The 286,275-nt window shown below is 43.0% G+C and overlaps 2 protein-coding genes across 16 annotated transcripts; one reads left to right on the forward strand and one right to left on the reverse strand.

The window, feature by feature from the left end:
• Positions 1–21,676: 21,676 nt before the first annotated feature.
• ralgapb (Ral GTPase activating protein non-catalytic subunit beta) lies at positions 21,677–165,826 on the reverse strand. Of its 12 annotated transcripts, none has more exons than XM_087994677.1 (33): positions 165,699–165,826; positions 146,592–146,818; positions 140,041–140,243; positions 138,931–139,094; positions 136,344–136,530; positions 130,516–130,647; positions 128,864–129,042; positions 124,843–124,887; positions 115,126–115,277; positions 111,228–111,444; positions 110,788–110,823; positions 110,107–110,293; positions 85,836–86,003; positions 83,055–83,169; positions 82,193–82,340; positions 82,042–82,106; positions 81,704–81,842; positions 70,481–70,614; positions 68,654–68,836; positions 68,089–68,240; positions 67,111–67,298; positions 63,481–63,584; positions 57,814–57,966; positions 51,363–51,572; positions 47,903–48,061; positions 43,269–43,434; positions 42,474–42,548; positions 41,186–41,308; positions 38,576–38,712; positions 36,916–37,024; positions 36,409–36,487; positions 34,693–34,841; positions 21,677–29,375 (listed from the first exon to the last, which is right to left on the reverse strand). In XM_087994677.1, exons 2-33 carry the CDS (start codon positions 146,775–146,777, stop codon positions 29,182–29,184), a joined length of 4,638 nt encoding a protein of 1,545 aa, XP_087850803.1. In that variant the 5' UTR covers positions 146,778–146,818; positions 165,699–165,826; the 3' UTR covers positions 21,677–29,181. The 12 variants fall into 12 exon arrangements, with proteins under 12 accessions (XP_087850803.1, XP_087850802.1, XP_087850800.1 ...); XM_087994676.1 differs by having other exon boundaries at positions 70,481–70,602; positions 110,107–110,308; XM_087994674.1 differs by having other exon boundaries at positions 110,107–110,308.
• LOC148147600 (uncharacterized) lies at positions 165,519–205,454 on the forward strand. 4 transcript variants are annotated; one of them, XR_015759509.1, is made up of 3 exons: positions 165,519–166,443; positions 167,753–168,698; positions 173,727–174,584. XR_015759509.1 is itself a non-coding variant. In XM_087994685.1 (2 exons), the coding sequence occupies exons 1-2, from the start codon at positions 165,722–165,724 to the stop codon at positions 205,363–205,365; spliced, it is 735 nt and encodes a 244-aa protein (XP_087850811.1). In that variant the 5' UTR covers positions 165,519–165,721; the 3' UTR covers positions 205,366–205,454. The 4 variants fall into 4 exon arrangements, 2 of the variants coding, with proteins under 2 accessions (XP_087850811.1, XP_087850810.1); XR_015759508.1 differs by having other exon boundaries at positions 168,442–168,698; XM_087994685.1 differs by lacking the exons at positions 167,753–168,698; positions 173,727–174,584 and adding an exon at positions 205,353–205,454.
• Positions 205,455–286,275: the final 80,821 nt, after the last annotated feature.

Consider the following 286,275-nt stretch of genomic DNA (forward strand, 5'->3'; position numbering starts at 1 on the left):
AGTGCCCACTCCCTCAGCACTGCCCCTCCGACAGTGCCCACTCCCTCAGCACTGATCCTGCGACAGTGCTCACTCCCTCAGCACAGACCCTCCGACAGTGCTCACTCCCTCAGCATTGACCCTCCGACAGTGCGGCACTCCCTCAGCACTGACTCTCTGACAGTGCTCACTCCCTCAGCACTGACCCTCTGAAAGTGCCCATTCCCTCAGCACTGACCATCTGAAAGTGCCCACTGTCTCAGCACTGACCCTCCGACAGTGCAGCACTCCCTCAGCACTGACCCTCTGAAAGTGCCCACTCCCTCAGCACTGACTCTCTGACAGTGCTCACTCCCTCAGCACTGACCCTCTGACTGTGCTCACTCCCACAGCACTGACCCTCTGACAGTGCCCACTCCCTCAGCACTGACCTTCTGACAGTGCCCCCTTCCTCAGCACTGACTCTCTGACAGTGCTCACTCCCTCAGCACTGACCCTCTGACAGTGCACACTCCCTCAGCACTGACCCTCCGACAGTGCTCACTCCCTCAGCACTGACCCTCCGACAGTGCCCACTCCCTCAGCACTGAGTCTCTGACAGTGCGGCACTCCCTCAGCACTGACCCTCTGACAGTGCGTCACTCCCTCAGCACTGACCCTCCGACAGTGCGTCACTCCCTCAGCACTGACCCTCCGACAGTGCAGCACTCCTTCAGCACTGACTCTCCGACAGTGCGGCACTCCCTCAGCACTGACCCTCCGACAGTGTGGCACTCCCTCAGCACTGACCCTCCGACAGTGCAGCACTCCCTCAGCACTGACCTTCCGACAGTGCGGCACTCCCTCAGCACTGACTCTCCGACAGTGCAGCACTCCCTCAGCACTGACCCTCTGACAGTGCAGCACTCCCTCAGCACTGACCCTCTGACAGTGCAGCACTCCCTCAGCACTGACCCTCCGACAGTGCAGCACTCCCTCAGCACTGACCCTCCGATAGTGTGGCACTCCCTCAGCATTAACCATCTGAAAGTGCCCACTCCCTCAGCACTGACCTCTGAGAGTGCTCACTCCCTCAGCACTGACCCTCTGAGAGCGCCCACTCCCTCAACACTGACCCTCTGACAGTGCCCACTCCCTCAGCACTGACTCTCCAACAGTGCCCACTCCCTCAGCACTGACCCACTGACAGTGCCCACACCCTCTGCACTGACCCTCTGACAGTGCCCACTCCCTCAGCACTGACAATCCGAAAGTGCCCATTCCCTCAGCACTGACCCAACTGTGCCCACTCCCTCAGCACTGTTCCTCTGACAGTGTGGCACTCCCTCAGCACTGACCCTCCGACAGTGTGGCACTCCCTCAGCACTGACCCTCCGACAGTGTGGTTCTCTCTCAGTTTTGCATTGGGGTATGAATCTGCAGTTGAGGGTAATATTTTGAAGCAGCTCCCTGCAGTGTCCCGAACCGGAGCTGTGAGATCGACACACTGGGCACACCTGTCACCTGAATGTGTACTAGCCCAACGTACTAGATTGTACTAGAACATTCTGAAAGTAGAGGAATTAAGTTCTTCCTTTGTAATTCTCAAAAGTATCTTCATGTCATGTTATGTTTTTGATTTTTAATGAAGAGTTATGTGTTTAGATCCCAGCCCTGCAGCCTCAGAATGTAAATGAGTTTTATTCGATAGATTATGTCAGTGATGATGACCACGAGACTCCTCAGTATAGCCAAGGTTGATGGATACTTAGTTACTGAGGTCTTCGGTTTTCAAAACACTCCTTTTCTCATCTTAGCCCACAATGAGAATGAAAGGACCTCACAAATGTACAGAATGAGGGCTCAATGGTCACATGCTGTTCCTGATGTGTTTTTGCTCAGATCAGGGGCTATGAACATAGAGCACAAAACAGTACAGCACAGAAGAGGCCCTTCGGCCCACATTGTTGTGCCGAGGATTATTCCTAATCTAAAATCAATTCACCTATCCATGTGCATGTCCAGCAGTCGCTTAAATGTCTCTAATAAATTCACTTGCACCACCACCGCTGGAAACACATTCCATGTATTCACAACTCTCTGTGTAAAGAACCTACTCTGATGTCCCTTCTATTCCTTTCTCCTAATATCTTCAAACTATGACCCCTCATGCCAGTCAATCCTGCCCTGGGGAAAAGTCTCTGGCTATTGACTCTATCTATTCCACTCATTATTTTGGATACCTCGATCAGGTCTCCTCTCTTCCTCCTTCTCTCCAGAGAGAAAAGTCCGAGCTTAGTCAACCTTTCTTTATAAAACAAGCCCTCCAGTCCAGGCAGCATCCTGGTAAACCTTTGCAGAACATGTGTTGCTGGAAAAGTGCAGCAGGTCAGGCAGCATCCAAGGAGCAGGAAAATCGACGTTTCAGGCATGAGCCCTTCTTCAGCAGCTATTCCACACACACTACTGAAAAAACCAAACCAGAGGAAAGCTGAGCTGGGAGAACTGGCCACACCCTTTTCATTGCACAATTCTTTTTAAAATTTGAAAGCCTTCTGCCTGAGGCAGTATCTGTTAGTATTAATGAAACTTGCCCTGAAACCCTTCACCCCCCGGCTTTTCAGCATCTATGTCGTTTATGATCTCTCTGAAAATACACGTCAAGGACAACATAACCTTGTTAAAGGAGTAGCTTCATCCCATTGTATTCAAAATACCGTCTCAATTTGCCTGCCATCTCTTTACCCTCTGTTACTAATTCTCCAAATTCATTTGTTAATACTTTTTAAATACTTGAAGAAACCTTTCCTATCTGTTTATGTACCTTTGGCTAACTTTCTGACATGCTCTAAGTTTCCCTCTTTATTGATCTTTTAGTAGTTCCTTGTTTTTAATGTTCTGTTCAACCGTCTGACCAGCCACCCATCTTTGAGGAATGCTATCTTTTGCTATCTTTTCTATGAGTTTATTGGAAGAAGGGAGTATCTTTGTCCTCGGCAAAAAAAAATTTTTGTAACCTTCTGTAACTTGGTCCCAATATCTGCACTTAGCGAGGAATCCAGCTGACTAGAAAAATATAGAACTGCAGATGTTGGAAATCTGGAATAAAACAGAAATTGCTGGAGGAACTCAGCAGGTCTGGCAGCACCCAGGAAGAAAGCAGAGTTAATGTTTCGAGTCCAATGACTCTTCATCAGAACTGAAGGAGGTCTGACATGTCTAACATATTTCATTGAGTTCTTTAATAAGGTGACATGCAGTAGATGAGGGTAGTGCTGTGGATGTCGTATATTTGAACTTTCAGAAAGTATTTGATATGGTCCCACACGGCAGCTGGTGTGGGTAAATCAGGAATGTTTGGGATTAATGGGTCTTGGCAACACAGATTAGAAATTGGCTAAAAGATAGTAAATAGAAGGTAAGTGTAGATGGGCATTTCTCAGACTAGAGGTGAGTTGAAAGTGATGATCTCCAGGGATTGGTGTGGGATTATTGTTTTTTTCTGATTTGTATAAATGATTTGAAGCTGTGTGTTGAGGGAAAAATCTCTAAATTTGCATTGAGGATACAAAGCTAAAGAGAATAGTGAACAGTGTGGATGTTGCTGAGTGATTTCAGACGGACATTAACACATTGGCCAAATGGGCAGGCACCTGGCAGATGTATTTCAATGTAGAATAATGTGAGGTATTGCATTTTGGTAAAAGAAACACAGAGAGACAGAACAGGCCTCAATGGTACAACTCTGAGGGGAGTATAGGAGCAGGGGGACCCCAGGGTTCATGTGCATGATTCTCTGAAGAGGGCCAGGCAAGGTGAAACAGTTGTTAAGGTTTACAGGATCCTCCGGTTTATAAATAAAGACATTGAATATAAAAGCAAGGAAGTGATGTCACCCCTCTACAGATCATTGGTCAGAACACATTTGGAGCACTGTGTTCAGTTCTGAGCTCCTTATTTAAGGAAGGATGTTAAAGCCTTGGAGAGAGTTCAAAGGTGATTTAACAGAATGATATCAGGAATGAAGGAATTGAGAACTTTAGAATTTTTCAAGGAACCATTCGAGAGATTGGGCTTACACTCCTTGGAGCAGTGGAGATTAAGAGGTGACCTTATTGAGGTGTTCAAAATTATGAGGAGGATATTCTATTTCTATTAGTTGGTATGTCTGTAACTAGGGTCAGTAACTAGGGTCAGTAACTAGGGTCAGCAACTATGGTCAGCAACTAGGGTCAGCAACTAGGGTCAGCAACTAGGGTAACTAGGGTCAGTAACTAGGGTCAGCAACTAGGGTCAGTAACTAGGGTCACAATTTCAGCGAGAGAGCTTGGAGTGAGGTGAGGAGTAATGTCTTTACTCAGAGAATTGTTCGGATTTGGAATGTGTTTCCTGGGAGAGGAGTGGAAGCAGATTCCATCGGAGGCTTCAAGAGACCTGGAGATATATGGACAGCTACAGAGATAGGGTTGGAGAGTGGGACTAGCTGGTGGCTCTTTTGAGAGCTGATATTGACACAATAGGTCAAATGGCGTTTTTTCTGTTCTGTAAAATGCCACATTCAATGATTTTAAAATTCTATGATTACTTTTGCTAACTTGGCCCACATCTGTCCTTTCTCTGTACCTTTCAACTTTCTCTTTCTCCAGTTTTGGGGTTGATGTTGTACCTAAGACACACTACGATAGGTCTGTAATTAGATTAGATTAGATTACTTACAGTGTGGAAACAGGCCCTTCGGCCCAACAAGTCCACACCGACCCGCCGAAGCGCAACCCACCCATACCCCTACATTTACCCCTTACCTAACACTATGGCCAATTTAGCATGGCCAATTCACCTGACCCGCACATCTTTGGACTGTGGGAGGAAACCGGAGCACCCGGAGGAAACCCACGCAGACACGGGGAGAATGTGCAAACTCCACACAGACAGTTGCCTGAGGCGGGAATTGAACCTGGGTCTCTGGCGCTGTGAGGCAGCAGTGCTAACCACTGGGCCACCGTGCCGCCCCCTATGCTGGACTTTCTAATTTCTTTACTTTTCTAACTTCTTTCCTCAGAATTTGTTCTCTAGAATCTGTAACTAGGTACCTTGCAGCCAAGATGGTGCCGTTAATTGGCAACTTGTAAACTTTTCACTGTACTCATGCAAGGACATGTGACAATTAAGCTAATTCTAATTCTAATTCTAAATTTCCAGTTGGTGACTTACTCACACCGGTGTCTGTTAGAAATAGCACATGCATCTATCAAAACTGCTGCCTCTTTGACTTTAGGTATCTGCCATTCATCCAGTTGGGACAGAATTGTTATTGGAATGTTATTCCTGAAATTCATCCATAATCAGAATTGGTCCCTGGAGTGAGTGGGCTGTCTGATGGGGAAAGGTTGGGTGGACTGGGCTTGTTTCCCCTGGAGTTCTGAAGAGTGAGGGGAGACTGGATTGAAGTGTCTAAGATCCTGAATGTCTGGACAAGGTGGATGTGGGAAGGAGGTTTCCTCTTGGGCAGTCAGTCCAGAACCAGGGGGAGCTGTTTTAAAACTAAGTCTCATTTTCAGGAGAGAGATGAGGGATTTTTTTTTTCTTTCAGAGACAGGTGCACCTTTGGAACTCCTCAGATGTTGGGAAAGATGGAAGCCACTGAATAAATTTCAGATACAATTGGATGGATGTTCATGATGCCAGGGAATCAGGGATTATCAGGGAGAAGATGGGAGTATAGAATTCGAAACACAAACAGATCAGCCATAATTTTACTGGATAGCAGAACAAGCACAAGATGTGAGTGGTCATCCCCCCCTTCTATTTCAGATGTTCATAGCTAATTAAAGGTTAAACAATTCACTTGATGTTTTATGTGTGTCAGCATCTTGCGTTTGAGATTAAAGTGTGAAGTTATAATTTCAATAATCTCTGCCTTTGAAATTCCAGCTATCAATTCTACTTTCAACTTTTTAGCCAGAACTTTAAATAAACTTTAGTTACATATTGTATATCAGTGAGCATCAAACTTCCTCATTTCAGAAATGTCTCAGTGTTAAAAGTAGCCACTTACTTTCAAATGAATACGGTTAAGTAGGGTGGAATCCTGTTGCTTAATTCCACCGTGGTCCCATTTACTTATGATCTGATATAGATTCTGTTGTGATTGTAACAAGGTCAGTCAGCTGGATCCCACAGAGCCTGAGTTCCCTGATTGGGGCTTTTAATCTGGTCCAATCAGGGAGCCCTGGCTGACAGATTGAAACAGGTGGGTCAGGGGTCCTGCTCACTCAGAGCTGGCTCTGAATGGGGCAGTACTAAAGTAAAGCCTGTTCATTTATAAATAAAGGGTGACTTGGTGAGGGGATATCTGCTTCTATGGAGTTATTTTAGATTCCAAGATCCCTTGAATTACTGACTCCAGAATTGGATCAAGGTTTAATGGAATTCTTTTGATCTTGTTATAGCTCTGAATTTGTCCTGCTCAACTCTATGAGGTATTCCAACCACTGTGATCTCCCGGCCCAAAGATATGACACATGCAATGACAGAGCAGACACGTTTGGACTCACCTTCGGCCTAGTCGGGAGCTGAATGTTCCATTTCATTATCGAACTAGCTGGCCCTACCCTTTTCTCTAGAACACACTGCTTCTCTCTCAAACACGTAAAACTGAGTTATTTTGTTAAAACTAACAACTTGATGGCTTCAGTCTACAGCTCTGCTTTTCTCTCACTGACTTGATTTTAAACTCTAATCCAACAGATTTTGTTAAGAGCAGGCTCCCCCCACAGGAATGATCTCCATAGCAACCACGGGACTTTCTTGGTTCCAAAAGCCTCTCAGCTGGATCAAATTATTTATAAGCACACACAATTCTGCCAGCTGTGTCAAAAAGTCCCCTTATATGTTCACACTCACAAGCACAATAAGACAATCTGGAAATACAGAATCTCTCTAGGAGGTTCTCTATTGAAATGAAACCAAAACTGTCCATTTGCAGCCATTACAATAACCCACAATTAAAATGGTTACAACAGAATGGGTATTGGCAGGAAGACTAACTGTGAGAAATACTGGAACCAGCAAATAAAAACACAGGTAGTTGTTAAAGTGAACAGAACAGCTCGATCTACAAGGAAAGCAATTCTAGACACAACGATCATGAGGTACCTGGGTTTTCTGTGAAATGGGAAACCTGCTAAATCGCGAGAGCTGGGGGAGGTGCCCCAGGATTGAGAATAGAGCTAGAGAGGTGCCACAGGGTTGAGGATAGAGCTGGGGAGGTGCCCCAGGGTTGAGAATAGAGCTAGAGAGGTGCCACAGGGTTGAGGATAGAGCTGGGGGAGGTGCCCCAGGGTTGAGAATAGAGCTAGAGAGGTGCCACAGGGTTGAGGATAGAGCTGGGGAGGTGCCCCAGGGTTGAGGATAGAGCTGGGGAGGTGCCCCAGGGTTGAGAATAGAGCTAGAGAGGTGCCACAGGGTTGAGGATAGAGCTGGGGAGGTGCCCCAGGGTTGAGAATAGAGCTAGAGAGGTGCCTCAGGGTTGAGGATAGAGCTGGGGAGGTGCCCAGGGTTGAGGATAGCTGTGGTACTTAAAGCTATTCTGGACTTTAGAAAGATTATTTCTGCAATTAGTTAGGATTTATTCAGAGCTGAGAAAGCTTTGAGTTTGTTAACAGCTAACAGTGTTCAGAGCAACTAAATGTCTCCATCTCTCTATCAACGTCCCTGCTAATTGCCTGGATTGGCCAGCTTTTGGCCACCTGACCTAGAACTTTCTCATGTTCCTTCGATGATGCTCCTGTGAAAACAAAAACAGAAATTGCTGGAAAAGCTCAGCAGGTTTGGCAGCATTTGTGAAGAGAAATCAGAGTTAATGTTTCAGGTCTGGTGACCCTTCCTCAGTCTTGTGATGTTTTGTTGTGCAGAAGTGTTATATGAACGTAAGTTTTTATTGAGGGAGTTCTGCAGTGATTTCCAGCTTTGGGACAACTCAGGTTGGAATACCTCGTAGAGTTGAGCAGGACAAATTCAGAGCTATAACAAGATCAAAAGAATTCCATTAAACCTTGATCCAATTCTGGAGTCAGTAATTCAAGGGACAATTCCCTCCTCACATTAACATATTGCTTGCTAGTGCCCTCTAACTTTGGCCAGTGGTGCTACTGGGACCTGATGCACAATGTGCATCACAGGGAGAAAGAGAGGGACAATTAAAGTATGTGGGACTGGGGCTAGTACTCTGTTGATAGTATCGAGGGCTATTGCAGGCTGCAGCGCAACATAGACAGGATGCAGAGCTGGGCTGAGAAATGGCAGATGGAGTTCAACCTGGATAAATGCAAAGTGATGCATTTTGGAAGGTCAAACTCGAATGCTGAATATAGGATTAAAGACAGGATTCTTGGCAGTGTGGAGGAACAGAGGGATCTGGGTGTTCAAGTGCATAGATCCCTCCAAAGTTGCCCCTCAAGTGGATAGGGTTGTTAAGAAAGCATATGGTTTTGGCTTTCATTAACAGGGGGATCAAGTTTAAGAGCTGTAAGGTTTTGCTACAGCCCTACAAGTCCCTGGTGAGACCACACTTGGAATATTGTGTCCAGTTCTGGTCGCCCTACTATAGGAAAGATACAGAGGCTTTGGAGAGGGTGCAAAGAAGGTTTACCAGGATGCTGCCTGGACTGGAGAGCTTGCCTTATGAAGAGAGGTTGAATAAGCTCGGATTTTCTCTCTGGAGAGAAGGAGGGGGAGAGACCTGATCGAGGTACACAAGCTAATGAGAAGCATGGATAGAGTCAATAGCCAGAGACGTTTCCCCAGGGCAGGATTGACTGGCAGGAGGGGTCATAGTTTTAAGGTATTAGGAGAAAGGTATAGAGGAGACGTCAGAGGTAGGTTCTTTATGCAGAGAGTTGTGAATGTATGGAATGCATTGCCAGCTGTGGTGGTGGAAGCAGAATCATTAGGGACATTTAAGCAACTGCTGGACATGCTCATGGATAGCAGTGAGTTGAGGGGTGCGTAGGTTAGGTTATTTTAGGTTAGGGATAATCCTCGGCACAACATTGTGGGCCGAAGGGCCTGTTCTGTGCTGTACTTTTCTGTGTTCTATGTTCTACTGAGATGAAGAGAGTGATTGGCAGACAGGAATCAAAAAGCAGGAATAAACAGTTTTTTTTCTGAGTGGCAGACAGTGAGTTGTGAGGTATCACAGGAATCAGTGCCTATACTCCAATATATAGCAATGATTTAGAAATAGGAACTAAATGTAATATCTCCAAATTTGCAGATTAGACAAAGCTGGGCGGGAGGGTGAACTGTGAGGAGGAGGCAGAGATGGTGCAGTGTGATTTGGAAGGGCTGAGGGAGTCGGCATTTACATGGCAGATGCAGTCTACTTTGGGAGCAAAAACAGGAAGGCAGTTGATTATCTGAGTGTTTACAGACTCGGTAAGGGAATGATAATGAGACCTGGGTGTTCATTTACACCAGTTACTGAAGGTAAGTGTTTAGATGCAGCAGGAGGTGAAGGAGGAAAATGGTACATTGCCCTTTATAGCGAGAGGATTCGAGTACAGGAGCAGGGATATTTTGCTGCAAATATACAGGATCTTAGTGAGACCATACTCAAGAGTAATGTATGTAGTTTTGGTCTCCTTATCTGAGGGAGGATGTTCTTGCTCTAGAGAGAGTGCAGTAAAGACTTACCAGACTGATTCCTGGACTGATATATGGGGGCATTGAGTTTAGGATTATATCCTCAGGAATTCAGGAGAATGAGGAGAATCTCATAGAAACCTCTGAAACTCTGACAGGACTGGACAAGGTGGATGCAGGAAGAATGTTCCTGATGAGCAGGGAGCCCTGAGGAGATGGGGGTAGGACTGAGATGAGGAGAAATGTCTTCACCCAGAGATTGGGGAGCCTGTAGAATTCTCTACCACAGAAAGTGGTTGAAGCCAAAATATTGAATGTTTTCAAGAAGGAGATAGATGTAGTTCCTCAGGCTGAAAGGATCAATGGGTATGGAGAGAAAGCAGGAACACAACAGTATGGTGGGGTCACGTGCAGCGCAACACAAACCCAGGATTACAGTTGAGGCTGCTTCATAGGTACTTGGCTATCAGTTTCTGCTCGGCGATTCTGTGTTCTTGTGTATTGTGAAGGCTGCTTTAGAGGACATTTACCCAACTGGGAGGGAACACCTCTGTCCAGCAATTGTTGCACGTTGTCCATTCATCCATTGTCACAGAGTTTGCTTGGTCTCACCAACGTACCATGCCTCGGGGCATCCTTGCCTGCAGCGTATGAGGTAGACAAACACTGGCGGAGTCACATCACTACCTGCCGTGTACTTGGTGGGTGGTGTCCCCACGTATCATGGTGATATCCGCGTTGATGATCTGACATGTCTTGCAGAGGTTGCTGTGGCAGGGTTGTGTGGTGTTGTGGTCGATGTTGTCCTGAAGGCTGGGTAAACGATGCAAACAATGGTCTGTTTAAGGTTTGGCGATTGTTTGAAAGTGAGAAGTGGAGGCCGAGGGATGATCTTGGCAGGATGCTCATCATCATTGATGACATGTTGAAGGTTGCAAAGAACATGGCGCAGTTTCTCTGCTCCAGGGAAGTACTGGACAATCAGGGATACTCTATTGGTTGAGCCCTATGTCTGTCTTCAGGTAACCACATGATGCTGCAGTTCTTTAGCTTCCACCTTAAACTTGTTAAAGAAGTCATCCCCTACAGACAGGCAAGAGACTGGGAGAACACAGCAAGCCAGGCAGCATCAGGCGGTGGAGACATCGACGTTTTGGGGGTACCCTTCTTCAGGACTGGGTGGATGTTGAGGGAGCTGCAGATATAGGGAGTAGGGGTGGGGGCAGGGTGGTGAGGTGGGGATAGGTGAACACAGATAGAGGGTACAATCTGGTCGGTCAATGGGAGGAATGAATCCAGTTGGTGGCTGGGAGCAGTGGAAGGGAGGGGGAGGGGCTGGGAAGGGAGGTTATTTGAAATTGGAAAACTCAAATGTTGAGTTCTCCAGGCTGTAGCTTGCCCAGGTGGAAGATGAGGTGTTGTACCCTATAAGACAGGGTATATAAAAGATAAACTATTCCATTGGTTGGAGATTCTGGAACTAGGGGCATTGTCTGAGAATTAGGACAAGCTGTTCAGGAGAGATGTTTGGAAGCAATGCTACACATAAAGGGTGGGCGATGTTTGGAATTCTCTCCCACAAAAGGCAGTGGATGTTGGATCAGTTGTTAATTTTAAATCTGAGATACATAACTTTTCATTAAGAAAGGGTATTAAGGGATATGGGTCAAAGGCAGGTACAAGGAGTTGATTGAGTTTTTTGAAGAAGTAACAAAGAAGATTGATGAGGGCAGAGCAGTAGATATGATCTATATGGACTTCAGTAAGGCGTTCGACAAGGTTCCCCATGGGAGACTGATTAGCAAGGTTAGATCTCAGGGAGTACAGGGAGAACTAGCCATTTGGGTATAGAACTGGCTCAAAGGTAGAAGACAGAGGGTGCTGGTGGAGGGTTGTTTTTCAGACTGGAGGCCTGTGACCAGTGGAGTGCCACAAGGATCGGTGCTGGGTCCTCTACATTTTGTCATTTATATAAATGATTTGGATGCGAGCATAAGAGGTACAGTTAGTAGGTTTGCAGATGACACCAAAATTGGAGGTGTAGTGGACAGCAAAGAGAGTTTCCTCAGATTACAACAGGATCTGGACCAGATGGGCCAATGGGCTGAGAAGTGCAGATGGAGTTTAATTCAGATAAATGAGAGGTGCTGCATTTTGGATTTGCAAATCAGAGCAGGACTTATACACTTAATGGTAAGGTCCTGGGGAGTGTTGCTGAACAAAGAGACCTTGGAGGGCAGGTTCATAGCTCCTTGAAAGTGGAGTCACAGGTAGATAGGATAGTGAAGGTGGTGTTTGGTATGCTTTCCTTTATTGGTCAGAGTATTGAGTACAGGAGTTGGGAGGTCATGTTGCGGCTGTACAGGACATTGGTTAGGCCACTGTTGGAATATTGCGTGCAATTCTGGTCTCCTTCCTATCGGAAAGATGTTGTGAAACTTGAAAGAGTTCAGAAAAGATTGACAAGGATGTTGGCAGGGTTGGAGGATCTGAGCTACAGGGAGAGGCTGAACAGGCTGAGGCTGTTTACTCTGGAGCGTCGGAGGCTGAGGGATGACCTTATAGAGGTTTATAAAATTATGAGGGGCATAGATAGGATAAAGAGGCAAAGTCTTTTCCCTGGGATCGGGAGTCCAGAACTAGAGAGCATAGGTTTAGGGTGAGAGGAGAAAGATATAAAAGAGACATAAGGGGCAACTTTTTCACGCAGAGGGTGGTACGTGTATGGAATGAGCTGCCAGAGGATATGGTGGAGGCTGGTACAATTGCAACATTTAAGAGGCATTTGGATGGGTATATGAATAGGAAGGGTTTGAAGGGATATGGGCCGGGTGCTGGCAGGTGGGACTAGGTTGGTTTGGGATATCTGGTCGGCATTGACGGGTTGGACCGAAGGGTCTGTTTCCATGCTGTACATCTCTATTACTCTAGGAGGTAGGCCAACAATCAGCCATGAGCTCACTGAATGGTGGGACAGGCTCGAGGGGCTGAATGGACTACTCCTGTTCCTATGTTCAGCTCTGGACAAAATGTGAAATGAAGACTGAGAACTATTCGGTTTATTCTTGGACTGCGGCGAAGGATGGGGATGGAGAGTGAGTGTTTACAGTGGAGAAAGTTCTTGTTCATCCAATCCTGGGTGTCAGACTGTGATCTGATAAATTAGCAACAATTAACAAGGCAGGGAGTGGTGAAGTTGAGGTGGATGTCATCAGCTTTAATATGAAAACTAACATGAGCTTTCAGATGAAGTGGTCAGGGAGCAGCGTAGAGATGAGAAACAGAAATGACCAATAGATCATCCAGAGGTCACACTATCGGAGCAGGAAGAGAAACCATTGCAGATAGTTCACAGAATTGGCATAGTGCAGACAAAGGCCATTCAGTACATCATGTCTATGGCAGCTCCTCCAGAAAGCAATTCACTTAATGCCATTCTCTTCCTGCAAGAGACTACATCTTGTTTTTTTGGTGACTCTCAACTGAAATGAAGTTGAACTATTATAACCAGGGCAGTTTTGCAACTTGTAAAACAAATGCTGCAGATTTTTGAACTGAGTGGTGATATGTTACTTTTTCTTTCTTCCTTTCCTTGGAGGGAATCTTGAGGGACAGGATGTACATGTATTTGGAAAGGCAAGGACTGATTAGGGATAGTCAACATGGCTTTGTGTGTGGGAAATCATGCCTCATTAACTTGATTGAGTTTTTTGAAAAAATAACAAAGAGGATTGATGAGGGTAAAGCGGTGCATGTGATCTATATGGACTTCAGTAAGGCGTTCAACATGGTTCCCCATGGGAGACTGGTTAGCAAGGTTAGATCTCATGGAATACAGGGAGAACTAACCACTTGGATACAGAACTGGCTCAAAGACAAATGGTGATGGTGGAGGCTGTTTTTCAGACAGGAGGCCTGTGCCCAGTGGAGTGCCACAAGGATCAGTGCTGGGTTCACTACTTTTCATCATTTATATAAATGATTTGGATGTGAACATAGGAGATATAGTTAGTAAGTTTTCAATTGTCACCAAAATTGGAGGTGTACTGGACAGCAAAGAAGGTTACCTCAGATTACAGTGGGATCTTGATCAGATGGACCAATGGGCTGAGAAGTGGCAGATGGAATTTAATTTAGTTAAATGCAAGATGCTGCATTTTGGATTTGCAAATCAGAGCAGGACTTATACTCTTAATGGTAAGGTCGTAGGGAGTGTTGCTGAACAAAGAGACCTTAGAGTGCAGGTTCATAGCTCCTTGAAAGTGGAGTTGCAGGTAGATAAGATAGTGAAGAAGGCGTTTGGTATGCTTTCCTTTATTGGTCAGAGCATTGAGTACAGGAGTTGGGCAGTCATGTTGCGGCTGTACAGAACATTGGTTAGTCCACTGTTGGAATACTGCTTGCAATTCTGGTCTCCTTCCTCTTGGAAAGATGTTGTGAAACTTGAAAGGGTTCAAAAAAGATTTACAAGGATGTTGCCAGAGTTGGAGGATTTGAGCTATAGGGAGAGGCTGAACAGGCTGGGGCTGTTTTCCCTGGAGCGTCGGAGGCTGAGGGGGTGACCTTATAGAGGTTTATAAAATCATGAGGGGCATGGATAGGATAAATAGACACAGTCTTTTCCCTGGCGTGGGGGAGTCCAGAACTAGAGGGCATAGGTTTAGGACGAGTGGGGCAAGATACAAAAGAGACCTAAGGGGCAACTTTTTCACGCAGAGGATGGTGCATGTATGCAATGAGCTGCCAGAGGAAGTGGTGCAGGCTGGTACAATTGCAACATTTAAAGGGCATCTGGATGGGTATATGAATAGGAAGGGTTTAGAGGGATATGGGCCAAGTGCTGGCAAATGGGAAGAGATTGGGCTAGGATATCTGTTGGCACGGACAGGTTGGACCGAAGTGTCTGTTTCCGTGCTGTACATCTCTATGACTCCAAAGATTGGGGATAAATGTATGCTTTTCAGTGACTAATCGTGTGCCTCAGGAATCAAAATTGGGACAATTGTTTATAATTTATATTGATGATTTGGAGTTGGGGACCAGGTGCAATGTGTCAAAGTTTGCGGATGACACTGAGATGAATGGCAAAGTGTGCAGAGGACGGTGAAACTTTACAAAGGGGCATAGATAGTATAATTGAGTGGGAAAAGGTTTGGCAAATGGAGTACAATGTTAATAAATGCGAAGTCATCCACTTTGGTCAGAACAACAGTAAAAAGGAGTGTTATTTGAATGGTTAAAAAGTTGCAGCATGCTGCTGTGCAGAGGGACCTGGGTGTCCTTATGCAATGAATCACAGAAGGTTAGTTTGCAAGTGTAGCAGGTTAAGGCAAATGTAATTTTGTCCTTCATTGCTAAAGGGATTGAGTTTAAAACCAGGGAGGTTATGCTGCAGCTGTACAGGATGCTGGTGAAGCCATACCTGGAGTACTGTGTGCAGTTTTGGTCTCCTTACTTGAGAAAGGATGTCCTGGCACTGGAGGGGGTGCAGAGGAGGGTCAGTAAGTTGATTCCGGAGTTGAGGGGGTTGGCTTATGAGGAGAGACTGAGGAGACTGGGATTATATTAATTGGAATTTAGAAGAATGAGGGCGGATCTTATAGAAACATAAGCAATTATGAAGGGAACAGGAAAGATAGAAGTAGAGAAGATGTTTCCACTGGCAGGTGGAAAAGGGGACAAAAGGGCCTCAAAATTAGGGGGAGCAGATTTAGGACCGAATTGAGAAGGAACTTCTTCACCAAGAGGGTTGTGAATCTATGGAATTCCCTGCCCAGGGAAGTAGTTGAGGCTTCCTCATTGAAAGTGTTTAGAGCTAAGATAGATAATTCCTTTCCTCATTACAGCTAAGTGGAGCTGTAATGAGTCCTTGAAAAGATCAGCCAAGGTCTTGTTGAATGGTGAAGCAGGCTCCAGGGGTCAGATGCTGAAAAATGGTGTTGCTGGAAAAGCGCAGCATGTCAGGCAGCATCCAAGGAGCAGGAGAATCGACGTTTCGGGCATGAGCCCTTCTTCAGGATTCTCCTGCTCCTTGGATGCTGCCTGACTTGCTGCGCTTTTCCAGCAACACATTTTTCAGTTCTGATCTCCAGCATCTGCAGTCCTCACTTTCTTCCAGGGATCAGATGGTCTACTCCAGCTCCTGGTTCTTATGCTGGTATTTCTGAGTCTTATGCAATTTGGTGTGGAGTAAATGAGGACAGAGAGTTGAATACTTGGCTCAAAAATTGATGTGGGGTAAATGGGCACAGGGAACTGTAACACTGACACACCCTTCATTTGAACTGAACTGGGAGCATTGTTTGTTTTTAAATTAAGACCGTAGAGTTTCTTTTTTTTAAAAAAAGAAGTGTGCCTGTCTGGGCATGTTAGAATGATCAGAATGAGAAGAGATCTGCATATTTAAGAGAACAGATGAAGCAATAGTGCAGGGCAGAGAGATGGTTGATTAGAATGCGACAGGATGGGAGAGTGCACATAAACATAAGGATTCACCAGCACACAAGATCACAACAGAGACAACCAGTAAAAAGACACAATCTAAATGTCTTCACCCAAATGCACATACGATGGGTGAATTGATGAACAAATAGGAATGAATGAGCATGATACAATATCCATTGGAAATACAGCTGTGAAACAAGCATGGCTGAGAGATTAATATCTCATGACATTGGACATTTCCGAACAGAAGGAAAGGAAAAAGAAGATTGTGTGGCTCTGTTAAGAAAAGATGAGATCTAGAATATAGTGAGAAACAATTTTCGTTCAGAAGACTAAAACATAGTCAATTCAGGTAGAAAAAAAAGAAATAGCAGAGTAAAGGTCATAGTCATTAGGCCCAGACAATAACTACATGGTAGGATTGAACATGCACCAAGACAAATTGGGGCTTGAAAGAAAGACACTGAAATAACCATGGGTGACCTTTGTTAGTTACATAAATGAGCTGGATGTGAATGTACAAGGCATGATTGGTAAGTTTGTGGATGATATAAAGTTAGGAGATATCAATGATAGCGAGGAAGGTTATCAAAACTTAGAGGGATCTTGATCAGATGGGGAAGTGGGTTGAGGATCGGCAAATGTAATTCAATACAGATAAGTGTGAGGTGCTTCATTTTGAAAAGTCAAACCAAGGTAGGACTTGTACAGTAAATGGTAAGGTCCTGAGGAGTGCTGTGGAACAGAGGGACCTAGAAGTAAACTACATCGCTCTTTGAAAGGGGTGTCACAGGTAGACAGGGTGGTGAAGAAGGCAATTAGCATGCTAGCCTTCATCGGTCACGGCACCGAGTAAAGGAGTTGGGGTGTTATGTTATGTTTCTATAAATCATTGGTGAGGCCGCATTTGGGAGTGTTGTGTACAGTTTTGGTCACTGTGTTATAGGAAAGACATAATTAAACTGGAAAGAGTGCAAAGAAGATTTACAAGGATGTTGCCAGGACTAGTCAGCCTGAGATAGAGGGGGAGGTTGGCCAAGATATGACTTCATTCCTTGGAATGTAGGAGAATGAGGGGTGACCTTACTGAAGTGTTTAAAATCATGAAGGACATAGATAGGATGAATGGATTAGTGGTGCTGGAAAAGCATAGCAGTTCAGGCAGCATCCGTGGAGCAGTAAAATCGATGTTTCGGGCAAAAGCCCTTCATCACGTATTCGGGCAAAAGCCCTTCATCGGATGCTGCCTGAACTACTGTGCTTTTCCAACACCACTAATCCAGAATCTGGTTTCCAGCATCTGCAGTCATTGTTTTTACCATAGATAGGATGAATGCATATAATCTTTTTCACAGGGATGAGTTATTGAAAACTGGAGGGCATCGGCTTAAGGTGAGACAGGGGAATGATTTAAGAAGGACCTGAGGGGCAACTTCTTCACACAGAGAGTGGTGCGCATATGGAATGGGCTGCCACAGAAAGTGGTTGAGGCAGGTACAATAGAAACATTTGGGTAGGGACATGGATGGAAAGGGTTTAGAAGGATATGGACTATAGCTGAATGGGCACCATGGTGGGCAGTTTGGACCAAAGGACCTGTCTCCATGCTATAATACTCTGACTTCAATCTTTACATTAACTGAACAAATCAGTGGTGCACACAGTCTGAAGAATGAGTCAATGGAGTATATTTCAGGCAGCTTCTTAGAATAAGATGTTCTGGAATATATGACAGAATAGGGTACTTTGAAAATGGCAGTGTGTAACAAGACAGGAAAAACCAAGGGCTTCACATTAAAGGTTCCTCCAGGCAAGAGGACGTTCACAGTGAGAGAGAAATAAATGTCCTTAATTCATGTCTTAAAGTTAAACATAAGTCTTTTACAAGAGCATGCAAAGAGAAATGGCTAAAGTTGACGAGGTAAATAGGTTAAATGGTAACATGATAGAGAAGCAATAGTGGACATTTAAGGAGACATTTCATAAGCTTGAGGCAAGCTGTTCCCAAGGATATTAAAGATCACATCAAACAGAAAGGACAGGTGCAGAATACAATGAAGTTTCATGTTAGACAGAATTTGGAGATATTTTAGAGATTAGCGATGAATGACAAAATCTTATAAAAAGAGGAAATTGAAGTATGAGAGAAAACTAGCAAGAAACGGAAAAGCTTCTGCAAGTATATAAAAGTGAGGAGAGTAATGAAAGTAAGCATTTTTCTCTTAGAGGCTGAGCCTGGGAAGTTAATGAAGGGAAATAAGGAAATGGCAATACTTTAAACAAGCATTTTGTATCTGCCTTCACAATTGAAGACATAGGAAACATCTCAAGACTAGTTAAAATACCAAAAGACAAAGGGGTTGAAGGAACTTAAAACAATTACTGAAGAAAAAAGTATGGGATTTAAAGAGGACAAATCTTGTGGACCTGATGGCTTATATCCTTAAAGGCTACAAGAGAAAATCGACACATTGGTTATAATTTCCCAAATTCCCTAGATTCTGAATATAGTTGAGTGAATTAAGTGGGTGAAGTGAATCAGTAAAGATTTGACAGGTGAAACAATGTGGGGAAAATGAAAAGTTCACTTTGATAGGAAGAATAGCAAAGCAGAACATTACTTAAATGGAGAAACTGCAAAATGCAACATCATAGAGAGATCTGGGTGACCTGCAACATGTATCATAGTCATTAGTATTAGGTACAGCAAACTAATGTGAAGACAAATAGGATGTTGGCCCTTATTGCAATGGAGATAGCGTTTAAAAATAGGGAAGTATTGCTCTAACTACACAGGGAATTGATCAGACTATTCCTGGAGTACAGTATAGACTTGTCACCGTTAGAATGAGTGAACTTTCACAGGAAGCAATTCAGAGAAGGTGCACTTGGCTAATTCCCAGGATCAGGGGACTTTCTGATCAAGAAAATGTTGAGCAGGCTGTGCCAATTCCCCAGTGGATGTTTAGTGGAATGAAAAGTGGTCTCCTTGAAACGCACGAGATGCTGAAGTGGCTTTGCAGGGTGGATGCTGAGAGGACACTTCCTCATGTAGCAGAATGTAGAACTACAGACACAGGGTCTTCAGTTTAAAGTGGAGATAAGGTGGAACCTCTTCTATCAGAGGGATGTTAGTGTTTGGAATTCTCCCAGACAGCAGTGAAGACTGGGTCATTTAATACTTACAAGCTGTGTTAGATATTCGATTGACAAGGGAGTCATGGATTCTGGGAGGCAGGAAGGTGGAGTGGTACTATCGCTAGACTATTTATCTAGATATCCAGCTAATATGCTGAAGCCTCCCCAATGGGGAGATAATAACCAAGTGACATTGTTCCTAAGCTATCAATCCAGAGAACATCTGGATGTAGGTTTGCCCACTGAGCTAGAAGGTTCGTTTCCAGACATTTAATCACTATACTAGGTAACATCTTCAGTGAGCCTCCGAATGAAGCACTGGTAATATAGCCTGCTTTCTATTTATATGTTTGGGTTTCCTTGGGTTGGTGACATCATTTCCTCAGGTGATGTCATTTCCTGCTCTTTTTCTCAGGGGTGGTAAATGGGATCCAAGTCAATGTGTTTGTTGATAGTGTTCCGGTTGGAATGCCATGCTTCTAGGAATTCTCCTGAGTGTCTCTGTTTGGCTTGTGCTAGGATGGGTGTGTTGTCCAGTCGAAGTGGTGTCCTTCCTCATCTGTATGTGAGGATACTAGTGAGTAGTCTAGCAGTCATTTCAGGGATGGCTAGGGTTTCTGGATGTGTTTTGTCTGATTGTTTGGGTTTGTTGCTCAGAAATCGGTGCAGTGTGTTCATTGAGTACCCATTATTTTTGAATACACTATAGGTGATTTTCCTCTGCTTTTCATAGTTCCTCTGTGCTGCAGTGTGTGTTGGCTCATGAAATAATGTTCTAATGCAATTTTATTTGTGGATGTTGGGATGATTGCTTCTATAAATACAAAGCAGGCTACACCACCAGTGCTCCATCCGGAGACTCACTGAAGTTGTTACCTAGTACGGTGACAAAACATCTGAAAATGAACCTTCCAGCTCAGCGAGCAAACCTACACCAGAACCTCAACCTGAGCTACAAATCTTCTCAAAACTCACTATTCAGTTAACATTTTGGGGACCTGGATTCAGATCTTGCCTCAACAGATGAAAGAAATTTAATTCTTTCAAGAGAACTGAATGATGGCCACAAAACCTTATGACACTAAAGTCGGTGGAGTAGTGGACAGTGTGGAAGAATGTTACAGGTTGCAGGGGGACTTGGGTAAACTGCAGAATTGGGCTGAGAGGTGGCAAATGGAGTTCAATGCAGCTAAATGTGAGGTGATTCACTTTGGGAAGAATAACAGGAAGGTAGAATACTGGGTCAATGGAAAGATTCTTGGTTGTGTGGATGTGCAGAGGGATCTTGGAGTCCATGTACATAAATCCCTAGAAGTTGCCACCCAGGTGGATAGTGCTGTTAAGAAGGCTTACAGCGTGTTAGGTTTTATTGGTAGAGGAATTGAGTTCCGAAGCCACAATGTCATGCTGCAACTATACAAAATGCTAGTACGGCAGCACTTGGAATATTGTGTATAGTTCTGGTTGCCCCACGAAGGATGTGGAAGCATTGGAAAAGATGCAGAGGAGATTTACCAGGATGTTGCCTGGTCTGGAGGGAAGGTCTTATGAGGAAAGGCTGAGAGACTTGAGTCTGTTCTCATTGGAAAGAAGGCTAAGAGGGGATTTGATAGAGACATACAAGATGATCAGAGGATTAGATAGGGTAGATAGTGAAAGTCTTTTTCCTAGGATGATGACATCAGCTTGTAAAAGGAGGCATAACTACAAATTGAGGGATGATAGACTTAAGACAGATGTCAGAGGCAGGTTCTTTACTCAGAAAGTGGTAAGGGTGTGGAATGCCCTACCTGCCAATATGGTTAACCCAGCCACATTAGGGAGATTTAAACAATCCTTGGATAAGCACATGGATGATGATGGGATAGTCTAGGGAGTTTGGGCTTAGATTAGTTCACAGGTCGGCAAAACATCAAGGGGCAAAGGACCTGTTCTGTGCTGTATTGTTCTATGATCTAAAACCATTATCAGTAAAAAAAAAAAATCTGATTCACTAGTGTCCTTTGGAGAAGGAAACTGCCATCCTTACCTGGTGTGGCCTACATGTGACTCCAGACCCACAGCAATGTGGTTGGCACTCAACTGCCCGCTGGGCAATCAGGGATGGGCAATAAATACTGGACCAGCCAGTGAGGCTTCCATCCCATGAATTAATTAAAAAGAAGAGTCTGAAAGAGTGAAGGATTGTAAACCAGAGCTGGGAAGTTTATGGTGGTCAACTGAAATCAAGAAGTGGTTTGAATACAGATGAAGGATTTGATATTTGAATAAGTTGGGCAGGTGGAGCCAGTGACTAGTACTGACCAGCAAGGCCAGAACGACTAGTCCAGTTAAAGTTGAATTTTGTATAAGGTTGGCCAAAGAAGGCTGAGAAACTCCAGTTGTGCCAACCTTCTACAGCCAAGGATCACGATTCCCAGTGTCCCACTTCTGGTAACGTCATCTCCTGGAGAAAAATAAAAGACTTTTGAAGAAATGAAGAAGACGACGCAAGTAAAACTTCAGCAGAAGAGAAAAATATAACTGCCTCACTTTAATCAAACAGATCAACCTTCAATCAGTAGCAAAACAAAAATAAATGCAATCTTGCTGAGGTATACAAGCAAAACAGGGAGGGTTTCAATGATTGCATTTACAAATTGAATGTATGTACTATCTTATATTGGAATATTCCCACATTAATTTGCTGTTTTACTGATAAATATCAATTGCTGGGTTGTCATTCCCAGATACTTGCCTTCTCTTGATGCCCAATACCCAACAGTCAGTACCAGGTCACCTGAGGGATCCACTGCCGTCCTGTGGTGCTGATATTCCCACAATGGAGTGCACTGGCTCTGAGATTGTTTGATGCAATGATGGTGACAAAGTATACGATCAGACCACACACACCAGGAAGATTCTCAAAATCAACTCCCAATTGCAAAGACTCTATTCACACAACAGCTGATATCCAGCAACCCCTGGATGAGGAAAGTTTAAAATCATCTGCCAGGGCTTCCCCTTTTAGATTTCCACAGTGACTGTATACATGGTACCTTACACAATCAAACCAGTCATCTGCACTCATTGCTAATTAATATGGAATTGGATCTCAAAAAAAGGCTATCAGCTGAAAGGGCACCAGACCTTTCCATTAAGGGTATGGGGTAAAGAAACTCAACGATTTATTGAATATAATGAGATACATTCAGTATCAGTACATTTCTCTTTGATAACATTGAATTGGCATAAATACAAACACGTGCTTTTTGCCGATCCTAGCAAGCAGAGAGATAAAGTACTGAAGACAGAAACAACCTGACCTGCTGATCACTATTTACACAAACCCTCCTTGATAGTGTACATCTCAGCTGAAGTCAGCTTTATTTACAGAAGATACAATAACTTTTAAATTATCCTTCATACCAGATTACCTTGATGTGCAACTTCACAATGATTGCACAATGTTTTTCTCAGACACCAAGCTCAACTTTTGAATTATAAAATCTAACACCAGAAAGACCAACTTTCTAAAGATGCCCAGGGCAAATGCAATTGGAAGAGGAGCAATAACTGTGAATTTATCCTGAATCACGCACTCAGCTGAAATGCCACTGTCTTGTTATCTTTTTCTTGGCTGTGGTCATAGTGAATATTTTCTGTGAATTTCCCAGAAATTATGAATTGGTAAATTGCGTTGCCAGCATGAACTGGATTACAGGGCCATCTCTCCACAAACGACAATGAGTTAGGACCAATTTTTGTAAAAGGAAATTCAGCCGGTCAAACTTTGTTTTTGAAGGAGGATCTCAAAGCCTTAGATGAAGAGTGGTATGAGGATGCAGGGAGATTCGGAGTCTGGCTACCTGTCCACTGCGCAGTTGCCAACGCCACAATGCAAATATAAATCCCCATCACTCCAGCTACGTACAGAAAACATGGTTGCAGACTAATGACTTGTTTCATTCACCATGTACAATCAGGTTCATACCTTGTCAAGAGGGGAAGAAGTTGGCTTGCTGGTAATGTAATTAGTTAGAGACCCAGTCTACTATTCTAGGGACATGGCTTTGAGCCCTATCATTACAGGTGGTGAATTATGAATTCAAAATCTGGAATTTAAAGCTTGTCTAATAGCAACCAGATAACCTTACCAAGTGTCAAAATTACCGAACGAGAAAACAAAGAACTACAGATGCTGGAAATCAGAAACAAAAACAGAAATTGCTGGGAAAACTCAGCAGGTCTGGCAGCATCTGCAGAGAAACAAGTTAACGTTTGGATCCAGAACTGCTAAACATTAACCTTTTCACTCACAGCTGCTGCTGTCAGAACTGCTGAGATTTTATGGCAATTTCTAATTGTGTGTCAAAAATATGTATCTGGCTCATTAATGTCCTCTAGGGAAAGTCACATTTGCTGTCCTTATCTGGTCATAGCAACGTGGTTGACTTTTAACTGGACTCTGAAATTTTAGAGGTAAGGACTGAAATGGCCAAGGAAGCCACTCAACCCAAGAGCAACAGACAACAGAGGTGCCAGCACCATCCACATACCACAAAGGAATAAAAACAGTGATTCAGAAACCTAGGGACACGTTTCAAATCCCACCACAGCAAAGAGAATTTCAACTTGATTTATAAATCTGGAATTCAAAAAGAGTATAAATTTTAGCAACACTCTGACAATTTTAATTGAGTATCCATTATCACAAACACCAACCTGCTTCACTAATGTTCGTTAGGTGTAGAAGCCTGCCTACCTATGACTGTGGTGAACTGGCTTCCAAAACGGTCAAGGGCAATTAGGAATGTGCAAAAGTTGGCCAAGCTAATAATGGCACACGCCATGAAAGACAAAAGACAGAAAATGAAACCCAGTGCTGGGAGAATGCTTCCTAACATGGTGCATGACATTATAAAGAGAGCTGGTCCTAGATTACTGGTCCTGAACTGGGGGGAGTTGTCAGTACAAGTAGAAAATCCCTCTCATCCCTCATCTCTCCCAATCCCACCAGCTGCAGGAAAACTATAACCCAAATGTTGTGAAGTATAATTAGGCGGAGTAGCTTATTTCTGCAGCTGATGCATACATGATGGATCAAGGGGCTGTCTTCCAGTCTGTAAACCACCTCTGATTCAATATTTTAATGAACACATTTTGTTTACACAAATTGTCTATAATCACGATTGATGCATTGTGGACACTTTAGATAACACAAACTTTCTACTGAATGGGTAGTGATTTTCTATGGTGATCTTGCACAGTGCAATTTTATATAGCATGGGGTTGCACAGGAACACAACTGTTGTGGTATATCAGAATGACCTGTACTGCCTTTACCATTGAACAAATGGACTGCACACAATGGACTGTAAATGTGCTCTTCAATAGTCTGCACAAACTGTATTTGATTATTTGCAGTATGTATTACTAACAGCAGCCCAGCACAGTGGAATACAGCTCTGAAGTTGGAACACAACACATGCCCAGTGATGTCCAAGGTCAGATTCCAAGCTTTTGCTGAATTCACTGATTTCACTTGGGCTGCCTGTAATGGAAATGGATTTTGTTGATCCTGGTTATCAGGAGTAGCAAGGTGGTAGAGAATCCTATCCACCAACTCCAATGGGACAGTGCTCATTGACTTGGATTCTATATCCCAAAAACTAACAGCCCAACACTCCAATCTAGCCTCTCATATGAAGCCATGTCACTTTAACAGAGTCAGTGTCTTTGCGGATTACGATGCCTCAAACCACTTAAAAAAAACAATTACTAGAAGCATGCAGACAAGATTTCAGTCTTTTACTTACCCAAGTAAACTCCTTTACTAAGGATGACGACAGTTACAGCTATCAGAAATAAATTCAGGTGTGAACAAAATGAAACAGGACAAGTGAGAATCTAGATATGGACCAATGGCTTGGTTGTGAACAGACAGATCTCACTGGTTTGCTAGGAATAGTCTGTGGGTGGTGGAAGTCCAAACTGACATGAACACAGTGCTACTGCAGGAACCCCAGGGCGACCAATACAGACAACTGTCAGTGAGGAGATATGCATTTATGTAGCACCTTTCATGAATTTAAAATACCTCAAAGTGCTTCAGACAATGAAACACTTTTAAAGTAAGGTCAATGTTGCAACCTTGAAAACTCACCAGGAAATTAATGCATAGCACTCCCAACATCATTGAAGTAAAACACAGATAATCGGATTCTACCCTCTACGTTTAAGTATGTTAGAAGGGAAGAGAGAGAGTGATTGGGGCGTGGGGGTGGAAGAAGAGTGGATGGCATTGTGGATGAATGGAATATTCAATGTTTGCACTGGAGAAAGTTTAAGAATAGAAAGTCAAAGGAGTGGTCAGACAAAACCTTGAAGAGGAAGGCATCGATCAGAATCTCACTGATCGATCATCAGGGCATTCAACCAGGTATATCCCTTTATTATTTACAAACCTCAGATCGCTCAAATTATCGTGAGTTTAAATGCAGAAATGAAAACTGAACTTTATAGTTGGCCAGATAACAGGCTACTTTGAACAATCAACATTGGAGAGAACTTGCAGCTTATAGTGCATTATCCAATCAAGTTGAATACCTCAACCTCTGGGTTTTGCAGCATGTGCATTCAGAATAGCTCTTTGGGTATGTCACAGTTAGAGGGTATGACAAGAAACTTCTCTACATTTTCATGGTTAAATTTTGTTTCTTTTGACAGCGTTCTGGTACTCAAAATGGCAGAGGTCAATCAGATTCATACTTCCAGAAACTTCTGAAACCCCTGCATTGTCACCTGACAAAGGGCATGGAGGTCAGACACTTGTTTCCAGATAGCTCTGGATAAAAGAACCCGTGCTAAACATACTTTAACAGTTACCTTGTCACTAGCTTAATGATCTTTCAGTCAGCTGACCAAAATGGACCCTCAGCTCCTCAAATATCTGCCCTTGTTGTATGTTGAAATCAAATCTGGCTAAATTGCTTGAATATACAATTCTGGAATTCTAAGTGAGTTGCTGCTGGATGTCTAGAGGCAAAAAAACAGGACTCCAGGCTGAGTTGGCAGCCTTCCTTGAATACTCCATCACTAGTTCCCCAATTTGCTGATGGGAAAGATGCCTACGTTGCAAACAGTAAAGTCTACAGGGCACAGCTCACTGAGCAGACTATTATAGGACATTAACATCTGGGAACTTGTGGGCTCATTTTTTTTTTAATACCTCTGCATTTACCAAACACTTGTAATTGATAAACTTCTCCTTTGTCTTCCTTAATTTCCTGAGTACTTTGTCTGTGTGTGTATAAGTGTGAAGTAGCAAAGCAATTCCCCATGTTTTGAATGTTCTGTTAATAAATTATGATTTCATATCGAAGGATTTTGCTATGGGTTTATCTCAACGGATCAGAATTCAAAAACCAGGAAACAGCCTCAGTAAGGAACAGGAGTAAAAAGGAAAAGGCGCAAGTCAAACTATATCTCGCCACTTTGGCAGGCAAGACACGTAATTAAAAGAGAATTGCTCATCATGCACAAAATTAAAACTTAATATATCTATTCTGTGAGAACAGCCAATAACCTGTCGAATCTCTCTAAGCTCTTCAATCTCTAGCATTTACTTCACCCCCTCTTAGCCCATCAAATGCATTCAACACAAAAATTGGGAATGCTGCAATTTTTAAATGCAACAGAAAGTATTAAAACTACTTAGCAATCAAGTATTGCCAACATTATCTCTCTCCATCAAAAGGGTTGCTTAACTCACTATGTTCTTCACACAGACACTGCAGAAGAGGAGGAAGGAATTACACCAGTCTGTTTCTCAGTATCTGAATTGCACAGAAATCAATCACCATGAGAAGTCCAAATGAATGCAGCTTCTGCTGACTGTTGGAAAGCATTTGTTTTGGTGTTAAACCCTTGGGGCCCAGTTAACATAGATCAAGTCAGGCAGATACTAACCATGCACAAAGAAGCCTACATCAGCTGAGGTGCAACTAGCAGTAACCTCAGTCTTTGCAGTAACCTCAGAGGTCTTGCTCCAAATCAGGTTGTCATTAAGCTGACTGCTTGAAACACTGATACTGTTTGGAGGTTGCCTTAAAGAATTACTGGGATTTGACTGGACAGAGTTCCAGTGTCAGGCACCTCTCCAATGTATCACTAACTCAGCAAAGTTGGTTCATCAGTCAGCTTTGTCCTCAATTGCTGAGGTTCACGAACCTGGCTATCAGCACATCAATGAGCACCAGCTTTTTAATTGCTTAGGGAAAGAAATCTAATCATGACATTTAAATTATTTTTTAAAATAGTCTTTAATTTTCTTTTAAAAACACCCAACTAGAATAAAGCATAAAACTAATGTAGGAAGGTGCTTGCTCACCAATAAGTGTAATAAACATGAAGGACATTGAAGGGTATGGGAGAATCTTGATATTTTGATCCTGTACAGTACAAGATCTTGAGTTTGAAGGCATTGATCTCTGTTCACTAAGGTACATTATTTGCTTTGTTTGATCATTGATTGCAGAGTAAGGATTTCTAATGAGACTCATTTATCAATCAGACAAATGTGTTGGGAACAAAGATACTGTTTTAAAAATAACCATTATTTCCCCAAATGGCAATGACAAAAGCAATGAAGTATAAAAATAAAACCTGTAAAAATATTTTAAATGCTTCGTGATTAATGAACAAAATAAAAACAATTCTGCATGGTGTGTGGACGGCTTTAAAACAAATGCGGGCACTTTCAGGATAACTTTATTTTGAACTACAGCCTAGGTCAGTGGTTTCCAGCGCACAGGCCAGGAACGCTAAGTTATCCTTAGTCAGTTTAATTGGCTAGGGGGAATTCTTGCATCTAGATTCAGGGCAGAATTAGTAAGGACAGCTTCCAGACAACATGAGAAGACTAATGCAATGTAAGTTACCAATGCCCAGGTGGACAATGAAGTAATCATCTAGTTTTTTTTGAGAAGAAAGAAATTGCAAATTTTACCCCATTCTCAGTTGGCAGGAACAGAGGAAGACTTGGGGAAATTGTAGTGAGGTCCTACAAAGGGGAAAAAATCCAAGTTAAAAAAAAAGCAATTCCACTGCCGAATATAAACTCAACTTCTGTGGGTTCGATCATTAGTCTGACCACAAAGACTGGTTCAGACATAGCTGTGCAATTCCTCACTCCCTCATATTTCTCCAGTCCTTACATTGCTAACCTCCTTCTACATTCCTTTCATTTTTCTTGGATCAACATAGAGACTGATAAATGTCATTTCAGTACAAACATTCACAGGCGTAGGACATCAGGAAGACTACAAAGCAAGTGGATGCCCTCTGTTTGTGCTGCGTACTGTGCTAATGCTGGGGATGGTGTGAAACTGATAACTGCACTAATATTGTGCTTGTGTTCCTACAAGGAAGAAACACATGACTTGGGACTAAGATTCCAACTAAACATATCTTGATGTCTCAACAATGAAAATCACTGACCAAGGTTGACAAACGAAAAAGATAACTCCGTCCTTCAAAGCCCTAGCCCCATTCCTTATAGTTTTAGTGCTAACTATGTACTGTAAGGGCAGTTTTGTGCTGTGGAATCATTCCCACCAGTATGTGGATTGAGACTACCCCAAACTCTCTCCTCCTCTATGACTGTCTATCCGTGTAGGATTCAGTGCAAGGTCTGGGAGCTAAGAGTACAGCACTATTGCACACCTTGCCACACAGTTGATCGAAGATACACTACATAATACAGATTTCAAGTATTGTACAGAAATTCGATTATGTTCAGTAAGGCTGTCTTGCAGTTCAGTATAAAATGGATTTTATATATTTCTCAAAAATCAACATTACGTCCTTAATACACATTTACACAGAACCAGCTGGGATATACTGCTTTCCAGAGCTCTGGATACCAGTCGGTGCATCACATCACATTCGCAAGTAGCCAAGTGCCTGACTAAGTAGTAAAATAGCTTATAAATACTCTCGGCAAAGATCTCAGTGTGTCTACGGGTTCAGAGATTTTGGCCCCACTTCCTGGAACAGTGAGGTATAAAACTCTGGTTCCAGGAGCTTGTTGCGGTATTTGTGGACTATATCCACTATCTTCTGCTTCCTCTTCACATGAGGAGGGTTGTAGGAATCACTCTCCAGCCTCTTCCTTCGGCAGATGTTTATAATGGTTTGGCGGACCAAAAACCCTGAAATAAAAAGTGCAGAAACATCACACAGGTCATTAAAAGGTTTTATATTTTATTGGGGGCCATAACTTCCGTTCTTTCCACATAACCATTTACTCTGATGCCCCCATGCTGAGCAGTCTGCATTGCACACCAGGCACAAGTGCAACTGAAGAATACATTGCAAGTAAAAGCCATGTAACCCCATCACACTTGCTCTTTCCAGTGTCTGGGAATGATCACCTCAGTCAAAGACTCTCTTACTTTCTACTCCAAATACTCAGTTTAAAATAAAAGATAAAAACACTAGATGGATGTAAAAATCCAACTGATTCACTATTATTCTTTTGAGTGTGAAACTTCCCAATCTAACTTGAGAGGAGTCTGTATGTACGGTGTCCAGTCCGAACCAAATACTCAAGGATCAGCAATACACGCCAGCCTAATGTTGTGACACCCAAAATCTGAGACTAGGGAGTAAAAGGCCTGTCCCTTTTACTGTATCAAAGGCATTTCACTCATACGTGAGGAATAAGAGAATGATTAGGGAGAAGGTAGCGCTGATCAGGGATAGTGTAGGGAACTTGTGCGTGGAGTCTCAGCAGATGGGGAAGCCCTAAATGAGTTTTTTGCTTCAGTTTTCATGAAGGAAAGGGACCTTGTTGTCAATGAGGACTTTGAGGAGCTGGGATATGGGGTTGAACAGATCAAGATTGATGAAGTTGATGTGCTGGAAATTTTAGGAACATTAAGATCGATAAGTCCCCAGGGCCAGACCAGATTTATCCCAGGTTGCTCTGGGAAGCGAGAAAGGAGGTTGCTAAGTCGCTGGCAAAGATCTTTGCATCCTTATTCTCCACGGGGGTCGTACTGGAGGATTGGAAGGAGGCAAATGTTGTTCCTCTTTTCAAGAAGGCGAATAGGGAAATCCCTGGCAATTACAGACCAGTCAGTTTTTCGTCTGTGGTCAGCAAGGTTTTGGAAAGAATTCTGAGGGGACAGGATTTATGAATATTTGGAAAAGCGTAGTGTGATTAAAGGTAGTCAGCATGGCTTTGTGAGGGGCAGGTTATGCCTCACAAATCTTAATGAGTTATTTGAGGTGGTGACAACAGTCAACGACGGTCAAGCAGTGGATGTGGTGCATGTGGACTTCAGCAAGGCATTTCATAAGGTTCCCCATGGTAGGCTCATTCATAAAGTCAGGAAGTATGGGATACAGGGAGATTTGGCTGTCTGGATTCAGAATTGGTTGGCTGACAGAAGGCAGAGAGTGGTTGTAGATGGAAAGTTTTCTGCCTGGAGGTCAGTGGTGAACAGTGTCCTGCACGACTCTGCTTTTTGTAGTTTTTATTAATGACTTGGATGAGGAGGTTGAGAGGTGGGTTAGTAAATTTGTAGATGACACAAAGGTTGGAGGTACCGTTGATAGTATAGAGGGCTATTCAGGCTGCAGCGCAATATAGACAGGATGCAGAGCTGGGTTGAGAAATGGCAGATGGAGTTCAATCTGGATAAATGCGAAGTGATGCATTTTCGAAAGTCAAACTCGAATGCTGAATATAGGATTAAAGACAGGATTCTTGGCAGTGTGGAGGTACACAGGGATTTTGGTGTTCAAGTACATAGATCCCTCCAAAGTTGCCACCCAAGTGGATAGGGTTGTTAAGAAAGCATATGGTGTTTTGGCTTTCATTAACAGGGGGATTGAGTTTAAGAGCTGCAAGATTTTGCTACAGCTCTACAAGTCCCTGGTGAGACCACACTTGGAATATTGTGTCCAGTTCTGGTTACCCTACTATAGGAAAGATACAGAGGCTTTGGAGAGGGTGCAAAGAAGGTTTAGAACATAGAACAATACAGCGCAGAATAGGCCCTTTGGCCCTCAACGTTGCACCGACCTGTGAACTATTCTCAGCTCGTCCCCCTACACTATCCCAAAATCATCCATGTGCTTATCTAAGGATTGCTTAAATCTCCCTAATGTGGCTGAGTTGACTACATTAGCAGGGAGGGTATTCCACGCCCTTACCACTCTCTGCGTAAAGAACCTGCCTCCGACATCTGTCTTAAATCTATCACCCCTCAATTTGTAGTTATGCCCGCTTGTACAAGCTGACATCATCCTAGGAAAAAGACTTTCACTGTCTACCCTACCTAATCTTCTGATCATCTTGTACCAGGATGCTGCCTGGACTGGAGGGCTCGTCTTATGAAGAGAGGTTGAATAAGCTCAGACTTTTCTCTCTGGAGAGAAGGAGGGAGGGAGGAGACCTGATCAAGGTATACAAGATAATGAGAGGCATGGAGAGAGTCAATAGCCAGAGAATTTTCCCCAGGGCAGGATTGACTGGCATGAGGGATCATAGTTTTAAGATATTAGGAGAAAGGTGTAGAGGGGACGTCAGAGGTTGGTTCTTTCCGCAGAGAGTTGCGAATGCATGGAATGCGTTGTCAGCGGTGGTGGTGGTGGAAGCAGAGTCATTAGGGACATTTAAGCGACTGCTGGACATGCACATGGACAGCAGTGAATTGAAGGGTGTGTAAGTTATTTTATTTTAGGATTAATCCTCGGCACAACATTGTGGGCCAAAGGGCCTGTTCTGTGCTGTACTGTTCTATGTTCTAAAGCAGTTTCAAGTTACTTGTTTGTTTCTTCCAGTCGTCTGCTCTATACCCAAAATACTGTACCAAGGAAAAGAGAAATTCATCGAAAGCTCATCTTAATACCAACCCTACTTGTCACATCCAGATGTCAACAAGACAACATGTTGTCATGACAACATCCAGCTGTCTTAATAAGTTTCAACTGCACTCTTCCCCAGAAACTGATTTCAGCTGTTGCTCACCATCTGTTCATCAGTGTGGCATCTGTCCCAAATCTCTCTTCTCCATAGGGAGCCCATGAACCTGTTCACAGCTCTAGACTGACTCCTCTTTCGACGCTGTGGATATCCAGTCAAATCTATTGGTTATACACCACACTTCACCAACACATCCCTTCCACACCACAAATCAGCTTTGGTGTTCACCTTTACACAACAGGGATCAGCCCAGAGGTCAGGCCCCCTCTCACCTTCACAATATGCACCAGCCGGGATAGTCAGTTTAAGGTCCTACTGACATTTACACTCACAGCAAGAGAGATATGTTTTAGTGGACATGCTTGGGATGAGAAGCTATATTCAGGTAGACCATTTTCACCACAACAGAGTGCATTGCTACTATGGCAAAAATACTGAAAGAAATTGGGAATTTGGAGTCCTGCCCCCAAACCAAGGCATTTCACATATACACGGGGGCAGGGTTGGGATGGGCTGAGCATGTGCAATTCCTGGAGGCAGCTGGCCACTTATACGATAAGCTGTTCCTACTGAAATCAGATTTGAGGGTCCCAGGTGTCTGGAAGCTGGTGTATGGAGACAAAACCAAGTTAGAGCTGTTCTGATCTCAATGTATTTCTCTTGGATAGTCAGGGTTATACTTGGAGATTTAAAGTATCCCTGCAGAGGAGTTCAGGACACCTTTGGTAAAGCTTGGGATTCAGGAAATGCAAGCTTGTGCATAAACTGAAAACATATAAAGCCGTCAAGGAACTGTCCAAAACTAAAGAGAGTAAGGTAAGTGTGCTACGTATTTCAGAGGGTCTGTTCATATAAGCTGTTAAAGCTTGCTAATGAGGTAGTAGATATGTTTGGGTTAATTTTCCAAGTTCCCTGTATTAAGAAAAAGTTCCATCGGATTGGAAGTAGCAAACATAACCCCTCCACTCAAAGGGGGAGGCAGGCAGAAAGCAAGAAACTATAAGTTAGTTTGAAGTCAGTCGTAGGGAAGGTTTTAGAATCGATGATTAGAGATTATCGCAAAAGTCAACATGGTTGGGGGGTGGGCTGTGCCTTCCTCCTGCCAAAAACTGATTTCTCTCAATTAGTGATTATTAGACACCACAAAGCATTGTTTAATTTTACAGGTCAATAAGGACTTGTCATTTTTATTTAAAGTGCATTCTTCTTCCTTTAGTTGCAAGTATCAAAGACTGATGGGTTTCTTGCCTCAGCTACCCTCCCAGGCAGCGCATTCCAGACCCCCACCACCCTTCAGGTGAAAAGAAAGTTCCTCAAGCCTCATTTCGCACAGTTAAATTCCATTTGCCACTGATCTGCCCATTTGACCAACCCATCTATATCTTCCTGTAACCCAAAACCTTCTTCCTCATTGTTAACAGCCAGCTAATCTTTGTGTCATCCACAAACTTCACAAACGCCTCTACATTCTCACCTACACCACTGGACATTGGCCTCCAGTCACACAAACTGCCTCTATCACCACCCTCTGTCTCTCGTCACTAAACCAAGTTTGGATCCAACTTGCCAAGCTATATTGGAATCTGTGAACCTTTACCTTCTTAATCAGTCTCCCATGTGGGACCCTGTCAAAAGTTTTGCTGAAATCCATATTAACCACACCAACTGCATTATCCTCATCTACACACCTTGATGCAAGACCTCATCCCTCATTCTACTTCTATCATGAGTATTATTTTGAAAAATGAACTCTGTCTTAGCACCCTCCCCCTCAGGATGCCCTGTGACATCCCTCACCCTGACATCAGCTTCCAAAATGGAAACCCGATGTGAGAGTGGAACCACAGGGGACTCATCCTTCCAGCTGCAGGTGGCCACCTGTTGAAATGTGGCCTATCCAGTTCATTTTCTGGTTAATGGTAACACTCAGCATGTTGGTACTGGAGAATCTGTCGATGGTACCAACAGCTGAAAGTATATTAATGCAGTCTTTTGCAACCTAAGTTATATTACTTCTTAGATAGGATATTGTACAGTTGCAACACAGCTCATTATCTAAATACAGATACCCACATCTAATGTGATTTACTGTGCTGTCCTGATAGAACAAGACCATCACAGAGGCCACACAAAGCAGTATCACACACAAAATTGGCAAGAAACTTGTTTTGGGATTTTATCTGCTGCCAATGACCATTGCATCTCCCTTTGGCCAATCTCAACGACATAAATGCAACCTGGGACTTTCTGCTTCATTGCACTGATCAAGTGAACCATGGTAAAGATGGGAAACACTGAGTGAGAGGCCATAAATGAACACTGCAGCTGAGACTTGAGGACATTTTACCCTGGTTCTACAACACTGACATTGTCAACATCTTTCTTATTTTTTTCAGGACACAAGTGAATGGGAATAACTCAAAGCAATTTGGGTTAAAGGTAGGAGCTGTTATATTTGTGTAGACATAGAATCAATCACCTGAAGTCAAAACATAAAATAGAACATTTAATTCTCTGCCAATTGGTGCCCTTACCCAATGCCCGACGACTCACTACCATACCATCGACCAATGGAATCACCATGCTGAACTTCCCTGTAGCCCCTTGAACTTTGATTCTGAAGAGACCAGTCTTCAGGGGGTGGATAAAAATGACCGGCACATCCTTGTCTGATGTGGTGGTCCTAAATAATGAGACCAGAGAAATATAAAATGTTTAGTTCGGTTTGCACAGATAGACGCTCTGTCCGGAGACATAACTTACAGAAAAGATGGGTAGCCATAAAATCGTGTGTCAGATTAGATTTTCTTTCTAATCATAAAATCCCTACAGTGTGGAAGCAGGCCAATCAGCTCATCAAGACCACACCAATATCTCCAAAGAGTATCCCATCCAGACCCATCGTCCCCTACCCTATCCCTATAACCCTGCATTTCCCATGGCTAATCCAACTAGCCTGCACATTCCTGTATACTATGGGCAATTTCCTATGGCAAATCCACCTAAGCAACACATCTTTGGAATGTGGGAGGCACCCCTTGGGATTCAGGAAATGCAAGCTTGTGCATAAACTGAAAACATATAAAGCCTTCAAGGAACTATCCAAAACTAAAGGGAGTAAGGAAAGTGTGCTACGTATTTCAGAGGGCCTGTTCATATAAGCCGTTAAAGCTTGCTAATGAGGTAGTAGATACGTTGGGGTTAATTTTCCAAGTTCCCTGTATTAAGAAAAAGTTCCATTGGATTGGAAGTAGCAAACATAACCCCTCCATAACTTCCTCCATCTGGAGGATGCCGACACTGTATCAGGGAGAATATGCAAACACCACAGAGACAGTTGCCCACGGATGGAATCCGGGTCCCTGCCGCTGTGAGGCAACAGTGCTAACCACTGAGCCACAGTGCTATTTCAAAATGTGATCATAACTCCAGCCCCAGACCCCTCAAATTTCAGAGATGGGCATTGGTGAAATCAGTTAGTCTCAATCATGAATACAAACATGCTTTTCATTCTCTGTTTCCAAAAGCAATGGAAATGCCTAAATGAACACTCACATTGCAACTGTTTTAGGCAAGGTACCTTTAGACAGTAGGGAGAGCAAAATGTACATTAACACATGCAAAGAGGTCAAAGATCCAATACAAACAAACAAATGGGCAACCAGAGTGGGAACAAAAAGCAGAAACACACCCAAAAATAGCTGTAAAATTAAGGTCTAGAAATTCTCTTAATGATTGTGCTTATGCAGGACTGAGTTTTGGCACAACATTTAATAGTGCACATACAGCCTTTGAGCTGCAAATGTGATATAGCCAGTTTCCAGAAGTAGCAAAGGTAAGCCCCAAATAATATCCTCATGAAAAGCAAATAACCGTGAATGCTGGAGACCTGAAACAAAGGCAGTAATTGCTGAAGAAACGCAGCAGGTCTGGCAGTATCCATGGAGAGAAAATAGAGTCAATTTTCCGAATCCAAGGACAAATGGACCTGAAATGTTTACTCTGCTTTCTCTTTCTGCTGCCACACCTGCGGAATTTCTCCAGCAATTTCTGTTTTAGTTTCTAATACCCGAATGATGTTTCCAATACAAAGTAACAAACCCTTCATGACCTAGCACAGAGCGAGTGAAACTCCTGCTCAAAATCTGATTGAGCAAGAGGGTCTCAACTAGTCTGCAGAAAGAAAGGTATGTATCAATTCTGTAGCTTCTGATAAAGAAAAAGCAAAGTTGAAGTGTTAAAGAAAGTACCTGAGAGAGGTGCTGCTATTTGTAGTGGTCTCTACTCCAGTGCTGATCTCTGGTAGAAGATCATGGAGAGGAAAATTCTCTAGAAAAAGATAACTAAATATTAGACATGTTAAACCATATCAGAAAAGATTTTGGGCAATGCTGTAAAGTGCTTGAAGAAATCTTAAGTTAACAGGACTTGGCACACACAGGAAGTGAGAACATGAGAATCTACAAGACCATAACAATAGAGATCAAGCCGACTTTGATCTCTGCTGATTTTCTCCCTCAAATTCGCTATCCTGGTTGCTTCATATTTCCTTCAATTCCACCAGAGATAACACAGGACTGGTCAGATACCCACACTAGAATTTTGCAGTGAAGTGGAGATTAAGCACTCTCTTTTCATAGTGAAATTTAGAACATCTTTTCCTGAGTACAACCCAAGTGAATCAAAACAGTATAACCGAAAAGGGACCAGTGATACAAAGCAGTACTTGGTAATGCAGCTTCTCAGATATACCATACCTATGTCATCAAAGCGTTCCACCCACACAACAATGACCTTTGTTTCAGGACCCAGTGGAGGGACAGTACGCCCAAGTGGCAACCGCTTCGATTTCTGTGTGGGACTCAGCTTTAGAAGGAAAAAAATAACATCAGTAACATGGACTGGCAGCTTTAATGATTCACAGTAAAACAAAAATGGTATTTATATATCCTATCCTTCAGATCGTGTGGGACTTGCCAAAGTATTTTACATTCAAATAAACTGCTCTTCAAACAAAGTCACTGCATAACATGAACAAAACAATGTCAGCTTGTACAAGGGGTGATAGATTTAAGACAGATGTAAGAGGCAGGTTCTTTACTCAGAGTAGTAAGAGCATGGAATGCCCTACCTGCTAATGTAGTTAACTCAGCCACATTAGGGAGATTTAAACAATCTTTGGATAAGCACATGGATGATAATGGGATAGTGTAGGAAGATGATTTTAGATTAGTTCACAGGTTGGAGCAACATCAAGGGCTGAAGGGCCTGTTCTGTGCTGTATTGTTCTAACATACCAACATATCTGCATGGGGAAGCGACGGCTAGTGGTATGATCATTGGACTGTTAATCCAGAAACCCAGGTGACACCCTGGGTTCAAATCCAGGCACAGGAGATGGTGGAAGTTGGATTCAGTAAAGATCTGGAATTAAAAGTCTGATGACGACCATGAATCCATTGTCAATTGTCAGGGGTAAAAAAAAACATCTGTTTCACTAATGTCCTTTAGGGAAGGAATCTGTCATCCTTACCTGGTCTGGTCTACATGTGACTCCCGACCCATAGCAATGCGGTTAACTCTGAGGAATGGACAATAAGTGTTGGCCTAGCTAGTGAGACTCTCGTCCCATGAATGAATTAAAAAAATACAGATTATGATCCCAGGAATATTTGAGAAGAGTTTGAGAGGTAGTAGATTTTAGTGACGTCGGCTAGGGATATATATATATATATATATATATATATATTGCCCAATGCACTGGGGAAGACATATTCCACTCTTCTGTGCAGAATTCCTTGGGATATTTTAGATCCACTTTCAAATACAACTGAAATATACTACCAATGACTGTGCAGCACATCTTCAGCCCTGCACCTGGAGTATCAGTATTTAAACCCAGGACATTGATTCAAGAGAGAGTGCTCACACTGACTCATGATGACAATTATTTTGAGGAGCGGGGACTGCTAGTATACAAGAAAAGGTGGCAGGAAGTTTGCACTAATAGATCTTACAAACATCTAGGAGTTAAATGGCCAATTTTCAGTGGCCTTAATTTAGGAATAAATATTAGCCAGGTTACATAGAGAAGTCTCTTATGAACAGCATTGTAAAATCATTAATCTTAAAATTAGAAGGAAGGAATCACACATTTCAGTCTAACATCTCACCTGAATAATGCCATAACATACAGCATTTCTTAATTAGGAAAGTGGAGATAAATAAGATGAATGATCAAGAAGCCCTGCTAACATTTATTTGTTTTTGGTGGTGGTGGTGGGTGAGAGAGAAGAGATTGGGATGGATGTTCATACGAGTACACACCCTTACACATTTAAATACAAATCTGAAACCATCTTCTCAATTACTCTAAGAATAAACATGCAACCTGGTGTTATATTGAGGGAACCTTACCCTTTGTGAGTTGCTAAGGTTTTCAGAATGGTTTGGGAAGAGCTCCAAGGTTAATGGGGTTTGTTTCAGGAGGCTTGGCAATAAGTCCATCTGTGTCTCTGCTTCTTGGAATGTGAGACCACTTTCTGAGGAGTCAGCTACAAATGTAATAAAAAGAAATGAATGTTCTTCTGCAAAACTGAAGGACTGGAAATTATGGATTCAAATGATTGCACTATGATAACCAGTGCCCTGATATTAATTTACAAATTAAAGATTGTGTTAAATAAACATTTAACAATTACATGAATATTTAACTTGAATTCCAAATGAAATGCATTGCTTTCCAGGGAGCATCTTGATCCAAACCATTTCTAAAACAATTCTGTATCTCAACAGAGGTTTACTTCAATTGAGAGGATTTGCCTTTACAAATAATGGAGCTTCACGGAGTCCCCTAATAGTTAAGAATGAGCACCTGATTCTTACAAACCACAGATAGTGCAGACTCAATCGCTGTGGCTGTGCAGTTAGGCATTCTACACCTGGGAAGCAGTAGGAACTTTAGACCTCCAGTGAATTGAAAAGAAGTGGAAAGGAAACAAAAACCAGTTTGGGTTCCTGCTACTGACTATAACAGTGCCCCTACTGGAAATGTGCAGATGAACCATGCCTCATATGAAAAATATCCTGTTTCGCAGGTGGGAAGGGAAAAAATACATAGCAAAGTTATGGATATTTAGCTTTTCTGAAAAAAAACACATTAGAGTGCAATTAAAGATGTTGAGAAGTCATCTTATTCTAATCAATTAAAATTGAAACTGAGATCTTGAACATTTATCTACAAATCAGGAAAAGCAAGGGCTCCGTCACGGCAAACCAACTTCCAGTCCAAAAAATATTCATTAATCATTACTGTTTCCAATCTCTCAGGCAATTCTGTATCGATGTTGCTACTGTCCCTTTTATTCCGTGAGCTATAACTCCCTTCACATGTCTGTTGTGTGGCATTATATTAAAAGCCTTTTGGGTGTCCTTGTGCATGACATCAACAGATTGACCTTCATCATCCCACTGCCTTTTCAAAAAACTCCAGTAAATTAGTTGAATACAGTTTACCCTCAACAAACCCATGGCTGACTCTTCTGCATCAATCAACATTTTTTCATATGACTATTAATTCTGTCCTGGATAACTGTTCATAGGAGCTTCCCCACCACTGAAGTTAAACTGAGTGCTCTGTAATTTCCAGATCAATCTTTACAAACTTTTTTTAAAAAAGGGTGTAATGTTTTAAATCTCCAATCTTTTGCCATCACCCAAGACCAGGGTGAAGACAAAAATAACTGCTTAGTGCCCCTGCAATTTCTACTCCTTGGATACATCTCATCAGGTCCTGTCTCCTTATCAACACTGAAATTTGATAGCTTGTCCAATACCACTTCCTTATTAATTCTCAATGTTTCCAGCGATAGAGCCTCCTCCTCAGTCATCATGGTCTGGATAGCATTTGCGTTATAAGTAAAGGCAGATGTAAGGTTTTTGTTTAACATCTCAGCCATGTTTCTTGCCTCCAATTCTAAATGTCCTTTTGGTCCTGACTCCTCCTTTCACCATCTTTTACTATAGAGGTACCTCTATTATTCGGCATTTGATTATCTAACTATTGTATTATTCAGCAAGGTCCCTTACAATTCACTGTAAGGTCCCAGTGCTTGGCTAAACTATGTTATCCAGCATTCGATTATCCAGAATTTGATTCAACGAATGAAATACTCCCTGCCTGTGTCCTTCGGATAATCGATGTTCCTCTGTACTTGTGTTTATTGTGTACCTTGGGATTTCCTTTTGTGTTAGCGGCCAGTGTTTTTTTCATAATCCCTCTTTGCTTGTCTTATTTGATTTTTCACCTCTTTTCTGAATCTTGTGCATTAGCTTGTTTCTTAATTTTATTTATTTCTTGACACCTTTCATTAATACTTTTCTTTTAACTTAATTTCTATCTCCTTGGTCATGTAGGGAATTCTGGATTTGTTTATCTTTCCTTTGCCTTTTGCTGAAATATAACAACTGTGTCCAAACCATCTCCAGTTTGAAGTAGCCTGTTGTTCAGCTCCTGTCTTTCCTGCCAACCTGTGGTTCCAGTCTCTCTGGCCCAACTCCGCGCTTGCCCTAATGAAGTCAGCGCTCCACCAATTCATTCTTCCTTCTTTGGTTTAATCAAAACCATTTCAAAACCTTACAATACAATGATCTCTGTCCCTGATCCCACCTTTCTCCATCAGCTGAAATTGTGGTAGCATCAACAATATAAGGGCTGCCAATAAAAGCAAAATATTATGATGCTGGAATGAGAGCTAGCTACCTGATGAAGGAGCAGTGCTCTGAAAGCTTGTACTTCCAAATAAACTTGTTGGACTATACCTGGTGTTGTGTGAGTTTTAACTTAATTAATCTGGACGTATAACTGAAAACAGAAATCTCTGTGGAAGCACACTGCATATTGCAAGATTTCTTTGCTATGGCTAACAGAGATACTATACGAGAAAGGATAAAGCAGTTTGATAAGAGAGCAAACTAAACACACAGTTGTGTTAGGATGAGAAAGGGTTTTCCCGATTTGTGACTTACTGGATGACTCCATGAAAGAGGGAACGACAAAGGCAATTTCAGTCAAGGCATCAGCATAATACAGTGCTTTCTTCTCTCCATTAAAAATACCTCCTCCAGTGTCTGCTGGTGCCACTGTTTCCTCTGCAAGTAAAAGAATGAAAAAGGTCAGGAGGATCACAGAAGACCTGCTCAAAATAACCGGTATGGCTAAACTAGTATTTCAGGAACAGGAGTATAGCATGTAGCTCATCAAGCCTATTCGAGATCACAACTGATCTGTAACTTAACTCCACATATCCACTTTGAAAAACAAACTTTGCTTAACCCACACAGACCTACTAACCCAAATGCCCAAACGTTTTGTCCACAGGACAGCTTGGGTCCTTTGAGGAAAAAGAATTGCTTTTAGGTTTCAGTGAAGCTATTTTCCAATGGACCCAAATGAAATATAATGGGCCCAAAAATATCCTTTACCTAAAAAACAGCTAGTCCTGAGGTTTTCAGATGAAGGTTTCTGACCTGTAAAGGCTGAACTTGTATTCTCCCTTTAGGAGATTATGGGATGATTCAATTGAGGTATTTAAGCAGATGAGCATGTTTCTCCATCTACACCTTCAAAGAGTATTTCAGCTGTTGACGAATCCATATCAAGGGAGTATAACATTACAACCGAAAGTAGGCCCTTCACAGGTAATGTTGGGAAGCACTTCTTCATACAAATGGTAGTGAAAAACTGGAACTCACTACACCAAAAACGGTGGGAACCAAATTAAAATTTATCAATAGGTCCGGCAGTTTCTGCAGATAGAAAAGGTTCAACGCTTTGGGTCCAGAACTGCCAGTTCTGAGGAAGGGTCACTGGACGCTAAAAATGTGAAAGGAGAAAGTGAGGTCTGCGGATGCTGGAGATCAGAGCTGAAAATGTGTTGCTGGAAAAGCGCAGCAGGTCAGGCAGCATCCAGGGAACAGGAGAATCGACGTTTCGGGCATTCCTGAAGAAGGGCTTATGCCCGAAACGTCGATTCTCCTGTTCCCTGGATGCTGCCTGACCTGCTGCGCTTTTCCAGCAACACATTTTCAGCTAAAAATGTTAACACTGCTTTCTCTCCACAGATGCTGCCAGCTCTGCTGAGGTTTTCCAGCAATTTCTGCTTTTGTTTCTGATTTCCAGCATCTGCAGTCCTGTAGTTTTAAAAATATTTATCAATCTCAGTTTTGAGATGTTTATTAGGTAAGCATAATAAGGCTTACAGAACTAAGAATGATCAGTGGAATTAAGATACAGATCAGTTACAAGTTTACTGACCAGTTTGAGGGGCTGCAAGGCCTCCTATTTCCATTCTCAGTGGGTGAAAGGAGAATCCGGAATAACTTGGAATGACTGAACATGTAAAAGAAACATTAAAAAGTATTCAGAAATGAGAAGGGAAAAAGGTCTAAATGGAGACCCGTTAGGAGTCAGTAGGAGGACTGCAGAATGAATGGCCTACAGTTGCAAATAGCAAAACAAATCTAGTTATTGATCCCAACATTCTTTGCAGAACTGCCTTTCACAAAATACAATCTACATTTCAAAACGGTTCCTCGTAATTGAAAACCTTTGGAATACTTTTTGAAGTATATTAATTGTTTTCTTTATTCATTCACGGGATGAGGGCGTCGCTGGCTGGGCAGCATTTATCGCCCATCCCTAACTGCCCAGAGGAAAGGTAGGAGTCATACGCAGGTCAGACCAGGTAAGGATGGCTGTCTCCTTCCCTAAAATGACATTAGTGAACTGGATGGGTTTTTCCCCCAATAATCGGCAATGGATTCGTGGTCTCATTAGATTCTTAATTCCAGATGTTTATTGAATTCAAATTTTACCATCTGTCATGATTGGATTCGAACCCAGGTCTCCAGATGTTATCTAGGTTTCTGGATTAACAGTCCAGCGGTAATCCCACCAGGTCATCACCTCCCCATTAATATGGTATGTGGTCATATGGAACAAAATTAGCTTTTACAGGTGTTCACTGACAAATGGTAATTTCCAGATTTCAATATTTATATTGTTAGATTTCCCGAAATTGCGGATATTTTTGTCATCTTGGCAACATACCTTGTTCTTTCCCCTCACTGCCATTGCATGCATTAATTAGCCAGCTGGTTGACACGTGTCCTGTCCAGCCTGGGTGCTTTCCAACATCCACTGGCCATCCCAACGAAAGGAGAAATTCCAAGAAATTAGACTGCACATTATTGGAGGATTCCACGTTCTTCAGAATCTGAAAAGCAATTCGAAAGTGTTAAAGATGGGGGTGAGGAGGAATTTCTTTTCTGGGGGTCATGAATTTTTGGAATTTTCTGCTTGAGAGATGTGCGGTGACGGAGTCATTGAATATATGCAAGGCTGAGATGGGTAGAATTTTAAACAAAAGTGTGTCAAGATTTATTAGAAACTGGTAAGAACATAGAGTTGAGGCCAAGAACAGATCAGCCATAATCCTAGTGAATCCGGGAACAGGCTCAAGGGGCTCAATGGCTTCCTTCTATTCCAAATTCTCATGCTTATATTCTTATTCAAGTTGAAGTGATTTCCATTTCATTGCAATAATTTTTAAGATCAAATTTCAACATTTTACTGTGCTCATTCATGGTAGATGGAATACAAGGTTAAGATCATCAAATGGCACATATGACTTAGCTCCCATGACACACTCATCTAAGTTGCTTCGTTATACATGTTTAATATGTTAAGAAGGTTCAGAGTTTAAGTATATTCATCAGTCTGGTTACTGGCTGAAGAGATTTGCTGAAATGCACAGTTATATTTCAAACATGACTTCTACAAGTTTTACAAAGTTCAATGTGGTTTCATTCTGTGCTATTTCATTTTCAGCAAGGACAGTTTACCAGCCTACATTAGTATTTTCATATGCACCAATCTTTGTGTATAAATATCTTTATAGGACAATTGCCAGTTAGTTGTAGTTTGGGTGCATGGTAAATTGTATGTTAAAGAAAGAAATTGGTAACTGTGAACTTAAAATCACAAACTGGCTACTCATCTCAATACAATGAATCACTATTTGTAATTTACAAAAATGTTTTCATGCTGAACAAGTCAAAGAGCAAAGGTAGCCACATCAACTAGATTAATCAGATATTTCAAGACTCAACTGCTCTGCCTAAAAACTAATTCCAGCCAGGAGCTGAAAATGATCCTTTTAGCCTAATTTGGGAAATTTGTCACAAACAGCCCTGCTGAATAAGAACAAGAATGCTCACCACAATTTTTAGTTTACAAGGCATTACTGTAAATGAATCAGACAGATAAATCGTTGGTGAGTTTTGAGAAGATTTGTAGCTCAGGTTGAGGTTCTGGATGTAGTTTTGCTTGCTGAGCTGGAAGATTCTGTTTCAGACATATCACCACCATACTAGGTAACAGCATCAGTGAGCCTCCGGATGAAGCACTGGTGGTATGGACCAGTACTTATTTATATGTTTAGGTTTCCTTGGGTTGGTGACATCATTTCCTGGGGTGATGTCATTTACTGTTCTTTTTCTCAGTGTGGTAAATGGGATCCAAGTCAGTGTATTGGTTGATAGAGTTCCAGGTGGAATGCCATGCTTCTAAGAAATGTGTGTCTTTCTATTTGGCTTGTCCAAGGTGGCTGTGTTGTCCCAGTCGAAGTGGTGTCCTTCCTCATCCGTATGTAAAGTTACCAGTGAGAGTGGGTCATGTCGTTTTGTGGCTAGGTGCTATTCATGTATCCTGGTGGCAAGTTTTCTGCCTGTTTGTCCAACGTAGTGCTTGTTACAGTCCTTGATTAGAGTGGTGCTGGAAAAGCACAGCAGTTCAGGCAGCATCCGCGGAGCAGTTTCCAGCATCTGCAGTCATTGTTTTTACCTTGTTACAGTTCTTGCAAGGTATTTTGGAAATGACATTAGTTTTGCTTATTGTCTGTAAAGGGTCTTTCAAGTTCATTAGCTGCTGTTTTAGTGTGTTGGTGGGTTTATGTCAAGGGGTCTGAGTAGTCTGGCAGTCATTTCCGAGATGTCTTTGATGTAACAGAGAGTGGCGAGGGTTTCTGGACGTGTTTTGTTTGCTTGTTTGGGTTTGTTGCTCAGAAACCGGCAGACTGTGTTCGTTGGGTACCCATTCTTTTTGAATACACTGTATAGGTGATTTTCCTCTGCTCTTCATAGTTCTCTGTGCTGCAGTGTGTGGTGGCTCGTTGAAATAATGTTCTGATGCAGCTTAGTTTGCGGATGTTGGGATGATCGCTTCTGGAGTTCAATATTTGGTCCGTATGTGTTGTTTTCCTGTAGACGCTGGTTTGAAGTTCCCCATTGGCTGTTCGCTCTACTGTGACATCTAGGAATGGCAGTTTGTTGTTGTTTTCCTTCTCTTTAGTGAATTTTATGCCAGTAAGTGTATTAGTGATAAGTCTTGAAGGTCTTCTCTGATTTGTTTTGTTTAGTGATGACAAAGGTGTCATCCACGTAGTGGACCCAAAGTTTGGGTTGGATGGTTGGCAGAGCTGTTTGTTCAAGTCTCTGCATTACTGCCTCTGCTAAGAACCCTGATATCAGAGACCCCATGGGCGTTCCATTGGTTTGTCTCCAGGTTTTGTTGTTGAAGGTGAAGTGGGTGGTAAGGCATAGGTCCACTAGCTTGACGATACTGTCCTTGCTGAAGAAGTTGGTGGTGTTTGGTATGTGTGTCTTTGGGTCTTCTAATAGTGTAGTTATTGTTTCCTTGGCCAGGTTAATGTTGATGGATGTAATCAGGGCTGTTACATCAAAGGAGACCATTATTTCATCCTCTTCTATCTTGGTATCTTTGATGGTCTTCAGGAATTCTTGGGTGGAGTGGATGTGGTGTGGTCTTCTACTAAGTGTTTTAGTTTTTGGTGTAGCTCCTTGGCTAATCTCTAAGTTGGTGTTCCACATAGTGAGACTACTGGTCTGAGGGGTGTTTCTGGTTTGTGAATTTTGGGTAATCCAAAGAAGTGTGGTATGTTGGATCTGTCTGGTTTCATTTTTTGGAAGTTGGTCTTGTTTATTTCTCCAGATTTCTGAAGTTATTTGAGTAGGGTTGTGATTCGGTTGTCGAGTTCTAGGGTCGGATCTATCACCACTTGTTGGTAAGTGCTGGTATCTGTAAGTAGTGCATTCACTTTTTCAATGTAGTCTCTTTGATTTAAAATGACTATCAAGTGTCCTTTGTATGCAGGTAAGATAACAATGTCTTTATTTTTCTTTTGTCCTTATAGTGCTTTCCTTTCTTGTGTATTGAGTGTGTTTCTTTCCTTTTCCCTGCTTAATGTTGGTGCAACTGTTTGTCTGATAGTTTGCTGGGTTTCTTCTGCAAGTTCATTGTCTTTCAGTGCTGTTTCTAATGCTGCTAAGAAGTCTTTCTTGACCGCATCCCGGAAGTTGTAATTTAATCTTCTTACTAAGACGGTGTATTCAGTGTCTGTTCAGGGTCGGTCAGATAAGTTTTTTATCCATGCTTCTGTGTTGTCTGTTTTGTTATTTTGTCTAAGTTTGTCTAGTTTGTTCTGCAGATCTAGTTTTTTTTTTCATTTTCTGTGTCGCTGTCTAATGTCTATGGCTTGTTGTACTGTTCCTGTCCATTCATGGTCTGTTGCATTAGCGAATAAAGTTTTTTGGTGGGAAATTTCCCGGCCAGAGACACGCGAGAGAATTCCTAGAAGCATGGCATTCCAACCGGAACTCTTATCAACAAACACACGGACTTGGATCCCATTTACCACTCCCTGAGAAAAAAAGAACAGGGAATGACATCACCACAGGAAATGGCATCACCAACCGAAGGAAACCTAAACATAAATAAAAAGTGGGCCATACCACCAGTGCTTCATCCGGAGGGTCACTGATGATGTTACCTAGTATGGTGATGAAATGTCTGAAACCAAACCTTCCAGCTTAGCGAGTAAACCTACATCCAGGTAAACCATTCGCCTCAGCTCTTAAACATTAGCCACATCCTTCAGCCTCAGGATTGTTTTGCCTGCACTCTTTCTTCAACAATTTCTGCCACCCCCAACATGAGCCATGACTTCTCCTGTTTCACTGAAAGATTAGGCAGCCGCACACCTATTACAAACAGAATTGCAAGCAAGAACTGCAGGTTTTTAAAAGGGTGGCTGAACAGGAATTTCACACCAATTCTGGAGTCAGAATGGAGACCAAGTAGCCACTGCTGCATGCTCATATAGAATACAGGCAGTTCGTCTGTACAAGTAGTAGTAACGGATATAGCCATACATTTTAGGCAAGGATTTAATCTCAATGCCAACAAACTATTTCGGTTTCCACTTCTCTAATTGGATATAGTGGCATAGTGGTAGTATCACTGGACTAGTAATCCAGAGGCTATTTGGGTTCAAGGGTAGTTTGTGGAATTTGAATTCAATTAATAAATCTGGAATTGAAAGTTAGTCTCCATAATGGTTACCATGATATTATCAATTGTTGTAAAAACCCAGCTTTAAGGAAGTTCTTTAGGGAAAATAAATCTGCTGTCCTTACCTAGGCTGGCCTTCTTATGACTTTACATCCACAATAATGTGGCTCTCTCTTAATTGCCCACTGAAACAACCACCGAGTTCAAGAACAGTTAGGGACAAGCAATGAAGATTCCATAGAAGAATATATATTAAATAAACAGTGAAATTATTATCTTTATTCAGTATGCAAATTGGTAATAATGGTCCTTACCTCCTGGCTAGTTTTCTGACCAGGTTTCATATAAAATATGAAGACAGTTTCAAAAGGTCTGGTGGGCAGCAAGTCCAAGTAGCCGATGTCATCAAAGAATCCAGCAAGAGTAGAGTCCAGTGCAATAAGATTAGGAGGACGGCAGCTATTACCTGGCTCCTAGGAAAATGTTCAAACACAACTATAAATGACTATTATTACACCAGAATAACAAATGATGCTTAGGATGGTTAGTGGAGAGTGGAGTGTACCAGTCATCTTGGGGTAATGAGTGACCATCCTTTACTTTAATTCATTCATAAGGAAGTGAGTGTCAGTGGGAAGGATAATGTTTATGGGCCATCCCCAATTGTCCTCAAGGTGGTTGTGGTAGTAAACAGCTGCAGTCCAAATGGGGAAGCTATACCCATGGACTTTCAGGAACCAGCAAAATATACAACTGAATTTGAAATTAAAACTTATCATTTTAACAAAATTATATCACAACAAAGTGCCAGCAGATAGGAAAACTATTGAGATTACACCAGACCTAAGGATATCAGTTATATAGATAACACTGTATACTTCACCACCTGCAAGAATCCTTGGGACGTGACCCTAAAAACACATAACAGATGCCCAAGGAACTGGAAATTTAGCCTTGAAACGGTCAACTATTGGTGAGGAAAGAACAAGGGAAGAGTGTCACTTTCAGCCAATGATTTTTGGTGATCCTTTGGAAGGTTACCAGTAAGTTCAAAGAAAAATGCAAATTAAAATTCCTCTGGTACCACAACAGAATTACGGAGCTGAAACTTTGTACACTGCAAATGTGGGAATTTCATCTACTGGGATGGTTACATGGTCCAGAAACTGAACTGGAATAGCGAGTAATACACTGTAGCTACAAGGGCAGGTCAGAGGCAGGGAATTAGGCAGCATGTCACTCACACTGACTCCCCAAAACTTCACCGTCTACAAAGCACAACACTGAAGTGTGATGGAATACTCCCCATTTGCCTGAATGAGTACAGATCCAGAAACATACAAAAAAAAGCTCAACCATCCAGGAAACAGCCACCCACTTGAAAGACCTAATTCACCACCTTAGACATTCACAGCCTTAAGCACTGATGCACAAGCTATTCCACTATATTATAATTATGGTTCTTTCAGTTTCTCTAGGTCAAAAATCAGGAACTCCCTTCCTAACAGCACTATGTGCATACATGGACAATAGCGGTGAAGCTGAAAGGGTTTAGAAAAGATTTACAAGGATGTTGCCAGGGTTGGAGGGATTGAGCTATAGGGAGATGCTGAATAGGCTGGGGCTGTTTTCCCTGGAGCGTAGGAGGCTAAGGGGTGACCTGAACAATGTTTAGAAAATCATGAGGGGCAGGATAGGGTAAATAGCCAAGGTGGAGAAAGTGAGGTCTGCAGATGCTGGAGATCAGAGCTGAAAAATGTGTTGCTGGAAAAGTGCAGCAGGTCAGGCAACATCCAAGGAGCAGGAGAATCGACATTTCGGGCATAAGCCTGAAGAAGGGCTTATGCCCGAAACGTCGATTCTCCAGCTCCTAGGATGCTGCCTGACCTGCTGCGCTTTTCCAGCAAAACATTTTTCAGCTCTGAATAGCCAAGGTCTTTAGTTCAGATCAGAGTGGTACTGGAAAAGCACAGCAGGTCAGGCAGCATCCAAGGAGCAGGAAAATCGACGTTTTGGGCAAAAGCTCTTCATCAGGAACAAAACGTCGATTTTCCTGCTCCTCGGATGCTGCCTAACCTGCTGTGCTTTTCCAGCACCACTCTGATCTATAAATTCTGGTTTCCAGTATCTGCAGTCCTCACTTTTGCCTAACTAAGGTCTTTATCCCAGGGTAGGGGAGTTTAAAACTAGGGGACATAGAGTTATGGTGAGAGCAGAAAGATTTTAAAGGGGCCCAGGGGGTCAACATTTTCATGCTGAGGGTAGTGCTTGTATGGAATGAGCTGCCAGAGGAAGTGGTGGAGGCTGGTTTAATTACAGCATTTAAAAGGCATCTGGATGGGTGTATGAATTGGAAGGGTTTAGAGGAATATTGGCCAAATGTTGGCAAATGGGACTAGATTAATTTAGGATATCTGGTCGGCATGGTTGCATTGGACCAAAAGGGTCTGTTTACATGCTTTATATCTCTATGACTATAACATAATTAAATTAGCTGATAGCAGCTTTCGGGAAGAGTTAATGATCCAATGATCAGGTTACTCTGACGTGAGGTACTAAAACAGGCTTTTAAACCAAGTTTAGCTTTTACTTTAAATAATAAGGAATTTGAAACCTCCCAAGTGGTTTGTGAATTTCCCTGATCCATTTTAAGCGAGGAGCCCTAAACTGTCAGCCTTACTCAGCGTGCATTTGCTTTTCCATTCTGATTTTACCTGCTGTTCTGGGCCTTCTCCCAATAGTCAATTCATAGCCTTGTTAATTTAGCGTGGGGGCTTTGGATTCCAGTCTCTGCCACCAGGCCTTGGCCACTCCCTTTCCCTCACTAGCCTCTCCCTCACTGACCCACCCCATGGTTTCTCATACTTTTGCAGATTTGATGTAAATATACAAAATGTGAGCTGAGCAGGTTTCTGACTGCATCTAACATCATCATCTTTACAAACTACCTGGGTAATGGGTCACCATTCACTGTGGTCTCCCTAAAATTGTCTGATTAATTTCAGGACTTGGAGGGGAATCTCTCTCTTAAATTGATCTAAGATTCACTCCTTACCTCTGCTGTTCATTTCTCTCCCCCAGGATGTCACTCAGCTGGTTGGTGGAGGTAGATGGGGGAACACAGTGCACATACATTGCACCATTATAATGTCAAATACAACTAAGTCCAGACTGTACTCAACTTGTTTGTATCTCCTGGTTGCGGCAGTGTGCAAATTCTACCACTTATTTAATTCAAGCTTTTCGGAGACATACTTCTATCAGAATACCAAACCACAGAAGAGATTCAACTCTTACACAGGGCTTGGTAGCAACTAACAAACATATAGCTGGAAACAGACCCTTCAGTCCAACTCGTCCATGCCGACCAAGTTCCCCCCACTGAACTAGTCCCATTTGCCTGCTTTTGGCCCATATCCACATCCAGTACATATTCATTCAAAAATGAGACTAAACTATATCGCCCATGTTTTAACATTGTAAATAGAAAACAAAAATTAAATTTAAAGTTATACATTGTTACAGAATTCAGGGGCATGGCAAAACGTTTGTTGAACAGTCATGCATAAAAGTCCACAGTGGTATAATTAAATTTTTTTTGTTATTGTGAAATTTAGGATGCAGTGTTGATGGTCAAAATCTTGCAACTGAAAACAAATCTAAATCATTCACTCACTCAAATCAGACTGTCTCAATACACGGCTGGAAATAGGAAGAAAGAATAGTAATCAAAAATAGTAAGGTTCCCACAAGATTCATAAAGAAATAGCTTACCTTCAGTGCTTCCAAAGATAGGAAACCAAAGTGTGAAAGGAGAAGGCGAGCAGTCTGGAATTCCTGTGCGGGAGGAGGGGGGATGCATTCAGTCACTGGATCAGGGAATACGGTCTTGGACAGTCTCTCTTCACTGATCTTTTCCAGTGCATTTTCATAGAGAATTTGTTTGGCCATCAATTTCTTCAGCTTCTCATGTTGAACTTCCAGCTGCAGGAGATTTATTAGCGTTATTATAATCATAGCAAAAATGCAAATCAATATTTAACTTCCATCATCTGATTGACATGCCAGAGGCCTAAAAATAGCATATGTTTGATTTGTCATCACCTGAGTCAAGCTCATGAAGTGATCAGTAAACAAACACCAGTCTGAACCAAAATTAACATCATTATGAAAGGCTCTCAAACTCTGATTTGCCTCACCCATTTGATTCACAACTTTTGGGAAGTTCCATATTGGGATGCAATTCCCTGCAGATCATCCATAAGACATAGGAGTGGAAGGCCATTCGGCCTATCAAGTCCACTCCGCCATTCAATCATGGCTGATGAGCATTTCAACACCTCTTACCCGCACTCTCCCCAAATCCCTTAATTCCTTGCGAGATCAAGAATTTGTCAATCTCGGCCTTGAAGACATTTAATGTCCCGGCATCCACTGCGTTCCGTGGCAATGAATTCCACAGGCTCACCACTCTCTGGCTGAAAATATGTCTCCTAATTTTCGTTTTAAATTGACCCCCTCTAATTCTAAGGCTGTGCCCATGGGTCCTTGTATCCCCGCCGAAAGGAAACAACTTCCCAGCGTCCACCCTTTCTAAGCCATGTATTATCTTGTAAGTTTACATTCGATCTCCCCTCAACCTTTTAAACTCTAATGAATACAATCCCAGGATCCTCAGCCGTTCATTGTATGTTAGGCCTACCATTCCAGGGATCATCCATGTGAATCTCCACTGGACACGCTCCAGTGCCAGTACCTCCTTCCTGAGATGTGGGGACCAGAATTGGACACAGTATTCTAAATGGGGCCGAACCAGAGCTTTATAATGTCTCAGTAACACATCGTTGCTTTTACGTTCCAACCATCCCGAGATAAATGACAACATTAGATTCACTTTCTTAATCACGGGCTCAACCTGCAAGTCAACCTTTAGAGAATCCTGGACTAGCATTCCAAGATCTCTTTGCACTTTGGCTTTATGAATTTTCTCACCGTTTAGAAAATAGTCCATGCCTGTATTCTTTTTTCCAAAGTGCAAGACCTCACATTTGCCCACATTGCATTTCATCAGCCATTTTTTGGACCACTCTCCTAAACTGTCTAAATTTTTCTGTAGCCTCCCCACATCCTCAGAACTACCTGCCTGTCCACCTAACTTCATATCATTGGTGAACTTCGCCAGAATGCCCCCTGAGCCTTCAATCCAGATCATTAACATATAAAATGATCAGCTGCGGCCCCAACACTGAACCCTGCGAAACACCACTTGTCACCGGCTGCCATTCTGAAAAAGAACCTTTTATTCCAACTCTCTGCCTCCTGTCAGGCAGCCAATCCTCAATCCATGCCATTAGCTCACCTTGAATACCATGGGCCCTCACCTTATTCAGCAGCCTCCATGAGGCACCTTATCAAAGGCCTTTTGGAAGTCTAAGTGGATAATATTCACTGGGTTTCTCTGGTCTAACTTACTTGTTACCTCTTCAAAGAATTCTAACAGGTTTGTCAGGCACGACCTCCCCTTGCTAAATCCATGCTGACTTGTTCTAATCTGACTCTACACTTCCAAGAATTTAGAAGTCTCATCCTTAGCGATGGATTCTAGAATTTTACCTACAACCAAATTACAAGGTTTTCTTGAGAGGAAGAAAAACATAAATAGGCTAAACAGCTATAATTTTCCATCTTTTGTCTTGATCTTTTCTTGAACAAGGGTGTTAACAACAGCGACTTTCCAATCATCTGAGACTTTCCCTGACTCCAGTGATTTTTGAAAGATTACAACCAACGCCTCTGCTATTTCTTCAGCGACCTCCCTCAGAACTCTAGGGCTAGGAGATTTATCAATTTTTAGACCTTTTAGCTTTTCTAGCACTTTTGCTTTTGTAATGACTACCATATTCAACTCTGGCCCTTGACTCTCCATTATTGTAGGGACATTACTCATGTCTTTCACTGTGAAGACCGACACAAAGTATTTAAGTTCTTCAGCTATTTCCTTGTCTCCCATCATGAGCCTTCCTGCATCAATTTGGAGGGGCCCAATTTCTACTTTTGCCTTTCATTTGTTTCTTATGTATTGAAATAAACTTGCGCTATCATTTCTAATATTACTGGCTAGTTATAAAACTAAGGCAACGTACTAGACTAACGAGCACACACTGAACTATATGAATAAAGCTACTTTTCAGCAGGAGGAGGACAGGGAAAAATTACATGCAAGCAAGAAATCTTACCCAGCCTTGAAGTCAGTGCCTGTAACTAAGCACTTGGGACAACCAGCTTCAGAATACCAGTCAACAATCAACCAGCTTACATTAGGTTTAAAATCTAACTCCTGCACAACTTTAAGAACTTTAAACTGGAATCACCTTTACCTTCATGTCTGTACTAAACATTGTATCACATCCCTTTTGAGGTTATCTGTAATTGACATCGTTTTTTTGGGATTAGTAGGTAATAAAATTTATGTTTATTTTCCTCTCAAGAAAACCTTGTAATTCGGCTCCCACATTGTGATCTAGTTAATTCATTTCAATTAAGTGTGAAAGCTGCATGCTAAAAGGAAAAATAAATACTTGTGAGACTTCTTGGGGGAGAAGAGGGAGCCCGTTCCCTCTCCTCACCTGGGTCATGCTTAAACAAGAACCATCAAGAGATCTTCCTACATTCCAACAGCAACTTCGCTTCAAATGCATTTTAGTGAATGTTCAGTGCTTTGGGACTTCCTGAATCCGTACAGGATACAATAGAAATACAAGCCTATCTATAAAATTCATCCGATTTTCTCAATGTAACAGTGGGATCTGGATTAGCTGAGCCATTATGGTGAGTGAAGATTGCAATTCAACTTCACATTTTAATAGGAGAATTTTTCTGAAACAATATGACATTCAAATTGAAATGTCAAATATGAAAACTGTACAAGCAGGAGGTTCCACTAAGACTGTTCAGGTAACGAGTACGAGTTCAACCCAAAATATAAATCTAGAGGCAATGGAAACTATCGAGCAAGCCTAAGTGCAGATCAGCTTGGGTTACAAAAAGTCCAAAGATGTGCAGGTCAGGTGAATTGGCCATGCTAAATTGCCCGTAGTGTTAGGTTAGGGGTATGGGTGGGTTGCGCTTCGGCGGGGCGGTGTGGACTTGTTGGGCCGAAGGGCCTGTTTCCACACTGTAAGTAATCTAAAAAAAAAATCTAATGCTGGAATCCTGCTTTAAAAAGGGCACAGGGCACAAATGGAGGCATCATTTTCTCACACTGTTGTATACAGCTTTCTTTTGTATTTTTGATCAAGGACTAAAATGGATAAAGGGTTGTTTTAAATCCGAGCATTTTGGAAAGAATTGTTGCATTTTTAAAACTAAGTTACTGAAACCTGTTATGCATGGTGTCTATACACTGCTTCTTTTGTCAAATAGTGAGGGAAGATGTTTGTAGGCAGAATGGCGCTCGAGCATGCGCATTGAGAGAGAGAGAGGGATTTGGTTGACATGTAGATGATTGGTTTGTGCAATGGTGACCAGACATGGATACTAAAGGTCATCAGCTTGGTGATAACTGATTGGTTTAGGTGTAGTTGAACAGCTTTCAATTTCAAATAAAAATAAAAAATAAATGGATAAGTTGCCTTTGGATTGAAAGGCAGATTGCGTGTGAGCGTCTCTCTTTCTCTCTGCACAGTAGCAAGAAGCAAGCCAGTTACTTTCTCCCACTATTTGCTGAAAGCTGTTGCCTTTAACCAGCAGAGGGACTGTGCACTCAGTGTACTAAACTCCCTGTGCCTTCTGGAAAGTAGTGAAAGAATGTGGAGAAATGAGATTGAAGAACAAAGTCTTGGCAAGCAAAAGGAAAGCTGTGGACTTGTGCTGTTGAAGGGGTTTTTTCCCAGCTTAGTTTTATGACTGGAGGGAAACAAACATTTTTTGTTTGCGTCTGCCTGTGTGTACAGGGTTTTAAGAGGCAGTTAGAATTTAACTCGTTAAAATTTCATAACTGCTTGTGATTAGAATTTACTTATTTGTAATGAATAGCAATTCTTGTTAAGTTCAGGAACCCGGTCAATGTTTTCTAACAGACAGGTACTTTGGGGATTTTGCGGGCTTGGAATGAATCAATAATCTTTAAGGCAACCCCAGGAATAATGGGGCTCGAGAATCAGTGTAATTTCCTAAGTGAAAGGAAGGATGAATGAGAGGGAAACAACTTTATTTGTAATTGTATAAAAGAAAACAGATAAACTCTGCCTTCAGTTACGTGAAGCTCCTGACGAATAGGCTTATAGAGGCTGTGAGAGTGAAAGAATGGAGCCATGCCAGTGGGGTGGATGTTTCAGTCTGCATTACAAGGTACCAGATAGGCTTGTTTAGTGATTATAGGATTAACATTTCACAGGGCAAGCTGTTGAAATTGAATTCAATAAATCTGATAATCTGTGGGTTGGCACAGAGATAAACCACAATAAAAGTTCTGGCTTGTTAAAATCCCCAATACAACTAGCTCACTAATTCTACTGATGGAAGGGAAGCAGTTGCCTACATTTAGTCTGCAACGCTTCAGTCTAACTACAGAACTGCCTTAATATCCCAGAAAATAGCAGAGCAAGCATTCAGCAAAACACACACACAGCAGGGATAAAGGAAGATTGAAACTAAATGTAACATTGACAGCATCAAAGAATTTGTATCTGGGAAGTTTCACCAGCTTCAGCTTAGCCTGTTGTCAGCTACTTAAATCACTTTCTGTGATGTGGAATTAATTCTAATGAAGTAAGATTTGGCATGTTACTCCATGATAAGATTTTCACATTGTGAATTTTGTGGAACCAGTCAGACCTCAGATACACTGTTAACGTTTCCCTGTTATAAGCACCAGAGGGCAGCAGTACTCTTTCAGGCAAAATATTTAAAATCTTGGAGGGTTACAGAGCACCAGGATTCCACCACAATCAGAAGCTGCTGAGACAGGAGTGCCACATTTATCCAGATTTGTTCACACATTACATAAATTTGAGAAAAACACATTTTATAAAGTACTCCATAGCAATCCTCTAATTTCTCGAAGAATGGAGTTTACACATTCCCCATATCTGCGTAGGTTTCCTCCGGGTACTCCGATTTCCACCTACAGTCAAAGATGTGTATGTTAGGTGGACTGGTCATGCTATATTGCCCATAGTGTTCAGAGATGTGTACGTTAGGGGAAACAGAGTAATAAGGGTAGGGGAATGGGTCTGGATGGGTTACTCTTCAGAGGGTCGGTGTGGACTTGTTGGGCCAAATGGCCTGTTTCCACACTGTAGAGATTCTGTGATGGAATGCTAATGCATAGCTAAGGAAATAAATATTCTAAAATGAAGAAAAAAAAAACACTATTGCTTAATAGAATAGATACTAGTGCACAAATACAGGATAGGCTACTGCTTAGAGGAATGTACTTCAGCAAGCTTTATATTTGTGGTTTGATATAACCATGGCACTGTTCTCTGTATAGACCCTACACCTTGAAGTCTACACAATGGAAAGCTGCACTGTGAACTCTAAAGCATGCACATATTGCTAGTGGCTTGAGGATTCCCCTTTATGGCAGTAAAGGATATTGGTCTTAGGTGTTTTGACTCTGGAGCTCCATATTAGATAGACAGTGATGCTTGTCACATGCCAGGCACAAGGACCAGATTCTCGATGTAACATGGAAAGCCACACTTGGAATTGATTAGATTAAATTAGATTGCATTACAGTGTGGAAACAGGCCCTTCGGCCCAACAAGTCCACACCGCCCCGCCGAAGCGCAACCCACCCATACCCCTACATTTACCCCTTATCTAACACTACGGGCAATTTAGCATGGCCAATTCATCTGACCTGCACACCTTTGGACTGTGGGAGGAAACCGGAGCACCCGGAGAAAACCCACGCAGACACAGGGAGAACGTGCAAACTCCACACAGACAGTCGCCTGAGGCTGGAATTGAACCCGGGTCTCTGGCGCTGTGAGGCAGCAGTGCTAACCACTGTGCCACCATGCCGCCCACTTTTTAATATTGTTTCATTTCCAGTCCATTACATAAAGTACCTAATTAATTCCCATTCAAATTATTACAATAAACAGCTGATTAGTTTTCATTTCATGAAAACATCAATGGACACACCACATTTAAAATAATTTAAATGGCTACTTGAGAGTTTGGAATCAATTCACTGGTGGCCTGATAATACTCTTACCTGATCAGTAACAATCTCATGCAGATCAGGAATGCTCAGGTCAGCCTTTACAAATGGAATTTTGTCCACCTCCTCAGGGAATGGCCGATGTTTGACATTGTACTTGATTCCCACGTCATCCTTTGGTGGTGGATGAGGCTCAGGAACAAATGCCTGTGGATGACACTGCAGTTACATTACGATTGGTTTTTGTGCGTGCGTTCCTCCGACCTTGCTGCAGTTCGAGTTATGATTGGCAGAAAGCAGTCTAATCACATTTCATTCCAGGGTGCATCTTCCACATGTAGACTTTCCGATAGGAATGACTTGATAATGTTGTGGTTCTGTTCGCCGAGCTGGGAATTTGTGTTGCAGACGTTTCGTCCCCTGTCTAGGTGACATCCTCAGTGCTTGGGAGCCTCCTGTGAAGCGCTTCTGTGTTGTTTCCTCCGGCATTTGTCGTGGTTTGAATCTGTCGCTTCCGGTTGTCAGTTCCAGCTGTCCGTTGCTGTGGTCGGTATATTGGGTCCAGGTCGATGTGCTTATTGATTGAATCTGTGGATGAATGCCATGCCTCTAGGAATTCCCTGGCTGTTCTCTGTTTGGCTTGTCCTATAATAATAGTGTTGTCCCAGTCGAATTCACGGTACTTGTCATCTGAGTGTGTGGCTACTAAGGATAGCTGGTCGTGTCGTTTCGTGGCTAGTTGGTGTTCATGGATGCGGATCATTAGCTGTCTTCTTGTTTGTCCTATGTAGTGTTTTGTGCAGTCCTTGCATGGGATTTTGTACACTACATTGGTTTTGCTCATGCTGGGTATCGGGTCCTTCATCCTGGTGAGTTGTTGTCTGAGAGTGGCTGTTGGTTTGTGTGCTGTTATAAGTCCTAGTGGTCGCAGTAGTCTGGCTGTCAGTTCGGAAATGCTCTTGATGTATGGTAGTGTGGCTAGTCCTTTGGGTTGCGGCAAGTCCTCGTCCCGTTGTCTTTCCTTTAGGCATCTGTTGATGAAATTGCGCGGGTATCTGTTTTTGGCGAATACACTATATAGGTGTTCCTCTTCCTCTTTTTGCAGTTCTGGTGTACTGCAGTGTGTTGTGGCCCTTTTGAATAGTGTCTTGATGCAACTTCTTTTATTGGGGTGGTTCCTTTCGTAGTTTAGGACTTGGTCTATGTGAGTGCCTTTCCTGTGTACCTTTGTGGTGAATTCTCCATTCGGTGTTCTCTGTACCATCACGTCTAGGAATGGGAGTTGGTTGTCCTTTTCTTCCTCTCGAGTGAATCGGATTCCTGTGAGTGTGGCGTTGATGATCCGGTGTGTGTTCTCTATTTCTGTGTTTTTAATGATTACAAAGGTGTCATCCACATATGTGACCCAGAGTTTGGGTTGAATTTGCGGTAAGACTGTTTGTTCTAACCTTTGCATTACCGCTTCTGCTATGAGTCCAGAGATGGGTGAGCCAGAATGAAGGACCCGATACCCAGCATGAGCAAAACCAATGTAGTGTACAAAATCCCATGCAAGGACTGCACAAAACACTACATAGGACAAACAGGAAGACAGCTAATGATCCGCATCCATGAACACCAACTAGCCACGAAACGACATGACCAGCTATCCTTAGTAGCCACACACGCAGATGACATGAATTCGACTGGGACAACACTACTATTATAGGACAAGCCAAACACAGAACAGCCAGTGAATTCCTAGAGGCATGGCACTCATCCACAGATTCAATCAATAAGCACATCGACCTGGACCCAATATACTGACCACTGCAACGGACAGTTGGAACTGACAACCGGAAGCGGCAGAGACAAACCACTATAAATGCCGGAGGAAAGATCACAGAAGCGCTTCACAGGAGGCTCCCAAGCACTGAGGATGTCACCTAGACAGGGGACGAAACGTCTGCAACACAAATTCCCAGCTCGGCGAACAGAACCACAACAACGAGCACCCGAGCTACAAATCTTCTCGCAAACTTTGATGACTTGATAATGATCAGAAGCAGGACATCAGGATGATTATTCCTTTTTCACTGGCGTAGATCAGATTAGTTCCAGCCCTTATGCACAGTAAAAGGGTTCTCAATGTGCAAGTTAATTAATGCAAACGTATCTTTAATTTGTCGAGAGTGTAGTGCTGGGAAAGCACAGCAGGTCAGGCAGCATCCAAGGAGCAGGAGAATCGACGCTTTGGGCATAAGTGGACCTGATGAGGGAGTCACAGATGGAATGGTCTTTTAGGAATGCTGATAGGGGTAGGGAGGGAAATATATTTCTGGTGGTAGGGTCCGTTTGGAGGTGGCGGAAGTGGCAAAGGATGATGCATTGTATGTGGACGTTGTGGGGTGGAAGGTGAGGACTGGGGGGTTCTGTCCTTGTTGCTTTGGGAACCCCCCAGTCCTCACTTACACCCCACCAACCTCCGCATACAACGCATCATTCTTCACCACTTCTGCCAACTCCAAACGGATCCCACCACCAGAGATATATTTCCCTCTCCCCCCGTATCAGCGTTCCGAAAAAACCATTCCCTCTGTGACTCCCTCATCAGGTCAACACCCTCCCATCAGTCCACCCACCACTCCTGGCACCTTTCCCTGCCACCACACGAAGTGTAAAACCTGTGCCCACACCACTCCCCTCACCTCTGTCCAAGGCCCCAAGTGATCCTTCCACATCCGTCAGAAATTTACCTGTACCTCTACCAATGTCATCTACTGTATCCTTTGCTCCCAATGTGATCTCCTCTACATCAGGGAGACAGGACATCATCTTGCGGATTGTTTCAGAGAACATTTCTGGGATACCCGCACCCATCGACCCCACCGCCCCGTGGCTGAACATTTCAACTTCCCCTCCCACTCCGTTAAGGACATGCAGGTCCTGGGCCTCCTCCACCGCCAAACCATTACCACCCAACGCCTGGAGTAGGCACGCCTCATATACCGCCTTGGGGCCCTGCAACCACCTGGGATAAATGTGGATTTCAACAGCTTCCTCATTTCCTCTCCCTCCCATAACCCCAAGCCTCCAACTCAGCACCGCTCTCCGGACCCATCTATCACTCCCCCCTCTGACCTATCACCCTCTCCCTCACCTTCATCCACCTATCACTTTCCCAGCTATCTTCCCCACCCCCTCCCATTTATCTCACAGCCCCGACCCACAACCCTCATTCCTGATGAAGGGCTTATGCCTGAAATGTCAATTCTCCTGCTCCTTGGATGCTGCCTGACCTGCTGTGCTTTTCCAGCACCACATTCTCGATTGAGAATAAACAATTGATTTTGTTGTTCAGAGGATTGTTGCTGCATGGATGGCTTTGTCACTAGGAGACACTTAAGCAAATATCTGAAACAGAGAAGGACAGAGGGTTTTTGGGATTAATGCTGGATTGCTCTTGCAAATTGAATGCCTGTCAGGCCAAACTGCCTCCAGGCAGCTTTGAAAGATCTACAGTTGATAGATGGTGCTCTAAAGTTACACACACTGAATTGCAAACTGTTCTGACACTGTATTACCTTTACACTAGCATGTGAAATCAGATCTACAAGTTCAGTGTCGCAATCATCCCATGTGCAACTCAATGAAGAAGGAACCACATCCCATTTCTGGCAATACTTACACAAGATTTTTTTTAAAATTTACTTGTGGTACACAGGCATCACCAGCTGGCCAGTGTTTATTACCCATCCCTTGTTGCCCTTGAGAAAGTGATGGTGAGCTGTCTTCTTGAACTTCTATAGTCCATGTGTTGTAGGTTGACCCATAGTGCCATTAGAGAGGGAATTCCAGGATTTTGATCCAGAGGCAGTGAAGGAATGGTGATGTATTTGCAAATTAGGATAGTGAGTGGCCTGGAGGGGTACTTGCAGGGGGCGGTGTTTCTATGATCCGCTACCCTGTCTTTCTAGATGAAGTGGTCATGGGTTCGGAAAGGTTCTTTGGTGAATTTCTGCAGTGCATCTTGTAGATAGTACACACTGCTGCTACTGAGCATCAGCTGTGGGGAGAGTGAATATTTATGCATGTGGTGCCAATCAAATGTGCTGTTTTGTCCTGGATGGTGTCAAGCTTCTTGAGTGTGGTTGGAGCTGCAACCATCCAGGCAAGGGGGGAGTATTCCATCACATTCCTGACCTGTGCATGGAAAATGGTGGACAGGCTTTGGGGAGTCAGGTGGTGAGTTACACACCGCAGTATTCCTAGCCTCTGACCTGCTGTTGTAGCCACTGTGCTTATGTGGTGAGTGCTGTGGGTGTGGTCAATGTGGTCAGTGCAGTGGTCAATGGAAATCCCAAAAATGTTGATATTAGGGGATTCAGTGATGGTAACACTATTGGATGTCAATGAATGATACTTAGATTGTCTCTTATTGGGGTCATTGCAAACTATTTTCAAATATTACTTGCGACCTTTCAGCCCAAACGTGGATACTGTCTAGACCTTGTTGCATTTAAACATGGACTGCTTCAGTATCTGAGGAGATGTGAATGGTGCTGAATATTGCACAATAATCAGTGAACATCCCACTTCTGACTTTATGATGGAGGGAAGATCATTGATGAAGCAGCTGAAGATGGCTAGGCTGAGGACACCACCCTGTTGTCCTGGAGCTGAGATGACTGACCTCTAACAACCATAACCATCTTCCTTAAGTGCCAGGTATGACTTCATCCCGTGGAGAACTTGCCACGATTTCCACTGACCCCAGGGGGTTTTGCTAGGGCTCCTTGATGCCACACTCAGTTGAATACAGCTTTGATTTCAAGGGCTGTCACTCTCCCCTCCCCTCTGGAATTCAGCTCTTTTGTCCATGTTTTAACCAAGGCTGTAATGAGGTCAGGAGCTGAGTAGCCCTTTAGGAATCCAAACTGGGCATCACTGAGCAGGTTATTGCTGAGCAGATGCTGCTTGATAGCACTGTTGATGACCCCTTCCATCACTTTACTGATGATCGAGAGAAGACTGGTGGGGTGGTAATTGGCTGGGTTCGATTTGTCATTGAGTCATAGAGATGTACAGCACAGAAACAGAACCTTCAGTCCAACTCGTCCATGCTGACCAGATTTCCCAACCCAATCTAGTCCCACCTGCCAGCACTTGGCCCATATCCCTCCAAACCCTTCCTATTCATATACCTATCCAGATGCCTTTTAAATGTTGCAGTTGTACCAGCCTCCACCACTTCCTCTGGCAGCTCGATCCATACCTGCATTTTGTGTACAGGACATACTGGGCAATTTTCCACATTGTCAGTAGATGTCAGTGTTGTAACTGTACTGGAAGACTTTGGCTATGGGAGCGGCAATTCTCGAGCATACGTTTACAGTAGGATTGCTGAAATGTTGTCAGGGCCCACAGCCTTTGCAGTATGCAGTGCCTCCAACCAATTCTTGATATCATGTGGAGTGAACTGAATTGGTTGCCACTTTTGGCACAGGACACCACTATGCAACTCAACTGCCCTACTGTGTGCGCAGAAGCTTCAGTATATGCTAATACTGGAGTGTTGCTGTAATTCCAAAATGAACAGAAGTACAGTAGTTGTTGACTTAATTGGTTTTACCTAAAAGGTCAATTTGATTTTTCAGTAACAGCATAAATCTTAGTTGGACTGGTCACGGAATAAAACATTGAGGCATCAGATAATATAGTATTATCACATTGAATTCAAACCTTTTGGCTTGCTCGAGACCCCCTCGGCTGATGATACAGTTGCATGGTCCACGCATGTCTCCCAGACATTCCCCGGATCAGGACAGTAACTGAAGGGCAAGGATCTGTGGAGAAAGCAACCAAAAGACGTTCCCCAAAAAATGTTAGGCAGCGCTTGTGTAAAACATTCTTTTCCACTAGCGAAATTTTCCTTTCTCCAGTTGGCTGCCCGCCCCTTCACATGCTGCACTTAGCTTCCCATCGTTAGTATTCTGAAATATTGGTACTATCGCTCAATATTGTGGGCTATATGATAAATACAATAGGGAGGGGGAAAGCATTTTCTAAAAAGGCAACCCGTTCTCTCCTCATAGGTCCCATAAGATGTAGGGGCTAAAAAGGGCCATCCAGCCCATTGAGTCTGCTCTGCCATTCAGTAACATCTAGGCTGATCGAATAATCCTCAACTCCATTTTCCTGCCTTTGCCCCGTAAACTTTGATTCTGTTACTGATTAAAATCTCTTTCTCTCTGTCTCAGTTGGAGTGACAGTGTATTTCCAACATTTATAGTTATTCTTCCACTTTATTTTAAAGACAGAAATTAGATACACAACCTAATACCCTTTCATTTTTATAGAGCTGTGGACTGAATATTGAGTTTTATAAGGCCACAGTTTCTTGATACCTGACATTTATAAATTACTTGCTGTATGGGACACCCTGAGACTAAAGCAGTGACTGGAGCAGCTGACAGCATCAGAAAACTTCCAAGCACACTGTCAATGCTGTCAAGTGGTTTTAGGGTAAGACAAGCATTGATTCACAAAAGCCCAAGAGTCGATTATACCCGAGACATTGCCCTGACAGAAGAGATGACCAGCGTAAATCACTAAAACAATTCCCGGCAAGCAGCTGAAGGTTAAAAACTCTTCTTTTTTTGATTCTCAACATTTAATGTGTGTTTAGCTTAAAGCTGCCAGATGCTTGTGTAATGCAAACTCTGAAAATGTTCGAGGGGAAAGTGAGGAGTGTAGATGCTGGAGATCAGAGCTGAAAATGTGTTGCTGGAAAGGCGCAGCAGGTCAGGCAGCATCCAAGGAGCAGGAGAATCGACGTTTCGGGCATGAGCCCTTCTTCAGGAATGAGGAAAGTGTGTCCAGCCGGCTAAGATAAAAGGTAGGGAGGAGGGACTTGGGGGAGGGGCGTTGGAAATGCGATAGGTGGAAGGAGGTCAAGGTGAGGGTGATAGGCCGGAGTGGGGGTGGGGGCGGAGAGGTCAGGAAGAAGATTGCAGGTTAGGAAGGCAGTGCTGAGTTCCAGAGATTTGACTGAGACAAGTGGGGAGGAGGGGAAATGAGGAAACTGGAGAAATCCAAGTTCATCCCTTGTGGTTGGAGAGTTCCTAGGCGGAAGATGAGGCGCTCTTCCTCCAACCGTCGTGTTGCTATGGTCTGGCGATGGAGGAGTCCAAGGACCTGCATGTCCTTGGTGGAGTGGGAGGGGGAATTGAAGTGTTGAGCCGCGGGGTGGTTGGGTTGGTTGGTCCTCTGGGACACCCGGACCAACCAACCCAACCACCCCGCGGCTCAACACTTCAACTCCCCTCCCACTCCACCAAGGACATGCAGGTCCTTGGCCTACTCCATCGTCAGACCATAGCAACACGACGGCTGGAGGAAGAGCGCCTCATCTTCCGGCGATGAACTCTCCAACCACAAGGGATGAATGCAGATTTCTCCAGTTTCCTCATTTCCCCTCCCCCCACCTTGTCTCAGTCAAATCCCTTGAACTCAGCACCGCCTTCTTAACCTGCAATCCTCTTCCTGACCTCTCCAATCCCACCCCCACTCCGGCCTATCACCCTCACCTTGACCTCTTTCCACCTATTGCATTTCTAAGGCCCCTCCCCCAAGTCTCTCCTCCCTACCTTTTATCTTAGCCTGCTGGACACACTTTCCTCATTCCTGAAGAAGGGCTCATGCCCGAAACGTCGATTCTCCTGCTCCTTGGATGCTGCCTGACCTGCTGCGCTTTTCCAGCAACACATTTTCAAACTCTGGAAATGAACAAGCTGTTTTGATAAAAGACTTGAGAGACAAGGCAACGACACAATTCAGATCTCAGAAATTAGAATTTCAAGATCAAGTTGCAAATGAAAATTACTGAGCTCAGCTCAGTGAAGGTAGCTGCCACAGGTTTCTATCGCTAAGACTGGCTGACTACAGAATTCCTGATGAAGGGCTTATGCCTGAAACGTCGACTCTCCTGCTCCTCGGATGCTGCCTGACCTGCTGCGCTTTTCCAGCACCACACTTTTTGACTGACTACACAGTAATCTAGCACTTAGAAGGAATTGTGCAACAAGGACAGGGTGGAGAGGAGGGATGGAGTTGACAAGCCCTGTGGCAATGGAAGGAACCACAGAATTGTACACCTCATTGCAACAGCACTGTCTCAGAGAAAGAGCAACCTCTTAGCTCCATTTTCTTACTCTTTCCTTATGTTCTAAAATATATCTCTCTTATGATTAGTACCTTCCCTTATGAACAGGTCTAGAAAATAATCATTTGGAATGTTCGCTGCTTTTAGTTCAACTCTGTTGCCTCCTTAATGGATCTATTTCTGTGTTAATCCTCTTGCTGTTAAGCTCAAAGAACTGCTTACTGCTGCATTTGGCAGCAACAACAGTGCTTATTGCTATCCTAGGAGACCGCTAGATTTTTGCGGTTTTCAGATTCTCCCCCCCACCCCAATGGTTTTAGTAAAGTAGGATTTTCATTCCTTCATTGCTTAGTTTCCTTGTATATCTATTTAGAGCTACATTTATTAAATCTGCACTTAATCTGTATTTTCACACTGTGACCAGTGTATGTCTTTGCTTTCATCACAGATTTTATTTTTGAGCACAGCCACCATTATTTTCTTGGAATTGCTCTCTCTGAAATTATTAAGTTGAATATTGTCTTACTGCATTGGTTCATTACAAATTCTGTTAGAGTTAATCATGGCTGAGCACTGGCACCCAGGGATGTTACTGCATTGACTTCCATTGTGCTGCCCCAGTTTTTTTTAAGATTCCCTACAGTGTGGAAACAGGCCTTTTGGCCCAACCAGTCCACACCGACCCTCCAAAGAGTAACCCACCCAGATCCATTTCCTTCTGACTAATGCAGCTCACACTATGGGCAATTTAGCATGGCCAATTCACCTGACCTGCACATCTTTGGACAGTGGGAAGAAACCGGAGCACCCGGAGGAAACCCACGGAGACACTGAGAGAATGTGCAAACTCCACACAATCAGTTGCACGAGGCTGGAATCGAACCTGGGATCCTGGTGCTGTGAGGCAGCAGTGCTAACCACTGAGCCACCGTGCTACCAGACTCTTATAATTACAAAGTTGAGATAGAAGTTGGATCTTGTGCTCCCTCCAGTGCAGTGGGCCCATAGAAGGCCATGAACCAATTCAGACCTTGAAGAGTTTGTACTAAGTTGGTTAAAATAGAAGCTTAAGGATCTTGCTTTAAGACTACCAATGTCAGGGTTGAGTTACAAAGAGCAGTAGGCATTGTTTTTGAGTAACTGAAATTCCTGCTCCTTAGCAAATCATAAATACAAAGGACTGGATTAGAAAGAGATTGTGAACTCACTCTGATCATTGCCCAGTGGCTGCTCTAACATTGCTAAGATGATGCTGTTATCCAAGACAAAGTACCGGAAATGGTTCTTGCTGGTTGAGGTCAGCCTGGAGTACTTGATTAGTGTTTCTTCATTGAGAAGACTGCATGGTGAGGCAGGGCCGCTTGGAGAAGGGAATGCTCCGAGCAACTGCATTATACTTTAAAACAAAAAAATCAATAATATCCATTATATCTTTATATACACACACCCATTTGAAAAGCAGCATACAAGTTAATATAAATCTACATTAATAAAAAAAACTTAACCTTAAGCAGCCAGCATAGTCAGCAAAATTCAGGTCTCTTTGGTCTGACTGATCTCATCTATTTTTAGCTCTTCTATTAAGACATAGAAAATAACAACAATCAGAAAGAACTTGCTTTTACATTTGCACCGAGTCTTTCCTTAGGATGTCACAAAGAACTTCACAACTAACAAAATGCTTCTGAAGTGCAGTCACTAATGTAGCACAAAATTGTCTCAGTTGTAGGAGGTGGCCATTCAGCCCATCACAACTGTGCCAACTCTCTCATCCAACATCTCACTTACTGCTATTGTCCTGTTTCCTCCACTTAACCCCCGAGCCTCTTCCTATTCAGACAGCAGTCTAATTCCCTTCAATTGGCGTAGGGATTACAGTAATATTGGGAAACCCAGCACTCAATGTTTATCATTCGAAATGAAATTTTTCTCCTTTGAAAATTTTTCATGTAGAATGTGGTTGTCAGTGGCAAAACCAGCACTTACTGGTCCCATTGCATCCATCAAGCCACAGGATAGGAGGCTTGATAGAATATTTCATATTTTCATAGTTTTATTTGCCAGAGTGCTGTTCTAGTTTGGGACTGAGATTAAGGAAGGGTGATGGCATTCCTTCTCGAAAGAATATCAGAGAATCACTGAGGTTAATTCAGGGCAATATTGCCCAAATTAATTCTACGCCTTACCATGTCAGTGTAGCCTCAGCAGCATCCTTTACTCTCATCGAAGCAGGGTTTGGTTCTTTATCTCCCTTGTACCGCACCTCCTGATCGCTGGTTTTAGACTTGCTCCCCGAGATTCCCAGTTCAACAATCTCCAGCACCTCTATCAGACAATCCTAAGAAAGCATGAAGATTGTTAGACTGAAAGAGACAGTCTTCCTATGTTAAGTCAACCTCGTGCACTTCTCACTCAATCTCTTAAATAGGCCAGATTAAATTTTCAGTAAAGGGTGTTGATGTAAGGCACATTATTTTGATGATTCCCTTCATCTAATGTCAAAGTTCTAATCTTTGTTCCGACTGTACAGTAGGATGAAGTTTCACTTGTGATTTTCTAGCAAATCTGGGACATCTTTTGGCTTTTGAACTTACGAGTGTAACACTGAATAACAAATCCCCAACTCGAGATGATGATGGTTGGTTTGAAGAAGCAGAGCTGAGATGAGAAAGGGGAGAATGAAGGGCAGGAAAGACTCAACACATCAAACTACTATTAAAGCCCACAGTAAGATATGCAAACCAAACATACCTTTTCATTTAGCATATCCGGATGCTCTGTGAGCCAGACACAGAGACACTGGAAGGCTGCAACAATCATGGAGTGTAGATCTCGGGAATGAAATGGAGCCGGTCTGCTACATTGGTGCACGATGTAACTGCACACTGAACTAACTGCACGCTTTCGGTCTGTTGAATCCACGCTCACTTTTACCTGTTTTAAAGAACAAATCATTTACATCCATTTTGGAGATCATGAAAAGGATTGCGAGCAAGATCAGGAAAAGGAGGCTGAAGTTGGTGAAGCTGTAAAGGAAAATCTATGTAAATAAAAATGTTTCTCCAGGCTTTTTAAAATCTAGAAAAAGCAATGAGAATGAGCCTAATCCTCTGCAGCAGCTGGTAACTGGCATGGCCATGTGATAGGATGTCCTTCTTGATTGCACAGGCAGCAACTGCTGAATAAGGTACTACAAGGGGGCTGATGACCCAAGAAAGGAGAGGCCCGTCACTAAACCCAGACAGCTACACACCCTGTATAAACCCTCAAACCACAGTCATACTGGCTTTCGGCAAAATGGCATTAAAGCCTGGTGAAATGGCCCCTGATACAGCAGCTGAATCTTCAAATTTGCTGCTCACCTTGTGGTGGGAAGCCTGTCTGAAGCCATTTTTACTGTCAGTAAAGTTCTCAGAGTGGGTCATGGTGAGGATTGATCAGGAAAGGAGCACACTCCACTTTCCATCATGGTCCCACCATGTGGGGCTAGCGAACCTCTCTCCAATAAGGTCTGAAACAATATTGTCTTGAATTAACCCAACTGATTCCAGTTGCTGAGTTGAGTGCATTTTGATTTCACCCCCTTTCTTGCTTCCTCACCTAGGAAAATTTAGGAGAATTCTGTCCATTTGCTCATTTTAATTGCTTTATTTAGATTTCAAAAACAGCTCTAACAATATTGTGAAACTCAATGCCACCATAAGCATGCCAGCCCACTTGATTGGCACCCTAGTTTTTAGATGCCCATAGAAAGTAACTTAAGTTTTGCCTTCTGACCTATAAAGTAATTCATTCATCACATTTCTATTTTGTGTCTTAAATTTTCTCTCAGATTTCCTTCTGGATTTGAGTCAAATTGAAACATGCACCTTTTATCTTTTGTGTATGACAGATTGATGGATTTAAAAACTGCTCAAAGTCCTCATGTTCCCAGAGATCCAAAATGATCATTTGTGCAAACCAGCACAAATTATCTGAAGGAATTTATCACATGCAGAATTCAGATATATAACTATTGTGCATTACTGAGACGTGCTATTCTGGATCACCTCACAATTTTAATATGCTGAAAAACCTTGTTTTAAGAAAATGTTCTTGACACTGTAAGAATGTGGATATCTTACGAACTGGGCAAAACGTATTTGAATGTTTTGAGTGTACAACCTACAGGGCCAGTATTTCACTGGCATGGAAATTCATTTAACACATTACTCATTTGTATGATAGGCAGATCATCATTTTGGCTTGATAGAAGCATCATGTTAGTAGTAGCTTAAAAAGATAGTTTTACCTATTGCTCATATTTTGAGAAGTATCAACAGAAAACTATCTTGAATTTTTTTTTGCACAACTCAAACCCACTCATTCTTTGGATCTCAAAGAGCAACATCATAACCAGTTATTCTCTACAATTTGAAGACACTTCAACTAAAAGACTCTGTTTTTACCTAACAACTCTGAATCTTTCCACTTATAACAATAGCTTGTTTTATATGTTCGAGTGGTCAGCTGTGTCCACACTCAGTTGGTTTGTTAAATTAAGTATAAAATGAAAATAAAATTTAACCACCACTGTACCTTGGCTAACCCAGAGAGCAATTCAAGTGCTGCCAACGAGATGCTCATGTCCTGTCTCCATTGGGAGTTCAGTCGCTGTGTCACCAAATGGATACTGCGAATCAGTAGTCCCGATGCTGTATCTGTATGAAGAGCTATGATATAACCCCAATACCACACACCACGGGGAGGGAAAACAACTAGGCATTAGTAACTACAAGCAAAGCAATCAAAACAAGCACAAACTCACCACCCATGCAGTAAAGAACAATCAAAAAGGAAAACTGCTCCATCCCAGTAGCAATGAGGCTGTGTCGATTTGGTAGTCATTAACAACAGCATTAGAATGAAAGAACTCAAGTCTTCATATCAACAATGTGGGACAAAGTGTAACATTTTACAGACCAATTTTGCACCAAATAGCACAGATGGAAAGATAAATGCAACTTGCAGGGCTGTTTTGGATAAACGTAATACTTTTGGCACAAAAAAAAGGCTTTTCAATCCAGTGTTCAAGAGCTCAAAGGCCCGAAAATGCATCTGATTGAAGATGCCCAAAATCATATTAATTACCCCCACTTTTTCACCTAAACGATTACACAGAATGATTTAATACTTTAGGAATGAGTTGTTAACAGTGAAACAAGGGGTGGGGAATTTTGTGGAAATTGAAGGGTACAGATAAAGTATTTCAAAAGTTGAGCAACAATAATATTAATAAGGGAATAGGCACCCAGTTCCAGGATACGAGCCTGGCTAATAACCTAATAATAAAAAGACTTTGTTTTATAATGAGAATGATCCCTCTCTAAGCCAAATCGTGGGCCAAACACTCCATTATAATCATTGTCTGACAGAATCTTAGCTCCTAGAAATAAAGTCAGAATTCAGTGCAGGAACATAGGAACTGGAGGAAGCCAATCACTCAAATTTGATCCGGATCTTGCATGATTTGCATTATAATTCTTATCTTTGGGAATTTCAAAACACAAACTGTTATTCTCAGCAATGTGACCAGTTACAGTGGAAGTGATGCTATGACCAGAAAAGGTGTCTTGCAGTTGTTCACAACCACTATTCCTCTTCAGATTTCCCATGAAGGAGTTTAGATTAGATTAGATTAGATTACTTACAGTGTGGAAACAGGCCCTTCGGCCCAACAAGTCCACATCGCCCCGCCAAAGCGCAACCCACCCATTCCCCTTTACCTAACACTACGGGCAATTTAGCATGGCCAATTCACCTGGCCTGCACATCTTTTGGACTGTGGGAGGAAACCGGAGCACCCGGAGGAAACCCACGCAAACACGGGGAGAACGTGCAAACTCCACACAGTCAGTCGCCTGAGGCGGGAATTGAACCCGGGTCTCTGGCCCTGTGAGGCAGCAGTGCTAACCACTGTGCCACCGTGCCGCCCACAAATTACTCATCTGCTTGTTCCTTCGGGGCATAGTTTCACAGGTGGCAACTACACAGGTGGCCAATATTTATGTCTTTGAGAAGGAAATTTGACTATGGAGAACATCATAACAGAATTAGGCATTTAAGCTATATTGAACAGATTGTTGGGCTGTTACTGGTAGAATGGGATGAAATGGCCTAAAGGATGATCATTATGGAGTCTAATTACAAGCTGCACTCCTCCACTGCAACAATGCACCAATTCAAAAAAATTAGACTTTGGCTAAATTATTATATGCTTTTCACTGGACAGCTCCAATGAAATGTACCAAATATCCCAATCAGAATGCTAGCAGACATTTTCTACCCAATAATAATGGTGAATTGGAAGTAAAACAATTGTCTTAAATGACAGGTAAACATATACAGCAGTCAGTGACTGTATATTGTTTATATGTAGACTTGTGTGAACAAGTAGGAGAACCATCAAGGTACTGTTCAGTAACAACACAGCAAATGATCATGATTATTTAAATATACGTTTCTGATAGATATCAATAATAAATCTTTGAAGTGTTTCATAACAGATTTAAAGATCAAGACAATACGTTTTAGAAACAATTCTATAATGGAAGGGCTACACTTGCTTTAAAAACTTTATTTACAGGGATATGGTGGGAAGGCTTGCCCACTTGGGTGTGAATTTTAAAATTCCCCCTTTTGCTTGATGGTTGGTAAGTTCCTTTCTAAATAACAATGTATCAAAAATATACCAGTGTCAGGACTCTCAAAGGGAGAAGGGAGATTTGAAAATCTTGATATCCAGGGGATCATGCTAGTTTACATTACTACCAGACTTCTATCAATGGGTCATCATATCATGCACAGTCGGCAACTACAATAAAGCGTGTCGGATTGAAACGGGAGATGTATGCTCTGGCACTATACGTTGTGCATTACACACAAGAATTAGGAATAAGGCATTCAGCCTTGATTAATTGTTGTCACTTTATCATAATTCAATGCTTAACTTTATATCAAAGGGACTGTTTTGATTGTATAAGTGGAAATGGATATGCTGGGTGCAGGTTAATGAATCCAATGTAGTCCCACACTATGGTGGGAAATGCTTCCAAGCAGTTGATGACAAACATTTGTGAAAAACATTCCAGTTTGGTGTAAGTATTTCACACTGCGCATATGTGAAAGATTTGGACAGGAAGGCAATGCCTTCAAACACAGCATGCAAAGGATGTGTGTTCCCAGCAGCAAATTATTCCTGGAATTGTAGTTGGAATTGCCATGGAAAGGTGCAGTCTCAGGGAATTCTGATCTGATCAAATTTTGTTTTTGTTGGAAGGGAAAGCACGAGATGAACACTGCGAAAGTTTTATCATCGCATATCTTGGTTTTTAAAAAAGTGTGTTATGGATGCAAAACATTTGCAGCCCTCTCACTTTAGGTTTTATTTTTCACACCAACTTGGAAAGGCTGTATAGGGGCATTCAGATGGAATGCAATCGCAGTTAGGCCTGATATAAGCACTATCCAGTTAGACCAGGCACAAACCAATAAGCACATAAACATGTATACACACATTTCCAGCTACAGCCAGTACGTGCACGTGCATGCTTATGCATTTTCAACTAGTTCTGGTACAAGTGCATGTACAGATATACATATGCACCCTTGTTGAGGGATACTAATTAGAAACAGGAGTCCAAGCAGATTTTGCCCTACGCATCCCAGAAAAATCACATCAATTTTGTCCTCCTTCATTGCGTTTGAACTGCTTGAGGGAGAAGGGATGGGGGTGGGGGTCTTGTGGTACAGTGGTAATGTCTCTACCTCTGGGCCAGAAGGTTCACAAACCCCACTTACCCCGGAGGTGTGTCATAATAAGTTGATTAAAATCTCATGCCAGGAACTCTCAAACCTGAATTCAGCTAATGACCAAATCATGGGAACACACAGACAAAATAACATTTATATTTCAACTTGAATTCCTGTGGTTCATAAAAGTCAATGGAATCTGTATTGAAACACCTTAAGTCACACATTACATCTGAACAGCCTTTCAGTTCTACAGAAAGCCAGAAATAGTAATTAACAGTAAAATGAGCCCAGAACCAATCAAATTTAATTAAGTCATCATGCATTTAGCACCATACTATTTCATGAAAAAGATTTTATAAAGAGAGTCAGAAATGATAATCACTTGGGTCCTATGCTTCCTAGGCATTTTGATTTGGACTTCTACCCCCATTTCTTCACTGTCATTGGGTCAAAATCCTGGAACTTGAACCCTGACAGCATTGTTGATGTCTCCAAGCCCCAAGGTCTGCAACCGTGCAAGGAGATAGCTCACCATCATCTGCTCCAGGGCAATGAGGGAAAGGCAACAAATACTGGCTTAACCAACACTATTTAGATCCCATGAACAAATAGAGAAAGGTTGCTGAATAATTTAGGGACCCTCTTGTGGCACAGTGATAGTGTCAATACCCCTGGGACTCAAGTACCACCTGCTTTGGAGGTGCTTAATACTATCTCTGAACAAGGTAATTAGAAAAATAGGTTAAATTAAAACCATTAAAGTATGCAATGTTGGTACAATTCCATTTGTGGTCCAAGATGTTAAAGGAATGAATAAATGTTCTTCTTCTTTCCATCAAACAAAAAGAATCTTGATTCTATTTGTTGAGGTAATATTTAAATTAGTGCAACAAAAGTTCTTCAACCTCTGTTTCACACAGATGCAGAGGATTGACAAATCTGGGACAAGGGGCTGTAAGTGATGCCCAGACCCCCAAAAAAAGTTAGCCACGAAAGGCAAAAAGGAATCCACATGTAGCTAGTGTAGAAAGAACGTAAAATTTGGAATGAAAAAGCAAAGTAAAACAGTTAAAGGGATATAGATTTATCAAGTGCCAATCAAATACAAAGTATTATTTGAAATAGGTGTATACTTTGCACTCTTTAAAACAGGAAATTTAATTTGTATGGTGATAAACACAATTGACATATGAATTTAATTTGACAAATAGTTTTCATGACACAAATACCTGGACAACCTATTGGGAAGGGAGACATACAAAACAAAGAACAAAATTAACTCAACATGCAATACTACAATGCTGTTTATATACACGTTACATGAAATGACTATTTCAGTTGATCAGTCATTTCAGGCATTTTAAAATTTGTTATGGAAAACATTCAACAAGGGATCGGCATTCACAGAATTTTACAAGTCAGTCTCACATAATTGGACACTTTCTTTAGTACAGTTGATGCAAACTACTTTCTCAACTAAGAAAGCCAAGATGGTGGTTGGGGGTGGGGGGAAATTAGGTGAATAAACCTGATACAGGTCCTTCACAAGAACAATCACTAGATAGTTTCAAATATTTCTGAACCTGGTATGAAGTTGTTGGCACTGAGGCGGATATCTAGTTGACCGTCTAGCACAGTACTGGGGAGAGGGGTTAGCACCAATTCAAAGGGGTGAGTGATATCTTGTGCACACTGGTCAGAATTTGTCCCTCAACTAACATTGTGCAAAACATTATCAAGCAATTATTATTGTTGTTTGTGAAAGCTTGCTATATAGAGAATGGCTTCTTATAAAACAATGACAACTATATTTCAGAAATTCCTCACTGGTTGTGAGGTTATAGAGTAATTGAGTCATGGAGCACTGAGGCAGGCCCTTTGGCCCATGCTATCCACGCTAACTCCATTTCCCTGCACTTGGCCCATATCCTTCTAACCTTTTCCTATCCATGTTTTTATTCAAATGCCTTTTAAATATTGTTCATGTACCCATCTCAACCACTTCTGCTGACAGCTCATTTCATATTCGTACCACCCTCAGTGTAAAAATGTTGCCCCTCAGGTTCCCTTTTATCCTTTCCCTCTTACTTTAGACTGATGCCCTCTAGTCCTCTCTTATCCAACCCTGGGAAAAAGACTGAGTACATTCATCCTATTCATGCCTCTTGTGATTTTAAACACTTCTATAAAGATTCCCCTTCCTCAGTCTTCAGAGCTCTAAAGAAAAAAGTCCTACCTTGTCTAACCTCTCACGATAACTCAGACCCTTGAGTTCTGCCAACATCCTTGTAAATTCATTCTGCACTCTTTCCAGTTTAATAACCTCCAGTTTAATAGCAATGTGACCAAAACTGAACATAATACTTAAAGTGCAGCCTCACCAATGTCCAGTATAACTGCAACATAGTTTCCCAACTTCTATATTCAATGCCTTGACTAATGAAGGTCTGTGTTCCAAAAGCCTTTTTCACTGCCCTGTCTATGACCCCACTTTCAGAGAACTGTGCACCTGAACTCCAAGGTCCCTCTGTTCCACTACACTCCTTAAGGCTGTACCACTCACCATGAAACCCCTACCTTGATTTGACTTTCCAAAATGCAAGATCTCACACTTAGCTATATTAAACTCCATTTGCCATTTCTCTGCCCACTTCCCCAGCTGATCAAGGTCCTGCTGCAATTTCCGATAACCTTCCTCACTGTCCATGATATCACCTATTTTAGTATCATCTGCAACCTTACTAACCATGCCTTCTATAATCTCTTCCAAATCATTGATATAGAGAACAAACAGTAATAGGCCCAAGGTACTCAGCTAGTCACAGGCCTTCAGTCTGACAAGCATCCTTCCACTATTACTCTCTGCTTCCTACAAACAGGCCAATTGTGTATCCAATTTGCCAGTACCCCCTGGATTCCATGTGATCTAACTTTCAAGAGCAGCAGACCATGTGGAACCTTATCAAAGGCCTTACTGAAATCCATATAGACTACGTCAACCACCTTTCTATTGTCAATCTTCCTGGTCACTTCACCAAAGAACTCTTAACAAATTTATGATGCATGATCTCCCACGCATAAAGCCAAGTTCTTTTGAATATCCTTAGGTTATAAAACATGCTTTATAAAAATGTAATCTCTCTTCCTTTTTAAATTGAGAGAAATGTACACTTTGATTTTGTTAAAGCAAAGATAACGTGGAATAAGAGCAAACCAGGGGAATGCAGGACTGTGGGTTTAATGCAAGGTTCTGAGGAACATCCCTCGTAGACATATACCACTAACTCTGTGCTTTTTGGCCAAGTCTGTTCACTGAGACATTTGCGTTGAGCTACAAATTGCATTCTGGTGTGGGTTGAGGTGGTGTCCACACCAAACTAATCTAATTGATTCCAGGTCATCTTTGAGGCTCCAGTCTATTCATGTCTATGTGCATAGAGTCATAGAGATGTACAGCACAGAAACAGAGCCTTCAGTCCACATCATCCATCCTGGCTAAACATCCTAACCTAGTCTCCTCCCATTAGCCAGCATTTGGCCCATATCCCTCTAAACTCTTCCTATTCATATACCCCACGCAGATGCCTTTTCAATGTTGTCATTGCACCAGCATCCACCACTTCGTCCGACAGCTCATTCCATACACACACCGCCCTCTGCGTGAAAAGGTTGCCCCTTGGGTCCCTTTTAAATTTTACCCCTCTCACCCTAAATCAAAGCCCTCTAGTTTTGGATCCCCACTCCCCTGGGGAAATACCATATCTAATTACCCTAACCACGCCCCTCATGATTTTATAAATCTCTAAAAGGTCACCCCTCAGCTCCGAGAAAATAGCCCCAGCCTATTCAGCCTCTTCTTATCGCTTAAACCTTCCAAGCCTGGCAACATTCTTGTAAATCTTTTCTGAACCCTTTCAAGTTTCACAACATCCTTCATGTAGCAGGGAGACTAGAACTGCACACAGTATTCCAAAAGTAGCCTAACCAATGTCCTGTACAACTGCCACATAATCTCCCAACTTCTATTCCCAAACCTTGTGGCACACCACTGGTCACAGACCTCCAGTATGAAAAGCAACCCCTCCACTACGAACCTCTGTCTTCTACCTTTGAGCCAGTTCTGCATTCAAATGGCTAGTTCTCCCTGTAATCCATGTGATCTAACCTTGTTAACCAGTCTATCATGAGGAACCTTGTTGAACGCATTACTGAAGTCCATATAGCTCATATCCACCACTCTGCCCTCATCAATTCTCTTCATTACGTCTTCAAAAGACTCAATAAAGCTAGCTTGGGCTGCAATTGTTACTTGGCAGCCTTGGTATCTATGGCCTCATCACAAGAGTGCTCTCTCAGCCCCACCCTGTGTGTGGTGTAGGAACTCCTGTGCAAGGGATAAGATCCATCTTTGCCAGGTCTAAGGAACCTGACAGCAGTGTGATGGCAAGGCCATGGGTTCAGTCTACACGGAATTTAAACAACTGCCAACATGCTAAACTTGCGTTATCTGGAGATTATTCATGATCAGAATCTGCAGAAAAGCACAAGTGCAATTTTAATAGTTTTAAAATGAGCATCGTTAGCTTTCAAGTCTGTTAAGTTTTAGATGTGGAAAATGAATAGTTCCTGTTCTCTTTCATAAGTCCATACCACATTTAATGTTATTATCTGGGGTCTCATTTAAATGTCACTAAACTTTTAAGTTAAACAGTTGATTAAAAAAAAACTGATTTAAAAAAATGAATAAAATGATAAAAGATAAAAAGGTTACATCCTTTAAGTTAGCAGACGTTTCTTGAAAGGGAAAGGGCTTGGGACAATAAAAATAACTCAGCTCTATACAGATACCAAATGGAAGAGGAAAACAGCATACAACTAAATAAGGGAGCAAAAGGTAAGACACAGTGCAATGAAATGTGATTTTAGATGGAGATTTTTAACCCAATGTAGGCCTTTCATATTATTGTTGCTTTCTCTAGGCCTTTGACAGTTTTGCTGTCTCTAGAACGGTGGTTTCTAAAACAATTAAAAATTGGAAAAAATGGTTACAGCACAAAAGAAAACTTTTTTTATTTAGCTAATGGAGTGCAGCCAAGAAGACAGAAGTTCTTATTGCCTTCCTTGTCCTGTTATCAGATTTGTGAAAGGGCAAACTTGGATACAATGCATTTGCTTTTGTTATTGATAATGAAAAACCATTCAGCATAAAGCAGTTTTAAACGTAATCCTATATGCTCAAATGATTTCCTTCTGTGGGACAGTTCCATACTATGATAAGCAAGGTCACTCCAACACATACTTCAAAAATGTTCTAACATCAACTAGACAAAAAGACATGACCCACTCTCACTAGTATCCTTACATATAGATGAGGAAGGACACCACTTTAACTGGAACAACACATCCATCCTAGGACAAGTCAAACAGAGACACACACAAGAATTCCTAGAAGTATGGCATTCCAACTGGAATTAAAAACAAACACATCAACTTGGACCCCATTTACCACCCTTTGAGAAAAAGAATAGGAAATTACATCACCACAGGAAGTGACACCACCAACCCAAGGAAACCTAAACACATAAATAGAAAGCAGGTCACAACACTAGTGTTTCACCAGAGATTCACTGAAGATGTTACCTAGTATGGTGACAAAATGTCTGAAAACGAATCTTCCAGCTCAGCAAGCAAACCTACATCCAGAACCTCAACCTGACCAATAAATCTTCTCAAAACTTGATTGTACAACAATTGACACATTTCCTTTCAATCTCTCTCTTCACAGAATCGTTTCAAAACTGCAGCTTTCTTTTAAAAAAAACATACTGATATATATTTCACTCAATACCTCACAGGACTTGGTGAAAATTTAAAGCAAAAAATTTTGAAAGTCATCAGCTGCAATTTCTAAAAATGTCCTGAGATAAAACATTTACAGCTGTGCTTTGTCAACAGTGACACTACATTTACGGAAGTGATTCAGTTTGTGGCATTCTTTAAATGACTGAGAGACCCAATGAATGTGCATCAGATCTCAAACTTTCAACAGCTCAAATGCACCCTGGAAGATTTAATTACTGCTGAATCCACATAAATGCTTTTCCAAATTAAATAAATCCATAGCAATTTGCCAACAGAACTGCAGAACCCTTGGGCCCCATTTCTATTCTTCATTGCATTATAGTTTAATGGCCACAAGACCCAAATGGTGCAGCAAGCTGCAACTGCCTCTCGCGCTGACAAGTAAATCAGCTTCATGCAAAGAACTCGGTGCACCATCTCTCTGAAACCATAAAGATACGTTTAAGTCACGTACATAATGTGGAGCTACATATAAAGTTCCTAAGTAGCAGGATCTGACACAAGATCACTAGGTTTCAAACTCTATGCAATACATTGCAACTGTTCAAGTTAATTCTTTTATTGTGATTCTGCTTTGCACATCTGATTACACACAACCTTACTGCCCAAGAACTTATTGTAATTATGAAGCTCCTGCATGCAGTTCAATGCCATGCTGAATTGTTAGAAATTCCTCATTGCTTAAAGTTAGTTTTACAGGCAATGCAGCTGGCCCTATAATACTGAAGCAAAGACAAGTTAAACATTTCAAAATTAAACCATTCTCTTCGATGATCAAAATCACACACTTAGACAACAGACATTTTTCTTCCAATTGACTTCATTTGAAAAGGTTGAACAACTTGCAAATTTCAGGAAAACAAAATAAAATTAGATATATGAATCACAGCAACTGGGCCAGAGAGTATTAGCAATTGTCCTTGGGGATGCAGCTACATGCTTTGTTGTAATTCTGACAATCCCCACACTTGTGAGCATCAATACATGACTCTAGTTGTTATAAAAAGTTTCTTTAAAAACAATCATTTTACAAACAGAAAACCTGGAGCTACACCAGGAGGGACTGAATTCAGTGATGATATTGGAGCATCTCTCCTTAAATCTATTTAGAGTGTACTTCATAAAACAGTACATAATGTACTGATACTGTTCTTTTCCAGTGAATTTAAATCTACACTAGATAGGGAGTCCTTCCAGTTGTGGAACAGGTCTCATTTTCTCAGGACAATCCAAAATAATTCACAGAAAGATATCCCTCTTGAAACATCATCTCTGTGACAGTGTAGGAAATGCAGCACCCAATTAACAGACAAGACATGAGAACTTTCCTTTTGTTGTGTTGAATAGTGCATTGGCAGCTTTTATATCCCTAGTGGGGATAGGTGGCACCACAGTTAATCTCTCATCTACAAACTACAACAAATCCTCAACAATGCACTGATGTAATCCTCTAGCATAGGACTTGGTCTCATCTTGTCTGACACATAACTATCAACCCTACCAATCTGTTCTGGATCACACCTTTGATTTTACCCAGGATCGAGCAGCTGAATCAAGCAAAGAGCTTCCGTTTCAGCTTTGTCCTCTTAATATGACAGAAGATAGATAAGTAGGCAACTCCTTCAGCATACTGAAAATTGCCTGACTAAAATTCAGCTTTGTGATCAGTGGAACAGTTATTTCCAGGAGCCTCATCCAGTATTGTTCCTAACAATGAGCATCATTCAGCCCATCCATCAAAAGACAACAAAAATGACAGGTGTGTAAAGACCTGAATGGATTATTGAAACTATATTGTTTGGACTTTAGACATCTCTTTGCTTGCCCTCAGTTATTGCAATCCCATGCTTTTATTAATCCTTTAGCCTTGTATCAAAGGCTGGGTGCTTGGTTAGCACTTGGACCGTTGATACTTCACAAAAAAATGTCTGAATACAACTGTTACTTAGGAAATTTGCTGACAAAAAGTTATTCCCATAACTGCTTAGAAACTACAACACAGTAATTGGGTGCTCTATACTTGTAACAGAATATACTCAAAATAATTACATGCCAGAGTAACCAACAGCTTGCTTTTAACAGGACTTAGTTCATCAAGGTGAACAGTAAAATCAGAATATGTTTGTAATATCACACATCTCTCACCATAATCCCGCAGAAGAGCCTGTGCTGGTCTTTCACTGTCTGGTGTTGTGGCCTCTGAGCTACCCGTGCTGGTCATACTTATACCACTGCTGTTTCGACTGTGACTCTTGAGTGACACATGAGTGCTATCACCAACACTCTGTAAATATACAGCACAGAATTCAAGAGATGCAAACATTTCCGGTTTAAGTATTTAAACTGATGAGAACGCAAATGACCCAAAGGATAGAATGTTATATTCAGTAAGGAGAAATTTTGCAATTATAGAAGAAAAATTTATCATCGACAATAGCCTCGTTCAAAGGTTTCAAACGTACCACAGCTGTTCATTAACTTACCAGCTCTGTCTGAGAACCAATTGCTTCTAAAAGTGCAGAATCTTGAACAATATTTAACATGGCACCTGAAAGGAAAACATGTTTTTGATAACTGATTAAAATATTTAGCAGCTATAAATCTGGTAATGAGCCAAATAGGATCCCTACCAACCTAAAATCATTTGTGTATTGTTAGGATCGGTTTCAGTCTGTAGGGCACCAATTAACACATTGACAAGCCGCAGTTTCAGAGAGAGGAAGGTAACTGGCTTGTCATGTAATGAGGAATCTTCGTTACTGAACTTTCCTTCCAAAAGTACCTAGACAGAAAAAAAAAGAAAAGCATGTGGGCTCTGCTAACAATCCTATTAATTTTATTTATTTTAACTTGCCTTTCCAGAATTTTTATCACTGCATTTTTCGCACTGGCTGCAACTTGACTGACCTTCCTGGAATGTCAGATATTTTCCCCCCAACAGTCAGAGTTTTTGCGAGCTTTCATTCTGTGGGAACACTGCAGCCAAGGACAGTCCTGCCCTACCCACCCATACTTTGTTAAAAAGAACAGAGATTATGTTAATCAGAAGCAGAAATCTGTCTCTATTTCATAACTAGGAGCAATTACAGGTTCCTAATCGCTGTCCGGCTGAGGTCAATTACTGCAACAAAGCCTGAGGATTAAAGTTGGGAACTTTCTGATCTATACAAACTGGAATCATTAAAAGGTAAAAGAATATAACAATAAACATAATTTGTATAAAATTAACACAACCTTTCTGCCAAAGAACTGAAGCTTCTGCATGAGGTTCAATGTCATGCTGCATTGTTAGAAATTCCTTATTGCTTAAAGTTATTTCTACAGGCAACTCAACTGAAGCAAAGACAAGTTAAACATTTCAAAAGCAACATTTCTCGCCAATAAAATTCAAAACCTGTTGTGCACCACTCATCAGGAAGTAAATCTGTGTTGGCATTTTATTTTCTTCACTACCCAGTAGGGAGTCTTCACAACATTTAAGCATAAAGAACCATACCTCTGCTTTAACTGTCCCAAAGTGATGGGGAAGAGGCAGCATTGACAGTAGAATGTGGATAGATGCTCTTCTAAGTTCAGTGGGATTTACATATGCTTTGAACTTTGAGAGTTCTCTACAAAAGAGGGGGTAGAATAAAAACACAATACAATCAATTGCTCAAACATTGGATTTTTCAAAACATATTTCGACACTGCTATACAAATGAAGCTATGTCTACATTTTGAGTCAGTATTAAATGCATTGACTCCTTCTCTGATACCTGTTAATTAGATATTTAGTGTTCATTATTCACAATACATTGTGTGAGCTAGCAAGAGGTTGGAATGCTTGTAGATCTGATTTCAAGGATATTAATATTTATTCAACGAATTCGGAGGATGCAGGGGCTTCGCTGGTGGAATGTCACTCATACTCTGTCACTGATACACAGTGCCATTCCTGGACTCCTTTTCCTTGCAATGAGCCACTGATCTGTACACTAGCACTTTTGTATTTGGATGACTGCAGTGTCATCACTTACCCTGCATGGGGATTTGCAAGCCATCTTAATCTCTTTAATTGACTGTGCAAGGAGTTGGTCAGTCCATAACTATTGCCAAAACAAATCTCACATCAATCTGACATAATGAATATTCCAAAAGTCACTAGAGACAAAGAGATCCAACACCAGATCAACTGGTATCCCCATGTACCACTGCTCTAGTCAACAAAAGCCCAATCACTTCACATTTCTTTGAATTCAAATTCATCTGCTACTTGTATTCCCATTTCACCAGTCCATACCCTCCTTCAGTCTGCCACATTTCCCAGTTTAGAGTCAATAGCTAGGTTTGAAATAATCACTTAAACCAGTCTACAGGATATATTGTAGTGTTTCTGACAAGGTAGTTTCTAAAATTGTAAATCTTTAAAACCAAACACAACAAAGGGAAGATTGGCCTTGATTAAACTATTTAAAATATGCATTATTTTAACATCCAAGTTAAAATAGAATTAAGCAGCACAGAAACATGCCATTATCTAACCATCCAATCTATTCAACATCAAGCAGTTTTATGAAGTGGGGAGTAGAAAGTAGTCCTTAAATTACTGAGTTACATTGCAGTTGAACAAATGCAATCAGGATTTGCATATTAAAAAAGAGATAGTCTTTTTCATTTCCTTGAGAAAGTGGTGGGTTGCTACCTTCTTAAACTGCTGTGGGTGTAGGTGCTTCCATAGGGTCCGAAACTCCAGGATTTTGATAATGATCATGTATGAATGGCCAACATTATGTCCTGTGTGACCTAGAGGGGAATGTTGAGTTTGTGGCGTTCTGATGCATCTACTCCCCAAATGTTTCGTGGTTTCAAAGAGGATGTCAATGAGTCCGTTGGGAATTGTGATAGTACATCTCGCAGATGATACATGATACTGCGATACTGCCTTTGTAGTACCTGGAAGTGCTGGCAATGCATGATATACCAATCAGGTCAGACCCACCTCCTGCGTTCACCTATCACTTACCTCACCATTCCACCCCTCTCCCAACTCAAAACCACCCTCATATCTGTAGCTTCCCCAACCCCCACCTCCATTCCTGCAGAAGTGTTATACCCGAAACATCGACTTCTCCACCTTCCGATGCTGCCTGGCTTGCTGCGATCTTCCAGCCTCCTGCTTGTCTACTTTGGATTCCAGCATCTGCAGTTTTTTTTGTATCTGATATATTAATCAAGCTGAGGCTTTCTTCCGTATGGTTTCAAACTTGAATAATACTGTAGCTGCACTGATCCAGCCAAATAGAGACTGTATTCCATCTTACCCTGGAGTGATGCCTTTTGGGTTCCAGAGAGGTGTTGAGGATACAGAAAGTGTACCACTAGCCTGTCCTCTGTTGTGCTCATGACTGGCTGAGTCAAGTTATTATCCAGTTTCCTGATTCATGTTTGACAAATAACATTCTGCTCTTTACGCATTCATTTGTATATTTGGATGTTGCATCTCAAAAATTGAGCATTTTAAAAAATATGTATTCACAGGATGTGAAAATCATTGGTTAGTCTAGCATTTATTGCCCATCCTAATTGCCCAGAGGGCAGTTTAGTCAACCACATTGTTGTGGGTCACGAGTCACATGTAGTCTAGACCAGGTAAGGATGACAGATTTCCTTCCCTAAAGGTCTTAGGTGAATCAGATGGGTATTTCCAACAATCAACATTGGGCTCATGGCCGTCATTAGACTCTTAATTTCACATGCTTTATTGAATTGAAATTCCACCATCTGCTATGGATTTGAACCAAGATTCCCAGAGCTGAGTTTCTGCATTAGCAGGCTAGCGATAATACCATTGCCTCCCCACATTGCCTGTTGCGTCAAACAGGAAGCAGATGTAGAAATGTCTACATTCTGACAATAGAGAAAGAAAGAGAACACACAAAAGATTATTTGTCTTCCATTTACAAACACAGACAGTGCTATTAGAACCGCTGGTTTAGGCAGGTAGGTCATCTGCGTCAGGGTACTACTAAAGGAGCCTGTGGCCAAGATTCTTGCTACTTATGAAACCAGTGATCCCTAGAGAAAGTCAGTGTTCACAACAGCAGATTAAAGTTGGTTGTGATGTCATATGGTCAAATAGATAGACAACACTCAAATGAGGCTCTCAAACCTTTAACTACTTATTGGACAAGGTCCCATCGGATATTCTATGCTACTGGAATTACAGAATAAGGAAGAAAATTGGTTAACAGAACAATTCGAACTGTGGTTCCTTAAGAACAGTTGGTAAACTTACCGGTCAGGCAATATTGTCTCTAATGCAGAAATGAAATAGGGGACTAAAACATCGATGCCTTTCAGATCAGAGCAAAACAAAGCCGGAGAGTTCAGGATGATACTAGCCAAAACTGGGCGGCAAATGTAATCATTTATCTGCAGGCCTTGGATCAGCACCATATAGAACCTAGTTGAAAGAAAATGAGCAACACTTTACTTTGCATTGCACATGAATAAGAAAATCAGATATCAGCATTTTCCGATCCAATACGTTCAATTTAACAGCTAAGAGGCACTTTCCTTATTTAACCAATAAAGTTATCAACTTATAATACTTTCCATATGTTTGCTGTCTTAAAACATTAAAGTTTAACTATCTGTGCATGCTTTAGATAAGCAGTCTGAATGTACGCTAAGCTGATAACACCATCAGCATGGAAGATGGCAAATGTTGCACCTCTTTTCAAAAAAGGAGAGAGAGGGGAAACTGAGAACCGTCAGGCTAACTGGCCTATATCAGTCAATGGGAAAAATCTGGACTAATTGAGGATGTATTAACAATGCATTGAGTATGACTAAAGCAAATAGCACGGTTTGCTAAAGAGAAGTCTGTCTGACAGATATATTGGTGATTTTCTTTTCCCCCAAAGAACTATCTAGTAGGATCGATTAACAGGGAACCAGCACTAGTTTGCCTGGATTTCCAAAAGATGTTTAATATTGTGCCACACAAAAGTTTAATTGGCAAGGGTTCATGAAGTGGAGGTAATATAGACAATATGAAAGCAGAGTGTGGGCATAAATGGGGCATTTTCAAGATGGATGAACAGTTGTGTGCCACAAGGATCAGCTGGAGCCATGGATTTTGAATCTATATCAACGATTTAGACAGAGAATAATTTATCTAAGTTTGCTGACATGGGTGTTGCTGGCTGGCCAGCATTTATTGCCCATCCCTAACTGCCCCTGGAGAAGGTGGTGGTGAGCTGCCTTCTGGAACTATTGCAATCATTTGCTGTAGATAGCCTTGTTAGCGCAGTAGGCAGCGTGTCAATCTCATAATCTGAAGGTCGTGAGATCAATCCTCACACGGGGCACAATGTTTGTGGGCGGCACGGTGGCACAGTGGTTAGCACTGCTGCCTCACAGCGCCAGAGACCCAGGTTCAATTCCCGCTTCAGGCGACTGACTGTGTGGAGTTTGCACGTTCTCCTCATGTCTGCGTGGGTTTCCTCCGGGTGCTCCGGTTTCCTCCCACAGTCCAAACATGTGCAGGTCAGGTGAATTGGCAGTGTTAAATTGCCCGTAGTGTTAGGTGAAGGGGTAAATGTAGGGGAATGGGGTCTGAGTGGGTTGCGCTTCGGGGGGTCGGGGTGGACTTGTTGGGCCAAAGGGCCTGTTTCCACACTGTAATGTAATCTAATCTAATCTAAAAAACTGCCAATCAGAATGGAATTGCACAGTAAGGTAAAACTATTTACTGTGGTCTCAAGAATGGAAAATCACTTTTTTTTTAAACTTGAGAAATGTTGAAGTAATACTGTTCAAAGAGATATGGTGTGCTTGTACAAAGAATATAGAAATATTGGCCTGCAGGTACCACCAACAAGGAAGACAAATGGCATGTTGGCTTTTATTGCAATTCATTGGAATACAGGAACAAGGAATTCATGGTACAACTGGCACATTTTTGGTGAGACCTCATTTGGAATACTGCATGCAGTTTTGATCTCCAAGAGTCATAGAGATGTACAGCATGGAAACAGACCCTTCGGTCCAACCAGTCTATGCCGACCAGATATCCCAACCCAATCTAGTCCCACCTGCCAGCACCCGACCCATATTCCTCCAAACCCTTCCTATTCATATAACCATCCAAATGCTTCTTAAATGTTGTAATTGTACCAGCCTCCACCACTTCCTCTGGCAGCTCATTCCATACACATACCATCCTCTGTGTGAAAAAGTTGCCCCTTAGGTCTCTTTTATATCTTTCCCCTCTCACCCTAAACCTATGCCCTCTAGTTCTGGACTCCCTGACTCCAGGGAAAAGACTTTGCCTATTTACCCTATCCATGCCCCTCATAATTTTGTAAACCTCTATAAGGTCACCCCTCAGCCTCTGATGCTCCAGGGAAAACAGCCCCAGCCTGTTCAGCCTCTCCCTGGAGCTCAGATCCTCCAACCCTGGCAACATTCTTGTAAATCTTTTCTGAACTCTTTCCAGTTTCACAACATCTTTCCGATAGGAAGACCAGAATTGCAAGCAATATTCCAACAGTGGCCTAACCAATGTCCTGTACAGCCGCAACATGATCTTCCAACTCCTGTACGCAATACTCTGACCAATAAAGGAAAGCATTCCAAACACCTTCTTCACTATCCTATCTACCTGTGACTCTACTTTCAAGGAGCTATGAACCTACACTCCAAGGTCTCTTTGTTCAGCAACATGATGGTTCACTAAACTGGTTCCTGGGATGAAAGGACAGGAACATGGGAACAGAAACAGGCCATTTTGCTTATCAAGTCCACCCTGATGTTCAATATGATGATGGCTGATCAAACATTTTACACAGCCCATCCCATAATCCTGTATGCCACTGGTAATCAGTAATCACAAACCTTGGAGTAACAAAGACTCCCATATTAGACCTATTATGACACTCCCTTATTTCTAAGAGAGTTTTAGGGAAAACATTTTACCTGCATCTATCCTTTGAGATCACTTCTCATTCCTCAAAATCCAAAAGAGTAGGTTTACTCAAACTCTCTTTACAGGATAGTGCGCTCAGCCAAGGAACAAGTCTTATGAACCTGTGTTGAACTCCCTCTAGAGCAGTGACATATTTTCTGAGATTAAAAAAAACAAAACTGTCCTACAGAAAGGAATGGGTAAAGTGGGTCAATATTGTCTGGAGTTTAGAAGAATGAGGGGTGATCTCATGGAGACCTACAAGATTCTGAAGAGGCTTGACAGGGCAAAAGTCAAGGGATTGCTTCCGCTAGTATAGAAAATGGAGAAAAGTGCTGGTGCAATGACAATCTTGCTGGACTACAGGTCACATACACATGGCTCTATGATGGATCTGTTGGTGAGGTTCACAGTTTGCTTGTTGTGTAGCAGGGGTAAAAAAAAAAAAAGTGATGAATTTCTTTGGACAGCCAACTGTGAGGAGAATACATGATAATCCACCCGAGTCAGATAATCCACCCCAATCAAGGGATGAAGGTCTTTGTGAGATTGCAGAAAGCCAAAGTGAATAATGTGCAACTAACTGATCTTTTAAAATTGCTGTTAGAGAATTAGAACATAGAACATTACAGCACAGTACAGGCCCTTCAACCCTTGATGTTGCGCCATCCTATGAAATCAACCCGAAACCCATCTAACCTATACTTTTCCATTTCATCCATATGTCTATCTAATGACCACTTAAATGCCCTTAAAGTTGGAGTCTATTACTGTTGCAGGCAGTGCATTCCATGCCCCTACTACTCTGAGTAAAGAAACTACCTCTGACATCTGTCCTATATCTACCACCATTCAATTTAAAGCTATTCCCCCTCATGCTATCCATCACCATCCGAGGAAAAAGGCTCTCACTGTCCACCCAATCTAACCCTCTGATTATCTTATATGCCTCTATTAAGTGACCTCTCAACCTTCTTCTCTCTAATAAATTCAGCCTCAAGTCCCTTAGCCTTTCTTTATAAGATCTTCCCTCTATACCAAGCAACATCTGAGTAAATCTTCTCCTTTCTAAAGCTTCCACATCCTTCTTATAATGCGATGACTAGAACTGTACACAATACTCCAAGTGTGGCCCCGCACCAGAGTGTTGTACAGCTGCAGCATGACCTTGGTCTTGAAACTCAATCCCTCTACCAATAAAAGCTAACACACCGTAAGCTTTCTTAACAACCCTATCAACCTGGGTGACAACTTTTAAGGATCTAGGTACTTGAACACAGATATCTCACTGCTCATCCATATGACTGAAAATCTTATCATTAGCCCAGTACTTTGCACTAGCCCATTCCTGGCACCTTCCCCTGCCACCGCAGGTATTGCAAATCCTGCACCCACACCACTCCCCTCACCTCTATCCAGGACCCAAAAAGATCCTTCCACATCCGTCAGAAATTTACCTGTATCTCTACTAATGTCATCTACTATATCTATTGCACCCGATGTGGTCTCCTCTACATAGAGGAGACAGGACGCCTTCTTTCAGATTGTTTCAGAGAACATCTCTGGGACACCCGCACCCACCAACCCCACTGCCCCGTGGCTGAACACTTCAACTCCCCCTCCCATTCCATCAAGGACATGCAGGTCCTGGGCCTCCTCCACCACTAAACCGTTACCACCCGTTGCCTGGAGGAAGAACTCCTCATATTCTGCCTTGGGACCCTGCAACCACACAGGATAACCCTAACCCTATTGCACCAAAGTGCTCACCTACCTCCAAATTTAACACCTGGCCGGGTTCATCACCCAGTACCAAATCTAATGTGGCCTCACCCCTTGTTGGTCCATTGACATATTATGTCACGAAACCCCCCTGCACACATTGGACAAAAACTGACCCATCTAAAGTACTTGAATTATAATATTCCCAGTCAATATTTGGAAAGTTAAAGACCCCATAACAACTACCTTGTCACTCTCGCTCCTATCGAAAATGATCTTTGCTATCCTGTTCCATCTCTGGAACTACCCATGTTTCCGAAATGGCCACAACATCGAAATCCCAGGTACCAACCCATGCTGCAAGTTCACCCACCTTATTCCGGATGCTCTTGGAATTGTAGTAGACACATTTCAAACCACCTTCCTGCTTGCTGGTGCCATCTTGCAACCTTGACACCTTTATTCTGACTGCATTATTCTCAACCTCCTGTATACTTGAACTCCAATTTAGGTTCCCTTCCCCTGCTGAATTAGTTTAAACCCACCCGAAGAGCATTTTCAAATTTTCCCCCCAAGGATATTGGTACCCCTCTGGTTCAGGTGAAGACCGTCCTGTTTGTAGAGGACCCACCTTCCCCAGAAAGAGCCCCAATTATCCAGGAATCCAAAACCCTCCCTCCTGCACCATCCCTGTCGTCACATGTTCAACTCCTCTCTCTACCTATTCCTTGCCTTGGTAGCAGGTGGCACAAGCAATTCTACAGGGCATTTCTTGTACAACAATGCATATTATTAAAAATACTTTATCTTGTTCTGCAATCAGTCAGAATTTGCTTACTCAAAAGAATTTTATCCTTTTATCTAGTCCAGCCAGGCATTTTTATATCCAACACAGATCTCCTCACACACTAAATAACTCTTATCCTCACAAAGAAACATAGAAAATAGGAGTAGGCCATTCAGCCCTTCTTGTTTGCTCAGCCAATCAAAATGATATGGCTGATCACCCCACTCAGCACGCTGTTCCTGCTTTTGCCTCATATCCTTCGATCACTTTAACCCTAAGAACTACATCTAATGGTCTCTTGAAAACATTCCTCTATTCTCTTTGTTTCATGCATATTGAGACTCCCATTGTGTGTCAATGCTTCAATCACTTTCAATGGCAGCAAGATCCACATTCTCATCACATGTAAAGTAATTCCTTCAAGATTTTATACTTGATCTGTTGCTTGATCTTTATATTTGTGCTTCCTTGTTCTGGACTCAGCTGTAAAGTGGAAACAATTCCTAAACATGCACCAGATCAAAACTCAGCTTGCTCAATCTTTCCTGACAGCTGCATTCACTCAATTCTGGTTAATATCTCTGTCAGTCTTTTTGAAATGGTTTTGAAGCATTGAAAACATTCTCCACCCAAAGAAAAAAACTTCTGTCCTTGTATAAAAATGGCTTCAAGGTCATATATGACCAACAGCACCACCACAGGAGCTCCAGCACTGGGAGCAAGTAAGGAAAGTGCATGTCTCTGTTGGCTTTGGAGGAACTGATAGCATTAACTTAAAGTAGTAGCTTTGCTCAGCAGCTTACGTTTTCTGATCGCTGAGCTATCCTCTGTTTCCAGCCACTGCCACCAAACACAAGGTTTGAATCCAGTGTGTTCAAGTCTTTCTAAATTCGCCCTCAGGATGTGGCTTCACTTACAAGGCCAGCACTTATTTCTGATTCCTCGTTGCCATCTTTGTGAACTGCTGAGTTTGCAGCAGTTTGATTATCAGAGTGTTGTGCGAGGGTATTTTACTTTTGTAAAGGAAATCATAATTTACAGGTGCGTTGTCACTATAAGTGACCAAGTAAGAATAATTAAAAGCCAGCAGAAAATGTAATGAACATAAGAAATAATCTTGAAAGTAGATCGCCAATTTGATCAAAAGACCTTTTAAAATTAAATAGAAAAAGACATGTAAGTAGAGGAACAGAATTTACACCAGTGAATTTCATGATTAATACTACCCTTTTACTTTAGCATTGGGTGGGGGCAGAGGAGAGAGAGAGGTAGGTATTACAAATGTGTCACACAATATCTACATTTGAGCATGCTCTTCACACTATACGAAATGGTCCCAATGTAAACCTTTTTACCACAAAAATCATATACAGTATCCATGGATGTAGGGACTATAGATTGTGCTGCAAGATTGGAATAAATGAGATTTACTCAGTGAATATTATTTACCTGGATACCCAGGAAATACTTCCTATAAGTTCAATAGTGGATGTTTTAGAATATCAGGCTCAAAAATTAAATAAACAAACTAACTAAAGCTGTAGATAGACAGGTGTCTGTTCATTACTCTTTCTATTTGTAAACAATACCTCAAATACTCCTGGATATATTACAATGAAATGTGGTTGATTTAGGGTATTGCCCCAAGGAAGAACTATCAGTTTTTGATAAAGAGGCAGGTGCAGATTTTCTTTTCAAAGAATCAGTTAACATTAGGAAATATGGACAATTGACATTTATAATAAGAAAAAAATGGTTTTGACTTCTGTGGATTGCCTTAGCTGCTATGGTGGAATTTGTCACAGCTGTCAAAATGTGAATAGAGTTTCTAGAGCAGCTTGTTGGATACAGATTTGTGGTTACAGAGCACCAACCAGACAAGGAAAAGCTGCATTATTACATTTGAGTTAACGCAACGTGATATAGGTATACAATGAGTGTTCTCTTGTCACAAATTGAATTGCCAGTTTTTGTTCTTTAATGGAAGGATAGGTGAATAAGAGAAGATTAGATTAGATTACTTACAGTGTGGAAATAGGCCCTTCGGCCCAACAAGTCCACACTGACCTGCCGAAGCACAACCCACCCAGACCCATTCCCCTACATTTACCCCTTCACCTAACACTACGGGCAATTTAGCATGGCCAATTCACCTAACCTGCACATTTTTGGATTGTGGGAGGAAACCGGAGCACCCGGGGGAAACCCACACAGATACAGGGAGAATGTGCAAACTCCACACAGACAGTCGCCAGAGGCGGGAATTGAACCCGGGTCTCTGGCGCTGTAAAGCAGCAGTGCTAACCACTGAGCCACCATGCCGCCCAGAAGGAAGAGACATTGCACTTTTAAAATGCCAGAAGGGGGGGAACTGTGCTTTTTGAGACATCCAAGCTGCCCTCCTGATTGCACTGTTCAAGAATAAATAGGAGTATACGGTAGCAATCATCAATGTGTCTGTACTTCAAAGTTGAAGTTGTGATGTCTATGATCAATGTAGAAACAGAGATCAGATTTAATCATTGTAGTTATTTTCATTAACCTGTTCAGTGAGTTATTGCACACCTCTGGAATAAGTGGGACTTGAACCCAGAATTCCTGGTTCAAAGGTAGGGAAACTACAATTGTGCCCTTCCATTTACGTATCTTTAAATTTAATATTGTTTCAGTAAATTCATGATTATGGCCTTCTGAATCACAAAGGTTAGCCTTGGGATTGTCAAAGTTTATTATTGCAAATATTTTCTAAACAGACTAATTAAGGACATCACAACTCTTTGGAACACGTGGGACTTGAACTCAGGCCTCCTGGCTCAAAGATAGGGACATTAATTCTACACCCTTCCATTTACAGATACTCTTAATTAACCGAGCAAGATGTACGAGACAGCTCTGGAGCAAGTGGGACTTGAAACCTGGCCTCAAAAGGAGGGATACTGTCAGTGGGTCACAGGAGTCCAATCTATTGTTACATGCTTAGAGTTTAGCATAGGATGTAAGACTTAACTTTCATCCATATTACACACTAAACTAATCCATATAACAAGAAACTATGATGCCAACAAAGGGGAGTCTTGATTGAAATCCATTTACTTTCTGTCTTAGCAAAGATCAAGAAACAAAACATTTCTGAAGCTGTTGCGGCAAATACCTTGAAAATCAAAGTTGTAAAGTTTTTTTAAAAAGTGCAAGAAATTCAACATCAGCATTTTTAATTTATACAGTACCTTTAAGGTTAACAGAGGTTCACATCAAGTTGGAGACTTTTTTCACTGGCACGCAGGAGGTTGAGGTTTATAAAATCATGATGGGCACAGATAAAGTAAATGACAAAAGTTCTTTTCCCGAAGGTGGGGGAAATTCAAAACTAGGGGGCATAGTTTGGAGATAAGAGGAAAAAGATTAAAAAGACATGAGAGGAAATCTTTGTTTTACACCAAGTGGTTTGTGTGTGGAATGAATTGGCAGAGAAAGTGGTGGATGCAGGTACAGTTACAACATTTAAGACAACATTTGAATAAGTTCATAAATGGGAAAGGTTTGAAGGGATATGGGCCAGTGCAGGCAAGTGGGACTAGTTTAGTTTGGGAACATGGTCAGCGTGGTCATGCTGTATAACTATGAGTCACAAATCTAGGTGTGATAACATGTGACTAACAGATTGGTCAAAGAGGAGCTTTAAAGGAATACCTTAAAGGAAGACAAAGCTGTGAAATGCCAGAATCAGGGCTCAGCAGCTGAAGGCACGGCCATCATTGGTAAAGCAGTTCAAATAGACTCGTGTCACAAACCATTGCCTCTAACCCTATAAACTATACTGCCCAATATTAAGATGCTTTCAAAGCAAGTGTCCACTTACAAAGACATACAATCTGTTGCCAATTACAAAGTAAAATGAGGGGTAAAGCATTTGCATATAACAGTTTAGCAATACTTTCCAAGGTTTAATGGTTAATACAGGCAAATAAATTTTTTGGTATAAAAATGGAAATTGCTGGAGAAAGCATAGTCTGTTGTCTCTCTGTAGATGCAGCCGGACCTGCTGAGTTTCTTCAGCAATTTCTGCTTGTTTTAGATTTCCAGCATCACAGTTGTGTGTTAAGGTTTTTGGTATTGATTTCTCTGCCAATTCTTTTGCTCATTCACCTAAGATAGCAACACAGATCCATAGAATGGTTACAGCACAGAAGGAAACCATGTGACCATCTAGGTCTATCCTGGCTCTTGGCACGTCAAACTCAGCTAATTTCACTCCCCTGCCTTTTCGCTGTAGTTCTACAACTTGCCACTTTTCAGATAGTTATCCAATGCTGATTTGAGAGCCTTGGTGAAAAATGTTTCTACTATATTCTCAGGTAGAACACTTCAAATCTCAATGATGCGAAAAAAAAAGCTAATTCCTAGAATTGTAGGACTTGCTTATGAAGAAGGGCTTGATCAGTTGGGACTATATTCATTGGACTTTAGAAGAATGAGGTTCAGGAGGTGGGGGAGGTAGGGAATCATAGAAATCTATAAAATTCTAACAGAATTACAAAAAGGTAAACACAGGAAGGATGTTCCCAGTAACTAGCAAGCCCAGAACCCTGCAAAACAATTGAATGATATTGGCAGACCATTTAAGACAGAGATGAAGAGAAATTTCTTCACGCAGAGAGTGAGGAGCCTGTGGAATTGTCTTGTTGAGGCCAAAACATTGCATGTTTTGAAGGAGTTATGTACACAATTCTTTGGGGCTAAAGGGATCAATGGGTATTGGGAGAAAGTTGGAACAGGGGACTGAGCTGGATGATCAGCCATGATCACTGATTGGTGGAGCAGGCCTGAATGGCCGACGTGTGTACCTATCTTCTATATCTATAGGCTGTTTGTGTTGGTTCTGCTTCTTTTGCTACTTGTCTTTGACTAGTATCCTTTGGTCCTCGATCTTCCAAAAATTCTTCTCCCCACCCACACCCCTCATGACGTTGAACACCTTTACTCAACCTGCTTCTAATCTCATCTCCATGGAGAACAGATCTTCTTAGCCAATCTATCCAAGTAACTGAAAATTCTCAGCATGAAATCATTCTTTTGGATCTTTCAGCATATCTCTCTAATGCTTTCATATACTTTCTAGTAGGGATTCAAAAAACATAGTTCCAGTTGAAGCCAATCCAGTGTTTTGTCCAAAACAAAACTTCATTGTTTTTAAACTCCATGTTCCTACTTTTAAAGTGCAGGAACCCATTTGCTTTATTAACTGTTTTCTCAACCAATCTTGTCACCTTCAATAAATTTGTGCTCATATGCCCCAGGTCTCTTTGTTCCTGCACCCCTTAGAATTTAACCCTTAATGTTATTTTGTCTCTCCTCATTCTTCCTATCAAAAAATGAATCATTTCACAGTTCTCTGCATTAAATTTATCACTTTTCCACCCAGTCCACCAACTTAAAGTCTAATACCATCTTCCTCACAGCTCACAGTACTTCGAGGTTTTAAATCATCTGCACATTTTAAAATTGTGTCCTGCACACCCAAGCACATGTTCTACCACTGAACCCTGGGGAAGCCCAGTGTAAATCTTCCTCCAGTTCAAAAAGACAATCTTTCACTTCTCCTCTTTGTCTCTGTCAATTTCGCATCCATGTTATCACTTTCATTCCATGGCCTTTAACTTTATATTCAAGTCTGTTTTGTGGCACTGAGCCAAATGCCTTTTGGAAGTACGTGTTCGCCATTGTGCACATACATTTTCTGCCACCTCATCAAAATAAATCAAGTTAAATAGCAGGCAAACAAACTCTGAATAGCTCTTGGCATAGTCTGGCACAGTCTTTTGGCTTAGATATAAAAAAGGCATTTTAAACATGTGCTCTAAATTTTATTGCTCTTTCCGCAGAAATACTATAAATCTATTCATCAGAATAAATTATGAAAGTAGATGAGATGCTACCAGAACTACTGAATGTTTCCTGCATTTTGAGTTTTTATTTAACATTAAGCAAAATCGACTTCTCTGATGTTTATCAACCAAATAGGCTAAGCAATTTGAAAGTGACTAATTAACTGGGTATTGACAATGAAGGTATCTTGCTTTGAAGAAAGCCAAAGTCAATTGAGGAGTAAGGGCACAGAGAAGCAATCAGGTGTTTATCCTGAATGGAGTCATTAGCAACAGTCAATAGAACAAAAAGGAGGAGGGTGTGTGTACAATTACCTACCACTCAGATTTTCTCACTTGTGAAATTGGAATTCAGAATTAGCCAAATATCAGGATGCATCACAGGGGCATCTGTTTAATTTTTTTCTAGTTATTCTAACCTTGTTCATTCATTGGGCTGTTTGAACATTGCATCAAGTAATAAGATGATATATTAGGATGGATTGCTAAAAAGTCACAAAAAGTTAAGACTTACATTTACAAGACAAAATAAATTAATTCAGTTACATTACAGAAAGCATCCAAGATCCAGGTCTTTTAAAATGTTTAAAGGTAGTGACTGTATTTTTTGATTTAAAACCAAGCACTGTGGAAGCAATTCTTGTACTTTTAACAACATGTAGCTGAACATGTTCAAGCAGCTGTTTGGGGAAGCCGTCTGCAGGCGGGCTGGCACCAGGGTGTACACTAAGGGAACTTCAACCAGCAACAGATTGCTGATTGACATCCACAACTGGTCACAACTTCACAAACCAAAGGCCATCAGCCTGACAATAACTAACTGATTGGCTCCTTGGTAGCTTAAATGTTTTGGTTGTGACACTGCAGAAGCCTTCAGAATGCTGAAAGGTCAGATCCTGTATCTAAAGCCTGGAGAAAGACAATTTATTTTCTCCCACGAGTTGCTGTTTGCAGTTGCTTTTATTCAGTAAGTCAGATTTTATAATTTGGGAACCAGTCTCTCTGTACCTCCTGTAAAGTAGTTAAAGAATTTAAAGGAAAAGATCGGACAACTGAAGGACTTGGAAAACAAAAAAGAATACTGCATTGAATCCTGAGGACTGTTGCTATTGAACTGTATTGCTTGGCACACATATTTTCGTCTGCGCGTATTTGTGTATCTTGTGGCTTCAAAAGGCTGTTGGGAGTTTTAACTAGAAGTACTATACATGTTAACAGTTCAGCGTTGCTTACTTGTGATTCAAATCTATTATTTGTAATATAGTTCTTGTCTATCTGACATGTAAATTGTGGGCTTTGTACACTTTGATAATACTTTAAACTTTGGTGACAACTCTGGGAACAGTAAGGCTTGACTTGCATTGGCTTGACCCCAATGAGATATTACAAGACATATAAACTAAGATGGAAGATATCAGAGAACATACACATGTGAATTAGGAGTAGGCCACTTGGCCCCTCAAGACTACTCTGCTATTCAATAAGATTGTGGCTGTTCTGATTATTCCATATCCCTTCCTACCTACGACAAGCTTTCACCCTTTGCTTATCAAGAATCTATTACCTCTGCCTTCAAAATATTCAAAGAGAATACCTCCACTGTCTTCGGAGGAAGAAAGTTCCAAAAACTCATGATTCTGAGAAAAAAATTTTCAACTCTGTCTGAAATGGGCAGACACATTTTTAAAACAGTGATTCCCAGTTCCAGATTCTCTCTCAAGAGGAAATATCCTTCCTACATCCACTTTAAGATCCTCCAGAATCTTAAGTTTTCAAGAAATCGCTTGCACTTCTACACTTCCAATGGATACATATCTAGTTTGCCCAACATATCTCATAAGACAACCTGCCCATTCAACAGTTTAATCCAGTAAACTTTTTCTGAACTTATTCCAACGCAATTTACATCTTGCCTTAACTAAGGAAACCAATACTATACATAGCACTTCAGATGCAATCACACCAACATCCTGCACAACTGAAGTGTATCCTCCCTAAGTTTTGTGTTCCATTCTCCTCACAGTAAATTACAACATTCGATGAGCTTTCCTAATTACTTCCTGCACCTCCCAAACTTGAGCTATTTGTGAACTAGGACACCCAGATCCCTCTGCACCTCTAGAACTCTCCAACTGTTTGCCATTTAGATTCTACGCTTTTTATACTTCCTTCCAGAATGGGACATATCCACAATTTTCATCATGTCTGACAACATTTGTGGGGAGAAAACAGAGTTCTGAGTTCTGAAGGGTCACTGGACCTGAAATGTTAACTGTGCTCTCTCTCCACAGATCTTGCCAGACTTGCTGAGTGTTTCTGCAATTTTTATTTTTGTTTCTGATTTCCAACATACGCAGTTCTTTTGATTTTTTTAAATTCTTGACATCATACTCCATTGGTCAGGTGCAAATGTAGCAACTATATCATCGGTCCCAAATAGGACAGATATGTTTTTAATAAGTCTCAACCAAGGTAGGGGAAAAATAAACTTCTGTTCTCCAGCTGGGGACAGAAGGATTAGCTTGGACACAAAAACACCCTTACACATGTACAAATATAAATAATACCTCTGAAACGAGTAAAACCCGCACAAACAGTGATGCAGTGGATCTCTGAAAGTCTTTGAAAATATTTTAATCAGAATGGAAAGTAGATGAGCTTTGAGATGGAGATTGAGCATCACCTTTGACAAGGTGCCACAAAGGATGCTGTTAAATAAGAACTCATGGTGTTAGGGGTAAGGTATTGGCATGGATAGAGGATTGGCTGACTGGCAGAAGGCAGACAGTGGGCATAAAGGGGTATATTTCAGGATGGCAGCCAATGACTAGTGGAGTTCTGCAGGGATCAGTATTTGGACCACCACTATTCATGTTATACATGAACAATCTGGATGATAGAACTGAGAGTAGTGTTGCTAAGTTTGCAAATGACACAAAGATAGGTAGAATGACAGGTTGAGGTGGTGGGCAGGCTGCACAAGGACAGGCTACGTGATTGGGCAAAAAATTGGCAGATAGAATACAGTGTGCGAAAGTGTGAGGTTTTGTACTTTGATAGGAAGAACAGAGGTGTTCAGTATTTTCTAAATGGTGAAAGGCTTTGGAAATCTGAAACACAAAGGGACTTGGGAATCCTAGTTCAGATTCTCTTACAGTTAACACAGATTCAGTTAGCAGTCCAGTAGGCAAATGCAACGTTAGCACTGATTTTAAGGGGCCAGAATACAAGGGCAGGAATATACCGCTGAGGCTGTACAAGGCTCTGGTCAGACCGCTTTTAGGATATTGTGAGCAGTTTTGGAACTCACAGCTAAGGAATGACATGCTGGTATAGGAGTGGTTCCAAAGTAGGTTTATAAGAATGATTTCTAGGATTAAGGGCTTGTCATATGAAGAGTGGTTGAGGCGTTTGAATCTGTACTTCATGGAATTTAGAAGGATGAGGGGGGAATTGATTGAACCTTACAGAATACTGAGAGGCCTGGATACAGTGGATGTGGAGAAGATGTTTTCACTAGTTGGAGAGACTAGAACCAAAAAGCACAGCCTCAGAGTGAATGGACAACTGTTTAGAACAGATAAGGAACGATTTCTTTGGAACTCTGCTACAGAACGTCGTAGAGGCCGAAACATTGAATGTATTTAAGACGGAGCTAGATAGCTTCTTGATTAATAAAGGGATCAAGGGTTACAGGGTGAAGGCAGGAGAATGAGGTAGACAAACACATCAGCCATGATCGAATGGTGGAGCAGGCTCAATGGGCCGAAAGGCCTAATCCTGTTCCTGTATCTCATGGTCTTATATTCGTAAGATGGAACTGGGCTGAATTAAAGTCAATTAAACTTTATGGATGTGATAAACTGTCAAGCTTTTATTGTTAATTCAGTTTTTACAAATAAGTCGTCATTTAAGTCTTCGCGAGTACGCTGTCATTCAATGAGATCATGGCTGATCTTCTACCTCAACATCATTTTCCTTCTTTGCCTCCCCTGTCCCTTGATACATAAAAATCTACTTAACTCAGTCTTAAACATACTCAAATATTGAGGCCTTTGGGCACAGAACTGCAAAGATTCGCCATGTTCTGGGAGAAGGAATTCCTCATTTCAGTTCTAAACATCCTGCCCTTAATCAAGACACTATCCTGTCTACCCCACAAGAACTGTGTATGTTTGAACTACATAATTTCTGCTGAACTCCAGAGAACAAAGGGCCAATGAACTTACTATTTCCTCATTGGACAACCCCTCCATCCCAGGAATTAGACTGATGCGCGAGCCTTCACTGCACACTCTAACAAGTAGGTCTTTCTATGGGGAAGGAGACTAAATATGCTTACAATACTCCAGGTACAGTCCCAGCAAGGCTCTGTATATCAGCAGGGTGATATGTTTACTCCTATAATCAAACAATTGTAATAAAAGGTCAACATGCCATTTACCAATTTAACTGCTTGTTGTACCTAAATGATTAACCTTCAGCGACTCATGAACAAAGGCACCTAAGTCCCGTTAAAGCTCAATACTTCCCAGTTTCTTACCAATTAAGAAATACTATTCCTCGCATCAAAATGGTTAAACTCACATTTCTCTACGTGGTACTTCATCTGCCATTTTTTTGTACATTGACTTAGTATCTTCAAATTCTCTTGAAATTCCTTTGCATCCTTCTCTCAACTCTCACTTCCAGCAAGTTTTCTTACATCTGCAAACTTGGAAATATTACTTTTCACCTTCACATTCAAACTGTACAAAAGTGCACACCATTCAACCTTAATCCACAAATTCAGCCATTTCAATTTAGCCTTTTAGCATAAAATCATAGATCAGTTTTATACACATGAAGTAAGACCATAAGACATAGGAGCAGAAGTAAGGCCATTCGGCCCATCGAGTCCACTCCGCCATTCAATCATGGCTGATGGGCATTTCAACTCCACTTATCCGCATTCTCCCCGTATGTTTTAAAAAATTCTCAAGGTCAAGGACCAGGCTCGCAGGAAAGTAGTCTGACACAGAACAAACAGCCAAGAGGCGAGTCTGCTAGAATATAAGTGTTTTATTCCCCGCAGTGTCCCCACAACCAGTCTCGTACTTACAACGGGTCTGGCTTATACTCACTCTACATGTTACCAAAACTGGGAGCCGTCAGTTCTCGTAGAGCGGTTGCCAACAACCCACGCTCGGCGGTTAAACGTAACCCCGGAGCAGACTCTACCGAACTGGAGACTTCTCCAGCTGATATACCCTTTTCCAGATATAAACATTCATGTGAACAGCAGAGCAAGGCTAAAAAACACATTCCATTCTGGTTACATACAGATAAGAAGATTCACACGGGAAGGTGTATAACAAGATTCACACGGGACTAAGCGACACCTTCCATTTTCGGTTAGATTCACACATGTATTGGGACACAATTTTAACCCTTTCACCACATTCCACTGCTTGGCCCAATACATGTGTTGCATAATGATTCACACATGTATTGGGACATAATTTTACACCACACCGTAGCCCTTAATTCCTTGTGACATCAAGAATTTATCAATTTCTGCCTTGAAGACATTTAGCGTCCCAGCCTCCACTGCACTCTGTGGCAATGAATTCCACAGGCCCACCACTCTCTGGCTGACGAAATGTCTCCGTATTTCTGTTCTGAATTTACCCCCTCTAATTCTAAGGCTGTGTCCACGGGTCCTAGTCTCCTCGCCTAATGGAAACAATTTCCTAGCGTCCACCCTCTCCAAGCCATGTATTATCTTGTAAGTTTCTATTAGATCTCCCCTTAATCTTCTAAACTCCAATGAATACAATCCCAGGGTCCTCAGCTGTTCCTCATATGTTAGACCTACCATTCCAGGGATCATCCATGTGAATCTCCGCTGGATACGCTCCAGTGCCAGTATGTCCTTCCTGAGGTGTGGGGACCAAAACTGGACACAGTACTCCAAATGGGGCCTAACCAGAGCTTTATAAAGTCTCAGTAGCACAACGGTGCTTTTATATTCCAACCCTCTTGAGATAATTGACAACATTGCATTCGCTTTCTTAATCACGGACTCAACCTGCATGTTTACCTTTAGAGAATCCTCAACGAGCACTCCCAGATCCCTTTGTACTTTGGCTTTATGAATTTTCTCACCGTTTAGAAAGTAGTCCATGCTTCTATTCTTTTTTCCAAAGTGCAAGACCTCGCATTTGCTCACATTAAATTCCATCAGCCATTTCCTGGACCACTCTTCCAAACTGTCTTGATCCCTCTGCAGCCTCCCTACTTCCTCAGTACTACCTGCCTGTCCACCTAACTTTGTATCATCGGCAAACTTCGCTAGAATGCCCCCAGTCCCTTCATCCAGATCATTAATATATAATGTGAACAGCTGCGGCCCGAACACTGAACCCTGCGGGACACCGCTTGTCACTGGCTGCCATTCCGAAAAAGAACCTTTTATCCCAACTCTCTGCCTTCTGTCAGACAGCCAATCCTCAATCCATACCAGTAGCTCACCTCGAACACCATGGGCCCTCACCTTGTTCAGCAGCCTCCCGTGTGGCACCTTATCAAAGGCCTTTTGGAAGTCTAGGTAGATAACATCCACTGGGTTTCCCTGGTCTAACCTACTTGTCACCTCTTCAAAGAACTCCAACAGGTTTGTCAGGCACGACCTCCCCTTACTAAATCCATGTTGACTTGTTCTAATCTGACCCTGCTCTTCCAAGAATTTAGAAACCTCATCCTTAATGATGGACTCTAGAATTTTACCAACAACCGAGGTTAGGCTAATTGGCCTATAATTTTCCATCTTTTGCCTTGATCCTTTCTTGAACAAGGGGGTTACAACAGCGATCTTCCAATCATCCGGGAATTTCCCTGACTCCAGTGACTTTTGAAAGATCTCAACCAACGCCTCTGCTATTTCCTCAGCCACCTCCACAAGTCTCATAAATTTTAACCCTGCTCAAGGCTAGGATTAAATATGTATGGCTTAATTGCACCAGACTGGAAGTGAGTAATTCTATGTTAGAACAGTACAATAACTGTTCACTATTTATAACAAGTGTAGGATTTATTGATTATTCATGACGTTTCACTGGTCAGGACAGCATTTATTGCTCATCCCTAATTACCCAGAGAGCAGTTAAGAGTTAACCACCTTGCTGTGGGTCTGCAGTCATATGTAGGCCAGACAGGTAAGGACAGCAGTTTCCTACCCAAAGGATGTTAGTGAACCAGATGGGCTTTTTTTAAAGCAATTGACAATGGTTTCATGGTCATAATTAGACTCCTAATTCCAGATACTTTTAAATTTCAAATTGCATCATTTGTTATGGTGGGATTTGAACCCAGGTTCCCAGAACATTACCTGGGTCACTGGATTAATAGTCTAGTGATAATACCACTAAACCATCACCTCCCTAACTGCCAATACATTTATGGTCTCTATTCTTTCGGCAATTCTTCCAGAGTGAGCATGGAGTGTGAGCATGACATGTGACACAAATATAGAGAGAATACAGTCTGCAAACAAATCTCTGACCTTTTCACCTTGGAGGTTTCCAACTGCAATGTGACCTGCTAATCACAAAATGTCACTGTTGCCCAAATTTCCATGTTGGTAACTCTCAAATTTTTAGACTAGAATAAACCTGCATCAATCTGTCCTCACTCTGCAGACACCACATGGTTCTAAAGTTGATTATAAGTTTGTTATAAATAGTGAACAGTTATTGTACTGTTCTAACATAGAATTACTCACTTCCAGTCTGGTGCAATTAAGCCATACGTATTTAATCCTAGCCTTGAGCAGGGTTAAAATTTATGAGACTTGCGGGCATTATAACTGTTTCCATCTGACACCACCTGCTTGAAAATGTGGAGAAAATATCCTTGAACAGCTGTATATAATTGGTCCTCTGCAGTTTAATAATAGGAAATTTCTTTAAACTTCACTGAGACTACAGAGTAATCTGGTCTCAATGTCTAGCAGAACCAAATCATTAATAAGTTTCCAGCCATGATACAAACAGAAATGAATAGACGGGGCTCCACTGGGCAACGCAGCAAACATTAGGAATTCATGGACTATTGTCAGAGGCAGGAATGACCAACATCGCATCATTACTGTAGCACAAAATGACACTTTGAAACGGCACTGCATTGGCATTTTCCTTAAACAGGCTTTAATTTATTTAGAGTGAAACATTTAGAGTGATTAGAGTGATTATTTAGAGTGATTTGCTGCACTGCAGCTCAGACTGTTAACACTTACCCTGTGTAGCAATATTTGCTGCCCAAGGACCAAATTTAACACTTGTTTTGCACACAAAGTGACAATTTCTGAATAAGTTCAAGCAATAAATCACAAGACCTACTCAGAGAAGATGCAGATAACATACTACCAGGGTTTCTTAATATAATTTAAACCTCAGATTGACACTGATGTATTAAGCATAGCTTTAATAGTTTCTATAATTATGTTGAACAACAATTTAGTCAGAGATATTTGATGTAAGTGCTTCCTGGACTGTTAATTAAGCAAGTTGCAGAACATGCAAACATAGTGTTTGTTTTCTCATAACTGGTATAAAGTATTGCACATATAATGTCTCAGAAGAATTACAAACATCCTGTACATAAAAAGCAGGATAAATCCAACCCAGCCAATTATTGCCTCATCAGTCTACTCGATCAGCAGTAAAGTGATGGAAGGCCATCAACATTGCTATTAAGAAGCACCTGCTCAGCAATAACTGCCTCAGTCATGCCCAGTCTGCGCACCACCAGAGCCTCTTTGCTCCTGACATCATTACAGCCTTGGATCAAACATGGACAAAAGGGCTGAATTCCAAAGTGAGGTGGAAGTCATCAAGGATGCCCAAGCAAAACCAGAAAGTCAATGGGTATCAAGGGCAAACTCTCTTCTGGTTGGACAGGTACCCAGCATGTAAGATGGTGGTCAGTGTTGTTGGAAATACATCATCTCAACTCCAGGACATCTCTGCAGGAGCTCATTGTGGTAGTGTTTTAGACCCACCATCTTCAATTGCTTCATCAATGACCTTCCCTCCATGACAAGGTCAGAAGTGGGGATGTTTGTTGATGATTGCACTATGTTCAGCAAAACATTTGCAACCCTCAGAGACTGAAGCAGTCCATGTTCAAATACGAAAAGAGTTGGACAAGGTGTGCGCTGACAAGTGGCAAGTAATATTCATGCCACAAATGCCAGGCAAAGACAATCTCCAAAAGGAGAACAGTCTAACACTGTCCCTTGACATTCAATAGTGTTACTATCACTGAATCCCCCACTATCAACATCCTTGAGGTTACCATTGACCAGAAACTCAATTGATATCACCATATAAACACAGCAGCTACAAGAGAGGTCAGAGGCTAGGAACACTGTGGTGAGTAACTAACCTTCTGACTCCCCAAAGTCTGTCAACCATCAAGGTACAAGTCGGGAGAGCGATGGAATACTTCCCAATTGCCTGGATGGGCACAACTCCAACAACACATCAAGAAGCTTGGCACTACCCAAGACAAAACCCACTTGATTGACATCACACCGACAACCATCCACCACTGAACACTCAGTGGCACCAGTGTCTAATAGCTACAAGATGCAGTGCAGAAATTCACCAGAGATCCTCAGACAGCATTTCCCACACCATGTCTACTTCCATATAGAAGGACAATCGCAGCAGATGCATGGAACACTAACGCCTTCAAGTTCCCCTCCAAGCCACTCACCTTTCTGACTTGGAAAAATGTTGCCATTCCTTCACTGTCCAGAGGTCAAAATTCTGGAAGCCCTTAACGGCAATGTGGGTTTACCCACATTGCATGGACTGCAGCGGTTCAAAATGCCCACCTTCTCAAGAGCAATTGGGGACGGGAAGAAAAGCCAGCGACAACCACATTCCATGAGCAAATTAACTGAAGTTTACAAACAAATAACTGATTTTGTCCTCTCTCCTATTATTCCTATGTAAAGGCACCCCAGCTTCATGTCCTCCTTCACATCCACACAGGGCCACTTCTAGCAGACTCATCGGGGAGACAGAAGGAGCAGCATCTAATTAAACTTGACCATTCCTTACATTTGAAGTACTGTAGCAGGTCTCGTGCTCAATACAATTAGCCAATTCAGTGCAGACTGAAAATAACCTGGGGCATTTACCACTCTGTATGGTTCAAATGTTCTCTGAATAAATTAGCTAAGTGCACAGGGAAGAGTAAATCCAAAGCAGGTATTTTCTTTTGAATAGTAAATTTCAAATCAATAACTTGGCAATCTAGATCCTGCTTTGAAAATCTGGTTGAAGTAACCATGTTAACCCTTGTTCCCTTTAACATTGGTTTGCTCTACACAGTTGGCTTGTTTCACTGCACAGCCGTTAAAACACTGATGTTCTTATGCATACCTTAAAAGAGAATGATGGCTATGCCCAATTTGTTTGTCCCTTGCGCAGCATACTCCAGATTGCTGAGTGGCCACAAACCCACAAAGAACAAATACACAGAATGCTGGAGAACCTCAGCATGTCTGGCAACATCCATGGAGAGAAAAACAGAGTTAATGTTTTGAGTCCAGTCTGACCCATGAATTGTAGAGGTGGAGCATCACTTTCTTGCTTTTACACTTTGTGCCTCTAATTATAAACCCAAGGATCCTGCAAGCCTTAACAACTGTTTCAACTTGTCTAGAAACCTCAGAGAATCATGCATGTGAACCCCGAGGTCCCCTACTCCTGTCCTCCCCTCACAGTTGTACCATTCAGCCTTATTGTCTCTCCATGTTTCTTTGACCAAAATGCTGTACTTTACATTTCTCCACATTGATCCATCTGTCAGGTAGGTCAGGTGTCTGCACACTTGGTCAGCTTGTAAATGTCCCTTCAACTTGCTCAGCATCATCCTCACAATTCCTATTCTCCCTAGTTTAGAATCACCTGCATAATAACATGGATACAAGACTGGCTGACTGACAGAAAACATTGTGCATAACTGGGTCTTTTCCTGATTGGTAGAATGTGAAGAGTGAAGTCTTGCAGGAGAAAATGTTGGGTCTTAGCTTTTTATGGTTTACATAAATGACTTAAATGAGGAAAACAAAAGCATGGCAGCTAAATGCTCAGATGAAACAAAGTTAGATCAGAAAGTATATTGCAAAGACAGCATAAGGAGGTTGCAGACTGATACAGAGCAACTGCAGAATTCTGAACTGTTTTAATATGAGAGAAACTGAAATATAAAAGCAAGGATATTATGTTGGTTATACATATTGTACCTCCCTAACCCAGCACTCTATTTTGGCAATCTCAGTATAGTTCCAGTTCTAGTTTTCTAGATGAAGGGCTCTGTGCCCTTCTCCCCAAAAAGAGTTTCTTGCTATGCCAGTGTAAACCTTTAAAAAGCTTGCTTTGATCAACTCCTAAGTAATTTTCATCTTTTATAAGCAGCAGCATAATTGGTCAATGCAAAATTGCTCTTTAAGTCACAAGATAATTGCACACATGCCTGGTTTGCACTTATATTTATCTTAGTGATAAGGTGGGGGCCTTATCTCAGTCCCAACCTTCCAACTCAGCACCGCCCTCTTGAAGAGTCCTACCTGTCCATCTTCCTTCCTGCCTATCTGCTCCATCCTCCTCTCAGACCTATCACTTTCATCCCCACCTTCATTTACCTATCGCATTCCCAGCTATCTTTGCCCCCAGCTCCATCCCCTTCCTATTTATCTCTCAGCCCCCATGGCCCACAAGCCACATTCCTGATGAAGGGTTTATGTCTGAAACATCGACTCTTCTGCTCCTCGGATGCTGCCTGACCTGCTGTGCTCTTCCAGCACCACACACCCTTAGTAAAAAGGTGTATTTTGTTGTTAACAGTTGGGTATGAGAGATGTAAAACGTTAAATGCTACAACCTCAGAGGAACAAATGCCTCTGGTGCAGTTGGTGCTTTATCCTTTCCCAGTTTCTATATTTGTTGTTTCAAAATATAATTTATAGCAAAAAAAACTGAATCTCGAAAGAAAATATAGAAGGAGCGTGAGCACGTTGCATAGTGTTTTCTTGAAATGTTTAAAATTCCTGTGCTGACATTGACACACAAACCTGCCAGTCTTGTAATTTCTGGATTACAGAGGTACAACTTGTACTCTAATAAGTCAATCTCTTGGGATCACAAATGATTTCTTTTGGTTATACAGGTCACTGATGAGATCACATCTTGAATAGGAATTGTGAGGATGATGCTGAGCAAGTTGAAGGGACATTTACAAGCTGACCAAGTGTGCAGACACCTGACCTACCTGACAGATGGATCAATGTGGAGAAATGTAAAGTACAGCATTTTGGTCAAAGAAACATGGAGAGACAATAAGGCTGAATGGTACAACTGTGAGGGGAGGACAGGAGTAGGGGACCTCGGGGTTCACATGCATGATTCTCTGAGGTTTCCAGACAAGTTGAAACAGTTGTTAAGGCTTGCAGGATCCTTGGGTTTATAATTAGAGGCACAAAGTGTAAAAGCAAGAAAGTGATGCTCCACCTCTACAATTCATGGGTCAGACTGGACTCAAAACATTAACTCTGTTTTTGTCTCTACAGTGTGCAGTTTGATCTCCTTACTTAAAGATGGATGTAAATGCCTTAGAGACCGCTCAGATGAGCTTAGTTAGATTGAAATCTGGAATAGACAAGTTCTTGAGCAAAGGTTGGACAGGTTGAAACTAAGAGTGACAGGTGACTTAATTGATATATAGCAGATCATGAATGGCCTTGACAAGATGGATAAGGAAAAGATGTTTCACCTTGTGATAAGTCCAGAACTAGGGGTCGGCCTTTAGAACAGAGATAAGGAGAACTTGTTTTACCCCAACAGCGAGTTGCATGACTTTGGAACTCTGCCTCAGAAAGCAGCGGAAGCAGGGCTGTTCAATATTTTTAATGAGAAGAGAGATGATTTCCTTTCCTGTTTATTGGGGAAAGATGGGAAAGTGGACAGCCACAATCTCATTGAAGAGCGAAGCAGGCAGAGGGGGGCAAGACAGACTACTTCCGCTCCTAATGAGTATGTTCGTATAACTGTAGTCAGATTGATTCTAAGAAAATTGACTGCAACTAAAGAAGAAACTATGGCTTTTTGTTGTCATAGCATGGAATTTGACTTGCAAATAGAAACAGCACCTGGACAGGTACACTGGAAGGATTTCTTCCCCCGTTTTCTTACTGCAGAAGATTCGGCACAGTGTTCCACAGGCCTCAGCTCTCCCTGCTTCATAGTTATCTGGAAATTCATTTGCATCGAAGAGCGGATTGGCAACCATATTTTCAGTGGATATCTGCGAGGGTTTCCGTCGGACATCCAGTCCTGCTGGAGTTGTAATACCTAAGGTGAGGAAGAGTTTACGAGGGTTGCTGGTGAGAAGCAACCATCTTATTGTCACATTGCCAAATAGAACCAAATCATGCATTACATCTACAAACCAAAAAAAACCCAGAACAGTAAAATTTTATAAATAGAACTTAATAGAACAAAAAAAGATAATCATATCAAATATTTTAAAACAGTTAGTGCACAGTCTCAGAGGTTTATGACGTGACACAAAATAGCAGGAGAAATGAGCATGATGGGATATAAACAAGCACCTGCAGAGAGCAGATTACAAGGCTTGGCAACACTCCTCCCCCATTCAAGAGAAACACAGAACGGTGAATGAAGTTATCGCCCCCAAACAGTGCAACAATGACAGGAGGCAGATGTTAGAGAAAAACAGCTGGAGCGATTATAAGGAAAAGGAATGGCTTATGGCAAAAATCATAAAACGGCTGACTGCAATTAAAATAGAATCTACTTTTCCTACTTACAAGATTTATAAGAAAGAAGAATTTGGATAAAAGATGCTGCAAGATAATAGAAATAAAAATGGAAACAAATCAAAGGAGAGCAGTAGTTATAATATCTTTAAGATGATTAGTTTTTTTAGCTTCAGTTATAAGCAGCTTTCTTCTGTTTTTGTTTTAAAAATTAAAATTCAAAATTTTGAGAGAAAGACTGGGCACTACATATATAAAGACTGGCAACCAGGTAAAAGCCATGAATTTGACAATTAACATGCAAAAAAATATGCAAAAAGAAATTAAAAACTCAGGGAAACACTGATGTTAAATTAGATTAGGGTTTAATAAATCTGGACTGTAAACTAAATTAAGAATACACAGACTGTAGATGACTTTTTAGTTAGATTTTGTCCTGTATCTTTGTAGATAGGAGGCAAGACTGAAGTGAAAGGTGTTTGGTGCCTTACCTGTCATACTGCCATCTCTGTTCATCCCATTGTGCAGTCTGCAGTGAACTAATCCTGCATCGAACAGCCACTGACCAAACAGATTCAGCACACTGTTGACCTTGGGACGAGTAGGTGCAGGTAGAGGTCTTGGCTCTGAGCTGGTCTGGTTTGGGCTGGACAGTGGAGAAGTGGTGGATGTCTGATGAGTAACTTTTGGAGGATGTGCAGTGCTCCCCTAGAAGAAATATATACATAAACCTTAGTTGACACAAGAACATGGCAAAACAGGAAACAAAAAGTAATTAAAATAGAAAGGGATCTATAAGGGATGACAATAAGAATCTTTGGTTAGGCTTCAAAAAAGCCATTCTTTCTTCATTAAGATTTTGGAAGGCCAGTGATTCAACCCCTCCCTTTCCCTGCCAGTAAATTCTTCCAATTGTTCCTAAAAGCAGACTTGCCAATTCCCTAAAACTTGATTTCTTCAATGTCATTTTCCATGATCGTTGATATGCTTTTTAAAAAAAAATTTGATTGAATTTTCTGCACTGTATCTTCACATTTTTTTAATCTACATTTCTTCATTTCTCTTTCCTTATTTCCCCAATACTTTTGCTCATTACATCTTCTGGACCTATGCTCATTTAACAAATCTCTCTTCTGACTCCTTGCAAGCTTATGTTTGCTACCTTCTGTACATAAATGCCAAAGTAGGCAAGATCACAGCAATCATGCTTTTCATGGAAGCCTCACAGAGAAGGGACGACCCTTTAGAACTGAGACAAGGAGGAATTCCTTCAGCCAGAAAGTGGCAAACCTGTGGAACTCTTTGTTGCAGAGGGCTGTGGAGTTATTGAGTGTATTTAAGACAGAGATAGATAAATAGATAGATTCTTGATTAGTAAGAGGATCAAAGATTACAGGAAGAAGGTGGGAGAACGGTCTTGAGAAATATATTAGCCACAAACAAATGGGGGAGCAGACTAAATGGGTTGTATGGTTAATTCTGCTCCTATATCTTATGGTCATCCAAGTAAATTTGGCAGATGCTTTAGCACAGCTGCTACACTGCACATTGTACAACCACTAGCAGATCTGTCCTGGATGACACGGTGTTGAAACCTTTGCAGTTCTATCATATGTGTAGCAGTGATAACTGATGATTTAAACCTGTAGATGGTGATAAGATTCTGAGAGATCAGAGGTAAGCCATACAATAGTTGTTGTCTCTGCACTGCTCATGTCCCTTGTAAATAGTGGACAGGTTTTTGGGAGTCAGGAGGGGAGTAATTTGCCACATTATTCCTAGCCTCTGACCTATTTTTGTAGCTACTCTATTTACATGGCGAGACCAGTTGACTCTCTGGTCAATGATGTTGATAGTGGGGGATTCAGTGATGGAAATACCATTGAATGCCAAGGGGCTGTGGTTAGATAGTCTCTTTTTGGAAATGATCATTGCCTGGCATTTGTGTGGTATGAATGTTACTTACCACTGATCAGCCCAAGCCCACCTCTTCTTACATTTGAAGATGGATTGCTTCACTATATGAAGAATCAAGGACTGTGCTGAATATTGTACAATCACCAACAAATACCCCCACTTCTGATCTTATGATGAAGGGAGGCTCATTGCTGAAGCAGTTGAAGATGGTTGGGACTAGGACACAACCCTGAGGAATGCCTGCAGAGATGTCCTGGAGCTGAGATGACTGATCTCGAACAACCACAACCATCTTCCTATGTACCAGGTATGATTCCAACCTGCAGAGAGTTTGAACTCAATTCCCATTAGTTGCTGTTTTGCTAGGGCTCCTTGACGCCACACTAGGTTGAATGTGGCCTTCATTTCAAGAGTTGTTACTCTCCCGTCTCACACTCAGCATCATTGAGGATGGGAACATTTGTGGAGTTTGCAGAACATAGATCTGATCTGCTGGTTGTGGGATCACTTAGCTCTGTCTATCATTTGCTGTTTATGCTTGACATACTTCACCAGGTTGACACCTCTTTTTCTTAAGTCTACCTGGTAATGTTCAATGCCCTGACTGACACAGGCCAGTGTGCTAAAAGCCTTTTTCACTGTCCTGTCTACCTGTGACTTCACTTTCAGAGATTTCCTCACTGTCTACGATACCACCTATTTTAAAGTCATCTGCAAACTTACTAACCATACCTTGTACATTCTCATTCAAATCCTTGAAAGAGGTAGCAACTAGCATTGGGCCCAGCACCGTGCCCTGAGGCACTCCACTAGTCACAGGCCTCCAGTCCAACATGCATCCTCCCACCATTAACCTCTGCTCTTACCAACAGGCCAATTATGTATCCAATTTGCCAGTGCTCCCTGGATTCCATGCGATCTAACCTTCCAGAGCAGCCTACCATGTGGAACCTTATCAAAAGCCTCACTGAAATCCATATGAGTATGTCTACTGTCCTCCCCTCGTCAACCTTCCTGGTCACTTCATCAAAGTACTCTAACAAATTTGAGAGGCATAATGTCCCACGCACAAAGCCATGCTGACTACTCCTAATCAAACCCTGCCTTTGCAAATGCAAATATATCCTATCTCTCAGAATATTCTCAAGTAACTGGTGATTCTTTGTCATTTCCTTCATGGCTCAAAGATGTCTCCAGTGCTGAGGTGACCTGTGGACTAACGAATGTCCTTTCCTTGCTTCAATTTTAAAATTGAGAATGCATTTTGCCTTGTACATGGTCCTTACCACCTGGATTCCAAGACCACACCTAGAATATTGTGATCAGTCCTCATGTCTATGCCAAGGAAAATTTACTAGAAACAAAAATAAATTGCTGGAAAAGCTCAGCGGGTCTGGAGCATCTGTGGACAGAAATCAGAGTTAATGTTTTGGGTCGAATGTCCCTTCCTCAGAAAATTTACAGGCATTGGAGGTAGTCCAGAGAAGGTTCACTGGATTGATTCCAGGTATAGAGGGATTTTCTTTTGAGAAGCAGTTGAGTAGGTAGGACTTGTATTCATTGTAGATTAAAAGAATGACAGGAGGCCTTTTTGAAACATACAAGATTCTTGGGGGAATTGACAGGATAGGTCCAGAAAGGTTGTTCCCCCAGAGTCCACAAAATCAGGGCAGCTCAGTTAGGACAGAGATGAAGAGGCATTTCTTCTCTCACAGGTAATTAAATCTGTGGAATTCTTTACTACAGTAGGTTGTAGAGGTTCTGTTATTCAGTGTATTCACAGCTCAGATTTTTAATCAGTAAGGGGAAAGGCAGCAAAGTGGAGTTGAGGATTATAACGTCAGATCTGATCTGACAGCCTTGATTGCACTAAATGGCACGGCAGACTTGATGGGCCAAGTGATCATCTTATGTTCCAATGTCTTATAGTCTAAAATCTTGAAACAAAATAAGCATCTCTTCATCTGCTCAGGCAACAGTCAGTTTTTAAAGTCTACTACCCTTCACTTTCTTTCTTTCAAAAGTATGGTATCACATTTCTATACATTGAACTGTAACTGTCATCCATCTCCTCATTCCTTCTTGCCATCTCCTGCAATCTTTTGTCTCAGTCTTTATTCACTAAGAATCAACAAACACCATTAGTATTACTTGTTTATCCACATTCAATCATTTCCATAAAAATAAACCAATACCACATCTCTAAACTACAGCAAACCCTTACCAAGCTGGACAATAATCTGTTCTCCCCTAAACTTTGCTTCTTGTTCCTTGCCATTCTGCTGGATTAGGATGAGAAAGCGCTGAAATTTCAGGAGACATATACACACACAACAGAAATCATTGGCATGATAGTGTTAATATATTTCCTTCAAGATTGCAGGTCTCTGTCAGCAGGTTAGGTGCTGGTATACAGCATGCAGAGGTATGGGTACCAGATCATGTTAAAAAGTGAAACAGGCACCAACTTACTGAACTTGTTTTAACGGTTGCTTTCGTAACAGTGACAGATCGCATTCTCCTGCTGTGAGGGGGGGTTGTGTTCATGGTATTGCTTGCCTGCGGCATGTTTAGCCTGTTGACTGGAGTAGGAGGAGCACTGTCAGAACGAGGCCTGGAAATACCTACAAGAGAAAACGTACAGATGCAGATGGCACCAGCATTAACTCCAAGCTAATCATTAAACTCTTCCTGCCCACCAGTTTAGTAACAATTTGATGAGGAAACTTTTAGTACAGGACAGTTTGTAAAATACAGCAACAGTAAGAGCTGACTAAAATAGCTGGTTTCACTTATGCAACAAGTGACAATTGCCTTTGTAAATAAATTTATTTCAAGCACTGTACATGGTTACTGTGCAGAGCTATAATCTCAATTAAGCAATGGCAGCACCATGAAGATCTGATTAGGGAAGTACTTCATTATTTGCAAACAGTTTGTGCGAATTTAGGACCTAATGTTAGTTCTATTCTGCCTGGGGAAAATTGCTTCATCTCTCAAGTTAACTATTATATTGAGATGTGAGGATGCAAAGGGCACCTGCTGACAATTCAAACATTCTATGTGGTACACAACAATTAACATCTAGTACAGCCATTGGTCTCAGATAGTTAAATACTGAAATCTTAGGTAGGTCTTACACCACTCCTCTCCAAAGAGACACTCAGGAGTTACCCTGTCGCTGCAGTGTCACTGTGAAGTGGAAATGATTTTGAAGCTACACGAGAGCAGTTCCATATGTCCCAGTTAGGTAGTATGGGTCTTCTGCTACATCACTACAAACTGCTAAATCACTGCTTCGTCATTGAAAGTACAGAACTGTTTAGGGCAAATTGGTTGCAATATTTCCTGCTATATGCCAGGCTACACACCAGGCTGATAGTTGTATAATTTGTTTAATACTTGGAAAGGTATGAATCCTTTTCACATATTTTCCAAGCCCTGCATTACTGTGTCAGACTTGCTCCCTTTTAACTTTGTGTTCAGATTGGCAACACCTGGCACACAGAACAGAAGAATTCGAACATTGGAGGCAGAACACAGGAGATCACAATGATTTTGGACGGGGTAGAACATTTGGCCCATTCAAACACTGAATACTTTTTCTTTTGTCCCTAACGTCCCAATGTGGTGAAGATTAGTGGGAAGCCAGAGGATTCAGATGCCTTTAAAAAGCAGCAGAGAATAACTATAAAAAAATAATAATGGGGGAGAACTGTGACTTTGGACCGTTGGAAAATGAGGCTGCAAAAGTAGCAATGGGAACAAAAGAAATCATGGAGGAACTGAAGAGGGACTTTGCATCAGTTTTCACAGTAGATAACGCTAGCAGCATACTACAACTTCAAGTGAGTCAGGGCACAAAGGTGAGTGCAGTGATCATCACTAAGGCGGTGGTGCTGGGGAAACCGAAGGTCTGAAGGTGGATAAGTCATCTGGTCCAGATGGACTAAGTCTCAGAGTTCCGAAGAAGATAGCTGAGGAGATTGTAGTGACATTGGTGGTGACCTTTCAGGAATCACTGGAGTCAGTGAGGGTCCCAGAGGACTGGAAAATGGTTAACGGAACACCCCCGTTTGAGAAGGGAGGGAGGCAAAAGGCAGGAAACTATAGAGGGGGTTTGCCTAACCTCAGTTGTTGTTAAGATTTTTTAAGACTTTCATTATTAAGGATGAATTGCAGTTTACTTGGATGTGCATGGTAAAATAGGGAAGAGTCAGTATGTCTTCTTCAAGGGGACAAATCTATTCGAATTCTTTGAGATAACAGAGAAGAAGGGCTTATGCCGAAACGTTGATTCTCCTGTTCCCTGGATGCTGCCTGACCTGCTGCACTTTTCCAGCAACACATTTTCAGCTTCTTTGAGATAACAGGCAAGTTAGACAAAGAATTTCCAGAAGGCCCTTAACAAGGCGCTGCACAGGAGGCCACTAAATAAAGTAACTGCCCATGGTGTTAGGGACAAGGTACTTGCATGGATAGGGGATTTGCTGACTGGCAGAAGGCAGGAGTATATGTGGAGACCACAACGTTATACATTAACGATCTTGACGAAGGAACTGAGGGCATTTTTGCTAGGTTTGCAAGTGACACAAAGTGTGTTGAGGAAGTTGGGAGGCTGCAGAAGGACTTGGAAAGGCTAGCAGAACGGGCAAAGAAGTGGCAGATAAAATACAATGTGGGAAAGCTCGAGGTTATACATTTTAATAGCAAGTATAGAGATGTAGACTATTTTCTAAATGGGGAAAGGTTTTGAAAATCTGAAGTACAAAGGAACTTGGGAGTCCTAGTTCAGGATTCTTTTGAGGTTAACATGCAGGTTCAGTTAGCAGTTTAAGGAAGACAAATGAAATATTAGTATTCATTTCAAGAGGGCTAGAATACAAGATCATAGGTGCGCTGCTGAGGCTGTAGAAGGCACTGGTCAGACCACATTTGGAATCTTTTGTGGGGTTTTGGGCCCCAAATCTGAGGATGGATATGTTGGAATTGGATGGGGGTCCAGAGGAGGTTTACAAGAATGACCCTGGTGATGAAGAACTTGACATCTGAGGAGAGGTGAAGACTCTGGGCCTATACTCGATGGAATTTAGAAGGATGAGTTGGGGGGGATCTGATTGAAACTTACAGAATACTGGGAGACACGGAGAGAATGGACGTGGAGAAGATGTTTCAAATAGTAGGAGAGACGTGGACCTAAGGGCACTATGGAAGATTGAAGGAACAACCCTTCAGAACTAAGATGAGGAGAAATGTTTTTAGCCACAGGGTGTTAATCTATTGAATTTATAGACCCAGATGGCTATGGAGGCCAAGTAATTGCGTGCATTTAAGACAGGGACAAGATAGGGGAACAAGGGTTACAGGGAGAAGGCAGGAGAATGGGGTTGAGAAACATATCAACCATGATCAAATGGGGAGCAAACTCGATGGGTTGAATGACTTCATTCTGGTGCTTGATCATATCGATCCGTGTATTCGAAGAGATTTCAAATGTCTGTCTTCTGTTGTATCTTTCATGATGTGGATTACTAATGTCAGGAGCTTGAATAATTGGTGGATGATTGATAAATGACAGACTGATAAACTTGGACCTTTCAACCTTGAAAAATGATAACTGAGAGCTGTTACAAAAGGGGATAATATACATGTGCATCAGTTTGACAGCAGAATCACAGATTGATTAGAAAAAATGTCCCAGTCTGTCATTTGAACTTGGGCTGGAAATGTGTTGCTGGAAAAGCGCAGCAGGTCAGGCAGCATCCAGGGAACAGGAGAATCGACGTTTCGGGCATAAGCCCTTCTTCAGGGCTTATGCCCGAAACATCGATTCTCCTGTTCCCTGGATGCTGCCTGACCTGCTGCGCTTTTCCAGCAACACATTTCCAGCTCTGATCTCCAGCATCTGCAGACCTCACTTTCTCCTCATTTGAATTTGGGAGTTAGTTTTAAAAGTTTCAGGGTGAAGAGTTGGGGTGGGGACCCTCTTCAGACAGATGAGTCATAAGTCATCAGCTACTCAAAATGTAAAACTGTAATAGAATATTTTCTTTTGTTGCTCGAGGAATAGAATATAATGTGGTAGGAGTAGTACTGCAATTATGTACACAGTTGCGATGAGACCTCATCTAGGGTATCGAATTCAGTTTGGCACCACAAACAGGGAAAGACACGAATGCTGAAGCTTTCACAGCACAGATTCCCTAGAATTGCACCAGAGCTAATTACACTCGTTTACAGAGGATTATGGGAGTTGCTGGATATGGTTATAAAACTACTGTGGGGGAACTGAGAACAAGGGTCATAAACTTAAAACTAAAGCTAGACTGTTCACGTTGATAAGATTTTGAGAAGGATGGTGGAAATCTGAAAAACTCACCCCCTATAACATGGAAAAAGTTGAAGAGGTCAATTGAAAATTTCTAAATTAAGATTAATAGATTTTTGTTAGGTAAAGGTATTAAGAGTAATGCTTCTAGGAATTCTCATGCGTGTGTCTGTTTGACTTGTCCTAGGATGGATGCATTGTCCCAGTCGAAGTGGTGTCCTTGACTCACTCTCACTAGTATCCTCACATACAGATGAGCTGAAAATGTGTTGCTGGAAAAGGGCAGCAGGTCAGGCAGCATCCAGGGAACAGGAGAATCGACATTTCGGGCATAAGCCCTTCTTCAGGAATGAGGAAAGTTTGTCCAGCAGGCTAAGATAAAAGGTAGGGAGGAGGGACCTGGGGGAGGGGCGTCGGAAATGTGATAGGTGGAAAGAGGTCAAGGTGAGGGTGATAGGTCAGACTGGGGTGGGGGTGGAGAGGTCAGGAAGAAGATTGCAGGTTAGGAAGGCGGTGCTGAATTCGATGGATTTGACTGAGACAAGGTGGGGGGAGGGGAAATGAGGAAACTGGTGAAATCCGAGTTCATCCCTTGTGGTTGGAGGGTTCCGCCGCGATATTAACCGCCACCTGAACTCCCCCACCCTCTCACCCACTCCAACCTCTCACCCTCGGAATGCGCAGCCCTCCACTCCCTCCGTTCCAACCCCAACCTCACTATCAAACCAGCTGACAAGGGAGGCGCGGTAGTAGTTTGGCGCACCAACCTTTACACCGCTGAGGCCAAACGCCAGCTCGCAGATACCTCCTCCTACCGTCCCCTTGACCATGACCCACCCCCCACCACCAAACCATCATCTCCCAGACCATCCATAACCTCATCACCTCGGGGGATCTCCCATCCACCGCCTCCAACCTCATAGTCCCACAACCCCGCACCGCCCGCTTCTACCTCCTGCCCAAAATCCACAAACCTGACTGCCCCGGCCGACCCATTGTGTCAGCCTGCTCCTGCCCCACCGAACTCATCTCCGCATACCTTGACACGGTCCTGTCCCCCTTAGTCCAAGAACTCCCCACCTACGTCGGGACACCACCCATGCCCTCCACCTGCTCCATGATTTTCGCTTCCCTGGTCCCCAACGCCTTATCTTCACCATGGACATCCAGTCCCTGTACACCTCCATCCCCCATCACGAAGGATTCAAAGCCCTCTGCTTCTTCCTTTCCCGACGTACCGACCAGTACCCTTCCACTGACACCCTCCTTCGACTGACTGAACTGGTCCTCACCCTGAACAACTTCTCTTTCCAATCCTCACACTTCCTCCAAACCAAAGGAGTAGCCATAGGCACCCGCATGGGCCCCAGCTATGCCTGCCTCTTCGTAGGATATGTGGAACAGTCCATCTTTCGCAACTACCCTGGCCCCACCCCCCACCTTTTCCTCCGCTACATCGATGACCGTATCGGCGCCGCCTCGTGCTCCTACGAGGAGGTTGAACAGTTCATCCACTTCACCAACACCTTCCACCCCGACCTCAAATTCACCTGGACAGTCTCAGATTCCTCCCTCCCCTTCCTCGACCTTTCTATTTCTATCTCAGGCGACCGAATCAACACGGACATCTACTACAAACCGACCGACTGCCACAGCTACCTGGACTACACCTCCTCCCACCCTCCCCCCTGTAAAAACGCCATCCCATTCTCCCAATTCCTTCGAATCCGCTGCATCTGCTCCCAGGAAGACCAGTTCCAAAAACGTAAAACCCAGATGGCCTCCTTCTTCAAGGACCGCAATTTCCCTCCCGACGTGGTCGACGATGCCCTCCACCGCATCTCTTCCACTTCCCGCTCCTCTGCCCTTGAGCCCCACCCCTCCAACCGCCACCAGGACAGAACCCCACTGGTCCTCACCTACCACCCCACCAATCTCCATGTACAGTGCATCATCCGCCGTCATTTCCGCCACCTCCAAACGGACCCCACCACCAAGGATATATTTCCCTCCCCTGCCCTGTCAGCATTCCGTAAAGACCACTCCCTCCGTGACTCCCTCGTCAGATCCACACCCCCCACCAACCCAACCTCCACACCCGGCACCTTCCCCTGCAACCGCAGGAGGTTCAAGACTTGCGCCCACACTTCCCCCTCACCTCCCTCCAAGGCCCCAAAGGAAATTTCCATATCCGCCACAGATTCACCTGCACCTTCACACACATCATCTATTGCATCCTCTGCACCCGATGTGGCCTCGTCTATATTGGGGAGACAGGCCGCCTACTTGCGGAGCGTTTCAGAGAACACCTCTGGGACACCCGGACCAACCAACCCAACCACCCTGTGGCTCAACACTTCAACTCCCCCTCCCACTCCACCAAGGATATGCAGGTCTTTGGACTCCTCCATCGCCAGACCACAACAACACGACGGTTGGAGGAAGAGTGCCTCATCTTCCGCCTAGGAACCCTCCCACCACAAGGGATGAACTCGGATTTCACCAGTTTCCTCATTTCCCCTCCCCCCACCTTGTCTCAGTCAAATCCATCGAATTCAGCACCGCTTTCCTAACCTGCAATCTTCTTCATGACCTCTCTGCCCCCATCCCAGTCTGAACTATCACCCTCACCTTGACCTCTTTCCACCTATCACATTTCCGACGCCCCTCCCCCAGGTCCCTCCTCCCTACCTTTTATCTTAGCCTGCTGGACAAACTTTCCTCATTCCTGAAGAAGGGCTTATGCCCGAAACGTCGATTCTCCTGTTCCCTGGATGCTGCCTGACCTGCTGCGCCTTTCCAGCAACACATTTTCAGCTCTGATCTCCAGCATCTGCAGACCTCACTTTCTCCTCACATACAGATGAGGAAGGTCACCATTTCGACTGGGACAACACATCCATCCTAGCACCAGTCAAACTGACACACACACACGTGAATTCCTCGAAGCATGGCAACTGGACCTCTATCAACAAACACATTGACTGGATCCCATTTACCATCCCCTAAGAAAAAGAACTGGAAATGACATCATGGGAAATGTCGTCACCACAGGAAATGACATCACCAACCCAAGGAAACCTAAACTCAAATAAAAAGCGGGCCATACCACCAGTGCTTCACCAGAGGATCACTAACGATGTTACCTGTCATGGTGACGAAACATCTGAAACTGAACCTTCCATCTCAGCAAGCAAACTTACATCCAGAAGCTCAACTTGAGTTACAAATCTTCTCAAAACCTGCTAATATATATTAGTCTTGGAAACATCGATTGGCTAGAATGCTCCTGACCTTTAAGGGTTATGCTTCAGAAACACAGCTGGCATTCCCCGAGATTCAATGACTGAAAACTCGAGAACTGACAGCCAATTTTATAGTGCAGTACAAAGAAATTTTATCTTAACCCAGGAAGCATTTTTTTCCATACAAAAGTAAATCCTGTCCAGAGGCTGTGAACATTGGGGGCTCAACAAAAACCTTCAAAATTCAGGTTGACAGTATTAAGTATCAGAAACATATCAAGGGGTGTGGATCAAGGGGTGTGGATCAAGGGGTGTGGATCAAGGGGTGTGGATCAAGGGGTGTGGATCAAGGGGTGTGGATCAAGGGGTGTGGATCAAGGGGTGTGGATCAAGGGGTGTGGATCAAGGGGTGTGGATCAAGGGGTGTGGATCAAGGGGTGTGGATCAAGGGGTGTGGATCAAGGGGTGTGGATCAAGGGGTGTGGATCAAGGGGTGTGGATCAAGGGGTGTGGATCAAGGGGTGTGGATCAAGGGGCGTGGATCAAGGGGCGTGGATCAAGGGGCGTGGATCAAGGGGCGTGGATCAAGGGGACTGAAGCAAAACACAACCATGACCTAAGTGAATGGTAGATTGGACAAGGAAGGATTAATTGTTTACTCCTAGGCGTACAGCAGATTTTAGTGAAGTGTGATGTGGAGGTAACAAAACTCTCTGCCCAATGCCATGGCTACACAGACACATGCTTCAAAACACCACCCCAATTTAATCTCATTCTAAAAGTCGCACAGGAGCATCAAGAGAAAGCGTAAACCTTTAAACTAGAATGATCGTGACGGTCCAAGCCTTCTGTACCCTTGTTGACTCTTGGAAATAGCTCTCCAAATACATCCATTCCATTGCTCTGAAAATTTAGCAAAAATCCAATTTCCTTTTGTCACAACATGTTTCCATATTTTCTACTGGGTACTCGCTTCATTATTCCCCCCACCTTTCCATGTATCAGTGATGCCTTCCAACAATGAAATTACCCTCTGATATTCACTGTCAAAATTCAAATTCAGGAGGAGTTGCGAACTGCCCCATACCCTGCAGGCCCACTGCCTTTAGGAAAGTGCAGGTATGAGAAAACTGGAGGGAGAAATACTGACTTCAAAAATGTCATAAAGTTGAAAGTAATGTCACTTCACCAGTACCTTCAATTATTAAAGGGACAAAGATTTCATATGGCAATAGCTTTCACTCAGTTCTTAGTCAGCAATACCATTGATCTGTGAAATAAGAATCAGCACCAGTTTATAACAATTAACATTCATTTATACACAAGAAGAAATTGAAAATCAGGGAAAAAAATAATCAGTGATATCCTGCATTGCTACCTTTTGTGGAAACAACTTAAAGATGCAGTATTCTTAGAGATTGATTCGCAATACATTTGTAAAACTGCTTTCTATACTCCACCTTAGACCAAAGTAAAAACTATTTGGGAAACTGGAGATAAGAATGTGCTCTGAATGGATTAGTCAGACTGTTGCTGGCCATCAACACTCTAGTCAGATAAGATTGTTGCAAATTTGTAACATTTGCTGTGCAAGCTCTAACCTTACACAGAATTTTACTTCATCGAAATAAACCATTCAACCCAACTGATCTGGGCGAGTTGGAATATTCCTTGAAAGCCTACTCTCCCTTACAAATTTTTATGATATGTAACTTAGAAGTGCAAGGGTTCAGCATGGGTTGATCAATACTTGAATAAGCAGCCAAATTAAAGAACGATCCATGTTTAATAAAATGAAAATAATACAACTGTTCTCCATTTCACTTCCACACACAAAGTGTAAGGTACAGGTTTATGGCTAGACTTATGGGGAAAAATGGATAATGCACTTGTGGCATGACAAGATATGAATTGGAAATAAAATCCCTGATTTCCAATGAGCCAATTTCGTTTGGAATCGCAAATATGGTCTGAAATTCTTCCCCCAATCTTGCATTTCCTTAAAAGTTTATCATTTACATTACTCAAGCTAACATCTTTGGAAACTGAAATACTGACTACAGAAATGGACAGAAACATAGGCATGTTTTAGACAATTATTCTACTTATGGTGATATTGTTTAATATATTAGTCAATCTAGTGAGATGGCTGAGGAGCAGAAGGATGGAGTTCTCTAAAGAGGCAAAGTACACTAAGTAACAAGGGATGATATTGTAGCAAATACCAAATACATGCAGACTAAGCAGTTTGGTATTTCACTCAACAGAACTTAAACCGGAGCTAAAGCGTGCTGCACTTAAAGCAGGAAGCCTGCAACTTGAACTAGATGACATGTTATGCAACATTTTACTTATTGTAATGTCTCTTAATTTTGAATTCCTTCAATAAGTTTTAAAATTGTCAATGGCAGGATTAGGTAAGAAAACACAAGCGTGTCAAAATGGGAGTGTTGTTTGCTTTTGCATGGCAATAATAATCAGAATACTGCAGCTTTAAAAATCTTGTGGTTAAAATGAATCAGATTGGCAAGAAACAAGGAGTGCAATGGTAACCCTTATATCAGTTTTAGTGTATTGATCAGTGATGGAATGTGCCAAATGCTCAAGACTTTATACCATAAGGGGGTAACCTTTCCCGAATGATATTGATCCTTGCAATGCCTATGGAACAAAAAGAAGCATGGCACTGTTTAAAAATACAAACGTTTTCATTGTGAAGTTCAATACTAAAGTTTCGAAAACTTAAATCTTGACCAGAAATAATACACAGCATATTTTTTTCAGCTACTCACCAAGTAGTCTTAAAATCTGACAGCTTAGGAACTGCCAGAAGTGCACCTTATAAACATGAAACTGTTCAAACCGAATCAAAGTGGCAGCTAAATAATTCTGAGTTTCTGTTGCAGTTATAAAAGGGCAAGAGCCAAGAAAAAGCATACTTGAAGAAAAGTGACCATGTCCATAAGTAATTACAAATTCATTATTCCCAAACATGGTGATCAAAAATGTTCTGTTATCAGGCACAGGGAATGCAAGAAGATCGGAATATAAAAGTAGGGCTATTTTGTTACAATTGTACAGAACATTGGTGAGAGCACTGCTCGAATACTGCGTACAAATTTGGACTCCTTACTCGAGCAAAATATAATAGCACAAGAAGCTATTATTCAGAAGGCTCATTCAGTCCAAGACTCCTTAGATAACACATTCCAAATCCGTGACCGTTACCATTTCAAAGAACAAGGGCAGCAGGTACACAGGAATATCAACATCACTCACCATCTTGACTCAGAAATCTATTGCCGTTCCTTCAGTGCTCTGACTCCTATTGAGACTTTCGATACAACTGAGTGGCTTGCTAGGTTATTTCAGAGGGTAATTAAAAATCAATCATTGCTGTGGGTATGGACTCACATATAGGCCAAACCAGTTTAGGATGGCAGATGTTCTTTCCTAAGTGACATTAACAAACAGACAGGTTTTCACAACCTTTGATAATGGTTTAATAGTCATCATTGGACTTTTATGTCCAGATATTTATTGAATTTAACTGCCTTGAAGAGCTGGAACTGTGCATGTAACCACTGGAGTACACTTCCAGAATCCAGGAGCATAATGCTTGCAAAGAACATACACAGTGGTTGAGGTAGTCCATGACAAAGCGGGTTCCGAAAACAGTCCGAGCTTAGTCTTTGAAAGAGAAGAAATAGAATATCTTGTAAATATCTTAAATGAAATTTAATGACCCATAATGTCAGTAAGTTCCACCTGTTGTAGAGGTACGTAATGCCATCTCTGAACTGGGTGATTTGTTAAAAAAAGACATCCTGGGAAGGGATTGCTGAGAAATCTATGGGATCTGCCTTGTCTGCATTTGATGTGCTTGGTCAGGTGTTCGACACAATTGGTTACATAGGTGACCATGGACAACACAGTGGCTCGGTGGTGAGCACTCCTGCCTCACAATGCCAGGGACCTAGATTCAATTCTACCCTTGGGCAACAACTCGTGTGGAGTTTAAATGTTCTACCTATTTCTGCGTGGGTTTCTTCCAGGTGCTCTGATTTCCTCCCGCAGTCCAAATATGCGCAGGTTAGATGGTTTGGCCACGTTAACTTGCCAAGTGTCCAAGGATGTATAGATTAGGTAGATTGGCCATGGAAAATGCAGGGTTACAGGGATTGGGGGAGTCACTCTTTGGAGAGTCAATGTAACTCGATGGGTCAAATAGCCTGCTTCCACACTTTAGGGATTCTACGATCCTAGTTCAGGTTAATTCCAACTGGATACATTGTACCTCTGTTGTAACTTTGTATAGCGAAGTTTTCTGATGTTTGTTCAAAACTTTGAAATCGCGTCTTTATTTTCCAGTATCTGGGATTTCACATCTTGTCAGCTATTAAAGAAAAAGGTACTGATCCCTAACCAGATTGCATATTAAATCTGTTTATTATGTAAATTAAATATGCAATTTTCTCCAGGGTTTATAATACCAGGTTTTAGGCTGCCCTGAAGTGCATTCGGTTCCCAAGGAAATCATGATTCCCTTCTACTTACAGGATACTTTCCAGAGTAAGCCCTGTAAGTGAAGTTAGCAAAGTTGCCCAGTAAAAAAAACTCATCCCCATTTTGATAAAAATTTAGAAGGTTATAGGGTTAATTGATAGAACCATTATGAAGATGTGGGTGTACTATACTTTAAGAGAGTTAAAAGCTAGCAGTGACAGCACCGAGTGTTCTCAATAAGATACAATATAAACATGTGGTCCAGCTACTGGGGTTGCTATGGTAGCTAGTTGCCGGGAGACAAAAACAGATTTGAATTAGGCCAATCAATTTAAATTATACCCCAAGAAAAATACCAAACACCAATCCGGTTTGAATTTAACATTTTGACAATCTTAAAAGCCAATAACACAATTCGATGCTTTGGGGGTATAAGACCAGGGATAATTGAACAGTTGAGAGGAAAACTGTCAAGCTAACGACACCTACTCAGTGCCCTGAGAATAGCTCTCTTCAAGGTACCTTTATTGATCAGTGACCTGTGAAACAGAAATCCCTAAGAAGAAAAGATGACAGGAATACAGAGAAAACTGAAAACTGCCTATGTTTTGAGATAAGAAGTTTCGTTTTGTAAATCTTAATTGGGGGTTCTTTTGGCCTAGTATTATAGAGAGGAAAGTAAAAGATAGGCTAGGGGAAAGAGTTGTAAATAGCTGTTAGTTAATTATTCTGTTAGACTTTAAGAAATAAAGTTGTTAATTTTTACTTTTAGTTGTTCTTGACCACTCAAATTTTCACAGATTACTGCAAGGGATAAATCTTTTCTGGGTTGCTGTTTTAAATTAAACAAGGGTGTTTACCCCATGTTGTAACAGAAGTTTTCAAGATATTATCAGGAAACGATAAGGTAGATAAGGAGAAACTATTTTCACTGGTTGGGGATTATAGAACTCGGGAACATAACCTAAACTTTGGGCCAGACTGTTCAGGAAAGATGTCAGGAAGCACTTCTACACAGAGTGGTAGAGGTTTGGAACTCTCTTCCACAAACTGCAGCTGATGCACGATCAGCTGTTAATTTTAAACATGAGACAGATACATTTCTGTTAAGCAGAGGGATTAAGGGATCTGGGCCAGAGGCAGGCATATGGAATTAGGCCACAGATCAGTCATGATCTCACTGAAGAGTTGAACAGACTCAACGGGCTGAATGGCCTACTCCTATTCCTCTGTTCCCCAAACTCCAGGGAGACTCTCTTTTGGGTAAAACGCCAAGTAGTTGGAATTTAAAATGTAAAATGCTTTAGTTTAATGTCTGGCATCCCTGTGCTACCCCAAACTACAAACACTAAGGGAAATTGTATTGTCGTTCACATTGAGAAGAGGTATGATGAGATATTTTGCAGCAATGTAAATTACTCATCTGGACTTTCATTGCTGGATGCACAATATTAGAAAAAGTACTTTATGTATAGAAAATGTAACTGCTTCATTTGATGAAAACTGTTAAAACAGCAGAAAGCAGAGAAACATTAAAATATTGTATGCACAGTACGGTCTGCTGGCTCTTTACACCAGACATGATCAGGAATGGTAGTAGTGAAGCTAAGAGGTCTCCATAAGATGCTGGAGCAGAATTAGGCCTTTTGGCCCAGTGAGTCAGCGCCACTATTTGATCATGGCTTGTATGCTTCTCAACCACGTTCTCCTACCTTCTCCCCATAACCTTTGATCCCCTTAATTTCTCAAATCATTAAAATATCTGAACCAACAGAAAACAAGGAATTGCACGTCAGTGCCTTTATGAAATGGAGTATTGGACATTAATACATGTTCTAACAGTGCTTCCACAAAGTAGAAATATTATACAGAACCAAACTAAATCATGAGCAGACATTACTTTTCAATGCACGCCTGGGTACATCAACATGTTGGTTCACCATTACAGAGGAGTATGAAAAGAAAAGAGACATTGTTCCACTGTCAGAGAATTGAAGTGAAAGAGCATAGGCTATACACAATTTGGGGTAGCACTTACTAAATTTGCAGGAAAATGCCAGCTGTTCCTGGTTTTAGTTGAGGAATTGTGTTCAGATAATTTAAAACAGAACATTACAAAAGCTGAAGTTACCGAGAAAGGCATCCACCAGACAGCTAATACCACGCATGGCTCGGAAGAAGATCTGAGGCAGTTGTTTGAGGCATGGATGTTGTATCATTTCCTGTGCCATCCCACTAACACTCAGCAGCTGTTCCTGGAATTTTGGCGTGGTGCTTATTATGGCTGGGTTACTCAGATCCACTGGATTGCTGCGGTGAAATAATAAGGCATTTTAAAAAAAAATATTTTCAGTAGAGTAAAATTGGTCTGATTTATTTAACTTACTCTGAACAAGAGCACAATCCACAGAATTCAAATTAGTTTCCTAATTTATTATAAAATTTACAATGATCACCAATTTTTTTTGACAAGGTAGATTTCCTTGGATTGGGATATTTGCGATGAGGTATCACTTTAACTCACAGGTTCTTGGAACATGGAATTCTTTGTCAATATGAGGCAGAGATCTTGAAGGAAAAAACCTAGATAAGCATTAGAAGCAGAGGAAGGTTTTGGAAAAGACAGGTTTGTTTTTTTGAAAAATAGAAGAGGAGCCAACAGAGCTAATGAGGTGAAGGGTTCCTCTGTGTTGCCAATGGATTGTAAACACAGTAACCTTTCATTGGCATGTATTTAAGATCCTGGATTAACAGGAGTATTACTTTGAAAATGCATTTTTTAAAAGCAAGTTACAGAAATGCATTGGAATTGTTGTTTACACTGCGGTTTTGTTTTGGGAGTGGCTGATTGCAGACAGGCTGACACTAGGGGTGTGTACAAAATGAGATTTGGATGGCAACAATTAGCTGATTGATTTGTCGAGTTGTGAGGAGTTGCAGATGACAAAGGCCATTTGCCTGCCGACAACTAAATGTTAGCTCCTGGGTAGCTGAGCAGCCTGTGGGTGTCAACGATATTGTCAGAAACCTCAGGTCGTCTGAAGTAGTTGCATTGTGTCTCTCCAGTCGAAAATACCTGAAGTTTGAAGAATGCCAGTTTATTTTCCCTCACTAATAGATGTAAGCTGCTGTTTTTAACCAATAATTTGTGAACCAGTTGCACTGTACCTCCTGCAAAGAAGTGAAAAGTACATGAAAAAGAGGGGCTGAAACGCAGCAAGTCCAGACAGCAAAAGGGTCATCCCAGTAAATCCTGCAATGAGGGGGCATTGACTGTTTTTCCAGTGTTCCCCTCTCCTCATAACACCAAAGTTTGTGTGTCTGTCTGTGTGCAGTGAGTTTTCCAAGGGGAGTCAGTGTTTTAACTAGCAGAATTATATGTCGATACTTCATTAACTGTCGACCCAGAGCTTGAATCTAGTTACTTGTAATAAGCAGTAATTCTCAAGTACAGAAACCTAGTCCGTGATTTCTGTTAACCTGGGACTAAACAGACAGGGAAATTGAGGAATTTGTGCAGACTTTGATAAAAGCTAGCTTTTATGATGAATTCAGAAATAATGGGGTTTGAGACTCAGCACACTACTGCAGTGAGGCATGACAGGTTCTAAGAAAATATGCTTTTAAAATTACAAAATCCAAGAGACTATTTCATCAGACATAAACACAATCTAACAGGAAGATTAGTGACTGTGCACAAGGCATCATTATGGATCAGCAGCCTAAAAGACAGGCCATTATGTTTACTGCTCTTAAGTGCTCACAGAAGCTATTCATTCTTACCTAAGCATGTGGAGAACACGAAACCAAGTCTGTGCAATACAGTCATTGTCCATTTCTGCTGGAATCAGGATTGCATCTTCATCTGGAACTTTGAATGGAGGGAATGAAGGACCATAGGTAAACCGCAATAGCCTGTTAGAGAGAGAAATTGCTATAAATGCTATTTAAACAGGTTGCATACCAGAGGACTGGAAGATTGCAAATGTTGTGCCTTTGATCAAGAAAGGCAGTAAAGATAACCCAGGTAATTATAGACCAGTGAGCCTTACGTCTATTGTAGGAAAAGCTTTGGAAAGGATTATAAGAGATAGGATTTATAATCACCTAGCAAGCAACAACTTTCCTCCTGCAACATGTATGAGGTGAGGGATGCCATCGACGTCCCTGCCGATTACACTTGCAGGAAGTGCACCCATCTCCAGCTCCTCCAAGACCGTGTTAGGGAACTGGAGCTGGGGTTGGATGAACTTCGGATCATTCGGGAGGCAGAGGGGGTCATAGATCAGAGTTATAGGGAAGTAGTAACTCCAAAGATGGCAGATAGATGGGTGACAGTGAGGGGGACTGGGAGGAAGCAGCCAGTGCAGGGACCCCCTGCGGCCATTCCCCTCAAGAACAAGTATACCGTTTTGGATACTTGTGGGGGGGATGACTTACCAGGGGTAAGTAACGGGGCTCAGGTCTCTGGCACGGAGCCTGTCCCCGTTACTCAGAAGGGAAGGGTGAAGAAGAGCAGAGCAGTAGTAATTGGGGACTCGATAGTTAGGGGCACAGATAGGCGGTTTTGTGGGAACGAGAGAGACTCACGATTGGTATGTTGCCTCCCAGGTGCAAGGGTACGTGATGTCTCTGATCGTGTTTTCCGGGTCCTGGAGGGGGAGGGGGAGCAGCCCGAAGTCGTGGTCCATATTGGCACCAACGACATAGGTAGGAGGAGTGCCGAGGATGTTAGACAGGCTTTCAGGGAGCTAGGTTGGAAGCTCAGAGTTAGAACGAACAGAGTTGTTGTCTCTGGTTTGTTACCCGTGCCACGTGATAGAGATTCGAGGAATAGGGAAAGAGAACACTTAAATGCGTGGCTACAGGGATGGTGCAGGAGGGAGGGATTCCGGTTTTTGGATAACTGGGGTTCTTTCTGGGGACGGTGGGACCTCTATAAACAGGATGGTCTACACCTGAACCTGAGGGGCACCAGTATCCTTGGGGGGAGGTTTGCTAGTGCTCTTGGGGGGGGGTTTAAACTAACTCTGCAGGGGCATGGGAACCCAGATTGTAGCTTCAGGGTGCAGGGCCTGGAGTGTAGGGAGGTTAGGAACATGGCATCAATTTCCAAGGAGGGTGTCTGTAAACAGGAAAGTGGCTTGAAGTGTGTATACTTCAATGCAAGAAGTATACGAAATAAGGTAGGTGAACTTGCAGCGTGGGTTGGTACCTGGGACTTCGATGTTGTGGCTATTACGGAGACATGGCTAGAACAGGGACAGGATTGGCTGTTGCAGGTTCCAGGATTTAAATGTTTTAGTAGGGTCAGAGGTGGGGGTAAAAGAGGGGGAGGTGTGGCATTGCTTGTCAAAGATAGTATTACAGTGGTGGAAAGGACGATGGATGAGGACTTGCCATCTGAGGTAGTTTGGGCTGAGGTTCGGAATAGGAAAGGTGAGGTCACCCTGTTAGGAGTCTTTTACAGGCCTCCCAATAGTCCTAGAAACGTAGAAGAAAGGATAGGGAAGGTGATTCAGGAGATGAGTGACAGTAATAGGGTGGTGGTTATGGGGGACTTTAACTTTCCTGATATTGATTGGGAAAGCTATAGCTCAAGTTCGTTAGATGGGTCAGTGTTTGTTCAATGTGTGCAGGAGAGTTTCCTGACACAATATGTAGACAGGCCAACAAGAGGTGAGGCCATACTGGATTTGGTTCTGGGTAACGAACCAGGCCAGGTGTTAGAATTAGAGGTAGGTGAGCACTTTGGGGATAGTGACCATAATTCGGTGATTTTTACTCTCGTGATGGAGAGGGATAAGTGTGTACTACAGGGCAAGAGTTATAGCTGGGGTCAGAGAAATTATGATGCGGTGAGGCATGACTTAGGATGTGTGGCTTGGAAAAGTAGACTCCAAGGCAAGAGTGTAAATGATATGTGGAGCTTGTTCAAGGAGCAACTATTGAGTGTCCTTGATAATTATGTACCTGTCAGGCAGGGAGGAAAGGGCCGTGCGAGGGAGCCGTGGTTTAATAAGGAATTGGAATCCCTTGTTAAATGGAAGAGGGCGGCCTATCTCAAGATGAGACGTGAAGGTTCAATTGGGGCGATTGAGAGTTATAGGGTAGCCAGGAAGGACCTGAAGAGAGAGTTAAGAGCAGCAAGGAGGAGACATGAAAGGTCCTTAGTCGGTAGGATTAGGGAAAACCCTAAGGCTTTCTATAGGTATGTTAGGAATAAAAGAATGACTAGGGTAGGAATAGGTCCAGTCAAGGATAGTAGTGGGAAGTTGCGTGTGGAGGCGGAAGAGATTGGGGAGACACTGAATGAATACTTTTCTTCAGTATTTACTCAGGAACAGGGCATTGTCATCGATGTGAATACCGAGTCACAAATAAGTAGAATGGATGGCTTTGAGGTATGTAGAGAAGAGGTGTTGGAAATCCTGGAAAAGGTGAAAATAGATAAGTCCCCTGGGCCTGATGGCATTTATCCTAGGATTCTCTGGGAAGCAAGGGAGGAGATTGCAGAGCCATTGGCCTTGATTTTTATGTCCTCTTTGTCTACAGGAGTAGTGCCAGAAGACTGGAGGATAGCAAATGTGGCTCCCTTGTTCAAAAAGGGGAGTAGGGATAACCCTAGTAACTATAGGCCGGTGAGTCTCACTTCTGTTGTGGGCAAAGTCTTAGAGAGAATTGTAAGGGATAGGATTTATGCACATCTGGATAGGAATAATGTGATCAAGGATAATCAGCATGGTTTTGTGAAGGGCAGGTCGTGCCTCACAAACCTTATTGAGTTCTTTGAAAAGGTGACGAAGGAGGTTGATAAGGGGAAAGCGGTAGATGTGGTATATATGGATTTTAGTAAGGCGTTTGATAAGGTTCCCCATGGTAGGCTACTGCAGAAAATACAGAGATATGGCATTGAGGGGGAGTTGGAGGTTTGGATTAGGAATTGGCTGGATGGAAGAAGACAGAGGGTAGTAGTTGATGGCAAAGTTTCTTCATGGAGTGCCGTCACTAGCGGTGTTCCGCAAGGATCTGTTTTGGGACCATTGCTGTTTGTCATTTTTATAAATGACCTGGAAGAGGGGTTAGAAGGTTGGGTGAGCAAGTTTGCGGATGATACGAAAGTCGGAGGAGTTGTTGACAGTGAGGAAGGATGTGGCAGGTTACAGCAGGATATAGAGAAGCTGCAGAGCTGGGCAGAAAGGTGGCAAATGGAATTCAATGTAGCTAAATGTGAGGTGATTCACTTTGGGAAGAATAACAAAAAGATGGGGTACTGGGCTAATGGTCGGATACTTGGTAGTGTGGATGAGCAGAGGGATCTTGGTGTCCATGTACACAGATCTCTGAAAGTTGCCACCCAGGTAAATAGTGCGGTGAGGAAGGCATATGGCGTACTGGCTTTTATTGGTAGAGGAATTGAGTTCCGGAGTCCTGAGGTCATGATGCAGTTGTATAAAACTCTGGTGCGGCCGCATCTGGAATATTGTGTGCAGTTTTGGTCGCCATACTATAGGAAGGATGTGGAGGCACTGGAACGGGTGCAGAGGAGGTTTACCAGGATGTTGCCTGGTATGGAAGGAAGATCGTATGAGGATAGACTGAGACACTTGGGGCTGTTTTCATTAGAGAAAAGAAGGTTTAGGGGTGACTTGATTGAGGTGTACAAGATGATTAGGGGGTTAGATAGGGTTGACAGTGTGAACCTTTTCCCGCGTATGGAGTCGGGTATTACAAGGGGGCATAGCTTTAAATTAAGGGGGGGTAGATATAGGACTGAAGTTAGGGGTAGGTTCTTCACTCAGCGAGTCGTAAGTTCATGGAATGCCCTGCCAGCAGCAGTGGTGGACTCTCCCTCTTTATGGGCATTTAAGCGGGCATTGGATAGGTATATGGAGGATAGTGGGTTAGTATAGGTTAGGTGGGCTTGGATCGGCGCAACATCGAGGGCCAAAGGGCCTGTACTGCGCTGTATTCTTCTATGTCTATGTCTATGTCTAAATAGTCAATATGGATTCGTCAAGGGCAGGTTGCATCTCACAAACCTGAGTTTTTTGAGAAGGTGACCAAGCATGTGGTTGAAGGTAGGGCAGTTGATGTGGTGTACATGGACTTCAGTGAAGCCTTTGATAAGGTTCCACATGGCAGGCTGTTGGAGAAAATGCAGAGGCATGGGATTGAGGTTGGTTTGGCATTTTGGATTAGAAACTGGCTTTCTGTAAGAAAGCACCAAGTGGTGGTTGATGGTGCAGTGCGGTTGCTAGTGGTGTGCCGCAAGGATCTGTTTTGGGACCATTGTTGTTTGTCATTTTTATAAACGACTTGGATGCAGGCATAAGTGGATGGGTTAATAAATTTGCAGATGACACTAAAGTCGGTGAAGTGGTGGACAGTGTGGAAGAATGTTGCAGGGAGAGTTGGGTAAGCTGCAGAACTGGGCTGAAAGCTGGCAAATAGAGTTCAATGCTTAATGTGAGGTGATTCACTTTGGGAAGAATAAAGGAAGGCAGAATACTGGATCAATGGAAAGATTCATGGTAGTGTGGATGCGCAGAGGGATCTTGGAGACCGCGTACATAGATCCCTGAAAGTTGCCACCCAGGTTGATAGTGCTGTTAAGAAGGCATATGGTGTGTTAGGTTTTCTTGGTAGAGGGATTGAGTTCCGGAGCCACAACATCATGCTGCAACTATACAAAACGCTAGTGCGGCAGCACTTGGAATATTGTGTACAGTCCTGGTCGCCCTATTACAGGAAGGATGTAGAAGCATAGGAAAAGGTGCAGAGGAGATTAAACAGGATGTTGCCTAGTCTGGAGTAAAGGTCTTATGAGGAAAGGCTGAGGGATTGGGTCTGTTCTCATTGGAGAGAAGGCTAAGAGGGGATTTAATAGAGATATACAAGATGATCAGAGGATTAGATAAGGTGGACAGTGAGGGTCTTTTTCCTAGGATGATGACAGCTGCTTGTACGAGGGGGCATAGCTGCAAATTGAGGGGTGATAAATTTAAGACAGATGTCAGAGGCAGGTTCTTTACTCAGAGACTGGTAAGGGCGTGGAATGCCCTGACTGCCAATGTAATTAACTCAGCCACATTAGGGGCATTTGAACAGTCCTTGGATAAGCACATGGATGATTGTTCACTGATTTTGAAAAGTACATGAACATGAAGAATACAGCTTATTAAAAGCTCGTTGCTATCACAATTTTGTCCAAGGTTTAGAATCACAGAATCGCAACAGAGTGGAAGCAGGGCATTTGGCCCATCAGGTCTACGCCAACCCTCAAAAGAATATCCAACCCAGACCTGTCCCTACCCTACCCCTGTAATCCTGCATTTGCCATGGCTAATCCACTTAACCAGCACACCCCTGGATACTACAAGTAATTTTAGCATGGCTAATCCACCTAAACTGCTCATCATTGGACAGTGGGAGGAAACCGGAACACCTGGAGGAAACCCACACAGACACAGAGAGAATGTGCAAACTCCACACAAACAGTCCCCTAAAGGTCCCTGGCACTGTGAAGCAGCAGTGCGAATCATTGAGCTACCATGCCACCCCTTTTGCCAAGTTGATTTTGCAAACATGCCATGTCTATATATACTAACCTAGAGGTCAGTGCACATATGACCTTACTCCACTGTTCTACCACAGCTGGGTGATGCCGCCAATTGGCCAACATTTCTCGAGCAGTCTTCCAATACGGTGGCGTCGGGAAACATCGCGTACAAGCCAGGAACCAAACTTCAAACAGTACACCAATTAATTTATCTGCAAGATTTTCTGCTAATCCTCCTAAAGATAAGCAAATTAGCATACAAATTACTTTTAGATCTGCATCAAAATTACACGTTTATTTGGAAGGAGCAAAAGGGTGGGAATACTTATATAACTTTCTCAAGGCCAACAAAGGCAAGATGGGCTGTATGGCCTTTTACTGTATTGCAAGAATATGTGATTAATACACTACAAAAATAGAACATATTTCCAATTACAGTAATTGTTTAGAAATGTATATGTTTTCTGAATGAAATGCAGTAATTTTGGAATAACCGATTGAATGTAGTGACCATAACATCAAAATTTCATTATCATGACTACACAGTGTTTAAAATATAGTATCTTGATGCTAAAACTGTATATTCAGTATAAGCTGGTTCTTGTATGCTCAAACACAAGCTGATTAATAACCAGTCTCATTCAATCATTAGAAGGTCAATGAAAGTCTACATGCAGCATCTAGGGACAGAGAAACGGAGTTAACACTTGAGTTCAGTAACTCTTCTTCAAAACCCAGTTGCTGAATTCCTCTAGCAAGCTCGGTTTTTGTTTCAGATTTCCAGCATCCACTACATTTTTGTTTTAAATTTAGAAGATATTTCAAGAGCAGTTAGGGATGGGATTTGCCAGCAACACCCACAAGCCAAAAATTAATAGAAAGAATAACTCCTGCAATAATACACCCTTAAAGTATAGCTGCACTTGGCAACTTAAATTTAGGTTTAGATCAGAGTGGTGCTGGAAAAGCACAGCAGGTCAGGCAGCATCCGAGGAGCGGGAAAATCGATGTTTCAGGCATAAGCCCTTCATCAGGTATAGAGGCAGAAAGCCACCAGGGTGGAGAGATAAATGGGGGGTTGGGGCTGGGGAGAAGGTAGCAAAAAGTACAATAGGTAAATGGGGGTGGGGATGGAGGTGATAGGAACTTAAAGTTAATGGTGGCCAGTGTGAGGAAATGAGTGAGTCTGAAACGAAGAAGTACTAAAACCACCACCTGCAATTTGCCTCCAAACCACTCACTGTCCTGACTTGGAAATTTAATCACCATTCTTTCAGTGTAGCTGGGTGAAAAACCTGGAATTCTGTCCCCAACAGCATTGTGGGCCAACCTACAGCGAATGGACTGCAGCGGTTCAAGAAGGCAAGCTCATCCCCATATTCAGGAGAACTAGAGACAGGCAATACATTCTTGCCAGCCAGTTACATCCCTATCCCTCAAGAGAACTAAAAAGACACCATAGTCCTGTTCTGTCCCCATATACCTTGACACTTTTAGCCACAAAAAAAAACTTTTTTCTTAAATATATTCAGTCACCTTCCTTCCACCCTTCAGTGTTAAAGAAGTCCATTGATTCATTACCTTCTGTATAAAGGCATTTCTCCTCACTACAGCCCAAGATGACCCACTGCATATCCCGAGAATATCAAACTATGCCAGTATCTTACCAATCTTCAGTGTAATGATTTTGCAAACTAACCACTTTGGAAGAACTTTATCAAGAGCTTCCTGAACTAAAAATTAAAGGTAATTAGATAGCTTTATGGTAGCCTAATTCTGAACAGTGTATTAGAATTGGTCACAGTATGATGTAGAAAGAGAGTGCTTCAGATTACTTAAGACGTATTCATAAAATATTAAACTACTGAAAATGTTGTTCAGCAATTTAAAAACCCTGGCAAAAGCAAAATACTGTGGATGCTGGAATTATGAAATAGGAGAGAAAAATCTCTAATTTCCTCTAACCCCCCCAACATACCTCTAAGAATACTGCGCTCCACTAAAGCTGGTCTCTTGTACTTGACTGTTTTCACTACTCTACTTTTGGTGGGTTTGCCTTCAAATGCCTGGGCCATAAAGCTCTGAAATTTCCTCCCAAAACTATGTTGCTCTGCTCTTTTTCCTCTAAGACTCGTATTAAGACCTGTTCTCTTTGACCAATCTTTTGGTTAGATTAGATTAGATTAGATTATTTGCAGTGTGGAAACAGACCCTTCGGCCCAACAAGTCCACACCGACCCGCCGAAGCGCAACCCACCCATACCCTTACGTTTACCCCTTACCTAACACTACGGACAATTTAGCATGGCCAATTCACCTGACCTGCACATCTTTGGACTGTGGGAGGAAACCGGAGCACCCGGAGGAAACCCACACAGACACGGGGAGAACGTGCAAACTCCACACAGTCAGTCGCCTGAGGCGGGAATTGAACCCGGGTCTCTGGCGCTGTGAGGCAGCAGTGCTAACCACTGTGCCACCATGCCGCCCAATACTTTCGTTAATATCTCCTTGAGGTACAGTCGCAAATTTATGTCTGATTAAGACCGCTGTGGAATAGCTTGAAACATTTTAACCTCATTAAGAACACAATATGAATGAACATAGAGTATTGTCACTGTTGCCCGTATACTAACCTGGAACTGTTGGAGCTGCCAAAAGTGTGTCATTAATTTGCAATAGGAAGAGCAACAGAACTTCCCATGTTTCCCTTGACATGTTGACAGATTCACGTGCTAATTTCTGGACTGCTACTAGAACTCGCATGCACAGTGAGATCTGGTTATGAGCGTAGTCTGGTCTGAAAACAAAAGACAGACAATGGTGTTTAAAGTAAAAAAAGTCTTCGAAACAATGTGTGATGAATAAGTGCAATATCTCAATTCAATGTAATTTATTTTTTAACTATTGTTGATTTTGTTATTAAATCTCGATGCTGAGTGTGTCATAACATTAAGTTTCACTATTGTTTTCCCCTTGTCACATATTATTCCCTGACCAAAAATATGGGCAGAGATATCATTTAAGTCTCCAGCAATTCAGCTCTTCAACAAGGTAGCCAGGAAGCTCATGCAATCTGTTATCATGGATGTAATACCACTGGACCGACCGTCGAATTTTATTGCAGTAAAGAAATACTGCTGAATTAAATGTGGCAGAAATGGGATTTTATGTAGCTTTTATTGAAGAAAGATGACAAAAGACCATTCAACCCAAATCACTTTTCCATTTGGTCTGTGTTTGAGGAAAACAATTATGGGATATATAAATTATGTCTTGGCTGCCATACCACGACCTCATTCCATGCTGATTCTGCTGTGCTTTTATTGAATGCTTCAATGGAGTACATATTTGAGGTGATTGATGTGGGTTTTTTCTACGATTTAGCATAGGAACATAGAATATCGAAACAACAGTAGACTATTCAGCCCTTTGAGCCTACTCTGCCATTCAATATGATCATGGCTGATTGTCAACTCAGCAGCCTGAAATTAAATTCGAACAAAAAGCTAAAAATAACCATATTCTCAATATACCAAACAATTTCTTGAAAGTAAAAGTAAATTTTCCAATCCTGAGAGAGGATAAAATAGGTAGGAGCTGAAGAGTATCCAGTACCTCAGCCTGTGCTGATTTCTTCTCCAGTGAAATATATGGAAAGGAAAACAAGGCTGGATGCATAACCTCATAGTTCCACTCCTGCTGGTTTTATATTACAACAGAGGCAAAACGTCTTTCACACTTACCGAGGAACAAACAGATTCTGCAGGTGTTTGAGAATAGTTTGCACATATAAATTCGGTTCTTTGACAATGGGCTGAGGGATAGAGTCACGGCGAGCCACCAAAGCCATAATCCAATCGGTATAAACATCTACACATAACTTTACTGTTTCTCCATCCAGAGGCAGAGTCAGTCCATAACAGAGGACCTCCATAGTCCATTTAACCTGCCCAGGAGAGTAAAGCACAATATCAGTGTCCATGCTCCTAAGCATTTTTCTGAGCCACCCAGTTAGAATTCAATGGTCCCATTCAGCCTCATGTTCAGTCAATTTACATCAATCAATTTTTGGTCAGCCAGCAGGAAGATGGCAGTTCTCCAACTGTTGTCAGAAATTGACCCCAAAAATGCCACATAAGTGTTGCAAAGTTGAGATGGAGACCTTCCAAAATTTCAGGGAGACACAAAGTCCATTAAAGTCCATGGTGTGTGGTGACTGTTTTTCTCCTTGAGAGGCTTTATTTGTGATTATAGCTGCTAGATATTTCAATCTATTAAACAGTGACAACAAATTTAGGGCTTCATCCAAACATCTTAAGCAGCTAAATTCACAGACAACACCAAGACAGACCATAAGATAACAGGAGCAGAATTCGGTTACTGGCCCACTGCACTAATCGATCATGGTCGCCACATTACCAAAAGGATGTGGCTGCTTTGGAGAGGGTGCAGAGGAGGTTCACCAGGGTGTTACCTGGTATGGAAGGCGCTAGCTAGGAGGAGAGGTTGGTAGATTAGGACTATCCTCATTAGAAAGATGGAGGCTGAGGGGGACCTGATTAAGATTCACAAAATCATGAGAGGTATAGACAGGGTGGTAGCAAGAAGCTTTTTCCCAGAGTGGGGGTCAATTACTAAGGGTCATGAGTTTGAAGTGAGAGGGAAAAGTTTAGGGGAGAAATGTGTGAAAAGTTCTTTACACAGAGGGTGGTGGGGGGCCTGGAACACATTGCCTGAGGTGGTAGAGGCAGGCATGATAGCGTCACTTCAGATGTGCCACTTCAGATACATGAATGGGCAGGAAACAGAGGGATACAGATCCTTCAAAAATAAGTGACAGGTTTAGAAAGAGAATCTGGCTCGGTGTTGGCTTGGAGGGCCAAAGGCCTGTTCCTGTGCTGTAATTTTCTTTGTTTTTGTTGATATGTTTTTCAACGCCTTTCCTCTGCCTTCTCCCCATAACCTCTGATCCCTTTACTAATCAAGAACTTATCTTTGTCTTCAATACTGTCAATGACTTGGCCTCCACAGCCCTCTGCAGCAATGAGTTCCACTGATTCCCCACTCTTTGCTAAAGAAATGCCGCTCTATCCCAGTTCTAAATGGGTCATCCCTTCACTCTGAGGCTGTGCCCTCTGATCCTAATCTGACCTACTATAGAATCATCTCCTCCAGGTCCACTTTATCCACCCTCACTGTATTCTGCAAGCTTTATTCAGAAACCTTTTCAAACTCATGACCATTTCCATGTAGAAAGACAAAGGCAGTATATACTTGGGAATACCACCAAATCCAAGCTCCTCTCCAAGCCACTCTCCATCCCGACTCGGAGATATATCACCGTTCCTTCAATGTTGCTCGGTCAAAATTCTGGAATTCCTTCCCCAGCAGCATTGTGGGTCAATCTACAACAGGTGGATCGCTGCAGTTTAAGAAGGCAGCTCACAACCATCTTCTCATGGCAACTAAGGATGGGCAATACTTGCTGGCCCAGCCAGCAAAATCCTTATCCCACAAATGAATAAAATAGATCCTTCCCTCAACCTTCTAAACTCCGAGCACAGACTCAGAGTTCTCAACAGCTCCTCCTAATGACAAGCCCTTCATCCCCAGCATCATTGTTGCAAATCTCCACTAGACCCCCTGCAAAGCCAACACATTCTTCCATAGATACAGGGTCCAAAACTGCTTACAATATTCTAAATGTGGCCTGGCCAGAGCCTCAGCAGTACATCCTCTTGTAATGAATGCTAACACTGCATTTTCCTTCCTAACTGCCAAAAGAACCTGCATGTTCACCTTATGAGACCCTTTGTGCTTCAGATTTCTGAAACCTTTCCCCATTTAGAAAATAATCTACAACTCTCCACCAAAGTACATAACCTCACACATTCCCCCACTGTTTTGCCCATTCTCCTAACCAGTCCTTCTGCAGCCTCCCGACTTTCTCAACACTACTCGCCCCTCCACCTACGTGTCAACTGCAAACTCAGCAAACGTTAGCCCTAAATTCCTTTGTGAAGATCATATTTATACAATGTAAATATTTGTGGTTCCAACATCGACCCCTTTATCGCCATGGTCTGCCTTCTGCCAGTCAGGTAGTCCTTTATCCATGCCAGTATGTTGCTCTTAACAGAATGGCCTCTTACCGTATTTAACAACCTCCTGTTCTGCACCTCACCAAAGGCCACTGATTCTCCTTTGTCCAACTTGCTTGTGACTTCCAAAAAAATAATTCTAACAGATTTGTTGGGTATGAGTTCCCCTTGATGAAGCCATACCATCTCAGCCCTGTTTTAGCAGGCACTTTCAAGTACTCCACATCTCATCCTTAATCCTGGACACTAATATCTTATCAACAACCTATAGTTTCCTGTCTTCTGCCTCCCTCCCTTCTTAAACAGAAGTGTTATATTAGACACTTTCCAGTCCTCTAGACACTTCCCTGACTCCAGTGACAGTTAGGAAAGTATGTTGTGAAAAAGACACAAGAAAGTGGCAGATAAAAATAGATAAGTTGAGTGACTTGGTGAAGATCAGTCAGATGGAGTATAATTTGGGAAAATGTGAAAAATCACAGTATTACTTAAGTGGAGAATGACTGTAGAATTTAGAGGTACTCGAGGACTTGGGTATTCCAGTGCATGAGTCACAAAAGTTAGCATGGCTCAATTGACAAGTAAATGATCTTCAATAGCCTTAACAAGGGGAAAATGGAAAGGCTGTTTCCTCTGGGTTATTGATCCAGAACTGAGAATATTGTTTTAAAATTTTAGAGATGAAGGAATGCTTTTCTCTCTAAGAGAGTTGTACAATTTTGGAACTTTCTGCCACAATAGACACTGGAGCTAGGGTAATTGAATATTTTTATGACAGTTGTAGATAGATTCTTGCTTGGCAAGCAATCAAGTGTTATTAGGAGATAGGGAGGAACGTGAAATTTGAGACAACAGGTTTAAAATCTGAAATAGATGATTCCTCGGTTTAACAAAAAAAAGGGTCATGGGTCAAAGGCAGGTATATGGAGTTAGGCCACAGGTCAGCCATGACCCCATTGGATGGCAGAAAAGGGCAGAATGGCCTATCACAGTTTCAATGTTCTGATTAGCTACGATCTTATTGAATGGTGAAGCAGGCTCAAGGTCGACCTCTGTACCTATTGCATACATTCATAAATATCTACATATATATAAATGCAGTACAGCATTAGCGAGTTTTGAGAAAATTTGTAGCTCAGGTTGAGGTTCTGGATGTAGGTTTGCTCGTTGAACTGGGAGGGTCAATTTCAGATGTTTTGTCACCATACTACGTAACATCAGAGAGCCTCTGGGTGAAGCACTGGTGGTATAGCCCGCTTTCTACTTATGTATTTGGGTTTCCTTGGGTTGGTGATGACATTTTTTGTGGTGATGTTGTTTCCTGTGATGTCATTTCCTGTCCTTTTTCTCAGGGGATGGTAAATGGGATCCAGGTCAATCCGATATCAGGATTTTTAGCAGAGACAGTAATGCAGAGACTCAAACAAACAGCTCTGCCAACCATCCAACCCATACTTTGGGTCCACTACGTAGATGACACCTTTGTCATCACTAAACAAAACAACTTAGAGGAAACCTTCAAGAAATCAATAATACCCTTGCTGGCATAAAATTCACTAAAGAGGAGGAAGACTGCAACAAACTGCCATTCCTAGATGTCACAGTAGAGTGAACAGCCAATGGGGAACTTCAAACCAACATCTACAGGAAAACACATTCAGACCAAATACTGAACTATAGAAGCAATCATCCCAACATCCACAAATACAAAGCTGCATCAGAACATTAGTTCAACGAGCCAATACACACTGCAGCACAGAGGAACTATGAAGAGCAGAGGAAAATCACCTTTACAGTGTATTCAAAAAGAATGGGTACCCAGCGAACACAGTCTGCCGATTTTTGAGCAACAAACCCAAACAAGCAGACAAAACAGTTCCAGAAACCCTCGCCACTCTCTGTTACATCAAAGACATCTCGGAAATGACTGCCAGACTACTCAGACCTCTTGGCATCATGGTAGCCCACAAACCCACCAACACACTAAAACAGCAGCTAATGAACTTGAAAGACCCTTTACAGACAATAAGCAAAACTAATGTCATTTACAAAATATCTTGCAAGAACATAAGTTTAGGGTGAGAGGGGAAAGATATAAAAGAGACCTAAGGGGCAACTTTTTCACGCAGAGGGTGGTATGTGTATGGAATGAGCTGCCAGAGGATGTGGTGGAGGCTGGTACAATTGCAACATTTAAGAGGCATTTGGATGGGTATATGAATAGGAAGGGTTTGGAGGGATATGGGCTGGGTGCTGGCAGGTGGGACTAGATTGGGTTGGGATATCTGGTCGGCATGGACAGGTTGGACCAAAGGGTCTGTTTCCATGCTGTACATCTCTATGACTCTATAACTGTAACAAATACTACATTGGACAAACAGACAGAAAACAAGCCAAAAAATGGCATGACCCTCTCTCACTAGTATTCTTACATTCAGATGAGATAGAACACCACTTTGATTGGGACAACACATCCATCCTCGGACAAACCAAACAGAGACACACCGAGAATTCCTAGAAGCATGGCATCCCAAGTGGAACTCTATCAACAAACACATTGATTGGAACCCATTTACCACCCGCTGAGAAAAAGAACAGGAAATGACACCATCACAGGAGATGACACCACCAAACCCAGGACATCCAAACCAAACAAAATTTGGTCCATACCACCAGTGCTTCATCCTGAAGCTCACTGATGTTACCTAATATGGTGATGGAACGTCTGAAACTGAACCTTCCAGCTCAGCGAGCAACTAGGAGAAAGTGAGGATTGCAGATGCTGGAGATCAGAGTTTAAAAATGTGTTGCTGGAAAAGTGCAGCAGGTCAGGCAGCATCAAAGGAACAGGAGAATCGACGTTTCGGGCATAAGCCCTTCTTCAGGAATGAGGAGGGTATGCCAAGCAGGCTAAGATAAAAGGTAGGGAGGGGGGACTTGGGGGAGGGGCAGTGGGAATACGATAGGTGGAAGGAGGTTAAGGTGAGGGTGATAGGCCGGAGAGCAGGTTGGGGCAGAGAGGTCGGGAAGAAGATTGCAGGTCAAGAATGCGGTGCTGAGTCTGAGGGTTGGGACTGAGAAAAGGTGGGGAGAGGGGAAATGAGAAAGCTGGAGAAATCCGCATTCATCCCTTGTGGTTGGAGGGTTCCTAGGCGGAAGATGAGGCGCTCTTCCTCCAGGCGTCGTGTTGGTCTTGCTACCTTTTAACAGAGTAAGAGAGTCATACAGCACAGAAACAGACCCTTCAGCCAACTAGTCCATGTCAACCAGGTACAATAAACTGAACTTGTTCCATATGCTTGCATTTGGCTTAAATCCCTCTAAACCCTTCCTATTCATGTGCTTGTCTAAATGTTTTTTTAAATGCTGTAATTGTACCCACCTCTAACAAATCCTCTAGCAGCTCCATACATGCATCATCCTCAATGTGTAAATATTACCCCCTCAGGTCCCTTTTAAATCTCTCCCCTCTCACCTTAAACCTATGCCCTCTTGTTTTGCACTCCCCTACTCCAGCGAAAAGACCTTAGCTATTCACCTTATTCATGCCCCTCACGATTCTATAAGGTCACCCACCAGCCTCTGATACTACAGGGGAAAATCACCCCAGGAAAAGGATGTGCAGGCTAGGTGAGTTTGCTATGGGAAATGCAGGGTTGGGGGTGGGTTTGGGTAGGATGCTCTTCAGGGGGTCAATATGGACTCAATGGGCCAATGGCCTGCTTCCATACTGTAGGGCTTCTGTCCAACCTATCCCTATAGCTCAAACCCTCCAGTCTCGGCAACTTCTTTGAAAATATTTTCTGTACCCTTTCTAGTTTAACAAAAACCTTTTTATAATAATGTGACTAAAAATGTATGTAGTATTCTAAAAGTTAATATTGTAATAATGTCTTACACAGTTGCAACATAATATACCCGATTCCTGTACTCAATGCTCTGACCAATGAAGGCAAGCATGCCACATGCCTTCTTCTTCACCACCCTGTCTATCTGTGATGCTACTTTCAAGGATCTTTACACTTGCACTCCTAGGTCCCTCTGTTCAACCACCAGGGCCCTACCATCAATTGTATAAGTCCTGCCCTGGTTTGCCTTAATGTACATAGGTTGGGATACTTTTAAAATGTGTTTAGTCAGACAAAATGTTTATTTTTAACTATAGCATATGGATCAATCTTCTTGTGACTTGCCTCTTTGTCGGTTTTTAGAATGCTTTCATTGCTCGTTACAGAAGAACTGTTCAGTCCCTGTCCCAGAGGACGGACCACAGCATTAGCTACATCTTTACCAACGGTGCTGGGATAGCTATGCAGAACGCTCATGTGACCTCGATCACTCTGGATGATGAGTTGCAAAGACCGCCACTCAGAGTACATGGTGTAAAGGTGGCACACGACCCACTCACTTCAACATCTGTCTGAAAGAAAAGAATCAGGCATCAGCACTAGATTAAAGGTTTCAAAAGAACATTTGAATCATATCTTTTTTCTATGTGAGCAAACAAATCTATAAGGAAGGCACACAACAGAAAACTTCACAGCAGAAAAACAATAGGCATTTCAAGCTACTCCTTGTACTCAAAAAACCACACTCGCCTTCTTCATCACCATATCAATCAGTGAATTGTATACCCAGAATCTAATTTAATTATCTTGAGCAAAATTATAGCATCTGCTTCATACTGTTTGCTTCAGTAGCATCTTGAACTCCACGAATGCTATGGTTCTTGCTGACTTTTCAATGTGCATTCACAAAATGCAAACATTCATAGAAATTCTATGTCTGGAATTTCAAAGCATTATACTTAGCAAATTCTTCATAAACTGTTCAATCCTTAAACTAAAAGAAACCAAGATAGTTGACATTGATACAAGTACAGATATCTGAGGTCATTCAATTCAGCTCCACTTCATTGTTTCTCAGTCAAATTCCTTGCATTGTAGTAATATCTTGAGCATACAGTGATTCAGTAAGACTAAGACTGACCACTACCAACTTTAAGAGTAACAAAGAATTGGCAACAAGTACCATTCTTGTTAGCATTAGCCTATGTCCCAGAGTAAAACTGACCCTTCTTTAATCTGCATAACAAGTTTAAAGTCAAATGTAAAATCACTAAGCAAATTAAAACTAGTTTGAAATAGTCAACAAGATCACAATGTACAGGTGGATAGGTGTGGAGTAATGTAGTCCAAATGATAAAAAAAATTAAAACATACTGGGACTTACTGACAGATGCAGCAATTATTTGTATAAAAACTGAATGACTCAAAGCTAGATCAAGACTGTAATGCAAGGTCAACCATAAGACAAACAACAAAGCTTGTCAGGTGTATATAGCTGGGTCAGTCTTGGAGCTACCTGCCAGTCAGTTACTTGACATACCTGAATGTCTATTCTTTCGTTTAAACATCCTTCTCAACTCAGAATATATTTAGCTCTAACAGGGATTAATGCAATTTTATCAGTCTCACCAGCTCCATTACAAAACTAAAGGGGACAATGCACTGTTTGTTTTCCTATTTCCAGTTCTGGCTCAATTGCTAAATTAAAATATGCCACACTTGGAATTGCATTCACTTCAGTTCTGTTTACCAGCTTTTTATATAGAGGTACTTCTATTAATTACACTTCAAAGAGAATTCAGTCCCTGTACGACAATGCTGTGGAGGTGCCCTGTTGGACTGGAGTGGACAGAGCCAGAAGTCACATGATATCAGATTATTGTCCAACAGGTTTGTGTGAAATCACAAGCTTTTGGAGCGTTGTTACTTCACTTGAAGAAGTACAACAAAACAATCATGAAATTAGACATTTTTGCAGTCGTTCTGTTATATTTGTATCATTCTTCAACTCTGAATTAGTCCTCCAATACCCACATCTCGGTCATTTTGCATTCAACACCCCCTTCCCCCACAAAGAGGAAACTCACTATCTCGTTCATTCCAGTCCAAATTAAAATCCATTCACCACTGTTTTCTACCTCACATGGGGCATGGATGAGATGGATAGCCAACATCTTTTTCCAAGGTAGGGGAGTACAAAACAAGAGGGCATAGGTTTAAGGTGACAGGGGAAAGATTTAAAAGGGACCTGAGTGGCAACATTTTCACACAGAGATGATGCGTATATGGAACAAGCTGCCAGAGGAAGTGGTGGAGGATGGTACAATTACAATTGCAACAGGTGTATGAATACGAAGCATTTAGAAGAATATGGGCCAAAAACAGACAAACGGGACAAATTCAGTTTAGGATGTCTGGTCGGCATGGACTAGTGGACTGAAGGATCTGTTTCCGTGCTGTACGACTCTAATACTCTCAATGATCAACTGACTGTTATTTAAGGAAAAGCAGATTAGAACTTCTGCCACAGTGACACTGAATCTCACTGAAATGATGCAATGTGAAATTTCAAATGCTGACACCCTCTGAGACAAGAAATTCCTCGTCTGATTCGATTTATTATTGTCACATGGTACGGGAAACAATGAAAAGTATTGTTTTTCATGCTAAGCAAATTGTACCTTACATAACTACATCAGGGTAACAGAACGGAATGCTGAATATAGTGTTACAGCTAGAGAAAGTGCAGAGAAAGATCAACTCTGATATGAGAGGTCCACTCAGAAGTCTGATGACCAGGGAAGAAGCGGTTCTTAAATCTGCTGGTATGTGTTTTCAAGCTTTATCTTCTGCCCAACGAAAGAGGGTGGAAGAGAGTATAACCAGGGCAAGAGGGATCTTTGATGATGTTGACTGCTTTCCCGAGGTAGTGGGAAGTGTGGATGGAGTTAATGGAAGGAAACTTGGTTTTCGTTATTGTGTGCAATTCTGGCCTCCCTCCTATAGGAAGGATGTTGTGAAACTTGAAAGGGTTCAGAAACAATTTACAAGAATGATGCCAGGGTTAGAGGGTTTGAGCTATTGAGAGTGAACAGGTTGGGGCTGTTTTCCCTAGAGCTTCGGAGGCTGAGGGGTGACCTTATAGAGGTTTATAAGGTCATGAGGGGCATGGATAGGCTAAATAGACGAAAGTCTGTTCCCTACAATGGGGAATCCAGAACTAGAGGGCACAGGTTTAAAGTGAGAGAGGAAAGATTTAAAAAGGGACCTAAGGGGCAATTTTTTTCATGCGTGTATGAGCTGTCAGAGGAAGTGGTGGAGGCTGGTACAATTACAACATTTAAAAGCATCTGGATGGGTACATGAATAGGTTTTAGAGGGATATGTGACAAATGCTGGCAAATGAGACTGGATTAATTTAGGATATCTGGTCAGCCTGGACGATGTGCACTCAAGGGCCTGTTTCTGTGCTGTACATCTCTATGACTAGGCTGTGTTCACAACTCTGTAATTTCTTGCATTTTTGGGCAGAGCAGTTGCATCCAGATGGGATGCTTTCCATGGTGCGATCTACAAAAATAAATGAGTCAATGTGGACATGCTGAATTTCCTTACCCTCCTGAGGAAGTAGAGGCGTTAGAGTGTTTGCTTGACCATGACATCGATGTGGATGGACCAGGATATATTGTTGGGGATATTTATTCCTAGGAGCTTGAAGTTGTCAACCCTGTCCACCTCAGCAATGTTGATACAGACAGGGGCGTGTCCTCCACTCCGGTTCCTGAAGTTAATGACCAGCTCCTTCATTTTGCTGACATTGAGGGAGAGATTGTTGTCTTTACACCATGCCGCTCTCCTGTATTCTGTCTCATTGTTGCTTGAGATCTGACCCACTACAGCAGTGTCAGCAGCAAATTTATAAATGGAGTTTGAGCTTAACGTGGCCACACAGACATAAGTGTATAAGGGTAAAAACAAGGACTGCAGATGCTGGAAACCAGAGTCTAGATTAGAGTGGTGCTGGAAAAGCACAGGTCAGGCAGCATCCGAGGAGCAGAAAAATCAACATTTCTGGCAAAAGCCCTTCATCAGGAATAGAGGCAAGGAGCCTGCAGGGTGGAGAGATAATTGAGAGGAGGGTGGGGGTGGAAGAATGCAGCATAGAGTACAATAGGTGAGTGGGGGTGGGGATGGAGGTGATAGGTCAGAGAGGAGGGTGGAGTGGATAGGTGGGAAGGAAGATAGGCAGGTAGGACAGGTCATGAGGGCGGTGCTGAGTTGGAAGGCTGGAACTGGGGTGAAGTGGGGGGGGGGGGGGGGGAGGGGAAATGAGGAAACTGATGAAGTCCACATTGATGCCCTGGGGTTGAAGTGTTCCGAGGCGGAAGATGAGGCGTTCTTCCTCCAGGCATCGGGTGGTGAGGGAGCGGCGGTGGAGGCGGCCCAGGACCTGCATGTCCTCAGCAGAGTGGGAGGGGGAGTTGAAATGTTGAGCCACAGGGCGGTGGGGTTGATTGGTGCAGTTGTCCTGGAGATGTTCCCTAAAGTGCTCTGCTAGGTGTCCAGTCTCCCCAATGTAGAGACGACCGCATTTTCCACCACCACGCTAATCTAGACATGAGTGTATAAGGGGCTGAGTATGCAGCCTGTGGGGCGCCGGTTCTGAGGATTATTGGGGAGATGCTGTCGCCTTTACTTACTGATTGTGGTCTGTGCATCAGGAAGTGAAGGATCCAGTTGCAGAGGGAAGCAGAGTCTTAAGTCTCTGAGTTTGGAGATGAGTTTGGTTGAACTATGGTGTTGAAGGCAGAACTAAAGTCTAAAAATAGGAGTCTGACATAGATTTCAATCTTAAAGTTTGCACCCCATTATTGTGAGACTGTGTCCTCTGAGTGGAGGACATAGAGTCTTCCATGAGGGGAAACATTGTCTCAGCATTTGCCCTGTCTAGGCCTTTAAGAATCCTGTGCTTCATAATACAAGAAGATACAGGAGCACAATGAGACCATTTGGCCCACTGAGTCTGCTCCACCATTTCATTATGGCTGAAATGGTTCTCAACCCCGTTCTCCGGCCTTCCCCACATGACCTTTGATCCCCTTACTAATCAAGAACCTATTTATCTCTGCCTTAAATACACTCAACAACTCAGCCTCCACAGCCCTCTGTGGTAATGACTGTCATGGATTAACCACCCTCTGCTGATGAAACGCCCCCACATATCCATTCTAAAGGGTCATCTCTTCACTCTAAGGCTGTGCCCTTGGCTCCAAGTCTCGAGTAGTGGAAACACCTTCTCCATGTTCAGTCTATCTAGGCCTCTCAGTATTTTGCAAGTTTCAATCAGGTCTCCTTTATCACAAGATCTGAGTACAAATCCACAGTAATATGACAAGGCTTTCATCCCCAGAACCATTCTTATAAACCTTCCCCAGACCCCCTCCAAGACCAGTGTCAGTAAGGTCACCTCACATTCACTGCAAGTCCAGTAAGTAGAGTCCGAGTCTATTTAGCCTTTGCTCATAAGACAATCCCTCCATACCAGGGTCTATCCTAGGAAATTTTCCCTGAACTGCTTCCAATGAAATAATATCTTTCCTTAAAAACACTGCTCACAGAGCTTCAGATGTGGTCTCACCAGCACCTCGTACAGGTGCAGCAAGACTTCTCTGCCAACCCCCTGGAAATAAGGGCTTTTCTGTGATTGTAAGCTCCACTGTAAACTCGTCAATGCAATGTCTCCTTTGCTGTTTTGACATTCACTGTTATCTGATTACATTTCTGGGAAGCAATGAGAGATTTCTGAGCAATGAGCAATTTGTTTGTTAAATACTTTTTATAGATTCAAGTTGATTTAAAAACAGCATGCAGCCCAACTACTTTTACCAGTGAGAAAGATGAGATCAGAAAATTAGATTCATTAGGTATGAATGAGACCAATTATTAGACCAATATCACTGATCCTTTATTGTCACTAGGTCCAACAGCCAACCCATCACCATTGTTGTATTAGGTTTGCTGCGGTTCCCCTACCACCTTTTCAGGGCTGCAAGAAACGGACCTTGCTAAAACGTTCTACAGCCAGAAAGCTATTTTAAACAGTGTCAACAGTTTAGCAATTCTACAAATGCAATACTGCTATTTCTAACACAACAATCATCCCACAGGGGACTGCATTCCGATGAGGAATGGGTCAACAATGAACCTTTATGAATTTCTGACAGGTGATCATGCAAACTTGGGACTGAAAGTCATTGTTGGAGATTCTCTGGCTCTAAAGGAATAGCTAAGAGTGGAATAACTGAATGCAACCCCATTAAGTTGGGCAACAGCTGCAGAGTAATTAATAAGGGAAAAAATATGATTGGAACCATTTTTGACTTTGGCTAAGGTAATTTTGGTACTGTGGGAGAGAGAGAGAGAGAGACCCTGATTACAAGGTTTCAAATATAAAATTACAAAAGTATACATACTGACATGCAAAGTAGGAGCAGGTAGGATTCCCTATTTCTTTCTGTTTGCAGGCCTACAAGGTCTATGCATGGCAGTGACTTCCAGACCAGAAGTCACTGCCGCATTAGCTTGCCATGGTGATCATTGTGCATGGAAGTTTAAAGTGGCTGCATGCTTGCACAGCTTTGAGGGCACATTAGGAGTAGCTTCTTTAGTCTGTGCTGACATTAAATAACATCACAGATTGTAAGCTTCAACATCACATTACTACTTACCATTTCATCCATTTACTTACAATAATCTATCCATTTCTATCATAAAAATATTCAAATGTGCAGCTTTAACTACTTATTGAGAAAGATTCCTGACTCAGAGAAAAAAAATTCTTCTTACCTTCTTAACTGCGCTATCGCTTAATTTTAAACTGTGACTCATATTTCCAGATTCTTCCACTTTCTCCACACACATCCAGTCAAGCCCCTTCAGATTTTGTAGATATTTTCTAATCAACCGGTTCAGAGATGTTATTACGTACATCTGGAACAGGTGGGACTGGCCTCAGCCTCCTGGTTCAGAGGTAGGGACATTCTCGCTGCACCACAAGAGCTCACTCAGGATTTTATATGCTCCAATCAAGTCAGCTCTTACTCATTTGAACTGCAGCATCACTAGCCAATCCTGTCCAATCTTTCTTTACAAGACAACCTGCCTTTTCCAGTTTTGTCTAGTCAACCTTCTCTGATCAGTTTCCATCACATTTTCATCCTTCCCTAAGTAAAGAGATCAGGCGCGATCTTGCCACTGTCCTGTATAAGTGAAGCATAATCTTCCTATTTGTACATTCAATTCCCCTTGTAATAAACACTAACATGCTATTAGTTTGCCAAATTATTTACTGTACCTGCCTTTTTGAAATCCCTGAACAAAGACACCCTTATCCCACAGCTCTGCAATCTCTCACCATTTAGACAATACGCTGCTGTTTTAATCTTCTCGCTAAATTACATAACACCAATTAGGAGAGAGAGTAGGCCATCCAGTCCCTTGAGATGGCTTTGTTGTTCAATAAGATCTTCGTTGATTTGTTTGTGTTTTGTAAAGAGGATGACCGTAAATTTTTATTTTTCTGTATATTTGATTATGGACTGAAATGTGGAAAAGGACTAGGTTAAAATGCAAAGATTGTTGAAGGATTTTTAAAACTTAATTCACAGGATAAAGACATTGTTGATTATGCCAGCATTTATTTCCTTCTCTAATTGTTGGGCATTTTAAAAGCAAATTACCTGACTGCCACTCATTTAAGATCTCATTACATGGCTGTTGGTTTTTTGGGAGGGGGCGGTGGGGAAGGTGTTGTTGCTGCTTACGAATGGGGCTTCGACCATCACCAAGTAGTTGACTGGCTTAGAAAGAGTGGGCAGGGAAGACCTGTTTTCCCTAAAAACATTTGCCAGAGAATACTGATTTAAGGTGATTGGTAAGGGATTAGAGGGAGTTCGAGGAAAAAAAACTCTCACCCAGAAGGTGATGGCTATCTGCAACTCACCACCCAGTTCAGTAGTTAGGACAGAAACCTTCTACTCAATTAAAAGGAACCTGGGTTTACACATGAAGTGCTATAATGTGCAATGCCACAGACCAGGTATCAGAAAGTGGGATTACAATGGGCAGCTAGTTTATTCAGCCAGTGCAGAATGGTCTCTTTCTGTACTGTAAATTTCTATGGTTTATGGAGACAGCAATTTAGAGTCCCGAGGCATTGGGAATGTTTCAGAGGAAAATGGCACCTGTATAAACTGGATGTCATCAGATCTGGGATCAATGTCTTCATAGTATCTAACAGTGGGAGAGGGTTTAGATTATAGTGACAAGGAGATGGGATCTTGAGCAAGGAGTCACAGAAGAAAGAAAAAAGTATAAAAATAAAAGATAGAAAAACAGCAAGCACAAGTGGATTGCAAAGGAAACAAGGGCCAACAGCAAATAGGGCAGCAGTACAAAAAAAATGTATAAAATGTTAAAAAGACAAATATAAACCGCACACGAATTAGACAAATTCTGAATGCAAGTAGTGCAAACATATAGGATAGGATTGTGGTTACGGAGGCATGGCTGCAAGGTGGCTAAAGCTGAATATCCAAAGGTATTCAATATTTAGGAAAGACAATCAAAAAGAGAAAGGAGGTGGGGGCAGCATTGTTAATGAAAGATTAAATTAGTACAATAGTGGGATAGGATATTGGCTTAAAATCTAAATGTAGAATCAGTCCAGGTGGAGCTCAGAAGGAACAAGGATGGAAAACATTAGTTAAACTTGTCTAGAGACTTCTAAACAAGAAATTAGAGTAACATGTAACAAGCGTACTACAGTAATTATTGCTGACTTTAATTTACACATAGGAGGAGAAAGTGAGGTCTGCAGATGCTGGAGATCAGAGCTGAAAATGTGTTGCTGGAAAAGCGCAGCAGGTCAGGCAGCATCCAGGGAACTGGAGAATCGACGTTTCGGGCATAAGCCCTTCTTCAGGAAGGGCTTAATTTACATATAGACTAGGCAAACCACATTAGCACAAGTAGAGTGGTGGCTAGATTCCTGGAATGTATGCAAGAACAGGAAAATAGCAGACTAATGCATGCTGCAATGTGAAGGGGTTAATTAATAATCTTGTTCAGGATACTTTAGGGAACAGTAATCATTTGAACATGACAGAATTCTTCACTGAGATATAAAGTGAAGTATCCAATACACAAATAGGGTCCGAAAGCTTAATGAAGCAAACAGTGAAGGTATCGGGGGAAGTTGGCTATGAAAGATTGGGTAACTTCATTAAGTGTCATGACAATGAATAGATCATAGGTAATATTTAAGTAACAAATGCATTGCAACACTTATACATTCCTTTCTAACATAAAAACACGAGAAGAAAAGTGGTCCAACCACAGCAAACAAAAGAAATTAAGAAATGCATTAGGTCCAAAGAGGACTCATATAAAGTTGCTAGAAACAGTTCCAAACCTGAGGATTAGGAATAGTTTAGAATTCAGCAAAGGAGGGCCAAGAGATTAAGAGGGGAAAATAACAATGCTACAAAAGGAGACTAAAAGCTCATCAGTATGGAAAGAGAAAGAAAGACAAATGTAGCTCCCATTAAAACTGAAAAAGGGAGGATTAGTTACAGAAAACATTGAAATGACCATGCAATTAAAGAACTACTTTAATGCTGTCTTCACAAGAGAAAGACATGAACAACTTCCTAAAAATATCAACGTATCAAGTCTACTGAGAAGGAAGAATTAAAGGAAACTAGTATTAGTTAAAAAAAAGTACTGGAGAAATTAATGGAAGTGAAAGGTCTGGCAATTTACCACTGGGGTATTGCAAGGTGGGGTTAGTGCTCAGTGTAATCTTACTATTTGAAAATGGAGGGAGAGAGAAAAAAATGGGCTCACAGACTGGTTGGCTCAATATCAATAGTAGGGATAATCCTCAAGTTCTTAGGCAGGATATGATAACAAGATACTGAGAAAATATGGGTGGGATTAAATCAAGTCAGCATGAATTTATGAGGGGAAAATTATGTTTCACAACCTTTATTTGAGGATGTAACTACAGATTGGCAGCCCTTTGTCTAAAAACCCCAGGACTAATTGTTATGAAGATGTGAGTGTACTATACCTTTAAGAGAGTTAAAAGCTAGCAGAACTAATTTACACAGCACCAAGTGTTCTGAATAAGGTAACAATCTAACACTTGGTCGAAAGCTGGATTAGCTGAGTTGCCTGGAGATAACAAAAACAAATTCAAATTCGACCAATCAGTTTAAATTATAGCCCAAAAATACCAAACTCCAATCAAGTTTGAATTGAGGATATTGACAATCTTAAAAGTCAATGACACAATCCGATGCTTTGGGGATATAAGACTGGGAAAACCTGAATAATTGAAGGAGAACTGCCAAGCCACCAGCATCTGCACACTGCCCAGAGAACAGCTCTCTTTATCGATTAGTGATCTGTGAAACAGAAATCCTTAAGAAGAAGAAAAGAATACCAAGGAAGAGAAGATTCGACATCTGGCTGGTTTTGAAAACTTGATGTTTTGGTAAATCTTAAATCGGGGGGTTTAACGGAGTAGTATGGTAGAAGAGAAAGGTGAAAGATAGGTTAGAGGAAGGAGTTGTAAATAGCTGTTAGCTAATTATTCTGTTATACCTTAAGAAATAATGTTGTTAATTTTTCATTTAAATAGTTCTTGGCCTCTTGAATTTTCCCAGATTACTGCACAGTATAAATCTTTTCTGTGTTTCTGTTTTAAATTAAGCAGGAGGGGTTTACCCCGTGTTGGAACACAATTGTTTCTTAGATGAAGGATATTTTTGACATTCAGATACACTTATGTGTCAAGGTCTTTTATTAATAATCTCGCAACCAAAAGCAAAATATTCATTTAACTCAAGCTTGATTATACCCTAGTCTGTGAGGAACAGGTTCACGTTACCTTTACAGATACCATCAGGTTTCCAGCAAACTTTGTTTTCCATCATCTCTAATCTTATTATTCTTTGGCTTTATTTATTGCTACACTTACCACTTAGGTCCATTGGGTTTGTTTGGGCATTTTGAAAAAAAAACCAACTTTGCTTGGCCTGAATGAACCCAAAAGTAAAGTATTTTCTCCAATAGACCTGACAACACGCTGAGTTTGAGCCTTTGAATAAAAACTTTTCTTTTAGGTCAGTTCGGGCCAATGAAAGTTTCTTTCCAAAAGACCCTAACTCAGCATGTCTATCGATCTGTGTGGGTCCATTCAGGCCCACTTTTGGAAAGTCCTTTGTCTTTTAGGTCTGCTTGGATTTGGATAACGGATGCCCGACGTGTAGCAGAGAGAAAAGAAAGAACTATTGGATATGGTGAATTTGGACTTTCAGAAAGCTTCTGAAAAAGTCCCATTAAAAATATACATTGGGATAATATTCTGGCATGGATTGAAAATTTGTTAGCAGACAGAAAATAGTTGGAATAAATGGGTCTTTTGTAGAGTGGAAGGCAAGTTACAGTGGGGAACTGCAGGGATAGATATTTGAATCATAGAATCCCTAAAGTGTAGAAACAGGCCCTTTGGCCTAGAAAGTCCACCCAGACCATTCCCCTACATTTATGCTGACTAACGTATCTAACTACACATCCCTGAATACTATGGGCACTTTAGCATGGCCAATTCACCCTAACCTGTACATCTTTGGACTGTGGGAGGAAACTGGAGCAGCTGGAGGAAAGACACAGGTTGAATGTGCAAACTCCACACAGACAGTCGCCCAAGGCTGGAATCTAACCCGGGTCCCTGGTGCTATGAGGCAGTAGTGCTAACCACTGGGTTACCGTGCCGCCCAAACTTTGGTTGCAGTTATTCACAACATACAAAGATTTGGATGAGGGAAGCAAACATAATTTTTCCGAGTTTGCTCATGATACAAAACCAGGTGGGATTGAGGGTGGTGAGGAGAAAGTAAAGAGGCTTCAAAGTGATTTAGATAAATTGGATGAATTGGCAAATAATGACAGATGCACTATACTGTGGGTAAGAGAGACTGGCAGAGCATTATTTATTTTGTGATAGATTGGGGAAATACTGACATACCCGTATGCCCTTGTACACCAGTCACTGAAAGCAAGCATGCAGGTGCAGCAAGCAGTTAGAAAGCAAATACTAAGCTAGTCTTCTTGCAAGAGGATTTGAGTACAAAGACAAAGAGTTCTTACTGCAGCTATACAGGGCCTTGGTAAGACCATACCTGGAATACTGGAATTTGGTCACCATAACTGAAGAAAGCTATACTTGTCATAGATGAAATGCAGTGAAGGTTCACCAGACTGATTCTTGGGAAGCAGGTTTGTTGTTTGAGGAGGCCATTAGAAGTCTGCAGTAACAATTAGTCAATCTGGGAGATACCATTAGGCAATGGATAAAAGCTATGATTAAATTTGCAATTGTTTTATTTGGCTGTTTGATTCATGAATCATCTTTGATGAGAGGTCTTCCTCCCTTTGTTTTTAGTTTCAAAGAAGGGCTCCCACCTTTATTCTGGTGGGGCTGGATGTATGGAAACGGGCTTTTGCTTGTATATAATAAAGGAAAAGGGGGGGAAAAAATCGTCTAAATCCAAGATACCTAAAAATGCTTTTAATCCAATAGTACAGCTTACACAATCCTATGCAGAAACAGCTTGGGTAAATTCCTGCCATCAACTATACTATTATGGCAAAATTAAGGGAAAGAAACACCCATGAAATCACAAAATCAATTAGATGTTCAAGTCAGTGATTTCTGCAGCAAGTCAGACATATTCAGCATACTTGATCCAATAAACTACAGGAGAAGAAAAGACTAACTATTCAATCAATTTTGTATGTGATAGATTTTAAAGATATCACCTGATAAAGCAACTTCGTGTTAATGAGACAGGATGATCATAGGCCTACTCTATTAAAGCAGAGGGTACAAGATTGAGAATTTGAATTCACGTCATCAATTCTGGAAATAAACATTTAGAATCAGTAGAAGTGATCAAACTGTTGGATTGTTGACATAAACACAACTGGCTCATTGATGTCCTTTACAGAAGGAAATCTGCTGATCTTACTTGGTTTGAGCCTAACTTTGGGTTACCTCTACAGCAATGCAAAATGTCCAGATTACAGAGGAGTAAGTGCTGGATGTCTTGAAACGGTTAAAGGTGGATAAATCCCCAGGACCTGATCAGGTGTACCCGAGAACTCTGTGGGAAGCTAGAGAAGTGATTGCTGGGCCTCTTGCTGAGATATTTGTATCATCGATAGTCACAGGTGAGGTGCCAGAAGACTGGAGGTTGGCAAACATGGTGCCACTATTTAAGAAGGGCAGTAAAGACAAGCCAGGGAACTATAGACCAGTGAGCCTGACCTCGGTGGTGGGCAAGTTGTTGGAAGGAATCCTGAGGGACAGGATATACATGTATTTGGAAAGGCAAGGACTGATTCGGGATAGTCATCATGGCTTTGTGTGTGGGAAATCATGTCTCACAAACTTGATTGAGTTTTTTGAAGAAGTAACAAAGATGATTGATGAGGGCAGAGCAGTAGATGTGATCTATATGGACTTCAGTAGGGCATTCAACAAGGTTCCCCATGGGAGACTGATTAGCAAGGTTAGATGTCATGGGATAAAGGGAGAACTAGCCATTTGGACAGAACTGGCTCAAAGGTAGAAGACAGAGGGTGGTGGTGGAGAGTTGTCTTTCAGACTGGAGACCTGTGACCAGTGGAGTGCCACAAGGATCGGTGCTGGGTCCACTACTTTTCGTCATTTACATAAATGATTTGGATGCGAGCATAAGAGGTACAGTTGGTAAGTTTGCAGATGACACCAAAATTGGAGGTTAATGGACAGCGAAGAAGGTTACCTCAGATTACAACAGGATCTTGATCAGATGGGCCAATGGGCTGAGAAGTGGCAGATGGAGTTTAATTCAGATAAATGCAAGATGCTGCATTTTGAGAAAGCAAATCTTAGCAGGATTTATACACTTAATGGTAAGGTCCTAGGGAGTGTTGCTGAACAAAGACCTTGGAGTGCAGGTTCATAGCTCCTTGAAAGTGGAGTCGCAGGTAGATAGGATAGCGAAGAAGGTGTTTGGTATGCTTTCCTTTATTGGTCAGAGTATTGAGTACAGGAGTTGGGAGGCCATGTTGCGGCTGTACAGGACATTGGTGAGGCCACTGTTGAAATATTGCATGCAATTCTGGTCTCCTTCCAGGTGTTGTGAAACTTGAAAGGGTTCTGAAAAGATTTACAAGGATGTTGCCAGGGTTGAAGGATTTGAGCTATAGGGAGAGGCTGAACAGGCTGGGGTTGTTTTCCCTGCAGTGTTGGAGGCTGAGGGGTGATGTTATAGAGGTTTACAAAATTGAGGGGCATGGATAGGATAAATAGACAAAGTCTTTTCCCTGGGATCAGGGAGTCCAGAACTAGAGGATAGGTTTAGGGTAAGCGGGGAAAGATATAAAAGAGACCTAAGGGGCAACCTTTTCACGCAGAGGGTGGTACGTGTATGGAATGAGCTGCCAGAGTAAGTGGTGGAGGCTGGTACAACTGCAACATTGAAGAGGCATTTGGATGGGTGTATGAATAGGAAGGGTTTGGAGGGATATGGGCCGGGTGCTGGCAGGTGGGACTAGATTGGGTTGGGATATCTGGTCAGCATGGACAGGTTGGACCAAAGGGTCTGTTTCCATGCTGTATATCTCTATGACCTTTAACTGCTCACTAAAGTGGCCTGGCAAGGCACTCAAAATGGTATACAGCAATGTCACATCACGAGAATTAACTTTAAAAATTATTAATCTCTTCAATATCAACATTGGATCCAATAATATACAACTCAATGTTCTCTAATTCTGAGCAACCCAAAATCTATGATTTCACTATTATGGTTTCATAGTTCAATATACATTGCATGAGATTTTCATTTATCATAACACTTTATAAAACTTCAGGTGATATAGTATCTTTTATATACTGCAGTATCATAGTGTTTCATAGGAACAGGAGGCCATTCAGCCCCTCAAACATTTTCCACCATTCAACAAGATCATGGCTGATCTGTAGCCCAACTCCACATTCCTGCCCTTGGCCTACATCCCTTAATACCTTTGCTTACCAATATGCATCTATCTCAGATTTAAAATTAACAACTAGTCCTGTATCAACTGCCATTTGTTAAAGACATCTACTGACCTTTGGGTGTAAAAGTGCATACGAGCAACTCTCCTGAAGTGTCTAGCCCTAATTCTCAGAGTATGCCCCCGAGTTATAGAATCCCCAAGCAGTGAAGGCAGTTTATCTTTAACTACTGTCTTTTCCTGTTAAAAGCTTGAAGGCTTGACCAGGTCACTCCTTAACCATATACATTTTGTAGAAAACATGCCTAACTTGTGTAATCCCCCCTCATAACTTAACCCAAGGTCTAGGTATTATTTTTATAAACCTACATTATACTCCCCCTCCAAGGCTAATTTATCCCTAACAGTTCATTAAGCTAGTAAGATTAAATCTTGTTCTGTAGGCAAACATGGCAGTAAACGTTCACAACTCACATTTATATCTTGCTGTTTATCAAATCAAATGTCCCACAATGCATTGCGGGAGTATTATCAGACAAAACCTTGAAGGCTTTGAAATGATTTCTAAGTTTTCTAAGAAAGGGGCAGAAAGGCAGGACAGTTTAGGGAGGGATAAAGGCACAGCTGCTAAAGGCATAATGGCAACATTAAAAGTAAAATAAAGTCACCATAATCCTCCCAGACCATAGGGCTGCTCTCTCATTAGAAAGCAACAACTGGTAGTGGTTTAACCTGAGGGTCACCATGCCTGAGGCAAGGGAAAGAGGTTGAAAAGGACAGCCCTTCAAGATAACCTCAGTCAGTGCAGGAATTGAACCTATGTTATTGGCATTATTCTGCGTTGCAAACCAGCCACCCAGCCGACTAAGCTAATCAACCCCAATGGCAAGTGATCAATTATGAAAGAGCAGAAAGACTTCACAAGGTCCTCAAACAGAGACAAATGACTGATAGTTTTAGTGATAACGATTGGCGGGGGATTGGTTTAGAACAGTGGAATGGAGGTAGTGCAGCAGAGGGTGTCTGGATGACAGAGGGAAGAAAAGCACCTTGTTCAAAATAGGCAGACATCTGGGACACTAACTAGTGGAATATCTCCTTGTCCAAGCAGATGCAATGAAGGCAGAGGAATTGGGAGAACGGGATGGAGTTCTTACAGTATACCAGGTGGGATGTGGTGTAGTCCAGGTAGTTATGTGAGTCTGTAGGTTTGTAGTAAACCGGAGATGGAAATGGTGAGGTCAAGAAAGGGGAGGGAGGTGTTAGAGATGGACCAAGTGAATTTGAGGGCAGGGTGGAAATTGTGGATGAAGTTGATGAACTGCTCCAGTTCAGCCTGGGTCCAGGACGCTGCACTGATACAGTCACCAATGCAATGGCAGAAGAGGTAGGGCACAGTGCCTGTGTAGGTACTGAAACGGGACTGTTCGATATAGCCAAGAAACAGGCAAGTGTGACTGGAGCCCATCCGGGTGCCCATGGCCACACCCTTGATTAGGAGGAAATGGGAGGAGTTAAAGGAAGTTATTGAGGGTGAGGACTAGTTCGGCGAGATGGAAGAGGGGGACTGGATGGAGAGAAAGAAGCGGAGGGCCTGGAGGCCATCCTTGTGGGATACAAATGTGTATAAGGACTGCATGTTCACAGTGAAGATAAAGCGTTGGGGTCAGGGGAACTGGAAGTTGCTGAAGAGATGGAGGGTGTGGTTGGTATCGCGGATGTCGGTGGGAAGTGTCTGTACTAAGGGGGAAGAGGATGGAGTCGAGGTAGGGCAAGAGGAGGTCAGTGAGGCAGAAGCATTCCGAAGCATTAGGTTGGGCTGGGTAGTTGGGCTGGTGAATCTTTGCCCCACCTAGTGTAGCTTTGTTCCCCACCACAAACTGTCTGGCCAAAGACTTCCCCACAATAAATTTGCCCCTCCCCAGATTTTTTGCCCCACAACTTTGGCTCCCCTATGCAAATTGTATTATGCCACATTTCACCCCTGCCCATATCATCTTACCCCTGTTGCAGTGCTCTAAACACCCCCTTCGCAACACAACAAAAGGACCCTTTGTCCTCACCTACCACCCCACCAGTCTTCATATCCAATGCATCATCCTTAAACACTTCTGCCAACTCCAATCAGACCCCACCACCAAGAACATCTTCCCCTCCCCACCCCTCTCTGCCTTCCACAATGACCGCTCCTTTCAACAGTCCTTGGTTCACGCCATTTTCCTCACCAACACCCCCGAACCCCCAGGTATCTTCCCCTGCAACTGGAAATGATGCAAAACCTGCCAGTTCACCACTCCCCTCACCTCCCCTCCATCCAGGGTCCCAAACAGTCCTTCCAGGTGAGACAGATGTTCACCACCCTCTCCTCCAACCTAGTTTACTGTATCCTGAGCTCCCAATATGGTTTTCTCTACATCGGGGAGACCGAATGTAAACTTAGGGAACGGTTCACTAAGGATCACAGCCAGGCCCGCAGGGGCTGACCCCCCAGACCTCCGAGTCACCGCCCATTTCAATTCCTCCTCTCACTCCCTTTCCGACATGACCATCCTTGGTCTCCTCCATGCCACAACAAACCACAGCTCCCTTTGGAGGAACAAAACCTCATCTTCCACCTGGGCAGCCTCCAGCCGGAGAACTCAACATTGAGTTTCTCCAATTTCAAATAACCTCCCTCCCTATACCTGAACTCCCTTCCCAGCCCGTCCTTATCTCTCCCACTGCTCCTTGCCACAATTGGATTAATTCCTCCCATTGACCAACCAGGTCGTATTCTCTACCTGTTTTCACCTGTCCCCACTTCACCACCCTGCCATCACCACCCCGTTTATGTGCAACTCCCCCACACCCATCCCCAGTCCTGAAGAAGGGTTACACCTGAAACATACACTTCTCCACCTCCTGATGCTGCCTGGCTTGCTGTGTTCTACAAGCCTCCGGCCTGTTTATTTTAGATTCCAGCATCTGCAGTTTTTTTGTCCCAAACCCTTTATCTTATGGCCACCCACAGTACTGTGCTGGAGGAAATTTCAGGATTTTGACATACATCCAGTCTGAGCTTAATAGCTCACTTGAGATGATGGGACCTGCAACAACGCAACACTTAGGAGTAATCTGTAATGCAACTGGTAGCACTCTCACCTCAAAGTTTGAAATTCCTAGCTTCAAGTCTGACTTCAGGACTTGAGCACAAAAAGTGGTTGTCACTCCACTGTAATATTGAGGGGGTGCTACTCTGTCAAATGCCTTCAGACGATGCTATAAACTGAGCCCCCATGTGAGTGTCAGGCATACATGGAATTATTTCAAAGAGCAGTTATGCCCAATTACCTGACGAATAATTATTATTCCTTAGACAATCATCTTGCAATGTTGGTTACTTCTTACAGTACAACACTGACTACACTTAAAGCATTAGATTGATTGCAAAATGCTTGAAATGTCAGGTGAATGTCAACACACAACATAAATGCAAATCCTCAAGTCTTCTGAATGGGATGCATGCTACTTTGAACCAAGGTACTACTAAAATACACACACGATGTAGGAACTCAGCAGTGGACATCAACTACTGTAACAAATGAAGGGAAAATTCTTAAACTCATGGCTGTTTACATAAACAAGGCTACAGATCATCCACCAAACAACAAACACACTCAATCCCCAAGTTACAACACAGAGCCAACGAGAGTATCCGTGAAAACAATAAATTACTCCAGACTTAGATCTGTATTATTTTTAAAATTAAAACTTAAGGGAAACATCTTTCTGGAAAAACTAACAATTTACATCGTGTTTAATTATAATGAACATACATACCGACCAGGTACATAGTTTCAGTTTTTACTCAATCTTGTCATACATTATCAGTAAACAACATCAAGGCGGAAAAATTAGTCCCAGCCCTGAAGCCAACCCGATGTCTACTTTTATTTTGGTCAACTATCAAGCTTTACATTCGATCTGTTCCCTCTCAATTTCAGCTCTGATTAAAGTTAAAGTTTTAAATAACCCAAATACAAATAATTCCAACATTACCTCCTTCCAAAAACATTTAAATCGCTTTAAAATCTCCAATCATTGCTTTTCATTAAGGAAGTTTATTAAAGAATTACTGGATCATGTTCATTGCCTTTTAGTCCCCGCTTGACACACAGTTCTCCCGATGCTTTATCCCTCAAATGATTGCACTGCTGAACGGGAGAGGGATTGAGAAGCGGCAGGGTCTGTACTCGAGGCCCAGGCTTTGGCCATATTACAGGCCGCGGCTAGGTAACACCCGGGAGGAGGGAGAAGGGCCGTGAATCGACACCGACTGAGGAAGGAGGCAACTTTTACCTGTGCAGCCGAGGAGAGCCGACATGTCCCGCCGTTCACCAGCCTCTCCAATGCTCCCGTTAACACAGCAAGTCAAACATCACACAGGGGGAGGCAATCGGAGACCTTCCCACCCCGCCTCCACAGAGCCCGACCGAACCCGTCCGGAAACAGCCGAGGTTACACCAAAATCCCGCCGGGAACATCCGAATCACCCGCCGGAAATGGCCGAGTCTGGACCAGAGCCTATACCGGGAACATCCGAATCACCCGCCGGAAATGGCCGAGTCTGGACCAGAGCCTATACCGGGAACATCCGAATCACCCGCCGGAAATGGCCGAGTCTGGACCAGAGCCTATACCGGGAACATCCGAATCACCCGCCGGAAATGGCCGAGTCTGAACCAGAGCCTATACCGGGAACATCCGAATCACCCGCCGGAAATGGCCGAGTCTGGACCAGAGCCTATACCGGGAACATCCGAATCACCCGCCGGAAATGGCCGAGTCTGACCAGAGCCTATACCGGGAACATCCGAATCACCCGCCGGAAATGGCCGAGTCTGAACCAGAGCCTATACCGGGAACATCCGAATCACCCGCCGGAAATGGCCGAGTCTAAGCGGGAACACCCGAATCGTTCGTCGGAAAAACCCGACCTTCACGGGGAAGGCAGAATTTCGATGAAGATAGTACAACAACAATTTTTGTTTGTCTGTAACGACCAGCTGAGCATATACCCTTTGGGTTTATGGCCTGCTGCAAGGTATGGAGTACACGCGGCCAGGACAGGACTCCAGAGGGAGCTGGAGGTGGTATCAGGCCCTACCTGAGCTGTCAGGTAGATGGGCGCCATTTCAGGGCCAGGAGCTCCCATCTCCTGGTCAATGTCTGTCCCTTGGTCAGCGTCACCAAAAGCAAAAAGTGGGATCACTGCAGACAATTGACGTTGGTTGGGCCAGTATTTATTGCTCATATATTAAAAAAAGGTTCCGGAGAAAGTGCTGGAGAATTTGGTCTGGAAATTTTCATCTTCATTTGAATAATATTATTGGACTTGAAATGTTAGCTGTGTTTCTATGTCCACAAATGCTACATGACATAAGTTTCTTCACTGCTTACTTTAAAAAAAAAATTATTGCCCCCAAAGAAGGCAAGCTGTTGCAGACAATATGCTGTAGGTAGACCCACAATGCCCTTAGGGAGAGATTTCCAGGTTTCGGATGCAGCAACAGTGAAGGAATGGTGATATATTTCGAAGTCAGGATGGTGAGTGGCTTGGAGGGAACGTGCAAGGGCTTGTATTCCTACATACCGGCTGCTGTTGTTCTTCTAGATGGAAGTGGGTTTGGGTTTGAAAGGTACTGTCTAGGGAGCCTTGGTGAATTTCTGCAGTCCACCTTGTAGATAGTACACACCGTTGCTACTAAATGTCAGTGGTTCAGGGATGATGTGGAGCTGCCAGTGTTGGACTGGGGTGGACAAAGTTAAAAATCACACAACACCAGGTTATAGTCCAACTGGTTTATTTGGAAGTATTAGCTTTCAGAGCACTGCTCCTTCATGAGGTAATTACTGGTGGAGAGAGTGAGTGCTTTATATCCTGTGGTCAACCTGCTCAGTCCTATCCCTGCCTGCTGTCTCCTGCCCCAAAAATTGTGTTTTCCCTTGTTTAGGATTCAGTTAGCTCATCAAAGAACTTACTAAAAATTAGTCAAACACAATATACCTGCAAAAATCCATTCTAGCATTCATTTATTAACCCAAGCTTTTCCAGATGTCCATTAATTATGCCCTGAATTATTGCCTGAAAGTTTTAACATTAGACTGAGTTGGTCTGTAGTTACCAGAATCATCATTCTCCTATTTGTCTACACAGGTGTATAATATTTCTAATCATACAGTCCTCCATATCCAAGGAGGATTGGAACATCAGTCCTGTTCACTTCAGTAACTGAGGGTGAAACCTGTGCTGAAGCGGTCACACTGTTACTTGATACTTGATTTCTTAAACTATTTTTTTCCATCCAATATTGAGTCATAGAGTCATGTCTCCTCATTTGCTGCTGCAATAGGCAGTAAGACAGCTTTTCAACCTGTAAAGAAATCAAGGATTATGAAGAAAAGGCCAGAAAGGAGAGTTGAGGATTAATGGAAAGCCATAATCTCGTTGAGAGGCAGAACAGATTTGCTGGGCTGAATGTTCCTACTTACGTTCCTGTGTCCAATGGTGTGAGAGGTAATTTCGGTTTAAACTTTAAGATGTGCCTGGACCACAGACTGATCTATAATAAAAGACAAAACCTTTGTTTCTTTTCTAACAACCATTTTATATACTCAAAAGTAGAATAGTTTAAATTGTGCAGAATGCTGACAATTTGTGAGCTATAGTAAAAGCAAGCAGGCTCTTGATTAATGAAGCCATTCACACAGCTGTGAAGGATGAGTCCCTGACTGATAAGACTCCAGGATGGGGGAACAACTTGAGACATCTGTTTCAAATTAAAGCTTTTGACTGATAAGACTACAGGGTGAGAAAAACAACAAACTTTGGAGACTCTGGAGCCTTTTGTTGCAGACTTTGTGATAAAAATAATGATGTTTTAAGAATGTGAACCTCATGGCTTGTTGGAGCCAAGGAGAGGAGGGACTTGTCCTATAAATAATGGAGACTTTGTAAGCCTCAGCGCACCTTTTCTTTAAGGGTGCCCGACTCTGCAGACTTGACTTGTTAATAAAACTTTGTTTTCCTGAATTTGTCTAGAGCGATTATTGAGAAGCGATTTTCGTTTCTAACAACTTGGGGGCTCGTCCGGGATCAACACTCCGGCCGCAAGGGGAGTTGAGGAAGGATATCGGAGAAGGTGCACCCTGCTGAGTTCAGCAGTCCCTGATTCCTTGCTTGTCGCCCCGCGCGGCTTGAGCGAGTGATATCCGGGAGGCTCAGGAAAACAAAGGAGGGGTGTACCCGAGGCAGTGGGGACGGTTAACGATCGAGTAATTTCGGTGCACCGAACCCAGGTAAGACAAAACTTGCGGGGACCGTGTTTCTGGAGGACTGGGTACCTACGGGGTGCCTGTGGATTTTTTTTTCTACAGAGACGTGGGACTCAGGAATCTGGAGACCGGGGCTCGCCTGTGAGGGATTTTGCAGAGACCGTGTTTGAGGAGGAACGTGTACCTACGGGGTGCCTGTGATTTGTGTCACAGAGACGTAGGACACAGGAATCCAAAGACCGGGGGTGCCTGCAAAGGAACCTGGGCGATCACGGGACTGAAGGTCCGGGAATTGGCTACATTGTCATAGATTATCACGGGAAAAATACGAAGTCCTCGGAAATGGGAAATAAGGGATCTAAGGTGATTAAGGGAAAGGTAGGCTTAAACAGGGACAATGACACATACCCCGGGGTAACTGACGATAGTCCGTTAGGGAGAATGCTAAATAATTGGGATCAGGCTGGAAGAAAGGGAAAATCTAAAAGGAAGATGGTAAAATACTGTCAAAAGTGGTCCCAGAAACCTATTCAGGGCGACTCAGTGTGGTGGCCTAGATTCGGTACTGACGAAGACTGGGTCCGGCAAGCCCTCATTTTATATGTCAATTCAAAACCTGATGTTAATCTGGAAGAAAGTGATTATGCCCTTTGTTGGCTGCCGGTTACGATATCTTGTCAAATGCAGAAAGAATGGGACCCTTTAGATCACTTACCGCCGCCCTACGTGACCCCGTCTGCCCCACAGAATGTTCCTTCGGGTGACGACGATTCAGGGGAAGGGGAAGAAGATGGGGAGGAATCACAAACTACCCCAGGGGTACAGACCAGATCTCAAGCTGGAAAGGGTCACAGACAAGACCCTGTCTCGATTGCAAGAATGAATCCACTCCGGGAAGTGCCCATGGGGGCGAGGAAGGAAGGACGGGATATGTGAACGTTCCCTTGACGAGTACTGAAGTACGGAATTTCAGGAGGGAGATGAAGGGTCTACTAGAGGACCCCATGGGACTTGCTGAACAACTGGATCAGTTCCTGGGTCCGAATACTTACACGTGGGAAGAGATGTGTTCCATCATGAAAACATTGTTCTCTAGCCAGGAGCGTCAGATGATACGACAAGCTGCGCTCTTGGTCTGGGAGAGAGAGGGGGGAGAAGGAGGGGAGCAGAAGTTTCCCCTCACCGACCCCGAGTGGGATAAGAACACGGAGGGAGGACGGCGCAACATGAGAGACATGCGGGAATATTGGATAAAAGGAATAAGACACGCAGCCCCGAAGGGGCACAATTTTACCAAGGCCTTTGGTAATCATCAAAATCCGGAGGAAACCCCTACGGACTTCCTAGACAGGATTAGGAAGAATGTGCAGCAGTTTGCTGGGGTGGACCCTGAGACGGACGTGGGGCAACAACTCATACGGGTAGAGTTTGTATCAAAAGCCTGGCCGGACATACGAAAGAAGTTAGAGAAAATGGATGATTGGGATAGTAAATCTTTAAGTGAATTACTACGAGAGGCGCAAAAGGTGTTTGTGAGAAGGGACGATGAGAAGCAAAGGAAGGCGACAAAGATAATGATGCAAACGGTGCAACAAATGACAGCTGGAAGAAAGGAAAAGGGAGAGCCGTGGCAGAAACAGGAAAGGGGAGAGTCGTGGCAAGAGCAGAGGAAAAGAGAACCATGGCCGGAACAAAGGAAGAGTGGAGGAACGCGAGACCGCGACAGGGAAACGAAGAGGACACTCAGATGTTACTATTGTAATGAAGAGGGACATTTTAAATGGGAGTGCTCCCGCTACAAGCGGGAGGTGAGGTCGTACGCCCTGATGGAGGAAGATTAGGGAGGTCGGGGGTTCCTACCCTTGGGGCAAAAGGACTATCGACAGGAACCCCTGGTAAACTTGAAAGTAGGGCCCCAAGGATCGGAGATCACATTTATGGTGGACTCGGGAGCCGAAAGATCAAGTATAATCCAAATACCCCCCGGCACCCGAGCAGGAGGAAAGGTTATGGGGGTATCTGGAATTGGAGGACAGAAATTACAAGTCCCAGTGGTAGAGGACGTGGAAATTGGATATGAAAACAGAACTACTAAACGAGACCTCCTTCTACTGCCATCGGCGGGATTTAATTTGTTAGGAAGAGACTTGCAGGTCAAACTAGGGATCGGAACGGTACCAAGTAACGGGGAAATGGTGGTAAGGTTGTTCGCCCTCACCGAAGATGATGATCAACAAATAGACCCGGAAGTTTGGTACCGAGAGGGGAACAGAGGGGGTCTAAACATCAAACCTCTCCAAATCACCATGTTACCAGGAAGAGGCCCGGTAAGAAGGAAACAATACCCGATTGCTATGGAAGGACGGGAGGGGTTACAACCTGTGATAGAAAGATTAATCACAGATGGACTACTGGAGGAATGCATGTCCCCTTTCAATACTCCAATACTCCCTGTGAGGAAGCCGGACGGGACATATAGGCTGGTGCAAGACCTGCGGGGGTTGAATGAAGTAGTCCAGGCTAGATACCCGGTGGTACCTAATCCCTACACGTTAATGAGTAAAATTCCCCCCGAACATGAATGGTTCAGCGTAATAGATCTGAAGGATGCTTTTTGGAGTTGCCCCCTTGACGAAGAAAGTCGGAACCTTTTTGCCTTTGAATGGGAGAATCCCTTCACAGGACGAAAGCGACAGTTAAGATGGACGGTCTTGCCGCAGGGATTCACGGAGTCACCCAATTTGTTTGGACAAATACTGGAGCAGATCTTAGAAGGATTTCAGTGTAACGCGGAGAATCAATTGCTCCAATATGTCGATGATCTCTTACTCTCAGGACCAAGAGAAGAGGAGGTACGAGCAGACACCGTTGCCCTGTTGAACTTCCTGGGGAAACAGGGTCTACGCGTCTCCAGGACAAAACTCCAGTTTGTGGAGCGAGAAGTAAGATATCTGGGCCATCAAGTCAGTAAGGGGCACCGCCGTATCACGCCAGAACGAATATCAGGAATTACGGGTATGCCAATACCCAGGACGAAGAAGGAAGTCAGACAATTCCTGGGACTAGTAGGGTATTGCCGGATATGGATTGAAAGTTACACCACTTTAGTAAAATTTTTGTACGACAAACTGGGACAAGAAGGACAAAAGGTGGACTGGTCAGATGAGGAGGAGCAGCGATTTAATATTATTAAAAATAAACTGATTCGAGCTCCGGTATTGGCTTTACCCACCCTGAAGGAACCGTTCCAGTTATATGTTAATAGTGCCGGCGGAATTGCCCAGGGTGTGCTCACTCAGCTGCGGGCAGGGAAACGTCAGCCGGTTGCATTTTTGTCAAAAATGTTAGACCCTGTGTCACGTGGATGGCCGACCTGTATACAGGCAGTGGCAGCTACGGCAATGTTAGTAGAAGAGGCCCGAAAACTTACCTTTGGAGGAAGGATCACAGTATACTCCCCACATTCGGTTAGTGCCATACTGGCTCAGAAGGCTCACCGCTGGTTAACAGACTCTCGCATCCTAAAGTATGAGACGATTTTGATGACCGGGAACGATCTCAATTTTGCAAAAGATCTCAGTTGCAACCCAGCCCAGTTTCTGTACGGACGTCCTGCAGACGGGGAACAGGAGCACGATTGTGTGGAATTTGTGGACTTGCAGACCAAAAGCCGAGAGGACCTGCAAGAAGCCCCGCTGGGTGAGGGACAGGAACTGTATATCGACGGGTCCTCCCGGTGCATCAGTGGAGTACGATACAGTGGCTATGCTGTTATAGATGGTGCAACGAAACGGACGATTGAGTCTGGACGACTGCCCGGGAAGTGGTCAGCCCAATCCTGTGAGTTGTACGCCCTCCAGCTGTTGGAAGGGAAAGTGGGGACCATATATACTGACTCAAAGTATGCATACGGAGTCGTTCATACTTTCGGGAAAATCTGGAAAGAGCGAGGATTGATAACTTCCCGGGGAAAGGAATTAGCTCATGAACAAATGATCAGCCTAACGTTGGAAGCCCTGGCGTTACCTACGGAACTTGCAGTAGTCCATGTACCCGGTCACCAGAAGGGGTCGACACCGGAAGCGGTGGGAAACCGGCTGGCAGACGAGGAAGCCAAGCGGGCAGCGGTCGAAAAATCCGTCCAATTGTTAACGTTAATACCGTTGAGGGAGGGCCTCGCTAAACAACCCGTCTTCACCCAGGGGGAGATTGATAAAATGGATCAATTAGGTGCCCAGCTAGATACTAACGGGAAGTGGACGGTTCCTGATGGGAGACAAGTACTGAACAAACAGATCACCCGGAGTATTCTGCACCGATTACACCATCAGACCCACTGGGGGGTGCAAGCCATGTGTGATACAATCCTGAGAGACTATGTATGCAGGGGGATATACACATTAGCCCAACAAGAGGTAGTCGGATGCCTCACTTGCCGGCGTATTAATCAGAAAACCATGCGTTCTATGCCAGCTGGTGGTCAGCCCCTAGCGATTAGGCCATTTCAGAGGATCCAAGTTGACTTTACAGAATTACCCCCAGTACAGAGATGGAAATATCTGCTAGTAATAGTAGACCATTTCACTCACTGGGTAGAGGCTTTCCCAACTGCCAAAGACGATGCACCAACCGTGGCCCGACTGTTGTTAGAGAACATAATCCCGAGATATAGCATAATGGAATCTATTGACTCCGATTGCGGGACGCATTTTATTTCTAAGCTACACCATTTGATCTGTAATGCCCTGGGCATCCAATGGAAATTCCACACACCCTGGCATCCTCAGAGTTCGGGTCGAGTTGAGAGAATGAATGGCACGCTCAAGACCCAATTGACTAAGCTGATGTTAGAAACTAAGTTACCCTGGCCAAAGTGCCTGCCCATTGCCCTAATGAGGATACGTACGGCACCTCGCCGAGATGTCGGGGTTTCCCCCTATGAAATGCTCTTCGGATTACCGTATTGGAGTAAGGTTGATGGATGTCCCACTCTACAAGGGGGGGATGTATTTATCCGAACCTATTTACTGGCCTTATCCCGTTCTTTTGCAGAACTCCGAAGGAAAGGTCTCCTGGCTCAGACTCCGCCGCTCGACTTCCTCCTGCATAAGGTGGAGCCCGGAGATTGGATACTTGTTAAGACCTGGAAGGCCGAAAAGCTCCAGCCGCGGTGGGAAGGACCGTTCCTGGTTCTGTTAACAACTGAGGCAGCTGTTCGAACGAAAGAAAAAGGGTGGGTCCACGCATCAAGGATAAAGGGGCCCGTTCCGCCTGAAGAAGAAAGCACCTGGACATGCGAGCAAGGGGACAAGCCGTTGTCGGTAAAACTGAAAAGACAGCAATAATGAACTCTACTTGGACTGTATTGGTGGGATGGTCTCCTAGGTGGTAGCTGGTGGCGCACGGCGTTGCTGGTGGTTGGGGGCGGCATGATTCTTCTTCTCGTATTACCCTGCCTAACTCCCTGTATTCAGTTTTTAATTCAGAAAAATATTTCCCGACTCCAGGCAGTAGTGGTTCCACAACATGGGACACGGGAACTTAAAGTGATGTTGCTGCGAAAGACCAAGGATTTCCCGGGCCCTTGAGGGAAGGGGGGGCTTATCTTGGTCAGGCACATCTTAAAGAAAGAAAAGGGTGGAATTGTGAGAGGTAATTTCGGTTTAAACTTTAAGATGTGCCTGGACCACAGACTGATCTATAATAAAAGACAAAACCTTTGTTTCTTTTCTAACAACCATTTTATATACTCAAAAGTAGAATAGTTTAAATTGTGCAGAATGCTGACAATTTGTGAGCTATAGTAAAAGCAAGCAGGCTCTTGATTAATGAAGCCATTCACACAGCTGTGAAGGATGAGTCCCTGACTGATAAGACTCCAGGATGGGGGAACAACTTGAGACATCTGTTTCAAATTAAAGGTTTTGACTGATAAGACTACAGGGTGAGAAAAACAACAAACTTTGGAGACTCTGGAGCCTTTTGTTGCAGACTTTGTGATAAAAATAATGATGTTTTAAGAATGTGAACCTCATGGCTTGTTGGAGCCAAGGAGAGGAGGGACTTGTCCTATAAATAATGGAGACTTTGTAAGCCTCAGCGCACCTTTTCTTTAAGGGTGCCCGACTCTGCAGACTTGACTTGTTAATAAAACTTTGTTTTCCTGAATTTGTCTAGAGCGATTATTGAGAAGCGATTTTCGTTTCTAACAAATGGTCTTATCCTTTTCACAGCTGGCAGAGATTTTCCTGAACATCCACCCACCTCATCTACTGTGTCCATTGCTTTCAATGTAGTCTCCTCTACATCAAGGAGACAGAACGTCAACTCACAGAGTGTTTCAGGAAACTCCTCTGGAACACACGCACCCAACAATCCCATCACCCTGTGGCCAACCACTTCAACTCCCCCTCCCATTCCTCCAAGGACATGCAAGTCCTAGGGGTCCTTCAGTGCCAAACCCAAGCCACTCAATGACTGGAGGAAGAATGCCTCATCTTCCACCTTGGGACCCTTCAAACACATAGCTTCAACGTCGACTTCACTAGTTTCCAAATCTCCCCCCCCCCCCCCCACCTCATCTCAGATCCAACCCTCCAACTCAGCACCATCCTCTTGACCTGTCCAATCTATCCATCTTCCTTCCCATCCATCTGCTCCACCTTCCCCACCGATCTATCACAATCACCCCCCCCACGTGGTTCCACCAGTCACCTTTCCAGTTACCTTCCCCCACAGCCCCACTCCCACCCTCCTATTTATCTCTCAGTGTCCCCCCACATTCCTGATGAAGGGCATATGCCCAAAACATCGAGTCTCCTGCTCCTCGGATGCTGCGTGACCTGCTGTTTTTTTTCCATCACCACACTTCTCAACTCTTATCCTGTAGTGAAGACAGATGTAAAATATTAATGTAATTTTCCAGTCATAACGTCCATCTCCACAACAAAGATCTCCCATCTGCCCCTAAATTGCCCAGCTTTCCTTGAACTAATCTTTTATTTTTTCATTTACTATTACCCAGATTGTTGCCGGGATTTGCGTTATAGGGATAAGCTAGATAGGCTGGAACTTTTTTTCCTGGAGTGTTGGAGGCTAAGGGGTGACTTTATAGTGGTTTATAAAATCATGAGGGGCTTAGATAAGATGAATAGCCATGATCTTTTTCCCAAGATAGGGAAATCCAAAATTAGAGGGCATAGGCTTAAGGTAAGAGGGAAAAGATTTAAAAGGAGCCCCAGTGGCACAGAGGGTGATGCATGTATGGAATGAGTTGCCAGAGAAAGTGGTAGAGGTGGGTACAGTTACAACACTTAAAAGACATTTGGACAGGTCCATGAATAGAAAGGGTTTAGAGGGATAGACACAGGCAAAAGGGACTAGTTCAGTTTAGGAAACCTGGTCAGTTTTGATGAGTTGGATCTGTTTCTGTGCTGTATGACTTTAAGATTCTATGATATTTTGGCTAAGTGTCAACTTCATCAAGTTTCAGAGTGTTTCTCCCCATGATGCCTAGTGAGGTTTTTTGCTGTATCATCCCAAACTCACCTCATTAACTACCTACCATGCCTCAAGGTGCCCTCCTCATGAAAAGCTAGCCTGATTTGACATCTTCCTGTAACTGCAAGAGCTTGGCATTCATCAATTGTCTCAGAATAGATTGGCATCCCTGGCACCAACTCCATCTTTAAACTATGGCTAACTACCTGACCAGGTGTTGGTATTGTGAAGTTACCGCTCACCAGTAATAGCAGCCCCAAGGACACATTGTTCATGGCACATAACTGGCATGGTTGATACTCCCTGGCATGTGCAGATCCATCTTCTTGCCTTTGTTGCTATCTCTAATCATCAGGCCACATGGCTTTTCTGATTGTAGTTACATCTCACCCTCTCTAATTCACAATTACTGTGTTCTCAATGACTAGAGACCAGCATCTTTATATTCAGTGGGGAAACTGTCACAGTTAGGCTAATATTCAGACAATTTCAAAGGTAAGTTTTTACACGCAATCATCAAGAGTGAACACAAAGAAAACTAACAGAGGCTGTAGTTTGTTCTACAGTGCAAATAAAAAGATGTTATCATGACCAATGACACAATTATTTGCTGCACCCAGTTCTTATCTGTTGGAACTGGGTGCCAATTTTCTAGCTTGTATTGCCTGATTCAGTTGAGCTTTGTAATGGACAAGGAGAGCTTCTACCAGTTCAATGTCCTCATCTGTACTTTTGGAAGACTGTTCCTGTTCACCCAGTTCTCAGCACCCAGCATGTTGCCTCGTTACCTGCTTCAATTGTGTAAAACGATGAATAATGCAGCAACCTCTGGGGTATGTTACAGAAATTCCATCCCCCAAGTCCATCACCCCAACTGGTCCAAGCAGCGGTCCTGCATTTTCAGCAGCCCTATTGTCTGCTTCTCACAGCCTTTGTCAAAACATAGGCGACATTGTATTTATGCTCTCCTTCAGATTGTGGGGCGTACAATGGTGTCATCAGCCATGATCGCAGTGGGTAGCCCTTGTTGGGCACCTGGATCTCAAACACAAGAGATACAGAAAAATTTTCCAGAATGAAGGCACTTGGCAAGGTAGCAAGCACGTGCTCCCGAAAGTGTTACCATTGATCACTGATCACCTAAACGTTAATGGAACAGAAGTCTGCCCTACAAATGTTGCATAATTTCCCTCTGAATGCAATGTGTATGTACAGTCAATGGCACTCTGCACCTGTGGCAAGCTAGCTATATTTCCAAGTCCTATCACCTTGGCTACTGCACTGACCTCACCATGGGAAAACAAAATGAACTGGTGTGATGCTGCAGAGATGGCATCAATCATTGTCCTGATACATTTGTCGGTAGACAACTGAGAGACTTTGCACGGTTACCTGTCACTCCCTGGAAAGCCAGTCACATTAAAGTTCAAAGCAGCAGACACCTTCGCAGACACTAGGAGAGGATAGCTCCCCATGCTGACATAGTAACAGAAAGTAGGAGCACGAAGAGGCCGTTCAGCCGTTCAAGTATGCCCTGCCACTCGGTATCATCATGGCTGATCATCCAACTCAGTCCCCCATTCCCGTTTTTTGCCCATACGCTTTGATCCCTTCAGCATTAAGAATTATTTCCCACTACTAGAAAACATTCAATGTTTTTGCCTCAATTGCTTTCTGTGGCACAGAATTCCACTCTCTGGGTGAAGAAACTTTTCCCCATCTCAGTTCTAAATGGTCTGCCCAGTATCCTTAGAATGTGACCCCAATCCTGGATTTCCCAGTCATTGGGAATATCCTTTCCACTTTTTTCCTGCTTCCTGACACTGGTCCATAAGACAAAACATTTTTTCATCACTCCCCATAAATTCAAGAGGGATAGAGAATGGGATAGTGAAACGAAGTGTGGCCAGGGTAAGGGTTGGATACCTGTGAATGACCCAAGATGGGACACTCTTGTTCATATTGCTGGAAAATGTGAGGGAAGCCCATGGACTTGGAAGGGAAAGTCTGAAAAGGGAATGCAAAAGGAAAATACAATGGATTAAATTTGTATTTTTAACTACAAACATAAGACTGAACGTAAAAATTGTAATGAGTTCAGGTGAGTTGAATAGGGTAGATGAGAGATCTGAAGGCTTTTTATCTAAAGGGAAGCTCATCTCTTCTTCTTTAAATGATGTAGCTAAACCCATAATAATATTAAGGTGCAAGGTGCTTCTCAAAGCTGGAGAAAGATCTGGTATTCTATCTGGAGAGTGCAATGAAAGCCAAAGAGCTGGTAAGTGGAATAAGTGGAGCATTTTTCCTGGTTCCATTGCACAAAGTCCAGAAGGAATTTGACTTTCATAAAGACAGTGTTAGTTAAGAAATTATCTGTAGATGAAGTTGATTTGCTTCTTGGTAGCGATTGACAGGTTTTAATTTCACTTGTAATCATGGGAAGTCCAAATGATGTTCGAAAGATGGAACGGTTGCAAGAGTCTTTTGTGGATATACCCATTTCAAACAGGTTTGCTGTTTTGGAAAATGTAGGGAGTGATGGATTCTCAGGGGAACGTAGCACGAACAGCCAAGTTTCTGGTATTGAGACTGGCTCTAATGTAATGAGGAGTACGTCGGCTTCCAAGAGATCAATTGTGTTAGGGGATTCTGTAGTCCGAGGTACAGATAGACATTTCTGTGGCCAGCAGAGAAAAAGCAGAATGGTGTGTTGTTTCCCTGGTGCCAGGATCAAGGATCTCTCAGAGAGGGTGCAGAATGTTCTCACGGGGGAGAGGGGCCAGCAGGAGGTCATTGCCCACATTAGAACCAATGACATAGGAAGGGAAATTGTTGAGATTCTGAAGGGAGATTACAGAGAGTTAGGCAGAAATTTAAAAAGGAGGTCTCAGTGCTACGAGCTAGTGAGGGCAGGAATAGGAGGATAGAGCAGATGAATGCATGGCTGAGGAGCTGGTGTATGGGAGAAGGATTCACATTTTTGGATCATTGGAATCTCTTTTGGGGTTGAAGTGACCTGTACAAGAAGGACAGATTGCACCTGAATTGGAAGGGGACTAATATACCGGCAGGGAAATTTGCTAGAACTGCGTGGGAGGATTTAAACTAGTAAGGTGGGGAGATGGGACCCAGGGAGATAGTGAGGAAAGAGATTGATCTGAGACAGGTACAGCTGAGAACAGAAGTGAGTCAAACAGTCAGGGCAGGCAGGGACAAGGTAGGACTAATAAATTAAACTGCATTTATTTCAATGCAAGGGGCCTAACAGGGAAGGCAGATGAACTCAGGGCATGGTTAGGAACATGGGACTGGGATATCATAGCAATTACAGAAACATGGCTCAGGGATGGGCAGGACTGGCAGCTTAATGTTCCAGGATACAAATGCTACAGGAAGGATAGAAAAGGAGGCAAGAGAGGAGGGGAGTGGCATTTTTGATCAGGGATAGCATTACAGCTGTGCTGAGGGAGGATATTCCCGGAAATACATCTAGGGAAGTTATTTGGGTGGAACTGAGAAATAAGAAAGGGAAGATCACCTTATTGGGATTGTATTATAGACCCCCCAATAGCCAGAGGGAAATTGAGAAACAAACTTGTAAGGAGATCTCAGCTATCTGTAAGAATAATAGGGTGGTTATGGTAGGGGATTTTAACTTTCCAAACATCGACTGGGACTGCCATAATGTTAAAGGTTTAGATGAAGAGGAATTTCTTAAGTAAGTACAAGACAGTTTTCTGATTCAGTATGTAGATGAACCTACTAGAGAAGGTGCAAAACTTGATCTACTCTTGGGAAATAAGGCAGGGCAGGTGACTGAGGTGTCAGTGGGGGAGCACTTTGGGGCCAGCGACCATAATTCTATTCGTTTTAAAATAGTGATGGAAAAGGATAGACCAGATCTAAAAGTTGAAGTTCTAAATTGGAGAAAGGCTATTTTTGACGAAATTAGGCAAGAACTTTCGAAAGCTGATTGGAGGCAGATGTTCGCAGGTAAAGGGACGGCTAGAAAATGGGAAGCCTTCAGAAATGAGATAACAAGAATCCAGAGAAAGTATATTCCTGTTAGGGTGAAAGGAAAGGCTGGTAGGTATAGGGAATGCTGGATGGCTAAAGAAATTGAGGATTTGGTTAAGAAAAGGAAGGAAGCATTAGTCACATATAGACAGGATAGATCGAGTGAATCCTGAGAAGAGTATAAAGGCAGTAGGAGTATACTTAAGAGGGAAATCAGGAGGGCAAAACGGGGGCATGAGATAGTTTTGGCAAATAGAATTAAGGAGAATCCAAAGGGTTTTTACAAATATATTAAGGACAAAAGGGTAACTAGGGATAGAATAGCGCCCCTCAAAGATCAGCAAGGCGGCCTTTGTGTGGAGCCACAGAAAATGGGGGAGATACTAAATGAATATTTTGCATCAGTATTTACTGTGGAAAAGGATATGGGAGATATATACTGTAGGGAAATAGATGGTGATATCTTGCAAAATTCTGGATTAGTGGTGCTGGAAGAGCACAGCAGTTCAGGCAGCATCCGAGGAGCAGTAAAATCAACGTTTCGGGCAAAAGCCCTTCATCAGGAATAAAGGCAGAGAGCCTGAACGTTGGAGAGATAAGCTAGAGGAGGGTGGGGGTGGGGAGAAAGTAGCATAGAGTACAATGGGTGAGTGGGGGAGGGATGAAGGTGATAGGTCAAGGAGGAGGGTGGAGTGGATAGGTGGAAAAGAAGATAGGCAGGTAGGACAAGTCTTGGGACAGTGCTGAGCTGGAAGTTTGGAACTGGGGTGAGGTAGGGGAAGGGGAAATGAGGAAACTGTTGACGTCCACATTGATGCCCTGGGGTTGAAGTGTTCCAAGGCGGAAGATGAGGCGTTCTTCCTCCAGGCATCTGGTGGTGAGGGAGTGGCAGTAAAGGAGGCCCAGGACCTCCATGTCCTCGGCAGAGTTGGGGGGGGGGTTGAAATGTTGGGCCACAGGGCGGTGTGGTTGATTGATGCGGGTGTCCCGGAGATGTTCCCTAAAGCGCTCTGTTAGGAGGCGCCCAGTCTCCCCAATGTAGAGGAGACCGCATCGGGAGCAACGGATGCAATAAATGATATTGGTGGATGTGCGAATAAAGCTTTGATGGATGTGGAAGGCTCCTTTAGGGCCTTTGATAGAGGTGAGGGAGGAGGTGTGGGTGCGGGTTTTGCAATTCCTGCGGTGGCAGGGGAAGGTGCCAGGATGGGACGGTGGGTTGTAGGGGGGCATGGACCTGACCAGGAAGTCACGGAGGGAACGGTCTTTGCAGAAGGTGGAAAGGGGTGGGGAGGGAAATATATCCCTGGTGGTGGGGTCTTTTTGGAGGTGGCGGAAATGTCGGCGGATGATTTGGTTTATGCGAAGGTTGGTAGGGTGGAAGGTGAGCACCAGGGGCGTTCTGTCCTTGTTACGGTTGGAGGGATGGGGTCTGAGGGCGGAGGTGCGGGATGTGGACGAAATGCGTTGGAGGGCACCTTTAACCACGTGGGAAGGGAAATTGCAGTCTCTAAAGAAGGAGGCCATCTGGTGTGTTCTATGATAGAACTGGTCCTCATCAGGAATAAAGGCAGAGAGCCTGAACGGTGGAGAGATAAGCTAGAGGAGGGTGGGGAGAAAGTAGCATAGAGTACAATAGGTGAGTGGGGGAGGGGATGAAGGTGATAGGTCAAGGAGGAGGGTGGAGTGGATAGGTGGAAAAGAAGATAGGCAGGTAGGACAAGTCTTGGGACAGTGCATCCACCTGGACACCCCGCGCTGGCCTATTACCTGCCCTCGACCTCTTCATTTCCAACTGCCACCGGGACATTAACCGCCTCAACCTGTCTACCGCCCCCCCCCCCCACTCCACTCTGCGGAGGCAGAGGAATTGGGAATACAGGATGGCATTTTTGCAAGAGGTAGGGTGGGAAGAGGTGTAATCCAGGTAGCTGTGGGAGTCGGTGGGTTTGTAAAAAATGTCAGTGTCAAGTCGGTCGTCATGAATGGAGATGGAGAGGTCCAGGAAGGGGAGGGAGGTGTCAGAGATGGTCCAGGTAAATTTAAGGTCAGGGTGGAATGTGTTGGTGAAGTTGATGAATTGCTCAACCTCCTCGCGGGAGCACGAGGTGGCGCCAATGCAGTCATCAATGTAGCAGAGGAAGAGGTGGGGAGTGGTGCCGGTGTAATTACGGAAGATCGACTGTCCTACGTAGCCAACAAAGAGACAGGCATAGCTGGGCCCCATACGTGTGCCCATGGCTACCCCTTTGGTCTGTAGGAGGTGGGAGGATTCGAAGGAGAAATTGTTAAGGGTGAGGACCAGTTCGGCCAAACGAATGAGAGTGTCGGTGGAAAGGCACTGTTGGGGACGTCTGGAGAGGAAAAAATGGAGGGCTTGGAGGCCCTGGTCATGACGGATGGAGGTGTAGAGGGATTGGATATCCATAGTGAAGATGAGGCGTTGGGGGCCGGGGAATCGGAAGTCTTGGAGGAGGTGGAGGGCGTGGGTGGTGTCTCGAACGTATGTGGGGAGTTCCTGGACTAGGGGGGGATAGGACAGTGTCGAGGTAGGTAGAGATGAGTTCAGTGGGGCAGGAGCATGCTGAGACAATGGGTCGGCCAGGGTGGTCAGGCTTGTGGATCTTGGGAAGGAGGTAGAACCGGGCAGTGCGGGGTTCCCGGACTCTGAGGTTGGAAGCTGTGGGTGGGAGATCTCCTGAGGTGATGAGGTTCTGTATGGTCTGGGAGATGATGGTTTGGTGATGGGGGGTGGGGTCATGGTCGAGGGGGCGGTAGGAAAAGGGGTCCTCGAGTTGGCGTTTGGCTTCAGCGGTGTAGAGGTCTGTGCGCCAGACTACCACTGCGCCCCCTTTATCAGCTGGCTTGATGGTGAGGTTGGGATTGGAGGGCTGTGCGTTGTGAGGGTGAGAGGTTGGAGTGGGGGCGGGGTGGGTAGACAGGTTGAGGCGGTTAATGTCCCGGTGGCAGTTAGAAATGAAGAAGTCGAGGGCAGGTAATAGGCCAGCGCGGGGTGTCCAGGTGGATGCAGTGTGTTGGAGGTGGGCGAAGGGGTCCTCGGAAGGTGGGAGGGAATCCTGATTGTGAAAGTAAGCTCGGAGGCGGAGGCTGCGGAAGAAGTATTCGACGTCACAGCGTGTATTAAATTCATTGATGTGTGGACGGAGGGGGATGAAGGAGAGTCCTTTGCTGAGGACTGATCTTGCAAAATGACCAGATTACAGAGGAGGAAGTGCTGGATGTCTTGAAACGGTTAAAGGTGGATAAATCCCCAGGACCTGATCAGGTGTACCCGAGAGCTCTGTGGGAAGCTAGAGAAGTGATTGCTGGGCCTCTTGCTGCGATATTTGTTTCATCGATAATCACAGGTGAGGTGCCAGAAGACTGGAGGTTGGCAAACGTGGTGCCACTGTTTAAGAAGGGCGGTAAAGACAAGCCAGGGAACTATAGACCAGTGAGCCTGACCCCGGTGTTGGGCAAGTTGTTGGAGGGAATCCTGAGGGACAGGATGTACATGTATTTGGAAAGGCAAGGACTGATTCGGGATAGTCAACATGGCTTTGTGCGTGGGAAATCATGTCTCACAAACTTGATTGAATTTTTTGAAGAAGTAACAAAGAGGATTGATGAGGGCAGAGCAGTAGATGTGATCTATATGGACTTCAGTGAGGCGTTCGACAAGGTTCCGCATGGGATACTGATTAGCAAGGTTAGATCTCATGAAATACAGGGAGAACTAGCCATTTGGACAGAACTGGCTCAAAGGTTGAAGACAGAGGGTGGTGGTGGAGGGTTGTTTTTCAGACTGGAGGCCTGTGACCAGTGGAGAGCCACAAGGATCGGTGCTGGGCCCTCTACTTTTTGTCATTTACATAAATGATTTGGATGCGAGCATAAGAGGTACAGTTGGTAAGTTTGCAGATGACACCAAAATTGGAGGTGTAGTGGACAGCGAAGAGGGTTACCTCAGATTACAACAGGATCTGGACCAGATGGGACAATGGGCTGAGAAGTGGCAGATGGAGTTTAATTCAGATAAATGCAAGGTGCTGCATTTTGAGAAAGTAAATCTTAGCAGTACCTATACACTAGGGAGTTGGACCGAAGGGTCTGTTTCCGTGCTGTACATCTCTATGACTGTATAACAAGTTCCAGGGATTTTTCTCATCCTGTGTAATGACTAGAAGAATGGCTAAATGAAGTCTGTCACCATTTATATAAATGACGAAAAGTAGTGGACCTAGCACCGATCCTTGTGGCACTCCACTGGTCACAGGCCTCCAGTCTGAAAAACAACCCCCCACCACCACCTTCCACCAAAGGTCTTCTACCTTTGAGCCAGTTCTATATCCTAATGGATAGTTCTCCCTGTATTCCATGAGATCTAACCTTGCTAACCAGTTTTCCATGGGGAACTTTGTCAAATGCCATACTGAAGTTCATATAGATCACGTCTACTGCTCTGCCCTCATTCAATCCTCTTTGTTACTTCTTCAAAAAACTCAATCAAGTTGTGAGACATGATTTCCCACACACAAAGTCATGTTGACTCTCCCTAATTAGTCCTTGCCTTTCCAGATACATCTACATCCTATTCCTCAGGATTCCCTCCAGCAACTTGCCCATCACCAATGTCAGGCTCACTGGTCTATAGTTCCCTGGCTTGTCCTTAACTCCTTTCTTAAACAGTGGCACCACATTAGCCAACCTCCAGTCTTCTGGCACCTCACCTGTGACTATCGATGATAGAAATATCTCAGCAAGGGGCCCAGCAATCACTTCCCTAGCTTCCCACAGAGTTCTCGGGTACACCTGATCATGTCCTGAGGATTTATCCACTTTATGCATTTCAAGATATCCAGCACCTCCTCCTCTGTAATATAGAACATAGAACAGTATAGCCCAGAACAGGCCCTTCAGCCCACGATGTTGTGCCAACCATTGATCCTCATGTGAGGTAAACCTAATGTATGAACTCTCAAATTTCTGTGACCATATGCATGTCCAGCAGTCTCTTAAATATCCCCAATGACCTCGCTTCCACAACTGCTTCCATGCTCTCACAACTCTCTGCGTAAAGAATCTGCCTCTGACATCCCCTCTATACTTTCCTCCAAACAGCTTAAAACTATGACCCCTCGTGTTAACAATTTCTGCCCTGGGAAAAAGTTTCTGGCTATCAACTCTATCTATGCCTCTCATTATCTTGTACACCTCAATTAGGTCCCCTCTCTTCCTTCTTTTTTCCAATGAAAGAAGTCCGAGCTCAGTCAACCTCTCTTCGTAAGATAAGCCCTCCATTCCAGGCAGCATCCTGGTAAACCTCCTCTGAACCCTCTCCAAAGCATCCACATCTTTCCTATAATAGGGCGACTAGAACTAGACATACCATTCCAAGTGCGGTCTAACCAAAGTTTTATAGAGCTGCAACAAGATCTCACGGCTCTTAAACTCAATCCCCCTGTTAATGAAAGCCAAAACACCATATGCTTTCTTAACAACCTATCCACCTGGGTGGCCATTTTAAGGGATCTATGTACCTGCACCCCAAGATCCTGCTGTTCCTCCACAGCACCAAGAATCCTGTCTTTAATCCTGTACTCAGCTTTCAAGTTCGACCTTCCAAAATGCATCACTTCACATTTATCCAGGTTGAACTCCATCTGCCACCTCTCAGCCCATCTCTGCAACCTTTCAATGTCACGCTGCAGCCTACAACAGTCCTCTATACTGTCAACAACACCTCCAACCTTTGTGTCATATGCAAACTTGCTAACCCATCCTCCAATCTCCTCATCCAAGTCATTAATAAAAATTACAAAGAGTAGAGGCTCAAGAACAGAGCCCTGTGGAACACCACTCACCACTGACCTCCAGGCACAATACTTTCCTTCCACTACCACTCGCTGTCTGGGTCGACCAGCCAATTCTGTATCCAGACAGCTAAATTTCCCTGTATCCCATTCCTCCTGACCTTCTGAATGAGCCTACCATGGGGAACCTTATCAAATGCCTTACTGAAGTCCATATACACCACATCCACCGCTCGACCCTCATCAACTTGTCTAGTAACATCCTCAAAGGACTCAATAAGATTTGTGAGGCATGACCTGCCCCTCACAAAGCCGTGCTGACTGCCTTTAATCAAGCCATGCTCTTCCAGATGGTCATAAATCCTATCCCTCAGAATCCTTTCTAACACCTTGCAGACGACAGATGTGAGACTGACTGGTCTGTAATTGCTGGGGATTTCCCTATTTCCTTTCCCTATTTCCTTTACCTCGCTCCAGTCCTCAGGTACGATTCCGGTGAAGATCGAGGATGCAAAGATCTTCGCAAGTGGTGAAGCAATCACATTTCTCGTTTCCCAAAGCAGCTGAGGACACATCTGGTCTGGCCCTGGCGACTTGTCAAGCTTAATGTTTGTCAAAATTTTCAACACATCAGCTTCCTCAATCTCTATCCATTCCAGCATGTTTACCTGCTCCTCAATGGTTTCATTCACTACAAGGTCCTTTTCTTTAGTAAAGACAGAAGCAAAAAACTCATTTAGGGCTTCGCCTACCTCCTCAGACTTTATGTACAAGTTCCCTATGCTATCCCTGATCGGCCCTACTCTTTCTTTGATCATTCTCTTGTTCCTCACATACGTGTAAAATGCCTTTGGATTCTCCCTAATCCTTCCTGCCAAGCCTTTCTCGTGCCCCCTCCTGGCTCTCCTCAGACCATTTTTGAGCTCCTTCCTCACCTGCCTGTAATCCTCTAGAGCTGAGCAAGACCCTTGCTTCCTCCACCTTATGTAAGCTGATTTCTTTCTTTTGACGAGAAGCTCCTCCGCTCTCATCATCCAAGGTTCCTTTATCTTACCCCTCCTTGCCGTCTCAGAGGAACACATTTGTGCGTCACTCGCAACAACTGTTCCTTAAACAGTCTCCACATGTTTATAGTGCCCTTTCATTGGAACAATTGCTCCCAGTCCATGCTTCCCAACTCACGTCTGATAGTATCTTAGTTTCCTTTTCCCCAATTAAATATCCTCCCATTGTGCCTGCTTCTCTCCTTCTCCATAGCTATGTAGAATGTGAGGCAGTTGTGGTCACTATCACCAAAATGCTCTCCCACCGCGAGATCTGACACCTGCCCCGGCTCATTGCCGAGCACCAAATCCAAAATGGCCTCTCCCCTCGTCGGCCTGTCAACTGAGTTAGGAAACCCTCCTGAACACACCTTACAAAAATAGCTCCTTCCAAATCATCTGCTCGAAGGAGGTTCCAATCAATATTGGGAAAGTTAAAGTCACCCATTACAACAACCCTACTACGTTCACACTTTTACAAAATCTGCCAAGCTATGCTTTCTTCAATCTCTCTGCTGCTATTGGGGGGCCTGTAGTAAACCCCTAATGAGATGACTGCTACATTACTGTTCCTAATTTCCACCCGTACTGACTCAGTAGGCAGACCCTCCTCGACAATGGTAACTTCTGTAGCTGTGATACCCTCTCTGATTAGCAGTGCTACACCCCTTCCTCTTTCCCCCCCACCTCCCTATTCTTTTTAAATGTTCTAAACCCTGGAACATCCAGCAACCATTCCTGCCCCTGAGAAACCCACGTCTCTGTTATGGCCACAACATCATAGCACCAAGTACTGATCCATGCTCTAAGTTCATCACTTTTATTCCTGATACTCCTTACATTAAAGCAAACACACTTTAACTGATCCCTTGGTTCTTTCCCAGGAAATTCCTTCCCACTGGCTGCGCTACCTCCTGCTATTGCCTCATCTCCATCAACTCTCACCACCGGTATATAGCTCAGGTTCCCACCCCCCTGCCATACTAGTTTAAACCCTCCTGAACAACCTCCTGAGCAAACCTTCCACCCAGGACGTTGGTCCCTTTCCAGTTCAGGTGCAACCCGTCCTTCATGTACAGATCCCACCTTCCCCAAAAGGCATCCCAATTATCTACATATCTGAAGCCCTCCCTCCTACACCAGCTGCGTAGCCACGTGTTAAGCTGTGCCCGCTCCCTGTTCCTCGCCTCGCTATCTCGTGGCACCGGTAGTAAACCCGAGAACAGTACTCTGTTCGTCCTGCTCTGCAGCTTCCACTCTAACTCCCTGAAATCACTTTTTATATCCTCAATCCTTTTCCTGGCTATATCATTGGTGCCAATATGTAACACTATTTCTGGCTGTTCGCCCTCCCCTTTCAGAATTTTATACACCCGATCGGAGACGTCCCGGGCCCTGGCACCAGGGAGGCAATATACCTTCCGGGAATCCCAATCCTGACCACAAAATCTCCTGACAATTTTCCAAACAATCGAGTCTCCTATCACTAGCGCTTTTCTGTTCTGCCCCCTTCCCTTCTGGGCCACAATGTCAGGCTCAGTGACAGAGTACTGACCACTATGCTTTCCTCTGGTAGGTCATCCTCCCCCAGCTGTATCCAAAATGATATACTTATTGCTGAGGGGAATGTCCACAGGGGATCCCTGCACTGTCTGTCTGTCCGTCCCCTTTCCTCCCCGTGACTGTAACCCATTTATCCTTATCCTGAGCCTCAGGAGTGACCAACTGCCGGTAACTCCTCTCAGTTACCCCCTCAGCCTCCGGATATGATCCGCAGTTCATCCAGCTCCAGCTCCAATTCCCTAACACGGTTTTCAAGGAGCTGGTGTTGGGTGCACTTCCCGCAGATGTAGCCAGCGGAGACATGTGCCATGTCTCTCACCTGCCACATTCTGCAGGAGGAGCAAGCAACTGCCCTAGCATCCATACCCCACTTATCTGAACGCCCACACAATACTAAACAAGAAAGCTTAATTCAATTGCTATAAAATTAAGCAATAAACTTATATTCAATAAAGGAAGTTTAGAAATGAACCGTACCTTATTAACTTGGTTAGAGGAGGAGGGCAGGTGGGAGACACTACACTTGTAGTACCTCAGGTTTAGCTGCCTTGCTAATATATATGGTCACTTACTTTCCTTCCCGGCAGCCGCTCTGGTCCGCAGCTGCTCCCACTCCTACTGTGGAGGGAAAACACCTCTGGCCACTACCGGTAAGTAATTTTTAACAATCTCCCTTACCTTAGCTGTAGCCTTCCTGGTTCGCCTTACCTCCGCTGCTGCTCCCACTCTATTTCCCTACAGTCTATATCTTCTATGTCCTTTTCCACAGTAAACACTGATGCAAAATACTCGTCTAATATCTCCCCCATCTCCTGCGGTTCCACACAAAGGCCGCCTTTGACGGGCCCTATTCTCTCCCTAGTTACCCTTTTGTCCTTAATGTATTTGTAAAAACCCTTTGGATTCTCCTTAATTCTATTTGCCAAAGCTATCTCATGTCCCCTTTTTGCCCTCCTGATTTCCCTCTTAAGTATACTCCTATTGCCTTTATACTCTTTTAAGGATTCACTCGCTCTATCCTGTCTATATCGGACATATGCTTCCTTCTTTTTCTTAACCAAACTCTCAATTTCTTTAGTCATCCAGCATTCCCTATACCTACCAGCCTTTCCTTTCACCCTAATAGGTATATACTTTCTCTGGACTCTCATTATCTCATTTCTGAAGGCTTCCCATTCTTCAACTGTTCCTTTACCTGCAAACATCTGCCCCCAATCAGCTTTTGAAAGTTCTTGCCTAATACCATCAAAATTAGCTTTTCTCCAATTTAGAACTTCAACTTTTAGATCTGGTCTATCCTTTTCCATCACTATTTTAAAACGAATAGAATTATGGTCGCTGGCCCCAAAGTGCTCCCCCATTGACACCTCAGTCACCTGCCCTGCCTTATTTCCCAAGAGTAAGTCAAGTTTTGCACTTTATCTAGTAGGTACACCCAGATACTGAATCAGAAATTTTTCTTGTACACACTTAACAAATTCCTCTCCATCTAAATCCTTAACACTATGGCAGTCCCGGTCTATGTTTGGAAAGTTAAATTCCTCTACCATAACCACCCTATTATTATAGATAACTGAAATCTCCTTACAAATTTGTTTCTCAATTTCCCTCTGACTATTAGGGGGTCGAAAATACAATCCCAATAAGGTGATCATCCCTTTCTTATTTCTCAGCTCCACCCAAATAACTTCCCTGGATGTATTTCCGGGAATATCCTCCCTCAGCACAGCTGTAATGCTATCTCTTATCAAAAATACCACTCCCCCTCCTCTCTTGCCTCCCTTTCTGTCCTTCCTGTAGCATTTGTATCCTGGACCATTTAGCTGCCAGTGCTGCCCATCCCTGAGCCACGTTTCTGTAATACTTATGATATCCCAGTCCCATGTTCCTAACCCTGCCCTGAGTTCATCTGACCTCCATGTTAAGCCACTTGCATTGAAATAAATGCAGTTTAATTTATCAGTCCTGAAAATGCGTTGCTGGAAAAGCGCAGCAGGTCAGGCAGCATCCAAGGAGCAGGAGAATCAATGTTTCGGGCATGAGCCCTTCTTCAAGAATGAGGAAAGTGTGTCCAGCAGGCTAAGATAAAAGGTAGGGAGGAGGAACTTGGGGGAGGGGCGTTGGAAATGTGATAGGTGGAAGGAGGTTAAGGTGAGGGTGATAGGCCGGAGTGGGGGTGGGGATGGAGAGGTCAGGAAGAAGATTGCAGGTTAGGAAGGCGGTGCTGAGTTCGAGGGTTGGGACTGAGACAAGGTGGGGGGAGGGGAATGAGGAAACTGGAGAAATCTCAGTTCATCCCTTGTGGTTGGAGGGTTTCTAGGCGGAGGATGAGGCGCTCTTCCTCCAGCCGTCGTGTTGCTATGGTCTGGCGATGGAGGAGTCCAAGGACCTGCATGTCCTTGGTGGAGTGGGAGGGGGAGTTGAAGTGTTGAGCCACGGAGTGGTTGGGTTGGTTGGTGCGGGTGTCCCAGAGGTGTTCTCTGAAACGTTCCGCAAGTAGGCGGCCTGTCTCCCCAATATAGAGGAGGCCACATCGGGTGCAGCGGATGCAGTAAATGATGTGTATGGAGGTGCAGGTGAATTTCTGGCAGATATGGAAGGATCCCTTAGGGCCTTGGAGGGAAGTAAGGGGGGAGGTGTGGGCGCAAGTTTTGCATTTCTTGCAGTTGCAGGGGAAGGTGCCGGGAGTGGAGGTTGGGTTGGTGGGGGGTGTGGACCTGATGAGGGAGTCACGGAGGGAGTGGTCTTTTCGGAATGCTGATAGGGGAGGGGAGGGAAATATATCCCTGGTGGTGGGGTCCGTTTGGAGGTGGCGGAAATGACGACGGATGATACGATGTATATGGAGGTTGGTGGGGTGGTAGGTGAGGACCAGGGGGGTTCTGTCCTGGTGGCGATTGGAGGGGCGGGGCTCAAGGGTGGAGGAGCGGGAAGTGGAGGAGATGCGGTGGAGGGCATCGTTGACCACGTCTGGGGGGAAATTGCGGTCTTTGAAGAAGGAGGTCATCTGGGTTGTTCGGTATTGGAACTGGTCCTCCTGGGAGCAGATGCAGTGGAGACGAAGGAATTGGGAATTTATCAGTCCTCCCTTGTTCTCTGCTTTGTCCCTGCCTGCCCTGACTGTTTGACTCACTTCTTTTCTCAACTGTACCAGTCTCAGATTGATCTCTTTCTTCACTGTTTCCCTGGCTCCCCCATCCCCCCACACCCCTATCTTACTAGTTTAAATCCTCCTGAGCAGCTCTAGCAAATCTCTCTGCCTGTATATATTAGTCACTTTCCAACTCAGATCCGTCCTTCTTGTACAGGTCACGTCTACCCCAGAAAAGATTCCAATGATACAAAACTGTGAATCCTTCTCCCAAATGCCAGCTTCCTCAGCCATGTATTCATCTGCTCTATCCTCCTATTCCCCCCCTCACTAGCTCGTAGCACTGGGAGTAATCCAGATATTAATACTCACGAGGACCTCCTTTTTCAATTCATGTTGAACTCTCTACATTCTCCCTTCAAAATCTCATCCTTTTCCCTTCCTATGTCTTTGCTCCAATGTGTACAATGACCACCTGCTGGGCCCTCTCTCCCTTGAGAACATTCTGCACCCTGTGATAATTGATGTTGTGAGGAGGGGTGTGGTCAGTTCAGAGGCACTCTGAGGTCTGGCACGGTATCACTTTCTTCTTTGTTTCAGACTCACTCATTTCCTCACACTGGCCACCATTAAATTTAAGTTCCTATCACCTCCATCCCCACCCCCATTTACCTATTGTACTCTTTGCTACCTTCTCCCCAGCCCCAACCCCCCATTTATCTCTCCACCCTGGTGGCTTTCTGCCTCTATACCTGATGAAGGGCTTATGCCTGAAACATCGATTTTCCTGCTCCTCGGATGCTGCCTGACCTGCTGTGCTTTTCCAGCACCACTCTGATCTAAACCTAAATTTAAGTTGCCAAGTGCAGCTATACTTTAAGGGTGTATTATTGCAGGAGTTATTCTTTATATTAATTTTTGGGATGTGGGTGTTGCTGGCAAATCCCATCCCTAACTGCTCTTGAAATATCTTCTAAATTAAAACAAAAATGTAGTGGATGCTGCAAATCTGAAACAAAAACAGAACAGAACAGAACAGGATGGGTGGCACGGTGGCACAGTGGTTAGCACTGCTGCCTCACAGCGCCAGAGACCCGGGTTCAATTCCCGCCTCAGGCAACTGACTGTGTGGAGTTTGTACATTCTCCCCGTGTCTGTGTGGGTTTCCTCCGGGTGCTCCGGTTTCCTCCCACAGTCCAAAGATGTGCAGGTTAGGTGAAATGGCCATGTTAAATTGCCCGTAGTGTTAGGTGAAGGGGTAAATGTAGGGGAATGGGTCTGGGTGGGTTGTGCTTCGGCGGGTCAGTGTGGACTTGTTGGGCCGAAGGGCATGTTTCCACACTGTAAGTAAGTAATCTAATTTAATCTAATCTAAACTTGCTAGGGGAATTCAGCAACTGGGTTTTGAAGAAGAGTTACTGAACTCAAAGTGTTAACTCTGTTTCTCTGTCCCTAGATGTTGCCAGGCCTGCTGAATTTCTCCAACATTTTCTGGCACTAACGGTCAATTAGAATCAGAATCATCCTCTGAGTTACTACCCATTCGTTCTTTCTTTAAGCTTTTCTTTAGGTAAGTCCTTATTGCTTTGGATTTCAAGCTTTTTATATTCAATTCCTTAACATTTTTATTCCAGTTTCCAGGCTTTTATTTGCTTTTCGCTCGCCTCACGTTCCACTTCAAACTATTATTTCCAATTCTCTTTTAATTTCTTTCTGCTATTTCCATTACTCATTCCTTTTTCTTCCAATTCAAACAATTTCATTTCTAGTTGAATCTTAGTTAATCCTGGCTAAGTTCAGGTTTCCCTTTTAATTCTAAATGCTGGGTAATTATTTTGAGCATCTCTTCTTTAAAAGATCCCACTTTTATTTCTACTCTCAATTTATCTGCTAAATCTGTTTCACCTTAGTTAAAGACTACAAATAGTTGACTGTTAAATATTCTACTGTCAGAAAAGTCTTAGCAACACTCAAAGCCATTTTGAAAGTTCAATCTATGCAATAAACTTCACCATAATATTCTTGCTTTATGTCCAGTACCTGCAAATATTTATTGTGGCATGGTAATTTATTAGCTTGGATAGAGAATTGAGTTGGGATAAATAGGTCTGTTTCTGGTTGGTAAGATGTAACTGGTGGGATGCCACAGTTTTTGGTCCCAGAGTGCCAACTATTTACATTATGTACAATAATGTGGATGCAGGGGTAGAAAGTACTATAGCCAAATTTACAGATGACACTAAAGTAGGTGCAGTGAAGTAATAAGAAATTGACAAATTTACATGGATAGGTTAGGTGAACCAGATTCTAGATTAGAGTGGTGCTGGAAAAGCACAGCAGTTCAGGCAGCATCCGAGGAGCAGGAAAATCAATGTTTTGGGCAAAAGCCCTTCCTCTATTCATGATGAAGGGCATTTGCCCAAAACGTCGATTTTCCTGCTCCTCGGATGCAGCCTGAACTGCTGTGCTTTTCCAGCACCACTCTAATCTAGAATCTGGTTTCCAGCATCTGTAGTCCTTGTTTTTACCAGGTTAGGTGAACCAGCCAAAATTTAGTAGATGGCATTTAATGTGGATAAATATGAGGTTATCCATATTGGTCGGAAGAATATCTATTCTTTATTCTATGATTCTATCTTTCCCGACTACCTTGTAGCCAGGAATAAACATGAAATTGTCACTCCACCCCTTGATTGAGCCTGGTCTCTGTTATTGTCACTATATTATTACCTCATGTTGGTTTGCGTCTGCAGTCTACCAACTTTATTTATCACTTTATATGCATTTAAGTACATGTACTCCAAACCCATCTGAGACTGCTTGATGACTTCTCTCATTTGATTCCTCCTGTTTCTGAATTACTCTTTTACTAATTGTCTCTCCCACCCTCTGTGCACCTTGCTTCTCCTCTCTAATGTTTCATCCTGAACTCTGTATTAGATTAGATTACTTACAGTGTGGAAACAGGCCTTTCAGCCCAACAAGTCCACACTGACCCGCCGAAGCGCGACCCAACCAGACCCATTCCCCTACACCTAACACTACGGGCAATTTAGCTTGGCCAATTCACTAACCTGCACATTTTCTTTTGGACTGGAGGAAACCCAAGCAGACATGGGGAGAATGTGCAAACTCCACACAGTCAGTTGCCTGAGGCGGCAATTGAACCCGGGTCTCTGGCGTTGTGAGACAGCAGTGCTAACCACTGTACTGCCATGCCATGTGCTCCTGCCAAAATAGCTTAAACACTCTCCAAAAGCAAAGGCAAACCTTCCTGAATGGATATTGGTCCCAACTCACTTGCAGTGCAACCTGTCCACCAGGAACAGATTTCTCATGTCTTTGAATTGGTCCCAACGCTTCAGGAGCTCAAAGCCCCCATTCCCTCATCCGCCCACACCATTTCCCCCAGCTACATATTAGCCTGTCTTCTCCTGTATTCCCACACTCACTAGTAGGTGATGGACAATGGTTTTAAAAAACAAATTTCACAAAGATTGTTTTGCTGGGATGAGTACTTGTAAGTATAAGCACTTGGTCATAGCCAATCATAGCATTCCTTTTGTGATAACTAAATTATACAGAACATGTTTGAGTAGACCAATTGGAAGTGAAATTAAAATTTGAATACATCATTGAATGAACAATGAAAGTTGTAATATTACCAATATATTAGAATAATTATCCTGCAAGGATTTGCACTCTCAGGAAGCATAGGATAAAACATTGAGGATACAATTCGCATGCTGCCCAGTGAACAGGAAGGTAGAAGAACTATATTATAGGTATTTTAATGTTCAGATATGCTGTGACATTACCTCTGGAGTAGAGGGTTCTTGTAGAGGTAGGGAAGCTACACTGTGTACAAGTATGCTTAGGTTTAATTTACTGTATGTCTGTTCTCAGTAAGACTTCTTGTACCCTCTGGGTGGAGCTGTAGTCTGATGTTAATACTTTCAAAATCCATTTAAATGACAATTTGCATTTATAAACCATTGTAATAGAAAATATTCTAAAGGTGTTTCACAGAGATATGAGGAAAACAGACACTGAACCAGAATCAATTTAGTGACTGAAATGGTGGGATTCAGGCAGAACTTGAAGGCGGAGACATGGATTGTAATTGGTGGCTGAATGGCAGGCCACCAGGAGAAGGTGAGGGGAGGAAGGGATTTGAGGCATAAAAAGGAGTTTATAGATTATGAAGCTGGGAAGAAACTTTGCCATGGAGTGATTTAAAGATAAGGACTAACATTTTTAATTTTGAGATGTTGTGAGACTCAGAGTGTCATTAGAAATATTGATACAGAACATAATTCAAAAAGTTAGTCACAGGGAATATATGATTAGCTGAAGTAATTGATATATGGAAAGCCTGAAATGGAAACAATAAAGCTGTTTGTGAACTTTGTGAAGGAAAATTACCTTTTGTTTCATCTGGTTGCTCTCTGCACATACTGACTGACCTGTTTAGAGTTTCCAGTGTTTTAAATTTTCACAATTATGAAGAAGTGAAAAATGATTATTCAAGATATTCAAATTGAACTTAACATAGAAATTATTCTGCAGAAGGGTCACTCGACCTGAAATATTAACTTTGCTTTCTCTCCAGGTGCTGCCAGACCTGCTGAGCTTTTCCAGCAATTTCTGTTTTTGTTGGGAAAGAAATCAGCAGACCTAACAAGGATTAGCTCTTAATTGTTAACGTTATTGCCACTGTTTTCGGTTGAAGTACAATATTTTAAAACTCTTTCTGTCATGTCCGTGTGTTCACCCACTCACTCTTTCTTTTATTATGTGTCTTTTCAAGTGCTGTTTAGTCCTTCATTTTTTCTCCAATTCTGACTAAGACTAACACCTGAACAAGTACTACAACTTGTCTGTTCTCTTGAAATCTGGAATTCTGGTAGGAAGTTAACTGAAAGTTTAAAATCTAGTGTTGATGTTTGTAAGCTAAAAGCTTTAAGGGAAATGGAACTAAAGCAGGTAATTAATTGATGGAACAGGTCACAATGGGCTGCTTTTCTTTTGTTCACTTTCTGCATTCTACACATGCTGACTCATCTGAAAAATGGTTGTACTTATGGAAGGGATTCACACACATCAAGTCAAACTGCACGTAGAAATCAGACAAAGACTTCATAGTTTCTTTCCATGATCCATTATCACCCCGATCTGCACCTGTATCTTCTTTGCCATTTAATTACTCCTGTTCTTGGCCTGATCACAGATCTTTCACTTGTCTTTCTCTATTGCCCCTTCCTTTTTCTGGCTGTACTCTGTCATGTTTCTTTCTCTACCAGTTCTCATGCAGCGTCATTGACCTGCAATGTTAATTCTGTTTCTCGCTCCATGGTTACTATTTCACAAAGTGAATGTTTCCAGAATTTTCTGCTTTTACTCTTTGTTATTTATTCAATAGTTTCAAAATCTAATGTGGATCACCTCCTATTTGTGAGGTTTGTTGTTTTGTTCTTTCGCCAGACATTGTAATTTGACCATTATTTTATTTCACTGATAGCTATCTTGGGCTGTTTAAGAATCCCTGTGGTTTAAGTGGAAAACATGCATTTTGAAAGATGTTTTTCTCTGTAGAGAATGTAGCTAAATTAATTGATTATGACAACTCAATGGTGCATGAGTGTTTTGTAAATTCTGCAGCTGCACACAAACCGAAAGTATTAATCACAACCCCAGATGTGTGGGTCAATTGCAGGCATTTGCAACCTGAAAATTAACTGTCGAATACATCAAGAAAAGGCTGAATTTACCCCGATTATTGACTTTAATCCAATTACCCCTCAACTGTTTATACCTAAGAGAATACAAACCATGCCTACCCAAACTTCCTTTGCAATTTAACAATCTTAGCCTGGGGATCTCTAGGTCCTTTTATTTAATCCTTTCATGTCATGTGGGTATTATCGGCAAGGTCACCATTTGCTGCCCATCCCTAATTGTCCTTGTATTGAGTGGCTTGCCAGGCAATTTCAGAGGGCAGTTATGAGTCAGTTAGGGCCACATATAGGTCTTTTAAAAAAGGATAAATTGATATTGGAGGCTCTTCAAAGAATTTTACTTGGCTCAAAGTTTGATTTATCAGCAACGGCTAAACAGGCTATGTCTTTATTCATTTGAGTTTAGATAAATGAGGGGTGATCTGATTGAAGAATACAAGATTCTGAGGGGGCGTGACATGGTAGTTGTTGAAGTGATGTTTCCACTAGTAGGGGAATCTTGAACTAGAAGACAGAATAAGAGGACATTAAACTAATTAAAGAGGAAGGAGGTATGTTTTTGAAATATTGGGAAGTTGACAGCTTAGCTAGGCTGGTACAAAAGAGGAGTTGGGGCATGGGGCAGATCCTGTTGAATGAGGGACAGGATTGAGGGGCCAAATGGCTAATTCTTATATACACTCAGTAAGGGTTTATTGGACAGAGTATTGATGTAGGAGTTGGGTGGCCATGTTGCAGCTATACAGGACATTGGTTAGGCCATTTTTGGAATATTGTGTGCAATTCTGGTCTCCTCCTAATGGAAGGATGTGGTGACACTTGAAAGAGTTCAGAAAAGATTTACAAGGATGTTGCCAGGGTTGGAAGATTTGAGCTATAGGGAGAGACTGAATAGGCTGGGACTGTTTTCCCTGGAGTGTTGGAGGCTGAGGGGTGACCTTTTGGAGGTGTATAAAATCATGAAGGGCATGGATAGGGTATGATTTGGAGATGCTGGTGTTGGACTGGGGTGTACAAAATTAAAAATCACACAACACCAGGTTATAGTCCAACAGGTTTAATTGGAAGCAGACTAGCTTTTGGAGCACTGCTCCTTCATCAGGTGATAGTGGAGGGCTCAATTCTAAGGCACAATAGACAGGTTCTTTTCCCTGGGGTGTGGGTGTCCAGAACTAGAGAGCATAGGTTTAGGGTGAGAGAGGAAAGATTTAAGAGGGACCTCAGGGGCAACTTCTTCACACAGAGGATGGTGTGTGTATGAAATGAGCTGCCAGAGGAAGTGGTGGAGGCTGGTACAATTACAACATTTAAAAGGCAGCTGGATGGGTATATGAATAGGAGGGATTGGGATGGATTTGGGCCAAGTGCTGGCAAATGGGATTAGATTAGTTTAGGATATTTGGTCGGCATGGGCAAGTTGGACTCAAGAGTCGGTTTCTGTGCTGTACATCTCTATGTCTCTATGACTCTATGACAGCAGAATTCCCTCTCTGAAGGACATTAGTGAACCAAACAGGTTTTTATACCAATTGATAATAGTTATATCATGACCATTACTAAGACTACTTGTATATTCTCAATGTATTAATTGAATTTAACTTCCATCAAATGGGATTGAACCTGTGGCCTCACAGTATTAACCTAGGTCTGGATTAGCAGGAGAAAGTGAGGACTGCAGAAGCCCAGTTACATTGACACTATGCTGCTGCTTCCTCATTTGTCTTGCAATATTAATTTTCATATGCAATTTAATTTTTTTCAGCTTAGAATTTACCTGATAAGAAAAAATAAAGCGCAGATGTTTTTCCCTGAAAAGGTTGGCAAAATCTGTCAGTCACAAAAGCTCATATAGAAGCAAATAAATGTAATTCAATCAACAAAACAAGAGCTGATTAATTTTCTTTTTCCCATGCTAAATATAAGTTGGAACACCACTGGGGTGTTTTCCAATCTCTTGCTATAACTATGTTCGCGATTCTTCAGCTCTGGGTTACGGCTGTCTTTTGTCTGTGGTACAGATAGGAGTTTGAGAAAACTCTTAAATCTAGAACATTTGGATTTAATCAAGACCTTTTGCTTTTTTTTTGTTGGATCAACTAAGTTTTGAGCTCTTGAAATGGTGGTAAGTGGCTAACAGGCAAGCGACTGAAAGTGTCTACAGTATAGAAAGTGACCATTCAACCCATTGTAACTGTACTGGTCTTTTGATATGGTGTTTCAGGACTCATCCAAGCACCTGCTACCTTTCCATTGCACCGTACTTCTCTGTGCTGCGAATACTTACCTCTATTTTCTTTAAAAGATACTCCTCTGCTATCACCATCACTGAATCCCCCACTGTAAACATCCTGAGAAAGTTTATAGCTTTAAAACTTGTCTTTAAACATTTAGACTAAAATGTAATGTTGAATTATAGAACACATTTACTGCACTAGAAAATAGACAGGAAGGCTCAGAAAAAGGGGGGAACTCAAGGAATGCAGAAGATAGGGACATCTAGGCTCACCAAGTGATAACAGGATGCTGTAAGGCAATTAAGAACATTTGCCTTAGCATCGATGAATCTATGCGAACAGGACACCAAGTGATAACATTCACAGCCATTCCCTTGTGAAATTAATGACAGTTTTTGAATCTGACCCTGAAACGAACCTCTCTATTATCAAAAGCTTTGTAATCAACGGTCGGATCTTGCCCTTTATAATGGATTCTTATTACCCCTTGCAAGTGGGGCAGACACAGAGAGGAAAAAAAATCTTTGCTGTTAAAACCCTGACTTGAGAGTTCAAAAGGACACTAGAGAGAGAGAGACCATTTTAGTGCTGAGGCTGTTGTTGCCAGTAGAAAATTAACTTTTAGTGCTTATCTGCTATGGATTGAATTTAATTTCATTTTGGGAGTTTATGATGATATTGAGTAGCCATTACCGGTTATTAAATACAAACTCTGTAAAAGGTAATATTGATGAAGCTTTAACTTACTTCCTGTTCTTGCAGACCATTCTTCCTACCTTACAGACTGCCCCACTGTCAATTCTAACTAATCAGATCTTACGTCTTATTTGAATTTGAATCACAACCCTGAAAAGGCAGCATGTTTAATTCAAGACTATATGAGTCAGTTTAAATGCAACCTTACGGTAACATCTCAGCCTCAGGTACAAAATGATTCAGTGCATAAAAAGCGGGAGTTTGCTCCTGGCTTACAAATTATTCTAAGCCTAACGTTAAAGAGATTCTGGCATAATGTGTCAGGAAGTCATTTTATGATCAATAGTTTGCCCTCCTTGCTAAGAAGCCATTTTGTAAAACAATTGGTTCTGACATGTGCAGCACGGAGTCCCGCGTCACGGCGCTGCTCGGGACGAACCTCGACAAACACCACTGCATTCCTCTCCAGACTTCCTCTGCGTAGGCACATTCCAGAAGGAGGTGTGTGACAGTCTCGTCCCCCCCGCAGCCGCTTCGAGGGCAGTGTGCGGTGCGGCTGAGAGTCCGGGCGTGCATAAAGGATCTCACAGGCAGAGCCCTTCTCACCACCAGCCAAGCCATGTCTTGGTGCTTGTTGGAACGTTCTGGCGATGAGGCATTCTGCCAAATGGCTTTGACAGTCTGCTCAGGGAACCGCTCGATAGGATCGGCCCTCTCCTTTTCCCGAAGGGTCTCAAGGACACTACGTGCTGACCACTTCCTAATGGACTTGTGGTCAAAGGGGTTTTTCTTGATAAATTTCTCCACGAAGGACAGGTGATACGGAACGGTCCAACTACTCGGAGCGTTCCGCGGCAGCGAGGCCAGGCCCATCCTTCGCAACACCAGGGACAGGTAGAACCTCAGTACGTAGTGACACTTGGTGTTTGCGTACCGGGGATCCACGCACAGCTTGATGCAGCCACACACAAAGGTGGCCATCAGGGTGAGGGTGGCATTGGGTGTATTTTTTCCCCCGTTGCCCAGATCTTTATACAGTAAGTCCCTTCGGACCCGGTCCATCTTTGACCTCCATATAAACTGGAAGATGGCCCGGGTGACTGCAGCGGCACAGGTTCTGGGAATAGGCCAGACCTGTGCAACGTATAACAGCAATGACAGTGCCTCACACCTGATGACCAGGTTTTTTCCCGCGATGGAGAGCGACCGTAGCTTCCATCTGCCCAGTTTCTGCCTCACTTTGCTGATACGCTCCTCCCAAGACTTGGCGCACGCCCCAGCCCCTCCGAACCAAATACCCAGCACCTTCAGGTGGTCGGTCCTGATGGTGAAGGGGATCGAGGATTGGTCGGCCCAGTTCCCGAAGAGCATGGCCTCGCTCTTGCCTCGGTTTACCTTGGCCCCCGAGGCCTGTTCGAACTGGTCACAAATGCACATGAGTCTGCGCACGGACAGTGGATCCGAGCAGAAAACGGCGACATCATCCATGTACAGGGAGGCCTTAACCTGCAGGCCCCCGCTGCCAGGAATAGTCACCCCTCTCAGGCTCGCATCCTTCCTGATGGACTCGGCAAATGGCTCTATGCAGCACACAAACAAGACAGGAGAGAGAGGGGCGGCCCTGCCTGACTCCAGATCTGACTGGGAAGCTATCTGATTCCCACCCATTGATTGAGACTGCACTGACAATGTTGGTGTAGAGCAGTCTGATCCAATTAGCGATTCCCTCCCCGAAGCCCATTTTGGAGAGAACATCTCTCATATACCTGTGTGATATCCTGTCAAAAGCTTTCTCCTGGTCCAGGCTGATCAGGCAGGTGTCCAACCCTCTGTCCTGCAGGTAGGCGATCGTATCCCTGAGGAGTGCGAGACTCTCAGCGATCTTCCTGCCCGGCACAGCACAGGTTTGGTCAGGGTGAATCACCGACCCCAGAGCAGACCTGACCCGGTTGGCGATTACCTTTGACAGAATTTTGTAATCCACATTCAACAGTGAGATTGGTCTCCAATTTCTGAGTTCCTCCCTCTCCCCCTTCCACTTGTAGACGAGGGTGATGATGCCTTTCCTCATGGATTCACTCATGGTACCTGCCTGAAGCATACTGACATACACCTCCAGCAGGTCCTGGCCAATCAAGTCCCACAGAACGGAATAGAGCTCGACCGGTAAGCCGTCGCTTCCGGGAGTTTTATTCTTTTCAAAGGACTCGAGGGCCTTGGTCAGCTCGTCCAGAGATAGCGGCTGGTCCAGCCTCTCCCGTGTTCTGTCGTCTAAGACCTCCGTGATAGAGGACAGGAACGACTGGGAGGCCGTGCTGTTGGTCGGCTTCGCGTCATACAGACTGGCATAGAAGGATTTACTGATCCTCATGACGTCAGCCTGAGATGACGTTAGCGAGCCATCTTCTTCCTTCAGGCTGCTGAGCACAGAGCTCTCTTTGTGCACCTTCTGGAAGAAGAAACGTGAGCACATCTCGTCCTGCTCCACCGAGCGGACCCTGGACCGGAAGATTATCTTGGAGGCCTCCGAAGCAAAGAGCGAGGCTTGCTGGCCCTTCACAAGGACTACGTGTTGAGGGACGCGCTGAAGCTTGGGGCAGCTGCCGCCAAGGCGCGGTGGGGAAAGACCACTGTGTAAAGTCTGCCTGCCTAACGAAGAACAGGGGGCCCATGCAGTCATTTGGGCTCTGCTGACGCCTCAGCTAATTATATGGGCATATGATCAAAAAATGTACAGACCTGTATAAAAATGATAAGTTTTGATCTCTGTATGTACATGTCTACATATGTATGGCATGACCAATTGTACAGACCATCAAATTATTTTATGAATGAAGTACATTTTTGAAATTAAAAAAAAATTGGTTCTGACATGTGAGCTGTGCAAAGTTACCTTATGAACTCTCCAATTAGCTCAGACTGGTATCTCTTTACAGTAGGAGTTTATCTCGCTAGCAGGCGCCTAACTTGGCTGGGTATGTTTTTCCCACCTGATAAATGGCTTAGGGCCTGTAGGAGTGATTAGTCAAGTGTACACAGACCTGTCAAATAACTTTTTTTTCCCTTACAAAGTTATTGTCTTTCAATGTTATCTGTCAAATTAAGAACATGCAATTTTTAAAAAACTTTTGTATGAAGGAAGCCACTTTGTATCAGTACATCGGAGTAGCCTGGCGGGTCACTTGAAGAGCCGGTGCCCTGCTCTCGTAGGTTATCAGAACCTAGTTAGTCGAGCTTTTGGGAATCAGTGTTATGTTGTAACAGTGGTGCTATTGGCAAATAAAGGGGATGACTAAAGTTAAACTAATCTGTCTGTAAGAGGGTTTTTTATTCCAGACGTCCAAAGAGTACGATCTCCGGGACAAACCAAGAGAGAGGCTTACAGGTCTGAGTCCACAAGGGATTCCCTGGGTTGTCTCAAATCTTCACTTTAACAATCCTTGAGGTTACCATTGACCAGAAATTGAACTAGACACACCACAGAAATACAGTGGCGACAAGATCAGTTTAAAGGCTAGGAATATTGTGGCAAGTAACTCACCTCCTGATTTCCGAAATCCTATTCATCATCTACAAGGCACAAATCAGGTGTGCGATGGAATACTACCACTTGCTTGGGGCATTCCCCACTCGCCAATAGCACTCACAAAGCTTGGCACCATCCAGGACAAAACGGCGCACTTGATTGACACTACATCCACAAGCATTGACTCATCCATCTGATATCTGTGATCTTGAACAAAGCATGTACAATTCCAGAACAGCATGAATGAAGATAGAGAATGCAGTTTCCCTTTTGACCAATACTTCGGCAAGGATGAGGAAGAAATGTTCTGGCTTAACAAGGTAGTTGAGGTAAGTGGGCAAAAAGATGATAATGTCCAAGTGTTCTTCATTATAATTGCTCCACCATTTACAAAGAGAGAATGCAGGACGTTTGGATAGAAGTGATGTGTGGGGATATGGAGATAGAGCAGGAAGTTGACAGTAGGAAATGGAACTGGTTCAGTCACGATGGGCTAAATGGCCTTCAGAGCTGTAATGGCTCTGTAATCCTACGTAGGACATATAATTGTAACCAGTATTACTTCACAGTCCCTTTCTGAGGTAGAATCCTCTCTTATCAACTTACAGTAAAGGCAACACGTGGTTTATAGAAGACTAGTGGGAATGGTCACCGAAGCTGTGATAGAATAAGGTGATAATTGATGGTGTGAGGAGGGGGTGTGGTCAATTCAGAGGTACTCTGAGGTTAGGCGTGGTATCATTTTTTTATCTTAATTTCTGACTCATTCATTTCCTCACATCAGCCCACAATGAATTTAAGTTGCCACGTGCAGCTATAGTTTAAGGGTGTATTATTGTAGGTGTTATTCATTTTACTAATTTTTGGGATGTGGGTGTTGCTGGCAAATCCCATCCCTAACTGCTCTTGAGCAAGCGTGGTGAGCAGCCACCAAATCAGTGGCTTGCTGAGCAGGTATTCCTGATGAAGGGCTTTTGCCCGAAACGTCGATTTTACTGCTCCTCGGATGCTGCCTGAACTGCTGTGCTTTTCCAGCACCACTAATCCAAAATCTGGTTTCCAGCAACTGCAGTCATTGTTTTTACGAGGTATTTCACCAGACAGTTAAAGGTCAGTCCCATTACTGTGGGTCTAGAGTCACCTTGCAACTGGGTAAGGATTTACATGTATGAACATTTCCCCCCATCTACTCTGTCCACACCTCTCATGATTTTTTAAAAAAACTTCTATTCAATCTCTTTTCATCTTCAAGGAAAACGGTCCCAACTTCCCTAATTGTTCCTCAGAATTGAAGATTCTCCTTTGTGGAATAATGAATGTACAACTTGCACTGTGGCAGAGTTGGCAGAAGAATGGCTGCTTCAGGTTACTTTAGCCCCTCTATATTTAGGTGGTCTCAGTATAATTACTAATGTACAATCTTTATGTTTGAATTTGACATTTCTTCTTTTCTCCAGAAGCTGCAGATAGAAAACTGTGATCGGAAAGAAACCTGTTGCTTCACCTTGATGAATTTACTAACAATGATAGCTGTACTGGTGAGAGATACTACAGGTATTGAGTGCATAACAAAAAGAAGACGAGGGGAAAATTGGCAGAAAAGTGAAACAGCATACTGCATCATGGAGTTGGAGTGTGGTTTTCACACATTGAATAAATAATCATGATCTTACTACTGCTGCGAGTTGTAAAAAGAGTGGGATAGTTCACTCAGCAGTTTGCTTGAAGATATAAACTGAGGACAGTTACAAATGTACAACTAAAGGAAATTGAACATCATTTCGGCCAAGCAAGGGACAAGCCATTCCAGCCATTATCAGTGCACCCCTCTTTCTCTCCAGCTTGGTCATAGTCTTGCTCAATTGAGAGAAAGCTTTCTTTCAATTATTTATTTCTTCCTTCCATTATTATTCATTCATGGCATATGGAAGTTGCAGACTAGGCAGCATTTATTTTTCATTCCTAATTCTCCAATTGCTGTTGGTCAGACCAGGTAACGATGGCAGATTTCCTTCTGTAAAGGGCATTGGTGATTGTTTTTCCAACAATTGACAATGATTACATGGTTGCCAAGAGGTTAACCTTTTATTCCAGATATTTATTGAACTCAAACGTCATCATGTTATGTTCCCAACACAGTAACTTGAGGTTCTGGATTCCAGTGACTATGGTCAGCATTATTATATATCTATTGTAAAACAGTTAATAAAGGGAGGTTTGAACTCTTGGTTACAGCAGTCTGAGCAGTTCGTTCAGTAGGAAACTCAATCTTTGCTTGCTCCTGTCATCACCTTCAGTTTATTGCTATTTTTACTTTCCTTGTTGACTTCATTAGACAATAGACAATAGGTGCAGGAGTAGGCCACTCTGCTCTTCGAGCCTGCACCACCATTCAATACGATCATGGCTGATCATCCTTAATCAGTATCCTGCTCCTGCCTTATCTCCATAACCCTTGATTCCACAATCCTTGAGAGCTCTATCCAACTCTTTCTTAAATGAATCCAGAGACTGGGCCTCTACTGCCCTCTGGGGCAGGGCATTCCACACAGCCACCACTCTCTGGGTGAAGAAGTTTCTCCTCATCTCTGTCCTAAATGGTCTACCCCGTATTTTTAAGCTGTGTCCTCTGGTTCGGCACTCACCCATCAGCGGAAACATGTTTCCTGCCTCCAGAGTGTCCAATCCTTTATTAATCTTATATGTCTCAATCAGATCCCCTCTCAGTCTTCTAAACTTAAGGGTATACAAGCCCAGTTGCTCCAGTCTTTCAGTGTAAGGTAATCCCGCCATTCCAGGAATTGACCTCGTGAACCTACGCTGCACTCCCTCAATAGCCAGAATGTCTTTCCTCAAATTTGGAGACCAGAACTTCACACAGTACTCCAAGTGTGGTCTCACCAGGGACCCGTACAGCTGCAGAAGAACCTCTTTGCTTCTATACTCAGTCCCTTCATGCTGCTGATTAATGGAAGACAGAAACATTAATAAACTTCTGGAAACCAACTATTGTGGATGCTAGAAATCTGCAGTAAAAACAGGAAATAGTGGAAATACACACCAAGTCTAACAGCATCTGTGGATGGAGATGCAAAAGTTAATGTTTCAGATTAATGGTATTTAATCAGAGTTTATTAACCTGAAATGTTAATTCAATTTCTGTCTTTACAGCTGTCAAACCTGCTGAGTAGACTTGCAGATTTTGTTGTAGATCTCTTAAGACCCATAAAGTAGTCATGCCCCATGTAACCATTTTGTTCTGTGACTTGAGTAAGGATGATATTCATATGGGATTGCAAACTTACGACCAGATGAATTAGAAGCAGGAGTAGATCACTCAGCCTCTAAGCCTGCTCCATTATTCATTAAGATCATAACTGATTTGATTACTCCACATTCGTCAACCCAAAAAACCTTTTTATGCCAATGCTTGTCGAGAATCTATCCATATCTGCCTTAAAGATATTCAAAGTTTCTGCTTCTACCACTTTTTGAGGAACCAAGTTCCAAAGACTCACAACTCAATTTAGGAACCATAACTTCTGTCCCTTCATCTAAATCATTCATGTAAATTGTAACAAATTGTGGCCATAGCACCAACCCCTGTGATACACCATTCGCTGCGTAGACGTAGACATAGACATAGAATCCCTGCAATGTGAAACAGACCCTTTGGCCCAGCAAGTCCACATTGACCCTGTGAAGAATATCCCACCCAGACCCATTCCCCCCTATCCTATTACTCTATATTTGCCCCTGACTAATGCACCTAACCTACACATCCCTGAACACTGTAGGCAATTTAGCATGGCCAATTCACCTAATCTGCACGTCTTCAGATTGTGGGAGGAGCCTGGAGAACTCAGAGGAACCCCACGCAGACAAAGGGAGAATGTGCAAACTCCACACAGTCGCCTGAGGCTGGAATCAAACCTGGGTTCCTGGCGCTGTGAGGCAACAGTGCTAACCACTGAGCCACCATGCTGCCCTATGTCTTGCCAACCAGAAAAAGTTCTAATAATGCCCACTGTCTGCTTCTTGTTAGCCAGGCAATCTTCTAGCCATGTCAATATGTTACCCATGCACAATGAATCTTTATTTTCTACAATAACCTTCAATGTGGCACCTTATCAGATTCCTTCTGGAAATTACATACTGTACGTCCATGAGTTCCACTTTTTCTACTGCACATGCCACTTCTTCAATAAGTTAAACATAGTTTCCCTTTCACAAATCATCTTTGCTCTGCTTAATTATCATGAACATTTGTAAGTACTGTGATGGCTTTAATAATAGATTTTAACATTTTTCTTATAATAGTGGTCTGTAGTTTTCTGCTTTCTGAATCCCTTTTGAATAAAGTAATTACATTTATTATTTTCCAATCCAGTGGAAACTTTTCCAAATTTTGGGGAATTTTGAAAAATGAGAACCAACACATCACTATCTCACAATCCACTTCTGCTTAGATGCTAAGATGAAATCCATCAAGACCCTAGTGACACGTCTGTGCACAGCTCCAGCAATTTGCTCATTACCACTTCCCTGGTGATTTTAATTTTCCTGTGTTCCATTTCCTGATTTACATCTCTTTCTATGAAGAGATTTAACTTTCTAATATATATATATTCTCTACAGTGAAGACCAAAGCAAAATAGTTGTTCAATTCAACTGCCATCTCTTTATTTTCTATTACTAATACAGACTCACATTCTACACTTCCAAAGTTCATTTTGGCAATTCTTCCTTTTTATACACCTATGAAAACTCTTACTATCTGTTTTCATATTTCTACATAGCTTTCTCTCAGACTAATTGCTCCTTTCTGATTAATATTTTTGTCATTCTTTGTTTTTTTAAAAATATTCTGTCCAGTCTTCTGACCTGCCACCCACCTTTGCATAATTATATACAGGTACTTTTTCTTGAAAGTCCTCCTCTTGAGATTTTTTTTCATTGGAATGTAACTATTTTGCATGCTGTGGAATTTATTCTTAAATGCAAAATGAAATTGGATGAATTGAAGATTTAATTAAAGAATTACAGATAACTAAAGAGTTTTGAGTACAGAAGCAAAAAGGTCTTGCATTATAATATAGAATACTGGTGTGATACTACATGGAGTATTGTGTGCTGTCCTGGTCCCCTGACCGAAGGAAGGATGTTTTTGGGTGGGCAGCCAAGGTTCAACAGACTGATTCCTGGGATGGTGGGATTGTCCGATGAGGAGATATTGAGGATATTTGGCCTGATTTCTCTGGAGTCTAGAAGAATGAGATGTAATCTCACAGAGATTTACAGAATTAATTTGAATTGAATTTAATTTATTGTCATGTGTACTGAGGCCCAGTGAAAAGAATGAATAGTGAAAGGATGCTTCCCTTGATGTAGAGTGTGGAACCAGGGGTGTGTTTTCAGAAATAAGGCAAGCCATTCGACACTGAGATGAGGATAAATGGTGAATCTTTGGAATTCTCTATCCCAAAGGCTGTGGAAGCTCAGTCATTGAGTATGTTCAAGTCAGAGGTCAATAGATTTCTAGATACTAATGATATCAAGGGATGGGGGATAGTGTGAGAGAGAATGGTGTGGAAGTAAATAATCAGTCATGATCTAGAATGGTAGAGCAGCCTCATGGGGCTGAATGGCCTTCTCCTCCTCCTATGATTCTAAAGAAAATGGAAAAAATAATTTGAATTAAAAATTTTTGAAAGAAGAGAAAAGGGAATGACAAACAAAATAGTGGAAAAGCGAAGGCACGTGAAACAGAAATATTAAAATTACAAACTGCTATGTTAAAAAAAGTTTGACATTGTGACATTCCTCTAAGGTCATCCAAACCCTGAGGTAGGATTTAAACCTGAACCGTCTGACCCAGAGGTAGGGGCAGTTCCACTGAACAAGATCTTTTAAGCACTGTGCTTATGCATACAATAATCTAAAACAAATACTGTACTTGGAACCAGCCTGAAAGTAGAGTGACCAACTCGAGGCTCATTAACAATTAAACTGCTTGCTAATGCATATTAAAATGGCTGCACAACATTTTGATGCCTAGAGCTTCAGCCAACACCTAACAGTGATCAGCTGTTTTCAAGTGAACAAGGCATTGCTGTCATTCTCAGAGCTATTTAAACGGATGTTCACTATTTCATGTTTATTGCTGTTGAAATTGAGAGGAGGAATTCACAAACACATTTTCTGTGCACTTAGTCAAATCTCCACTCACACTTGAACAACATTTACTCTGGAAACTATTTTGAATTGCTTACAAATATGTGAATTACGAGCAGGAGTGGGCTATTTGGTCTTTCGAGTCTGCTCCACTCAATAAAATCATGGCTGATCTAATCAGAGCCTCAACCTTACATTCCTGCTACTCCCAATTACCATGACTTCTTTATTCGTCAAGAAGGTATCTCCATATGCCTTAAAAATACTCAAAAATACTGCCTCCACTGCTGTTTGGAAATAGAGTCCCAAAAATCATGACAGAAATTTATCATTACTTGTTTATCATTACTCCTCCATCTTAATTCTTCTTCTGAGACTTAAAAAAAAGGAAAATCCCACATTTAAACTGTGTGGGATTGAACACAATTCCATTTGCCTTCTTGAGTATGTTCTGTACCTTTTTGTGGTATTTTAAAGAGCTTTGCATCTGAACCCCAAATCTCATTAGGCATCCACTGTATTTAACGTCTTGCCTTCTAAACAAAATGCCCTTATCTATGCTTTTTCTGTCCCAAATGGATAACCTCACACTTGCTTTTATTAAAGTCTATCTACCACAGCTTTGCCTTTCACCTAATTTATGAGTATCCTGTTGTAAAAATATGCTGTTGTCAACACTGTCTGCAGTACTGCCCAATTTTGTGTTGTCAGCAATTTTAGATATTTGACTTTATATGCCATTATTTAAGTCATTATTGAATATTAGAAACTTACCAATTGCCCCAACTCAGATCTCTGCAGTTTACCATTAGTCAAGTCCTACCAATTTGAGGGGTACTAACCCATTATTCCAACTCTCTGTTTCCTGCTACTTAATGAATTTCCTATCCATGTCAGTAACTTGCCCTCAATTCCATGGACTTCCTTAGCTAACAGTCTCCTGTTTGGGACTTTATCAAAAAGCCTTCTTTCCACATAAACAATATCTATCGACTCATCTCTGTTCATCACCTTTGTCACCTCTTCAAAAAACACTAAGGTTTGTCAGACATGACCCAACCTTCACGAACCAATGCTGACTCCTCCTGATTAACAAATTTTCTTGGTGATTGATTACCCCATCCTTGATTATAATCACCAGTAACTTCTCCACCAGGGATACCGAGCTAACTATACAGACTATATGAGGCTTTCCATTGGTAAAGCTCCTACTTTCCTCAGTATTGGGCCAATGCCCTAGGAATTGAAATCCTGAGATTATTATTTCTGTGATTCTACTTTTAATTTAGCCCCGAGCTGCCAATGCTCTCCCACCAGAACCTCATTTTCAGTTCTACCGCTGTAATAGATATGTGGATCCTCCCTTTCCTTCTGGCCCAAAGCCCATATCCCAAAGTCTGATAACAGGAAGGCAACACAGCCTCCTGACTCTGCTACTGACAGCAAAGAACCAAGATTTTCCCCTTGACTATGCTTCTCCCTGTTACCACAGCATTCTTAATCATTCCCCCCAAATGAATGACCCCCCCCAACACTCCATTTTGTAATAAGTAGAATTACAAGTGCAGGACTTGAACTGAGGAGCAGCCTACCTAAGGATTCCACGGGATGCTGATGCACACTTCAGTCTGTGCTGCAATGACTGTCAGAATATCTGGGCCATTATGGTGCCATGGAATCATCACATGGTTGTGGCACAGACAGAGGCAGTTCTGCCATTTGTCCATGATAACTCTGTGAGAGCAACTCAGTGGTTCCCACTCTCTGTTTTTTTCCCTGTAGCCTCAAATTCTCCTCAAATAAATATCTAAATTTCTTTCAAAAGACACATTTGAATTTGTTCCTGCCATATTCTTAAATTGATTATTTTGCCAATCACTTTAAATTGGCTCCAATATTTCCCTGTCTGCTCTCCAGACCCTTACATTTTGAATAGCTAAAACAGATCTCCTCACGCTTCTGTTATCTAAAAAAATACTCCCCGGATTCACCAATCTATTTATATAACTGAAGTACTTCATCTCTGGAACATGACTGTGAATCGGTTTTTGCACTTGCTCTAATGCCCTCACATTATTCCAAGTAAAATCATCAATATTCAACACACCACTCTGGGTGAGGCCGATCCAGCGTTATATGCCAGTTGTCTGTGGAATTCCTTTCCCAGAAGACAATCCAGGCTGAATTATTGGATTTATTTAAAGTTGAGTTAGATTTCTGATCATCTGGGGAGTAAAGGATTTTGGAGACAGATAAAAGTGTGAGTTGAGAACGTAGCCTGCCATGGCAGATAGTGGAATTTGAATTTAGTAAAAATCTGGAATTAGGAGTCTAATGATGACCAGGAATCCATAGTCAATTGTCAGGAAAAACCCACCCCTGTCCTTTAGGGAGGGAAACTGCCATCCAGACCTGGTCTGGCTGACATGTGACTCCAGACCCACAGAAATGTGGTTGATTCTTAACTGCCCTCTGGGCAATAAATACTGGTCTAGCCAGAGACAGCCTCACTCAGTGAATGAATTTTTTAAAAATTGGAAGAGCAAACTCAAAGGGCCAAATGGCTTGCTGCTGCATCCAAGTTCAATCATGAGCTTGCTTTTGTAGTGTATACCTCTTTTAGAAAGTTCCAGATCCCTGGAACCTTACTAATTGCTTTCTCAACTTTCCCTAACACCCAAAACAATTTGACCGAAGATACCTTAAACCAAAGTCCTTTGCTTCGGCACTTCCTTCAGATTTGTATCCTTTATATTACTTTTCTCATCCTTCATATTTTTCTCTACATTATATTTCTAATGCCTTGTGTCTACCCATTCCACCAGTCTCCATGTGTCCTGGTTAATTTAACTACCATCCTTCTCACAGTTCACAATACTTCCAAGTTCTGTATCATCTGCAACTTTTGAAATTATGTCCAGCATACCCACGTCTTTATAGATTAATAAAGGCATTGGTCCAAATACCAAATCTTGAGTGATTATATACCATCCCAAATACCAGAAACCAACTGTTCACCGTTACTGTTGTTTCCTGTGACTCAGTCAATTTTGTGCTGTCATTGTGCCTGTCATTTCATGGTTTGCCGCTTTGCTAACTGAGTTAAAATCACACCACACCAGGTTACAGTCGAACCCAGTCCAACACCAGCGTTTCCAAACCATTGCTAACTAAGGTAATTCCCAGATGATAACCCCCAGCACCTAGTGGTATTTGCCACCCCTAATAGTATGTGGTATCGGATAAGGATAGTTTGAGGTATTTCAATGCCATCATCCTCCTTTTGCTTTGAGTTTGTCCTATTGAGTTATTAGTGATAGAGATATAGCACAGAATAGGTAGCAAGAATGTTTATTGCACAATAGCAATAAGTACTGCTATATTCGCTCAAACATAATGTTAGGACCTCAGGGAGCTGGTACAGATACATGTGTTCTCTCTGAAAGCTAGAGCACTACATCTTGTCTCTACCCACACACTGTTATTGACATCAATTGAAAGAGTGGAGCCAACATAATATGAACATTCTATAACTAGGGGGACAGATAGTATCCAATGCAAACCAGATCAGGAGTCCCGCATGGTGGGTTGTCTGCCCAGTGCCAGGGTGCAGGAGCTTTCCGAACGGCTTGAAAGGATATTGGAGTGGGAGGGGGAGGATCCAGTTTTTGTGGTCCACATTGGGACTAACAACATAGGCAAAGCTAGAGTAAAGGACCTGTTTAGGGATTATCAAGCACCAGGAAGGAAATTGACTGAAATTGTCCTCAAGGGTCATGATCTCCAGATTACTGCCTGAGCCATGTGCCAATTGGCAAAGGGATAATAAAGTTAGGGAAGTAAACAGGTGGCTAAGGGATTGGTGTGGGAAAGAGGGATTCCATTTTATGGGGGATTGGCATCAGTTTTGGAACCAGGGGGATCTGTACCGATGGGACGGTCTCCACCTGAACCGATCTGGAACCAGTGTTCTAGTGAAAAGGATAAATAGGGTGGTCAGTAGGACTTTAAACTTCTGAGTCAGGGATAAGGGAAAGCAAAAGCGACAGGGAATATGGAGTTAAATGGAAAGATAAGCAGCAGGATAGCATGTGTGCAGGTGGGTTTAAACTCGAGGCAGACTAGAAATACAGTAAAAAGGAAGGAGAACTTAGGACATCTTATGTTTTCCGATATCTCTAATAACGATAAGAAAATTAGCGTTAAGGCAGTTTACCTGAATGCTCATAGTATTTGGAACAAAGTAAATGAATTAATGACACAAATCATCGTGAATGATTATGATGTGGTAGGCATCACAGAGACCTGGTTGCAGGGGGTTCAGGACTGGCAGTTAAACATCCAAGGATTTACAATTTATCGAAAAGACAGGGAGGTGGGCAGAGGGGACAGGGTTGCCTTGTTAGTTAAGAATGAAATTACATTTGTGGCACTGAATGACATCAGGTCAGATGATGTGGAGTCTGTGTGGGTGTAGTTGAGGAACCACAAAGGCAAAAAAACCATAATGGGAGTTGTTTACAGACCTCCTAACGGTGGTCAGGACCAGGGACGCAAAATATACCAGGAAATAGATAAGGCATGTCAGAAAGACAAGGTCATGGTGATCATGCGGGACTTCAATATGCAAGTAGATTGGGTGAATAATGTTGCTGGTGGATCCCAAGAAAGGGAATTCATGGAATGCGTACAGGATGGCCTTCTGGAACAGTTTGTGATGGAGCCCACAAGAGAGCAGGCTATTCTGAACTTAGTGCTATGTAATGTGCCAGTCTTTATAAAAAGATCTTAAAGTAACAGAACACTTGGGAGACAGCGATCATAATTTGGTAAAGTTCAGTCTGCTATTTGAAAGAAAGAAGGTAAAATTGGATATAATGGTGTTTCAGTTAAATAAAGGTAATTACAGGGGCGTGAGAGAGGAACTGATGAAAATCTACTAGAAACAGAGCCTAGTGGGGAATCCAGCAGAGCAACAATGGCAGGAGTTTCTGGGTATAATTGAGGACACAGTACAGAGGTTCATCCCAAAGAAAAGAAAGATTATCCGGAAGGGGGATTGGACAGCCATGGCTGACAAAGGAAGTCAGGAAATATATCAAAGAAAGAGAGACAGCCTATAAAGTGGCCAAGAACAGTCGGAAATCAGAAGATTGGGAAGGCTACAAAAACAAACAGAGGATAACAAAGAGAGAAATAAGAAAGGAGAGAATCAACTGAAGGTAGGCTAGTCAGTAATATTAGAAATTATAGTAAATGTTTCTTTCAATACATAAGAAACAAACGAGAGGCAAAAGTAGAAATTGGGCCACTCCAAATTGATGCTGGAAGGCTAATGATGGGAGATAGGGAAATAGCTGAAGAACTTAATAAAAACTTTGTATCAGTCTTCACAGTGGAAGATGTGAGTAATATCCCAACAATTATGGAGAGTCAAGGGGCAGAGTTGAGTATGGTAGCCATTACAAAAGAGAAAGTGCTAGAAAAGCTGAAAGGTCTAAAAATTGATAAATCTGTTTCCGTCCCTGACTCCTGGCCCCGATGGTACATCCTAGAGTTCTGAGGGAGGTGGCTGAGGAAATAGCGAAGGTGGTGGTTGGGGTCTTTGAGAAGTCACTGGAGTCAGGGTAAGTCCCAGATGATTGGAAAATGCTGTTGTAACCCCCTTGTTCTAACAAGAAAGGATCAAGACAATAGATGGAAAATTATGGGCCGATTAGCCTAAGTTTGTTGATAAATTCTACAATCCATCATTAAGGATGAGATTTCTAAATTCTTGGAAGTGCAGGGTTGGATTAGAACAAGTCAGTATGGATTTAGTGAGGGGAGGTCATGCCTGACAAACCTGTTAGAATTCTTTGAAGAGGTAACAAGTAGGTAGACCAGGGAAACTGAGTGGATGTTATCTATTTAGACTTCCAAAACGCCTTTGATAAGGTGCCTCACGAGAGGCTGCTGAGTAAGGTGAGGGCCCATGGTGTGGATTGAGGATTGGCTGTCTGACAGAAGTCAGAGATTGGGATAAAAGGCTCTTTTTCAGTATGGCACCCGGTGACAAGTGGTGTCCCACAGGGTTCAGTGTTGGGCCGCAGCTGATCACTTTATATAATAATGATGTGGGTGAAGGGACTGGGGGCATTCTGGCAAAGTTTGCCAATGATATGAAGTTATGTGGACAGACAGATAGTACTGAGGAGGTGGGGAGGCTGCAGAAAGATTTAGACAGTTTAGGAGAGTGGTCCAGGAAATGGCTGATGAAATTCAACGTGAACAAATACGAGGTCTTGCACTTTGGGAAAAAGAATACAGGCATGGACTATTTTCTAAACAGTGAGAAAATTCATAAAGCCAAAGTACAAAGGGATCTTGGAATGCTAGTCCAGGATTCTCTAAAAGTTGACTTGCAGGTTGAGTCTGTGATTAGGAAAGCAAATGTAATGTTGTCATTTATCTCAAGAGGGTTGGAATGTAAAAGCAACGATGTGCTATTGAGACTTTATAAAGCTCTGATGAGGCCCCATTTAGAATACTGTGTCCAATCTTGGGATCCACACCTCAGAAAGGACATACTGGCACTGGAGCATGTCCAGCAGAGATTCACACGGATGATCCCTGGAATGGTAGGCCTAACATACGATGAACAGCTAAGAATCCTGGGATTGTATTCATTAGAGTTTAGAAGGTTGAGGGGAGATTTAATAGAAACTTACAAGATAATGCATAGAAAGAATGGATGCTGGGAAATTGTTTCCTAGGCAGGGAGACTAGGACCCGTGGGCACAGCTTTAGAATTAGAGGGGGTCAATTTAGAACAGAAATGAGGAGAAATTTCGTCAGCCAGAGAATGGTGAGCCTGTGGAATTCATTGCCACAGAGTGCAGTGGAGGCTGGGACGCTAAATGTCTTCAAGGCAGAGGTTGATAAATTCTTGATTTCACAAGGAATTAAGGGATACAGGGAGGGTAAGTGGAGTTGAAATGCCCATCAGCCATGATTAAATGGTGGAGTGGACTCAATGGGCTGAATGGCCTTACTACCACTCCTATATCCTATGGTCTTATGGTCTAATATTAACCGTTTCAGAGCCACTCCTGATACAACACTGATAAGACTGTTATGTGTCACTTTATTGAACACCATGCGCAACACATTAGCTGCATCACCCTCATCAACCCTCTACTTTACCTTATTAATCAGTTAAACATGATTTGTCCCAAACAGGTATATTAAAGGAAAAAGATTAACTATAGAGATAATAGGGCTCCTCAAGGACCAAAGTGGACGCGTATGTGTAGAACTGCAGTACATGGGAAAGGTTCTCAATGAATATTTCTCCTCTGTGGAGGAAGACATGAAGACTTGGGAACTTGGGGAAGTTAGTGGTGATATCTTGGAGACAGTCCATAACACAATAGAGGAGGTGTTGGATGTATTAGAATGTATGAAGGTAGTTAAATCTCCTGGTCCTGACCAGATATATCCAAGAACACAGCAAGAGGCTAGAGAAGAAATGGCAGGGGCCCTGGCTGATATGTTTGCATCATCGTTAGCCACGGGTGAAGTCACAGAGACTGGAGGATAGCGAATGTTGTGCCATTATTCAAGAAGGGCTGCAAAGAAAAGCCTGGGAAATATAGACCAGTAAGCTTAACATCTGTGATGGGTAAATTACTAAAGAAGATTCTAAGGGATAAGATGTACATGCATTTCGAAATGCAGGGTTTGATCAGGAGTAGTCAGCATGGCTTTGTAAGTGGGAGATCATGCCTCATAGCTTTGTTAGAGTTATTTGATGAAGTGACCAGGAAGATTGATGAGGGTAGGGCAGTAGACGTAGTCTATATGGATTTCAGTTAGGCTTTTGATAAGGTTTCACATGGTAGGCTCCTCTGATGAATCCTGGACGTGGTGACAAATTGGATACAAAATTGGCTTGATGTTTGGAAACAGAGAGTAATAGTGGAAGGAAGTTTGTCGGACTGGAGGTTTATGACTAGTGGAGTGCCTCAGCGGTTGATTCTGGGCCCATTACTGTTTGTTAGCTATATTATTGACTTGGATGAGAGCGTATAAAAAATGATTATTCAGTTTTCTATGACACTAAAATAAACAGTATTGTAGACAGTGAGAAGGTTATCAGAAATTACAGCAGGACCTTGATTAGCTGGGGAAGTGGGCTGAGAATTGGCAAATGGAGTTTAATATAGATAAGTGTGAGGTCTTGCATTTTGGAAAGTCCAATCAAGGTAGGAGTGTCATGGTGAATTTTGGAGCCTTAAGGAGCGTAGTGGAACAGAGGGACCTTGGATTCAGGTTCACAGTTCTGTGAAAGTGGAGTCACAGATAGACAGGACAGTGAAGAAGGCTTTTGGTGCACTGACCTTCATCAGTCAGGGCATTGAATATAGAAGTTGGGAAGTTATGTGCAATTGTACAGGACGTTGGTGAGATTGTACTTGGATATTGTGTTCAGTTTTGGTCACCTTGTTATAGGAAGGATGTCATTAAACTGGACAGAGTGCAGAAGAAATTAACAAGCATGTTGCCTGCACTTAATAGTGTGAGTTATCGGGAGAGGTTGGACAAGTTAGGACTTTTTTCTTTTGAGCATAGGAGACTGAGGGGAGGACCTTGCAGAGGTGTATAAGATCATGAGAGGCATGGATAGGGTGAATGCACTCAGTCTTTTTCTCAGGATTGGGGAACTGAGGACTAGAGGACATCAGTTTATGGTGAGAGGGGAAAGAATAAAAGGGAACCTGAGGGGCAACTATCTTACACTGAGAGTGGTGCGCATATGGAATGAGCTGCCAGTCGAAGTGGTTGAGGCGGGTACGTTAACAACATTTAAAAGGCATTTGGAAAAAAACATGGACAGGAAAGGTTTAGAAGGATATGGGTCAAGTGCAGGGAAATGGGGATAGCGTGGATGAACATTTTGGTCGGCATGGAGCAGTTTGGGCCACAGGGCTCATCTCTGTGATGTTGGACTGTATGACTCTAACAAAAGTTTGTGCTGAATTTCCTTAATTTATTATCATCTGTCTTCCTTACTCCTCCATTTTCCACTCTTTTCCTACTTACTTGCTTGCAGAAGATTTCTGCATTTGTTTTTATATTAGCTGCCATTCTCTTCTCATACTTTCTGTTTGCTCCTCTTGTTTCTTTTCACTTCTGGCACAAACTTTTCTACATTCAGCATGGTTCATCATACAACTTCTTTTTCTGCTTCATCTTATTCTCGATTTCTTTCAGCATCCAAGGAATCCTGGCTTTATTTTGTTGTACCTTTTCCCCATCTGAATATATATTTCAACGGCACCTATAGCATCTCCTTTTCAAGACAATCCATGGGAAAGATCTGTTCCCCACCCCTTGAAATTGTTCCTGTCACCCCACCCAAATTAATTACTTTTACTCTGATTGCCTCTTGTTCTTTCCCACAGCTCACCTGGACCTAATGACACTTATGATGGCTGTCTCAGTCTATTTAAACCTGTTTAGGAACTGTATCCTTCACAATGTAAGATACCTTATGACTTAAAATGAAAAAGGTTTTTGAAACTGGTGTGGGTTTTTAGTTTCTTGGAAGTGACTCTCAACATGAGCCAATGTTACTCCCACCAGAAAAAAATGTTTTTAATAGCAATTGCTCAATCAAATGAACATATACTATGGTACTTTCCCTTTAACAAGTGTGATAATATTCAGTTTGCAGAAATTATTTCTTTATTCACCATACCTAAAGGTTCATTTATATAAGCTGTTCAACATATTTGATAAATCTATTTGTCAAACTTACTGAAATACTGGTAGACTGGTTAGCAAGGTAAGATCACATGGAGTACAGGGAGAACTAGCCATTTCAATACAAAACTGACTTGAGGGTAGAAGACAGAGGGTGGTGGTGGAGGATTGCTTTTCAGACTGGAGGCCTGTGACCACCGGTGTGCCACAAGGATCGGTGCTGGGGCCACTGCTTTATGTCATATATATAAATGATTTGGATGTGAACATAGGAGCTATGGTTAGTACTTTTGCAGATGACACTAAAATTGGAGGTGTAGTGGACAGCAAAGAAGGTTACTTCAGAGTGCGACAGGATCTTGATCAGATGGGCCAATAAGCCGAGGTGTGGCAGATGGAATTTAATTTAGATAAATGTGAGGGACTGCATTTTGGAAAGGCAAATCAGAGCAGGACTTATACATTCATGGTAAGGTCCTGGGGAGTGTTGCTGAACAAAGAGACCTTGGAGTGCAGGTTCATAGTTCTTTGAAAGTGGAGTTGCAGGTAGACAGGGTAGTGAAGAAGACGTTTGGTATGCTTTGCTTTATTGGTCAGTGCATTTGTGTGAGTGAGTGCTTATGTCCGTGTGCATGAGAGTTGGGCAGTCGTGTTGCAGCTGTACAGGACGTTGGTTCGGCCACTTTTGGAGTATTGCATGCAATTCTGATTTTCCTGCTACAGGAAGGATGTTGTAAAGCTTGATAGGATTTACAGGGACGTTGCCAAGGTTGGAGGGGATGAGCTATTGGGAAAGGCTGAATAGGCTGGGGCTGTTTTCCCTGGAGTGCCTAAGGCTGAGGGGAGACCTTATAGAGGTATATAAAATCATGAGGGGCATAGGTAGAGTTAATAGACAAGATCTTTCCCCCAGGGCATAGGTTTAGGGTAAGAGGGAAAAATTATAAAAGGGACCTAAGGGGCAACTTTTTCACGCAGAGGGTGGTGTGTTATGGAATGAGCTGCGAGAGGAAGTAGTGGAGGCTGTTACAAATACAACATTTAAAAGTAATTTGGATGGGTACCTGAATAGGGAGGGTTTGGAGGGATATGGGCCAAATGCTGGCAAAGGGACTAGATTAGGTTAGGATATCAAGTTGGCATGAACAAGTTGAGTCAAAGGGCTGTTTCTGTGCTGTATGTCTCTATGATCATCATTAAAAAAACCCGTTAGGGAAGCTATTGGTAGTTTGCCTTTTAGCCATTCTTGTTGGATAAGACCTAAACTTGATAGAAGGACTCAGGTTTGAAAGATTGTGTTACTCACGTATTTTGAAATATTTTCAGTATAGCTATGTGAGGTCTGTCTTTCACAATGACAGTATAAAATTCTTTCACACTGATTAAAAATATTTTTGTAATAATGTGTTTATGAAATGATGTGTTTGCAAACAATGTTTTGAATGTGACAAGGATTAATTTGGCAGTACGGGAATGATAAAAAGTACATCATAGTCAGAAGACTTTCTTTGTCCTGAAGAGCTGAAATGTGTGTTTAAAAAGCTCCTCACAACATTTCTGTTTTCAGTTCCTCTCTGTGAGAGACCAGTTCATGTATCAGCTGTTATCATGCATGATGCTTATCATCCTTTGGAAATGAGACATGCAAATGTCTACACCCAAGATATCCTGTTGAAATAAAATAGTTTTCCCATCTCTCCAAGTGAAGTGAATAGAGTTGCATGCAGCTGGCTGTATGAGACCATTGGGATGATTGGAGGTTGCACACATCTTATGTCGTTTAAAAACACTGGACCCTGCATTGGGTCTGGACTCTTGCCGGTGGCTCATTTTGATTTGCGATGTGGTTTTAAGTGCATTGCTTTCCTATTTTTTGGTGTTCTCACTCTCTCTCACACACATACGTATTCTCCTTCACATGCACTCTCTTTCACACACATGCAGACACAGTCCACTCTCATGCACATGGACATAAGCACTCACTCACATAAATGCAAACACAAACACACTGTCTCTTTCATTAACAGACACTCTCTCACACACAAATATGTATTTATCCTCATGTATGTTATCAGGGAATCTCCCACAATGTACCTCATGATTTGTCAGAGGATATGCAGTTTTTTTTACTGTATATTCAATTGTTAATTTATAAACATAGAATGCTCAGCAAAATGGATCAGGTTGAAGAGAGTCTCCCGGCTTTTGAGAGTGTGGGGGAGGGTTCTTGGGTTTTCAATACTGGGGGAGGGGAACGTTTTGATGATATTTAGCAGAAATGCTTCTGGGGTTTACCAGCACTGAGGGAGTGGCTCAGAATGTCAGAATCAACTGCTATTTTTAAAAACAAAGCTAGCTACAATGTAAGCCCTCTCCACCTAAGAAAAGGTGAAATTTCCTTTTTTGAACTCTTCTGCTCTTCGGTCCAATTTCCCCTTGGTGGCCTGATGAGGAAGTTACAATTGTTTCTTCATACAGGCCTCCAGTTATGTGCATTAGAAATAGAACCATTCGGCCCCTCAATCCTGGTCTGTATTTCAATAAGAACTCGTACTCCATGTTGAACACCATGAGAGGAAGCATTAAAGGTGACAAGTTTGCAAAATCTACGCTGGATGGGGGATTTCAGTGTCCACTATCATGAGTAGCTTGGCAGCAGCACTACTGATCAAGCTGGTCGGTCCTAAAGGACATAGCTGCTAGACTGGGTCCGTGCCAAGTGGTGATGGAACCAACAAGAGGGAAAAATATACTTGATGTCTTCCTTACCAGTCTGCTGGCTGCAGATGTATCTGTCCATGACAATATCGGTAAGAGTGACCACCACACAATCCTTGTGGAGACAAAGTCTCACTTTGATATCATGTTGTGTGTCTCTATCACTGTGACAAATGGGGCAGACTTTGAACTGATCTAGCAACTCAAGACTGGGCATCCATGAGGAACTGTGGGCCATCAACAGCAGCAGAGCTGTACTCCAGCACAATCACTCAATCATTAATCAAGTCAGGGGATCAATTCTTCATAGCATCCCCACAGTGTGGAATCAGGCCATTCGGCCCAACAAGTCCACACCAACGTTCTGAAGTGCATTCCACCCAGATTGATCCCCCTACCCTATCTCTGTAACCATGTATTTGCCATGGCTAATGCAGATACCTTACACATCCCTTAACATTATGGACAATTTAGCATGGCCAATCCACCTAACTTGCACATCTTTGGACTTTGGGAGGAAACTGGAGTAACAGGCAGAAACCCATAACATGGGGAGAACATACAAACTTCACACAGTCACCCGAGGTTGGAAACAAACTCAGGTCCCTGGTACTGTGAGGCAACAGTGCTCATTACTGAGCCACTGTGCCACCCTACTCTTGTTCAATGGAGAATGCAAGAGGGCATGTCAGGAGCAGGACCAGGCATACCTAAAAATGAGATGTCAATATGGTGAAACTACTTAACAGGATTACTTGCATGCCAAACTGAATGAGTAGCAAGTGATAGACAAAGCTAAGCAGCACACAACGAATGGATCAGATCTAAACATTGCAGTCCTGCCACATTCAATCAGAAATCATGATAGACAATTAAACAACTCACTGAAGGAGGAGGCTCCGCAAGTATCTCCATCCTCAATGATGGAAGAGCCCAACACATCAGTGCAAAAGATAAGGTTTAAGGTTTCGCAGCAATCTTAAGCCAAAAGTGCCAAGTTGATAATCCATCTTGGCCTCCTCCATTGGTTCCAGATACCAGTCTTCAGCCAACTTGATTCACTCCAAGTAATATCAAGAAATAGTTGGAAACACTGGATGCTGTAAAGGTTCTAGGCCCTGACAACATTCGGCAAAGCGCTGAAGACTTGTGCTCCACAACTTGCTGCTCTCCTGCCCAAGCTGTTCCAGTACAGCTATAACACTGGCATCTACCTGACAATGTGGAACAAAAATGGCCTAGGTGTGTCCTATGCACAGAAAGCAGGACAATTCCAACCGGGCCAATTACTGCCCCATCAATCTATTCTTGATCCTCAGTAAAGTGATGGAAGGTGCCATCCACAGTGCTATCAGGCAGCATCTGAACAAAGAGCAAAGAAATTTTACAGCCCAGGAACAGGCCCGTCAGCCATCAAAACCTGAGCTGATCCAAATCTACTGTCTAAACCTGTTGCCCAATTCCTAAGCATCTGTATCCCTCTGCTCTCCACCTACTCATTGCAACTGTCCAGACGCATCTTAAATGAATCTATCATGCCTGCCTCTACCACCTCTGCTGGCAGCGTGTTCCAGGCACTTACCACCCTCTATGTAAAGTACTTGCCGCATGTATCCCCCTTAAACTTTCCACCTCTCACCTTGAAAGCGTGACCTCTTGTTACTGAATCCTTCACCCTGGGAAAAAGCTTGTCTCTGTCCACCTTGTCTATACCCTTCATGATTTTGTAAACCTCAGTCAGGTTCCCCCCTCAATGTCCCTTTTTCTAATGTAAACAATCCTAACCTACTCAAGCTGTCTTCATAGCTAGCACCTTCCATACCAGGCAACATTCTCGTAAACCTTCTCTGTACCCTCTCCAAAGCGTCCACATCCTTTTGGTAATTTGGTGACCAGAACTGTACACAGTATTCTAAATGTGGCCGAACCAATGTCTTGTACAATTTTAACATGACTTGCCAGCTCTTATACTCAATATCCCGTCCAATGAAGGCAAGCATACTATATGCCTTCTTGACCACTCTATCCACCTGTGCAGCAACCTTCAAGGTACAATGGTCAACTTTTGCTCGTCAACTTTTCCCAAGGCTCTTACGTTACTGTATAATTTGCTCTAGAATTAGACTTCCCAAAATGCATCACCTCACATTTGTCTGAATTGACTTCCATCTGCCACTTCTCCACCCAACCCTCCAGTCTATCTATATCCTTCTGTATTCTCTGACAGTCCCTTATGCTTTCTGCTGCTCCACCAATCTTTGTGTCATCTGCAAATTTGCTGATCATACCAACAGTGCCCTCTTCCAGATCATTTATGTGTATCACAAACAACAGTGGCCCCAACACTGACCCCTGTGGAACACCACTGGTCACCTTTCTCCATTTCGAGAAACTACTATTCTCTGTCTCCTGTTGCTCAACCAGTTCTTTATCCACCTAGCCAGAACACCCTGCACACCATGTGACTTCACTTCCTCCATTAGTCTACCTTGGGGAACCTTATCAAACGCCTCACTAAAGTCCATGTACATGACATCAATAGACCTTCCCTCATCTATCAACTTGGTCACTTCCTCAAAGAATTCTGTTAACTTGGTAAGGCACAAAATCATGTTGCCTATCACTGGTAAGCCTATTCTTTTCCAAATATAAATAGATTTTATCTCTCAGTATCTTCTCCAGCAACTTTCCCACCACTGATGTCAGGCTCAACAATAATACGCTCAGTGACGCCCAGTTTGGGTTCCGCCAGGGCCACTCAGCTCCTGACCTCATTAGAGTCTTTGTTCAAACATGGACAAAAGAGCTGAATTCCAGAGGGAATGTGAGAGTGACAGTCCCTGACATCAAGGCTGCATTTGACTAGGTGTGGCATCAAGGAGCCTTAGCAAAACCAGAATCAATGGGAATCAGGGGTAAACCAGACACATAGGAAGATGGTCGTGGTTGTTGGGAAGTCAGTCATCTTAGCTCTAGGATATCTCTGCAGGGATTCCTCAGGGTAGACGATGGTCTAATTGCGTTATCATTCAACTGTGAATACAGAGACCAGGTAATGGCCTGTGAATCTTGGTTCATATTCTGCTATGGGAATTCAATAAAACATCTGGAATAAAGAATCCAGTGATCATTAAACCATTATTCATTTTTGGAAAACTCCACCTCGTTCACTAATCCCTTCAGGGAAGGTAGTAGCTGTCCTTACCTGATCTGGCCTACATGTGACTGCACACCTACAGCAATGTTGTGGACTCTTAACTATGTTCTGGGCAATTAGGAATGGGCAATAAATGCTAGTATAGCCAGCAAGGCACACATCCTTTTAATGAAGTAAAAAAGGATTCCTAGACCCAACTATCTTCAGCTTCTTTATCAATGACCTTCCTTCCATCATATAGTCAGAAATGGAGATGTTTGGGACTCAGCAAGATGGCGGCGACTCAGTAGAACTGCTGTGGACAGCTCTGCTTAACAGCCAAGACATATTGGTGTTTTTTTTACCATCCCTGGCCAACTTAAATGGAGGAATTATTAGTTAAAAAACTTGAAGAACACATATTCGTTGACAATTTGGAGTGGGAAGGATGCCAAAAGGAAAAGGAGCGAGCGAACAGCAGCAGGGAGGACACTCCTCTGCAGCACCGGGCATGCCAGCAGCGGCTTCTCCCAAACCCCTGGGGAACCTGACCGACTCGCAGGAATTGGCAGCGACAATGGTGAGACTTACCACAAAGGCTGCGATCGAGGAGATCTGTGCCCAGGTCCAACCCTTCATATCCATGCTGCAGAAGCATGAACGGGAGCTCCAGGGTCTTGGGGAGCAGATGGAGGAGGTGGAGGGTTAAACCACAGCCTCTGAAGCGTTGATTGAGGCCTCGTCTGGATGGATCCAGATCCTGTGAGATCAGGTCGATGACCTCAAAAATCGAGGTTGGAGGACAAATCTTCGGATTGTTGGCGTCCCGCAGGGTGAAGAAGGTGGGCAGCCAATCAGATTCTTTGAAAACTGGTTGCCGCAGTTCCTGGGCCTTCACCTTATATCCGGCCAGCTGCAGACTGAAAGGGCCTATTGGGCGGCGGAGCGCAGGTCTGGGCTGGTAGGGTGTCCCTGCCCAGTCTTAGTGCACTTCCACACATCCAGGGATAAGTGATAGAGTGATAGAAACTTCCGGATTACTGGGGAAAGATCCACAGGCACTGCTGCACAAGGCGTCAAAAATCATGTTTTTCCAGGATTTCTCAGCAGCTATAATTTGAAAGAGGAAGTCCTTTGATGAAGTTAAAAAGAGGCTGAGGAACCTGGGCATCCAGTACTCCATAAGGTACCCGGCGGTGCCCCGTTTCAGCCACGAAGTCTCAGTTTATACATTTGACTCGGTGGATAAAACTAAGAACTTTGTAGACACTTTAAAATAGACCGATTGGTCTGAAGAATACGGTTAATGTTCGACCTCTTTTCCTTCTTTCCCTGTGTTTTCCCTTTCCCCTTTTCTCTCTTTTCCTAATAATTTATTTAAAAAAAACAAACATCTTGGAATATCTTGTTCCTATTATATTTTTATAACTGGATTTAATCATGGGAAATTTTGTGGGTACCCTTTGTTTTTTCCCTTTTTTTGTTGTTCTTTTTCTCTTTTAGTCACAAGTAGGGGTGACATGGAGATGGGGATGGGCGGAGTGGTCATCCTGACTTTGTCTTCTTTTGTTCAATTAAGGACCATCTCCTTGTTTATTTACTATGTTTTGCCTAAGGCTGGGGTAGGGTCCGGGCCTGGAGGAGTTGTGCAGGAAGGGATGGGTAGGGTGAGTGCCCCTTATGGGCAGGGGGGGAGAGTCTCCCGTTCAAGGTTATATAGTTGGTTTTCTTTGTAGTTTTTCGGTAGCAATAGTTGTTTGTAGTTATATTAGAGTAGTTTTTGTATACACAATTCTGTGACTCTATGAGTCTCCATGTACTTATGCTCACTGCATTGCAAGTAGGGTTCTCCCTCCCAGGGGGTTCAAGGGTCTCTGAAAGGGGATATGGCTAAGTGTCTTGTTAAATGGTTCACCTGGAACATCAAGGGAAGTTATTTGCCTATTAAAAGGAAAAAGGTGCTTTCTAGCCTTAAGAAGGAAAGTGTTGATATCGCCCTGATGCAGGAAACCCATCATGACCACGGGGAATACCTGAAGCTACAACAGGGGGTTATGACCAGGTATTCTTTTCATCCTTTACTACTAAAAGTAGGGAGTGGCTGTACTTATCCAGAAAAATCTTCCGTTCACATTATTAGAGCAGGTGAAAGATGAACAAGGGCAGTTTGTGATACTTAAAGCCCTGATACATGGGGAAGAATATGGCATTTTAAATGTCTACTGTCCTCTGGCGCATCCCCTCAAATTTTTGATTAGTGCTTTCTCTAAGCTGAGTGCCTTTGGAACACGGCACATTATTATAGGGGGGGGGGATTTAATTGTCTTTTGGATCCGACAGTGGACAGGATGCCTGATGGGCCCCCCAACTATTTCTTCGCAGGCCAAACAGGTGACTGACTTACGCGAGGAGTTGGGGCTGGTGGATATTTGGAGATGTCTTCACCTACCGGCAGGGACCTCACCTTTTTTTCAAAACCACATAAATGTCACATGAGGATTGATCTTTTTCTGGCTCCCTTGACGCTCCTGGTTGCGATTATGGGTTATGAAATTGGGAATATAGCTATCCCTGAACACGTGGAGGTTAGAGCCAGGAGTGAGGGGTTAGGTTTGCAGCACTGGCATGATTAGATTAGATTACATTACAGTGTGGAAACAGGCCCTTCGGCCCAACAAGTCCACACCGACCCGCCAAAGCGCAACCCACCCATACCCCTACATTTACCCCTTACCTAACACTACGGGCAATTTAGCATGGCCAATTCACCTGACCTGCACATCTTTGGACTGTGGGAGGAAACCGGAGCAAACCCACGCAGACACGGGGAGAATGTGCAAACTCCACACAGAGTGTCGCCTTAGTCGGGAATTGTACCTGGGTCTCTGGTGCTGTGAGGCAGCCACCCACATCTGGATTCTTTTCTCCTTAAGGATTCCAAATTTATGGAATACATTTTGAGGGAGTTGCAGGAGTTCTTGACTGTCAACTGAGGCATGGCTAGCAGTCCGTCCATGCTATGGGAGGCTGCTAAGGCCTTTGCTAGAGGATTAGCTATTTCCTGTTCAGCTAGCTGGAAACAACAGAAGGGGGAACAGCAGCGTCTACTTGAGACGCAGCTGAAAGCCGCTGAGGCAGCACATTTTGCGAGGCCTTTGGAGACCAACCTATAGTGGATCATGGTCCTTCGGGCTGCCTTGAATTCAAGACTTACACAAACCACAAAGAAAGAACTTGCTTTTAATAGACAAAGGCTGTTTGAGTATGTGGATAGGCCAGGGAAGTATTTAACGTATCTGACCAGGAAAAAGCATGCTCCCCAATCCATTGCTGCAGTTAGAGACAGCGCCGGGGTCCTTACATACGATGCCAATAGGATTAACGAGGCTTTTTGGAGTTTTTACTCTGCATTGTATCGGTCTGAAGGTTGCAAGGATAGGAGGGCCAAAATGGACCTCCCGGACGTAACCTTGGAACAGGCCTCTCTACGTAATGCCCACTTGACAGTTCAGGAAATGCAGGAAGCAGCTAGGCAACTTCAGAGTGGGAAAGCACCTGGCCCTGACGGTCTCCCGGGTGAGTTTTATAAGGAGCTTATAGAGAATCTGTCAGGGCCGTTGCTGGAAATGTACAATCACCCCTATATGTTTGAATGTCTACCAACATTGTTGACGGAAGCTAATATTTCCCTCATTCTTAAGAAGGAGAAGATTCTGAGGATTGTGACCATTTCTCTATTAAATTTAGATTTTAAGATTCTGTCTAAGATTTTGGCGCTGAGATTGGAGAAGGTGCTGTCCTATATTGTCAAAAAGGACCAGACAGGTTTTATAAGGTGCCATAGGTCCTCTAATAATATTAGCAGGTTGCTGAGTATGATCCAAGCTTGTCAGCAACGATCGAACCAGGGGTTGGTGATTTTCTTAGATGCAGAGAAAGCATTTGGCCGGATAGAATAGCTGTATCTCTTATGTCTTAGAACAGTTTGGGTTGGGTGGGGGTCTTTGCTAGGTGAGTGGAGGTTTTATATCACCACTCTCTGGCCACGGTCATCACCAACGGGGTGAAGTCTGGAAACTTTAGGATTGGTAAGGATAGTCGTCAAGGCTGCCCCCTCTCACCGTTGTTGTTTAGATTAGATTAGATTACATTACAGTGTGGAAACAGGCCCTTCGGCCCAACAAGTCCACACTGACCCGCCGAAGCACAACCCACCCATACCCCTACATTTACCCCTTACCTAACACTGTGGGTAATTTAGCATGGCCAATTCACCTGACCTGCACATATTTGGACTGTGGGAGGAAACCGGAGCACCCGGAGGAAACCCACGCAGACACGGGGAGAACGTGCAAACTCCACACAGACAGTCGCCTGAGGCGGGAATTGAACCCAGGTCTCTGGCACTGTGAGGCAGCAGTGCTAACCACTGTGCCACCGTGCCGTTTACGTTGGTGATAGAGCTGCTGGCAGGGGCCATTCATCAGAATGTCCACATAACCGCTCCGGAAGTGGGATCGAGGGTGCACAAGACTACGCTGTATGCAGATGGTGTCCTTCTGTTTTATTGGACCCGATGACCTCCATACCCCATCTGATACAATGTGTTAATTCATTTGGGGCTATTTCAGGATATATGATAAACTTTGCAAAGTCAACGCTATGCCTTTGGGGGAACCTTAACAAAGTGCCAGAGGTTGAAGGTGGCCCTAGGTTCCCTTATAGTGCTCACGAGCGGGTTTCCGGTACCTAGGTATCTTTATTAGCCCCATGTTTCATGCTCACCTGCTCGACAATGTTAGGCGAGATCTGCGGATATGGGAGGCTCTTCCAATTTTGTAGTTGGGCCGAATAGCTCTTATTAAGATGCATGTCCTCCCTCATTCGCTTTATCCCGTGCGTATGCTCCCTATAATGTTTCCCAGGTCAACGCTGCAGAAGCTTATGGGGTGGTTTAGTTCCTTTGTGGTCAGCCCCTCATCAAACTTACTAAATTGCAGTTGCCTCAAGGAGGGGGAAGAGTTGATTTCCTTTGTCTGCGATTGGGTAGGTAACAATCCAAACTCAATATGGCTGGATATTGAGGCCTCCCAGGCAAAGTGCCCTCTTATTAACCTGTTGTTCATGGATAAGATGAGGACAGTTATGGACCACTGCCAGAACCCCATTGTCATTTAGTACGGTCAAGCATAGAGGGTGATGTGTCAGAGTGAGGGTTGCTTGTCCAAGATTTCGCCACTCACTCCCATAGTTGGTGTGCGGGGTTTCCAACCAGGCATGATGGACTCAGGGTTCAAACTATGGGCAGCGAGAGGAGTTTCCAGTTTGGGAGACTTGTTTGAGGGGGAGGTTATGATTTTTTTGAGCAACTGAGACACAAATACGGACTGCCCAGTAGAGATCTTTTCCATTTTTTTCAGGTTAGGGCTTTCATCCAGAAGAAGACTACGCTTCTCACTAAGCCCTATAAACCCGATACAGAGAGGTTGTTGCTCTGTTCCACAAGCACCCTTTCGGTTAGTGCCCTCTATCTCCTGCAGGGCCTGGCAGGATATTAACCAGTTATGTGAGGTTTGAGAGCAAGAGCTAGGAGTGGAGATCTCTTATGAAACATAGGAGGACATATGGGAGAATGTGCGAAAGATCTCAATCTGTAATAGGACATGCGCTATGCAGTTAAAAGTTCTGCACAGGGTTCATTTGGCACCAGACCATCTGGCGAAGTTTAAAAGAGGGGCATATCCAATGTGCCCCAAACGTAAAATAAGTGTTGGTACTCTTACCCATTGCTTCTGGACATGCCACAGGCTCCATGTTTATTGGAGTGCTGTGGCGGGAGAGATAGGGTGGGTATTGAGGACTGAAGTTAAAGTAGACCCGATATCTCTCCTCCTAGGTCTACTGAATTTATCACCTTTAGACGGGCATAGGGACAAACTATTTAATATTTTTACTTACTGTGCACAGAAGAATATTCTGATGAATTGGGTGTCTGAGATGCCGACGGGCTTGTTGATATGACAGTAATTAATTATGGAGCACATTCCCTTGGATCTTTTCACAAACACAACAGACTTTTTTTTATAAGACATGAGCTATTTGGACACAGATCTGTCTGCTATCTTAACTAGGGCGTTTGTTTAACCAGGATGGTTAGGTTTGCTAAGCCCTGGGCCCTGGAGGAGGGGACTCCTGAGTTAATATGGATATATATACAATGCTCCCGTTCCTTTGTTCGGGAGCTTTGCACTGAGCATTGTTATTTTGTGTTTTTGTGTATTCTTTTGTTGTTTTCTTTTTGTTTTATTAGTCATTTACTTATTTATTGGTGTTGTTTTGCACAGTGTTTGGTTTTGTTTTGTATTGTAGGGTAGGTTAGCAGTTAGTAGTTGTATTGTAATTTGTATTTTTTTAATTATACTGGTATCTGTTATATTTTCAATAACTTTCTATTTTTGTAAAGTCAAAAAAGGTTTTCTTTGCTAATAAATATATTCACAAAAAAAAGAAGTGGAATGTTTGCCGATGATGCAGAATGTTCAGCACCATTCACAGCTCCTCAGATACTAAAGCAGTCCATGTTCAAAAATGCAAGAAAATCTGGACAAATTCAGGTTTGTGCTGACAAGTGGCAACTAACATTTGCACCATACAAATGCCAGACAATGACTATTTTCAATAAGAGAGAATCTAACTATTGTCCTTTGACATTCAATGGTGTTACCATTGACCAGAAACTGAACTAGAATCACCATATGAATACTGCGGTGAGTTACTCACCTCCTGACTCCCCAAAGCCTGACCACCATTTACAAGGCACAAGTGTGGAGTGTGATGGAATACTCCCCACTTGTCTGGATGAGTGCAGCTGCTTTACTGACTTCTGCACCCACCAAGTGTCGACCTATACTGGCTTCCTCATTAAGCAGTGCCTTCATTTTAGCATCTGTCTTCTTGTTTTCAAATCTCTGTTTGACCCTGCCACTCCCTCTCCTCCAACCCCTCAAGCTTGGTGTGTTTTGGAGGATGATGGTGAAGGATAATGCAGACGATCAGCCTATTTCATCCTCGCAGCCAGCTCAGTGAGTGCATTATCAGTTCCCAACTAATGCATGTTCGTTGGTGCTGATTTACTGTGTTTTGAGCTGAAACTTTATTGCTGGAACAGCACAGCAGGTCAGGCAGCATCTAGGGAACAGAAGATTCGACGTTTCGGGCACATGCCCTTCTTCAGGAATGAGCAGAGAGTGTTCAGCAGGAGAAGATAAAAGGTAGGGAGGAGGGACTTGGAGGAGGGGCGTTGGAAATGTGATAGGTGGAAAGAGGTCAAGGTGAGGGTGATAGGTCGGAGTAGGGTGGAGGCGGAGAGGTCAAGAAGAAGACTGCAGGTCAGGAAGGCGGTGCCGGGCTGGAGGGATTCGGCTGAGACAAGGTGGGGGGAGGGGGGATGAAGAAACTGGTGAAGTCCAAGTTCATCCCCTGTGGTTGGAGGGTTCCCAGTCGGAAGATAAGACGCTCCTCCTCCGACCGTCGCGTTGTTGTGGTTTGGCGGTGGAGCCAAACAACGCGACGGTCGGAGGAGGAGCGTCTTATCTTCCGACTGGGAACCCTCCAACCACAGGGGATGAACTTGGACTTCACCAGTTTCTTCATCCCCCCTCCCCCCACCTTGTCTCAGCCGAATCCCTCCAGCCCGGCACCGCCTTCCTGACCTGCAGTCTTCTTCTTGACCTCTCCGCCTCCACCCTACTCCGACCTATCACCCTCACCTTGACCTCTTTCCACCTATCACATTTCCAACGCCCCTCCTCCAAGTCCCTCCTCCCTACCTTTTATCTTCTTCAGGAAGGCTTATGCCCGAAACGTCGATTCTCCTGTTCCTTTGATGCTGCCTGACCTGCTGCACTTTTCCAGCAACACATTTTCAGCTCTGATCTCTAGCATCTGCAGACCTCACTTTCTCCATCTCAGTAAAGTGTACAGTTACAGAAAGATGATTTTTAAAATGGATTTTTGGATCAATATAAGTTCTCAACATGTTTGTCGCTGTTAATGCATGAAAGTACTTGTTCTAATGCTTTCCAAGCCACTAATATCTTTTCACTTTTCTGTCTTTTTGATTATGCACTTTATTGGAAAAAGGACTGTTTTAAAAACCAAGGATTGTGAAAGCAATTACTAAAGTTTTTATAAGCCAGTTACTGCAATTTATAATAAGAGCTGTTTACACAGCTGTTTCTTCAACTGATGCAGGCAAGCTGTTGCACAGGCTTGTATCAGGAGGATTATAGAAAGTGAGATTCTGTTAGTATCAAGTATCTGATAGTCTGTGGAGTGGTGGCCAGTTGTCAATGACAAAGGCCTTCTGCCTGCTCACAACTATGTGATTGGCTCTCAGGTAACCGAACAACTTCTAGGTGTAGACAATATGATCAGAAACCTTTGGACCTCTGGAATCAGAGATGGCTTCCTCTCTGCAATAAAATATACCTAAAGCCTGATATAAGCCTGCTGATTTTCTCTCACTAGTTTCTGTAAGCTGTGGCTTTTCACCAGTAGCTAAGAGACTTTATAATTTGTGAATCCTGTTACGCTTTGCAAGGAAGTGAAAAATATCTGAGGAAGAGACAGATTGAGGAACAGCATGTTCTGACCAGCAAAATTGAACAATTCAGGAACATTCCTGCCTACAATACACTCGCAAGAGTGTACTAGCAGGCAGAAGATGGTTTGAAGTGTGTCTACTTCAACGCCAGGAGCATCCAGAATAAGGTGGGTGAACTTGCAACATGATTTAGTACTTGGGACTTTGATGTTGTGGTCATTTCGGAGACATAGATAGAGCAGGGACAGGAATGGTTGCTGCAGGTTCCAGGGTTTAGATGTTTCAGTAAGAACGGGGAAGATGGTAAAAGAGGGAAAGGTGTGGCATTGTTAGTCAACGACATTATTACAGTGGCAGAAAGGACGTTTGATGAGGACTTGTCGACTGAGGTAATATGGGCTTAGGCTAGAAACAGGAGAGGAGAGGCCATTCTGTTGGGAATTTTCTGTAGGCTCCGAAAAGTTCCAGAGATGTAGAGAAAAGGTTTGCAAGGATGATTCTGGAAAGGAATGAGAGTAACAGGGCAGTTGTTATGGGGGCCTTTAACTTTCCAAATATTGACTGGAAATGCTATAGTTCGGGTACTTTAGATGGGTCAGTTTTTGTCAAATGTGTGCAGGATGGTTTCCTGACACAGTATGTAGATAGGTCACATTGGATTTGGTACTGGTTAACGAACCAGGCCAGGTGTTAGATTTGGAGGTAGGTGAGCACTTTGGTGATAGCAACCTCAATTCAATAATGTTTACTTTTGTGATGGAAAGGGATAGTGTCAGAGCAATTGCCCAATTGAACAGAGACCACATAAGTGCAGATCGGGTGAAATTGCCAGGCTGTTTATTACAAGCGATATCGCTGGAAGAGAAGTTGACTAGGCTGACTCAGAACTGACAGTCTGTACAGGTAGACCAAGGGTTCTCTTCTCCGAGCGGTGAGTGTGGGCAGTTTGATCAAGAGAAGAATGAAATCGATGGAAGAACAATCAGCTGTCCAGGAATAGCAACTAGTCCATAATTGAAACTGAGATTGCTATCCAGTGTGAGAGTAGATGCGAATGTCTCTCATCCTGGCATCAGTGGGTTTCCATTGTGGCTTGGTCGCGGGCGAGTTACCTTGGTGCCTCTCAGTCTGGGCACCCTTTGTGGAGTTCCAGTATGTGTGAGGAACGAGGCTGCCCTTAGGGCTTCGGGAGCAGCTGTGTTTACTGAGAGCTAGGAAGCCTTTGAAAGGTTGTCTTGGGAAGTGTATTCCCCAGTCAGGAAGTGGCTTGAGTCATCTCCTGTTTGCTGCCTGGTGTCTTAGTTAGCCTGTTTGGTCAAGGCTGAGGCACTCTGGGTAGTTTCTGTTGTGGCTTAGGCAGACATTGTTCCTTATGTTCTTTGTGGCCATGCTGTGGGTGGACAGGGAAGCAGATTTTCTCCCACAGATAGGTATATACCGCAGGGCAGGCGTTATAGCTGGGGGAAAGACAATTATAATGCGATTAGGCAAGATTTAGGGTACATTGGATGGGGAAGGTAACTGCAGGGGATGTTCACTTGAAATGTGGTGCTTGTTCAAGTAACAGCTACTGTGTCCTTGATAAGTATGTACCTGTCAGGCAGGGAGGAAGTGGTCATGCGAGGGAGCCATAGTTTACTAAAGAAGTTGAATCTCTTCTCAAGAGGTAGAAGGAAGCTTTTGTATAGACGAGATGTGAAGGCTCAGTTAGGGCGTTTGAGAGTTACAAGTTAGCCAGGAAAGGCCTAAAGAGAGAGCTAAGAAGAGCCAGGAGGGGACATGAGAAGTCATTGGCAGGTAGGGATCAAGGAAAACCCTAAAGCTTTCTATAGGTAAATCCGGCATAAAAGAATGACTGGGGTAAGATTAGGGATAGTCAAGGACAGTTGTGGAAAATTGTGTGTGCAGTCCGAGAAGATAGGAGAGGCATTAAATTAATTCTTTTCATCATATTCACACAGGAAAAAGACAATGTTGTCAAGAAGAATACTGAGATATAGGCTGTTGGACGAGACAGGATTAAGGTTCATGAGGAGGTGTTATCAATTCTGGAAAGTGTGAAAATAGATATGTCCCTTGGGCTGGATGGGATTTATCTTAGAATTCTCTGAGAAGCCAGGGAGGAGATTGCAGAGCCTTTGGCTTTGATCTTTATGTTATTATCTACAGGAATAGTGCTAGAAGACTGGAGGATAGCAAATGTCCCCATGTTCAAGAGGAGGAGTAGAGATAATCCTGGTAATTATAGACCAGTGAGCCTTACTTTGGTAATGGTTAAAGTGTTGGAAAGGATTATAAGAGATAGAATTTATAATCATCGAGAGAGGAGTAATTAGATTAGGGATAGTCAACACGGCATTGTGAAGAGTAGGTCGTGCCTCACAAACTTTATTGAGTTCTTTGAGAAGGTGACCAAACAGGTAGATGAGGATAAAATGGTTGATGTGGTGTATATGAAATTCAGTAAGGCATTTGATATGGATCCCCACGGTAGGCTATTACAGTAAATAGCTGAAAAATGTGTTGCTGGAAAAGCGCAGCAGGTCAGGCAGGAGAATTGACGTTTTGGGCATAAGCCCTTCTTCAGGAATCTTCTTCAGCAGAAAATACGGAGGCATGGGATTGAGAGTGATTTATTGGTTTGGATGAGAAGTTGGCTAGCTGTAGGAAGACAGAGGATGGTGGTTGATGGGAAATGTTCATCCTGGAGTTCAGTTACTAGTGGGGTACTGCAAGGATCTGTTTTGGGACCACTGCTGTTTGTCATTTTTATGAATGACCTGAATGAGAGCGTAGAAGGATACTTTAGTAAATTGGCGGATGACACTAAGGTTGGTGGATTTGTTGGTAGAGCAGAAGAATGATGTTGTTTACAGAGATACATAGGTAAGCTGCAGAGCTGGGCTGAGAGGTGGCAAAAGGAGTTTAATGCGGAAAAGTGTGAGGTGTTTCACTTTGGAAGGAATAACAGGAATACAGACTACTGAGCTAATGGTAAGATTCTTGGTAGTGTGGATGAGCAGAGAGATCTCAATAGGTTGATAGGGCTGTTAAGAAGGCATGCGGTGTGTTGAGGGATTGCGTTTCAGAGCCATGAGATCGTGCTGCAGCTGTACAAAACTCTGGCGCGGCCGCACTTGGAGTATTGCGTACAGTTCTGGTCACTGCATTGTAGGAAGGATGTGAAAGCTTTGGAAAAGGTGCAGGGGAGATTTACCAGGATGTTGCCTGGTATGGAAGGAAGTTTTATGAGGAAAGGCCAAGGGACATGAAGCTGTTTGCATTAGAGAGAAGAAGGTTGAGAGGTGATTTAATTGAGACACGTAAGATAATCAGAGGGTTAGATAGGGTGGACAGCAAAAACCTTTTTCCTCGGATGGTAATGACTAGCACGAGGAATAACTGTATATCTCAGGTGGTCTAACTGAGGCCTCATGGATTTAAAGGAGCAAAGTTGACAACCACCCAAATGACGATGGGTTTTACTACAAAGGTGGTTGAACAAATCTACAACTGAGATTGGAATTAAAATGAGGTTTATGTTTTTAAAAAAGCCCATTCACAAAATGAAGGACTTAAAGCTAGACCGATCTTCCAAAGGGAATTAAGAAATTGCTGTATGCTGTGTTTTACAGAAACATGGCTCACTCCTGCTACACTTGACTGTGCCTTACAACCTGGAAGAAAGTGAAGACTGCAAATACTGGAGATCAGAGTCGAAAAGTGTGGTGCTGGAGAATCGACGTTTCGTGCATAAGCCCTTCATCAGGAATGTCATCATCATTCTTGATGAAGGGCTTATGCCCGAAACATCGACTCTCCTGCTCCTTAGAAGCTGCTGTGCTTTTCCAGTGCCAGACTTTTTGACTTTGTGCCTGAGGGTTTCTCCATTCACAGAATTGACTGGTCGGCGTCCTTGGGCAAGGCAAGGGCAATGGAGTCTGCCTCCTAATCAACACCTCCTGATGCTCCGATGTGATGCTGGTGAGTCACTGCTCCTTGGGTCGAGAATATCTTACAGTAAAGTGCCATCCCTATTGCCTGCTGCGCGAGTTCACCTCCACTATCCTGAGAGTGGACTACATGCCACGCTGTGCAGAAGTGAAGAGTACACTTGACGAAGTATGCAATGCTACAAATAGTCTTGAGACAGAATACCCTGAGGCCTTGTTTATCATAACCAATAACTTCAACCAGGCCAATCATACGGATACCCAATGTTTGTAGCAAGGCTTACATGCCATAACGGGCTACAAAGCAAAGTTGAACAGAGTCATGGGCAACAGTACCTCCCTACTCAACAAGCTCAGTGCATTCTGTGCTCACATTAAACAGAGCCATTAGGGATGTGCCATAAACATTGGTTGAACCAGCAACACTCATATTGCAAGACTGAATAAAAATCCATACAAGATATCTATCCAAATTAAAATTGTCATCACCCTGTTCAACATTAGACAGACTCTTTCTCAAGCCTGAACCTTCTGCTCAATTTCCTGATGTTTGATCTACCAAGGGATCTGTTAGGGATCCAGGAATGTCTCTCCCAGCAAATGATAAGGTCCATTTCAGTTTGAGGGCTATTTTCTTGTAGTTGGCTGCTTTAAATTATTTAGATTAAGTCCACATAAAAATGAAATATCTGCACAATTATTTTATGAATGTTGTTATTGAATAAGAAAAAGGACAGTGAGCCTAGATAACTGATTTATTTTTTTTCAGGGTTGGAATAAAACCATTTAATTAAAGGTCATGCATTTTTCATAATGTTAAGATTAACATGAAAGCCTGAGTACATTATGTTTCTATAAGTTTTAGATTGAGCTGCATGGGTAGTAGAATAATTTTCTTACATCATTTAACTTTATAGTGAAAATTTTAAGAGAAATTTAAATTATGTAGTGATTGGAATCAATTGTGGAAACATAAGTTTAAAATGAGTCCATTTTCATTTGTTAAAAAATTAAATGCCTGAGGGGGTCCAATTCTAATTAATCTTGAGGTAAATCCTCTTCCTCCAATCTCATTATTTTATTTCCATGGTTTTAAATAATTTAGAACATTAAAAAATCCATTGAATAATGATTGAAAGAATACCAGGGCAGTTCCACTTTTACTCCTGCCTTATTGGTATAGTAAAGCAGCACTTCTATTTTGATTTGAAAATTCTCTGACATGAATGAATTATTTTCTATGAGAACACCTTGGATTTGGGGATCCCAGTGTAAAGAAAAGGAGCAGGTGGTTGGTGCAATTTTCTGACTTCTCCAAAAAAGATCCTTCCTTGGGATTTGGCTTGATCTATGGGTGGAGCATTGACCACAGGAACTGCACTTCTGGAAGGCCAGCTGTCTTATTAGGAGTGTGAATTGCAAGGTATATTCCCAAAACTATAATTGAACAAGAGCAGATTGAAGGATTTGTGAGGCATCTGGTCATTTATTCGGGTAAATGTCTCCATCAGTGTTGCTGCTTTGCTTGGGGATCTTGTAAGAACATAAGAGCTCAGAATAGGAGTAGGCCATTCTGCCCCTTGAGTCTGTGCCTATTTAATACAATTATGGTTGATCTCATCTTGGCCTACACTTCACTTTCATGCCTGCTTTCCATAACCCTTCAAACCGTTACTAATTAAAAATCTGTCTATTTTCTCCTTAAAGTTACTCAATATCCAGGTATCCACTGCACTCTGGGGTAGTGAATTCCACAGATTCATGACTATGTTAGAGAGTAATTTCTCCTCAACTCTGTTTGAAATCTGCTACCCTTTATTCTTAAGCTATGACTTCTTATTCTAGGTTGCCTCACATGAGGAAACATCCTTTCTACATATACGTTTTCGATCCCCTTTAGCATCTAATATAGAGTCATAGAGATGGACAGCATGGAAACAGACCCTTTGTTCCAACTCGTCCATGGATCATGGACGATATCCCAACCCAATCTAGTCCCACCTGTCAGCACCTGGCCTATATCCCTCCAAACCCTTCCTATTGTTGCAATTGTACTAGCCTCCACCACATTCTCTGGCAGCCCACTCCATGTCTCACTTATATCTCTCATTCTTCTAGACTCCGGAGAATACATGCCTAAACTGCTCAATCCTTCTTCATAAAACAAACTCTTCCTTTGGAATCAATCCAGTGAACCTCCTCTGAACCCCCTCCATTACAACTACATCCATCTACAGGTAATAGGACCAAAACTGAACGCAATACTTCAGATGCATTCTCACTAATGCCTTGTACAGTTATTCCTAACCCCATGCGATCTTACCTTTCTTATGAATCTTTGTGCAGTACCTTATCAAATGCCTTCTGGAACTCCAGATACACTACATCTGTGGGTGGCACGGTGGCACAGTGGTTAGCACTGCTGCCTCACAGTGCCGGAGACCCGGGTTCAATTCCCGCCTCAGGCGACTGACTGTGTGGAGTTTGCACATTCTCCCCGTGTCTGCGTGGGTTTCCTCCGGGTGCTCCGGTTTCCTCCCACAGTCCAAAGATGTGCAGGTCAGGTGAATTGGCCATGCTAAATTGCCCGTAGTGTTAGGTAAGGGGTAAATGTAGGGGTATGGGTGGGTTGCGCTTCGGCGGGTCGGTGTGGACTTGTTGGGCCGAAGGGCCTGTTTCCACACTGTAATCTAATCTACAGAATCTCTTCATTTACTTCTTACACCTTCAAAGAAGTCTAAAATTTAGTCAAATAGGATTTAGAGTCATAGAGATGTTAGCATTGAAGCAGACTTTTCGGTCCAACTCATCTATGCCGACCAGATATCCTAAATTAATCTAGTCCCATTTGTCAGTATTTGGCCCATTTCCCTCTGAACCCTATCTACTCATGTACCCATCCAGATGTCTCTTAAATGTTGTAATTGTACCAGCCTCCACCATTTCCTCTGGCAGCTCATTCCATATACGCACCACCCTCTGTCTGAAAACGTTGCCCCTTAGCTCTTTTTTAAATCATTCCCCTCTCACCTTAAACCTATGCCTCTAGTTTTGGACTCCTCTAGAAAAGACCCAGGCTATTCATCCTATTCAAGCTCCTTGTGATTTTATAAAGAAACTACCTTCTGTGGGATCACCCCGCAGCCTCCGACACTGCAGGGAAAACAGCCCTAGCCTATTCAGCCGCTTCCTATAATTTATAGAAACATAGAAGATAGAAGCAGGAGGAGGCCATTCAGTCCTTTGAGCCTGCTCTGCCATTCATCATGATCATGGCTGATTGTCCAACTCAACAGCCTCATCCTGCTTTCTCCCCATAACATTTGGTCCCATTCACCCCAAGTATAATGTCCAGCTACCCCTTGAATACATTCAATGTTTGGGCATCAACTCCTTCCTGTGGTAATGAATTCCACAGGCTCACCAGTCTTTAGGTGAAGAAATGTCTCCTCATCTCCATCCTAAATGGTTTCCCCCGAATCCTCAGACTATGACTCCTGGTTCTGTATGCACCCACCATTGGGAATATCCTCCCTGCATCTATCCTGTCTAGTCCTGTTAGAATTTTATAAGTCTCTATGAGATCTCCCCCTCATTCGTCTGAACTCCAGCAAAAACAATCCTAACTGAGCCAATCTTTCTTCATCCATCAGTCCCACCATCCCTGGAATCAGCCTGGGAAACCCTCGCTGCACTCCCTCGAGAGCAAGAGCATCCTTCCTCAGAAAAGGAGACCAAAACTACACAAAATATTCTAGGTGTTGCTTTGTCGAGGCCATGTGGAACTGCACAAAACACATCCCTGCTCCTGTACTCGAAACCTCTGGCAATGAAGGCCACCATACCATTTGCCTTCTTCACCGCCTGCTGCACCTGCATATCTACCTTCAGCAACTGATGCACAGGGACACCCAGGTCCCACTGCACACTCCCCTCTCCTAATTTACACCCATTCAGGTAGTAATCTGCCTTCTCATTTTTACTTCCAAGGTGAATAGCCTCGCATTTATCCAACCCTGGCAACATTCTTGTAAAACCTTTCTGAACCTTTTCAAGTTTCTCATCTTTCCTATAGCTAGGAGACCAGAATTGAACATAGTATTCCAAACGTGGCCTAACCAATGCCTTCTGCTGCAGCAACATGACCTCCCAAATCCTATACTCAATGTACTGACCGATAAAGGAAAGCGTACCAAACGCCTTCTTCATTATCTTCACTATAACTAACTGCGACTCCACTTTCAAGGAACTTTGAATGTACATTCCAAGGTCTCTTTGTTTGGCAACATTCCCCAGGACCTTACCGTTAAACATATAAGCCCTGCCCTGATTTGCCTTTTCAAAATGCAGCACCTCCCATTTAACTAAATTAATCTCCATCTGCCATTCCTCAGCCCATTGGCCCATTTGATTCAGATCCCGTTGTACTCAAAGAAAACCTTTTTCGCTGTCCACTACACATCCAACTTTAGTGTCATCTGCAAACTTACTAACCATAGCTCCTATGTTCACATTCAAATCATTGATATAAATGACAAAAAGCAGTGGCCCCAGGACCGAACCTTGCAGCACATCGTTGGTCACAGGTCTCCAGTTTGAAAAGCAACCCTCCACCACCATCCTCTGTCTTCTACCCTCAAGCCAGTTCTGGCCAGTTCTCCCTGTATTTCATTTGATCTTACCTTGCTAAGCAGTCTACCAAGCGGAACCTTGTCGAATGCTTTACTGAAATCTATGTAGACACGTCCACTGCCCTGCCTTCATCAATTCCTCTTCGTCACTACCTCAAAAAACTCAAACAAGTCAGTGAGACATGATTTCCCACGCACAAAACCATGCTGATTATCCCTAATCAGCCCTTGCCTTTCCAAATACATGTACATCCTGTCCCTCAGAATCCCCTCCAACAGCTTGCCCAGATTTACCTTTCGAAAGACCATTCTAACTCAGCTGAATTGTATTTTCATTTTCCAAATACTTCCATGGTAATGGATTCTAACAGCTTCCCATTAGCACGTATTAAGCTTACTGGTCTACAGTTTCCTACTTGCTACCTCCCTTGCTTTTGAATGTGGATGTTATATTAATACTTTTGTAACCCACTTTAGTCTTTGCCAGGTCCAGGGAATTTTGCAATATTATACTCAATGGAGCTACTCTCTCTGCTGCCACTTCCTTTAGGTTCAGAGGATGTGGGCTTTCAGGCCCTGGAGACCTATCTGCCTTCAAACCCAATAGTTTACTCAGTACTGTGGTAAAATGAAGGATATGTAGATTAATTTGATCTTAGAGTTGGATAAAAGGTCAGCACATCAAGGGCCAAAGAGCCTAAACTGTGCTGTAATGTCCTATGTTTTATGTTCTATGTTCTACCTTTTCACTAGTGATGATGGTTGTTCGAAGTTCCTTCCTTTCTATACCCTCTCCATTACCTGTTACGATTGGGATGCTAGTGCCCTCCACCATGAAAATGGAAGCAAAATATTGATTTAGTGACTCCTGTTGCTAATAGTGTTATGATTAGATCAGGACGTGGTTTATCTGGGACTGATAGTGAGAATTCAGGATACAGTTGGTTTTAACCATGTGATATAAACTGCACATTTCTGACGAAGTCCAGAATTATTGTACTCGGGCACAACTCCACAGTGTATTTCCAGTGCGAGCAGCAGCGAAGGTAAGACCGTTTGGTTTTAAAAGTGCTTACCGGTAGCGGGCAGCGGTGTTTTTTGTTCTCTCTCTTCACAGAAAGAGCGGGAGCACCAGGGGGAAGTGACGACGACCAGAGGGGCAGCCGGGAAGGAAAGCGGTGAGTATTTATACTCACCCTTCGAAGCCGTCGGTCATTTCCAGTGCGAGCAGCAGCGAAGGTAAGACCGTTTGGTTTTAAAAGTGCTTACCGGTAGCGGGCAGCGGTGTTTTTTTTTCTCTCTCTTTACAGAAAGAGCGGGAGCACCAGGGGGAAGTGACGATGACCAGAGGGGCAGCCGAGACCCGGAAGCAGTTAGTGTAAGCTTACCTGGCTAGGTTTTTTCCCCCTTTAAAAGCGGAGCCTGTCCCCGTTACTCAGAAGGGAAGGGTGAAGAAGAGCAGAGCAGTAGTAATTGGGGACTCGATAGTTAGGGGCACAGATAGGCGGTTTTGTGGGAACGAGAGAGACTCACGATTGGTATGTTGCCTCCCAGGTGCAAGGGTACGTGATGTCTCTGATCGTGTTTTCCGGGTCCTGGAGGGGGAGGGGGAGCAGCCCGAAGTCGTGGTCCATATTGGCACCAACGACATAGGTAGGAGGAGTGCCGAGGATGTTAGACAGGCTTTCAGGGAGCTAGGTTGGAAGCTCAGAGTTAGAACGAACAGAGTTGTTGTCTCTGGTTTGTTACCCGTGCCACGTGATAGAGATTCGAGGAATAGGGAAAGAGAACACTTAAATGCGTGGCTACAGGGATGGTGCAGGAGGGAGGGATTCCGGTTTTTGGATAACTGGGGTTCTTTCTGGGGACGGTGGGACCTCTATAAACAGGATGGTCTACACCTGAACCTGAGGGGCACCAGTATCCTTGGGGGGAGGTTTGCTAGTGCTCTTGGGGGGGGTTTAAACTAACTCTGCAGGGGCATGGGAACCCAGATTGTAGCTTCAGGGTGCAGGGCCTGGAGTGTAGGGAGGTTAGGAACATGGCATCAATTTCAAAGGAGGGTGCCTGTAAACAGGAAAGTGGCTTGAAGTGTGTATACTTCAATGCAAGAAGTATACGAAATAAGGTAGGTGAACTTGCAGCGTGGGTTGGTACCTGGGACTTCGATGTTGTGGCTATTACGGAGACATGGGTAGAACAGGGACAGGATTGGCTGTTGCAGGTTCCAGGATTTAAATGTTTTAGTAGGGTCAGAGGTGGGGGTAAAAGAGGGGGAGGTGTGGCATTGCTTGTCAAAGATAGTATTACAGTGGTGGAAAGGACGATGGATGAGGACTTGCCATCTGAGGTAGTTTGGGCTGAGGTTCGGAATAGGAAAGGTGAGGTCACCCTGTTAGGAGTCTTTTACAGGCCTCCCAATAGTCCTAGAATCATTGAAGAAAGGATAGGGAAGGTGATTCAGGAGATGAGTGACAGTAATAGGGTGGTGGTTATGGGGGACTTTAACTTTCCTGATATTGATTGGGAAAGCTATAGCTCAAGTTCGTTAGATGGGTCAGTGTTTGTTCAATGTGTGCAGGAGAGTTTCCTGACACAATATGTAGACAGGCCAACAAGAGGTGAGGCCATGCTGGATTTGGTTCTGGGTAACGAACCAGGCCAGGTGTTAGAATTAGAGGTAGGTGAGCACTTTGGGGATAGTGACCATAATTCGGTGATTTTTACTCTCGTGATGGAGAGGGATAAGTGTGTACTACAGGGCAAGAGTTATAGCTGGGGTCAGGGAAATTATGATGCGGTAAGGCATGACTTAGGATGTGTGGCCTGGAAAAGTAGACTCCAAGGCAAGAGTGTAAATGATATGTGGAGCTTGTTCAAGGAGCAACTATTGAGTGTCCTTGATAATTATGTACCTGTCAGGCAGGGAGGAAAGGGTCGTGCGAGGGAGCCGTGGTTTAATAAGGAATTGGAATCCCTTGTTAAATGGAAGAGGGCGGCCTATCTCAAGATGAGACGTGAAGGTTCAATTGGGGCGATTGAGAGTTATAGGGTAGCCAGGAAGGACCTGAAGAGAGAGTTAAGAGCAGCAAGGAGGGGACATGAAAGGTCCTTAGTCGGTAGGATTAGGGAAAACCCTAAGGCTTTCTATAGGTATGTTAGGAATAAAAGAATGACTAGGGTAGGAATAGGTCCAGTCAAGGATAGTAGTGGGAAGTTGCGTGTGGAGGCGGAAGAGATTGGGGAGACACTGAATGAATACTTTTCTTCAGTATTTACTCAGGAACAGGGCATTGTCGTCGATGTGAATACTGAGTCACAAATAAGTAGAATGGATGGCTTTGAGGTATGTAGAGAAGAGGTGTTGGAAATCCTGGAAAAGGTGAAAATAGATAAGTCCCCTGGGCCTGATGGCATTTATCCTAGGATTCTCTGGGAAGCAAGGGAGGAGATTGCAGAGCCATTGGCCTTGATTTTTATGTCCTCTTTGTCTACAGGAGTAGTGCCAGAAGACTGGAGGATAGCAAATGTGGTTCCCTTGTTCAAAAAGGGGAGTAGGGATAACCCTAGTAACTATAGGCCGGTGAGTCTCACTTCTGTTGTGGGCAAAGTCTTAGAGAGAATTGTAAGGGATAGGATTTATGCACATCTGGATAGGAATAATGTGATCAAGGATAGTCAGCATGGTTTTGTGAAGGGCAGGTCGTGCCTCACAAACCTTATTGAGTTCTTTGAAAAGGTGACGAAGGAGGTTGATGAGGGGAAAGCGGTAGATGTGGTATATATGGATTTTAGTAAGGCGTTTGATAAGGTTCCCCATGGTAGGCTACTGCAGAAAATACGGAGATATGGCATTGAGGGTGAGTTGGAGGTTTGGATTAGGAATTGGCTGGATGGAAGAAGACAGAGGGTAGTAGTTGATGGCAAAGTTTCTTCATGGAGTGCCGTCACTAGCGGTGTTCCGCAAGGATCTGTTTTGGGACCATTGCTGTTTGTCATTTTTATAAATGACCTGGAAGAGGGGTTAGAAGGTTGGGTGAGCAAGTTTGCGGATGATACGAAAGTCGGAGGAGTTGTTGACAGTGAGGAAGGATGTGGCAGGTTACAGCAGGATATAGAGAAGCTGCAGAGCTGGGCAGAAAGGTGGCAAATAGAATTCAATGTAGCTAAATGTGAGGTGATTCACTTTGGGAAGAATAACAAAAAGATGGGGTACTGGGCTAATGGTCGGATACTTGGTAGTGTGGATGAGCAGAGGGATCTTGGTGTCCATGTACACAGATCTCTGAAAGTTGCCACCCAGGTAAATAGTGCGGTGAGGAAGGCATATGGCGTACTGGCTTTTATTGGTAGAGGAATTGAGTTCCGGAGTCCTGAGGTCATGATGCAGTTGTATAAGACTCTGGTGCGGCCGCATCTGGAATATTGTGTGCAGTTTTGGTCGCCATACTATAGGAAGGATGTGGAGGCACTGGAACGGGTGCAGAGGAGGTTTACCAGGATGTTGCCTGGTATGGAAGGAAGATCGTATGAGGATAGACTGAGACACTTGGGGCTGTTTTCATTAGAGAAAAGAAGGTTTAGGGGTGACTTGATTGAGGTGTACAAGATGATTAGGGGGTTAGATAGGGTTGACAGTGTGAACCTTTTCCCGCGTATGGAGTCGGGTATTACAAGGGGGCATAGCTTGAAATTAAGGGGGGGTAGATATAGGACTGAAGTTAGGGGTAGGTTCTTCACTCAGCGAGTCGTAAGTTTATGGAATGCCCTGCCAGCAGCAGTGGTGGACTCTCCCTCTTTATGGGCATTTAAGCGGGCATTGGATAGGTATATGGAGGATAGTGGGTTAGTATAGGTTAGGTGGGCTTGGATCGGCGCAACATCGAGGGCCAAAGGGCCTGTACTGCGCTGTATTCTTCTATGTTCTATGTTCTATGTTCTATGTTCTATGTAGGATAGCATTCCCCAGTTTCAAAGCCACTCCAGCTGAAATTGAATCTACACAGAAAACTCATTGGGTGTTAGGTCAAATGGAGTTGTGGCTGTAATTCTATAGGTTTCTATATTCCAATACCTGGATACTGAGTAACTCTAAGGAGAAGATAGACAGGTATCTCCAGGTATAGAAAAAATATATTCTTTCAATTATCAATTCATCAACCAATAGAAAACCCTTTGACTGATTATCAAGTCAAATCCTTTCCTAGTTTTAAGTATCTCTAGTAGATTTGCCTTTCTCTTTTTCAGTTTTACTACTTTTTCGATCTTCTGATCATAATCTGCCTCCTCATCCCTGGTTTCATGTAGCACCTTTATTTTAGTTCTGATGTTTTCCTAAAAAGGGGGCACTCACAAATGCAGCTTACCCCTTTAATTGCAGACTAACTGAGAGAACCATAGCGTTTTACAGTACAGAAGGAGGCCACTCAACCCATCGTGTCTGTACCGGCTCCTGAAAATGCTATATAGCTAGTCCCACTATCCAACCATTCCTGTATAGTCTTCTAAATTTATATCCAGCTCTCTTTTGAAACCTCCTGTGGAATTCACCTCCACCACTTTACTGTATCTCATATTATGGCTACTGTTAACATCAATTTGACAGGTCTGTAGTTTCCTGACCTATCCTTTGTCCCTTTGGAGTCCTAGAGATGGACAGCACGGAAACAGACACTTCGGTCCAATGTGTCCCTGCTCACCAGACATCACAACTTACTCTCGTCCCATTTGCCAGCACTTGGCCCTTATCCCTCTAAATCCTTCCTATTTGTATACCCATCCAGATGCCTTTAAATACTGTAAATGTACCAGCCTCCACCACTTCCTCTGGCAGCTCATTCCATACACGTACCACCCTCTGCGTGAAAAGGTTGCCCCTTAGGTCCCTTTTATATCTTTCCCCTCTCACCCTAAACCTATGCCCTCTAGTTCTGGACTCCCCTACCCCAGGGAAAAGACTTTGTCTACTTATACTATCCATGCCCCTCATGATTTTATAAACCTCTATAAGGTCACCCTTCAGCCTCCGACACTCCAGGGAAAACAGCCCCAGCCTGTTCAGCCTCTCCCTATAGCTCAGATCCTCCAACCCTGGCAACATCCTTGTAAATCTTTTCCGAACCCTTTCAAGTTTCACAACATCTTTCCAATAGGAAGGAGACCAAAATTACATGCACTATTCCAAAAGTGGCCTAACCAATGTCCTGTACAGCTGCAACTCCTATACTCAGTGCTCTGACCAATAAAGAAAGCATACCAAATGCCTTCTTCACTATCCTATCTACCTGTGACTCTACTTTCAAGGTGCTATGAACCTGCACTCCAAGGTCTCTTTGTTCAGCAACATTCCCCAGGGCCTTACCATTAAGTGTATAAGTCCTGCTCTGATTTGCTTTTTCAAAATGCAGCACCTCACATTTATCTGAATTAAACTCCATCTGTGCTGCTCCTCAGCCCATTGACCCATCTGATCAAGATTCCATTGTAATCTGAGGTATGATTTGGAGATGTCGGTGTTGGACTGGGGTGTACAAAGTTAAAAATCACACAACACCAGGTTATAGTCCAACAGGTTTAATTGGAAGCACACTAGCTTTCGGAGCGCTGCTCCTTCATCAGGTGGTTGTGGAGGACACAACTGTAAGGCACAGAATTTATAGCAAAAATTTACAGTGTGATGTAACTGAAAATATACATTGAAAAATGCCTTGATTGTTTGTTAAGTCTCTCATCTGTTAGAATGACCATGATAGTTTCACTTCTTTCATATGCAAATCACAAAACTTTTTTTTTAAAAAGTTACATTCTCAGGTTGACTGTAACAAATTGGTGTTAGCCAGATAAGATGTTAAGATGTTGAAGGTGTTAGCCCCCTGTGTTCCCTGTCTGTGCCATAAGGTTTAAACTGATTCTAATCTAAAAAGTGAGTTTTTTTAGATTAGATTAGATTCTCTACAGTGTGGAAACATGCCCTTCGGCCCCACAAGTCCACACCACCCCTCTGAAGAGAAACCCACCCTAACCCATTCCCTTACCCCAGGGATGGGGAACCTACAGCTTTAAGGCCATTGTGTGTGGCCTTTTGAATGAATCCAAATTTTGCAGAACAAATCTTTTATTTTTTATTAATATGGTTTTTTTCATCCTTTATTACTTTTATTTTAATCTTAAAATGAATGTATTTAAAATACCAGAGAGTAAAAGAAAATTCAACGAAATAATCCTCACAGACTGACCGCCACAATTAAAAAATTGCTAAGTCATAAGGGCTATTTCGACACCTGCTATGCTCATGATTTACTTATAATGCGACTCTAGAATGTACGTTATCTTCCACTCCCGAGTGGTGCCACTACTGCCCGAGGCTGGTTGGCGAGAGCTGTGGGTATCCAGTACGCCAGTGTTTATCAACTTTTGACAACAGTGCACGTGACTTTCCATTTGAAGTGAAATTTGAAAATAGTTACACAGTCCAACCATATCAACATTTATTTAAGTTAGTACATAGTAGTTAGATTTTTACAAAATAATGTGAATATATAATTGAAGTTTCTTGGATGTGGCCTTATTAGATTACAGCTAACATAATAAGGTTCCCCACCTCTGCCTTTACCCCTGATGAACAAACCTAACGCTCTGGGCAATTTAGCATGGCCAAATCACCTGACCTGCACATCTTTGGATTGTGAGAGGAAAGGGGAGCACCCGGAGGAAACCCCCGTAGACACAGGGAGAATGTGCAAACTCCACATAAACAGGCAGGAATCGAACCCAGGACCCTGGTGCTGTGAGGCAGTAATGCTAACCACTGAGCCACCGTGCCACCCATTTTTAACACACTCTGACATGGATTCATGCAGTTTTTGACCATAGTACAATGTTACTGTGCAAATGTATATGTGCGTGTGTGTCTGGGGTGGGGGGTTGTGAGTGTCAGAGAGAGTGTGTATATGTGTGTGTGTGTGAGAGTGTAAAGTGTCTAAGTCTGTGAGAGGATGCATGTGTGAGTGTGGGAGTATGTGTCTGTAGGAGTATGTGTGTGTGGGGTGTGGGGTTGTGAATGTCTGTGAGAGAGAGTGTATATGTGTGTGTGAGTGTAAAGTGGTCTAAATCTGTGAGAGGATGCATGTGTAAGTGTGCGAGTGTGTGTATGCATGTCTGTGTACACATGTGTCTGTGTGTATGTGTGTGCATAGGAGTGCCTGTGTGTGTAGGAGTGTCTGTGTGTGTGTATATTGCAATGGTGGTCACTTATAGTGTGATCTGAAGTAACCTTCTTCGCTGTCCATTACACCTCCAATTTTGGTGTCATCTGCAAACTTACTAACTATACCTCCTATGTTCACATCCAAATCATTTATGTAAATGACGAAAAGTAGTGGACCCAGCACCGATCCTTGTGGCACTCCACTGGTCACTAGCCTCCAGTCTGAAAAACAACCCTCCACCACCACCCTCTGTCTTCTACCTTCGAACCAGTTCTGTATCCAAATGGCTAATTCTCCCCGTATTCCATGAGATCTAACCTTGCTAACCAAACAATGGTGTCACATTTGATGGTATACAGGTTCATCATGACATAATTTAGTGCCACATACTTAAAACTTAGAATATCATTTGTCCTACTTGATGACTTTCTTCCAATTGAAGTCTTGCTATAACTCTATGCTCTTTGAACGCTTTGGTCCATTGAAATTTTCATAGTTCGCACTCTGCTTATTCTTCTATGTTTATGTCATTTGGGTTATACTTGTAGCATATCTGTCTCTTTGCTTAATCTGTCACTTTGTTTCTGCAGTCTGCTCTATTCTTCACAATCATTTCCTCGATGTCATTGACAGACTTTAATATTAATCACTGTGTTCCCATATTTAAATTGTTGCTGTGTACAGGATATAAGAGACCTCCATAAAGATCCTTGGTCACCCGTGTTTAACCAATATAGGAAACAGGCTCTTGTTGCGATTTTTCCTCCAGGTAAGCCTCATCGAAGCTGTCATGAATCATTAATTTTCGCACCATAAATTGTAATCCTCACAAGTCTATCATATGACACTTTCTCATTTAATGTTTGAAAGTTTAAATGTATAATATGCATTGCTTTCCCCTTTTACTGAATACAGTAATTTCCTCAGAAAAAGTTAGATAAGTAAAGCTTGGTGATGGTTATTATCTTAACTGCTATCAATGTGATAAAGATCATTTCACTTACTTCCCTTCCGGAAAAAGTTGATGGGACTTCTTGAGTACACATTAAGACTTATTAAATACCCACTCACACTCTCTTGATTACATTAGATTATATTACAGTGTGGATACAGGCCCTTCGGCCCAACAAGTCCACACCGACCCGCCGAAGCGCAACCCACCCATACTGTACATTTACCCCTTACCTAACACTACGGGCAATTTAGCATGGCCAATTCACCTGACCTGCACATCTTTGGACTGTGGGAGGAAACCGGAGCACCCGGAGGAAACCCACGCAGACACGGGGAGAACGTGCAAACTCCACACAGTCAGTCGTCTGAGGCGGGAATTGAACCCGGGTCTCAGGCGCTGTGAGGCAGCAGTGCTAACCACTGTACCACCGTGCCGCCCACAAGAGCTTCTGATGAAGAGCTTCTGCTTGAAATGCTGATTCTTCTGCTCCTTGGATGCTGCCTGACTGGCTGTGCTTTTCCAGTGCGACACTGTTCTACTCTGATCTCCAGTATCTGCTGTGCTCACTTTCTCCCTCTCCCTCCAGCTGTCGATTGGAGCTGGACATCCATAGTTGATAATCCCAATGACCCAGACCTTATCTTTGACTTGTCCACCCTCCCTTCTCTTTTAAACATTTAACAATATATTCAAAAGAGAGATAGATGAGCTTTTACATTTTAAACGCATCAGTGGGCATGGTGATATGAGATAGAAGATCAGCCTCAATCATACTGAATGATGAAACAGGCTCAAAGGTCTGAATGGCCTACTCCTGTTCCTAGTTTCGATGCTTCTGTTTCTATGTAATTCAGGGACTCTGTAAGGAATTAAGACAAAATGGGAAATTGGTGATGGTATGAGATAAGTCAGATGTCAGAGTGAAATCTGGTTTGATAGAGTATAAATTTTAGTTTTTACAATTTGGTTGTGGTGATGGTCAGTCATGGACAAGAGGCTGCCAATGTACTTTAACAGAAGAATATGTTACTTACACAAACGAAAAGAAATGAAAAGTAAATCTACAAAAGACAATTTGCAAAGATCTTATCATAATCAGCAAAAAGATGGATTCAACCATTTTCCCTGCAGTATCCTTTACAGACACTCAGTCCCAATGAAGTATCCGTTTTATCTTCATTTTAATATTTCTGAAATCAACTGAAAAATGTTGTAAACATTTCATTTTGATAAATTTCCACAGCTCTGAAACTTTTCTGAAGATACACAGACACAAATGAACTTACTGATTTTTCTCACTGAACTCTAAGATAAAGCTCAGAATTTTCTTTTCCTCAGGTACTTTGACTATTTTGAGGCAGCCAAACAGTACATTTGATGATGTGTATTTTTTCTTTAGAAGTGAACTTTTTTCTGGTCTCTGGCTTCTCCTTCCCTGGGTCATACTCGTTGAACTTAGTAAACAATTCAGCAACTAACTCACCAGGTAGCATGCATGGTCATTTAGCTTGGAAATACTATTTTGAGTTTCTAACACTGACATAAAAAAGTCACCTTCAAAGAACTGAAGGGCAAGAAAGCTCATTTACCTCTACTTTAGGAATGAAGTTCCCAGAAAATAATGTATTATAAACCATCACTACACTTGATATTTACAAATTGTCCTGCTGGATTTCGGCTGGTTGGTGATAGACAGGCAATATAATCAGGTAGCTCCATTAGCCACACTATGTACATACTTGTGTGTGTCCACTGCCACTTAAACTCTGAGAAATGGGCAAAATTGGAGCCCCTGCCTCAGTAAGTATGGGTTTAATTTTACTAAACTGTCAATACCCAACCATGTTGTGATTCTCCATGCAGAAGGCAGCACTGGAAGCTAGCAACAGGGTTGTAACCAGGCCTTGTTTCATTCCTTACCTTTAAAGGTTTCCTTCTGGGTTGGATGGAGTTGGAATGTTTCTTCACAAATAAATCTCAGGCCTCCTCAACACAGAATTTCTCTCAAAAAAAACCGAAAGAAAACCCAGATGCTGGAAATCAGAATCAAACATGGAAATTGCTGGAAAAACTCAGCAGGTTCTGAAGAAGGGTCACTGGACCTGAAACATTAATTCTGATTCTCTCTGATCTTGGATCTGCTGAGTTTTGCCAGAACTTCTCTCCCACAACTGACAACACCTCTAGGCCTACCTGTTCATTTCTTACCTTTACATTAGGACTTCACATCCTGGGCTATGGTCTCCCGTTCCTCCCAAGCCAGCAGTTAGGCAAGTCTCTCAGCTGGGTGATAATGTTGGTCCTGGGAGTTCAGAACACCCAGGTCTCATGACCACACTGTCACAGACCTTTCCTGCTCAGCCTGGTGCCCAAGAAGCATAATCCCCAATTCACACCAACCCTCCAAATATTGGTCACTTCTATTTTTTTTGTCCTGAAAGTGAAATGAAATACTTTATTTCCAAAGCATTTTTCACAACCTCAGGCCAAAGTACTGTCCATCCAGTAACTACTTTTGAAAGAAACACAGAAATGCTGGAGAAACTTAGCAGGTCCAGCAACATCTGTGTAGAGAAAAACAGGGCTAACCTTTCAAGTTTGCTATGACTTCTTCAGAACGTTTGAAACTTAATCACCAGTACATTGTTATCTTCAATAGTTAACTAGTTAACAAGAGCCAATTTACAGTAACCGCCTAGTGCTACTTACAAGAAATTAATCTGCATATGTATTTTAAGAAACATTGCAATGAACTGATCGCAGCCTCCTGAAGGCAGTGTTAAATGATTGTGCGGTGGAGGAGTGAGATGTAGGTTAGACCTGTGACTGTGTGGGAATATTTTGACTTGAGTCCTCAGGCAGGGATTGATATGGATTAGCTGTTAACTGCCCTTTCTCACAAAATGACTAAGAATAAAAATTACATTTTCCATTTTATCAGATCATGTAGGCAGTGCCACTATGATTTTGAATTTTCTAGCCTCATTAACGGAATTTTCTAGCCTCATTAACGGAACCACAATTATTTTAAAATAGTCACACCACCTTTTCCTGCTTTTCTTCCTTTTCTTTTTGATCGCCTGTTTAACACAGATTTCAAACTGAAATGTGTGCACGTGTGCAGAGAGGACTGGAGTTTAGACTGAGGTATGGTTGATTTCTGATAACATTGTAACACGTTCATCAGGCGAGAGTCTTAAAATTTGGGATTTCATTGAAATGTGCAGTGTTTTTTTTTGACTAGGTCTAATCCTGATAGCACTGGAGTTTATGTGATGTCTAATTAGAACCAAGAAATGTAAGAATGTGGTAGAAACAATGTTTCACTTGGAACTGAAACTTTGCTGTTCCCCACCATTTTTTTTGTGTTAACACCCACATCTTTTGCACTGTTGGGGAAGAGAGTTTACAAAAACAGTGGTAAGCACAAGATTTGAACTTGTGTTGAAGTATTTTTCTATATTGTGTAACACTGATGATATAACTTAGAAACGACTGTATCAACACAAAACCTAACAAGCTGCAAATGTTTGAGAATTCCCTTAACAGTTTATGTTACTGGACACCATTACTTACATCTGAAGAGATGTGGAAACAGGAATGGGGGTTTCCCTTAAATATCTGTGAAAATCGTGGTCAAGATTCTGATGAAAGACAAAGTCATGGGAGTGCAAAAAACTGTTTTGTTTCTGAGTGTGTTTATGTTTTATTCAACAGTTGGTTCAAGAGTGCAACTCCAGTGAGGGAAAATTGATTGACTGACTAACAGAGAGCTGGGATAAATGGGAGATTGGCAAACCGGGGCCTCAAAATATACAAAAATACTGAATTGGATAAAGGAACTGAGTGTATTGTAGTGAAGGATGGAAAAGCAAATTATAGGGAAGACACAAAAATAGATGGGTTAAGAGCTGGAGGTGCCGGAAGACTGGAGGTTGGCAAACGTGGTGCCACAGTTTAAGAAGGGCGGTAAAGACAAGCCAGAGAACTATAGACCAGTGAGCCTGACCTCAGTGGTGGGCAAGTTGTTGGAGGGAATCCCGAGGGACAGGATGTACATGTATTTGGAAAGGCAAGAACTGATTAGGGATAGTCAACATGGCTTTGTGCGTGGGAAATCATGTCTCACAAACTTGATTGAATTTTAGAAAAAGTAACAAAGAAGGTTGATGATGGAAGCGCAGTGGATGTGATTTATATAGACTTCAATAAGGCATTTGACAAGGATCCCCATGGGAGACTGACTAGCAAGGTTAGATCTCATGGAATAAAGGGAGAACTAGCCATTTGGATACAGAACTGGCTCAAAGGTAGAAGACAGAGGGTGGTGGTGGAGGGTTGTTTTTCAGACTGGAGGCCTGTGACCAGTGGAGTGCCACAAGGATCGGTGCTGGGTCCTCTACTTTTTGTCATTTACATAAATGATTTGGATGCGAGAATAAGAGGTACAGTTAGTAAGTTTGCAGATGACACCAAAATTGGAGTTGTAGTGGACAGCGAAGAGGATGCACCAATGGGCTGAGAAGTGGCAGATGGAGTTTAATTCAGATAAATGCAAGGTGCTGCATTTTGGGAAAGCAAATCTTAGTAGGACTTATACACTTGATGGTAAGGTAAGATTTTGCCTGTCCTCGGATGCTGCCTGAATTGCTGTGCTCTTCCAGCACCACTGATCCAGAACTTGATGGTAAGGTCCTAGAGAGTGTTGCTGAACAAAGAGACCTCGGAGTGCAGGTTCATAGCTTCTTGAAAGTGGAGTCACAGGTAGATAGGATAGTGAAGAAGGCATTTGGAATGCTTTCCTTTATTGGTCAGAGTATTGAGCACAGGAGTTGGGAGGTCATGTTGCGGCTGTACAGGACATTGGTTAGGCCACTTTTGGAATATTGCTTGCAATTCTGGTCTCCTTCCTATCGGAAAGATGTTGTGAAACTTGAAAGGGTTCAGAAAAGATTTACAAGGATGTTGGCAGGGTTGGAGGATCTGAGCTACAGGGAGAGGCTGAACAGGCTGGGGCTGTTTTCCCTGGAGCCTCGGAGGCTGAGGGGTGACCTTATAGAGGTTTACAAAATTATGAGGGGCATGGATAGTGTAAATAGGCAAAGTCTTTTCCCTGGGCCTGGGGAGTACAGAACTAAAGGGCATAGGTCTAGGGTGAGAGGGGAAAGATATAAGAGATACCTAAGAGGCAACGTTTTCACGCAGAGAGTGGTACATGTATGGAATGAGCTGCCAGAGGATGTGGTGGAGGCTGGTACAATTGCAACATTTAAGAGGCATTTGGATGGGTATTTGAATAGGAAGGGTTTGGAGGGATATGGGCCGGGTGCTGGCAGGTGGGACTAGATTGGGTTGGAATATCTGGTCGGCGTGGACGGGTTGGACTGAAGGGTCTGTTTCCATGCTGTACATCTCTATGACTCTATGACTCTATTTGGCAGATGGAGTGTGAGGTTTCCCAGTTTGATTAGAAGAATTAACAAAAGTAAAATATTGTTTCAAAGAAGAGGGACACTTCAAAATACTATGGTGCAGGGGGATCTATTGTACACAAAGCAAAGTTAGTATATAGATACAGCAAGTGATTCGGAAGACAAATGGAGTGTTGGTATTTATTGTCAGGGCAATGGTATATAAAAGTTGGATAGTTTTACTCCATTTGTACAGGACTTTGGATGAGAACACTCCTGGAGCACTGTGTCCAGTTATAAATTCCTTAAGGAAGAATAAAGTTGAATTGGGAGCGGTTCATTCATCCGATTTTTGGGATGAGTAAAGGATGGACAGGTTGGACCTGTATCCATTGGAAGTGAGAAGAATGAGAGGTAATCTTAGTGAAACATAAGGTCCTGAATGAACTGGATGCAGGAAGGAGATTTCCCCTGTCCAGGAGACTACAATTATGGGGCACAGTTTTCAAATTAAGACTTTCCCATTTAAGACAGTGATGAGAGGACTTTTTTAATCTCAAGAGAGTTGTTAAACTTTGGAATTCTCTTCAGAAGAGGCTGAGCTACTCCTTATATTCAAGGTAGAGTTACACAGACTTTTGATTGTTGAGGGAGTCAAGAGTTACAGGGAACATACTGGGAACTGGTTGAGGCCACAGTCAGATTTTATTGAAAGATGCACCAGACCTGAAAGACTGAATGGATTAGAGTGGTGCTGGAAAAGCACAGGTCAGGCAGCATCTGAGGAGCAGGAAAATCGACATTTCAGGCAAAAGCCCTTCATCAGGAATACAGGCAGAGTGGAGAGATGAAAGACTGAATGGCATAATCCTGCTCGTATTTCTAATGTGGAGGTCCCCAGAATAGAGCTGTACTCTGAAGAATAGGCTGAGGTTTTCTGCAATTTATAATGGCTCTGCTGCCTGGCTTTGATCATGGATGGACAGCTACAGCCCAGCAACTATTAGAGTTGGCAGAAGACGGGGTCCTCCCTTGTGTGATCATTATGCCTCCACTCTGCTACCTGCCAGCAGGTACCCACTATGTTCAGTCTGGACATGTTCCAGGTTGATGAGAGCTATCTGCTGTTGGCCATGGGGATCTGATTGAGACGTATAAGATTATGAAAGGATTGGACACTCTGGCAGCAGGAAACATGTTTCTGCTGATGGGTGAGTGCCGAACCAGAGGACACAGCTTAAAAATACGGGGTAGACCATTTAGGACAGAGATGAGGAGAAACTTCTTCACCCAGAGAGTGGTGGCTGTGTGGAATGCTCTGCCCCTGAGGGCAGTGGAGGCCCAGTCTCTGGATTCATTTAAGAAAGAGTTGGATAGAGCTCTCAAGGATAGTGGAATCAAGGGTTATGGAGATAAGGCAGGAACAGGATACTGATTAAGGATGATCAGCCATGATCATATTGAATGGTGGTGCAGGCTCGAAGGGCTGAATGGCCTACTCCTGCACCTATTGTCTATTGTCTAGTGGGCCTGGAATGGCTGCTCAATGGGAAACAGAGGACTTTCGGCCTGACCCCGAGTCACCCCTATTCCAAATCGGGACAGTGTTGGGGAACTGTCTCAGAGAATGGAGGCACATATTTGCCCCTTTGATCTCAGCCCTGACCCAAATTTGCATGCTCACTATGAACCCTTTCACCAAGCGAGGATCAGGGCTAATGTGCTGTCAGACAATCTCATCAGAATTGCTCATACAAGAGTCATAGTTAGTCCTGAATCCCAGTTAGGGCAAGACAAAAGCAGCCAAGATTGGTGTTTCTGGTTGCTACCTCTTGGTGTCTTTTTCTACTGTTGCAGTTGTAAAGTTTCTGAAAGTAAATGTCCTTCATGAGTCAGTAATCCACCTACTCACACCATCGAGACTCTGATGTGAAAGATGGTCACTTTTGAAAGACAGGTGCCTTGCTTCATTGGAATGTATCATTACACAACACTCTGCCGCCTGGTGGAAGGGAAGAAATGACAATTTCTTGAGTATTTGCATCTCCAAGGCTAGGACTGTAATGTTCTGACTGTGTCACAAGATGGTGCTGCACAATGCTGGGATAAGGAAGCATGCCGTTGGTATTGTTAAAAAGCCAGGGACCTGTCTAATGAGTTTTAAAGGCTTTGAGACTTTTTAAATTGCTGAGAAATTAAGAATAGAAGGTGAAATGTTTAGGAAATTCAAAATACTCCCCACTCTGTGCCACTGCTAGATTGGAAAACTGTCATTCATTGTACACTGTGAGGCTCAGATTAAATAAAATCAAACAAATCCTACACCCAAGACAGCTCAGCATCACCTTTCCAAAACGACAATTAAGGATGGGCAATAAATGTTGGCCCAGTCAGTGGCACTCACACCCTATGAATGAATAAATAAGGAAGACATCGTAACATGCAGTAAATCAAAGTTTTAAAACTGTATAAAAGGGAATGCCACCAAACTGTGCCATAGAGTTACTGGCACACAAATTAAAGACGTGGGAAAAAAGGCAGCATCTGTGGAGAAAGAAACCAAGTTAACACTTTGAGTGTGATGTAACTCTTCTTCGGAACTGAAGAGAGCTGGAAAATAATGGTCTTTGTGCTGTTGATAAATGGGGAGAAGGAGCAAGTGGAGCAGATTGTGATGGTGAACAGTATGTAAAACTAGGGGAGTGCTGATTGCAGTCGAGGAGAGATAAAGGTGAAAATTTGGTGTGAACAGAGTCATAGAGATGTACAACATTGAAACAGATCCTTTGGTCCAACTCGTTCATGCCAATCAGCTATCCTGGATAAATCTAGTTCCATTTGCCAGCATGTGACCCATATCTTTGTAAACCCTTCCATTCATATACCCATCCAGATGTCTTTTAAATGTTGTCATTATAGCAGCCTTCACCACTTCCTCTGGTAGCTCATCCTCTGCGTGAAAATATTGCCGCTCAGGTCCTTTTTAACTCTTTCCCCTCTCACCCTAAACCCTATGCTCTCTAGTTTTGGACTCCCCACCTCAAGAAAAAGACCTTGTCTACGCACCCTATCCATGTCCCTCATGATTTTATAAACCTCTATAAGGTCACCCCTCAGCCTCCAACGCTCCAGGGAAGACAGCCCCACCCTATTCAGCCTCTCCCTACGGCTCAGCCCCTCCAACCCAGGCAACATCCTTGTGAAATAAAAAGTACAAAATAGTTCCACTGAGAGTAAATCCATGTCATCAAGACACTTTGGACGTTGGGGGAGTGGAAGGGGTTGTCGTCAAAATGATGTTCATGGTCTGTCGTTTCTCCAGCATTTCCTGTTTTTATTTCAGATCTCCAACATTGCAATATTTTTCTTTAAGTTAGTCACTGGTACACCTTATTTTGAAAGATCCCTCTGTATTTTGACTTGATCATCTGAACGGGAAACTTGCAAGCAAACGGCCCCTTCACCATCCCTGGCAGCTACAATGGACAGGTTAGCCACCCAAAGCCAATCTGGTATATCTTCAAGCTGCATTGTCTTAGACCTGGGTTTGTATGGCATGATTGCTAATGAAATGGAGTGTGCGAGGACTTCAGAGAGAAAAAAAATGTAACAGTAGTTTTGAAATGTAAAAACGAATGTGTGTGCACTGATTGCAATCCAGTGGCTGCAGAGTAAGGTACGACAGTAATTTTTATTTTTATTATATAGTTGCTTTTTAAAAAAAAAGATATAAAATTGCATTCTCCCCTTTCTGGTATGATTTCGATGCATTTAGGCCACAATTTTTATCTCAGTGTCTCATCAACGACCCGGAACAAACAAAATTCTGTCTGTAAAATGACGAATTTACTGTTAAATATTTTAAATTAATAAAAACTCACAAATTCTCTGTTACCCAAAGCATAAATAATAATTACTGAAGTGAAATGTAAATGACCAGTGTGAAAATCTCCCTGTGTTGAAATTAATTAACATATGTTCCACACAAGAAGTGAAATGAAGAATAAGGTTTTGGCTGAACTAACAAAAGCAGTTATATATATTTATGAGCTGTGTCAGATGGGAAAATGCTAAATATAGACTATATATTGTTCTCTGCATCTAAATTTTAACAAAATAACGGATATACGTAAACAGTGATCAAGGCCTAACAAAAGCGGTAATAGAATTTTATTTTCATTTCAAGCTAATCTAAATCTTGCTCTCACTGTAAAATGTGTTGACAAAATAAGAAGAAAATTGCACTGCTGAATGCATTATGTATGAATTCATCAGCCATGCTTGTTTATTTTCAGAATGAAAAATGAGATGGCTTTTAAATTATTGTCTTGTCACTTTTTCGGCCTGAATTGTTAATGGGTTGTGTAATTCTGGAGGAGTGCTGGAAAAATGTCACAAATTATTTCCTGGGTGAGCAGAGAAATTTTGAATGGCCTAGATTTTGTGATCGATGATGAAGGAATGTTCTTCGCCACTGACCACAGCCAGCGCTACCCGCTGTGCGTACTGGGTGTGGATCACCATTTTTCTGAGTTGAAAAATGTGGTGCTGGAAAAACACAGCAGGCGAGGCAGCATCCGAGGAGCAGGAGAATCAACATTTCGGGCATAAGCCCTTCTTCTGGAGATTCCTGAAGAAGGGCTTATGCCCGAAACGTCGATTCTCCTGCTTCTCGGATGCTGCCTGGCCTGCTGTGTTTTTCCAGCACCACATTTTTCAACTCTGGTCTCCAGCATCTGCAGTCCTCACTTTCTCCACCACTTTTCTGATGCCACTTTCACCGTGTTGCTTTCTACAGCAGACCAGTGACATCCAGCATCAGAGTGAGGCAACTGCCAGGCTGGTCAGCTAATCAGATTGAAGAATTCTCATGGACAGCAAATCATCGAGTATCATCCAACCTGACAAACTGGTTTATAATGATTCCATTGTGAAGATCACAAAAGCACAACCAAAAGTGGAGAGGGTGTCACGGACAGGAACTTGTCAATTTTGCATCTAACTGCCACTCTGTTTGGTGCCACAAGAAATTACTGTCACATTGGAACAGTAAAGTTGGCAAGTGCTAGCAGCTGTCACAAACCTTGGGCCAGAGTGTGCTCAATGAATGTTTACTCCCATCAAAGTGAGAGAGGTTCCATTCACCTGTAACCTGATCTGTTCCTGGGAGCAGACTGTCTGTTGCCTGTAGGATTTGAATTTGGTGCAAACTCATATCATGTCCACCTGAAAACTAGTTACTAAATTGACAACCAGCATCATTTTTTTCACTTATAGGATGCTTGTCCCTTGTTGCCCCTTGAGAAGGTGGTGGTGAGCTACCTTCTCGAACTACTGCTGTTCATGTGCTGTAGATAGACCCACAATGCCCTCAGGGAGAGAAATCCGGGAATTTAATCCAGGACAGTGAAGGAACTGTGATATATTTTCAAGTCAGGATGGTGAATGGCTCAGAGAAGAACTTGCAGGGGGTGGTGTTCCCACATATCTGCTGCTCTTGTCCTTCTACATGGAAGCCGTTGTGTGTTTGGACGGGGCTGTCTGGGGATTTTTGGTGAATTTCTGCAGTGAATCTGGTAGCTAGTACACACTACTGCTTACTGAGTGACGGTGGTGGAGAGAGTGAGTGTTTGTGGATGTGGTGTCAATCAAATATTTAGATAATTAAAAGGATTGTACTCATTGTTCTTTTGCAAGACTGAGCTCTAAACCCCCAAACTCCCCACTCTCTCCCAAACCCCTCAACCCCTCCCCAAAAGGTCAGTTTTGTGTCAGAGGGTGCAATGCTCTCTGTTTTATATTCATTAGAATGTCATGAGTACTCATTAACCCCCGACCTATTGGAATTCCCTGCACGGGCTGTGATCCTGTTCAGCTAAAAACACAGGAACTGAAATGTATGTGCACACAAACAGAACCTTGTCCATGAGATTCAAATAAAATCAAAATACTGCAGCTGCTGGAAATCTGAAACAAACACCGAGAACACTGGACAAACTCAGTAGGTCTGGCAGCATGTGGCGAGAGCAACAGAGTTAACATTTTCAGGCCTGAGAACTTACTTCAAAACCCAGGAGAACCTGTCAGAAGGTGTTCCTAAATGATAGATCTGCTTTGTGTCTGGTCCACAAACCTCTCCCAATGAAAGGAGGTGGAACAGGAGGAGGTGTTAATTGGTAACAAAAACAGAAATTGCTGGAAAAGCTCAGCAGGTCTGGCCGCATCTGTGAAGAGAAATCAGAGTTAATGTTTCGGGTCTGGTGACCCTTCCACAGAATTGGTAGCAGCTGGGAAGATGTTGGTTTAAGTGCAGATGATAGAATGGGGGGAGGGGGTATGGAGTAAACGATAGGTGGGGATAGAGCCCAAAGAGAGAAAAGAACAGTTGGGCAGACAAAGGAGTGGATAACAATCTGACTAGGAGGGTGAATAGCTGTTAATGGAGACTGTTAGTGGCTAACAATAGGTAGTGTGTAAGGGCAGACTGTGAAATAACAAGGCCTGGTGTGTGGGGTAGAGGGCGAGGACATGGAGGAGTTCAGACCCTAAAATTATTGAACTTGATATGTGGCCAGAGAGCTGCAGGGTCCCCAAGCAGAAAATGAGGTGAGTTTCACTGGAACACTGCAGTAAACCTGAGACAGTGATGTTGGCCAGGGAACAGTGTGATGTGTTAAAGTGGCAGCAATATGTTCTGTTGCACATGTCTGATGAGGCCAACTTCGACAAGGGAGTCTCTGAAATGTCCATCTTCTTCCTCAATCAAGGATTCCCCAGTACTGTTGTTGACAGGGCCCTCAACCGAATCTGACCCATCTCCTGCACTTCCGCCCTTAACCCCTCTCTTCCCTCCTGCAACATTGCTGGGTTCCCCATGTTCTTACCTACCGTCCCACCAGCATCCACATCCAGAAAGATCATCAGCCACCATTTCCCCTCCCCGCCTTGTCTGCCTTCTACAGGGACTGTTCCCTCCGGAACACCCTGGTCCACTCTTCCTTCATTCCCAACATCCCTCCCCCACAGCCCTCCCCCTGCAACTGCCGAAGGTGTAACACCTGCCCACGTACCTCCTCCCTCCTCAGCATCCAAGGAACGTAGGAACATCGAAATAGGAGTAAGCCATGCAGCCCATTGAGTCTGTCCTGCCATTCAGTACAATCATGGCTGATCAAGCATTTCAATGCTTTTTACCCATCCCCATATCCCTGTACACCATTGAGAATCAGAAATCTATCAATCTCTACCTTAAACATGTACAAAGACTCAACCTATTTAGCCCTGTGCATTAGATCCTGAGGTTTACAACGCTCTGAGATTAAAAAAAAACCCTTCTTCTCATCTTGTATTTCAGTGGCATCTCCCTTATTTTTAGGTTGTGCCTCATAAAATAACTCCCCAGAGGTCAGTATCACATCACCCAGTCACTCTTTATTTACACTTGCATAGCACTTGTGGTCTGGCTTCCTCAGAGCCAGCTCTAAAGGTAAACAGAACCTCTGACACTCCTGTTTATTTTTATACTAATAAACAATGGGGAAAATGGGGGAGATACTAAATGAATATTTTGCATCAGTATTTACTGTGGAAAAGGATATGGAAGATATAGACTGTAGGGAAATAGATGGTGACATCTTACAAAATGTCCAGATTACAGAGGAGGAAGTGCTGGATGTCTTGAAACGGTTAAAGGTGGATAAATCCCCAGGACTTGGTCAGGTGTACCCGAGAACTCTGTGGGAAGCTAGAGAAGTGATTGCTGGGCCTCTTGCTGAGATATTTGTATCATCGATAGTCACAGGTGAGGTGCCGGAAGACTGGAGGTTGGCAAACGTGGTGCCACTGTTTAGGAAGGGCGGTAAAGACAAGCCAGGGAACTATAGACCAGTGAGCCTGACCTCGGTGGTGGGCAAGTTGTTGGAGGGAATCCTGAGGGATAGGATGTACATGTATTTGGAAAGGCAAGGACTGATTAGGGATAGTCAACATGGCTTTGTGCATGGGAAATCATGTCTCACAAACTTGATTGAGTTTTTTGAAGAAGTAACAAAGAGGATTGATGAGGGCAGAGCGGTAGATGTGATCTATATGGACTTCAGTAAGGAGTTCAACAAGGTTCCCCGTGGGAGACTGATTAGCAAGGTTAGATGTCATGGAATACAGGGTGAACTAGCCATTTGGATACAGAAGTGGCTCAAAGGTAGAACACTCCTAGGGAGTGTTGCTGAACAAAGAGACCTTGGAGTGCAGGTTCATAGCTCCTTGAAAGTAGAGTTGCAGGTAGATAGGATAGTGAAGAAGGCATTTGGTATGCTTTCCTTTATTGCTCAGAGTATTGAGTACAGGAGTTGGGAGGTCGTGTTGTGGCTGTACAGGACATTGGTTAGGCCACTGTTGGAATATTGCGTGCAATTCTGGTCTCCTTCCTATCGGAAAGATGTTGTGAAATTTGAAAGGGTTCAGAAAAGATTTACAAGGATGTTGGCAGGGTTGGAGGATTTGAGCTATAGGGAGGGGCTGAACAAGCTGGGGTTGTTTTCCCTGGAGCATCGGAGGCTGAGGGGTGACATTTACAGAGGTCTATAAAATTATGAGGGGCATGGATAGGATAAATAGACATGGTCTTTTCCCTGGGGTGGGGGAGTCCAGAACTAGAGGGCATAGGTTTAGGGTGAGAGGGGAAAGATATAAAAGAGACCTAAGGAGCCACTTTTTCATGCAGAGGGTGGTACGTGTATGGAATGAGCTGCCAGAGGATGTGGTGGAGGCTGGTACAATTGCAACATTTAGGAGGCATTTGGATGGGTATATGAATAGGAAGGGTTTGGAGGGATATGGGCGGCCGGGTGCTGGCAGGTGGGACTAGATTGGGTTGGAATATCTGGTCAGCATGGGCGGGTTGGACCGAAGGGTCTGTTTCCATGCTGTACATCTCTATGACTCTATGACTCTAATACAGTTTACAAAATAGTTAGCATTAACAGCTGTATACAAACAGTGAGATTTAAACAATCCATGGATAAGCACATGGATGTGGCCTCTCCTGGGGTGTTTATCACAGTGGCTCCGGTTCTTCCAACTCAGCCTTGAATGCGGGCTGCATGTACCCTGCACTGTAGCCCATCGCTTGCACCTGGACCGTCTAGAAGAAATTCAACCTCTTCTTCAGGTGGTAATGGCATCGAGACTGTGACATCCGTCATATCCATCTCAGACTCAGATTTCTTTGACACTAGATAAAGGGGAGAACTCATGGGTTCTAACAGCCTTTGTGGCTGTTGTGAGGAGCTAGATATGTTTTGCTCCTGTCCACTTTGCAAGTTTGCAGCTTTCATGGTCCATGTGCCCATTCAGGACTGCCTTACCTACCTAAACTTTGTACATCACGGGACCTGATCTCACATTGACCACGCCTCTTAACCATGCAGGGCCATTTCCATGGTTTTGGCACCAAACCTTGTCTTGAAATAAAGTCTCTCACTTAAAGAAGTTGTGTGTCTGAAACTGGTGATCCTGATGCCATTTCACTCCCCCCACCCCAGCTCTGGGAAGATCAGATTTAACCTGGTTGGAGTCTTCTCCCCATTAGCAAGTCTTCTGGAGCTATCCCTGTAGTTGTTTGAAGGATGTTCCAATAATCAACTAGGAACTGGGGCACTTTGGTATCTAGTGAAGCTGTAGGCTGTTTGTTTAAGTCTGCCTTCAAAGTTTGGATTGCTCTTTCTGCCAGACCATTGGACAATGGATGGTATGGAGCGGTCCTTATATAATAAACACCATTCAACTTTAGGAAATAATTGAACTCCCTATTGATAAATGATGGGCTGTTGTCTGTGACCAACATCTCTGGGAGTCTGTGTGTTGCATAAGATGTGCGCAATTCTTTTATCATACACGTGTTTGACAAATGAATCTATGCATGTCCAGCCACTTTTGAGTGTGCGCATCTACGATGAATAAGAACATTGAGCCCATTGAAAGGGCTGGCATAGTCGATATGAATGCAGGGTTAACCTGGCCATTCCCATGAATATGGGGGAGCTGCTGGTGATACGTTTTGTCATTTTTGGCACTCTGGGTATTGCCTCATCAATGTAGCTATGTCTGCATCCGATCCTGGTCAACAGACATCACTTCCTGCCAATGTCTTCATTGGTGTCCTCTACATCGGGGAGACTGAACGTAAACTTAGGGACCGACTCACCAATCATTGCAGCTGGGTCTGCAGGGGCCGACTGGACCTCCCAGTCACCACCCATTTCAATTCCCCCAACCACCCATTGCGACATGACATCCTTGGCCTCATCCATTGCCAAAACAAACCACAGCGCTTATTGTTGGAACAATACCTTATCATCTGCTGGGCAGCCGACAGCCCAGAGGACTCTGCATTAGCCAAAGTTCAGGAAGCATACGCTGCTGGGTGTTCCTCTCCATCAGACCATCTGTGAGCCAGATTATCCCGATACTGTACAAGAAGGCATAACAGTCAATACCAGATCTCACTTGGATGTTAACGATAGCTGCTTCTTCACTTCCCTCAAGGCTGCATCTTGGCTATGAGACCATTCCCAAGACAAACCTTTTTCAATGGCAGATGTAAGGGTGCCAGGGTGGAGGCCAGGTTATATGTGAACTTTCCATAATAATTCATCAACTCAAGGAAAAATCTAAGCTCTGGTAAAGACATAGAGCCGGGGCACCTTTGTTCACCCCTACTTTATATTCCAACAGGTGTAACCTGGTCTTGTCAACCCTGGAGCCAAAATAGATCTCTGGGGGTGCCTGGATCACACTTTTTATTTCCCTTTTAAGGCATACACCCGCCTTGGAGAAACATCTAAGGACTATGTCCAAGTTCTCTAAGTGCTGCTTATTGGTCTTCTCTCTTATTAGCACGTCATACAGATAAGTGGCGACCTGATGTAGACCTTGTAAAATGACTTCCATCATCTGCTGGAAAATGGCACAGGCTGATGATATCCCAAATGGCACTCTTGTATCTTGGTACAAACTCCTAGTTGTATTAATTGCAGCATACTTCTGGGAATCCTCATCTAACTACAATTGCAGGTACACACAGCTCATGTCCAGCTTCCTGAAGGACAGCACCTCCACCAGATTTGCGTGTAAGTCCTCTATGCTAGGGGATTGGGTATTCATCCAGCTGTGAAAAGTGGTTTACCGTTTGTTTGAAATTCCCACAAAGGTGAACCGACCCATCGGGCTTCATAATCGATATGGCCGGTGCTGCCCAATCCGCAGACTAGACTGGTTTGATGAGTTCTTCACTTTCCAGCCTTCTGCTTTCTGCCACTACTTTTGACCGTAAGGCAAATGACTCTGGACGGGCCTTGCAGAATCACGGAATTGCTTCCTGGTCAACATGCAAGTGGCCTTGCCTCCTCCGATAGTCCCTCACCATTTCTGAAAAAATTCTGGGTATTTAATTAAGGGTTTACTCAGGCAGCCCTTTTCTAATCAAAACATGTTGAGCCAATCAAGGTGAATCTTTGTGAACCAATTTCACCCTATCACAATTGGGACTGAGCCTATTCCGACAATCAGTGGTAACTGAACCAGCTGCTTCTCGTAAGAGACGAGAAGTGAAGTTGTACCCTTAATCTGTAAAGGTTCCCCAGTGTAGGTTCTCAGTCTAGCTGAGGGCTTACGCAAACTTAAAGGTTGGAGTCCTGAGCAAATTTTGTTAAAGACTGATTCTGTGATCACTGAAACAGCTGCACTGGTGTCAACCTCCATGAGAGCTGGGTGACCATTAGATTAGATTACTTACAGTGTAGAAACAGACCCTTCGGCCCAACAAGTCCATACCAACCCTCCGAAGAGCAACACACCCAGACCCATTCCCCTACGTTTACCCCTTTACCTAACACTACGGGCAATTTAGCATGGCCAATTCACCTAACCTTTACAAATTTGGACTGTGGGAGGAAACCGGAGCACCCAGAGGAAACCCACGCAGACATGGGGAGAACGTGCAAACTCCACATAGTCAGTCGCCTGAGGTGGGAATTGAACCTGGGTCTCTGGCGCTGTGAGGCAGCAGTGCTAACTGCTGTGCCACCATGCTGCCCATAATTGCTATTTCTGATAAACAGCAATTTAGCTGTTCCAAAACACATGTTGGTAGACATTCCAGAGTGTGCATTGTCCTGGATACAGCTGTGAACTGTGTGCTGAGAGCTGAAGATAGACTTTGGACTGTATCAGCAGCTTATTCTTTTAAAAATGCAGAGAATAAACAAACTAATACTTGTTTATGAGACCAGGTTTGAACGTTAATTGCAGGTTGATTTTTGGTCTATACTTGATATAGTTTAGAAGGTTGAGTGGCGATCTAATTGAAATTTACAGAGCACTGAATGGCCTGGACAGAGTGGATGTTGGGAAGATGTTTCCATTGGTAGGAGAGACTAGGACCTGAGGGCACAGCCTTAGAGTAATGGAAAGACCCTTTTAGAATGTGGATAAGGAGAAATTTCTACGGCCAGAGAGTGGTGAATCTATGGAATTCACTGCCATGGAAGGCTGTGGAGGTCAGGTCATTGAATGTTTTGAGATAGAGATAGATAGGTTCTTGATTGTCAAGGTGATCAAGGGTTATGGGGAGAAGGCGGGAGAATGAGGATGAGAAACTTATCAGACATGATTGAATGGTGGAGCAGATTCGATGGGCTGAATGGCCTAACTTCTGCTCTTATGATGGTTGTGATTTATGCTTCTTGTTAAAAAGATCGATGGAAGATTTGACTGTGGAGAAACATCAGACTCAAGCAGAGGGCAGATGTTTAAAGTGAACTGGAACTTCATAGGGAGACAGTCAGTCTGGCAGGCAGAGGGCAGAATTTGAATGGGGGTTTTGGGATGTTTGGGTCAGGGGATTGTACCTGTGAAATCTACAGGATGGAGGTTCGATTGCTCCCTGGTGGTCCCCTCATTACTAATGTATTGAAACTTTGTCAAATAGAATGTCCGTTTTAAGTATCAAATGTATATTCCTCAGAGTCTATTTGCATGCATTAGTATCTTCAGAATCCAAGCAAGGTACTATCCCATGTGCCTGTGACATTTCAAATTGTACGGTCTGTTTAAGTGACATTTACATCTCATTTATTTTTATCTTTTGACTTATCCCTATGTCTGTTTGTCTGCCTGTTTTTTTAAGATTGGGGCAAGGATTGAAGGTTGGATTTAATTCATAGATATTAATTAAATTACCATATTGCTAAACTTTACTCTGCTAAAGCTACTGTATTATGAATAAACTGTGAAATCTTCTGTTTAAGCTATAAAACTGGAGTCTGATATTGGTCATTCAAATAGGCTGGGTACTGGTTATTCAAAGGTCTGGTTAGGAACCACTGGGATCAATTTTGAAGTTCACTGAAAGTCTTAATAATATTGTGTTGTGAATACAAGGATGGGGAGGCTAATTTGATTTGGCTGTCCGTCTCTGGGTTGTAACAGGAACACCCCACTTCTAGCAAAAGTACTTAGGAACCAGTGTAAAATGCAAGTTTCCTGATACCCACCTCTGGGAGTACCACCATCCCTCAACGATCATACCCTAACCCTAATATTAATGCCAACCTTGACCCTAACCATAACCCTAGCCATCACCCCAACTCTAACCCTGACCCTGACCCTAACATAACCCTAACGCCAACACCTTCCCTAATGCTATCCCTAACCCAAACCCCCAATCTAAACCTAATGCTAACTCTCACACTAACTGTAATCCTCATCCTATCATAGGGAACTGCCAGGTGTGGCACAGAGCTAGCAACTGGCCACAGAGCCTAGTTCATCCTTTCCCTCGACTCCTGAGCAACTAGTATCTTTCCTTCAGACTGCTCTTGGAAAGGTGAGAAGTACATTGTAAATTTTTGTAACTGTTAGAGTTACACTCTCTGTAACTAGTAATTTAGAGGTGCAGATGAATCATCTGGAGATGCAATCTGGACTTTTAGTCTCATGAATAATGACTATGAAACTATCAATGAATCTTGTAAAAGTCCACCTGGTTCATTCACCTGCTATCGTTTGCTGCTCTGTGACATGTGACTACAAATTCACAGCAATGGTGTTTATGCTGAAATGCCTGACAAGCCATTCAGTTCGAAGGCAATTAGAGAAGGAGAATAGCAGTGAACTCCCATCCCATTTATAGGAGTAGAAAGCCTGGTGTGTGCAGTGGGGCTGGTGGGTGGTGGGGGTGTTGATGGGGATGCTGTTGCCAAGAGGCTGTCATCTTGGAGTTATCACATGAGATTCACACAGAGACGGTTTGAAGATCATGAAGCAGGGATTCTTTAGCATCATATTGACAGGAAATAAAGGGTAAAGTAAATAAGGACAACAGTGTACTTACATGGAATTAAGCCTGTAATTTGCATCCACTTGAGGAAATCTTTTTTCTTTCTTCAAGAGGCCTCTTCCAGGCAAAGGCACATTCCCACAGAGACGCTTGGCTCAACTACTTGAGTTCCTCTGCTTGGTGTCCTCCCTCACTGTTGCCCCCTGCTGCTAGAGGTGACAATTACAGTTTTGAGATCTGAGTGAAATTGATCTTGTGCATGACCAAAATCTTAACTTCAGCTGCAAGCATAAGCAAGGGTAACTCAGCCTTGAATGTTTTATTGAGAGTGTGATGTAGTAGAACCATCACTTTGAGGAATGTGTTTGAAGTTTAGCATCAATATAAAACCAAATTGTTGATTTCATTTCTTGTTAACTCAGAGCATCTGATTCATTTTATCTCCCTCTTTCTCCATTCAAATCATTCATGTCAAGAAATAGCCAACAAAACAATTCATGGATCTTAAACCAATGAAGAAAAGTATGTGTGTTGATGTTCCAGTGAATTAGAAAATATCCTGTGGCAATATTTCTGATCCATGTTTAATGTGAAGTAAATGTTTATATCCTAGTTATTTAAGATTATTTTAGATTGGGTGGACAGAGCATAGACTCATATAGTATGGAAGCAGACCCTTTGGTCCAACTAGATCACACCAATCATGTTCCCAAACCAAACTACTCCCACTTGACTGCATTTGCCCTATATCTCTCCAGACCTTTCCTATTCATATATGTATCCAAATGTTTTATAAATGTTGTAACTGTACCTGCATGCACCACCAATTCTTCACACACAAACCACTCTGTATGTAAAAAGATTGCCCCTCATGTCCCTTTAAAAGTTTCTCCCCAAGTGGAAAGTGAAAATTTTAAACCTAAACCTGACCAAATTTCTCAGTTTTCAGTCACCTCGGAAACCTTCAGACAAATGTTTCACTGTGAGATAAAAGCAAGCATTAATTTTCTTCCAAAGACAAATGATTAGTGCTCATAATGAGACTACATGTGTGAATTAGAGCATGCAAAACATTACTCTCATCATTTGTATAAGTATTAGTCATTGTTCCAAACATCTTGTTTCATATTTAATTGATTGGTGTTAAACACAAATGTAGAAAGGAGAAAATGTTCCAAAACACATTGCCTGTGTTTAAAAAAAAGTAGAGTTTGGAGTAGCTGATGCAGTATGGTGTCGAGAGTCATAGAGTCATAGAGATGTACAGCATGGAAACAGACCCTTCGGTCCAACCCGTCCATGCCGACCAGATATTCCAACCCAATCTAGTCCCACCTGCCAGCACCCAGCCCATATCCCTCCAAACCCTTCCTATTCATATACCCATCCAAATGCTTCTTAAATGTTGCAATTGTACCAGCCTCCACCACATCCTCTGGCAGCTCACTCCATACACATACCACCCTCTGCGTGAAAAGGTTGCCTCTTAGGTCTCTTTTATATCATTCCCCTCTTACCCGAAACCTATGCCCTCTAGTTCTGGACTCCCCGACCACAGGGAAAAGACCTTGTCTATTTATCCTATCCATGCCCCTCATAATTTTGTAAACCTCTATAACATCACCTCTCAGCCTCCGATGCTCAAAGGAAAATAGCACCAGCCTGTTCAGCCTCTCCCTATAGCTCAAATCCTTCAACCCTGGCAACATCCTTGTAAATCTTTTCAGAACCCTTTCAAGTTTCACAGCATCTTTCCAATAGGAAGGAGACCAGAACTGCACGCAATATTCCAACAGTGGCCTAACCAATATCCTATACAGCCGCAACATGACCTCCCAACGCCTGTATTCAATGCTCTGACCAATAAAGGAAAGCATACCAAATGCCTTCTTCACTATCCTATCTACCTGCGACTCCACTTTCAAGGAGCTGTGAACCTGCACTCCAAGGTCTCTTTGTTCAGCAACACTCCCTAGGACCTTACCATTAAGTGTATAAGTCCTGCTAAGATTTGCTTTCTCAAAATGCAGCACCTTGCATTTATCTGAATTAAACTCCATCTGCCACTTCTCAGCCCATTGGTGCATCTGGTCAAGATCCTGTTGTAATCTGAGATAACCCTCTTCGCTGTCCACTACACCTCCAATTTTGGTGTCATCTGCAAACTTACTAACTGTACCTCTTATTCTCACATCCAAATCATTTATGTAAATGACAAAAGGTAGAGGACCCAGCACCGATCCTTGTGGCTCTCCACTGGTCACAGGCCTCCAGTCTGAAAAACAACCCTCTACCACCACCCTCTGTCTTCTACCTTTGAGCCAGTTCTGTATCCAAATGGCTAGTTCTCCTTGTATTCCATGAGATCTAACCGTGCTGATCAGTTTCCCATGGGGAACCTTGTCGAACGCCTTACTGAAGTCCATATAGATCACATCTACTGCTCTGCCCTCATCAATCCTCTTTGTTACTTCTTCAAAAAATTCAATCAAGTTTGTGAGACATGATTTCCCACGCACAAAGCCATGTTTACTATCCCGAATCAGTCCTTGCCTTTCCAAATACATGTAAATCCTGTCCCTCAGGATTCCCTCCAACAACTTGCCCATCACCGAGGTCAGTCTCACTGGTCTATAGTTCTCTGGCTTGTCTTTACCGCCCTTCTTAAACAGTGGCACCATGTTTGCCAACCTCCCTCCAATCTTCCGACATCTCACTTGTGACTATCAATGATACAAATATCTCAGCAAGAGGCCCAGGAATCACTTCTCTAGCTTCCCACAGAGCTCTCGGGTACGCCTGATCAGGTCCTGGGGATTTATCCACTTTTAACCATTTCAAGACATCCAGCACTTCCTCCTCTGTAATCTGGACATTTTGTAAGATGTCACCATCTATTTCCCTACAGTCTATATCATGCTGGGATCCCGGTAAAATATCAGCAGCTTTGTTGAGTTCTGGTTCATGGTGGGTCAGTGTGGAAAAGAACAAGGAATCACCCAGAAGGGAAAAACAGTGAAAATGGTCCGACTGGACACACTAGACCAACATATACTTCAAAATGGAGTTCCAGTATGTTCAATTCCCAAGTTTTTCTGCTGTCCAAAATCGTTGTGCACCTCTGCTCCAACTCCTCACATGAATCCCAAAATACATTTCATCTCCAATGTCAAATCTGATCTTTACATTCTCCTATCTTCAGGAGGTAAGAGGGGAAAGAATAACTGGGAACCTGACGGGCAACTTTTTTATAGTACCCATATGGAATGAGCTGCAGCAGAAATGGTTAAGGCGGATACATTAACAACACTTAAAAGGCATTTAGACAAATACATGGATAGGAAAAGTTTAGAAGGATGTGAGCCAAGTGCATGGAAATGAGATTAGGGTGGATAGACATTTTGGTCGGCATGGACCAGTTTGGGCTGAAGGGCCTGTCTCCGTGCTGTAGGAGAAAGTGAGGACTGCAGATACTGGAGATCAGAGTCAAGATTAGAGTGGTGCTGGAAAAGCACAGCAGATCAGGTAGCATCTGAGGAGCAGGAAAATCAACGTTTTGGGCTAAAGCCCTTCATCAGGGATGAGGCATCGTTCCTGATGAAGGGCTTTTGCCTGAAACCTCAATTTTCCTGCTCCTCGGATGCTGCCTGACCTGCTGTACTTTTCCAGCAACACTCTAATCTTTACTCCGTGCTATAGGACTCTATGAGTTACATCTATTATACAACGCTCAATCCCTGACCTGCTCCTGTAGCCATTGAATTTAAATAGATGGTCCAATTTCATTTCTGTCAATGATAATCCGTAGGGTGCAGATAATTGAGGATTTAGTAATGGTGTCGACGTTGAATGTCCACGGGATTCTCTCTTATTGGAGATGGTCATTACCTGCCACTTGTGTGGTGTAAATGTTACTTGCCACTGGTCAGCCCAAGCCTGGATATTGTCCACATCTTGTGGCACTTGAACATGGACTGCTTCAGTATCTGAGGAGTTGTGAATGGTGCTGAACATTGTGCACTCACCAGTGAACATCCCCAATCCTGACCTTATGACCAGCTAAAAACATTGACAACATTTTGCCTTATTTGGCAACAATGGCTGAAACTTTGAGTCAACTTCTCTAGAAATTGCAAAAACTTTGTTAAAACCTGTTTCAGAAGGCTGCTTTCCAAAAATTAAGGTATCCTGGCCCACTACAATTCACCCTTTTCAACTATAATGACAGCCAATGTTTCAGCTCCAGCCTGAGGAACAGAGTTACTGAGAATATCATTTGTTAGTTTTACAGCATCAAAGGCTCAGTCAGTTGGCCGCTAAGAACTTATTTTGAGCTTCCACAGTGTTTCACATTTATAGACTGGTGAGTGATGAGAAAGACTGGAGGTTTCAAGCTTCATTGCATAAAGATTTCCCAGACTAGGTACACTTTGGAAAGAGGGCCGGGGTTACAGAGCCAGAGGTCAGTCATCGATACAGTGATCAGAGAACAAGAGGTGGAGGATTTGACAGCTGCCTGGGAAATGTGTGCTATTGCCAGGTTTGAACAGCAGGAGTCACTGGTCGCCATCACTTTCCTGAGTAGAGCCCCCTCCCCCCTCCCCCGGGAATGAATGGGAACAGACCTAATTCTGTTTGAAATTCACCTTGTTGCTGTGAACTGTTTTAGAATCATGAATGGAAGTGAGAAAGTTATGGGCCACACTACAGCTGCAGTTGTCAAGATTTTGGAATGAAATGTTAGCTGCACGTGGGCTTCCCAATATGATCGTGTCAGATAATGAGCCACAATTTGTTAAAGAGTGCTTCAACCAGTTTGAATCCACTGTCAAGTTGGATAGCTGAGAGTTAGTTAGGATTGTTATGTCACTTTTGAAGAAAAGTGTGTGATTTTTATACAGTATTGTTAAACTACCGGTCCAACCCACTTCACTGTGACTCATTGCCATCAAAATTACTGCTGGGGAGAAAACTGAAGACTCAGCTCTCAAAGAAGTTGATGCCTTGAGATAACTGCCACCAAGTCATCCTTTATTTACATGTACACAGTGGTTGTGACCAGACAGCTCAGAGTCAGTCCCTGAAGTCAGGACACTCAGAATCCCCTGTTTATATCTGTCAGCCTGGGCTCCCCGAATGGCCCAAGTTAATAACCCCAATCAAGGATCTCATAGTCAATAAGATCCACCTGGTTCTAATCATTACATGTAACCTTCCCAAATGTGTATTGAGAGCTCTAACCTACCCCCATATTAGACATAACTGATGCTATCATACAATAAATGACCAAGATTTCAAGACAGACGCCTCTTCCTGTCAGACTAACAAGTAGTTAACCTTTATCACACTAAACCAGTCAGGACCTTTAGATCGCAACCTAAAAGGAAGATAGAGTCCACAGTGAATGAGAAGTTAAAAGAACAGAATGACATTCAGGTTGCAATTACAGATTATAAATAGACAAGAAATGTATGGCATCTTACTTGAATAATTCAGAAATACTTGAATATGATGTTATCTGAATCATGACGTTGGTTAGAAATTTGAAGACATTCTAAGTTCTATATCATCCCTGATAACCTAATCTATAGTTTACAGAGGTGAATTACTCATTTACATATCTGGATTGTTCTAGAAATGGCTAATTTAAAAAAAGTTGTGTGTTAATTTGTTTTTCTCTTTAGTGCATTGTGCAATGATAAATAGGCTTTAGCATGAGGCTGTGCATTTTAAGACATGAATAGATTCTGTGTTGATCAGTCCTATTTCAACTCTTCTCTGCTTCTGAAGGCTGCTGTGGGTCCACAGTAAGGACATCTCCTCTGGTATCCTGAGCAGGCTAGCTGTCTCTTTGGGAACTGTGGCTGTCATTCCCCACAACTGTGTCACTGAGACAAGTTAATCAATGTGTGCTTCAGCGTGGGAACTTGGTCCTTGTGCTTCCTCTAATGTTCAATGAGGTTAAATCTTTCCTTAAAACATGGATACAATTAGAGTGCAATGATGGCACTGATCCATATGCAGTTATTGTGTATCCCTCTTACAATGCTGTCCAAATGGTAAGCAATGAAGTTGTTTTCAAGCAGATTTAAATATTCTAAAGCTTGCCCTTGAAAAATATTCAAACCCTTCAATCAATTACATTTTAATCTAAACAAACAAATAAAAGCATCTCACACACCATTAAGTCATGGGCACCCTTTCAAATCCCCATTTGAAATGATGCTAATCCAGTTAAGGTACTCTTGCTTTGGAATTGCGGGAATTGCACTTCCAACATTGCTTAAACGTTAAGACAAGACAAATGGATGACAGCATCCTCCAAAAATACAGAAATATGATGAAGCCGACGTGGTAATGTGGTTCAAGCTGTAATTAAATTTACAAAGTCACAGGCATTGTGCCTTCAGTCAGTGGGCTGCTCTTTTGTTTAACAGTGTTGCATGTTATAATGTCAGCAACAAATTCACTGTCATTCCCTGACTTTGTTCTAATCAGATCATCGGTGTAACACTGCCTCATATTTACATTTGATTGTGTCAGTATTAATTAACTCATCTGGAACATGCCTCACCACCAGCTCTGTCCCTCATCTTTGAAGTGAAATCAATATTTTACAATTGTTCTGAAAAGATCATAGGAACTAGGAACAGGAGTAGGCCATTCAGCCCCTCAAGCCTGCTTCTATTTAATACAATCATGGCTGATGTCATCTCAGCCTCAGCTCCACTTTCCTGCCTTCTCCCCATAGCCCTTCAACCTGTGACTAATTAATAATCTGTCTATCTCCTCGTTAAATTTACTCAATATCCCAGCATCCACCACGCTGTGGGAGAATGAACTCCACAGATTCATGAGGCTTTGAGAGAAGTAATTTTCTCCTCACCTCTGCTTTAAATCTGCTGCCCTTGTCCGAAAACTGTGAACTCTCGTTCTAGATTGCCCTATCCTCCCAACGTCTCCTTTGTCAATCTCCTTTATCATCTATAAACCTCAATTAGATCTCCTGTCATTCTTCTAAACTCCTAAACTGCTCAATCTGTCTTCATATGGTAAACCCCTCCTCTCTGGAATCAATCTGGTGAACCTCCCCTGAACTGCCTCCAATGCAACTAAATCCCTCCTCATGTAAGGGAGCGACACTGCATACAATACTCCTGGGAGTTGGGAATCATTTGGAATCTTGTTTGAAAAACCCCTTTTGTGAGGTATTCACTGCTATGTTTTGTCAAACCTGCAATCAGGAGGAGTTACAAGAATACAAATAGGATAGGACATTCATTTCCAATGCGTTTTGTGTCAAGAGTGCAAATATTTTTCAAATCACTTTACACTAGTACACTCAAAAAAATAAATTTCTTTGCTAAGAATTGTTTGGAACTAAACTTCCTGCAGTCTCACCAGAACATAGGGCTGCTCCTCATTAGAGAGAGATGACTGTTGTGGTTTAACCTGAGGGTCATCATGCCTAAGGTGAGGGGAGAGGGTGAGTAGGGCAGTCCTTCATGGTAACTCCAACTGATGTGGGAATTGAACTCACACTGTTGGTATTACTTTGCATCCTAAACCAACCATCCAGCTAACTGACCTCCTCTGTAGGGCTCAAAATCTAAGAACATCACAAAAACCAAGATCAGGAAGAGGCCATTCAGCTCTAAAATCTGCTCCACCATTCAATGAGTTCAAAGCTGATCATTTCCTCAACTCCAGCTTCCTGTACTATCCCCAAGTTCCACAATTCCATGCAGACAACAGCACGATGCCCTTTCAGTAATCAGGTATGTGGAAGGAGCTATGCAATAACAGGCAAAATAGTGCAGAAAGCATTGGCAAGTCAGTTAAACTCTAAATTGCTGCCTGCACTAGCATGGTCTGTACATGATAAGAGTTCATTGCACACTAATTTGTGGACACTGTGATTTGTACACACACTAATTTGTACATATACTGATTTGTACCCACTGATTTGTACATACACTAATTTATACATATACTGATTTGTACACACACTGATGTGTGCAGACTGATTTGAATGCACTGTGATTTCTACACATTCATTTGTACACACACTTTGATTTGTATACATGTTCAACTGTACACACTGATTTGTACACAAATTTATTTGGACACACTGATTAGTACACACTATGATTTGTGCACATAGAAATTTGTATATACACTGATTTATAGACACCGTGGTCTGTACACAGTAGTTGTACACTCACTGATTTGTATATACTGTGATTTGTACACAGTGTGTGATTTGTACATGCCCTGATTAGTACTCCCACTGATTTTCTTTACACAAATTGTGACTTGTACACGTTGTGATTTGTACATGCACTAATTTATACATAGACTGATTTGTAAACACACTAATTTGTGGACACGAAAACTTTGACACACACTGACTTGCGCATGAACTAATTTGTACACACACTGTGATTTCTACACACTGGTTTGTACGCACATTGGTTTGTACATGCACTGACTTGTACAAACATTGTACACCCTGTGATTTGATTTTCTTCCTTTATGTTTGATTGTCCAATGAAATGAGGTTAGAGCAATTTCAACCAAGTTAAACTGTATTAATCAGCAAAGTGTTTGCAGACAGGTAGCCTGAGGGCTGTGGAAAAAAAGCCCTTAGCCTCCACACACCAGCCCCAACCCTTGAGTGAAGAATACGGTTGGAGAGGTATTCTTCAGCTTTGTGTAGTTTTCACAGGAATCTTCCCAACCCACGACCACTTCTATCCAGAAGGACAAAGGCAGCAGATACATGGGAACACCACTCTCTGCAAGTTCCTCACTAAGCCACATCCCATCCTGACTTAGAAACACTCACTGTCACTGAGTCTAAGTCCTGGAAGCCCCTCCCTAAGGGCATTGTGGGTCAACCCATAGCACATGGACTGCAGTGGTTCAGGAAGGCAGCTCACCCCCACCTTCTCAATGGGTGGGGATGGGCAATAAATGTTAACCCAGACAGTGACACTCACATCTATGAATGAATAAACAAAACTCAGAGGTGAAAATGATGTTGTTTGAGCCATTCATGTTCCTATGTACAGTGTGTTATATGAGCTGTTCATATACACAGGGATGATACCAATATTAATAGATGCTACATTATACCAGATGAGGTATTTTCCCAGATGATCACTTCTGCTGCTTTATGATATTTGCCACCAGTACTGCTATGTGGGGCTAGGTAAGGATTGTTTGGGATAGTTCACTGTCTTCAATCCATCCTTTGTCTTTACTTTGTCTTGGGTCTATCTAGAGATTAGTAGTAGAGGATACACCTACAATAGAATATCTGCAGAGAGACTCCTTTCTGAGCTCATGAAGCTTTCTTGTACAATATCCATTTGGTCATTAGAATGATATAACATGCTGTTGTTCTTGAACTTTGGTGAAGACATGATTTCATCCTTAGCGATCCACAAAGTTCCATTTTATGGGTTATTTTGTTGGGGGGGATCCAACTATTCTTGTAACAATTAAATGATTTGAAAATTACAGAGCAGAGTCAGAAATTGTGTGAAGTATGCACAATCACCCACTCACATTGAGTTTCAGATGCAGCACATTAACTCTTGTTGGTGTTTTGTGGGTAAACGTGGCTGCCATTTCCCCCACTGTGAGACCATCTAAATCAGTCATGAAATGATTGGCCAGTTTTAGTTGTATTGATTGATGAAGAATGTTGTCCATAACATTAGGAGAGTACAATGAAAAACCTGAAATCTTCAACATCTTCTTGAAGGGTCACACAGCTTTGCAGCTTAGTCCCTGATGTGTATGTCCAGCAAGGTACAGACCACAATAGAGTGTTGTCTATGTTGCTCAAGCCACAGCGTTTAGAGACATGCTGTTTACTGAATAAACCTAAGACTAAAGCCAGGAAGAGTGCAACCAGAAATTCAAATTCATATGTAATTGTCACACTCGATGTGCTGCATAAATGTTACTTCTGGCTTTAAATGGTTTCTGTGGTCAGTAGATTCTTCTCAAGCCTGTGAACAATAGGAAGATTGCAATTAGTCTCCAAACATTAATTTTTCATTCACGTCCTGGGAAACTGTCCAATCTGTGTGAAACACACTTTGTCAAATGGGAACTTCGAGCTGACTGCACCCAGAGTGGAGCCAAGTGAATGGAAAAGCACAGGCTGGTTTGGGTTTGTTTTGTTCTGGTTACTTAACAAATATTATTTGTAACTGAGATAACGAATTGTGGTTGCCCTAGTTCAGTCAGATTCCAAAAAGTGAGCTGAGTGTTCTATGAACAGAATCGTCATATCAGAACAATTACAGGTGATAAAACAGGATTATTAAGGCAAAATATTATAACAGCATGGTTAATATTAAAGGTTAGCCTGTTCTGAAATGAGTTTCCAATTCTCATGCGAAGCAATTCAAGTTTTGTTTTGAAATGGAGGACTGGATGGTTTTGTGCAATTGCAAGGCAGTGCTCTGGAATCAGAGCAAGTATTACCCCTTTGATAATCCAGTGAATGTTCCGAGAGGCACGAGCATTACCATCTGCGTCGTTCCTGAGCATTGGTGAATAAACCTCCAGGAGTTGTTCCTCACACGTTCACCCCGTTCCCCGGACAGAGTCTTGAACTAAACAGGAGGAAGCATGGTGCAGCTTCTTCAAAAGCTCCTCCTTGAGCCTCTCTCTTGACTTCCAAGGATCTTGGAGGAGGAAGCTGGGGTGGTGGGGGAGACAATGGTGAGTCTCATCTCCAGGACAGCTCCTTCCATTTCTGCCAAACCTGCCCCAGTGTTAACAAGGGTTCCCTTGTGTGACCAGCACCATCTCCATCCCGCCCCCCCCAAACAGATTCAACTTTATGTCTTCTTTGAGAAAAGTTGAATGAAACTGCTGGAACTTGACAGCAGTTCGGACAGACAGAATTAATAATGGAGAGGGTCTACTGCTCTGTCTCCTGCTGTGCCCCCTCGGGGACAGGGGCATATGCTGCAGCGAGTGCACCAAGAGGTGGTCAGACTGTAGCTGCCAGGTAATTGGATTGGTCGGCAGTGGTAGCAGGACCGGAGCTCAGGAAGTGGGCACTGTTGGCAGTGCCAGGAGGAATGGGAGGAAGAACAACAGCTGCCAAGGTGGAGGGGGGCTGGGGAAGGAATCTCAGGGAGGAGGGAGGGTCAGGATGGAGGAGGGATTTGGGCAATGAGGAACAAGCAAAGGGCGGATATCCTGCAGAGGGAATGTCCCAGTGGGCACTGAACAAACCCCTCTCCCCACCGAATGATTTATAACCTGTCCTTCCTGCTCTTTTACAATGTAACCTCACAGAACCAACTGCCCTCACCCATCCATGGGCCCCCAACCACTGCATTTTCAAGTGGGTTGCAGGCAATCCCAACTAATTGGCTTGAATGGATCTTTCATCATCGATTTCAATATAGCTCCCAGGTTGCTGCTGAGGGCCCACTGAGACAGAAACATCCAGCATGTCTGTGACATCACTGTACCAGCTTCATATCCAATCTAATACTATCCATCATGCAAAACACTCTGATTTCCTGAGAAAAGGAGAAGATTGAAGTTGAGGCAGATGTTTTGAGGTCTGTCCCCCTGCTCACAACCAGCTGCTGGTTGGACAGACCAGTACAGTGTCTGCTGAAAATGTGTTGCTGGAAAAGCGCAGCAGGTCCGGCAGCATCCAGGGAACAGGAGAATCGACGTTTCGGGCATAAGCCCTTCTTCAGGAATGAGGAAAGTGTGTCCAGCAGGCTAAGATAAAAGGTAGGGAGGAGGGACTTGGGGGAGGGGCGTTGGAAATGCGATAGGTGGAAAGGGGTCAAGGTGAGGGTGAGAGGTCGGACTGGGCTGGGGGCGGAGAGGTCAGGAAGAAGATTGCAGGTTAGGAAGGCGGTGCTGAGTTCGATGGATTTGACTGAGACAAGGTGGGGGGAGGGGAAATGAGGAAACTGGTGAAATCCAAGTTCATCCCTTGTGGTTGGAGGGTTCCTAGGCGGAAGATGAGGCGCTCCTCCTCCAACTGTCGTGTTGCTGTGGTCTGGCGATGGAGGAGTCCAAAGACCTGCATATCCTTGGTGGAGTGGGAGGGGGAGTTGAAGTGTTGAGCCACAGGGTGGTTGGGTTGGTTGGTCCGGGTGTCCCAGAGGTGTTCCCTGAAACGCTCCGCAAGTAGGCGGCCTGTCTCCCCAATATAGAGGAGGCCACATCGGGTGCAGCGGATGCAGTAAATGATGTGTGTGGAGGTGCAGGTGAATTTGTGGCGGATATGGAAGTATCCCTTAGGGCCTTGGAGGGAAGTGAGGGGGGGGAGGTGTGGGCGCAAGTTTTGCATTTCTTGCGGTTGCAGGGGAAGGTGCCGGGAGTGCAGGTTGGGTTGGTGGGGGGTGTGGATCTGACGAGGGAGTCACAGAGGGAGAGGTCTTTACGGTCTTTACAGTGTCTGTCATCACATTCATCGGGGAAGAGCTCGGGCTGACTATGGGATAGGAGCCAGCTTCTTTATAGTATGTATTTGGTTATATGTACATGTATAATGTCTTACCACACGCTGCCCCCAGCCCCTGACGGAAAACCCACTGGGCAGGGTTTATAAAATCCAGCCCCATGTTCCAGGCTGATGACCTTCCAAAAGCTGCCGTATGGAAAAGGGGTGGCGTTCTAAGCAATGCTATCACTCTTCTTTACACAAGACTTAGTGATCACATGAAGCAGCACGGAGTGATAAATAGCTGATTCTGAACTGCCCTCTGGGTAATGAGTGTTGGCAGTGAATGTTAGCCCATCACAACCTGTAAACAAATAAAAATAAACCCATGAGCATGACCCCAAGTTTCTTGTCATTTTAACTCTGTACCTCATTCTCACACTGACCTCTTGAACTTGAGTGAAAGACCTGAAAGGTTAACTCTGTTTCTCTCTCCACAGGCACTGCATAACCTGCTGAGTTGCTCCAGCAATTATTACTTTTATTTCAAATTTCCAACATCCGCAATATTTTGTCTCTGTCTTGTAGAAAATTACTGTGCATGTTTTGTGAGCATACAGGAAGGCAATAGGTCTAAGAATTGGCCATTGTTATAAGGGGATAGCAGACTTGATGGACCACATGGCCTACTCCTGCTCCTATTTCTTATGTATTTATTATCCCGGAAACAAATGGAGAATTGTTCCAGAGCTCACACCAGATAACCATCAGTCATTTCACCTGGAAATCAAAATGAAACAAAATTCAGTGATTGAATTATCAATACAAAGATGATTCAAGAATTCAGAGCTGAGGAATTGTGAGAGGAAGTTAAGAGTTACTTTTTCCCTCAGTAAATAATATCCTACCCTAAACTTCTTTTGTTTGGGTCACTTTAGAGTAAGCATGAGGTCGAAATGAGAAGCCAGATACATGCAGTGCTGGCCTCATTATTCTGACAGTGCACCAGAGAGACTAAGCAGGTTCCTATTTGCTACTAATGTGCAGAGTTACTGATCAAAACTGAACACTTCCTCATGATTCATGTTTCCAATTTCCACATACTGGAAATTGTCCTATTCCATTCCCTTCTCATTGTGCAATCCATATTTCCAAAAGATTACTGCCACTTGGAGAGTTGTGTCATACATTGTTGCAGCCAAATTGTTTCCTCAGCCCAGTCTACATTTCACAAAGGGAGATACATCAATGCACAAGTTGTAGAACTTTCAATTTTCTCAGTTGAAACAGCTTTTCTTTCTGTGGCAATTTTGTAAAAACCACAGTTGGTGGGGGACAGAAGAACAACGAGTTCTGAAAATCAAGCTGCAGGTTTGATCACTCACTGCTGTTTAGTTGCTGATGTCTGTCTCGGTACTCACACCCACCATGCTGAGTTAAAATGAGAAATGAAGGAGACCCTGGGCTTGTTCTGCTCAGCTCGGCCAGCTACTGGCAATGGTGAGTTTGTCCCATGAGGAGGGACTGAGTAAACCAGGCCAATATTCCCAAGAGTTCCGAAAGACAAAGGATAATCTCATTGAAACACCTAAAATTATGACAAGGGTTTAAGAGGTAGATGCTGAGAAGATGTTTTTCCTTGACTAGAATCTGGGATATAGGTTCATCGGCTCAGAAAAGGACTTTGCCATTCTAGACTGATGTCAAAAAAGATTTGCGTTGTTACAGCACCTCCAGACAGCTCATAACTGCCAATGAAGTGTTACTGAATTCCAGACATTGTTGAAATGCACAGAAAATGTGGCAGTCCATTTATGCACAGCAAGATCCCACAAAAAGCAATGTGATAATGACTGGATAATCAGCTTTTCTGTGAGATTGATTAAATGGTAAATTTTCAAAGAACTGTAGGAAGTCACAGTGAACAAGGAGGCTGTTTGGCCCGTTGTAATTGTGCTGGTTCTCTGTAAGAGAAGTGTTGATGGTAACACCATGGGTAACTCTTCTGTTCTGTTCCAAATGGGAGCCATTTAAGAGGGCAGGCAGCTTTTCCAAAAGCTAGA

Source organism: Chiloscyllium plagiosum, unplaced genomic scaffold (assembly GCF_037043375.1).
Source record: "Chiloscyllium plagiosum isolate Xiang-an unplaced genomic scaffold, Cpla_swu_hap1 HiC_scaffold_15, whole genome shotgun sequence".
NCBI lineage: Eukaryota > Metazoa > Chordata > Chondrichthyes > Orectolobiformes > Hemiscylliidae > Chiloscyllium > Chiloscyllium plagiosum.

What these genes read in the sequence shown, in the direction of transcription:
- ralgapb (XM_087994674.1), bottom strand. Translation starts at nt 146,777, where the DNA reads ATGTACTCTGAGTGGCGGTCTTTGCAACTCATCATCCAGAGTGATCGA. An exon ending in TTGGGACAGTTAAAGCAGAG is followed by an intron (nt 82,341 to 83,054) that starts GTATGGTTCTTT and finishes TTTTCTGTCTAG; the next exon opens with GTACTTTTGGAAGGAAAGTT. An exon ending in CGGATATGCTAAATGAAAAG is followed by an intron (nt 68,241 to 68,653) that starts GTATGTTTGGTT and finishes ATGCTTTCTTAG; the next exon opens with GATTGTCTGATAGAGGTGCT.
- LOC148147600 (XM_087994684.1), top strand. Translation starts at nt 165,722, where the DNA reads ATGTCCCGCCGTTCACCAGCCTCTCCAATGCTCCCGTTAACACAGCAA. An exon ending in GGTTTATGGCCTGCTGCAAG is followed by an intron (nt 166,444 to 173,726) that starts GTATGGAGTACA and finishes GTTCTTTTGCAG; the next exon opens with AACTCCGAAGGAAAGGTCTC.